This window comes from Columba livia, chromosome W (assembly GCF_036013475.1).
Source record: "Columba livia isolate bColLiv1 breed racing homer chromosome W, bColLiv1.pat.W.v2, whole genome shotgun sequence".
Classification (NCBI taxonomy): domain Eukaryota; kingdom Metazoa; phylum Chordata; class Aves; order Columbiformes; family Columbidae; genus Columba; species Columba livia.
This window is the reverse complement of record NC_088641.1, coordinates 2,376,955-2,665,312: the sequence shown is the minus strand read 5'-3', so window position 1 is coordinate 2,665,312 and position 288,358 is coordinate 2,376,955. Positions and strand designations below refer to the sequence as shown.

Sequence of the window (288,358 nt, the reverse complement as noted above, 5' to 3'; positions counted from 1 at the left end):
GTCCTGGTTTTGTTAAAAAACAAGTTTCTCTTTTAGTGAATTTGCCTGTCAGCTAAAGCCTTCATATTAGCTGCATTTTTCTGGAGAACCAGATACATGTTTTGGTAAACCTAGTAATGGAATGCAAACTTATTGATAAGGACAGATTCACATCTCGCAAGAGGTGCAACGAGAAACAAGTGACCAAGAAACTGACCGACGGTCTATAACATTCCATTCATGTGAATACTTCATATAAAAGTGGGAGATCACGAGGATCTCGTCCCTTTTCCCTTTTGCTTATGGCTGACATTAGGAGAGGACCTTGCTAGTCGTCCCTGCGAACTGAGGCCTAGTGACAGACTGAATCCAGCTCCGATTGGCTGCAGAGTCTAATCCAGGACTTTGGGTGCCAGCTCTGCAGTTGCTGAGACATTCAAGATTGCTTTTGTATATTCTGTATTCTTTTCTCTATTCTTATTAGTAGCATTAGTAAAACATTTTTAATTTTTCCAACTCTCTTCTCTCTGTCCTTCTTTTCCTCCCAATCGCCTGTCCTTAGTGGGAAGGGGGGAGAGGGAGGGGCAAAAAAGGGGGAAGTTGGGGGGGAGAGGAGGTTAACAATACATCTGCCAGGGTTTTATTGTCACCCCACAATCTTAACCCTCGACAGATAATTGGCGCCCAACGTGGGGCGAGAGAAAGGGGTAAATTTGGAGATTTTTGGCTTTTCTACTGCTCTGACGTACCTTTCAATTTTCTTGGCACGGTGCCAACTCATAGAGTTGTGATACTTGTGCGTCTGTTTGCTTCAGACATTATTTAGTGGTATTAAGGCAAAGTGAATTACATTGATTTAAAGATGTTATGGCATAAGTTGTATCAGTTATTTTCTACATTGTGTTCAGTGATTCCTTATCTGTGTTGGGCCTTCTTTCTAAATTGAAGTATTCATTATATAACAACAAGAAACTGGACTATGGTCATGATGATACTGTGTGGTTTGTCACTGGTTTATTTCATTATACTGCAGCCGCTAATGAATTTCTACTCGTTTCTGCTTTACCTCTCTCCGGGAGAGATAAAGCAGCAATATGGTTCTGTGTTTGCTAATTGGTCGAGCAAATCTTTAGAAAGGCTGACTAACAATACTTTCATTTTTTTCACTAGGACAGTTTGCAAATGTTTTAGAGAGCTTTGAATATCCTTGGAGCTTTGATAGAACTGTGATGGTGCTATTTGGTTTGCTGAATGTGTGTCAGTTTGTGCTACTGTTAAGAGAAATGAAGTCCAATAGGAGGTTTGCGTCTCTTTTTAGTCCTGAGATTTGCGGTGCGTCTTCAGAAGCTTTAGCAAAAAGCACTCCTAGCCGCTTGAGAAAAAGCAAAACAGCAAAAGCTGCCGCTGCAGCCACTGCCCCCCCAACCGTGGCTTCACAGGATGAAGCTACAGCTCCTCCGCAGAGTTCCTCTGCCAAGGTCGCTGCAGATAACATAACTTCTGCAGCCTCAAAGGTTAACAAGGCAGCCCCCCCTTCCTCACACACCGGTCACTGTTGCTGCTGTAACCACAGCAATCACTGTGAGAGTCATTCAGACTCTGGAAATGAATCAAATGATGGTGAACCCATATCAGCATCAGTTGCCGGTTGTAAGAAAGTCACTAGAAAGACTACCCGTGCAGCAGGTGATGGCACAGGGCCAACATCAACCCAAGGGGCATCATCAGGACAGGGAGGAGATGAAGTGACCACCACTCGGTCCTTTTCTCCAAGTGAGCTGAGAGATCTGTGAAAAGACTTTAGTCGTCGTGGAGGCGAGAATATTTTAACCTGGCTGCTCCGATGCTGGGACAATGGGGCAGAAACAATTGAATTGGAAGGTGGTGAAGCCAGGCAGCTGGGATCTCTGTCAAAAGATTCCACCATTGATAGGGCAATTTCAAGAGAGTCTGACGCCACTACCCTCTAGACCAGACTCCTGGCAGCTATGAAAGTAAGATTTCCCTACAAGGAAGATTGTATATCCAAGTTAGGGAAATGGAATACTATGGAGAGAGGTATCCAGTTCTTGAGAGAATTAGCTGTGCGAGAGATCATCTATTTTGGACCAAACAGCCAAGAGGGGACAGACCCAGATAGAATCAATTGTACACGACCTCTGTGGCGCAGATTTGTACAAAGTGCACCACCTGCATATGCTAAGTCATTGGCAGGAATGGTCTGGTCATCTGGAGGTGTACAAAACATTACTGAAGTGATTGAGCAGCTCCGGGACTTTGAGGACAGCCTTGCTGGTTCTCTACTGGCTTGTGTCTCTGCTGTGGAGACACTGTGTGAAAAATCTGATGACCGATTTGAAAAGCTGTTGCAAGAAATCAAAGAACTCAGAGAAGAGACGTACCATTCACGACCTGTACGAACCTATGTTTCAGCTATTAGGAGAAGGCGTTTCCAATCTCGAGAGAGAGGACAAAGGCAGCCCACAAAAAGAGGTTCACTGTGGTTCTTCCTACATGAGCAGGGAGAAAACATGAATAAGTGGCATGGAAGACCTACCTCAGAACTTCAAGAACGAGTACGTGAGATAAAAGGAAAAACTCCTAGGAAGGTGGCTGCTCCAGTTTACCAAAGGAGCAGAAGAGATTCTGATGCTCTTGAAGGAACCTCTAATTCACACCCAGAGACTGTGCAAAACAGAAATTAGAGGTGCCCTGCCTCCAACCAGGTGAAGGAAAGGGATAACAGAGTTTATTGGACTGTACAAATGCGATGGCCTGGTACAACACACCCCCAGGAGTACAAATCTTTAGTGGACACTGGTGCTCAGTGCACAATAATTCCTTCTAATTATAAAGGAACGCAATCCATCAGTATTGTTGGAGTGACTGGGGGATCTCAGGAACTGACTGTTCTAGAGGCTGAAATGAGCCTAAGTGGAAAAAACTGGCAAAAGCATCCCATTGTGACTGGTCCAGATGCTTCGTGCATCCTTGGCATAGACTACCTCAGGAGAGGGTATTTTAAGGACCCAAAAGGGTATAGGTGGGTGTGGGACAGGATTTCACTGGCCTCAGAAAAACTCCCAGCATTTATCAATTGATAAAAGGAAACGTGCTGGAGCTTGTTGGTCACAGACCCTGGTGACGAAAAACAGAAACAGTACTTAAAGACAGGATGTGCAAAACCCTTTGTGTAGATAAGAATTACGAGTTACTAAGGTTGTCAAGAAGGAATTGCTGCTGCTGCTACACTAAGGAGAGTGCATTAATCAAGATAGCAACTGCCTAAACAAACATTAGCCAATCAGTAGGTATCTAGCAGGAATAACAAACCAATCAACGTGTGACGCGCTGTTTAGGATAGGTATAAAATATGTTCGAAATTATAATAAAGTAGACATTTTGCTTGCATCAAGCTGTGTCCCGTCTCTCCATCACGGCAGGCAGGCATTTGGTATAGCAGCTGTGGACACTGAGAAAACTGAACAGCTGTCTGATTAGCCTGGTCTGTCAGATGACCCTTCTGTTGTAGGACTGTTGATGGTTGACGATCAGCAGGTGCCAATTGCTACCATGATGGTGCATCGCTGGCAATATCGCACCAATCGAGACTCTTTGATTCCTATCCAGAAGTTGATCCGTCAATTGGAAAGCCGGGGTGTGATCGGTAAGACTCGCTCACCTTTTAACAGCCCAATCTGACCAGTGCGTAAGTCTAGTGACGAGTGGAGACTAACTGTAGACTATCGTGGCCTGAATGAAGTTACGCCACCACTGAGTGCTGCTGTGCCTGACGTGCTAGAACTGCAATTTGAACTGGAGTCAAAGGCAGCTAAGTGGTATGCTACAATCGACATTGCTAATGCATTTTTCTCTATTCCTGTAGCAGCAGAGTGCAGGCCGCAGTTTGTTTTCACCTGGAGGGGCATCCAGTACATGTGGAATCGCTTGCCCGAGGGGTGGAAACACAGTCCTACCATCTGCCATGGACTGATCCAGACCACGCTGGAGCAAGGTAAAGCTCCAGAACACTTGCAATATATTGATGACATCATCATATGGGGCGACACAGCGAAAGAAGTCTTCGAGAAAGGTGAGAGAATAATTCAGATTCTTTTGGAAGCTGGTTTTGCCATAAAATGAAGCAAGGTCAAGGGCCCTGCACGAGAGATCCAGTTTTTAGGAATAAAATGGCAAGATGGCCATCGTCAGATCCCAATGGATGTGATCAACAAAATTGCAGCTATGTCTCCACCTACTAATAAACAGGAGACACAGACTTTCTTGGTCATTGTAGGTTTTTGGAGAATGTATATTCCTGACTACAGCCAGATTGTGAGCCCTCTCTATCGAGTGACTCGTAAAAAGAATCAATTTGAGTGGGGCCCTGAACAAGGACAAGCCTTTGAACAAATTAAGCATGAGATAACTCATGCGGTGGCCCTTGGGCCAGTTCGGACTGGACTAGATGTTAAAAATGTGCTCTACACCGCAGCTGGAGATAATGGACTTACCTGGAGCCTCTGGCAGAAAGCACCAGGAGAAACCCGAGGTCGACCCTTAGGTTTTTGGAGTCGAGGATACAAAGGATCTGAGGCCAACTATACTCCAACTGAAAAAGAGATACTAGCAGCATATGAAGGAGTTCAAGCTGCTTTAGAAGTGATCGGTACTGAAGCACAGCTTTTCCTATTACCTCGAGCCATTTGGGCTGCCACACTGTGGCAAGAGATTGCTGCTCGGCTAGAGAGCCTTCCTGTGAAAGTTCGTCATGTAGATGCTCATGTGCCTAAAAGTCGAGCCACCGAGGAATATCTAAACAATCAACAAGCAGATCAAGCTGCTAAGATTAAAATAGCTGAGGTGGACTTGGACTGGCAACATAAAGGTGAACTTTTCCTAGCTCGGTGGGCCCATGATGCTTCAGGGCATCAAGGTAGAGATGCCACATATAAATGGGCTCGTGATCGAGGGGTGGATTTAACTATGGACACTATTTCACAGGTTATTAATGAATGTGAAACTTGCGCCGAAATCAAACAAGCAAAACGGTTAAAGCCTGTATGGTATGGGGGGCGATGGTTAAAGTATAAGTATGGAGAAGCTTGGGAGACTTATTATATTACACTTCCACAAACATGTCAAGGTAAGCGTTATGTACTTACAATGGTGGAAGCAACCACTGGATGGTTGGAAACATACGCAGTACATCATGCTACAGCCCAAAATACTATCTTGGGCCTTGAAAAGCAAGTCCTTTGGCAACACGGTACACCAGAAATAATTAAATCAGACAATGGTAGTCATTTCAAAAACAGTATTATAGACAATTGGGCCGAAGAACATGGTATTGAGTGGGTATATCATATTCCACATCATGCACCAGCCTCTGGGAAAATTGAAAGGTACAATGTTTTGTTAAAAACTACTCTAAAGGCACTTGGTGGTGGAACCTTTAAAAACTGGGATTCACATTTAGCAAAAGCCACTTGATTGATCAACACTAGGGGATCAACCAATCAAGCCGGGCCTGCCCAGTCAGAAATTCTTCGTACTGTAGAAGGAGATAAAGTCCCTGTAGTACACATGAAAAATATGTTAGGAAAGGCAGTCTGGGTTACTCCTGCCTCGGGCAAAGGCAAGCCCATTCGCGGGATTGTTTTTGCCCAGGGACCTGGCAGCACCTGGTGGGTGATGCTTAAGGATGGAGAAGTTCGGTGTGTACCTCAAGGGGATTTGATTTTAGGTGAAAATATTCAATACTGAATTGCATGATGTGAATTGCCATACTAACAGTGTTTAATAAGGTTTTTTTTCAGATCAAGACAGTGATGATGAAAGCAGAGCTAGCTTCTTCGAGTGGTGCCTGACAACTTCTTTGAAGTTGGTGTCTTTAACCCACAAACAGTGGTCATGAGATGCACTAAATGTACCATTTTTTCCTGCCCTGGGAGACTGTCGTGACAAAATGAACTTAATGAACTTTTCAAAGGATGGTTCACTGATTAAGATTAATTACTCCTGTGTATATATGTGTGTATATATAGATATATATATACAGTAGTAGTGATTAATTATATTGTATTGATAGATTGTATTGATAAGGTTTAAGTATTCAGTGAATGGCATATTATAAGGGGTGGAATAGTCCTGGTTTTGTTAAAAAACAAGTTTCTCTTTTAGTGAATTTGCCTGTCAGCTAAAGCCTTCATATTAGCTGCATTTTCCTGGAGAACCAGATACATGTTTTGGTAAACCTAGCAATGGAATGCAAACTTATTGATAAGCACGGATGGACATCTCGCGAGAGGGGCAACGAGAAACCGGTGACCAAGAAACTGACCAACTGTGTATAACATTCCATTCACGTGAATACTTCATATAAAAGTGGGAGATCACAAGGATCTCGTCCCTTTTCCCTTTTTTGCCTTTGCTTTTTCCCTTCTGCTTATGGCCGACATTAGGAGAGGACCTTGCTAGTAGTCCCTGCAAACTGAGGCCTAGTGACAGACTGAATCCAGCTCCGGTTGGCTGCAGAGTCCAATCCAGGACTTTGGTTGCAGGCTCTGCAGTTGCTGTGACTTTCAAGATTGGTTTTGTGTATTTTGTATTATTTTCTCTATTCTTATTAGTAGCATTAGTAAAACATTGCTAATTTTTCCAACTCTCTTCTCTCTGTCCTTCTTTGCCTCCCAATCGCCTGTCCTGAGTGGGAAGGGGGGGAGAGGGAGGGGCAAAAAGGGGGAAGTGGGGGGGGAAAGGGGGTTAACAATACATCTGCCAGGGTTTTATTGTCACCCTGCAATTTTAACCCTTGACAATATTGCAGACTAACAGGCCTTCATCCTGATCAGGCAGAGATGGGAATAGGATGAGGCCATTGGTGCTGCTTGTGTTTGCATGAATGCTGTTTACTATCTGTGTAGCCAGCTATGTAAGTATGCATATATGTATTGCATGTGTGTCTATTGGGAATGCATGTTCAGACTTGTTACTGGCTGAACCTAGGGACACAGAGCTTCAGCAGCTTCATTTCTGTCAGGCTACCAGATTTGGACACTCCTTAAGTCTTTTAAATCTTTTTTGTTGGAATACATGATAAAAGCTTGTCTGCACATCCATAAAGGAGCACAGAGAGGAAAGTGGGGTAGAGAGAACTCGAAGTAGTCTTGCTGGGGAGACTGGGATCCACGGGTCAGCTACTGGACAGACCTAGTGTCTGAACCCAGCTACTGGAGGGATACACCTTGTACATATGCGTGTGTGTATATATATATATATATATATATATATATGTATGTGTGTGTGTTCACTAGTGGACCTCCATCCTGCCCAGCTAGAGAGGGGAACAGGATGAGGACATTGGTGCTGTCTATGTTCTTGTGAGTGCTCTGAGTGTCTGTCTGTGATCTGTGTGGCCAACTGTGTATATATGTGCTGTATATGTGTGCTCTGTGTCTGTGTGTGCCTGCTGCAAATACATTTTCAGCCTTACTACTGCTTGAACCTGGGGACATGGAGTGGCAACAGCCTTGCTTCTCCCAGGCTATCAGATCTGGCATGATACATTTTCCTCTAACATTTTTAATGAAATGTAGATATTTTGAAGTTTAGATAAGAGCAAGACACAGTTTAGGCAGTATTGGTAGTGTTTCTTAATATAACATCTCAAGATTTAAGAAGGTGATTTAAGAGCCATTTCTTGTGAGGGTTAGTTGCCATGTGATTGCTATTATTGTTGTAAGAAGAGATTCCACTGCCACAAGCAAAGGCTTGTCATTCCTGTACTTCTCAAGTCACAAATACTTAACATTAAATATAACCACATATATATATCTATAATTATCTATATGCAGTAAGTGGTGTGATATGTATTGTTAACAAAAAACTGCATTTCAGAAGTAAAATATATATGCAGTCAAATCCTTAGCTGGTAAAAATTCTTTGGCTTGGCCAGAAGTAAGCTGATTTTCCTTACTGTGAATCTAACATAGAGCTTGGAAGCAAAGAAAATACAAAGAGTTGCCAACTAAAATATTGGAAGCTTATATAAAGTAGTAAATCTAAATATTATAATGAGTGAGAGAGTGGCTCTGTGGGTGCTTAGCTATTAGCTGGGGTAAACTCACCACACCTTCACTAGATTAATGTCACTGAAGAAGGTAAGGAAGTGCACTATCACATTTTTGAAACTAGCCTATGAACGGGAAGAAACATAGAATCATAAAATAGATTGGGTTGGAAGGGACCTTCAAAGGTCATCGAGTCCAACCCTTCTACAATGAGCAGGGACATCTTCAACTAGATCAGGTTGCTCAGAGCTCCACCCAACCTGAAATTGAATGTTTCCAGGGATGGGGTATCTACCACCTCTCTGGGCAACCAGTTACAGTGTTTGATCACCCTCATTGTAAAACTTTCTTCCTCATGTCTAGCCTGAATCTCCTCTCTTTTGGTTTGAAACCATTACCCCTTGTCCTATTGTAACAGGCCCTACTAAAAAGTCTGTCCACATCTTTCTTATAGGCCTCTTTTAAGTACTAAAAGGTTGGAATAAGGTCTCCCCAGAACCTTCTCTTTTCCAGGCTGAACAACCCCAACTCTCTCAGCCCGTCCTCATAGGAAAGGTGTTCCATCCCTCTGATCATTTTTGTGGCCCTCCTCTGTACCCTATCTAACAGGTCCATGTCTTTCCTGTAATGAGGGCTCCAGAGATGAACGCAGTACTCCAGGTGGGGTCTCACCAGAGCAGAGGGGCAGAATGACCTCCCTCGATCTGCTGACCACACTCATTTGATGCAACCCAATATATGATTTTCCTCCTGGGCTGCAAGCATACATTGCCAGCTCATGTCCAGTCTTTCATCTACCAGTACCCCCAAGTCCTTCTCAGCAGGGTTGCTCTCAATCCCTTCATCCCTCAGCCTGCAGCCTGTATTGATACCAGAGGTTGCCTCCACCCAACTGCAGGACCTTGCATTTGACCTTGTTGAACCTCATGAGGTTCGCATGGGCGCACTTCTCAAGCTTGCCCAGGTCCCTCTGGATGGCATCCCGTCCCTCAGGTGTGTCAACTGCACAACTCAGCTTGGTGTCATCTGCAAACTTGTTGAGGGTGCACTCGATCCCACTATGTCATTGATGAAGAGGACCCAGGTTCACGATCACTGCGCAGCTGCAACCAGGAGGAGCTGGAGGTGGAGACTATGGAAATGGTCTCCCAGAACTCATTGTAATAAGAACTGCCTTCACGGGGACAGGTTATGAATATGTATAGGCATTCCTAAAACTTTCTTGAATATCTAACACTTTACTGCATTTAACCAAGCTCACAGCTACTGGAAATTTACACACATATTAGGTGAAATGATTCCCCCTGTGTCCGGCATCGTAAATAAATATGTACCTTCCTTATAACCTCAAGGGTTGTAAGGTCATTCCGCGCCTCAACAATGTCTACAGTTCTAGAAGAAAAAGGGGGACATTGGCTTTCCCCACAAAGATTTCTCAAATATCAGGCTAAATCATCATCACTAACATTGTCAATCCAGCTTCTTTCCTCAGTGGTAACATTGGAAAACCAGTTCATCATAATTGCCTGGAAACAATCAAAGCAACATACTCCAGCCGACCACATCTAAAGGACAACCCTATGGAGAACACTGAGAACTGCTTTATGGACGAAAGCAGCAATATCCTGAATGGTGAAAGGCATGCTGGTTATGCTATAACTACTAGCCATGAAGTGATGGAATCTGGACCTCTGTCTAAAAGTACTTCAGCACAAAAGGCAGAAATAATCACCCTTACTTGTGCTCTGGACCTAGCTGAAGGTAAAACTGTGAACTTTTATACGAACTCTCAGTATGCTTTCAGAGTCGCATGGAAAAATTTGGAAAGAAAAAGGACTCTTGAACTCTCAAGGCAAACATATCAAACATGCAGAAGAAATATTGGCAGCTCAGCTTCCTAAGAAGGTGGCAATCATGCATATCAAGGCACACCAGAAAGTGAGCTCGGAATTGGAGAAAGGAAATGAGCTGGTGGACAGAGAGGCAAAACTGGTGCCTAAGCAAAAGGTAAAAGTAGAAAATGCCCTAGTCCCCGACAGGGGAAGGTTAGCCAGAATATACTAAGGAAGACCAGAAACTTATTATAGATTTAGAGTAATCATATAGTAAGGAAGGGTGGGCTCACACCCCACAAGGGAAAACCTATTGTTACCTCCTATTTAGTTTGGCCTTTAGTAGCAGGAGCATTATATAAACATTTGATCAAAAAGAGTAGCTAGAAATTTGTATACTACTCTAAGACAGGTGACACAGCAATGCGATCTTTGCCTCCAGACTAATCCTAAGAATACACCTAAGCCAGAAATGGGTCATATTGGGAAAGGAAATGGACCTGGGTAATAATGGCAAATTGATTTTTCGGAACTCCCAAGAAAAGGGGGGTGCTGATATTTGTTGGTACTAACTGATACCTTTTCAGGTTGGCCAGAAGCACTCCCTACCAGAACAGCAAAAGCTCGGGAGGTAACTAAAACACAAGTACAAGAAATAATACCAAGGTTTGGAGTTCCAGCTGATATATCCTCTGATGAAGGGCCACATTTTAAATCAATCACTGTAAAGCAGATCAGTCAGCACTTGGGAATAGACTGGCAACTACATACCCCTTATTGTTCTTAATCCAGTGGCCAGGTAGAAAGAAAAAAAAATAAATTAATTATCTAATTAAACAACAAATTGTAAAATTGGGGCAGGAGGCAAATTTGGCTTGGTCTCAATCTTCGCCTTTGGCCCTCTTGCATATGAACAAGGCCAAGGGCAAAGGAAGGGTTAAATCCTTTTGAAATCCTGTATGGGAGACCCTATAGTGTACAGAAGGGGATGTCTGCACAAGGGGATGAAATTATGACTTCTTATATGGTAGTATTGGGTAAACAACTTAACAAAATTGGGAAACGTGTTTGGAACTAGGAGTAGGGGTTTGGATGGGCCAGTACATAACATCCAATTGGGAGATTGTGTGTATGTGAAATCTCTTGCAGAAAAGACTTTGGAACCACAATGGGAAGGTCCATTTCAAGTCCTCCTGACATCCTTCACTGCTATCAAGATTAAAGAACAGAACGCCTGGATCCATCATTCTAGAGTGAAGAAAGCCTGGAAAACACCATGGAGGGTAAGCCAGGTGCAGCCTGGAAAATTGTGTTTTTCACGATCATAGCTTTAGAACACGGTTGGCATGCAAGAAATTGGCATGTAAAGCTCACACAAATGATTGGGAACAATTTGAACCTTTCAGACTGTTAGATATGCACGGTCCTCCCAAGAGGAATGGAATTTCCACTATTCGGAGTACCCCATCCAGACTGGAGTAGAGAAGGGGGTGGATGGGGAAAGTAGGATGCAAACCAGAAGCAAACCTGTCTTTATGGGTAGGACCTGAGTAAAACGATACAAGACATTTCAAATTGGTACCTTGGAATCAAACTGAAATTACGATTTATTCTATATGTATCAACTCCATAGATAAAAATCACCAGTTGGGAAAAGTTTCCAAATGGCAGTGAATGTAGTCAATCACAGGGTGTTGGAATCTTTAATATAACCAAGCTGAAAGAACTGGGGTTTAATTACAGCATACAAAACATTGAAAACTTTAACTTCCCTCCCAACATAGCAAAAAATTTCAATTTAGCTCCTGGGTGGTGGTGGCTTTGTGGAGATAGACAAGCCAGGAAAAGCCTACTGGATAGTTGGCAAGGCCATTGTACAGGCGGATACATAGTACCTCAAGAAAAGGTGTTTAACCATTCATACCCACCCCCAGGTATTGTTAGGACATTATGGAGAAAGACGCGTTCAGTGCCAAATAACCCTCTTGTAAAGAGGCCCTCTGGATTTCATAGTTTTGCTAGATGGTTTATTCCTCAACTAGGAGTTAGTGAACTAGAAAAAGCCATAGTAAATATATCAGCCACAATCGAGAAAATCGAAAATGCCACTATGGATGCTCTTCAGGGGCTCCAGGAAGAGATACCATCACTAAGCAAGATAGTCCTACAAAATCGCATGGTCCTAGACCTCCTGACTGCAAAAGAAGGAGGAGTGTGTGTGGTGATAAACCTAAGTTGTTGTTCATATATTAATCAAGAGAAACGGGTAGAAACGGATATTCAAAAGATATGGGAGCAATCTCAGATCCTCCATCTAGTTACTAGAGACAATACATCATGGGGATTCTCTAATTTATGGGAAGGCCTCACTTCCTGGCTTCCCAACTTAACCTGGTTGTGATCCTTATTTGTAGCTTTAGTGAGAATATTAGCTTGTAAAACTGTCTGAAATAATTTAATGATTTCTTGTAGAGATTTATTTCGTCCTGCTCTTCTGGCCTCAAAAACAACATTAATCGCAACAAGATTCTATTCTCCGGACACTTTTCCCAATCATTTAACTTATACAGCAGCCAACACTGATTTCAATATTTAACAAGATCTTCCTTCCTTATAATTCCAAGTGCTTTCCTAAGTTTTAAAACACCTCCCAATGCTGATTTTTTAGGAACACAACTGAAAACAATTATTCCTGACCCCATCTTGCAAGTAAAAACCTTGAGAAGAGGGAGGGAGGGAAGGGGAAGAAGGCACAGGACTGCTTGCAGCATGAATGGCAAAAACGGAGAGAAGGTTTTATGGCGCACTTAAAAACAACTAGTAAAACAATTAAGTCACATTCCTGACAAGCTGCTTGATTTTCAGAGAGGCAATACACAGGAGCACATAATATGTACTGTAAAACTCGCAAATAACATGTTGATAGCAAACATTAGCATTCTCTACTGCTAGTCTCAACACTAGTGCTTCCTTAGCTTCTTAGTTTTCGACCTGCTTACTGATGGCCTCTTGAAGGTGGTCAATAAATTACATGTAATTCTCATTGGGACTCTGATTAATAGTTGCAAATGATTTGGCTGCTTTGTTGGTTTCAGACACCTCTCTCATAGCTTGATATGCAAGATCTGTTGACTGCCTCAGGATTTCAGAAACTTATCGTGTCTGTAGTTGTGGTGTGTCAATGTCTCTTCCAGGAGTTGTGGGATACCTGCCCCTTTCAACGAATCCCCATTGTTCTGTCCTTAATGATCTATAGCTGTTACATTGCATAGGTCTAATTTTGCTTGAGTTTTTCATGGTCCTTATCTGATCTCGGGGCAACTCGTACACATACTTAACGTTTCAAGAAAAAGTCTTAATAGGCCATGATCCTTTTGTCATATATGTACATTTGTGAAATTGAATTCTGATTTTTTTTTTTACTTGTAATCTATGTCTTTGTAAATTGCACTAGCTGGTTTTCTTAGCGGCACAGCTTTTGGCATGTATAAATATAAATTGCTGCAGAACCTGCAAGTCTTTAACATCAGGTCATAGGCCATACTTGTATTTGGTCTGATCCTACATACTTGCACAGTTTTTGTTGATGGTTCTGAGAAGTCTCATAAAGCTGTAGTGGTCTGGCGTGAAGATAACAATTGGCATCATTCTGTAAAAATTATTGAAGATTCAACCCAATTAGCAGAACTTGGCACAGCTTTACATTACTTAGAGCTTTTTAAGGAGGAACCTCTAAATTTGATTTGTGATTTTTAGTATATAGACAAGATCCAACGTATGTATCTGGTTCTGAACTTTGTTTGTTTGCTTGTTTGTTTGTTTTTATAAAAAAAAGGGGGGAAGTAGGGGAAACACCACAAAACCAATTGTCAAAAGCATTGTATGTGATGAAATACTTTGCAAGTATGACCCAAAACCATGCTAAATCAGAAAGAACCTACATTAGTTATGGTCAAATTACTAGTCAATGAAAAAGTCCTCATCAGTTGATAACGTGGGGAAAAGGTTATGTTTGTGTCATTACAGGCCGAGGATTGAAGTGGATTCAACGAAGATTCAACGGATGCAGATGGACAGGAGGGAGATAAGTTGTGAGGACTGTTTCAGATGTAAACCATGGATCCCAGTTCAGTGTTATAGATGCTGACAGACCTGGTGGTCTAGAAGCCTATTAGCAAGCAGGTGGTGTACCTTCTGCGGAGAATGGCAATTTGAACAATCAGCAGGAGATCCAAAAGGGTGATATTATGATTAGATAGTCAATGCATAGATAAGGTAAAATTATGAGATATCCCTACCATAGTAATCTAAGTTTAGCAATTGATGAAGTTTTAGAAGGGATATTAAGGTTAAGCTATTGATCTTTTAAATAGGTTAAGATAACTTTTAAGATATTAATTCCATTATTAGTATATGCTGATGGTATTAAGTATGTTACTCTATAAACTGCGCAGTTATAAATCTTTTGGGAATTGAAGAGAAAATATTGTATTAACTTGTCTGGTTAGTTTGAATCTATTAAAATAGTGTGTTAATAAGGTTGTCATAATAGAATTAAGGTTTTAAGAATAGGCAGGTAGTTGTTTGATCTTATTAAGTAAGGTTTAACTGCATTATATGTAATTGTAATTATGTTGTTAATCACGTGTTCTGTGTTGCAGTATATTTCAAAAATGATGCACCATGCGGTTAAAGGGGCCTGACTAATTCAAGAAAGGGGGAAGTGTGGAGGGGTTTTGATAGATTTGTTGCTGAATTAGTCAGGCTCAAAGGAATCTCAAGGCCGCTTTGAGAAGCTGAGAACAGAATCTGCTGTGAGAAAGAGGGGCGTTCCTCAATCACTGGGGTCCTGGCGTGGCGTGAATCATCGGACGTATCATCAGTGAGACTCCAGCGCATGGACAGCCCATGATACTCATTTAGCGAATCCATGCTTGGAGCGTGGACGCGTGATTAGAATATAGTTGCATATATAAGGAGGCTGGTTTCTGTAATAAATGGCTTTAGCGTGATTCACATTGAATCGAATTGTTTGCTGAGTCCTTTATCGCTCCAACAACTAAGTACAAAGATTCTATGGCTACAAAGTCTGCTTATACAAAGATTCTATGGTGACAAGGTTGGTTAATCTTTAAAGGTTGCTACCTTAATGTTCTCCTAAACTTGGATACAGTTTACAAAAGTTAGTTCAACTATAACATTTCCCCCCTTTGAAAATGCTTTTCTATTTTTAGACAGTGCTTTTTCACTTCATTTTAAACAGCTCCTTCAACAACTGGCCCCGATCGTGGCTGGTCGGTGATTGCTTTTAATTGTGGCCGTGTGCGTTGTGTTTCTTCATAAGCCGGAGGGTTATCAAAAAGAGGGTTAGTATAATTTCTGCTGAGAACACTGAAGATATGATTGTTCCTGGTATTCACTCGACTTATTAGATGCTTAATACAAGCATACATCAAAAAGAGAAGAGCAATCAGGACTATGAGTACAAATAAGCTTTCCAATGAAGAATGTATTCATCCTCCCAAATTCAAGTCAAATTTACCTAGTAAAGCCCCAATCCAGCTTTGTTCTGCTTCTTGTTTTTCCTTTTGCAATTCCTCTTCCGTTTGGGTTAGTTGGGAGATGTCTTTCTCAACCTCAGAAGTTACATTTGGGATATGAACGCAACAATGATCGACCCTGTCTTTCAGATATCCACAAACACCATTTTCTTTTAGCAACATTATGTCAATTGCCATTCTGTTCTGCAAAGTCATTTTGGTCATGGCTTGCAATTGTATATTGAAATCTCAGAAACCTTTCTTAGTTATCCTTGCTAATCGATCCATCTGCCCAGTTAATTTGTCAATCATTTATCTGTTTCTATAGGCTGCAATTGGTGCAAATAAAGATTCTAGTGCCCAGCCGAATTTAACACTGCTTGATGGTTTGTGCCACACATCATCTTCATCTATCTCTCGTTTGTACCTAACCTGTAGAAGTTCTTGCCTATTTTTCAAAGGTGACTTTTTCCAAATGGGACATAGGGTTGGTAGCCCCAAAGTAATTTCCCTTACTGGTCCTGCTACCGGTAAAAGTGTTGTCCAGGTCCCATCACTTAAGGCCCAAACTAGGTGTCCCACACTACCTATAACGCCTTTGCAATCAATTACAGTATCACAGCATGTTTGGGATTGGAAGGGACCTCAAAAGATCATCTAGTCCAATCCCCCTGCTGGAGGAGGAACGCCTAGGTGAGGTCGCACAGGAATATGTCCAGGTGGGTTTTGAATGTCTCCAGAGAAGGAGACTCCACAACCTCCCTGGGCAGCCTGTTCCAGTGCTCTGTCACCCTCACTGAGTGGAAGTTTTTTCTCAAATTTAAGTGGAACCTCTTGTGTTCCAGCTTGATCCCATTACCCCTTGTCCTATCATTGTTTGCCACCGAGAAGAGCCTGGCTCCATCCTCATGGCACTCACCCTTTATATATTTATAAACATTAATGAGGTCCCCCCTTAGTCTCCTCTTCTCCAAACTAAAGAGACCCAGCTCCCTCAGCCTTTCTTCATAAGGGAGGTGCTCCACTCCCTTAATCATCTTTGTTGCCCTACGCTGGACCCTCTCCAGTGTATCTATCTATCTCTATCTATCTCTCTCAATGCCTATTCTATCTCCCTCAATGCCTATTTTGGTTGCTTCCTTTGGATCCAGTTGTTTCTGACAAATGCAACCTGCAATTGCTGCAATTTTAACAATGGATAGAGGTATCTCTTTCACATCTGTCTGGCAGGTTATTACTCGTGAACAATTCCACCATGGTACTGTCATTCCTCCTGTCACATTGGACCATCATACACACCATGGAATTGCTTCACTATATTGATATTGTTGTACAATACTTAATGTCCACATATTATTCCATGATTCGGTTATGTTTTGATCGTCCTGGTCCTTGCATTCCCAATAGACTCACTCAACCTTTCATATACCGTTTTAGTGGTCCAACTTTCATAGGTGCACCAACCCATACTATTGAATCGTCCTATCTTATCGAATTTTGCTCCTAGCAACTTTACGCAATCCTCTTTGCTTCCTGGCATTCTCCATTTTTCCTGTTTCTTTACCCATTGTTCAGTTGGCACTTGCTCTATTTTAGTGCAAGATTCACACACTATCTTACCAGTTTTGTTTATTTCTGGTAAGGTCGTAGATATTATTCCCCACTGTATTGGGTCTTCGGCTGATTTCGGGATGGGAAGGCAAGCAGTGATGCTACTGGTATTTTGAGTCAGTGTGAAGTCTCGAATTAGTCCTATCATCAGATTCTCTGCCTGATTCTGTACACTCTGCACTACCTGTGGCTTTTGAGTGCTTTTACTATCTCCTATAGCCCTTCGTGACCTACACAATTATTCTCCAGCGACTTTGCAGACTAGAGGGGCACTCTCTCCCTTAGTCACCACATATATTCCTCTTTTAAGGGGTACTTCCATGAAAGCAAGCAATCTAGGTATGTACACTGCCAAGAACAAAACACAATAACAAAATATAGACATTCTGTGGTGTGATCTTAAGCGTGGTAGGACCCACTATTTGTGATTGCCACACCCTTGGGACTCTTTTCACTCGGGTGTAGTGTATCCAGGAGTCTATTCCAGCAACCTTAATTGCGGTAAATGTAGTTAAGAGTACTTCACAGAATCACAGAATCACAGAATCGACTAGGTTTCTTCAGTTTCTGCGCTTAAAAACACAGCTGGATTCATTAAGTTAGTTATTTTTAAGATAACATCGTCTTGTTCTGTCAGAATCGCTTGATATTTCATCATTCTACTTGGGGAAAGCCAATGGCCCCCCTTTTGTTCCAATACCATAGTCACCATGTGGGGTACAAATACTTCGATCTTTTTCCCCATGGTCAAATTTCAAACTTCTTGGATTAATATTACTGTAGCAGCCACCGCCCGCAAGCACGCCGGCCATCCAGCACTTACCGGATCAAATTGTTTAGAGAAATGGCCTACGGGCCTTTTCCAGGATTCCAGCCGTTGGGTCAATACTCCTAAAGCAAGTCTCTGTCGTTCATGTACAAATAACTGAAAATCTTTACTTAAATCAGGTAAGCCCAAAGCAGGTGCTTGTATTAAAGCTTGTTTCAATTTTTGGAAAGCTTCTTGTTGTGGCTTTCCCCACACAAGGTCTTATTTTTCTGTGCCTCATATAAAGGTTTGGCAATAAGTCCATAGTCCATGATCCAGAGCCTGCACCATCCTGTCATTCCTAGAAAAGATCTTAATTCATGTAAGTTTCGTGGTTCTGAGATAGCACAAATAGCATGCACGCGGTTTATACCTAATTTTCGCTGTCCTTGAGAAATCTCGCATCCTAGATAGATCACAGTCAAGGATGCAATCTGAGCTTTATTTTTCGACACTTTATGTCCATTCATTCCTAATTGATTCAATATTTCAATTGTTACCTGGATGCAGAGTTCTTGGGTCTCAGCAGCATCATCCACATACTGCAGCAACAATTACCATTGTCGGGGAATTGCGATATGGCCTCTTTTAGTCCACTCCTCGAGCTCTTTGGCTAGTTGATTCCCAAAGACAGTCGGACTATTCTTAAATCCTTGTGAAAGGCACATCCAGGTTAATTGGGTCTTTCTTCCATTGTGTGGATTTTCCCATTCGAAAGCAAATAACTTTACTTTCCTGGTCAAGGGGTATGCAGAAGAAGGTGTCTTTTAAATCAAGTACTGTAAACCATTTATATTTCTCTTTCACAGATGTTAACAAGGTATATGTATTTGCAACTACCGGATATATATCCTCAGTGATCTGTTTTATTGCTCGTAAATCATGGACTAATCGGTAGTTACCATCAGGTTTCTTTACTGGAAAAATTGGAGTATTATATTCTGATTCACATTCTTCTAGAATTCCATATGTCAAGAATTTCTCATTCAAAGATACTGTTCCTAGTCTAGCTTCTAATTTCAATGGGTACTGCCTCAACTGTACTGGTTTAGCATCTTCCTTCAGCTCCACTTTCACAGGTTGAGCTGTTTTTGACTTCCTGGGTATGTCAGTTTCCCATACTGTGGGAATCACTGTGTCTTCTACTGCCTGTGGTGTTTTTACAATTGGATTTTCTTTTAATAATAAAATTTGTCCTACCTTTGACTCCGGAATTTTCATTACCAAATTTCCATCCTCAAATGTTATTATGGCATCTAATTTAGTCAGCAGATCTCGTCCTAAAAGAGAGACTGGACAATCTGGGACATATAAGAACCCATGGGTTAGTTCCTTTTCTCCAAAGCACAAATCCAAGGGTTGTAAGAATGGCCATACCTCTTCCTTCCCTGTGGCACCAACAATTGTTGTAGCTTTATGACCTACTGCTCCCTGTAAGGAATTCAGTACAGAGTAAGTAGCCCCTGTGTCTACTAAAAATTTTACATCCCGATCTCCCACTTGTATTGTCACTAAGGGTTCCTTGTCCTGTGTTTCCACTTTCGTACCTTCATATAGTCAGCTGTCATTACTGTATTCCCCCAACACCCTAGTCTGTACCACATTTCCTACCACATTGGACACCTGACTCACAGGGTTCTTAACGATTGGGCATTCATTCTTCCAGCGTCCTTCCTGCTTACAATAAGCACATTGATTTAAGCCAAGTCTGACAAAGCGTCCCAGGGGAGTTCCTTGGGTATTCCATAAACCACATCCCCGACCTCCTCCTCGACCATTTCTAACTCCCCTACCACGGACTCCTGCTCCCCTGCCTTGTCCCTGGATCAAAGCTAACAGATTTTGCTGGTGACGTCTCAATTGCTCTTTTTCTCTATTATTGTAAACTTTCCAAGCTGTTTCTAACATTACGTCCAAGTCTCTTAATTGTGCACCCTCTAGTTTCTGCAATTTCTTTCTAATGCCATCTTGAGATTGTCCTAAGAAAATTAAAGCTGACTGAGTTTTCGCCTGTTCTGTTTCTATATCTAAATCTGTATATCTTTTGGCAGTTTCTTTCAATCTTTCTAAAAAAGCCGAGGGAGACTCGTTCTTTTCCTGCCTCACATTATATAATTTTGACCAATTCATTTGCTTCGGCATAGCAGTTTGAACGCCAATCAGTAACCAATCCTGATACTTCTAGAGACGGCGTAAACCGCCTCCTGTATTATAATCATATCGGGGATCTTCTTTTGGGAAGTTCTCATCAACATTACCATCTACTTTCCCATTCCGAATATCTTCTCTCACTTTATCCCTTGCAACCCATATAACCATAACCTTTTCTGCAGAGTCCATTAATGTATCCAAGACCACTTGTAAATCATCCCAATCAGGATTCTGCGTCTTAATTATCATCTTGATCACTCTTGCAACCCTATCTGGATTTTCCCGATAAGGGCCAGCTGATTGCTTCCAGATTACTAAATCCCCTGGTGAAAACGGGACTTTTACATAGACTGGCTCTCCCCCCACACCTACTGCCTGTTGCAGGGGTGCTATTACTTTTGAGGATCCACCCCCCTTTTGAGCTTCCTTTTCCTTTTCCCTGTTTCTAGTTCGGTGAGACACTGGTGTTACCGTTATACCTTTTGCACCGGTTACTACCTCTTTATCATCACTTGAATCATTATCACTATCAGTAAGAGGCATAGGTGCAGAGGGTCTAATTGATACCGTTTCCTCAGAAGGCGCGACATCGAGACATAGTAAATCCATCTTTAAATCATTACCACTGCTATTTTCCACAGCCAAACATGTCATGCATTTCTTTTCCGCTGTACATCCCGTACATTTATTTTCATCGTTACTCTGCACTAGCATCAATCCGCAACCCTTCCTCCAATCATGCTTTTGTTCAAGGTAGAAAAAGAGATCAACATATTGTACCTCATCCCATTTTCCTTCCCGCTGACAAAACCGCATTAGCTCAACAATAATTTCATTATTCAGAGTGCCCTCCGGTGGCCACTGAACTTCATTAGGTAGTTTATACTGGGGCCACCAATGGGTACAATCTTCGATTAACTTCTTTTTATGCATAGACTGTCCAAACCCAGCCTCCTTCCAATGTTTCAGTAAACAATTAAATGGCGATACATTTGAATCAGACATACTATCAACAAACCAAACCAAACCAATTACAGCTGGTGAGAGGGGTCAAGGACAGCAAAAAGAACTTTTTCAAATACATAGCAGATAAAACTAATACCAGAGGCAATGTAGGCCCACTGATGAACGGGGTGGGTGCCCTGGTGGCAGAAGATACAGAGAAGGCAGAATTACTGAATGCCTTCTTTGTCTCTGTCTACTCTGCCGGAGGCTGTCCTGGGGACCCCTGTACCCCTGAGACCCCGGATGAAGCCAGGTCAATGGAGGAGTTTGCTTTAGTTGATGAGGACTGGGTTAGGGAGCAATTAAATAGTCTGGACATCCATAAATCCATGGTTCCAGATGGGATGCATCCGCGGGTGCTGAGGGAGCTGGCTGAAGTCATTGCTGGACCGCTCTCCATCATCTTTGCCAAGTCTTGGGAAACGGGGGAGGTGCCCGAGGATTGGAGGAAAGCAAATGTCACTCCAGTCTTCAAAAAGGGCAAGAAGGAGGACCCGGGTAATTATAGACTGGTCAGCCTCACCTCTGTCCCTGGGAAAGTAATGGAACTGCTTATCCTTGGTGCCATCTCAAGGCATATCAAGGATAAGAGGGTTATTAGGGGCAGTCAGCATGGCTTTACCAAGGGTAAGTCGTGCTTGACCAACCTCATAGCCTTTTATGAGAATGTAACAAGGTGGATGGATGATGGCAGAGCGGTGGATGTGGTCTACCTTGACTTCAGTAAAGCCTTTGACACAGTCTCCCACAGCATCCTCACAGCTAAGTTGAGGAGGTGTGGTGTAGACAATAGAGTAGTGAGGTGGGTTGCAAACTGGCTTAAGGAGAGAAGCCAGAGAGTGGTAGTCAATGGTGCGGAGTCTAGTTGGAGGCCAGTATTTAGTGGAGTGCCTCAGGGGTCAGTACTGGGGCCAATATTATTCAATATATTCATTAACGATTTAGACGAGGGAATAGAGTGTACTATCAGCAAGTTTGCTGATGACACCAAACTGGGAGGAGTGGCTGACACCCCAGAAGGCTGTGCTGCCATCCAGTGAGGCCTGGACAGTCTGGAGAGTTGGGCAGGGAAAAAGGTAATGAAATATAACAAGGGCAAGTGTAGAGTCCTGCATCTGGGCAGGAACATTCTCAGGTTCCAGTATAAATTGGGGAATGACCTGTTGGAGAGCAGTGTAGGAGAAAGGGACCTGGGGGTCCTGGTGGACAGCAGGATGACCATGAGCCAAGCACTGGGCCCTTGTGGCCAGGAAGGCCAATGGCATCCTGGGGTGTTTTAGAAGGGGGGTGGTTAGTAGGTCGAGAGAGGGTCTCCTTCCCCTCTACTCTGCCCTAGTAGAGACCACACCTGGAATACTGTGTCCAGTTCTGGGCCCCTCAGTTCCAGAAGGACAGGGAACTGCTGGAGAGAGTCCAGCGTAGGGCAACAAAGATGATCAAGGGAGTGGAGCAACTCCATTATGAGGAAAGGCTGAGGGAGCTGGGGCTCTTTAGCTTGGAGGAGACTGAGGGGTGACCTTATTAATGTTTATAAATATGTAAAGGGTGAGTGTCACGAGGATGGAGCCAGGCTCTTCTTGGTGACAACCAATGATAAGACAAGGGGCAACGGGTACAAAGTGGAACACAGGAGGTTCCACTTAAATATGAGAAGAAACTTCTTCACAGTGAGGGTGACAGAATACTGAAACAGGCTGCCCAGGGACTTTGTGGATTCTCCTTCTCTGGAGACATTCAACACCCGCCTGGACACATTCCTGTGTAACCTTATCTAGTTGTTCCTGCTCCGGCAGAGGGATTGGATTAGATGATCTTTTGAGGTCCCTTCCAATCCCTAACGTTCTGTGATTCTGTGTAAAAACCAACTGTAGCAAAATGGGTGCAAATGCACAGTGAAAGAAAACATAAAGTGGCTCTCATTTTATTTTGCTGAAATTTCTTAATAAGTTTACAAGAGACTGACCCAGCATATCAGAGTATGTAAATCTAGCTTTTGTGATTTATAAGAACTGCCCATAAGAAGTCATTCTAATACATATGTCTATAATACTGAAAATAATTATCATACAACTGTCACTCACAAGATAGCTCCTGTTCTAGAGAAAAGCTGTACAAGTTTCCCTTCCATCTTATCTGACAAGATAGCTGAAGATCTCATTCTAAAAGTACAGACACATCTGTGATAAAATTGCCAGACACATCTTAGGGTCCATTAAATAATTAGTAATTTGAAAACAGAGTCATTAAGAAAAGTAGGAAGACAACTGTGGTGGTTTAACCCGAGCTAGCAATACAACCACGATAGCTGCTCGCTCACCCTCTCCCCCACCCCCAATAGGGGAGAGAATTGAAAGGGAAGGGAGAAACATGGACTGAGACAAACACAGTTTAATAAAATAACAAAATACTAATACACTGCTAGAATATATATATAAAATAGAAAAAACAGATACTCAAGGCAATTCCTCATGAACATGCTGAGCAGCCAGTCCTAGGAAACAGCCCGCTCCTAAAGCCGATCCCAAAGAGAGAGAAGAGGGGAAAAAGGCAGAAAAGCCCAGAGGCCTCTGCAAAATGTCAAAAGGCCGGAATAAATGTCCCAACCAAACCCCTGGCTGCATTCCCAGAGCAAGCAAGCAAGAAAACGGAAGAGCAAGAGAAAAAGGAACAAGAAACTGGAAGGCCCCACTCTTAAATCTGGAGCATGATGCTAATGGGATGGAATACTCTTATTGATCAGTCTGGATGTCAGTGAAGCTCTGCCCCAGTTCTGCCCCCCTTCTTCGCTGCCTCACACCTGTAAGAAGGGCACTCAGAATGTCCTTGGCTCTCAGACCAAAGCAATTAAAAATATTAACTCTCTTCTGGAGTGTTATCTCCTTGTTCTCAAACTAAGTCCAAATAGTGAGCATGCTAGCTATGAAAAAGAAAGGTTTCTAACTGCACAAAGAAATTTAACTTATTTTCAGTCAAACCAGCACAACTTTACAAGATACAAAGTCTGGTGGATGCACTCAACCCCTCCTGGCCAAACCAGCAGCAGTTTGGTACAGGCTCCAAAGGAGGTGAGGGCTTGAGATGCAGCCAGGCCTAGAACTCCTTTTAGGAAACCTACAAGGAAGCAAAACGGCACACTGAACACCAAAGGGTTGTGGGTGCAGGGAGTCTCATGCAGACCTTTCCCACTGTATGCAATTTGACTGCAAGTCAACCACTTTATTCTATAAATATGACAGCCTAGTTGAGACTACTTTGAGCTGTCTCTGCTAAAAAAGCTGGTTGTATGGTGATGGTTTTACTAGTCACGGGTCAATGTATGACCCCAATTTAAGTTTCATATCAATCATTTAGCTTAAGTAAATGCATACTAAATATAATGAATTATCTAGAAGTATAGGGCTGTGTGTTTTTTGATGTGCTCTCTGCTTCATGTTACTTGGTGGGCTGGATTTGCTGAAATCTTGAGCTGTAGAGTTCTGCTCATATTTACCAAAAACAACTGCGGACTACACTGAACGCCTGCAGGTTGGGGTCTGGTTCGCACTTTGCTGGGAAGAGCAGAATCATCTGGGAAGAAATGGTGACTTCAGGGCTGGTGCGAGGACATTATGGACATCTGCAGAATGGGGCCTGTTTTACACTTTGCTGGGAGGAAAGGGATTTGTTCAGATGAGGCAGCACCTGCAAGGCTATGGATTATAAAGAATATCTACAGCTAAACAGAATAAAGGCACATATGAGATCAGTGAAAAAGATCCAATGAGAAGCAAGATGATCCCAAACTGAAATATTGCTATTGGACTGAATCACGGTATGAATGGTTTGTAAAGATATAAAAAAAACTATGGTTTTCTATGCTTAGTTGGACCTCTGTGAAGGTACGCAGCATGAGCCAGCCCTCCTGCTATTCTACTCCTTTTTTTTTTTTCCTGCGAATTTTGTTTCCTGAAAGTTTGCTCTGCGAACGGTTATCACGCCTCGCCTGAAAGTTTGCTTCCTGAATTCTAAAATACAGACTCTGGAGCAAACATTTATCAGGGAGGGAAGACTCCTGAAAGTTTGTTCCGCGAATGGTTGTCAGGCTCCTGGAGAGAAGGTGAGCAGCGTTCAGCTTGGCATGTTTCCTCCATGGAGTGAACGGTGGAGTGAGCCTGCCACTGAACTCTTTTAAGTTGCTCTTTTCTTTGAGAGATCTAGACATACTTCTGCAGTAAGCAGAACCCTAAATCACTCCCCTGCAACAAAAAGACATTAGATTCAAACAAGGTTGCTCACTACAGTAAAGAACAGCACATGATAGTTAGGGTTTGGAAAACTGTGCATCTATTAATATCTAATTTTCATATTAAGATGTAGCTCTGAACACTGAGTAACTAGTTCTTTTAAGCTATATGTAGGAAACAAGTGTATACTATATATATTTTAAAGGCACTGCAAGATAGCTAGTAGATGCATGAATCTTTTGCCATATTCTGCTTATTCCTAAAGAAGGTGGTTCAGGGAATTTATCAACCCAGAAGCACAAGTCAAGCTATTACAGCAAAACAGGTCTTTTCTATTTAAGATAGGCCTTATTGTCATTAATATACCCATCCTGAAATGGTTAACTATGGTTGTTCTGTGGATGGGGGGGTCCTCTCAAACTGATAATTATCTTTTTCTGTGATGAAAGAGACAGGCTGATTACTGGGCTCTAAACACTGCAACCCACTCCAAAGTCTCATAATAATGGTTAATATTCAATGATCACCTTCTCCAAGCTCGGGAGAGATGCATCCCATCAAAGAGGAAGTCAGGCAAAAATCCAGGAGGCCTGCATGGATGAACAAGGAGCTCCTGGACAAGCTCAAACACAAATAGGAAGCCTACAGAGGGTGGAAGCAAGGACAGGTAGCCCAGGAGGAATACAGAGAAATTGTCTGAGCAGTCAGGGATCAGGTTAGGAAAGCTAAAGCCCTGATAGAACTAAATATGGCCAGAGAGATGTCAAGGGCACTCAGTGGCAGCAGAAGCTAGTTCCGGTGGCTAAGCACCAGATTGGCTAGCTCCCGCAGTTGAGCGCTAGATCAGAGAGGACAAGGGGCTTCCCAGAGGCAGGGAAACCTGAGAAAGAGGCAGTTCTGGCATTCATGATGAGAAGTTGCAGATCTTACCAGAGAGGCTGATGTGGAGAGGACATTGCCAGGATATTTAAACAGCCCCTAGGGAGCGCAGGCAACCAGGAGTGCAGCGAACAGGGCCAGCAAACAGGGGTGAGGCAGTTAGCATGGCAGTTCGCGTGGAAGGGCAAGCAGCAAGGGCAAGGAAGCTCTGCCAGCTCAAGAAATTAGTGCAGTTAGTGGTTATCACCCTCACAGGAGGAGCCTAACTATGGTAGCCACTCAGAAGAAACATACGTCCCCTGCATCTGCCATGAAGGAGGCAGCAACACAGACAGAGCTGCCTAGGAAACATGCAGCCATCCAGACCTTGGGCTGCAGGGAATGCCAGAGTCTCTCACTGGCATGGAATGGTAAGAGAGAGAACAGCTGTGCGAGGTGTGAGCAGGTGGATGACTTGCTCAGCCTGGTGGAGCTAAAAGAGGAGGTAGAAAGGCTGTGAAGTATCAGGGAGGCAGAGAAAGAAATAGACTGGCAGGACCAAGCCCTGGCCTCCCTGAGACATGAAAGGCCACCAACAAGTAACCAAGACCAAGACAGTCCATTACCCTCCCCCCAACTAACTGAAGACAGTAGGCCATGGGAAAGGGATGAATGGAAACAAGTCCACACTTGTGGTAGCAGATGAACCATCCCCTTGCCCATCCCACCCTCCCTGGTGCCTCTATACAACAGGTATGAGGCTCTGGAAGTGGACGGCCAGTCAATGGCTGATGAAAATGAAGGACCATCTATACCACAGGTGCTCACATGATCTGAAAGGCCTACCCCCCGTATTACAACCACCTCCACAAGAAAGAAAAGGAGGGTTATAGTTATAGGTTACTCCCTTCTGGGGGGTACAGAGCATCCAGTATGCTGGAAGGACCCTCCTCTTAGGGAGGTCTGCTGCCTTCCTGGGGTCTGGGTTAAGGAAACTTCCTAGCTTGGTATGGCACTCAGACCATTAGTGGTTTTTCATGTAGGTGGCGATGAGGTTGTGACCCATAATCCAAGGGCAATTAAAAGAGACTTCAGGGCCTTGGGACAGTTGGTGAGGGAATCAGGTGCACAGGTTATTTTCTCCTCTCTTCTTCCAGTCATGGGCAGTGACATTAGAAGAAACAGACGGGTGCACTCTATTAACACATGGCTCCATGCTTGGTGTCGCTGCCACAATTTTGGCTTTTTTGATACTGGGATGGCCTACACGGCACTGGGTTTGCTGGCATTGGATAGAGTTCACCTTACACATAAGGGGAAGAGTGTCTTTGCACACAAGTTAGCAGGGCTCATTGACAGGGCTTTAAACTAGATATGATGGGGGAAAGGGATGTAATGGGGCTCGCCTGCAACATGCTGTGGGATGAGACAGCAAGCATAGAGGTGAGGCGCGGCAGGCCCTAAAGTGATGAGCTTGGGGGGTGGGGTCCAAAGTGGTGATGCTCACGCAATCACGTCCAACTGGGGAACATGCCAGACCAATCAGAGCAGTGATAAATATTCCTTAGCTGACTCCCAAGATGAGAACCAGAAGGCCAACCACCTCAAGGGTATGCACAGCTGCAGTAGATCTTTCTGCACCCCTCATGAGTAACCCGCATGCTTGAGTACTTCCCTGAAGTGTCTTTTCACCAATGTGCATAGCATGGGGAATAAACAGGAAGAATTAGAGATCGATGCGTGTTCACAGGGCCATGATCTCATTGCTATTTCAGAGACGTGGTGGGACAGCTCATATGACTGGAATGTTGTCATGGAGGGCTATGTACTTTTCAGGAAAGACAGGCCAGCAAGGCGAGGTGGAGGAGTTTACACTTTATGTGAGAGAGCAACTCGAATGTCTGGAACTCTGCCTAGGGGACGACGACGAGTGAGTTGAATCCTCATGGGTAAAAATTAAGGGACAAGCTAACAAGGGGGACACTGTTGTGGGTGTTTACTACAGGCCACCTGATAAGGAAGAGGAAGTTGATGAGGCTTTCTACAGATAGCTGGAAGTAGCCTCATGATCACATGCCCTGGTTCTCATGGGAGACTTCAATCACCCTGACATCTGCTGGGTGGGCAGCATAGCTAAATACGCACAGTCCAGGAAGTTCCTACAGATTATTGGTGACAACTTTTTGATGCAGATGGTGGAGGAACCAATGAGGAGAGGCGTGCTGCTGGACCTTGTCCTAGAAAACCACAAAGAACTGGTTGGAGATGTCTTGGTTGGGGGCAGCCTCAGCTGCGGGTGGAATTCAGGATCCTGGCATGGAGGAAGCAGGACAATAAGTAGGACTAAAACCATCGACTTCAGTAGGGCGAACTTTGGCCTCTTCAAGGTCCTGCTTGGAAGAATCCCATGGGTTAGGACTCTGGAACACAGGGAGGTCCGAGAGAACTGGTTAATATTCAAACATCACTTCCTCCAAGCCCAAGACCGGTGAATCCCTATGAGGAAGAAATCAAGTAAAGGGAGTAAGAGGCCAGCATGGATGAGTAAGGAGCTCCAGTCAAAACTCAGGTGGAAGAAAGATGTTTATGTAATGTGGAAAAAGGGACAGACCACTTGGGAGGAACACAAGGAGGCTGTTAAGAGTATGCAGAGATGCGGTGAGGAAGGCCAAACTCCACTTGGAAGCAAATCTGGTCAGGGATGTCAAAGATAACAAGAAGGGCTTCTTCCAGTATATCAGCAGCAAAAGGAAGGTTAGGGAAAATGTAGGCCTGCTACTGAATGAGGAGGGTGCCCTGGTGACGGATGGTACAGAGAAGGCAGAGTTACTGAATGCCTTCTTCACTTCTGTCTTTACTGCCAAAACTGGCTCTCGGGTGTCCCAGACCCTAGAGATAGGATAGAAAGTCTGGCAAAAGGAAGACTTTCCCTCGGTTGAGGAAGATCAGGTTAGAGATTGTTTACACAAACTGGACATCCACAAATCCATGGGCCCCGATGGGGTGCACCGACGAGTGCTGAGACAGTTGGCAGATGTTATTGCAAACCAACTCTCCATCATCTTGGAAAGGTCTTGAAGAACAGGAGAGGTGCCCGAGGACTGGAAGAAAGCCAACGTCACTCGTCTTCAAAAAGGGCAAGAAGGATGACCCACGAAACCACAGGCCAGTCAGCATCATATCTATCCCTCGAAAGGTGATGGAACAGCTCATTCTGGACGTCATCTCCAAGCATGTGGAGGAAAAGAAGGTTATCAGGAACAGTCAGCATGGGTTCACCAAAGGGAAATTATGTTTGACCAACCTGATAGCCTTCTATGATGGTATGACTGGCTGGGTAGATGAGGGAAGAGCAGTGGATGTTGTCTGCCTTGACTGCAGCAATGCTTTTGACACTGTCTCTCACAAAATCCTCATAGTCAAGCTCAGGAAGTGCAGGCTGGATGAATGCATGGTGAGATGGATCATGAACCGGCTGGATGGCAGAGCTCAGAGGGTTATGATCAACAGTGCAAGGTCTGTTTGGAGGCCTGTAGTTAGTGGGGTTCCCCAGGGGTCAGTGTTAGGTCCAGTCCTGTTCAACCTGTTCATCAATGACCTGGACGAAGAGACTGAGTGCACCCTCAGCAAGTTTGCTGATGATACCAAACTGGGAGGAAGGGATGACACACTAGAAGGTTGTGCTGCCATTCAGTGACACCTGGACATGCTGGAGGACTGGCGTGCTGGTTTAACTGAAAGTTAGTTAATTTTCTTCATGCAGTTAGAAACCTTTCTTTTTCATACCTAGCACGGTCATTATTTGGACTTAGTTTGAGAACAAGGAGATAACACTCCAGAAGAGAGTTAATATTTTTAATTGCTTTGGTCTGAGAGCCAAGGACATTCTGAGTTCTCTGCCCACAGGTGTGAGGCATCGAGGAAGGTGAGCATAGATGGGGCAGACCTTGACTGACATCTAGACTGATCAATAAGACTATTCCATCCCATTAGCATCATGCTTCATATTTAAGGAGAGTCGGGATCTTCCAGTCTCTCTTCTGGGTGCTCTCTCTCTCTTACCTTCTTTTTCGCTCTTTTTGTCAGAGCCAGGGGAGTTCTGTTTGGGATGTTTAGTTCAGCCTTTTGCTGTTTTGCAGAGGCCTTCGGGCCTTTCTGCCTTTTTTTTTCCTTTTTTCTCTTTTCAGGATCAGCTGTTTGGGATCAGGTGCTGCTTCCTGGGACTGGCTGCTTGATGTGGACAGAGTTCATGAGGAATTGCCTTGAGTATCTTTTATTTTATATTCTCTTTCTATTACAGATATACATATTAACTAGCAGTGTATTAGTATTTTGTTATTTTATTAAACTGTGTTTATCTCAATCCAAGTTTCTCCCTTCCCTTTCAATTCTCTCCCCTATTGGGGGGGGGGGGGGGGGAGGGGGGGGGAGTGACCATATTTCATGGTTGTAATGCTAGCTTGGGTTAAGCTATGACACTTATTTTATTGCTAATTTCTGATTTTAGGTATCAACCCAATGTTTTGAATTTTAGTGCTAAAGGTGGCAGTGGCCAGTGGGCAGCAGTACTCAGTGGCGAAGTTTGGGGACACCATGGGGGAGGGGTCTGAGATAATGTTTAGACCTTCCCCCTGCCTGAGAGCCAGAGATATGACATCATTCACCAAAGCAGAAAAAAATATGGTTTTGCTTTAAATGCCTCACTTCATACTGAATATGCTCTAAATTAACTACTCAACCATCACTGATTGAGATTAGATATTTAAGGATGAAGAAGGTGGGGTCAACCAACAAAAACTGAGACACCCCCTAATCCTGTACTGTAGCTGGGTAGATGGGGGTTGCTCAGGCTCCTGTGATGTGCACAGGGATTTCTCCCTGGGAGATATTCCTGAGAAAATAGTAAAGGAAAGATAGGGACATTCTCCTATTTCTTGAAAACTTCTCTCCCACCCTGGTTTTCAATAGCCTTCTCTCCCACTGGTGTCAAGCTATAGTTCACTTTAATTGTACTACAGCAACCAAGGAGGCAAGAAGCACCCTGATGTGAACCTCAGTCTGTAATTTACTCAGCTCCCTGCAAATTACAGGCAAAAAGGTTTTGGGAACACAGCAAGAAGAATAACAGATATACCTGCCCTTGCTCATGTGGCCCATTCAGTGGCCCACACCAGCAAAGGGGGGATGATTGCAGCTATATGACAACATTAGTTTGCTCCGCATTTTTCTTGTGTGTATATTTTTCAATTGTTTGTCTATTCTCAACATTATTTTGGATTGGGATGAGAGCACTGAGTTAATGGCCACATCATTAAAATGTTGATATATCTAAAGATACAGCTAATACTGAAAAAGGAAAGTTGAAGCCCTTCAGTATGTGATTCTCCTTTTTTTTAACAGTCCACATAAACTTAGGGTTTGTATAATTGTCGCAGGTGAATTATTAAGAGAAGTCATCATTATGGGGTTAACTAAAAGGGTTTTATTAATGATCAAAGGATGATCAAATGGTAATTAATCAATGACTGAATGAAAATCAAATGGTAATCAAATGGGATTAAGCAATAATTGAATGTTAGTTAAACAGTAATTTATCAATTATTTAAATGATAATTTAGATGATAATTTAGACAATGATTTAGAAAGCTGTAAAGCACTCTACTACTTACTATACTTATAATAATTAAGCTATAGCTGGATATATATATATGTCACTAGCATACAATATAATTTTAGGCCTAATGTAAAATGTCACTTACCTCATTATAGATATCAGATGCTAGGTAAGGGGTCTCTCAGCCTTGAGGAGTAACCAAGTAACCTTGAGGAGCTGTAGCAGTTTTAGTTTTTTCTAGTCTCAGATTGGGCTGGTACTGTTAGCTCCTGATAAGACATGGCCTAGGTTCCTTAGTTCCTGAGAAGATGCAGCCTAGCACTGTTCTCAGTTTGCACAGCAAGGCTGATTTCAGTTAGGCCTGCTTGTTGGTGATGCCTGACCAAAAGTACTGTTCATTCAGAGTGGATGCATCCATCACACTCCACCCCATGAGTACAGCCAATTCACTTTACTTCACATAGTGGTGGTACGGTCACCTCTTGCCTCTGTGCTATAAATCCATCACAATAATTTATACACATTTTATTTAACCAAATAATTCTATAACTTGAATGACCAAAAGGGGGCTTTCATTTTGTCAGAAATTAAGATGTAAATTACTGAATCTTGCTAGGAAAGCATTGTTCATATTCCCAGTCTTCATATTGTTAGGACACCTTTTCGACAAAATAATGTAGGACAGCACGAAAAAACAAGTATAGCTGCACTCCCTAAACTGTGGGGATCATTTGTACATTTGCAAATTGACTTTATTCAAATGCCTAAATGCTGTTATTTTGAGCATGTCATTTTAGATATATTCTCAGGATGGATAAACATGCAGATGCAACAACTGTTGCAAAAAGCAGTTGCTGAAACAGCTAATTCCTTGGTTTGGTATTGCCTTAACACGAGATAGCAATAGGAGGACCCATTTTACCAGACAAATAATGCAGAAAATTTGTGCAGCCCAATAAACAGAACCAAAGTTCCATTGTGACTATCATCCCCAATCTAGTGGGGCTGTAAAAAGCAAAAATTCATTTTGGAAATCACATTAGCAGAGATTTGTATAGAGACTGGCCTGAAATGGCAGGATGCTTTACCTCTCCCAATGATGTATATAAGCAGCATTGTGAATAGAAAACATGGGCTGTCACCTTATGAGATTTTGATTGGCAGGCCCATGCAACTGCCTTACACAGCACCCTGAACTCCTGTACAGGCAAACTTACAGTTGACAGATGAAGCTCCTCTAAAATATTGTCAGGCATTAATGAAATGTGTAAGGACTTTCCACACACAGCTGAAAGAAACGTCACTTGAACTTGCTACCAATGTGTGTCACTTCTTGAAACCAGGAGACTGAGTCTACATTAATGTATACCAGCAAAAACACACACTTCAACTGTGCTGGAAGAAAACTTATCAGGTATTAATACTGTGGTAAAGTGCAAGGGCTGCTCAACTGGATCCACACTTCCCAGTTGCCATGGATAAGTGATTTAGCATCCTGCTTGCCGCAGAGCAGTGTGTAGATCACTTAAAGAAAAGTGCAACTTAACAGAGTTCTAAGGCAAGGTTGACTCTACTACTTACTGCATGGAGGAAATATGCCAAGGAGAACCAGGCGAGAGTTGTTTTAGAGTGATTTCTATGGGGACAGAAGACGCAAAAGGGTAGAGGGAGGCCCTCCCACTGAGTCACGAGGTTCAGAATGGACCCCCTTGCTTTCTAACCTCCTTCTCAGAGAGGAATCTAGGTGCAGCTGGATTCAAACTTAGTCCCAGACTTGGACAACGGTTCATGTCTAAGGGACATAGAGGGTAAGGGAAAACAGGTAAGGGATTATATGTGCACACACAATTCTTTATATTGCTTGGCTAGGATTTCAAAGTTTCATCATGCTGTATCTCAACCTGCTTACCTCCCCTCTAGGTGCCTGGTGCCAGGTCGCTCCAATGTCTGCATCCAAGGTCACTCGAAGTAAGCTCTCAGGCATCAAAGTTTGTAGAAATAAATAATTTAGTGGAGTAGTACAGCAGCAGGGTCAGCTCAAGCTGGGTGCCTTCTCAGAGGTGCTGAAATGAGCATAGAAGTCCCTGGGTAATTATACCCTTACAGACTATTTACCCGCCCCTCATGAGATGTTTCAGTCCAATAGTAATATTTGAGTCTGGGGTCTTCTTGCTTCTCACTGGATCATTTTCACTGTCTTCAGACAGGTCTTTGTTTTGTTTAGCTGCAGACATTGTCGATAGCTCATAGCAGCTTCGTGCTGGCCTTGAGGTGTTATTTTGTCCAAATGAATCCTGATTTTCTCAGTAAAATGTAAAACAGGCCTTATCTTGCAGGTGGTGTCAGTGCTTTGTAGCTTGTTTGTTTTCACGAAGAAGATACAAGTTTGGTGAATATGAGCAAAACTGTATAACATATGGTTTAAGATTTCAGCAAATTTAGCTTACTAAGTAACATGAAGCAGGCAACATATTAAAAATCTCATGACCTTATAATTCTGATTCTTTCTATTTAATACACATTTACTTAACCTAAATGATTAATATAAAACTTGAACCAGGTTCATCCAGTGATCTGTGATTAGTAAAAGATCATTGCCCTACAGCGAGCTTGTTTAGCAGAGAGAGCTCAAAGTAGGCTCACCCAGGCTGTCATATTTATGGAATAAAGTGGTTGGCTCATAGTCAAATTGCATACAGTGGGAAAAGTATGCATGAGACTCCTTGCACCCACAACTTATCAGTGTTCGGTGTGCCGTTCTGCTTCCTTGTGAGTTTCCTAAAAGGCATTCTTGGCCTGGCTATAGCTCAGGCCTTTACCTCCTTTGGAGCCTGTACCAAACTGCTGCTGGTTTGATGGGGGGAGGTTGGGGGGGAGGGGATCAAGTGCATCCATCACACCAGTGTAAAAAGGTCATGCCACCTTCAGACAGAATGCAGTGTGTAGCAACTTTCACAGCAGAGCTCAGTGATCTGGATGATCTTCCTTTGATCAAACATCAACAAAAGTATAATGTACAACTCTGCAAATAGACTTCGATTATGCTGTTGTTATTATCAGACCCTGTTGAATATTTCTAGAAATCATAGCTTTGTTTGCCCTGAAATTTTGCAGTTGGGTTTATATTACTGGTCATATACAAACCTATAATAATTATTACATAGTAGAACCTTAGGAATTGAATGATACTAACCATGGGAAATAACAGAAAATTATTGGGACTTAGAAGCCCTTCAAGGCATTACTGTATTCATAGAATTTAGTGTTTTATTCACCAATAATCTCTTGTTGGCACCCCAAATTTTAACCATGGTAGAAATAATGTCGTGTTTTCTCCTCATACTCAAAATGATGCAAATTAATAGTTGGGAAAACACTACAGCTGTCCAATGACTAAAGGCTGTTGCCACCGCTGGCAAAAAGTGCAGTTGCTGCTACTGTCTTCATGGACCCCAGCAGACCGAAGGCCTTCTCCCTTGACACCACATGGTTATAGAGTAAAATCACTGATCATAGAGTCATAGAATCATTTTGTTTGGAAAAGACCTTTAGAATCATAGAATGTCCTGAGTTGGAAGGGACCCACAAGGATCATCAAGTCCAACTCCTGTCCCTGCATATGACAGCTCCACAGTTCACACCATGCGTCTAAGGAGGTTGTCCAGTCTCTTCCTGAATATTGCCAGGCTTGGGGCTGTGACTGCCCCCCTAGGAAGCGTGTTCCAGTGCTCCACCACCCTCCGGGTGAAGAACCTTTTCCTAATGACCAACCAAAACCTCCCCTGGCACATCTTCCTGCCATTCCCTTGGGTTCTGTCACTGGTTACCAAAGAGAAGAGAAGAGAAGAGATTGGCACCTACCCTTCCTCCTCCCCTTGTGAGGAAGCTGTAGACCGCAATGAGGTCTCCCCTCAGTGTCCTCTTTTTCAGGCTGAACAAACCAAGTGACTTGAGCTGCTCCTCACATGGCTTCCTCTCCAAACACCTTACCAACTTTGTAGCCCTCTTTTGGATACTCTCCAGTAGCTTTATATCTATTTTTATACTGTGGCACCCAGAACTGCACACAGTGCTCCAGGTGAGGCCACACCACTGCAGAGTAGAGTGGGACAATCACGTCCCTCAACCGACTGGCAATATTGTGCTTGATGCATCCCAGGAAACAGTTGGCTCTCTTGGCTGCCAGGACGCACCATTGGCTCATGTTCAACTTGCTGTCAACCAGAACCCCCAGGTCACTGTCTGCAAAGCTGATCTCCAGCCTCTCATTCTCCAGTATGTACAGCCAGGGTTGCTGTCTCCCAGGTGCAAAATCTGGCACTTTCCCCCTGTTGAACTTCATGCAGTTGGTGATTGCCCAGTTCTCCAGTTTGTCCAGATCACTCTGCAGGGCCTCTCTGCCCTTGAGAGTGTTGACAGCTCCTCCCAATTTTGTGTCATTGAAACTTACTAAGTATTCCCTCAAGTCCTGAGTCTGAGTCATTTATAAAGACACTGAAGAGTTCCGACCCTAAGATAGATCCCTGCGGAACCCTGCTAGTGACTGGACGCCAGCCCAACATAACCCTATTTACTATAACCCTTTGGGCCTGGCCCATCAGCCAATTGCTCACCTGCTGTACTGTGTGTTTATCCAGCTGTATGCTGGACATTTTGTCCAGGAGGATACTGTGAGAGACAGTATCATAGGCTTTACTGAAATCCAAAAAGATCACATTGACAGGCTTCCCTTGGTCAACTAGGTGGGTAACCTTGTCATAGCATGAAATTAAGCTTGTTAAGCAGGACTTTTCCCTCGTGCTGCCATGCTGGCTGAGACCAATGACTGCGTTGCAATTCAGATGTTTTTCGATAAGTCAAAGAACAATCTTCACCATGATTTTGCCAGGAACAGAAGTGAGGCTGACAGGCCTGTAGTTCCCAGGGTCATCTCTGTTGCCATTCTTGTAGATTGGGACGTTCGCCAGCTTCCAGTCTTCCAGGACCTCTCCAGATTCTTGGGAGCATTGAAAAAATCACAGAGAAAGGTCTCACTGTGACGTCAGCCAGCTCTTTAAGCACCCTTGGATGAATCCCATCAGGCCTCATCAACTTGTAGGGATCTAGCTGAAGTAGCAAATCCCATACAAGTTCCGGATTGACTGAGAGTTTATTGTTCATGCAGCCGTGGTTTTCTAACCCAGGGTTATGGGGGCCCACAAGTCCATCTTCGGTGTTGAAGACTGAGGTGGAGAAAGCATTAAACGTCTCAGCTTTATCTGTGTCCCTGTTAATAAGGTGACCATGCTCATCAAGTAATGGGCCAATATGTTTCTAGTTTGCCTTTTGCCATTAATATATTTTTAAAGCCTTTTTTATTGTCCTTCATAGTACTGCCCAGCTTCAGTTCTAATTGAGCTTTGGCAGCACAAATTTTCTCCCTACAATGGTGAGCAGCATCTTTGTACTCCTCCCATGATGCCTGACCTTGCTTCCACTGGCCATGTAATTTCTTTTTTCCCCATATTTCAAGAAGAAGATCCCTGCTCAACCAAGCTGGCTTTTTGCCTTGGCTGCTAGATTTTCAGCATTTTGGAATTGCCTGGTCCTGTGCTTTAGTAGGTGGTACTTAAAAAATGACCAACACTGATGGACTTCAAAAGCTTCTTCCCAGGGAATCTTACTAAGTAGTTCTCTGAGCAGCCTGAAGTCTACTCTCCTCATATCTGGAGTTGAGGTCTTGCTGGCAGTTTTCCTCCTATTAGCAAAGATTATGAACCTGTCTGCTGCATGGTCACTGTGGCCACTTATCCCATGAGACCCTCTCTGTTAGTGAGAATCAAATCTAGGAAGGCACCTTTCCTGATCAGTTCCCTTAGTATCTGTACAATAGAATAATAGAATCACGGAATCGTTTCAGCTGGAAGAGACCCTTTGTATCACTGAGTCCAACCATAACCTAACTCTAGCACTAAACCATGTCCCTTGTCTAAACACCTTTTAAACACCTGCAGGGATGGTGAATCCACCACTTCCCTGGACAGCCTCTTCCAATGCCTGACATCCCTGTCTGTGAAGAAGTTTTTTCCTAATATCCAATCTAAACCTCCCCTGGCACAATTTGAGGCCATTTTCTCTTGTGCTATCACTTGATACTTGGGAGAAGAGACCAACACCCTCCATGCTACAACCTCCTTTCAGGTAGTTGTAGACAGCAATAACGTCTCCCCTCAGCCTCCTTGTCTCAAGGCTAAACAGCCCCAGATCCATCAACCGCTCCTTATAAGACTTGTGCTCCAAGCCCGTGACCAACTTTGCCACCCTCCTCTGCACTCTCTCTAGTACTTCAATGTCCTTCTTATGATGAGGGGCCCAAAACTGAACACAGCATTCAAGGTGGGGCCTCACCAGTGCCAAGAACATTGGCATGATCACTTCCCTAGTCCTGCTAGCCACACTATTCCTGATACAAGCCAGGATGCTGTTGGCTTTTTTGATCACCTGGGCACACTACTGGCTCATATTTAGCTGGCAGTCAATCAACACCCCCAGATACCTTTCTGCCAAGCAGCGTTCCAGCCACACTTCCCCAAGCCTGTAGTACTGTCTGGGGTTGCTATGACCCAAGTGGAAGATTAAAAATTATACAGGATACACCATACCTAGCTTCTTCACCATCCCCCTGCCCCCACAAGTGGGAACACCTTCTAGATGCCTTAGGGAGTTTACACAGACAGAACAACAGATGTTACCTGGCTCAGTCAGTCAATAAGCAAGCACTGCACCAGTGCAGTTTCAAGGCAACATCGTGTGTCACTTTCAACCTACTTGAGGTAAATCACTTCCATCTCCTCCCCGGGAAGATGAAACAAAGGTGAAGCCCTCGGGTCACTTCCACGCCCGCCTCACCAAACTTCACCTGATGGCTCAGGGATGCAGAAGCTGCAAAGACGCTTTCCAGTGGGCGTCTCAGCTGCCTCTGCCTCAGTAACACAGTGTTCAAGGGCAACGTAGGATCGCCCTGCTTTCCCACGCCTGTCTCCCTTTTTTAATAGCTGTTAAAGAAAGATGAAGTTTGCCGTCTCCCTGTGATGTACTTTTGGTTTGGGTCTGGCTGGGATGGAGGTAACGGTTCCCTTAGCAGCCCTCATAGTGCTGCGCTTTGTAGCTGTAGCTAGAAGGGCGTTGAGAACACACCGATGCTTTGGCTACTGCTGAGCAGTGCTCCCACAGCACAGAGGCTGTCTCTCCAACCACCCCCACCGTCCAGTGAGCTGGGGGCGGGCAAGAGGTTGGGAGGGGACAGAGCCAGAACAGCTGACCCAAACTGACAAAAGAGATATTCCACTCTCCTATGGAAGCACAACAGCTGCCATTCAGTCCAACTGTTTTCTCCTACCGTATCCCTCCTTACCAGAAAAGGGATATCAACGGGGCCTTATCAGGCAGCCAATGTTAAAGCGCTCCTACAGGAGTTGGATGCTGCCAACACATCATCGCGCTGTGCCAAAACCACCCTCATACAGCATGCCTGTAGCGTCACATACGGTATTTTCTAAACTTTCAGCAGCAGCCTGCGATGGCTTTGTGTATATTAGCATACCACTTCCAAAAAGCTAAGAGTTCGCTTCCTGCCAGACACAGGAGACTACTGCTAAGTGGTTCCAGCATCACAGTTCAAATGACTGGGCAAATCATTATCTATCTATCTATAGAACACTGTTAACGGACTGAAACAGTCCACTGTCGAGAGTTAAGATTGCGGGGTGACAATAAAACCCTGGCAGATGTATTGTTAACCCCCTCTCCCCCCCACTTCCCCCTTTTTGCCCCTCCCTCTCCCCCCCTTCTCACTCAGGAGAGGCCATCGGGAGGGAAAGAAGGACAGAGAGAAGAGAGTTGGAAAAATTAACTATGTTTTATTAATGCTACTAATAAGAATAGAGAAAATAATACAAAATATACAAAACCAATCTTGAAAGTCTCAGCAACTGCAGAGCCGGCAACCAAAGTCCTGGATTAGACTCTGCAGCCAACCGGAGCTGGATTCAGTCTCTCACTAGGCTTCAGTTCACAGGGACGACTAGCAAGGTCCTCTCCTAATGTCGGCCATAAGCAGAAGGGAAAAAGCAAAGGCAAAAAAGGGAAAAGGGACGAGATCCTTGTGATCTCCCACTTTTATATGAAGTATTCACGTGAATGGAATGTTATATACAGTTGGTCAGTTTCTTGGTCACCGGTTTCTTGTTGCCCCTCTCGCGAGATGTCCATCCATGCTTATCAATAAGTTTGCATTCCATTGCTAGGTTTACCAAAACATGTGTCTGGTTCTCCAGGAAAATGCAGTTAATATGAAGGCTTTAGCTGACAGGCAAAATTCACTGAAAGAGAAACTTGTTTTTAACAAAACCAGGACACTGACCTTGTGTGGTTGACAAGTAGAACCTCTGTGTTAGATAACATAGGCCTGAGATTCCTGCTTCGTTGTGAGAAAGAGCAGAATGCTGTGCCTGCTCGAAGCCTTGAAATACAGGCGAACGCAGCAGGCCCAGTGATCTTCTACCAGGGCTGAACTCGGCAGCGCCTGCGTCTCCGCTTGTGTCACCTCTGCCCGGGAGCTTAGGTGCTGCTTCGGAGATCTCCCTGTAGCGAGGTCACTAAAATAAAATTTGCTCTTTGCAGTTGCATTCATGGCCTCTGGTTGCTTCTTGCAACGTGCCTGTGTTGGCTCACACAGTTCCTAATGTGTCAGCAGCCCCTGGCTCTTCTCTGTTGCTCACGACTCCGGCCCCTGCCCCCGCTGCGCCTAGATGAAAGCCCTCCTCGTCAGTCTGGCCAGCTTGTTGGCGAAGACACTCTTGCCCCGCCCGGTCAGGTGAAGCCATCAGCTCCCAACAGACCTGGCTTCTCAAAGGTAGATCCGTGATCATAGAAGCCAAAGCCCAGAGTATGGCACCAGCTATGTGGCCAGGCGTTCACCCGTTCAATTCATCTCCTCCTTCCTGGACCCCTTCCTCTGACTGTTAACTTTAAAAAAAAAATAATTGATGCAGACCCTCATCCGAGTCATCAGTTAACGCGGACTTGAACGGTGCTGGAGAATCGTTGGTAACAGGGGGGTTTGGAACAGTGCACGTTCTTGCCAATACTTTCTAGCATCATAATTATTTGTATAACCCGAGTCCCCAGGAGCACCCCCTTTATCGTCACGAACATCATGACTGCATTGCCGACTGTTGGATTCACTCGCTAATAGCTGATCTGGTCCTTCACACAGTTATTTTGTCCAGTTCTCATCCAGTGACTCCTTCTGCTCTCTCGTGGAAGTTGTAGGGTTAAAAGGCAGTAAAGGCAGATACAAATTGGTAAAAGGACTGATAGTACACTTGTTTACAACCTTAGCATTCTCAGCTTTCACAGGTTCTTTGGGCAAGTTGTCTGACTCCAATCCTCCGGACTTGCTGTTCTCACCAGGGTTGGGCAATGGTACAGGAGGCCACCCGCTCGGCATTTTTCTTCCCCCCGCCCCAGACTGCTGAACTATCGGGGGTGCTGAAAGCACAGCAGGGCATGGAATAGGGAGGGTATCAAAGACATGAACCGGGTAAACTTCACAGCAACTTTCAGGATACTTATCAGGCTGCAACGCTGCAAAAATTCCAGCAGCAGCAGACTGTTCAGCCTTAAGATCTTTTAAGGTAGTGATTATAAGCTTCCATGTAGTTACTAATGATTTAGCTTCTTTATCTCCATTGCTGACTTTATCCCATAATTTCTGCCCTATATCCTCCCAAAGTTCAAGTTTTGAGTCACTAATGCTTGTAACAGTCTTTTCAGGTTTTAATTGCTTCAGTGTAGTAATAATCAGTTTCCAGGTGGTTACAAGGCCGAGAATATCTTTTTCGCTGTGACTAATTGTCTTCCACAACACCGTTCCCACTTTTTCCCAAGTCTCTTTTTGAAAAACTCCTAACACGTCAGCAATAAACACATTGCCTCTACACCAAATTAATAGTCTTTTGAGGTTACTCTCCTCATACTTCACCCCTCTCTTAGAGAGAATATGCGAGAGGAGCTGCAGTATTTCTTCTTCTTTAAAAATATTCTACCCCATCTTCTCTCACCCCCAGCTGCTCACCTCTTTGGGTGTCCGTTGCAATGCTATCGGATCCTTTATCCCTCCTCTGTCGCTTCTGTAGCGATCAGTCAGGAGTCACGCAGCCTGCAGACTGCGTCCCGGTCACGGTCCAGCCAAGCCATTCCAGCTGGGGCTTGCTCCCCGCAGCAGTCGTCCGCCTTCTGTAAATTCTCCTTATGGATCACGTCGGGGTCACCACTTGTGAGGGCGAAAACTCATGGACTCCACACAATCCAATATGAATTCAAGCGAAGCCATTTGTTACAGAAACAAGCCTCCTTATATATGCAGTTATTTCCTGATCACGCGTCCACGCTCCAAACATGCATTAGCTGATTGGATATTGTCCATATTCATGAGCTGTCCATGCGCCCGAGTCTCACTGCTAATAGGTCTGTTGATTTACGTCTTGTTGAGGCCCTGTTATTGTAGAACTGCCTCACTCCAACAGCAGGTCCTGTTTTCAGCTTTCAAGTTGGCCTTGAAATTCCTTTGAGCCTGGCTAGTTCAGAAATAAATCTCCATCTAATAGAAACCCATCCACACAACAACCTCAAGAAAATCCCTCAAATCTCCCACAATTCCCCCTTTTTGCTTTTGAACCAGCCAGGCCTTGTTTACAGCGCGCTGAATCATCTTTGAAATGCACTGCAGCATACAACATATGATTAACAACAATGATTACAGTTACATATAATGTAGCTAAGCCTTACATAATAAGATCAAACTACCCACCATTTGTCAAACCCTAATTCTACTATGACAATCTTGTTAACGTCCTGTTTTAGTTTGTCTAAAGTACTATGAATAGATCCAGAATGATTAAACAAGTTAATACAACATCTTTCTCTTAAATTCATCACAACCATATCCTTATGATAACAACAAAAATCTATAGCAACACGATTTTGAAGTGTAACATGCCTAATACCATCAACATCTACTATTAAATGAGTTAGTATCTCAGAAGTTAGATTAGCCTGTTTAAAAGACCAATAGCTTAACTTTGATATTGTTGGAAAGTAAAATGTGGGAAAGCAAGATGTGCGGTTCCAGCCACCTGGATGATAAAGGAAGATCAATACTAACATGACCATTTGGACGGTCAAAGACATAATACTAACATAATAATATATAAAGGGCCTTGGACAGATTACTTTGAAGTACGTTTCTCGTAACTGTAAATAGTTATATCCCAGACTCGTGAGAATGGTATCTCGGGCTGGATAACCGCCCCCAAGTGCATGGGATGTGTGAATGTCCTTGGGCCTGGTCTGTGAATGAGTGGAGAAACAAGTGAGACAAACATCACATGAGTTTAGTGTGTTCTTAATAACAATTAGTGGAAAAGCACCTTTTTTAAACATCTTGATGATGGCAGAGCGGTGGATGTGGTCTACCTTGACTTCAGTAAAGCCTTTGACACAGTCTCCCACAGCATCCTCACAGCTAAGTTGAGGAGGTGTGGTGTAGACAATAGAGTAGTGAGGTGGGTTGCAAACTGGCTTAAGGAGAGAAGCCAGAGAGTGGTAGTCAATGGTGCGGAGTCTAGTTGGAGGCCAGTATCTAGTGGAGTGCCTCAGGGGTCAGTACTGGGGCCAATATTATTCAATATATTCATTAACAATTTAGACGAGGGAATAGAGTGTACTATCAGCAAGTTTGCTGATGACACTAAGCTGGGAGGTGTGGCTGACACGCCAGAAGGCTGTGCTGCCATCCAGCAGGACCTGGACAGGCTGGAGAGTTGGGTGGGGAATAACCTGATGAAATTTAACAAGGGAAAGTGTAGAGTCCTGCATCTGGGCAGGAACAACCCCAGGTTCCAGTATAGGTTGGGAAATTACATATTAGAGAGCAGTGTAGAGGAAAGGGACCTGGGGGTCCTGGTGGACAACAGGATGACCATGAGCCAGCACTGTGCCCTTGTGGCCAGGAAGGCCAATGGCATCCTGGGGTGTATTAGAAGGGGGGTGGCTAGTAGATCGAGAGAGGTCCTCCTTCCCCTCTACTCCGCCCTGGTGAGACCCCATCTGGAATATTGTGTCCAGTTCTGGGCCCCTCAGTTCCAGAAGGACAGGAAACTGCTGGAGAGGGTCCAGCGTAGGGCAACAAAGATGATTAAGGGAGTGGAGCACCTCCCTTATGAAGAAAGGCTGAGGGAGCTGGGTCTCTTTAGTTTGGAGAAGAGGAGACTAAGGGGGGACCTAATTAATGTTTATAAATATATAAAGGGTGAGTGCCATGAGGATGGAGCCAGGCTCTTCTTGGTGGCAAGCAATGATAGGACAAGGGGTAATGGGATCAAGCTGGAACACAAGAGGTTCTGCTTAAATTTGAGAAAAAACTTCTTCTCAGTGAGGGTGACAGAGCACTGGAACAGGCTGCCCAGGGAGGTTGTGGAGTCTCCTTCTCTGGAGACATTCAAAACCCGCCTGGACATGTTCCTGTGCGACCTCACTTAGGTGTTCCTGCTCCAGCAGGGGGATTGGACTAGATGATCTTTTGAGGTCCCTTCCAATCCCAAACATACTGTGATACTGTGATCTTAGACCAGGCCTGTGCCTGTACATCCTATAAATTGTCAATGGTGAATAAAGAAGGCAGTTTAGGCCTAGGTCAGCTCTCTGCTTGTCCAGGCTCTGCGCTTCTTCCTGAACAAGATCTCTGTGTATTTCTGTCTGCATCGTGGTATGCGTCTTTCCTAATCGCCGCAAATGTCTCCTAAATCTTTACCAGCTGCTAGACTAGGGAGGAGTGCAGTAGATACTATGATATGTATGTCTCATAATTTTACCTCATTTTTGCATTGACTGTCTAAGTGTAATATCACCCTTTTGGCTCTCCTAGCTTGGAAATCCTAGAGGGAAGGGATGCCATCCAGAGGGACCTTGAGAGGCTTGAGGAGTGGGCCCATGTAAGCCTCATGAAGTTCAACAAGGCCAAGCGCAAGCTCCTGTACCTGGGTCAGGGCAATCCCCAGTATCAGTGCAGACTGGGGGATAAATGTACTGAGAGCAGCCCTGCAGAGAAGGACTCGAGGATACTGGTGGATGAAAAATTGGGCACGAGCCGGCAATGCGCACTTGCACCCCAGAAAGCCAATCGCATCCTGGGCTGCGTAAAAGGAAGCATGGCCATCAGGGAAGGGATTCTCCCCCTCTACTCTGCTGTTGTGAGACCCCACCTGGAGTACTGCATCCAGCTCTGGGTCCTCCGGCACAAGAAAGACATGGACCTGTAAAGCGGGTCCAGAGGAGGGCCGTAAAAATGGTCAGAGAGCTGGAACACCTCTCCTATGAGGAAAGGCTGAGACAGTTGGGGTTGTTCTGCCTGGATAAGTGGAGGCTCTGGGGAGACCTTATTGTGACCTTTCAGTACTTAAAGGGGACTTCTAAGAAAGATGGAGACTTTTTACCAGGGCCTGTTGCAACAACCAAAACCATTCTGTGATTCTGTGAAGCTCCATCACAAGCACTCTGGTTAGGCAACCAGGTTAGTACCTAAAAGTATTTGGTTAGGTACTTTTAGTCTTTAAAGACCTGACAGCTTTCCTCAGCTCCCTTGCCCTTCAGAGCAGATCCCATGGGATCCCACTTTCCAGTTTCCTGAATGAGCCAAAATATGCTGTGCATTCCAGATGATTTCTGGAGAGTGTCAGGTATGCCTTCTTGATACAGGTACTAGATGAACCAACCAGGGATGATGCACAGCTGGATCTGTGTGGTGGGTTAACCTTGGCTGGCCACCAGGTGCCCACCCAGCTCCTCTATCACTTCCCCTTCTTAACAGGACAGGGGGAGAAAATAAGATGGAAAAGCTCATGGGTTGAGATAAGGACAGAGAGGTCACTTCCAGTTACCGTCACAGGCAAAAAAAGCTTGACTCATGGAAAATAAAATGAAATTATGTCACGGGGGGAGTAAAAAAGCAAAATAGGCCCTGCTTTGCAGCTGTCTCTGTGTTAGCCTTGAATCATTGTTTTCCCAGTCAGTTCCATCCTTCCCAGCAAAATGCAAGCCAGACTTTATTTTGCAAGCGTTTAGTGTAGTCTGCAGTTGCCCTTGGTAAAATTTTAGCAAATCTAGTCTACCAAGTAACATGAATCAAAGAGTATTACAACTGCTGCTGGGGTGGGGGGGGTGGGTGGGTGTCGAGTGCATCTGCCACAACTTAGTTCAAATTAAAATATACTTGTGTAGTGAGAAACAAAGACAAAAAAGTTACACAACATCTTCCCTCCACCCACCCCCTTTTTCCCAGTCTCACCTTCAGTCCTTCATTCCCAACTGTGCCTCTTTCATCCCCCCCCCGAGCAGCACAGGGCAAGTGGGGAATGGGGGAAGGGGGTGTTACGGTCAGTTCATAACAGTTCCTCTCTGCTGCTCCTTCCTCCTCACACGTTTCCCCTGCTCCAGCATGGGTCCTCTCCACAGGTTGCAGTCCCAGAGGGCCCAAAGGGGGAACAATAAAATAGAAAAGAAAGTTCACGCAGAGGGCTCAACTTGTTCAGGAAAAGGAAAAGTATGTGCAGCACAGGAAGTTCTCAGAGAGAGAAACTCCATTTTGGATAAAAATTAAGTCATTTTTATATCACAGAGACATAAGAGGGCGTGGGACATACTTTTCCGAGCAGCCAACAGATGCTGATAATTTCTGGTTTTCACCTGGAACAGCCAATAGATGATGAAGTTTTCTGTTCTTTCAGACCAATTTTTATTTTTCCAGACTGTTTTCCTGTTCTTACAGTTAGACCAGCCAATGGCAGCTACCTATTCCTACTTCCTCATGATGTTTTCCCTTTTTTCCAGACTATTTTTCACCTTTTCCATGTTTATGCTCTTATCGGTGGTATCTCAGGATGTCTCCAGTTTCAAGGTACCCAGCTGTACTTCAAAGATGCCAGCTGCACTTTTCAAGGATGCTTTGGGTTCACAGGCCTAGTTCCCAGGCTCACAGTTCCCAGGCTGGCAGGCAGTTCTGTTTGGTAATTTCCCCTTTCTAACCAGGTCACCTTTACAGCTGCTCATATCAGGTGTAACGACTACAGTATTGGTGTCTTGAGAGTCTTGCAGAAGATATTGTATTTGAGGAGTTAGTGATCTTGGGCAAGCCATGTCAGCCACATTAGGCCTAGCAACCCATACGTTAGCATGAGTGACTGCTATACAGCCCTATGCATGTAACAATGCCAGAGAACAAGGGACTCTTCCAAGCAGATCTTTGAAGAGGCCAAAGTCTGCTCTCCTGAAGTCCAGGGCTGTGATCTTGCTTTTCACTTTCCTCCCTGCCCTCAGGATCCTGAATTCCACCATCTCATAATCACTGTAGCCAAGGCTGCCTTTGACCTTCACCCATAAGGTCTCAGTTGAATGCAAAAAGGCTTTACGCACAAGGAGAGGCAAGCTACAAAGGTACGTTGAAGAAATATTACCTGAGAATGTAGAGATGGTGTCAGGGAAGCTGGATTAACCTTGGCTGGCTGCCAGGTGCCCACCAAGCCACTCTCTCACTCCCTCTCCTCAGCAGGACAGGGGAAGAAACTAAGATAAAAAAAATCCTCGTGGCTCAAGATAAAGACAGGAAGATCGCTCACCAATTACTGTCATGGGCAAAACAGACTCGACTTGGGGAAGATTAATTTAATATATTGCCAACTGAAAACAGAGTAGGATGGTGAGAAACAAAGACAAAACTGTAAACACCTCTTCCGCCCCCTTCTTCCCAAGGTCAACTTCACTCCTTTGTTCCTGACTCTTCTGTCTCCTCCTCCCCATCTTCAAGAACTACTCCAGTGTGGTTATGTTCCATGGGGTGCAGCCTTTCAGGAACATATTGCTACAGTGTGGATCCCCCACGGGCTGCAGTTCCTGCCAGAAAACCTGCTCCTGCATGGGCTCTTCTCCATGGGCTGCAGTTCCTGCCAGGAGTCTACACCAGCGAGAGCTCTCCACAGGCTGCACCTTCCTTCAGGGCACATGCACCTGCTCCAGTGTGGGGTCCTCCACGGGTTGCAGTAAGAATATCTGCTCTGATGTGGTTATCCATAGACTGCAGGGGGGCAACCTGCTTCACCATGGTCTTCTCCATGGGCTGCTCTGGTGCCTGTAGCACCTCCTCTTCCTCCTTCTTCTTTGACCTTGATGTCTTCAGGGTTGTTTCACATTTTTCTCACTCCTCTCTCACAACTGCTGTGGAGAGTTTTTTACCCTTTCTTAAATATGTTTTCACAGAGGTACCACCAGCTGTACTGACTGGTTCATCTTTGGCCAGTGGTGGGTCTGTTTTGGAGCTGGCTGGAACTGGCTCTGTCCAATAAGAGGGAAGCCCCTGGTCTTTTCTCACAGAGGCCACCCCGTGTCGTGGTTTAACCCAAGCTAGCAATACAACCATGACAGTCACTCGCTCACTCCCCCCACCCCCCCAATAGGGGAGAGAATAGAAAGGGAAGGGAGAAACTTGGATTGAGATAAACATGGTTTAATAAAATAACAAAATACTAATACACTACTAGTAAATGTATATATATACATATATACATATATACATATATACATATATACATATATACATATATACATATATACATATATACATATATACATATATACATATATACATATATACATATAATAGAGACAGAATATAAAATAAAGGATACTCAATGCAATTCCTCACAAACTCTGTCCACACTGAGCAGCCAGGCCCAGGAAACAGCACCTGCTCCCAACAGCCAATCCCAGAGAAACAGGAAAAGGCAGAAAGGCCCAGAGGCCTCTGCAAATGTGCCGTGGGGGAGTAATTTAGGGTTCTGCTTACAGCAGAACAATATTTAGATTTCTTAAAGAGAAGCGCGACTTAAAAGAGTTCGGTGGCGGGTTCACTCTATTATTTACTGCATGCCAAGACAAATGCTGCTTACCTTCTCTCCAGATGCTGTGGGAAACTGCAGCGGGTCTGTGGAATCCTTGACAGAAAATATGAGAGTAGAGATCAGCCTTGAGATATTAAGATTTACCCTTGAGAAGGATGGGAGTAAAGGAGTATCCGGAGAGAGGAGAGATGTAAACGTGAGAAAGAAGGGGATAGAAGAATAACATGGATGATAGAAAAATTAACCAATGAGATGTTAGTGCTGTAACTTGTAACCAATAGTGAAAAGACACATGAACTGGTAGAATTGTATAAAAATGCACTTGTAGCAATAAATGGCGTCTATTACTTTCATCTTGAAAGAACTTGGTACATGTCGTTTGTCCGTCTCAACCGCAACAAGATGCCCGTACCTGTTCACGAAGCAAACTTTCAGGCGTCTTCCCCCCCGATAACCGTTCGCTTTGGAGTCTGTATTTTAGAACTCCAGAGGCAAGCTTTCAGGCGAGGCCTGATAACCGTATGCAGAGCAGACTTTCAGGAGACAAAATTCTTAGAAAATAAAAAAAATTAATGGAGTAGAATAGCAGAAGGGCTGGCTCAAGCTGGGTGCCTGCGCAGAGGTCCCCCCAAGCACAGAAAACTGCAAACTTTTATATCTTTACAGACCATTCACACCATGATTCAGTCCAATAGCAATATTTCACTTTGGGGTCCTCTTGCTCCTCATTGGATGTGCTCTCTCTGATTCCACGTGGGCCTTTGTTTTGTTCAGTTGTAGACATTGTTTTTGGTCCATAGCCTTGCAGATACTGTTTTGCCTTATCTTAAAAGTGCTCAGTGTAGTTTGTAGTTGCTTTTAGTAAATATGAGCAGAACTTTACAGCTTAAAATTTTAGCAAATCTAGCTTACTAAGTAACATGAAGCAAAGAGCATACTGAAAATCATACAACCTTATATCTATGCATCTACTTAAGCTAGATGATTAATATTGAACTTGAATTGGGCTCATCCACTGACCTGTGAGTAGTAAAACCATTGCCATACAGCTCACTTATTTAGCAGGGAGAGCTCAAACTGGGCTCATCCAGTCTGTCGTATTTATAGAATGAAGTGGTTGACTCATAGTCAAATTGCATACAGTAGGAAAAGTATGCACGAGACTCCCTGTGCCCACAAGTTAGCGGTGTTCAGTGTGCCGTTCTGCTTCCTTGCGGATCTCCTGGAAGGAGTTCTTAGCCTGGCTACGGCTCAGGCCCTTGCCTCCTCTGGAGCCTGGACCAAACTGCTGCTGGTTTGGCTGGGGGAGGGTCGAGTGCATCCACCACAAAATGGCAGGATGGCAAAAAGGCCGAACTAATGAAAGTCCCAAACAGAACTCCCCCGGCTCCGACCAAAAAAAAAGGGAAGAAAGCGGAAAAGCCGGAGAGCACTGGAAGATCCCAACTCTGCTTAAATATGAAGCATGGCACTAATGGGATGGAATACTCTTATTGATCAGTCTGGATGTCAGTCAAGGTCTGCCCCATCTATGCCCCCCTTCCTTGATGCCTCACACCTGTGGGAAGAGCACTCAGGACATCCTTGGCTCTCAAACCAGAGCAATTAAAAACATTAATGCTGTCCCAGGGTGTTATCTCCTTGTTCTCAAACTAAGTCAAAATTATGACCATGCTAGCTATGGAAATGAAAGGTTTCTAACTGCATGAAGAAAATTAACTCATTTTCAGTCAAACCAGCACACCCTGCACACACACACACACACACACACACACCCCACTACCAAAACCTTGCCACGTAAACCCAATACACCAATGCTCACCTGAACTTTAGACTTGCAAGGGACATCAAGGGCAAAAAGAAGAGCTTTGACTGTAGGAAATATCATAGAAACATTGTATCAACAATGTAGCAAATATCAATGTGAGACCTTATAGGAGGGGAAGGTGATTTTATTTAAAATAAAAACTGAAACAAAGCAATTGCCAGTCACAGTCTCACACTCACAAGCAACACAGTAAGTGTCCAAGTCCAGCAGTCAGGCACCCGTCAGCACTAGTAGGCCTTAATGGCCCTGAGCAGCCTCAACTGAGGTTTCCACCCACACCCCCTACCCATGGACCCAGGAGCTCCATTTAAGCTCAGCCATGAGCCATGGGTCTTCTGTCCTGGCCTGAGCTATGTTGTAGAAGTACCTGCCTCCAGCTCAGACACAGCCATGTCTGTGCCAGACTATGGCCCCCCATTGAACTGGACCCTGAGCTGCAGACTGTCTTCCTGGCTTGACCTTGGACCTGCCCCATCCTCATGAACTTGCCTGATGATCTAGACTCTTGGTTGACCCTGGCTACCCTTCTTGGGTCTGTCTTGGGTTGGGTATTGTGGGACTGGGCCCTGGCTGGCAAGGCTTCTACCCTGCTGGCCCTGTTGTCATGCCTAGCTCCTTACTCCCCATCCCTTAGCGAGCAGCTAACCCTCCTTGCTCCCTGACAGCACCAGGGCTATGCATGTTCAAGCCATCCATCCAGCAGTCAGGCAGCAAGATGCCAGATGTTAAGTGATGACATGGAGGACAAGGGACGCCAGCTGTCAAGTCCTTCGAATGTATCCTGTGGATTATCTTACAGTCACCTTGAGTTACTGGAATGACCTTGACCAAAATAGAATGAGAAACCAGAATGCTTTTGTACAAGAAAAGATATTTACAATGTGTTAGCCAAACTGCCAGAGCGTGTGCAACATTAAGTAAACCAATTGCAAGATAACTTTAAGTGCGTGAACAGCTGGCATAAGCCAATTAAAACAGAAAGTTAAACGCGTGTACAACAGCTACTAACTATAAATGTGTCTTACCGAAATAAAGGGTCTCTTGGTTCGCCCGCACCAGGAGTCCGTGTCGTCAGTCCCTCAAATGGTGACCCCGACATGATAGGGTCGAAAAAGCGCTGAAGTGAGCATCTGGAGGGACTCCAGCCGAACTATCATCTCGACAGCCGGACTGACCGAGAAACAAAGAAACAGAAGAGAAAGATAAGAGAAAGAGAAATGCGCCTGGGCAATCACTGTATCATGAATACAGGTGAGCAGCTGGATAGTTAAATATGGGATCTAATTTGTCTGTAGACGAAGCAGCTATAGTGAAACTATTATTGCAACTTTTACAAAAGCAGGGTATAAAATATGAAGAGTGTAATGTTAAGCTAATGCTAAAATGGCTTAAAGTAAATGGTGCTCCGTCATCAGGAACGGAAGTCTTTGTTTCAATAACTTGGAAGCACGCAGGAAGCTGCTTCCAAAGGTGACCTTACAGCAAAAGAAATAATGACAACTTGGCGCTTAGTAACAGAGACTTTTAAAGCTATAAAAGCAGAAAAGAAAGTAGCTGGAGCAGCGAGACAATCTTTGAGCTCCCCAGTAGATGTCAGCAAAGACCGAGAAAAAAGAGTGCAGAGGAAAGTTTCAATGTAATTGAAGATTCTGAGCCAGATCTAACAGACCTTAATGTGACTATATCTCGTGTGGCGATTTCTAAACCTTTACTGCCACCTTCTGATACCAACCCTGTAGCGAAAGAGGAGCCCACTGTCTCTAGCGCTCCGCCGTTCCATTCAGAGCATGATTTTGATCCGCGGAGCCGATGTCGGTTATTACAAGGAGAGGCGATGCCGCATTAGCTTTTCCTGTGACAGTGCGCAATCGAGCACCAAACGAATGGACTTCATTTCAATGGGACTTGATAAAAGAGCTACACAGAAAAGTTACAACCTGGGGTTTGTCTGCACCATTCTCACAGTCATTACTGGAGAACGTTTTTACAGGACAGTTGCTAACACCTTTCGACCGCAGACAGCTTGCGGCCATGATCTTAACACCCACACAGAAATTGCTGTGGGAGCAAAAGCGGGGCGATTTGTGTACAAATGCTGCACTTGAGAATTTAGAGCGGCCACAAGACGACCCTAGCTTCAGAGCAGGTTTGTCGCAGCTCCTAGGACAAGGGCAGTTTGCAGATCCTAGGGTACAAGCACGGCTGCACACCAACATTCTGCGAAGTTCAGCTCAGCCTGGCTCAGCTCTGCCTGGCTCTGCTCTCACTGCTAACAAGAACTCTGTGCGCCTCTGCGTCTCTATGCATCGTTCCTCATCGCTGCAAATTTTGAATACCCAGTTTGCACACCGGATGGGACAGTCTTTGACATACTGTTCCTTGGATAAAGAAATATGGAACCAATCCGATCACAGGAGAAAAACTAGATGCCAAATCACTTATAAAGCTGAATTTTGCTAAAAACAGTGAAGGTAAATACCACTGTCCAGTGCTGTTTACTGTATTCACCAATAACTCCCATATTGTGGCCATCAAGACAACTGGAAATGTGTTTGTCGATGAGGCAGTTGAGCAGCTGAAGATAAAACCGAAGAGCTACAAGGATCTTTTAACAGATGAGCCCTTTACTCGGCAAGACATCGTGACACTGCAGGATCCAACAAACCTGGATAAGTTCAATGTCTTAAACTTGGTAAGAACAACATAAAAGTAATTGATCCGGATGAAGAAAAAGCAAAATTAGACCCATGCGACATAACAGCTATAGATAATCTGGGACGAAACGATGGGGATCCGTTGAAAGGGAAGGGTATCCCCCAACTCTTGGAAGACACCCTAATATTTGGATAAAAGACTAATATTTGGATAACTTTAGCCAACATGACAGGACAAGACTCTATCTGTTCAGCTACTGCATCTCCAAGCAATCCTTTTTCAACATGTTTGGTCGGTGTTCCACTAGATACCTGGCCTATCCCCGAAAATAAGAGGCAGCTGGCTGGCAGTCAAAATGTGACAAATAATTGGGATGGCTGGGTCGTAGATCTACCACAAGGTGGTTTGGAACCCCAAGAAATTTAGTTACTAGGATCAGTAAAAATGGATTTTTGTCTATATTTCGGTTATTCAGGAAAAAATACCTCTCTCGTGCAAGTGATGAATGCCTCATCAGCTGTATATCGCAATCAGAGTTTTTGGTGTAATTATACCGGTCCCGGTATATCTAAGGCCACTAACACCCCTTTGAAATTACCCCCAGGAATATTTTTAATTTGTGGCAATAGAGCCTGGCAAGAGATTCCTTCCCACATAAAAGGAGGGTCATGTTCTTTAGGGAGGTTAACCTTATTATCCCCAAACACATCAACCATTTTAATGCATAAAAGAGGAAAAAGAAGTATTCACGCCTTTGACAAAGATTGTAAGGATAATATAGAATTTTGGGGAAAGGGTGAAACTGCATTGGCCTCCATTTTTGTGCCCAGAGTTGCAGTAGCAAACGCTTTGAATACACTTAACCAATTAGGATGTTGGTTAGCAAAACAGACTAACGCCACCTCCTTAGCATTGTCCGGGTTTTTAGCAGATGTTGATTCGATTAGACATACTACGCTTCAAAATCGTGCTGCCATAGATTTTTTGTTGTTAGCGCAAGGACATGGTTGTGAAGATTTTGACGGGATGTGTTGCATGAACTTGTCTGATCATTCTGAATCAATTCACAAAGCAATTAGATGGCTAGATGATATGACCAAGAAATTAACCTATGAAGATTGGGGTTTAGACAAATGGTTGAATGGTTGGGGTATTACAGGATGGATTAAGGATTTAATAAAAAGTGGTCTAGTTCTATTGACAGTCATATTAGTAATATTAATGCTTGTCCCTTGTAGCTTACAATGTGTACAACGTACAGTAGAAAAATCTATGAAAGGTCTATGGCTAGTTGAAAAATAAAAAGGGGGAGTTGTGGAATATCTTACAGACAGTCACCTTGAGTTACTGGAACAACCTTGAGCAAAATAGAATGAGAAATCAGAATGCTTTTGTACAAGAAAAGATATTTACAATGTATTAGCCAAACTGCCAGAGTGCGTGCAACATTAAGTAAACCCATTGCAAGATAACTTTAAGCGTGTGAACAGCTGGCATAAGCCAATTAAAACAGAAAGTTAAACGCATGTACAACAGCTACTAACTATAAATGTGTCTTGCCAAAATAAAGGGTCTCTTGGTTCACCCGCGCCAGGAGTCTGTGTCATCAGTCCCTCAGTACCCTGAGTTATTCTTAGGTTAGTGACCACGTGCAGGTTTTGGATATGCCTTTTTGTACCCTTTTGGAGCTGACAGTGATCAGTGTCTCCACCCTATCCCACCCCTGTGATTGTCACAGGTGAGCAAACAACAGCCTGTACTGGATCTGGATACTGGGGTTTATTTAAGAAACAATGAAATTAGAGCTTTTTACCCTACTTGGTTATCTTACACACTCACTCTCCCCCTCCCACCCCAGCAGTACATTCACTATATCTCTACTTCCCTTCCCATCAGGAAGATCACTGCTGGTCCCGGAGGGTTGAGCAGAAGAAAGTCATGTTGGTTTTGTGCTGTGCAGCTGCTCCCAGTTACCAGTCTTGGGCATTACTGGCCAAGGTTCCTACATGTTCCTCTGCATTTGTTTCCACGCATCTTGTAGGTAGTTAGGGTCTGGCGGCCGGAAGATCTCGCGCTGTACGGAAAGGTAGCAGCCCCTCCCTAGATAGGTAGAACTGTGTGAGGTAAGCAAACGGAAGTGACGTTGTAAACCTAAGGTATATAATCCTGTGTTACCTGCTAATAAACGCCATTTGCCGTCCACCACATTGGTGTCTGTGAGCTGATGGACCGGCGACCTGGGGGGTGGTCGCCGTGCTGTTCCTGAACCAGGTTGTCACTGCCTTCTGAGAGGCAACAAGTGGTGCCGAAACCCGGGAAGTCACCTGGATTCAGGTGAACAGCGGCCGGAGCGGCAGGACCAGCCTGGCGGGGGGGATGCCCCCAGAGCCGCGAGGAGGATGGAAGCCCTCGTGAAGGTCGTATCTCAGTTACATAAGCAATGGGGTATTGACTGTAAGCCTAAAGATTTTACTCTCGCAGTTGCGAGGCTTTTACAAATTGGGGTCATTGACCAGCCGGTGGATATTCTCCACCCGGAGGTGTGGGACAAGTGCACTAAAGCCCTTGCCGAGGAAACGATGTCCTCGGGTAGTGGGAAAAACCTTAAGTCATGGGGGAAAGTTGTACAGGCTATGCAGGCGCAGGAAACCTGGAAGGCAGCACAGGCTTGTTTGTTGGCCACCCCACAACTGGGGGTCGGGGCGGCTACGCAGACCCTGCACCCCCCAGACGGTGCGGAGCCTAAAGGTCTCTGAATTGGAGGATTCGGGGCGTGACACTTTTGTTTAGTCCAGGTGTGAGTTATCAAAATGTACAAACAGCCTGTACAGGTTGCAGCTAGCCAGTGGTAGGCCGATACCTAAAATCAGAAATTAGTAATAAAATAAGTTAATAAGGTTCATAGATGTTAGGCACTTATTAAGTTAATAAGAATAAGGTTCACATATGTTAGGTGTTAGGCACTTATTAGGCGTTAGGCCACAAGAATGGTATTTGTTAAGATAAGCAGGAGAAGGCTAGAAGACAATGCGCTTGCTCTTAGAAGGTAAGGGGACAGGGGACGAGACCAGCACAAGAACCAACCGGTTCAGACTGCCTTTGCGGTTACAAGCTGAATAACAAAGGAGCTGTGCTTGCCCAGGACTTGAGTTCAGTTGGGGCAGCATGAGAAAGGCTACTTTCTTCCTCCCAAGGCTGTCAAAAGACCCCCGATTCATTGAACTGTGCATGCACGAGGGACATTTACATATGCTAAGTGGTTCCAAGAAATGTAATGCATATGTAAAGGATTTCCTGGAAATGTAATGAATATGTATGATCTGTGTGGATATAACCTTTGTCTGGAACTATTTTGGCGCCCTTGCTTGGTAGAGCTATCCCCGCAAGTGCCTGGCGCCAATAAAGGAATGCTGCTTCTAAAATCTTAAACTCTGGTTTTAGAAGTTTCTTCAGTTTGCCAATTTTACGGTATCAGGCTTCTGCTTGAGAGTTCTAAAGTTCAGTTTTGGACATTCACCTCCACACAATTATCTGCATCCTGTCAGCATTCACAGTTTAAGCTCACAATTTTTCCTGCCTACCACAATGAATCATCAGGATTTGTTCACTGTTCTTCGTTTCCAGATCTGGATGTCTGCTGGTAGATGTGCTGGGGTCTTGATGACCTGCTAATCTGGGTGCCCTTGTCCTGCTGCATGTTCTTTCTGGTGTCTCCACACACAGAGGTTCCCATTCATTCTCTATTCATGCTAATCTTAGCCTTTCTATCAAAACTCTCTATGCTGCTGCTACAATAGTAGTAAAAGGCTGACAAAGGAAAAACTGGGACCATTGCTGAACAGGGTGGATGATTTAGTGACAGTGGACACAGATAAGGTTGAGGCACTCAGTGCCTTCTTTGCATCCGTCTTCACTAGCAAGGTCTTTCAGGCCTGTGCTCAGTGAAAGGGTTCAAGGAGGAGAACTACCAGCAGTGGATGAGGATCGAGTACCCATACAAGTCCATGAGACCTGACAGGATGCATCCAAGGGTGCTGAGAGAGCTGGCTGATGTCCTTGTAAGGCCATTCCATACCATCTATGAAATGTCATGGTTGTGTCATTGGAAAGGGGGAGATTCCAGGTGACTAGATGAAGGCAATTGTTGCAACCATCTCCAAAAATGGCCATAAGGACAATCTGGGGAACTACAGACTGGTCAGCCTCACTTCAGTCCCTGAGAAAATCATGGAGCAAGTCCTCTTGGAAAACAGATCTGGAAACAGTCATCATGGATTTACCCAAGATAAATCATGCCTGACCGACCCAATTGCCTGCTTTGATTAAAATAGTTACGGTTGCGGACATTTACCTCGACTTTATCAAGGTTTTTGACACTGTCTCCTTTTCTTGTATCCAGGTTACTATGTTATGGTCTAGATGGAGGGAAGGGGGGCAACTAGATTGGTGGAAAACTAGTTGGATGATTGAGCTCAAAGGATAGTGGTTGATGGGTCATATTCTAAACCTGGAGGCCAGTGACAAGTGGAGTACTGCAGGGGTCTATCCTGGAACCTGTCCTGTTGAACATCTTTATCAATGACCTGGAGGTGGCAACAGAGTGCACTCTTGTCAAGTTTGCAGATGATGCTCTTAAGGACAGGGCTGCCATTCAGAGAGACCTAGACAGGCTGGAAGAATGGGCCCATGGGAACCTCATATAATTCTACAAGAACAAGCACCTAATCTTGCACCTGACAAGGAAGAACCCCTTGCAAAGAGGCAGGCTGGGGACTGGCTGGTTGGGGAGCAGCTCTGCTGAAAAGGACCTGGGAGCTCTTGATAGACAGCAAGCTGAACATGAGCCAGCAGTATGCCCTGGCAGCAAAGGTGGCCAACAGCGTCCTGGACTGTATTAACAGTAGCATAGCCATTAGATCAAGGAAAGTGATTTACTTGGCACTCATTAGACCACATCTGGAATACTGTGTCCAGTTTTGGGCCCCGTACAATATAGGAGAGACATTGATCAACTGGAGCGTGTCTAGCGGAGGGGCCTGGAGCACATGCTTTATGAAGAGAGACTGAGGGAACTGGTCTTTTTCAGCCTGAAAAAGAGAAGGCTTCAGGGGAGACCTAACAGTAGCCTTCCAGTACCTACAAGGAGGCTATCAAAAAGGCAGAGCCAGGCTCTTCACAGCAGTGCATGGTGGGAGGATGGGAGGCAATGGGCATAAGTGGAAACAAGAGAGGCCCTGACTGGATAGAAGGAGAAACTTTTTCACTGTGAGGATGGTCAAGCATGGGATCAAGGTGCCCAGAGAGACTGTGCAGTCCCCATCCTTGGAGTCTTTCAAGACCAGACTGGATAAAGTCCTGAGCAACCCAGTCTAACCACATAGCTGACCCTGCTTTGAGCAGGAGATTGGACTAGAGACCTCCTGAGGTCCCTTCCAGCTGTAATTTTACTATGATCCTATAGTAAGGAAACTTAAGTCCTGTTGTGTTCTCTTCTTCTCAGGAATGCCTGTGAAATACTTAACTGGGTTCAGTAGTAGAGAAATGCATTTTGTTTTCTGCGGTTTGCAGCTGAGACAGCTGCCGCCTTTACAGATGTAGGGAAAACATGTAAGATATTTGTTATCACAAGGAGCTAGTGGCCTTGGACAAAGGTCCAGCAACATCACCTCCATCCCCGGGAAAGTGATGGAACAACTTATCCTTGGTGCCATCTCAAGGCATATCAAGGATAAGAGGGTCATTAGGGGCGGTCAACATGGCTTCACCAAGGGGAAGTCATGCTTGACCAACCTCATAGCCTTTTATGAAGACATTAGAAGGTGGATGGATGATGGCAGAGCGGTGGATGTGGTCTACCTCGACTTCAGTAAAGCATTTGACACAGTCTCCCACAGCATCCTCACAGCTAAACTGAGGAAGTGCGGTTTGGATGATCGGGTAGTGAGGTGGACTGTGAACTGTCTGAAGGAAAGAAGCCAGAGAGTCGTGGTCAATGGGGCGGAATCCAGTTGGAGGCCTGTATCTAGTGGAGTGCCTCAAGGGTCAGTACTGGGGCCAGTATTATTCAATATATTCATCAATGACTTGGCTGAGGGAATAGAGTGTACTATCAGCAAGTTTGCTGATGACACCAAGCTGGGAGGAGTGGCTGATACGCCAGAAGGCTGTGCTGCCATCCAGCAAGACCTGGACAGGCTGGAGAGTTGGGCGGGGAGAAATGTAATGAAATAGAACAAGTGCAAGTGTAGAGTCTTGCATCTGGGCAGGAACAACCCCAGGTTGCAGTATAGGTTGGGGAACGACCTATTAGAGAGCAGCGTAGGAGAAAGGGACCTGGGGGTCCTGGTGGACAGCAGGATGACCATGAGCCAGCACTGGGCCCTTGTGGCCAGGAAGGCCAATGGCATCCTGGGGTGGATTAGAAAGGGGGTGGTCAGTAGGTCGAGACAGGTTCTCCTGACCCTCTACTCTGCCCTGGTGAGACCACACCTGGAATATTGCGTCCAGTTCTGGGCCCCTCAGTTCAAGAAGGACAGGGAACTGCTGGAGAGAGTCCAGCGCAGCCACGAAGATGCTGAAGGGAGTGGAGCATCTCTCCTGTGAGGAAAGGCTGAGGGAGCTGGGTGTCTTTAGCTTGGAGAAGAGGAGACTGAGGGGTGACCTCACTAATGTTTATAAATATATAAAGGGTGAGTGTCAGGAGGATGGAGCCAGGCTCTTCTCGGTGACAACCAATGGTAAGACAAGGGGTAATGGGTTCAAACTGGAACACAAGAGGTTCCACTTAAATTTGAGAAGAAACTTCTTCCCAGTGAGGGTAACAGAACACTGGAACAGGCTGCCCAGGGGGGTTGTGGAGTCTCCTTCTCTGGAGACATTCAAAACCCGCCTGGACACCTTCCCGTGTAGCCTCATCTAGGTGTTCCTGCTCCGGCGGGGGGATTGGACTAGATGATCTTTTGAGGTGCCTTCCAATCCCTAACATTCTGTGATTCTGTGATTCTGTTAACATGTTTAGTGCAGACAGGACTATGCAGCATACTGTACACCAGAAGAGAGATCCATCTGATGCCATCACCTTGGGGCTCCTGGTATCAGAAGGGATGTAAGTCACCATCTAATTCAATTACTGTCATCAGTTCCATACAGCTTCTGGTTTTGTGACAACAAACAACCTCTTCTGCTCATGGCCTGGATGCGGTGTGTTGTTTCCTTGAATCCTTATTGTTTGCCTGATAGCTAGACAGAACAGCAGATAACCTGAGGATAAAACACAAGTGTTCCAGACAGTAGTACTAGGGCCAAGAAAAGAGCGTACATCAGCTGATCTATTGCTCATTTTTTACTAATACTTATCCCACTGTGTACTACAACAGACTCAGACTTCACTATATCTTAATTAGAGAAAAAATAGCTAGCGTTGCATAAGAGCTGGTTTGCCTGTGTCAGCAACTGCGGGTAGGCTCTATGAGAACTAGTTATACCAACTCATTTCCTTGGGTTAGTCAAAATTTTATTCTAAAACGCATCCCAAACCCTGTGTGCGATCAGAGCAATGCAGCAGAGGGCCAAGTAAACAACAGAAAATCTGGCTCAGAGACCATACATATAAAAGACTCCTGTAAAAACATGTGAAGCAAACATTTGTACTGATATTTGAGGTACAGACTCTCCCTTGAAATAGCTCCGCTACGGAGTACGTGTTCATGGACAGAGCTGCCTTAGAAGCAGCAAGTTTGAAAAGTTTGGCAGAAATTTTGGATTGCAGAGGCTCTGACACCAGGTTTATTCTGGCCCTAAGATTCTAAACCAGAAGGCTTTTAAAGATCTTCCTATTTCTCAGTACTTAAGTTGATAATTTCAGAAATCATTCACTTACTAAAAAGAGCTTTAGTTCAGCAGTATATGAAATACCTGCCAAAACCTGACTTACAAGTGCTTGGCTCTTGACTATGATCAAGCTTTTTGTTGAAAGCGGAGTCTCATCCCACCCACTGTACCTGAAGGTCCCCTTTTGTTCTCTTCATCTAATACTTTTCACTCCATTACAGATCTAGTTTGGTTTTGTTTTTGTGGGTTTTTTTTTAATTGCTAATTTAAACTAAAGAAGTCTTAAAAATTAAAAGGAAAGTTTCTCAGTGACCACACAACCCAAAGATCATATGTAAGCAAATGTTAGTTATGTGGGGGGGAGGGGAACAACACACAAGATTTTTTTATGAAAGCAAAATGTAGCAGGTAGAGAACCAGTGTTTTAATTGACGCCATCCAGATCTGCAGTACTGATGTCATACCAATTTATTGCTGTTAACGATAAAACCAGATTTAAGAGCTATACCAGCAATATAGAAGAAGCATAATTGTGATCTCCAGTATTCATAGAATAAGACATACCCATATCTAATAACAATAGCAGATTCCACCAGAAATCTATCACTTACTGTAAACATTGTATTTGTGCAATTTTTCATACTTTAATTCCCAAAATCATGAAAGGCAAATTTAGCAGCATAAAACACATCCAGTTTCACGTTTGGCAATGAGAACCCCATTCTTCATAAACAACCAAAAACCGAGCAGCACGTTTTCAAACATTATTACAAGTATTTCTGGATTACCGTCCCTCCAAATCTCCCCCCACTCGAAGCACGAAAAATAAAGTGTGATACCCATAAAAATGTGTCAAGAAAATAGCCACATTCTTTGTAATAAAAAAGAAAAAGAGTACTTTGCTTCAGTCTTAACAGTGCTATACTGTGTCCATCATTTTGGGTTCTTCATCTTTTTGTAGCATTGAGTTTAAACTGCAGACACTTCTGTTTACACAGCCTTGTAGATCATTTGCATTCTGCAACAAATGAAGAATTGAAAGCTTAATCTCAATACATACATACACTTACAGAGAACTAAGTCAAGCTCTCTATTTTGCCTGTCTTGAGATAAGTTTGTAATAAAATATAATTTCTTAAAAAAAAAAACCCAAACCCAGACAGTATTACCGTAATGTGAATGTCAAGAAGCTTCTTTAAACTTAGCTAGTATACTGTCCCCTTATTGTGCATTTACTTAGGGATCAGTTACCAGATCTTACCAAACAGGTACCTTGACCAAATTTATTTCAAAGAGCTGGATCAAGGTTACCGTTTTGTTGTACTGCGTAACGCTGGCTCACGATATGCTAAAATTACTGGTTCTGAGACTAATCTGGTATTTGTACTCAGTGCTGCCGTCATGTCCGTACTTCAGGAGCCATCTAGCAGAAACTATTAACAATTACACACTTTACCTTTTTCTCCTTGGAGAGCCAATCGGGGCGGGGGGAGAGATGGCACACTTTCCCCTGCTCCTTCCCCTTCTCCTTCAGACTAGTTAGAATCATAGAATCATTTCGGTTGGAAGAGACACTCAGGATCATTGAGTCCAACCATAACCTAACTCTAGCACTAAACCATGTCCCTAAGAACCTCGTCTAAATGCCTTTTAAACACCTCCAGGGATGGTGACTCCACCACTGCCCTGGGCAGCCTGTTCCAATGCCTGACAACCCTTTCTGTGAAGAATTTTTTCCTAATATCCAGTCTAAACCTCCCCTGGTGCAACTTGAGGCCATTTCCCCTTCTCCTATCACTTGCTACTTGGGAGAAGAGACCAACGCCCTTCATGATACAGCCTCCTTTCAGGTAGTTGTGGACAGCGATAAGGTCTCCCCTCAACCTCCTTTTCTCCAGTCTAAACAGCCCCAGGTCCCTCAACCGCTTCTCATCGGACTTGTGCTCCAGGCCCCTCACCAGCTTCGTCACCCTCCTCTGCACTCTCTCTAGTACCTCAATGTCCTTCTTCTGATGAGGGGCCCAAAACTGAACACAAAATTCAAGGTGGGGCCTCACCAGTGCCCAGTACAGTGGCACAATCACTTCTCTAGTCCTGCTGGCCACACTCTTCCTGATACAAGCCAGGATACTGTTGGCCTTTTTGGCCACCTGGACACACTGCTGGCTCATAATCAGATGGCTGTCAATCAACACCCCCAGATCCCTTTCTGCCAGGCAGCTTTCCAGCCACTCTTCCCCAAGCCTGTAGCGCTGCCTGGGGTTGTTGTGACCCAAGTGCAGGACCCGGCACTTGGCCGTGTTAAACCTCAGGCAATTGGCCTCAGCCCAACGATCCAGCTGGTCCAGATCCCTCTGTATGGCCTTCGTACCCTCCAGCAGATCAACACTCCCACCCTATTTGGTGTCATCTGCAAACTTACTAAGGGTGCACTCAATCCCTTCATCCAGATCATTGATCAAGAGATTAAACAGAACTGGCCCATATACTGAGTCCTGGGAAACACTGCTCGTGACCGGCCACCAACTGGATTTGTTCTTTATCCATCGAAGAGTACACCCTTCCTGGCCATGAGCTGCCAGCTTCTCCTGGAGAATGCTGTAGGATATGTTGTCAAAGGCTTTACTGAAGTCTAAGTACAGTTCCTGAGAATTTTTAATATCCTTGGGATGTTCAAGCCAGCATACTCCCATTGCTATGTCTCCTGAATATGTTTCACGTCTCGTTTAGGCCTAAACAACTATTTAAAAGTACTACCCAGAGATCTGCCCCAAGGCTGGATAGTTATGGGTGGCAGGGTGTAGGGGATAGCATGGGCAAGTACCTAGGACAGTGGGCACCTCCAGTGTGTTTTGGAACTTCAGCCCTGAACAAGTGCAGAATCCTGAAAAACTAGTAAAATATTTGGGAAAAAGTATGATGTCTCCCTAGCAATTCTAGAGAGACATAAAACACTGCAACATGCTGGGGCCTGGCTCATGCCTACTGAGCCATGCTCAACACTGTTCAGTACCCTCAAGGGGAAGAGAAGGTCTCTGGATCTGACAACAAAATGACAGGCACTGTGGCCACTCCAACCCCCGCAACAGGCACTGCAGCTGAACCAGAGAACAAAGCCATATCAATATCAGTTGCCCCTATACACAAGAAGAAATCTTGGAAGCGGAAGTCAGCTCGTTTGGTAAAGGAAGACACTCTTCCCTTACTAAGGGAAGAAGTGGATGAGGAAGACTACTCCGAAGCAGGGCCATCATGAGAACAGGAGGAGGAAGAGGCAGAACTCATATACGAGGTGGCAACCACCTGATCCCTATCCCTGAGTGAGCTGCGAGATTTGCAAAAAGATTTCATTCAGCCATCATCCAGGCAAGCACATTGTCACCTGGCTGCTCCAATGATGGGATAAGGGAGCCGGTAGCCTAGAATTAGAGGTTAGAGGAGCCAAGCAGCTGGGATCCCTCTCGAGGGAAGGGAGCATTGACAAAAAGTGATTGGAAAAGGGGCACAAGTCCTCAGCGTCTGGAGGAGACTCCCATCGGGCATGAAGGAAAGGTACCCCTTCAAGGAAGATGTTGTATGCCAACCGGGCAAGTGCACCACCATGGAGAGAGGTATCCAGTACTTGAGGGAATTAGCCGTACGCATTGGCAGTAATGACCTGGAAAGATGGTGAGGGACAAATGGTGGATGAATTGGCTGGCCAACTCTGGCAATATGAAGAAAATCTCTCTTGCTCCCTCGTCTCGGCTGTGGAGGAACTGTCCAGGAAGGTCCACCAACTCAAAGAAGATACTCCCTATCTGTACAGACCAGTATCTCAGCTATTAGGAGTAAATGTTCTTCTGCTCAATAGAGGACAGAGAGGGTACACACCATGGGCCACCCTGTGGTTTTAGCTGCGTGACCATGGAGAAGACATGAGGAGGTGGGATGGAAAATCTACCTCGACCCTAGAGGCATGGGTATGTGCGTTGCAAGGAAAAACAACCACAAAAGGAAGTTCTTCCAGGAAAACTGATGCTCCAGTTTCCAGCGGGCGGTTTCCCAGACAGAATAAAAGGGTTGATATTACTTCTGATCTTAATGAAAGGACCTCTGACTCGTATGTGGGGGACTACGGTGGGTCCGTGGATTCCCTGACGGAGGGCATGGGAACAGAAATTAGCCTTGAAGATATGAAGGCCTACCCGTGAGAAAGATGGGAGTAAAGGAGTATCCGGAGATGTTAAGGATGTACCCGTGAGAGAGAGGGGAGTAGAAGAGTAACATTGATGATAGCAAAATTAGAGATGTTACTGCTGTAGCTTGTAACCAATAGTGAAGAGACACATGAATTGGTAAAACTGTATAAAAATGCACTTGCGGCAATAAATGGCATCTACTACTTTCATCCTGGAAGAACTTGGTCTATGTCGTTTGTCTGTCTCAACCACAACACTTGTATTTACAAGAAGTGAGTAACAAATACGATGACCAGGACTAGAGGGGCCCTGCCTCCAGCCAGGTGGAGGAAAGGGACAACTGGATTGTTATAAGCTGCCTTGGAGACGGAGGAAATTAAACAGCTGTCTAATGCACCCTCAGTACATTTGCAGACGACACCAAGCTGGGAGGGAGTGTTGATCTGCTTGAGGGTAGGAGGGCTCTATGGAGGGATCTGGACAAGTTGGATTGATGGGCTGAGGCCAATTGTATGAGATTCAACAAGGCTAACTGTTGGCTCCTGCATTTAGGTCACAACAACCCCGTGCAATGCTCCAGGCTTGGGGAAGAGTAGCTGGACAGCTGCCCAGTGGAAAAGGACCTGGGGGTGTCTGTCGACAGCTGGATGAATAGGAGCCAGCAGTGTGCTCAGGTGGCCAAGAAGGCCAATAGCATCCTGGCTTGTATCAGAAATAGTGTGGCCAGAAGACTAGGGAAGTGATCGTTCCTTTCTACTTGGAACTGGTGAGGCTGCACCTTGAATATTGTGTTAGGTTTTGGGCCCCTCACCACAAGAAAGACACTGAGGTCCTGGAGAGCAGAGCAACGAATCTGGTGAGGGGCCTGGAGCACAAGTCCTACAAGGAGTGGCTGAGGGAACTGGGGCTGTTTAGCCTGGAGAAAAGGAAGCTGGAGCCGGCGGGGGTTCAGCCGACCACGAGGTTCAGCCGAGATTAGGAAGCTCAGAGGGAAACGTACAGGGACAGCGTGATTCCCGGCGAGTCCCGATCCCCGCAGTCCTGGCAGCCATTGCGAGAGAGTGGCTGACCGTGGCGGGGGGCGTTCCCACGGTGACGGTGATCACACCCCCTCCCCTTGCCTTGAAAAAGCCTTTGGGACTAGTCGCTGCCCACCAGGTGCAAGGGAGGAGCAACCAGCTTGTGTAGTGGGTGAGTCCCACCCACACTGTGCTGCAGCAGCAGGGGTGGTAGCTTGTGCAGCAGGGTGCAGAGAGCACTTGTCGCTTGTCAGCCCCTCTAACTTATTGCCAGCATCCCAGACTGCTGACGATCATGGTCTCCTCCAGGAGGAGAGCTTGTCTCAAACAGACTGTGGCTACGCAGACTGAGGAGGTTCTGTCCCGAACGGTGGCTGTTCAGGTCTCCGGCTGCAGGGATTGCCAGAGCCTGCTGCTGCCGGGGGAGGGAGGCCAGCACTCCACCTGTGTGAGGTGTGAGCAGGTGCAAGACCTGCTCGACATGGTTGTGAAACTTAAGGAGGAGGTTGAGACGCTGAGGACCATCAGGGAGTGCGAAAGGGAGATCGACTGGTGGAGTAACACCCTGACGTGCCAGTCGGAAAGGTCCCAGGGAGGTACCCCCCAAAAGGAGATGGACCTCCTGCCCTCTCGGACAGAGGCAGAAGTCCTGAGATGGCCCTGCCCTTGTTGCTGTCGGGCAGAGGTAGGTGACCTAAAAGACGACGAGGGTTGGAAACGTATTCCGGTTCGGCGTCACGGGCAGCCCCCGTCCCTCCCTGCTTTGTCTCCCCAGGTGCCCCTCCGTAATAGGTTTGAGGCCCTGGATCTTGAAGAAGAGGTAGGTGAGGAGGTGGTGCCAAGCCTGCCTACAAGATCACATAGGAAGAGGCGGTTGATTGCACAACTTAAGACTGCCTCTGATAAGAAAGAAAGAAGGGTGATTGTGATAGGAAATTCCCTTCTGAAAGGAACAGAGGGCCCAATATGCAGAGTTGACCCTCATCTTAGGGAAGTTTGTAGTCTACCTGGAGCCCGGATCAAGGATATCGCTGGAGAGCTCCCCAAACTGGTGCACCCGACAGACTACTACCCGCTGCTGGTCTTCCAGACAGATGGGGAGGAAGCTGCTTCCCGTAGTCTGAGGGGAATGAAGAACGATTTCAAGGTCTTGGGAAGGATGGTGAAAGACTCAGAGGCTCAAGTGATCTTCTCTTCACTCCTTCCATCTTCAAGTGACGATGTGGGATGGAATAGGAAAATTCAGTCTCTAAATGGTTGGCTCCAAGACTGGTGCTACAGGCAGGGCTTTGGATTCTTTGATAATGGTTGGTTTTATAAGACACCAGTCCGGACAGTGTCACGCGGGAAAGGTTTATCTCGCAGGGGCAAAAGGATGCTGGGGCAGGAATTAGCTGGGCTCATCTGGAGAGCTTTAAACTAGGCTCAAAGGGGGATGGGGTTGTAGCTGGGCTTGTCCCAGTGGGGCAGCATTCTAAAACTGATGAGGACCGGGTGGCCTCCTATGCCCCTAGGGAGAAATTGGTGTGCTCTGCTCACTCCCTGAAATGCCTGTACACCAATGCGCACAGCATGGGGAATAAGCAGGAGGAGTTAGAATCCTATGTTCGGTCGGGAGATTATGATCTGGTGGCAATTACAGAAACATGGTGGGACAGTTCACATGACTGGAATGTGGTCATGGATGGCTATGCCCTTTTCAGGAAAGACAGGCCAGCCAGGCATGGTGGTGGAGTTGCTCTCTATGTGAGAGAGCAACTACAATGTACTAAATTCTGCCCAGGAGTGGATGACGAGCGAGTTGAGAGTGTATGGGTCAGGATCAAGGGGCAGGCTGGCAGGGGTGACACTGTTGTGGGCGTCTGTTACAGGCCACCAGATCAGGCTGAAAAAAGGGTCGTAGGTAGGCGCTGGATAGAGACTCGAACTCTTGTGGGTTACTCTGAGCAGTATTTATTGTAGAAGATTCACAGGAACAGCAGCGTTGGGTCACCTCCTCAGAGAGTGACAATCATACAGCAATATAACTAGTCATTATATAGGGTTCTAACAGGTATTATGCAACTAAGCAAAATTTATCACTGTCTATCACTGTCGATATCTATCACTGTCGATATCCTCAGGTTCCTTCCGTTCCAGTGGTCTGCGGGTTCCACTTCTTCTTTCTTGGCAAGTACCGAACGACAGGTCATCGGGTCGCAGGGCTAGCTTCTTTTGAAGTTCCACCTGTCTCATTTGTTATCCATAGTTCACCAGTCTAGCATAGAAATCAGCAACCCTAAGAATAGCATTTATCAATGTCTTAACTAAGGGTACAAAGCAAGCATAAGGTAACCATGCTCGTGGTTCTGGGTAAGGACTATACAGGGGACAAGCTGAGACTTGCAGCCTTAGCAGCACAGCTTATAACACTGATATAGGCTTAAAATCCTAATTTCCTATTTTCCTACAACACAGGCTGAGGAAGTTGATGAGGCCTTCTATGGGCAGTTGAGAGTGGCCTCACAGTCACAGGCCCTGGCTGTTGTGGGGGATTTTAACTTCCCTGATGTTTGCTGGAAGGACCATTCAGCCAGCCAGCCACAGTCCAGGAGATTCCTCCAGTGCATTGATGATAACTTCCTCATGCAGATGGTGGAGGAGCCAACTAGGAGAGGTGCACTGCTGGATCTCATCCTCACTAACAAGGAGGGTCTGGTCGAAGCAGTAAAGGTTGAGGGCTGCCTGGGTTGCAGTGACCATGAGATGGTGGAGTTCAGCATCTTGGGTGGCAGGAACAGAATAGCAAGTAGAATTGCAACCCTGGACTTTAGCAGGGCTAACTTGGGCCTTTTCAAGCAATTGCTGGGGGAAATCCCATGGGCAAGACTGCTTGAAGGAAAAGGGGCCCAAGATAGCTGGATTGCATTCAGAGATTGCTTCTTCCACGCTCAGGATCAGAGCATCCCCACACGAAGAAAGTCAAGGAAGGGAGCCAGGAGGCCTGCATGGTTGAATAGGGATCTGTTGGGTATGCTCAAGCAGAAAAGGAGAGTTTACAGGTCATGGAAGCAGGGGCTGGCCACTTGGGAAGAATATAAGGCTGCTGTTAGAGGATGTAGGAAGGCAGCTAGGATAGCCAAGGCCTCCTTAGAATTACAGCTGGCGAGAGGGGTCAAGGACAGCAAAAAGAACTTTTTCAAATACATAGCAGATAAAACTAATACCAGAGGCAATGTAGGCCCACTGATGAACGGGGTGGGTGCCCTGGTGGCAGAAGATACAGAGAAGGCAGAATTACTGAATGCCTTCTTTGTCTCTGTCTACTCTGCCGGAGGCTGTCCTGGGGAGCCCTGTACCCCTGAGACCCCGGATGAAGCCAGGTCAATGGAGGAGTTTGCTTTAGTCGATGAGGACTGGGTTAAGGAGCAATTAAATAGTCTGGACATCCATAAATCCATGGGTCCAGATGGGATGCATCCGCGGGTGCTGAGGGAGCTGGCTGAAGTCATTGCTGGACCGCTCTCCATCATCTTTGCCAAGTCTTGGGAAACAGGAGAGGTGCCTGAGGATTGGAGGAAAGCAAATGTCACTCCAGTCTTCAAAAAGGGCAAGAAGGAGGACCCGGGTAATTATAGACCGGTCAGCCTCACCTCTGTCCCTGGGAAAGTAATGGAACAGCTTATCCTTGGTGCCATCTCAAGGCATATCACAGAATCACAGAATCACAGAATCACAGAATCGACTGGGTTGGAAAAGACCTCAGAGATCATCGAGTCCAACCCTTGGTCCAACTCTAGTCTGTTTACTCAATCACGGCACTAAGTGCCATGTCCAATCTCAATTTAAAAACCTCCAGGGACGGCGAGTCCACTACCTCCCTGGGCAGGCCATTCCAATGCCTGACCACTCTCTCTGCAAAGAATTTCTTTCTAATATCCAGCCTAAATTTCCCCTGTCAGAGTTTAAGCCCATGCCCCCTTGTCCTATTGCTAACTGCCTGGGAGAAGAGACCAATCCCCACCTGGCTATAACTTCCCTTCAGGTAGTTATAGAGAGTGATGAGGTCACCTCTAAGCCTCCTCTTCTCTAGACTAAACAACCCCAGCTCCCTCAGCCTCTCCCCATAGGTCTTATGTTCAAGTCCCTTCACCAGTCGTGTTGCCCTTCTCTGGACCCGCTCCAGCACTTCAATGTCTTTCCTGAACTGAGGGGCCCAGAACTGAACACAATACTCCAGGTGTGGCCTCACCAATGCAGAGTACAGGGGAAGGATCGCTTCCCTTGTCCTGCTGACCATGCTATTTTTGATACAGGATAGGATACCATTGGCCTTCTTGGCCACCTGGGCACACTGTTGGCTCATGTTGAGCTTCCTGTCAATTAGTCCCCCCAGGTCCCTTTCTGTCTGACTGCTCTCCAGCCACTCTGCACCCAGCCTGTAGCGCTGCAGGGGGTTGTTGTGACCAAAGTGCAGCACCCGGCACTTGGCCTTATTGAACTTCATCCCATTGGAATCAGCCCATTTTTCCAGTCTATCCAGATCCCTCTGCAGAGCCCTCCTGCCCTCCAGCAGGTCGACACTCCCTCCCAACTTGGTGTCATCAGCAAATTTGCTGATGATGGTCTCAATCCCCTCATCTAAATCGTCAATAAAGATGTTAAACAGGACTGGACCCAACACTGACCCCTGGGGAACACCACTAGTGACTGGCCGCCAGCTAGATGCAGCCCCATTCACCAGCACTCTCTGGGCCCGGCCCTCCAGCCAGTTCTTAACCCAGCGTAGAGTACACTTGTTCAAGCCATGGGCTACCAGCTTTTGCAAGAGTATATTATGGGAGACAGTGGCAAAGGCCTTGCTGAAGTCCAGATAGACCACATCCACAGCTTTCCCCTCATCCACCAGGTGAGTCACCTGATCATAAAAGGAGATCAGGTTGGTCAGACAGGACCTGCCCCTCCTAAACCCATGCTGGCTGGGTCTGATCCCTTGTCCATCCTGAAGGTGCTGTGTGATTCCATTCAGGATGATCTGCTCCATAACCCTGCCAGGCACCGAGGTCAGGCTGACAGGCCTGTAGTTGCCAGGGTCAGCTCTGCAGCCCTTTTTGTGGACTGGGGTAACATTGGCCAATTTCCAATCATATGGGACCTCCCCAGTGAGCCAGGACTGTTGGAAGATGATGGAGAGCGGCTTGGCAAGTTCTTCTGCTAGCTCCCTCATCACCCTAGGATGGATCTCATCTGGTCCCATAGACTTGTGAGGATCCAGATGGCTCAGTAAATCATCAACTATTTCCTCCTGGAATACAAGGGGCCTCTTTGGCTTCCTATCTCTGTCAACCACCTCCAGAGATGAGTTGTCCTGAGGGCCACCTGTCTTACTGGTAAAAACTGAGGCAAAGTAGGTATTAAGTACCTCAGCTTTCTCCTCATCTTTGTTAACTATATTTCCCTCAAAGTCTAACAGAGAATGGAGATTTTCCTTGCCCCTCCTTTTGTTATTAACATATTTGAAGAAGGACTTTTTATTATCCCTGACAGAATTGGCCAAATTAACTTCCAATTGCACTTTTGTTTCCCTGATTTTTTTTCTGCATGATCTAGCTATTTCCATAAATTCTTCATAAGTAGCCAGGCCTTTTTTCCACAGTCGGTAAAGTCTCTTTTTATTTCTGATTTCATTCAGAATCTCCCTGTTTAGCCAAGCCGGTTGTCTTCCCCGCCGGCTAGCCTTTCGGCACACTGGTATAGCCTGTTCCTGTGCACTCAAAACCACCTGCTTGAAGCATGTCCAACCCTCCTGGGCCCCCTTGTTTTTAAGCATTGTTTCCCAGGGTATGCTCTGAACTAGACTTCTGAATAGACAAAAATCTGCCCTCCGGAAGTCCAGCGTAGAGGTTTTGTTAATGGTTCTCCCTGCAATTCTGAGTATTGAAAATTCTATTATTTCATGGTTGCTATGCCCCAGGCGGCCTCCAACCACTACATCTCCCACCAGCCCTTCTCTGTTTGTAAATAGTAGGTCTAGCGGGGTCTATATCAAGGATAAGAGGATTATTAGGGGCAGTCAGCATGGCTTTACCAAGGGTAAGTCATGCTTGACCAACCTCATAGCCTTTTATGAGAATGTAACAAGGTGGATGTATGATGGCAGAGCGGTGGATGTGGTCTACCTTGACTTCAGTAAAGCCTTTGACACAGTCTCCTACAGCATCCTCACAGCTAAGTTGAGGAGGTGTGGTGTAGACAATAGAGTAGTGAGGTGGGTTGCAAACTGGCTTATGGAGAGAAGCCAGAGAGTGGTGGTCAATGGTGCGGAGTCTAGTTGGAGGCCAGTATCCAGTGGAGTGCCTCAGGGGTCAGTACTGAGGCCAATATTATTCAATATATTCATTAACGATTTGGACGAGGGAATAGAGTGTACTATCAGCAAGTTTGTTGATGACACTAAGCTGGGAGGAGTGGCTGACACACCAGAAGGCTGTGCTGCCATCCAGCGGGACCTGGACAGGCTGGAGAGTTGGGCGGGGAATAACCTAATGAAATTTAACAAGGGAAAGTGTAGAGTCCTGCATCTGGGCAGGAACAACCCCAGGTTCCAGTATAGGTTGGGAAATTACATATTAGAGAGCAGTGTAGGGGCAAGGGACCTGGGGGTCCTGGTGGACAACAGGATGACCATGAGCCAGCACTGTGCCCTTGTGGCCAGGAAGGCCAATGGCATCCTGGGGTGTATTAGAAGGGGGGTGGTTAGTAGATCGAGAGAGGTCCTCCTTCCCCTCTGCTCCGCCCTAGTGAGACCCCATCTGGAATATTGTGCCCAGTTCTGGGCCCCTCAGTTCAAGAAGGACAGGGAACTGCTGGAGAGGGTCCAGCGTAGGGCAACGAAGATGATTAAGGGAGTGGAGCACCTCCCTTATGAAGAAAGGCTGAGGGAGCTGGGTCTCTTTAGTTTGGAGAAGAGGAGACTAAGGGGGGACCTTATTAATATTTATAAATATATAAAGGGTGAGTGCCATGAGGATGGAGCCAGGCTCTTCTTGGTGGCAAACAATGATAGGACAAGGGGTAATGGGATCAAGCTGGAACACAAGAGGTTCCACTTAAATTTGAGAAAAAACTTCTTCTCAGTGAGGGTGACAGAGCACTGGAACAGGCTGCCCAGGGAGGTTGTGGAGTCTCCTTCTCTGGAGACGTTCAAAACCCGCCTGGACATGTTCCTGTGCGACCTCACTTAGGCGTTCCTGCTCCAGCAGGGGGATTGGACTAGATGATCTTTTGAGGTCCCTTCCAATCCCAAACATACTGTGATACTGTGAAGCTCAGGGGAGACCTTCTCTCTCTCTACAACTACCTGAAAGGAGGCTGTAGCTAGGTGGGTGTTGGTCTCTTTTTCCAAGTAACAAGCAATAGGAGGAGAGGAAATGGCCTCAAGTTGCACCAGGGGAGGTTTAGATTGGATATGAGGAAAAATTTCTTCACGGAAAGGGTTATCAAGCATTGGAACTGGCTGTCCTGGGAAGTGTTTGAGTCACCATCCCTGGAGGTATTTTAAAAGACATGTAGATGTGGCACTTAGGGACATGGTTAAGTGGTGGACTTGGCCGTGTTAGGTTAAAGGTTGGACTCAATGATCTTAAGGGTCTTTTCCAACCTAAATAATTCTATGATTCTAAGAGATGCTAGAAACCACCAGAAATGTTACTGTTACTGTGACAGGTTCTTTCTTCCTCGGAGAAGCGTGTCTTTGGCTCCCGGATCCTGTTGATCTCATCTCTTCTTAACTGAGAAACACTGGTTAAAGCTCATAATAGCAAACTGATTGTTCTCATAATCAGTGAAGACTAAACCTAAACGCACTGCACTTTCTCTGCTTTCTCCGCTAAGATGATAATATGTACTCAGATTATAGTTTCTGTTATATTTCCTTTGACTGTGTGGCAGTCTAACACCAGATATGGGCTGGAACTATTATGTGCCCCCAACAAGTCTCCTTGTTCACTTCCTTCTTTAACACATCTAACAGAATGGTGGCAAAGAGTATGAAGATAAAACACAAATCAGCAAAACTTAGAGTCTGCTTCCATTGCTAACAATGAGGTGGATGTGTCAATAAGGACATGGGGATGCTGACATTACTGGCTAATTCAGAGAACAGTATGTAACAGTATGCTATAAAAGAGGTAGTGAAGAAGGAACGAGGAATGTGAAGGTTCAATTTTAACATTCAAGATTAGGATAGTCTTGAAAAATGTTGTTTTCATTCTCATGCAAGGATGTCTTTAATGAAATGTAAACTGTCACAAAGTAAAATATTTGTAGACACTTTTAAAACTATATGTGGCTTTGAAAGTAATGTAGGCTTGATGAAAACTATGCATAGATATTACATAGTGGATTAGGACTGGGGAACACAAACCAGGGTCTAATCTAGGTTTCCCTACATAGCTATCACCTTAGCCTGGAAGTACCGATCACCTGAAAAACTATTTTCCTCTCAACAGTCAGTCAGGTAAGCATCATGATACAAAAGTTATTAATGCCTGTAAAGGGCTTTGAAGCATTCAGATGGAGCACCCTATTCACCCATTGCAAAGCTTGATGAAACCTATGGAATGCTTTTCAATGACTTCAGTGGCCAATAGAGAATTTTGATGACTAGAAAGTAGAATTGTGGGGACTGATAACCACTGCCATACCACCAGTCTATTCAGTTCACAGATTGGTCTCTAAGTACAATCAGTCCCAAAAGTTTCAGAAGGAGACACAAGGAAACTCATCATGGAAAAATATGAAATAAACTGCTCACAGATATCTAATTAACCAAAGATATGTACTGGCTGGTTTATGTCCTAAAGTGGGTGAGAGAGATAAAAGCTATTATGATTTTAGCTTATCTAAAGATATATTTGAATACTTTTATTATTAATATGTCTATCCTTTCCTAAACACTGTTAATTCATTGACCTGAATCACACCAGGCAACAGCGAGTTCAACAGGCCAATTACATATTGTACAAAAGAGCACTTTTGTTTATATTTTCCAATTTACTGCTATTAAATATCTTCAGTTTCCTCTTGTTCTAGTATTGTGAGATGGCATGAATAAGAATGCTCAAATCATTATTATCATTACAATAAAAAACCTTGTTGCAGCAATTTTAAGACTTCCGTCTGACTGAAAATGGCAGCCTATTCTCATTTTCTGATTTGCACCCAGGAGATGTCAGGCTTAGTCTAGACAGCTACTGCTGTTTTTCTCTGTAAAGCTCACAGAAGTGCTTTGTAGTGTTTGGAGAAAAGGATCATGATTGTAATGATCTTGGATGACTTGCAGTTTTTATCCTTTTTCACTGATGTCTTACAGATGCAGATGCTGAGCTTCGATTAATTGTTTTGTTTCAGCCCTGGCAGAGAAATTAATTGTTGCACAATTATCTGAGCAAACACGTGTACAAGTTGTTTGCAAATCTCCCCAGAGAAGACAGTAAGCTGAGTAGAATGTGGGTCTTTGTGGGTACAAACTAAAATTGAAGAATATATGGTTCTGTGCTGAGGAGTGTCAGAAAGCCAGTGACAGAAATAAGTCATTACAGATCCAAACATCTCATCTCCATCCATTTTATCTCTGTTGTATAGCTTCTCATCCAGCGCTCGATCCTGAAAGATAGTGCCACTGGCCTTCACTGTATACAGAAAGGGGTTGAGATCTTCAGCTTTTCTCTTTCTTCTAGATGAGTTCCAGTGAAATCACAGAGCAGTATCTGCAAATTATACTTGCCTTTACCCTTGAGCACTGAGTTGGGGACAGCAGAAGCAACAATGATGAGAAAGCATCAGGGAGGTCTCCATCAACTCCTGCCAGGCTGTCTACCCCAAAAGAATAGTGCCTGGATAGAAGGATTGTCCCTTGTGCTAAACTAAATGAGAGCAAGGGAAACTAATATGTTGGGAAACTGATCTGTGCTTTTTCCCTTGGGATTCAATCACACCTTTTACCTTAACTAAAATTATTTCAACTGGATCTGAACAACAACAAGAAAATAAGTTAATGGCACAATAATAAAACTAGCACAATGAGATGGCCCTTTGACTGCAAAATATAGGCCGTCACCCTTATCCTGAGGTTCAGTTTCTCTACAGTGCCAACCTGTTGCTCACTGGCAGCTGAAACTCTTTGTGTTAGCAATCAGGACACATAACCACGGGCGTAGTTATATGCGGTGCTTTATTTCAGCGCTGGGAAACCAGGGTTTCGCACCCAAAGCTGGCTTCGCTGGTCAGTTTAAGTTACACAGTATTTATACAGTCCATTCACATACATATTCATATATTCATTAAGATACGTAACAGTTACTCAACATTGATTGCCGCATCGATTGCAACATCTTGGAACTATTTTGATCATGTGCAGTGTCCTCTGGTGGTCTTTCAGGGGGTCTTCAGGATGAAGTAAGTAGTCTTCATCACTTCTGTCCCTTTCACCTTTGGGTACTGCACAGGCGTACTACTTCTATAGCTAGATAACTGCTGACTTGCTCAACCTCCGGAGATACTGCATGTACTTCTCCTCACTCTATGCATATTTAGGCTAAGATAAAAGCTAGGTTGTTAAGATAAGAGTATACTCGAACACGATATGCTTGAACATCCTTTCAGGGACAGTTTACAAAACTGATTCATCCTTTCAGGAACATTTTGTAAAACTGGTTCTGTTACTAACATTTGGAGCTCTCAAAGGTTTGATGATTTTTCTTTGCTACATCAGAAAACTGTCTACTTGAAACAACCTTTGAATTTCAGTCAGGAGGCCAGAGAAAACACTGCTCTGTGGGGGACTACGGTGGGTCCGTGGATTCCCTGACGGAGTGCATGGGAACAGAAATTAGCCCTGAAGATATGAAGGCCTTCCCGTGAGAAAGATGGGAGTAAAGGAGTATCCGGAGATGTTAAGGATGTACCCGTGAGAGAGAAGGGAGTAGAAGAGTAACATTGATGATAGCAAAATTAACCAATGAGATGTTACTGCTGTAACTTGTAACCAATAGTGAAGAGACACATGAATTGGTAAAACTGTATAAAAATGCACTTGTGACAATAAACGGTATCTACTACTTTCATCTTGAAAGAACTTGGTCCATGTCGTTTGTCCGTCTCAACCACGACATCTGGTGACCCCAACGTGATCCTGCCTGAAGAGGATCTCGCATGACAAGGTGACAGCGTGAAGCTGTGAACAGCCGAAGAAGAGCTGTGGAGACGGAGCCAGGTACAGCTGATAAGAGCAGCCGAGGAGAGCTGCCGAAGATCCGGATCGTTGAAAAGACACCTCGCTAAGGAGTAGGTGAGCTACCGGGAACATGGGGGGAAACTTATCTAAAGAAGAGGGTATTGTATTATCTGCATGGAAGTTGCTTCTGAAGAAATAGGATATTAGCCCTCTGGAATTGACTTTACAAAGGACTATGTTACTATGGGGCAAAGCACTACTGAAAGATCCAAAGAAACAACTGAACGGTTAACAACATGGGACTTGTTGCTAGAGACTTTGAGAGGATTAAAAGAGCAACGGGAACATGCAGAGACAGTGGAGGGGGGTGGCTTCTCTGGGCTAGATTTGAAAAAGAAAAAAAAAAAAAAAAAAAGCACTGTTCTAAACCCCGAAAACCCCGAACCCCCCTGTTACTAATGATTCTCCAGCACCGTTCAAGTCCGCGTTATCTGATGACTCGGATGAGGGTCTGCAGCATAAAAACTATGAAAGACTCAAGCAAAATTAGACCTATGCAATGTAACAGCTATAGATCATTTAGGACGGAACGATGGGGATTCATTGAAAGTGGCAGGTATCCCACAACTCTTGGAAGAGACACTAATTGACACACCAAAACTACAGACACGATAAGTTTCTGAAATCCTGAGGCAGTCAACAGACCTCGCATATCAAGCTATGATAAAGGTGCCTGAAACCGACAAAGCAGCCAAATAATTTGCAACTATGAATCAGGGTCCCAATGAGAATTACATGCAATTTATTGACCACCTTCAAGAGGCCATCAGTAAGCAGGTCGAAAACTTAGAAGCTAAGGAAGCACTACTGTTGAGATTAGCAGTAGAGAATGCTAATGTTTGCTATCAACATGTTATTTGTGAGTTTTACAGTACATATTATGTGCTCCTGTGTATTGCCTCTCTGAAAATCAAGCAGCTTGTCAGGAATGTGAGTTAATTGTGAGTTAATATTATGGGGTGTTTAGGGGAGGAAACAAAGGGGAGGAAACAAAAGCAGGGAAAGGGAAGGATCTTGGTGATTTGGGGAGGAACAAGCTTGGGGAAGTAGAGGCATAAGGGGATTAAAATGTCATGTGTAAACAGTTTGCTGGTCAGTATTCTTATCTGTCCATTCCTTGTAATCGATAGTCTCTTTATTCTTTTTCTTAACTGTTTTCCTGGGTGAGAGAGTCTATTCTGTGTGCATGTGTGTGTATGGAGGTCATAGTGCCAGCAACTGGAGTGGGACCATGAGTCAGAAGACTGGAGTGAGTGAGGGTGTGTGAGTGAGCTTATGATCACTAGCAAAGATCAAGCTGGACTAGCTGGTGAATTGGTGAAGTGGCTTGGGAGCCAGGGGTGTGTGTGTGTGTGTGTGTCTAAGGGCAAGATCATGGGCAGGTTGTCTACTGGAAGGAGAAGGGGGCCGACATTAGGAGAGGACCTTGCTATTCGTCCCTGCGAACTGAGGCCTAGTGAGAGACTGAATCCAGCTCCGATTGGCTACAGAGTCCAGTCCAGGACTTCAGGTGCCAGCTCTGCAGTTGCTGAGACTTTCAAGATTGGTTTTGTATATTTTGTATTATTTTCTCTATTCTTAGTTCTGTCTCTGTTCTTTCTCACCCCTCGTGTCTTTCTTGGCCCTTGCTCCACTTTTGGCTCTTCCCATTGGTCTAGAACACAAGACATCAAACAGATTATATACTTGGTCCTTCCAATTTGAACAGATTTGGACCGACAGCATGGAGGTGAATGATTGTGTTTACTGTTATTAGAGTTCTCTTAGTTTGTCTTTGAATCTGACACTTGCCATCATGGCATTCTTCACTCCCCAGGCTCGCTCTGTCTGTCAGCTGAAGGTCACTAGTGAAGGCACACACACAACACTCTAGATTTACAAGCATACGCACATTAGTGGATCCCCTGAGTACCGGCATGGCCCCTCCTGTCCTTTCAGTATCCCTGCCTGGATTCCAGGCCCTCTTACCCGCTTCACGGATCTTTTATTTGCTGCCTAGTCCAGCTTGATGCACCAAACATGCACGCACTTGATTCATGTTCTACTTCAATAGACATTTGTAAGATTTCACCTTTTCAGGCAAAAGCCACATTCTGTTCTGGTAGTTGCCAGGGTTTGTTTGTTTGTTTCTTTGTTTTTAGCTGTTCAACTATTTTTTTCCTGAGAGTCTCCCAACCCTCTGGCCTGAGACTCTGTCTATCCTTCTGGAGGTCTCCTCACACCAATTAAAAAATACATCCCACCTTAAGTGAACTATTTTATCTAAGTGTTAAGGTACCTTCTAGAGTGAATTGTCTTGAGGGATCTTTTTTTTTTTTTTTGTCCCCAAATACCAATTATCTAAGTATCTGCAAGCTTTAGGAAAGTGTTGCACATACATATAACACTCTGGAGTTCACTTTGAGGGCAATGGAATGGTTCCCATTTTCACTTATTCAGAAGAAATGAAGGAAAGTCAGAGGGACTTATGTCACTTGGATCCTCAGTGAGGGACTACAAATCTAGGCCTATACATGGCAAAGAGAGTTAAGAGGTTTGGACATCCCAGAGAAGACAGAGTTTTGACTTAATCCCCTCCAAGCGATCAACCATGGTTTTTTCCCCCAAGGCGACTAACTAGAACCAGAGATTAATGGGAAAGATAAAAGTCACACAGTTAACCCTCCTGGTCCCAGTGTCTAGCCTGAGTCTACCATGCTTGTTGAGGTTGGGGTCATCAACAATGAAACTGAAGGAAGCTCATACAGACAGAAAATGGTTAATGGGGTCACTCACACCAAGGGCTCACACCATTTGTCTTTAACTGCTAGGGCTAATTGCCCCTTCGCAGAGGGTAGCCATGGTAGCTAAGGAATACCCCAAGAGTCTGCCTCTAAGTGGTGGCAGAAATCAATTCCCACCTCTCAAGAATCACCATTCACACAGGTTCATTCATTCATACCATATTAATACCAGAAACCAACCGAGATATTTTATGACTTACCTCTCCTAAATTTTATCAGAACCAGAATTAGAGATTTCTTCTCTCTTTTAGCCAGCAATTTGGGTCGGAACTGAACTTTATCAAAAGTTTGTATTAGGCAGTCTCAACATGCCACAGGAGCCTACAGATGACCATTGCTCAAAGTCCCAGAAGGGATTTCAAAAGGTCTTGTACCTTTCTTCGTGGTGTCAAGGTGTTTTGGCAGGGAGCAGTCTGTGTTCCTCCCAGGTGAAGCAGGATATGTGAATCTGACTCACAGCCCCAAATTTGTAATGGAAAAAACAGAATACAATTTATATCACTGTTCCAGTGCTCAGTCACCTTCATAGTAATAAAGTGTTTCCTGATTGCAGCAGATGCACTCTCCCCCCACCCCCCTGAAAGCACCAGAAACTTCTAGACCAATAGACCACTATGGTCATGCACATGCCCCTTGGTCAACAGACAAGGCCCTTGATCAAGGCCTTGGTTGAGAGAAGTTTCTAGAACACTACCATAAATTACCAGAGCTCAGATTCAACTAGGGTATAAATGGAGCCCACTGGAGACCCCCATTGAGTTGGTCTGCCTTGGAGTAGTGGGTCTGCAGTTAAAGACTCTCTTCCTTAGACTGGGATGCCATCTAAGGAAAGTTCCTTGAGGAATGAGATAACTTGCCTTATTGGTAAGCGATCTTCTAGGTATCCTTGAGAGTACTCACTTTTTATGAGTGGGAAGATGCACATTTTTAATCATCATTCTAAAGGTTTGGGATCCCTTGAGTCTGAATCGACTGTGTAGTAATTGAACTCCTAACTAGTATCTGAATCTTTGTTTTATAATGTTGTTGGAGTGCTGAGTAATTTTTGATAAGACCTGTTTCTAGTTGGTTTTCCACTAAACAGTTCTGGTTACAATAAAGTCTGTTTGGAGCTTATCGCCTGCCTAAATTGATTTTGGGGGGCCTCTGTGACACTGATGTCAATGATTTCTTAGCCATCAAGGGTAATGTGAAGGATTCTAAAGTATTACTGTGGACTTACAGTCATAGTGTTCTGGCAACAGTTTTTATGAGATAAAAATTATTTGGTGTCTGACCTTTAGAAATACCTTTTCTGTCCCTTATACCATTAAAAAAGAATTTAAAAGTAAATGAAAATACAGCTCCACAACACTTTTAGTGTATTATTTACTAAATTAAAAAAAAATGTTTAGCAAAATAATTTTTAACTTCAAAACAAATTGACTTATTAAAGAAAGTACCATGCATTTTTAGCAAGTTGCAGTTTATGTTCATCTGTCATCATAATGCTATGTAGATGAGTGAATGTGAGCTCTTCCATCCTGCAGAGATCCATTTAGGCAGAAGAACTGTACTGGGTTGAGCTGAGATGGAGTTAACTTTCCCCATAGCAGCCCTCATAGTTCTGTGCTTTGTATTTCTAATTAGAAAGGTGTTGATAACACATCAGTGTTTTGGCTACTGCTGAGCAGTGCCTCCTATAACATCAAGGCTGTCTCTCCAACTTTCCCCCCTCCCCCTCCCCCAGTAGGCTGGGGGTGGGCAAGAGGCTGGGAAGGGACATAGACAGGACAGCTGACCCAAACTGACATTCCGTATCATATGACCTCATGCTCAGCAATAAAAGCTAAGAGAAAGGAGGAGGGGAGGGCATTTCTTATTATAATGTTTGTCTTTTGGAGCAACCACTATGTGCACTGAGGCCCTACTTCCCAGGAAGTGGCTGGACATTGCCTGCTAATGGGAAGTAGAGAACAAATCTTTTGTTTTCTTTTGCTTCTGTTTGTGGCCTTTGCTTTTCTTTACTAAACTGTATTTATCTTGAGCCATGAGGTTTTTTTCCATCTTATTTTCTCCCCACCCCCTTCTGCTGAGGAGGGGAGTCACAGAGCAGCTTGGTGGGCACCTGGCATCCAGCCAAGGTCAACCCACCACAAGAACCTAGTGGATAAGGTATTTGTTCAGCATTTCAGGATTAGATTTTATAATAGAAAGTAATAAGCTATATCTTAATATCAAAAAATAGCATAACTTTACTAATTTAAGAATATTCTGTCTTGCTTTTAGCAGCAATTATGCTAAGAAACCTTTCTAATTTTGTCACAGATGAGTGATTTAGAGTTCTGTTTGCCACAGAGCAATGTTTAGATCACTTAAAGAAAAGTGCAACTTAACAGAGTTCGATGGCAAGTTTCACTCTATTACTTGCTGCTTGGAGGAAACATGCTAAGCAAAATTGGGTGAGAGTTGTTTTAGAGTGATTTCTATGGGGACAGGAGATGCAAAAGGATAGAGGGAGGCCCTCCTGTTGAGTCACAAGGTTCGGAATGGACCCCTTTGCTTTCTAAACTCATTCTCAGAGAGGAGTCTAGGTGCAGCTGGATCCAAACTTAGTCCCAGATGTGGTCACCAGTTCATGTCTAAGAGACATAAAGGGTAAGGGAAAACAGGTAAGGGACTACATGTATTTATGGCCAAAAGATTATATTTGCACACCTGATTCTATATATCACTTGGCTAGGATTTCAAAGTTTCATTATTCTTCATCTCAACCTGCTTACCTCCCCTCCAGGGGCCTGGTATCAGGTCACTCCTAAGTCTGGATCCTAGGTCTCTCAAAGCAAGCTCTTGGGCATCAAAGTTCATATAAATAAATAATTTAATGGAGTAGTATAGCAGCAGAGTTGGCTTGAGCTGGGTGCCTTTGCAGAGGTCCCTACCAAGCATAGAAATCCCTGGGTTTTTATACCCTTACAGACTATGTACTCCTCACACCATGATTCAGTCCAATAGCAATATTTGAGTCTGAGGTCTTCTTGCTTCTCATTGGATCATTTTCACTGATCTCAGATGGGCTTTTGTTTTGTTTAGCTGTAGATATTGTTTATAGTTCATAGCCTTGAAGGTGTTATTTTGTCTGGATGAATCCTACTTCTTCCCAGCAAAGTGTGAAACAGGCCTTATCTTGCAGTTGTTCACTGTAGCCGCTTTTGTTTACATTAAGTAGATGCAAGTTTGGTAAATATGAGCAGAACTTTACAGCATACAGCTTAAGATTTCAGCAAATTCAGTTTATTAAGTAATGTGAGGCAGCAGTATATAAAAAATCACACAACCTTAGAATTCAAAGTGATTAATTCTATTTAGTACTCATTTACTTAAGCTAAATGATTAATATGAAACTTAAATTGGGCTCATCCAGTGATCTGCAAGTAGTAAAAAATCATTGCCATACAGCTCACTTATTTAGCAGAGAGAGCTCAAAGTAGGCTTACCTAGGCTGTCATATTTATAGAATAAAGTGGTTGGCTTGTAGTCAAATTGCATACAGTGGGAAAAGTATGCACGAGACTCATTGCATCCACAATTTATTGGTGTTTAGTGTGCTGTTCTGCTTCCTTGTGGGTTTCCTAAAAGGAGTTCTTAGCCTGGCTGCAGCTCAGGCCTTTACCTCCTTTAGAGTCTGTACCAAACTGCTGTTGGTTTGACTGGGGGGAGGTCAAGTGCATCCGCTACAACTTTAAACGTTATGATATCAATTTTGTGGTCCTCTATGTGGATGGTGAACAAATGCCAGTGAAACCACTGCAGCCTAATTTTGATAATGGCTTCTATGTGAAAGAATACATGTAGCTCATTCAAGACAGCAGCCACATAGAAGATCATTCCCTGCTGGTTGACATTTGCAGGACTACCTAAAACTGAATCATATGACTAAGAGCATTGTCCAGACACTCCTTGAACTCTGACAGGCTTGGTGCCATGAACACTTCCCTAGGGAACCTGTTCCAGTGACCAACCACCCTCTCAGTGAAGAACCTTTTCCTAATGTCCAATCTGAACTTCCCCTGATGCAGCTTCATACCATTTCTATAATCAGTACTTCCTCCTCTGCTGTCCCTCTTGAGGAAGCTGCAGACTGTGATGAGGTCTCCCCTCAGCCTTCTGTAAGCTGAACAAGCCAAGTGACCTCAGTTGCTCCTCATAATTCTTTCCCTGGAGACCTTTCACCATCTTGGTTGCCCTCCTCTGGACACACTCTAATATTTTGATGTCCTTCTTATATTGAGGCACCCAAAACTGCACACAGTACTCAAAGTGAGGCTGCACCAGTGCAGTGTAGACTGAGACAATCACCTCTCTTGACCAGCTAGCTATACTGTACTTGATGCACCCCAGGACATGGTTGGCCCTTTTGGTTGCCAGGGCACACTGTTGACTCATATTCAACTTGCCATCAACTCAACCCCCCACATCTCTTTCTGCAGGGCTGCTCTCTAGCCTTTTGTCCCCCAGTTTGTATGCATAACCAGGAATATCCCATCCCAGGTGGAGAATCCAGCACTTGCTCTTGTTAAATTTCATATGGTTGGTGATTGCTCAGCTCTTTAGTGTGGCGATGAGAACAACACATACAGATGCAGACAGAGATGCACAGACACAGAGTTCTTGTTAGCAGTGAGAGCAGAGCCAGGCAGAGCAGAGCAGAGCTGAGCCAGGCTGAGCTGAGATGACTTTTATTAACAGTTCTCAATTTATAGGTTTACAGATATGGGCCTGGACCAAGAGGTTAGACAGAATGTTTTTTCAAAAAATGTTATTCCAAACATACCACACTCATGTTGTGTCTGTTTTCAGTCACGTTCCCACGCATATCTTGTGGGTGGCATTCTGACCCGCTCATTCACACGCCCAGGTCCAACATTCACACATCATACATACAGGGGCGGTTATCTGGCCGGAGATATCATTCTCACTGGTCTGGGCTATCACTCCTTACACTCATAAAAAACATACTTCTGTATAACCTGTCCAAGGCCCTTTAGCTGGAACCACGTCCTGCCGTTCCCACATCTAGTCTATCCAGATCTCTCTCTAAGGCCTCTCTACCCTCGATGGAGTCCACAGCTCCTCCTAATTTAGTGTTGTTAGCAGGCTTCTTTAATGTACATTCAATTCCTGCATCCAGATAATTTATAAAAACATTAAAGAACACTGGCCCTAAAATTGAGCCCTGAGGCACCCTACTGGTGACTGGCTGCCAGCCTGATGTAACCCCATTTGCTATAACTCTTTGAACCTGAGTCATCAGTCAATTGTATTATGGGCTTGTCTAATTGTATGCTGGACATTTTGTCAACTAGACGGGTGACCTTGTCATAAGATGAAATTAAGTTAGTTAAGCAGGACTTTCCCCTCATGACTCCATGTTCTTTGTGACCAATATATGTATTGCAGCCAAATATTATTGGTTATGTAGATGGTAGAATGGGCTGCATACAGCTATACAGTGATTTTCTAAGTTACAAAAGGTGCAAAAGAGCTGCAAGTTTGCATGTATTGGGGTTACAGGGATATATGGGATCATGGTGGCCATTAGATGTGGATGCATTGCAGAAAAATAGGTATGATGCTGTGTAAATTCTCGCATTGTGTATTCCCTCCAATACACAACATCCCTTATATCTCTAAAACAAGCAGTCATCCTCAATACCTTGTAGCCCCATGGCCCTAGAGAAGCAAAGAATCACTGGTGATGTGGGAGATTAAGGAGAAACAGGATGAGGAAAGAAAATTAAAGAATATTGACCTGGGGGCAGCATGCTGAATGAAGTGTGTTCAGGGAAGGAATAGAAGTGAAGCAGGTTGCATTCTAAGGAAAGGCATAAGTGGGGAAGGGTAGGGGTCTATGAGGAACATTGTTGGAGGAAAAGGTTGGCACAAGGCAGCTGGTAATGCACATGCTGGTTGTGCATGTGCTGCATCCAGCAGGCTGAGTGTATGCATCAGTTAATGTTCAGCTTTGCCAATAAGGGCAGTACAGCTGCTGCCACAGTCTCACCTACTTTAAATGGCAGAAGTTAATACCCCACCCATCAGTGACTCTTCACTGCCATTTTTTGATGGAAGGAGTGGAAAAGGTGACAAGCAGTGAGCACAAAGCAGAACTTCCTGTTCACGCTGAACTGCTTCCACGTAGCAGGAAGCAAGCAGGGTGGAAAAACAAAGCAAACCACTAAACGCAGATCCCTGCACAAACCCTCCTTTTTATCTTAGTCGCTAATCGGATGTGATGTCAGGATGTCGGTGAGTATGATCCACGCGGGAGACAGATATGACCACACCCCCTCTTCTCTCCTTCTCCCTCCCAGTCGGGTTTCAGCCTGGCAGTTGCTATTCATTTGAACAATCAACCACCACTACAAGTTCCCTCCCTGCCTGTAGTGCGATCTTACATTCATGGATAGTCCATTGTCATCCTATTGCCACTTTTCTTATTGGAGATAGAATGCTCCCTCGCACGCCCTTAGCGAGGTGGAGGAGTTAATATGTCCCTCCCAACCTTCTTTTCTTTCCCCCTTGCGAAAAGGGATTCCCCTCCCCTCCGGCCCTAACAGCTGTCCGTCACACGGAAGGCCCTGCCTCTTCCGGGTCTCTTCGGCTGGGCCACTGCCTCCTCTCTCGCTTGTTCTCTCTCTTTTGTGAGTTATAGCAACTGTTGCCTTGTGAATCAAGCGCTATAGTCACCGTAGTCCTGGTGACTGTTACTCATCAACAACAACCGCTCTTTCGCTGCTTTCCATCTCCTTCCTCATCGTCTCCTACAACAGCCACCACGAGCAAGAACAACAACACAGCTTTCCACATTTCAGGTGAATGTAACTGTTCTGTACAGGCTTGCAATCCCGCCTTTCTATCTCTTTCTTCTTCTCCCTCCACCCCAACCTTTACCTCTTCTCTTCTTGCAGCATCCAGGCTAGGACTGGTCCATTGGGCTTCACTATTGATTGAGGGGGAGGGGGGAGGGAGAAGCCTCCAGTGCTTTCTCTTCCTCAGCCTTTCTTCCCTCCCATTTTATAATATGGGAAGAGACATAATTTCCAAAGGGGAAAAAAAGGATGCAAATTGCCCTGTGGTTATTATGAAAGGTTATTTATTTATTTAATCGGAAGTTATCTGACATGCTGCAGTACTCATAATGTTCCAAACTATCTTAATATATCAGTAGGGAAGGCCAGTGGATAACACAGAAGAGGGATTAGGGATCCTTTAAAACTGTCTTGAAGGTGTGATTAGTAAATAGTAGAGGTTGAAGGGCTGATTGTAACTATATAAAATCCTTCAGTGCAATTGACTGTCATTTCCATAAACCAAGCTATCTGGTTGCAAGTGTAATTGAATTTTATAATTTAATTTTATGGCTGTACTTCTGAATTTCCAACTTTCTGTTCTCATCAACTAACATTTTCATTTTAGTTTAAAAACATATTTGTTCTACATGGAATATTTGACTGTGTTATTTTTCATGCACTGATTCAGAGACTTTTTGAATTTTCCAGCTCATACTACTTGTAGAATTTAACCTGCTAGTATAGAAACGACTTAAGTTTTCAGTAAACTCAAAGGAGTTGTGCATATTTAGAGCACACAATGCTGTGTGTTTGTCTTACTTTCTTAGAAACAAATTTGTTTCTGAAGTGCTAAAGAAGTATTTAATGTATAGTACCGTAGGAATAAAAGCCTGGGTATGTTTTCTTAATTAAGGTGATCCAACCATGCCATGATCATGTTGTTGATCCATATGGATTTCTGTTGTCATTCAGTTTCTCTGTCAAGTTGTATTTTCTCAGTAGATGTTCCAGAATAGTTTTATAGTCTATTAATCCTAGCTTATACTGCATTAGGAAGTACACCCCTTATTACAAAAAAAAAAGTACATGTTTTAACCTATTTTTAAATTAATTTAAAAGAAGAAAAACACTGATACCATGCAACCATATAGTTCTTCACAACCCCTTAGCCAATGGTGTTGTTTTTTGTTCACTGATTCTTAACATAAATCCCATGTGTATTTCCTGTATAATTGTTTTACTTGGTTTTACTCTAGTTTCTCTTTCTCTCTAACACATAGTGCCATGGTGAAATGTTTAGTTTCTTCTTATAGCCATACTTACATGGCACAAAACAGGGATATTTTTATCTTCAGTGATTCCTTTTAGTTTTGTTTTATCACATTATCAGTCTTTTTGAATTAAACCTAATTTTTAGCTAACTATAAAGTAATATTGTATTAGGAAAATTCATTTTTTTAGAATTACTGTTCACTAACAGGCCTGTGAAATGGAAGACAAAACGTTAGATTTCTAAAGGGATGTTTAGAATTCAGATAATGGGAGAAGCTAAAGAACATTGTTGGAACATTTTGCTCATTTTGTTTCTAGATAAGATTTAAATACTGAAATTTTGTTTAACTTCTTTTCTTTATGTTGAAATTTTCTTTGCTTTTGCAATTTATATTTTAGTCCTACTTTGCTTTTTTTTTATTGTCGATAGTTTTGTCTATTCATGTACATGTTATAATTTTGTTTTCTGGATTTGCTGGCACTTAGTTCCAATCGTTATTCATCCCCTCAATATGTTTCCTTTTTGCAGAATTGTTTCCTATCCACTGTTTCCCTTTCCTTGTTAGATGCTTCACTTCCACATGTGTTTCACAGTTTACCTCAGGTAGTTAAATGTGGCAAGGCTGGGAAGCACTGTACATCAGACATTTCTGAAGTATATCCAGCTGAGCTACAGGATAGCCTACAGTTACTCTTTTTGTTAATCTGTTTTCTTTTGGGGTGTAAACATTACTTCATCTAAATATAAAAAAAAATGACATTTAAAAATTACTTTGAAGAAGATTCCTTCAGCCAATTGCAGATGACAAGAATGAATGCTTATTCAGCAGTTCAGGATCTATTTTGCATACCAGCAACCTGAAGATTGCTTAAAACATCTTCAAACATGTTGTAAAAATAATCATGGTGAAGAATTTGCCTTTTTATCAAGTAGGAGAATCTCAGGAAGTTTTTAAATTATTTTTTTTTAGATAATTTAGAAATTATCTCTAAGTGTGTTCGGTTGACATCTGCTTAGATTTTTGCAGAACATAGAATGTCCTGAGTTGGAAGGGACCCACAAGGATCATCGAGTCCAACTCCTGTCCCTGCATATGACAGCCCCACAGGTCACACCATGTGTCTGAGGGTGTTGTCCAGTCTCTTCTTGAATACTGTCAGGCTTGGAGCCGTGACTGCCTCCCTGGGGAGCCTGTTCCAGTGTCCACCACCCTCTGGGTGAAGAACCTTTTCCTAATGTCCAACCTAAACCTCCTCTGGCACATTTTCCTGTCATTCCCTCAGGTTCTGTCATTGGTCACCAGAGAGAAGAAATCAGCGCCTGCCCTTCCTCCTCCCCTTGTGAGGAAGCTGTAGACCGTGATGAGGTCTCCCCTCAGTCTCCTCTTTTCCAGGCTGAACAAACCAAGTGACTTTAGCCATTCCTCATATGGCTTCCCCTCAAAACCCTTCACCAACTTGATAGCCCTCTTCTGGACACTCTCCAGTAGCTTAATATCTTTTTTTATACTGTGGCACCCAGAACTGCACACAGTGCTCCAGGTGAGGCCAGACCAGTGCAGAGTGGGACAATCACCTCCTTCGACCAGCTGGCAATGCTGTGCTTGATGCACCCTAGGACACGGTTGGCCCTCTTGGCTGCCAGGGCACACTGTTGGCTCACGTTCAACTTACCGTCGACCAGAACCCCCAGATCCCTCTCCGCAGAGCTGCTTTCCAGCATCTCGTCCCCCAGTCTGTATGTACAGCCAGGGTTGCCGTGTCCCAGGTGCAAAATCCAGCACTTGCTCTTGTTGAACTTTATGCAGTTGGTGATTGCCCAGTTCTCCAGTTTGTCCAGATCCCTCTGCAGGGCCTCTCTGCCCTCGAGAGTGTCAAAAGCTCCTCCCAGTTTAGTGTCATCTGCAAACTTACTAATTATTCCCTCAGGTCCTGTGTCCAAGTAATTTATGAAGATACTGAAGAGTACAGGCCCCAAGATGGATCATTTTGGATCTTTGCTAGTGACTAGTCGCCAGCCTGACATAACCCCATTTACTAGAACCCTCTGAGCCTGGCCTGTCAGCCAGTTGTTCACCCACTGCATCATGTGTTTATCCAACTGTATGCTGGACATCTTGTCCAGGAGGATATTGTGAGAGACAGTATCGAAGGCTTTACTGAAATCCAAAAAGATCATATTGACAGGCTTCCCTTGGTCAACTTGTTGGTTAACCTTGTCGTAGAAAGCAATTAAGTTTGTCAAGCAGAACTTTCCCTTTGTGAACCCCAGCTGGCTGGGACCAATGACTGCATTGTCGTTCAGATGCTTTTCAATAACTCCCAGAATAATCTTCTCCACGATTTTGCCAGGAACAGAAGTGAGGCTGTCAGGCCTGTAGTACCCAGGGTCATCCCTGTTGCCCTTGTAGATTGGGATGTTTGCCAGCTTCCAGTCTTCCAGGACCTCTCCAGATTTCCAGGAGCATTGAAAAGTCACAGAGAGAGGTCTCACTGTGACGTCAGCCAGCTCTTTGAGCACCCTTGGATGAATCCCATTAGGCCCCATCGAATTGTAGGGATCCAGCTGGAGTAGCAAATCTCATACAAGTTTTGGAATTATTTGGAGTTTATTGTTCATGCAGCCATGATTCTCTAACCCAAGGCTATGGGGGCCCCCAAATCCATCTTCAGTGTTGAAGACCAAGGTAAAGAAAGCATTAAACATCTGAGCTTTGAAAATGTCCCTGTTAATAAGGTGACCGTGCTCATTGAGTAATGGGCCAATGTTATTTCTAGTTTGCTTTTTGCCATTAACAAAATTTTAAAAGCCTTTTTTATTGTCCTTCACAGTACTGGCCAGCTTCAATTGTAATGGAGCTTTGGCCACGTGAATTTCCTCCCTACAGCAGCGAACTGACCTTGCTTTCATTGACCGTATAATTTATTTTTTTTTCTGTATTTCATTAAGAATATCCCTATTCAACCAAGATGGCTTTTTGCCTCACCTGCTAGATTTTTGGCATTTTGGAATTTCCTGGTCCTATGCTTTTAGTAGGTGGTATTTAAAAAGACTGATGGACCCCAATGCTTTCAAAAGCTTCTTCCCAGGGAACCTTAGTAAGTAGTTCTCTGAGCAACCTAAAGTCTGCTCTCCTCCTATCTAGAGTTGAGGTCTTGGTGTCAGTTTTCTTTCCATTAGCATAGATTTTTGAACCTGACTGCTTTGTGGTCACTGTGGCCAAGGGAGCCACCAGTTGCCACTTCTCCCACGAGACCCTCTCTGTTAGTGAGTATTAAATCTAGGAAGGCACCTTTTCTGGTCAGTTCCCTTAGTACCTGTACAAAGAAGTTATAGTCCAGATGCTTCAGGAATCTTCTGGACCTGTTGGTGCTGACTTATTAAAACCTGAACCCTTTGTGATATAGTAGTTCTTCTGTGCCTGGCTTGACATCTCTGTTGGTGCGATAACCCTTTACCACATTAAATTAGCCTGAAAAAAAATCAAGGATTTACTAAAGCTTAGTATTGGAGTAGCTGGTGTGTTATTTTTAGTATCTGTGTTAAAAAATATATGTTATATATGTGTCTATGTATCCATTTAAATACAGATGATTGAGTTGTTGGTTTGTTGTTTTTTTTTTTAACATGCCCTATTCTTGGAATTGCAGAGAAGTTAATTTTCCTGAGAATTCTAGGTGATCGATGCTATGCCCAGATGGAAAAAGAATAAATTTAGTAAAGATACATCAAAATGAAAACATATTTATACTGGAAAATGTTAAAAAAAAATCTTAAGTGTAGATGGCAATATCCATTTTACTTTGGACAGATCTGTATCATGTAGATGTGAAACAGCTGTTTAGAGAGAAGGAAGATCTGCATATGTGTCAAAGCCTGCTCTACGTACTTGCATCAAGTACTTAAAAGTTTGATGCTGAGGAGGAGTGAGGGAGAAGGAATTTGAGTGGGAAAAACAAAAGGGAGCATTGAATTTGGACAATTTGTATTGTAGAAGCATGCTCATCTCACAGATGAGGGAGATAATAATAGTGGAGGAGGGAGTGCTGGTTTAATCTCAGTAGGGTCTGGTTCTGGTTGAATTTCTTGATGTGAAGAATACTTATTTTCAACCAACCTGTCTCACCAAATTTAACAGATTGAGATTCTGTCCTGTTTTATATAAACAAACCTATATGTCTGCAGAAGTTTCATTTACTTTAGTTATGTTCAAGGGACTATCTTATGGTACTAATAAAGGGTTACTTATGGAACAATTGAAGTTGGACAGTATTGCAACTGCTCTTTGCTGAAGTCCCTTCTGTTTCTAGTATATCCTTGAGCAACACAGGAAAACACTTGCTCTCAATAGAAACTAGATCTAACAAAAAACAAGACTGTAAAATGTAGTTCATATAATCATTAGCTAGTTTTTAAGTACAACTATTTTTACAGTATATTTAGATGTCTTTAACTGTAGTTGCATAGATATAATAATTTTAGACTGTTTTCTAAGCTGTTTTCCATCACTTTTGAGATCACAATCAATAGAGTTGCTTTTAATGTTGCAGTGATCTGTCTTTAAAAGTAATTAAAAGTAGCAATTACTGTACTTATTAAGTATCTATATTTATCTTTTTTGCCTATGTTGATGGAAATGGGTGCTTGATTCTGGCCTCTGAGTTGCTACTGTGTTCTTTACAAAGCTAAATTCTAAAAGTGCAAGAGATGAGGTAACTTTTACATATGGTTTGTCTTGTAAGCTCATTATCCTAGTATAGAGGAAAAAAAAAAGGTTTGATTTTGCTTTAGAAAAAATGTTGCAAGCTTATGAATTCTGGAGAAGAAACAAAATACCAGTTACAAAACAGTTCATGACTGCTCAATTAAGAAGAAATTTGCTTCCAGAGCAGTCTTCATTTTGTCCCTGTAGAAAACCTCAACCAAGTAGTATGAAATGTTTTGAGGTGCACAAACTGGATATTATATAGACTAGTTATCTTAGCCTTTCTGATAACTTTTGAGACATCTTTTTATTCTTGTGTTCCTAAGGAAATAGTTTCTGTGATACTGTCATCCATTTCAAAACCACAAATTTCATCAGAATAATTATCTGGGGAAAGGTAAGACTAAATTTATGCTACAGTCAGTGCTCAGGTGTTCTACGTTCCATTTGGCAATAGACATCTGGTCAACCAGTAAACATCCACACACTGTACTGCATCTATTGTAACATGGATACATTTAAAGAGCAAAAGGTATAAGCCAGATTTCCTATTTCCTGTAGATGTCATTAATTGTGCTACTAGAGAACAACTTATAGGAGAAAAACCATGTCGTTCACTTCTATATGCCATTTCTTAGCCCTTCTCCAGTGGATTTGCTAAAATATTGTTGAAAACACTGATCCTGTAGAGGTATTTGTAGATATCTAATTCAGTCTGCAGAATTTTTATGACTGAAAATAATGAGCAAAACCAGAAGAACACAGTTTAACAAAACCATCTTAGTCAACTTGAAGATCCATTTGGTATAGGTAGATATAAAAAGTAATTATGAAGCATCATGCTGCCATTTTTAAGGTGTTTTTAAGATTGTTAATTTATGGTCCAAAATATAGAGCTTGATATCTTGTTCTTTGGGAGCGTAAAATAAAGATCTGTACAGAGTATGTTGTGCAGCTATTTTAGCTGTTGAAACATTAACTTTGAGATTTCTTGGTGCTTAAGATGTTTAATTGTCCTCCTAAATGACAAATTAGAGGAAAACTTTGTTGTTTGCTTTCAGTTAGAATGCAGTGAAGATAATATGTATTGCTTTAGTTTTTATTAAATATTTGCTTGTGTGTACAAGCAAAGTAAAATAAGGAATTCATTCACTGCCTGACATCTGCAGGCAGATGTTTAGCCATTCCCAGGAAAGCAGGGCTTCATTGTGAGTTCCTTGGGAAGACAAGCGCCATAACTCTAAACATTCCCCCCTTCCTCCTCCTGCCCCCCAGCTTTTATTGCTGAGTACGATGTCATATGGTATGGAATATCCCTTTAGGTTAGTTGGAGTCAGCTGTCCCAGCTGTGTCCCCTCCCAACTTGTGCATCCCCAGCCTACTTGCTGGCAGAGCAGTGTGAGAAACAGAAAAGGCCTTGACACTGCATAAGCACTCTTAAATAATAGCTAAAACATGGATGTGTTATCAACACTGTTTCAGTCACAAATCTAAACCACAGAACTATGCAAGCTGCTATGAAGAAAATTATCGCTATCCCAGCCAAAAACCAGTGTAATTGTTAAAATCTGTTAGTATAACCCTTTTAAAAAAGATATCTGGAAATGTGTGGTGACTATTTGAGAAGGATTTTAAGCTCTTTAAGCAAATTATGCCTCCTTATACATTTCTGACCACAGATTTATTAATGCTTCTTAATCTGAAAGCACCACATACCTTTTAGGTTGCACAGCAACTGACTCCTAGCAACAGTAGTAGACTGAATTTCTAAGAGCGACCATGTTGGACGTAATAATGCAGCAAGAGTAAAAACAGTTGTCATGGTTTTCTTTTCATAATAAATTAGTTTGAATTTAAGGAATTTTTTGTCCTTCAAAAATAGGAAGCCCCTTTAAAAATAAGGTACTTCAGAACTTTAAAATGCTTCTAGTACCGAAACAGATAAAGCTGTTTAGAATGAGAGTGGGGTGTGTGGTTGTTTTGGTTTTGGGTGTTTGGTTTGTTTGTGTTTTTGTTCTGGGTTTTCGGTTGTGTGGTGCTTTTTTTTTTTTTTTTTTTTTTTTTTTTTAAGCGTAGTACTTTGAGACAAAACAGAAAATAAAAAATCATTAAATGGAGCATTAACACATTTAATGCTTGCAGAAGGTAATTTGTAAATTTCAACTTCTCTTGTAAATTAATTCATTGTAGGACTTCCTAAAAGTCACCAGCTAAACGAGTAAAAAACCAAATGTTTTTGAAGGAATCAAAATTCTTTTACTTTGGGGTATAAGTCAAACTAATGCAGTTAGAAAGAGACCTCCCCTGAAGAGGTTCTGTTGTTAAGCAAGCACTTAGTTTGAAGCATGTGAATTCAGTTATGTGGGAGTTAAGCACTTGTGTGAACAACCTCCTGAATTAGTATGATGTCATCAGACTATCAATTCAGTTATTTGTGTAATAAGGAGGTATTAGTGTAGTAAACTAGCAGCTACCACTAAAACTGGAGAGTTTAGAGAAAAGATGATGAAGCAAAGACGGAAGAGAGAAGATCTGACTCAGGTTTGCAATTTGGAGGTTAAAATCTTGATTTTTTTTTTTTTTTTTTTTTTTTTTTTTTTTGAGTAATAGAAAGTAAGTAGAAAGCAGAAATTTTCAAAAGACAAACTATAGAAAATACCTTTTATAATGTAGCTGTTCATATTCATAGCCCATAATTTTTTAAAGGTGTTGTTGAGGTTTTTGATTGCAGGGTGACAATAAAACCCTGGCAGATGTATTGTTAACCTCCTCTCCTCCCCCGCTTCTCCCTTTTGCCCCTCCCTCTCCCCCCTTCCCACTCAGGACAGGCGGTCAGGAGGGAAAGAAGGAGAGAGAGAAGAGAGTTGGAAAAATTAACGATGTTTTACTAATACTACTAATAAGAATAGAGAAAATAATACAAAATATACAAAACCAATCTTGAAAGTCTCAGCAACTGCAGAGCCTGCACCTGAAGTACTGGACTGGACTCTGCAGCCAACCGGAGCTGGATTCAGTCTCTTACTAGGCCTCAGTTTGCAGGGACAACTAGCAAGGTCCTCTCCTAATATCAGCCATAAGGAAAAGGACGAGATCCTTGTGATCTCCTACTTTTATATGAAGTATTCATGTGACTGGAATGTTATACACCGTTGGTCAGTTTCTTGGTCACCTGTTTCTCGTTGCCCCTCTTGCGAGATGTCCATCCGTGCTTATCAATAAGTTTGCATTCCATTGCTATGTTTACCAAAACATGTGTCTGGTTCTCCAGGAAAATGCAGCTAATATGAAGCTTTAGCTGACAGGCAAAATTCACTAAAAGAGAAACTTGTTTTTTAACAAGTTATAATATGCCTTATAATATGCCATTCACAGTATACTTAAACCTTATCAATACAATCTATCAATGCAATCTAATTAATCACTACTACTATATCTATAGATATGTACATATATACACAGGAGTAATTCATCATTCTTTTAATCAGTGGACCATCCTTTGAAAAACTTCATTAAGTTCATTTTGTCACAATAGTCTCCCAGGGCAGGAAAAATGGTACATCAAGTGCATCTCATGACCACTGTTTGTGGGTTAAAGGCATCAACTTCGAAGAAGTTGTCAGGTGCCACTTGAAGAAGCTAGCTCTGGTTTCATCATCACTGTCTTGATCTGAAAGACACTTATTAAACACTGTTAGTACGGCAATTCACATCATGCAGTTCAATATTGCATATTTTCACCTAAACTCAAATCCCCTTGAGGTACACACCGAATTTCTCCATCCTTAAGCATCACCCACCAGGTGCTGCCAGGTCCCTGGGCAAAAACAATCCCGCGAATGGGCTTGCCTTTGCCCGAGGCAGGAGTAACCCAGACTGCCTTTCCTAACATATTTTTCATGTGTACTACAGGGATTTTATCTCCTTCCACAGTACGTAGAATTTCTGATTGGGCAGGCCCGGCTCGATTGGTTGATCCCCTAGTGTTGACCAACCAAGTGGCTTTTGCTAAATGTGAATCCCAGATTGGAAGTGCCTTCTCCTAATAGCTGAAACATAGGTTCGTACAGGTACGTGTCTTGTCTGAGTTCTTTGATTTCTTGCAATAGCTTTTCAAACCGATCATCAGATTTTTCACAGTTTCTCTACAGCAGAGACGCAAGCCCGTAGAGAACCAGCAAGGCTGTCCTCGAAGTCCCGGAGCTGCTCAATCACTTCAGTAATATTTTGTAATCTTCCTTGTAGGGAAATCTTAGTCTCAGAGCTGTCAGGAGTCAGGTCCAGAGGGTAGTGGCATTAGGGTCTCTTGAAATTGCCCTATCAATGGTGGAATCTTCTGACAGAGATCCCAGCTGCCTGGCTTTGCCACCTTCCAATTCGATTGTTTCTGCCCCACTGTCCCAGCATCAGAGCAGCCAGCTTAAAATATTCTCACCTTCACGACGACTGAAGTCTTTTCACAGATCTCTCAGTTCACCTGAAGAAAAGGACCGAGTGGTGGTCACTTCATCTCCTCCCTGTGCTGATGATGCCCCTTGGGTTGATGTTGACCCTGTGGCCCCTGTGCCATCACCTGCTGCACAAGTAGTCTTTCTAGTGACTTTCTTACAACCAGCAACTGATGCTGCTATGGGTTCACCATCATTTGATTCATTTCCAGAGTCTTAATGACTCTCACAGTGATTGCTGTGGTTACAGCAGCAACAGTGACCAGTGTGTGAAGAAGGGGGGGCTGCCTTGTTAACCTTTGAGGCTGCAGAAGTTATGTTATCTGCAGCGACCTCAGCAGAGGAACTCTGCGGAGGAGCTGTAGCTTCAGCCTGCGAAGCCGCCGTTGGGGGGGCAGTGGCTGCAGCGGCAGCTTTCGCTGTTTTGCTCTTTCTCGAGCGGCTGGAAGTGCTTTTTGCTAAAGCTTCCGAAGACGCACCGCAAATCTCAGGACTAAAAAGAGACACAGACCTCCTGTTGAACCTCATTTCTCTTAACAGTAACAGAAACTGACACACATCCAACAAACCAAATAGCACCATCACAGTTCTATCAAAGCTCCAAGGATATTCAAAGCTCTCTAAAACATTTGCAAACTGTCCTAGCGAAAAAATGAAAGTATTGTTAGTTAGCCTTTCTAAAGATTCGCTTGACCAATTAGCAAACACAGAGCCGTATTGCTGGAGATTTTTCAAGGTAAAGAAGAAACGAGTAGAAATTAATTAGCGGCTGCAGTATAATGAAATAAAGCAGTGCCAAACCACACAGTATTATCATAACCATCGTCCAGTTCCTTGTTGTTATATAATGAATACTTTGATTCAGAAAGAAGGCCCAACACAGGTATGGGATTGCTGAGCACAGTGTAGAAAATAACTGATACAACTTATGCCATAACATCTTTAAATCAGTGTAATTCACTTTGCCTTAATAGCACTAAAGAATGTCCGAAGCAAACAGATGCATGAGTATCACAACTCTGAGTTGGCACCGTGCCAAGAAAATGGAAAGGTACATCAGAGCAGTAGAAAAGACAAAAATCTCCATATTTACCCCTTTTCATTGCCAAATTTTAACGCTTTCTCTTGCACCATGTTGGGTGCCAATTATCTGTCAAGGGTTTAGATTGTGGGGTGACAATAAAACCCTGGCAGATGTATTGTTAACCTCCTCTCCTCCCCCCCTTCCCCCTTTTGCCCCTCCCTCTACCCCCTTCCCACTAAGGACCGGCCATCGGGAGGAAAAGAAGGACAGAGAGAAGAGAGCTGGAAAAATTAAAAATGTTTTACTAATGCTACTAATAAGAATAGAGAAAATAATACAAAATATACAAAACCAATCTTGAAAGTCTCAGCAACTGCAGAGCCGGCACCCGAAGTCCTGGATTGGACTCTGCAGCCAACCGGAGCTGGATTCAGTCTGTCACTAGGCCTCAGTACGCAGGGACAACGAGCAAGGTCCTGTCCTAATGTTGGCCATAAGGAAAAAGGAAAGGGATGAAATCCTCGTGATCTTCCACTTTTTATATGAAGTATTCACGTGAATGGAATGTTATACACTGTTGGTCAGTTTCTTGGTCACCTGTTTCTCGTTGCCCCTCTCGCGAGATATCCATCCATGCTTATCAGTAACTTCGCATTCCATTGCTAGGTTTACCAAAACATGTGTCTGGTTCTCCAGGAAAATGCAGCTAATATGAAGGCTTTAGCTGACAGGCAAATTCACTAAAAGAGAAACTTGTTTTTTAATAAAACCAGGATGGCATGTATTCTCAAATCATGTAGATTACTTTGAGTGTCTGTAAGGATTTAATTTCTTTTCAAGAACAGTCTTCATTATCTTCAACTCCCCCCTCCATCTTCTCCCAAGTAGGTGATTTAACATATATTTTATATATTAACGTATATTTTATATATACTTATCTTCTTATAGACTGTAATCTTCTAGAATAGCCGTTCCGGAATACAACTCTTCTAGGACAAACCTAAGTAACTGAGTTTGCATCCAGAACTAACTTAGGATGATGACTGCTCTGTGAACGTTTAACTAAATTATGTTGTGGTGGGTTGACCTTGGCCAGATGCCCACCCAGCTGCTCTCTCATTTCCCCTCTTCAACAGGACATGGGGAGAAAATAAGATGGAAAAGCTTGTGTATCAAGATAAGGACAGGGAGATCACTTACCAGTGACCATCATAGGGAAACCAGACTTGGCAAAATTAATTTATTGTCAATTCAAAAATAGATTTGGATAGTGAGGAACAAAGACAAAAAAATAAAATTACTCCTCCTCTCCACCCTTTTCCTAAACTCAAATTCACTGCTTCATTCCCAACTCCTCTATGTCCCCCCCCCCGCCCTAGCAGTGCAGGGGGTATGGAGATCAGGGGTTTGCAATCAGTTCATAAGGGTTTCTCTCTGCAGCTCCTTCCTCCTCACACTTTTCCTGTGCTCCAGGGTGTGTCCTTCCCGTGGACTACAGTCCTTCAGGAAAGGACTGCTGTTGTGAGTTAACCCCAGTAGGCAGCTAAGTCACTCACTCACTACCCTTGCAGTGGGATGAAGGAGAAAATTAGAAGAGCAAAAGTGAGAAAACTTGTGGGTTAAGATAAAGACAACATTTGATGGCCGAGTCAGCTGGCAGCAACTGCCAATTGTGCGAATGCCTTTTGAGTGTGGGTAAGAGTTGCACCTCCCCTTGACTCCACCAATGGTAGTGTGATTTGAGAGAATCATACTTTACATGAATAACGTGGGTGGCATCCTTCCTATGGTGCTGATATAGGTCAAGGGGCAGGGTGTCAGGAAGCAGGGTGTCAATTCCCCCACTACCAAACCCTTTCCATGTAAATCTAGTGCTTATGTTTTGTTTTAAATTACACTTTGTGAAATGTAATGAGGATATTTCATTATTTCATATGTCCTCAATAGAGGGCTAGTGATAGAAATTCATCTAAAAGAATGTCTTGCTTGTCATAAAGCTTTATGACATAAAAGCAAAATGAAAGGTGGAGATTTAAGGTGATTTGTACATCAGATCAGAAGAACCAACTATATGTGGAGTCATAATGTGTGCCTTCTTTTTTTTAATTTTAATTTTGGTATTGTGTCTGTAGTGGGTTAACCTTGCCTGGTTCAGAACACCCCATCCAGCTATGCTCTCACTCCCTCTCCTCAACAGGATGGGGGAGAAAATAAGATGAAGAAGATTGTGGGTCAAGATAAAGACAAGGAGATTGACTTGGGGAAAAATTAATTTATTGCCAGTTAAAACTGATTTGGATAAACAAAGACAAAACAAGACCTTTTTCTCACCCCCTTTTTCCCAGGCTCAGCTTTACTCCTTCATTTCCAACTCCCTGTCGTGTCCCATTCCTCTGTTTGTGTGGTCCCCCCCAGCAGCACAAGGGGGGATGTGGAACAGGAGGTTGTAATAAGTAATAACAGTTCTTCCTGTCACCCCTTCTTCCTCACACTTCTCCCCTGCTCCAGTGTGGGTCCTCTCCATGGGCTGCAGTTCCCATCAGGACAATCTACTCCACTGTGGGCTTTCCACAGGCTGCAGCTTCCTTAAGGGCATATCCACTTTCTCAGGCATGGGGTCCTCTGTGGGTTCTAGTGTGGATACCTGCTCCACCATGGTCTCTTCCATGGGCTGCAGGGGAATCTGTGCTCTGGCACCTGGAGTACCTCCTCCCTCTCCTTCTTTGACCTTGATATTCGCAGTGTTGTTTCTTACAGCTTTGTTTCTCACACCTTTTTTCCTCACTCCTTCCACTGCCTATGCATCCTTTTGCCCTTTCTTAAATACATTATCACAGAGATGTAACTAGCTTTGCTGATTGGTACAGCTTTGGCCAGGAGTTGGTCCATTGCCAAACCAGCTGGAATGGGCTTTGTCTGGCACAGGGCACCCCCTTACCTGTTCTTGCAGAGGCCAAACCAATTCAGCCAATCATGCTACCTATCCACATAAACCCAATAAAGTGTCCCACGACAAAACTAATAAAATCCATTTAACTGGTGTTAGTGTAAGGCTAAATAATATTACATAGTCTTTTAAAATATACTATATTTTGTGTGTGAAAGAAATTTTAAACACTGAAGTTTTATCAGTAAAAATCTACATTGGCACTAATGTAATTCTGTGAATGAATACAAAACAATTTTCTGGGGATCATCTGCTATTTCTATACTATTACAGCATGTATGATAGCTTCCTTGAATGAATTCACCCATACACAATATTCACTCTGGGATGTTATACTGTGTTTATGGCACAACTATCTACTAAACAGAGCAAAGAATATGAATGAGCTGTTTTTATGTTAATTTAATACTGAAGGCCCAATTTTATGGACCTATATCACATAAATCCATAGTACTTCAATAGCGTTCTCTACTTTTATATGGTGGTGAATTGAAATTTGGACATAAATTGCAGAGTTTCAGTAGCAGGGGGGCTGGAGTGGTAACCTGTGTGGGAGGAGGCCGTGAACTGCCCTGTGCTAGTCACGGCCAATTCCAGACAGCTCTGAAACTGATGTGAACAATTCATTTTGTGCCAAAACTTCAGCCAAACAGAGGAGCATGTGGTGTTCCTGCTCAAATCATGGGTCAAGGACAACAGAAGGAGCATCTTCAAATACATAGCAGATAAAACTAACACTAGAGGCAATGTAGGCCCACTGCTGAATGAGATGGGTGCCCTGGTGACAGAAGATACAGAGAAGGCAGAGTTACTGAATGCCTTCTTTGTCTCTGTCTACTCTACCGGAGGCTGTCCTGAGGAGTCCCGTACCGCTGAGGCCCCAGAGGAAGTCGGGACAACGGAGGAGTTTGCTTCGGTTGATGAGGACTGGGTTAAGGACCAATTAAGCAATCCGGATATCCATAAATCCATGAGTCCAGATGGGATGCACCCATGGGTGCTGAGGGAGCTGGCTGAAGTAATTGCTAGACCACTCTTCATCATCTTTGCTAAGTCGTGAGGAACTGGAGAGGTACCTGAGGACTGGAAGAAAGCAAATGTCACTCCAGTCTTCAAAAAGGACAAGAAGGAGGACCCAGGTAACTATAGAATGGTCAGCCTCACCTCCAAATCACAGAATCACAGAATGTTAGGGATTGGAAGGGACCTCAAAAGATCATCTAGTCCAATCCCCCCACCGGAGCAGGAACACCTAGATGAGGTTATACAGGAAGGCGTCCAGGTAGGTCTTGAATGACTCCAGAGTAGGAGACTCCACAACCTCCCTGGGCAGCCTGTTCCAGTGTTCTGTCACCCTCACTGAGAAGAAGTTTCTTCTCAAATTTAAGTGGAACTTTTTGTGTTCCAGTTTGTACCCATTACCCCTTGTCCTATCATTGGTTATCACCGGGAAGAGCCTGGCTCCATCCTCGTGACACTCACCCTTTATATATCTGTAAATATTAGTGAGGTCACCCCTCAGTCTTCTCCAAGCTAGAGAGAACCAGTTCCCTCAGCCTTTCCTCATAAGGGAGATGTTCCACTCCCTTAATCATCTTTGTTGCCCTATGCTGGACTCTCTCCAGCAGTTCCCTGTCCTTCTGGTACTGAGGGGCCCAGAACTGGACACAGTATTCCAGATGTGGTCTCACCAGGGCAGAGTAGAGGGGAAGGAGAACCTCTCTGACCTACTGACCACCCCCCTTCTAATACACCCCAGGATGCCATTGGCCTTCCTGGCCACAAGGGCCCAGTGCAGGCTCATGGTCATCCTGCTGTCCACCAGGACCCCCAGGTCCCTTTCCCCTACACTGCTCTCTAATGGATCATTCCCCAACTTATACTGGAACCTGGGGTTGTTCCTGCCCAGATTCAAGACTCTACACTTGCCCTTGTTCTATTTCATTAAATTTTTCCTTGCCCAGCTTTCCAGCCTGTCCAGGTCTCTGGATGGCAGCACAGCCTTCTGGCGTGTCAGCCACTCCTCCCAGCTTGGTGTCATCAGCAAACTTGCTGATAGTACACTCTATTCCCTCATCCAAATCACTGATTAATATATTGAATAATACAGGCCCCAGTACTGACCCGAGGCACTGCACTAGATACAGGCCTCAACTGGACTCTGCCCCATTGACCACGACTCTCTGGCTTCTTCCCTTCAGCCAGTTCACAGTCCACCTCACTACCCGATCATCCAGACCGCGCTCCCTCAGTTTAGCTGTGAGGATGCTGTGGGAGACTGTGTGAAATGCCTTACTCAAGTCAAGGTAGACCAAGAGTGTCTTCCAGAGGAGAGAAAGCTCAATCTTTCGACTGGTCCCAGAAGTCGTCTTATGCTATTCCCTTGACTTCTCACTGATGGTGTCTTCCACCCATCCTTCCTCTGTTATTAAGGTATTTTATACTATTTTCTATGTTTAGGTGGAGTTTGAGTGACTCTAGTCATACATACCTTTGTTATTGATTGGTGTAAAACCCCTTGCTTTGATTTTTAAGGTAAAAACTCAACTGAGCTTGCTCAGAGCGACTTAGTGGGTGTGATGGAGGCAGGTATCTTTTGAGATGGAAGTGTGTTTTGGTATTATAATGAGATTATAATGAGCAAAGTTCATCCATCGGACCAATTTCTGTCTCAGTAACTAGCATTTTGGAAGTAATTTAACATTTATCCTTTTTAATCGGCAGCAGCTATACCTTATCTTCAAAATCGGCAGCAGCTATACCGTCTGGTTCCTGTACCTGCCTTGTTATACAGGATCTGGCCGTGGTATTTTCATATCGCTCCACCCCCCCGTATCTTCTTAGTTGATACTACTCTGAGCTCCCTCATGCACTAACAATTAAGGATGCAGGCCAGGTGTGTGGGGATGAAATCATACAGAGCAGATTGCTTCCCTGCTGCGTAGCTACCTTATATGCTGAAGATGTGGTTATAGCTTTATTCTCAGTAAGTGTATACTTGATAATTAGTTTCAGTAATTCACCTTCTCAGCAATTATTCCACACCTGGAAAAAAGATAATTTGGGGGATATAATAAAGAAAGATTTACAAAATCACATGGAGAGGTGGATTGGTACTGACTATTCATTATCTCTTCCAAAACAAGAACAAGGGACTATAAAACAAAGTCGGTAAGGACTAGCTTCATAACAAATAAAAGGACTTGTTTATTCTTATAACAGGTATAAAGAACATTTGGAGCTTCTTGCCAAGGACGTTGCAAACGCAGAAAGTCTACATGATTTCAAGGGCAAAGTTGACAAGCTTTTGGAAGAGATATGTGTTGAGGTTTATTAAATAGATGAACCACATCAGGCTCAGGAAAACCTTGAGGTGAAAATAGTCAGAGTTAGGAAAGTACTTGCACTTCCTTAGACATCTACTTGTGGTCATTGGGCCAATTGGAACACCAGACTAGATGCACCCTTGGTCTCAACCAGTATGATTGTTCTTATGTACTTTGCTTTAACATTTTGTACTAGCTTTATACTGTTTGATAAGATATAGAAATATTAGTTATACTGTGTTCTGCACAGACTAGCGGATAGAAATCTCTAATAGCAAATTCTAAATATGCCAGAGATGGCAGATGGTACAACTGAAGATCATTTGGAAATGCAAACAGACCAGGGCAAGAAGGAGGATCCAAGTAACTATAGACCGGTCAGCCTCACCTCCATCCCTGGAAAGGTGATGGAACAACTTGTCCTTGGCGCCGTCTCAAGGCATATCAAGGATAAGAGGGTCATCTGTTGCGGTCTTTGGGCTGAAGTAAGTAGTCTTCCTCTTGGCGAACTTTCATAAACCCTTGCTCTTTGGCCTGGAAACAGTTTGATACATGACTCCTTGTCATGCTTTTTTGCTTAGCTTGCTTCATGCCAGGATGCGGTTAAGGTTGGGAGAGGTGGTCTTCTTTAAGTTCCTCTTTAAGCCCCTATTTCTGTTAGCTAAGCTGATTACATTGCATACATTCTTAACCACAACTGAGTTACACAGTACATTGCTGTCTACACAGTATATTTCTACTAAACTGTCTATCAATTCACCCCTTTTCTATATCCTAAGCAAATTCTTTTGCTAGATAATACTTTCTCTTTTCAGAGTTTGGCAAAATATTTGCCACTTTCTACTTTTTGTCTTAGCTTGTTACATTTCCATTCTTCATATGTATTTTCAGTATTCATACACAGCCATACAAAGCATTTTATCAAACAACAGATTAGTATGCCTGAGTCTATTATTACAATATACGTTATAAACAGTTGTTTTAGCCATTTAAGATTTGGTAACCATGATCTAAGCTTTTCCCATATCTCAGAAAATCCCCAAGAGGTATCGTCCTTTGTTACCTCATGTAAAATCTTAGTTTGTACCCAAATTTCTTTTAAATCTGTTGAGATTTTTCCGCTTTGATATACATACATACAACATCTGGTGTTTATAACTGTACATAGCCCTCTTTGTGATGCTAACAAAAGGTCTAGGGCCACTCTGCATTACCGCTTGGGATAAACTAGTTATCTCACTCTGCAATGTTTGTATAGCATCAATGGTTTTGTTTTCAATATTTTCTATTATAGCAGAGATACTTACTATTGTTTTTTCAAGCTCACTTACTCCTAACCAAGGGAGGAACCACTGAGCAAAGCTGTGAAAACCTGTCGGTTTCTGTATTAAAGGATTATTAGTACTTCGTTTGATTCTCTTAAAAGGTGACCTGAACCATCCCGAATGCCATTGTGACTCTTTTATGATAGTAATGTTGGGCACTAGACCTCCTAAAATACATGCCCCTGACCAGCCCAGAGGCAAAGCTTTTCAAGCTTTATTACTGCATAACCAAAACTATCCAGGCCCTGGAACAGGCCACCCAGTCACAGAATGGCTTCCTCTTCGAGTCTGGTGCTTATTAAATAGATTGGCCCTGGCATATGGTATATAGGTTGCACAGTTTGGATATGCTCCTATAAATGTTAAGTTACCACATTTCTTATTGGTGCTGTTCCCTCCTGTGTTCCTTTCTGTTTTCTGTAAATAAATAACACTGCTGTACACAAGAAACCTTCAAGTTGCTTACTTCTTGGGGTATCGTAATTTTGACTTCCAATGCTTTCTTTGGTATGTTATAATCAGAGGCTGATAGGTCAAAGAGGGATACCCATGAACCATTATTTGGTGTTGGTATTCCTAACAGGAGAAGGCCACTAATCCCGTTTCTAGGCAACTGTGTACATATCCAACAATCAGACTGATTTAACAAAGTATATATGTTTTGAGCTAGAGCTAAACGCAAATTATTTTCCCAAGAGGCAGATGCCGGACTTAAAAAAAACAACTAACATTACACATATTACTTGCAAACAAATTTTAAAACCGTAGATCCCAAGGGTTCTGACGTCCATCTCTTGTCTGGAGCCCTCTTTGCTCTGGTATGATGGATCCACAAAGTCTGTTCTTTGATCTTGATTGCTGTATGGGACGTCAGCAGCACTTGGAATGGGCCTTCCCACTTTGGTTCCAGAGGTGAGTCTGTAAAGGACCTTACATACACATAGTCACCAGGTTTTATATCATGTACTGGTCCATCAAGACCTCGGGCTCTGGTTCCTAGAACCATTTTCTCTGTCTCCTGAAGTTGTTTTTGTAAGCTTATTACATAATTAGATAACATTTCATCTCCAGTGTGTTGATATGCCTGCCTGCACAATATAGGGCCTCCCATACAGTATTTCAAATGGACTTAGTCCTTCTTTAGTTCTGGGCTGTCCTAGTCCTTAGGAGTGCCAAAGGTAATGATTCTGGCCAAGACAATCTCCCCAGTGGGATTTCTTATGCTCAGCCATAACTACGGCCTATAATAATGCCAATGGAATTATTATCTGGCCTTGTGGGGTCTTCGCCCACCTACCCTTTTCTGCCTTTTCACCTAGGTCTTCTACTAACTTTTGATCTTCACCAATTGCATGAAGTTAAACAAGGGCAAGTGCCGGATTTTGCACCTGGGACACGGCAACCCTGGCTGTACATACAGACTGGGGGATGAGATGCTGGAAAGCAGCTCCGTGGAGAGGGATCTGGGGGTTCTGGTCAACAGCAAGTTGAACGTGAGCCAACAGTGTGCCCTGGCAGCCAAGAGGGCCAACCGTGTCCTGGGGTGCATCAAGCACAGCATTGCCAGCTGGTCGAAGGAGGTGATTGTCCCACTCTACTCTACAGTGGTGTGGCCTCGCCTGGAGCACTGTGTGCAGTTTCAGGTGCCACAGTATAAAAAAGATATTAAGCTACTGGAGAGTGTCCAGAAGAGGGCTACAAAGTTGGTGAAGGGTTTGGAGAGGAAGCCGTGTGAGGAGAGCAGCCTGGAGGAGACCTCATCGTGGTCTACAGCTTCCTCACAAGGGGAGGAGGAAGGGCAGGTGCCAAGCTCTTCTCTTTACGACCAATGACAGAACCCGAGGGAATGGCAGGAAGATGTGCCAAGGGAGGTTTAGGTTAGACATTAGGAAAAGGTTCTTCACCCAGAGGGTGGTGGAGCACTGGAACAGGCTCCCCAGGGAGGCCATCACAGCCCCAAGCCTGACAGTATTCAAGAAGAGACTGGACAACCTCCTCAAACGCATGGTGTGAACTGTGGAGTTGTCATATGCAGGGACAGGAGTTGGACTCGATGATCCTTGTGGGTCCCTTCCAACTCAGGACATTCTATGATTCTGTGATTCTAAGTGATCAAGGGAACTATAGCTTGAAACCGAGCTGGGAGGCAAGTTTTTCAATCAATATGAGAGTCTCCCTAACTTTCCTTTGCTATCTTCTCAGGAATATCTTCTAGGGAGAAATCCCTGGGCACACTGTAAGAGTTCAGCAACCCCACTTCCCCGGCATCTGTACGGGGTTTGGGGGGTGTCTCAGTTTGTGTTGGTTGACCCCACCTTCTTAATCCTTATCCAAACTCAATCAGTGGTGGTTGAGTAATTAATTTAGAGCATATTCCATATTCACTACGAACTAAAATATTTAAAGCAGAGTTCCTGCTTTTTCGGTGAATGAGCCCCCACCGCCGGTGGAGGGGAGGGTCTGAATGTTGTCTCAGCCCCTTCCCCCGCGGTGACCACCTCCCTTTACCACTAAGTGCTGCTACCGCCGCTGCTGCCTTGAATGCCGAGGTTCTGGGGGGGGGGATTATGTAGGAAGGCACAGAAACTGTAACCCTGTAACCTGACCCGTCCACTGTACCCGAGTTGTTGTCATTGTTAAGCGCAGGATCTTTTAAGGATCCATGATCCCTAGATCCCTAGTTCCAGCTCCTTAAGGGAGAAAAAAGTACAAAATCATATATCTCCTTGGATCAGGGACTTATCTGAGCATCCTTGTGAAATAAATAACTTATGTTTTTTCTATGGATAAACAACATTTAATCCAATTCCTTGTATTCCTTAAACACGTGTTCATTAGAGCATAAGCAAAACAGCGCTGGGTGCGCGGGGGATTCGCTCCGCCCAACATGCACACCTTTAAACAATAAGAAGTGTGCTTAAATACAGTAAGGTATTACATATTCATAATGACCCCGGGAACACCTATATATATTCATAACCTTTCCCCGCTTCTGATTAAAATGAGTCTCAGATAACCATTTCCATAGACCCTCCCCTGTTGCGCCTGCGCAGTGCCACTTGGTGAATTTGAGGAGGGGTCTTTGGGAGTCTTTGGATGAAGGCTTCTTCAGCTTCGTCACAGTGAACTTTTTACCTTTGACTCATTATGTTGAATTGGCTGGAACCCAAGCTGCCAAATCGATTGAAAACAGACTGGTGCCCCCTTTTGCTGTAAATCTTCGTTATCTTGTCTCCTCAAGTTTACAGCTAGGTGCAGTAAAACTTCTTATCTTGGCATTCGATGGGGTTCTGTTCTTCTTAACATAAAGCTCTAAACTAAGCATTTATTGTGTGGCTAAGCCTTAAAGTGTTAGTTCATTAGTAGGCACCCATTATAAGTTTTAGTTAACCCTTAAAATGTTAGTTCCCTCTGTCAATATAACTTCATATACAAGTTTCATGGAGTTTAACCACCTTTTCCTTTTTCCAGGTTCAGAGCCCGTGCCTCATTTGGTTATATCTGTAAACATTAAACATCTTAGCACGAATCACAACTGCATTTTTCACACTTGGACACAGGGACCTCTTGTGCCACTGACAATCATACTTGGCTGATCCCGGGTTCCTGTCCAGGCACCTCTTGTTTACAAACAAGATGGTATGCGTGTGTCTAATGACAGGAGCCATGAGAGATTTACAGGGTGTTTCAAAAAGATGGACCATATTTCAGAGATTCAGTCATTTCAAATTAGGCCCATCTTTTAAAAACACCCTCTACATTTCCACTAGTGATCTTTGTTCCCCTATAATTCACCAGTTTCTTCTGCAGTACTCAGTTCTACTACTTGGCTCCATTGAGTTTAAATTTCTGTAAATTGCCTGCACAATATAGGTCTTCTACTAACTTTTGATCTTCTTTAGAATACCTGGGCTTACCATCAATTTGTACTTTATAGTCTGGGACCAAAGACTGCACTTCGAATACACCCCTTTCAGCCGCCTTCTTTGCTTCGCGGTCCGCCATAGCGTTACCCAGCTCCTGCGCAGTACTTCCCTGTTGATGAGCCCTGCAATGCATGATAGCTACCTTATCCTGTAGCTGTACTGCATCTAGGAGCTTAAGGATTTCTTCAGCATGTTTTATTTGTTTCCCTTGGGCAAATAAAAGTCCTCCTTCTTTCCATATGGCTCCGTGAGCATGGACTGCTCCAAAGGCATACTTAGAGTCTGTCCAAATGTTAATCTTCTTTCCTTTAGCTAATTCTAGCGCTCGGGTTAGGGCTATTATTTCTGCCTTTTGTGCCGCGGTATTCGGAGCAAGGGCTGCAGATTCTATTACCTGGTCTGTGGTAGTTACCGCATATCCTGCTTTGCGGAGACCTTGTCGGACAAAGCTGCTTCCATCGGTATACCAGGAGTCCTCAGCATCCTCTAGCGGCTCCTCCTTCAGGTCGGGTCAGCTGGAGTAAACTGCTTCAAATGTCTCCAGACAGTCGTGTGCCACTGGTTCTCCCAGGGTTCTGCTGAGGAAAGTTGCTGGATTGACAATGTTAGTTACTATTATTTCTGCATCATCTTGTTCTACCAGAATGACTTGATATTTAAGAAATCTTTGCAGGGAAAGCCGATGTCCCCCTTTTACCTCTAATACAGTAGATACAGTATGGGATATCAATAATGTAATTTTCTGGCCTAGAGTAAATTTGCGTGCTTCTTGTATATTTAGCACTAGTGCAGCTACAGCCCTTAGGCAGCTGGGCCATCCTTTAGTTACTTCATCTAATTGCTATGCCACCGCCCACCTGTATGGCCCCAAGTTTTGGGCCAGAATTCCCAGGGCTATTCCTTGCTTTTCGTGAGAAAAGAGCCAGAATGGCTTTTTAGTATTTGGCAGTTGCAAGGCAGGAGCCTCCATCAGTGTCGCGGGGGAGTAATTTAGGGTTCTGCTTGCTGCAGAACAAGGTTTATATTTCTTAAAGAGAAGCGCAACTTAAAAGAGTTCGGTGGTGGGTTCACTCTATTATTTACTGCATGGGGGAAATATGCCAAGCCGAATGCTGCTTACCTTCTCTCCAGATGCCCGTACCTGTTCACGTAGCAAACTTTCAGGTGCCTTCCCTCCCTGATAACTGTTCATTCCAGGGGCTCCAGATGCAAATTTTCAGGTGAGGCCTGTACCCGTTCACGAAGCAAACTTTCAGGCGTCTTCCCTCCCTGATAACCGTTCGCTTTGGAGTCTGTATTTTAGAACTCCAGAGGCAAACTTTCAGGCGAGGCCTGATAACTGTATGCAGAGCAGACTTTCAGGAGACAAAATTCTTAGAAAATAAAAAAAATTAATGGAGTAGAATAGCAGAAGGGCTGGCTCAAGCTGGGTGCCTGCGCAGAGGTCCCCCCAAGCACAGAAAACTGCAAACTTTTATATCTTTACAGACCATTCACACCATGATTCAGTCCAATAGCAATATTTCACTTTGGGGTCCTCTTGCTCCACATTGGATCCTCTCTCTCTGATTCCACGTGGGCCTTTGTTTTGTTCAGTTGTAGACATTGTTTTTGGTCCATAGCCTTGCAGATACTGTTTTGCCTTTTCTTAAAAGTGCTCAGTGTAGTTTGTAGTTGCTTTTAGTAAATATGAGCAGAACTTTACAGCTTAAAATTTTAGCAAATCTAGCTTACTAAGTAACATTAAGCAAAGAGTATACTGAAAATCATACAACTTTATGTCTCTAAATAATTCATTATATTTAGTGTGCATCTACTTAAGCTAAAGGAGGAGGAGAGGGCCTTGTGGGGGCATCAGTTCACAGTCCCTTTGATACTCATGGTGATTTCGAAGGGTAAAGAACATGTCCACGTAGGAGACCTCATCCCATTTCCTTTCTCTGTTTAAAAATAACACTAATTGTAATAGGGTGTTATAATTTAAGGTCCCATTGAAAGGCCATTTTCTGCCATTGTCCAATTTGTATAGGGGCCACCATTGATTGCAATATTTTATCAGCATCTTTTTGCTTGTACTCCCTCCCGGGGGTCCTCCTATTTCCTTCCAATGGGCTAATATGCACCCTAAGGGGCGTTTCTTCAGTACCCCACCACTTTGTTGTCCTCCCATGACTATTTTAAAAATACTGCCCAACTATATCGACAGCAATAATAGTTTACCCAAAGCAGGAGATGTAAAAGGGGTATTCGTCCCACAACAGATACACTTAAAGTTTAGACAGTTACTAAGACAAAATTCTTGTCTCAGGTTAAAGGAGATAATATATTTATAACACTTAGAACACTTAGCACATATAAACAAACAACAGTGATGACAAAGCAGACAAGTACTGGTTCGTGCTTTTCCTTCAGTAACTTCAATCCTATTCTCTTCTCTTCCCATATTACCAACGTCTGTCTCACTGATTCTTTACACTAAGTTTCCACAAAATACCTGCTTAATTAAGCCTGAACGCCCAAACTTGTCCCAGTCCGACCAATTTCCCTGGCATACATCACAGTAAAAATTGTTCCCAAACTGTACCCACACGTCTTGTCTACAGCCAAAACATTCAAAACAATATATAGGCTTACATTCCTGTGATCTGTGTATAGGACAATCAAAATTGGCATCTGGTTCAAACAACACACTTCCAAGGTTTGTTTTGCTCATACGCTTTGTCTGTTTCTGGCCACTCTCCTCACGGAGAATACGGAACCACAGATCAGGACTCCACACTCCCTTCGCAGTCAGACTGCATCTCGCTTACTCAAAACTCTCATACAACACACGGTACTGGGAACAAGAACTTCTTAATTGTACAACTTGTAACTATCACCATGAATACCCTATTTATAGTTACAACAATATAGATTTCAATTCCCATGGGTCAAGATGTCATAAAGGTCTTAATCATAGTGGGACTCGAACCCACGGCAGGACTTGAACCGGGGGGGGGGGGCAAGCAAAGCTCGTTACCTCACGTAGGACGTCTCCTCATGGCTTACAGGTTCCCCCACTCTATCACATACCTGATCCGCAGCCGGTCCTTGTCTACTCCTGCAGTGATCAGGCGAGGGAGGGAGTTCTGAGAAGGTCTTGGGACGTGCCAAAGACGTCCCCCTCTTGGCCGGTCCTACAGTCAAGCAGAGAGGTTCTCCTGCCTGGCTCACCAAAATTGACGTGCGGAATAAACTCTTCGACTCGAGATGAGTTATAAAGCAGGTATGTTTATTCTGGTGCCAGGGTGCAAGGGGATCGCTCCCAAAGCTTGCACCCTGTTTTGCCCAAAGCTTGCTGTTTTATGCCAGTTAGTTCATACATATTCATGGTATTTCTTAGAATGGGCGGTAATATTACAGTTAGTTCCCCGAAGTAATTTTAATATCCTCACTCCTCGTCGCACGTGCGCGCTGCTTCCTGGTGGTTGTCTATTGTGGTCTTTGGGCTGAAGTAAGTAGTCTTCCTCTTGGCAAACTTTCATAAGCTCTTGCTCTTTGGCCTGAAAACAGTTTGATACGTGACTCCTTGTCATGCTTTTTTGCTTAGCTTGCTTCACGCCAGGATGCGTTTAAGGCTGGGAGAGGTGGTCTTCTTTAAGTTCCTCTTTAAGCCCCTATTTCTGTTAGCTAAGCTGATCACATTGTATACATTCTTAACCGCAATCAAGTTACACAGTACATTGCTGTCTACGCAGTACATTTCTACTAAACTGTCTATCACCTGGAGCACTGTGTGCAGTTTCAGGTGCCACAGTATAAAAAAGATATTAAGCTACTGGAGAGTGTCCAGAAAAGGGCTATCAAGTTGGTGAAGGGTTTGGAGAGGAAGCCGTATGGGGAGCAGCTAAAATCACTTGGTTTGTTCAGCCTGGAGGAGACTAAGGGGAGACCTTATCACGGTCTACAGCTTCCTCACAAGGGGAGGAGGAAGGGCAGGCGCCGATCTCTTCTCTTTGGCGACCGGTGACAGAACCTGAGGGAATGGCAGGAAGATGTGCCAGGGGAGGTGCGGCGATGAGGAACGATTCACACAGACGCAGACAGAGACGCACAGGCACAGAGTTCTTGTTAGCAGCAAGAGCAGAGCCAGGCAGAGCTGAGCTCTCTTTTATTAACAGTTCTCAATTTATAGGTTTACAGATACACGGCTGGACCAAGAGGTTAGACAGTTTTTTTCAAAAAATGTTATTCTAAACACACCACACTCGTGTTGTGACTGTTTTGAGTCACGTTCCCACGCATATCTTGAGGGCGGAGAATGAGTAAAGAAGTACAGGGTGATAGACAAAAACTGTTACACAATGACCCTGATCTCCTGTGCTGCTTGTCGCCTCACCGATGGACTGAATGTCACCTCTAATGAAGAGGTGTTTGGCTGAAGTCAAGTCTGGAAAAAGGGGAGGAAAGGTATTTATTTCTGTGCCTGTTTTTTTTCCCTTTTATTCCTCCTCCCATAAGATGTATTATTTGGCAGTATATTAAGTAAAAACTACCCAAATTGAGACTGCTTTGCCCATGACAAAGCCCTATTTGAATATGTTGCATCTCTTTTTATGATATGTCACTGGGGATTTTAAAGCTAAAATGTCTTATGCAGGAAAGGCAGATGCAAGAGACTACAACACAGTATTTCTGTGAATCAGTACTGTTTTTATCTGGAGTGAACAAAACCAGGAAAATAGTCTTTGTTGGTGGCTCTTTTAAGAGACATGGAGTTTTCAAGTCCATAAATTTATGTCTGTTGGTTCAAAAGTGACAGATAATGATAGAAGAAAGAGACGCATGTCAAAATGAGTCAGTTGTGAATCTGAGGTATATTTAAAAAAAGGTGGAACTTCAAGAGTGGTGTTGGGTATTTGACTAAGAAGTATTTGAAGACTCATTCCAAAATGATTTTATGTTTTAAATCAAAATAACAAAAAAACAGAGTTTTCCATTGTGCTGTGCATTTGTCTTGACCTTGAGAATTAAGGAAGCATGAGCTTGTAGAAAATATGTTTTGTGTAATGTGGATGAAGCTGGGTCATAAGTCGGTTTATGTCCAGGACTATGTTTTCTGGTCAGAAAAGTAACTTGTGTTTAATTACCTGTTCAATTTTGTTATAAAAATACATAATTATTTCAAGAAACCTTCCATTCTTCTGACTTCGCTGGATAGTGCAATATCTAGTTGTGCTGAGTGCATCTATTTGTTTTTATTTTATGTTATTCTCTACCTGATGTGGTGGGAAAGTTTGCTTGTAAAAGGAGGTGTTAAGCATGCTAATGCTTAACTTCTCATTTACTAAATTTAGAGAAAATGCCATTTCCTTTTCTCCCCTACATTTTGCCCTGGATTTTATAAATTGCACTGAATCAGAAGAATCTAGCTGCTTTGGTGGAATGGGAATCTGACTGGTGATGCAGCTCCCATCCTAAACCACTGAACCTGGAATATCAACAGTAATGCTTTAAGTTGAGAGGAAACTAGTAAAAGGATAAGAGAACAGAAGTCATGTTGTGATAGTGGTCCTGACTTATCGTGCTGGCTTTGGCTGGGACAGAGTTAATTTTTTTCATAGTAGCTGTTATGGGGCTATGTTTTGGATTTGTGACCAAAACAGTGTTGATAATACAGGAATGTTTTAGTTACTGCTGAGCAGTGCTTACACAGAGTCAAGGCCTTTTCTGTTTCTCACGCTGTACCGCCAGCGAGTAGGCTGGGGACGCACAAGAAGTTGGGAGGGGACACAGCTGAGACAGCTGACCCCAAATGACCAAAGGGATCTTCCATACTATATGACATTATGCTCAGCAATAAAAAGCTGGGGTAAGAAGGAGGAAGGAGGGACATTTGGAGTTATAACATTTGTCTTTCCAAGTAATTGCTATGTGTTATGAAGCCCTGCTTTCCTGGAGATGGCTAAACACCTGCATGCCAATGGGAAGTAGTGAATGAATTCCTTGTGTGAATGGCTTTTGCTTTACCTGTCAAACTGTCTATTGCAGTTTAATGCGAACTAGGAATCACAGCCATGATAGCCGCTTGCTCACTCCCCCCACCCCCAGAAGGTGAAGAAGAAGGGAAGGAAGGGAGAAACTCATGGATTGAGATAAACACAGTTTAATAAAATAACAAAATAACAGTAATATACTACTACCAGTAATAATATATATTAAAATGGAAAATATAATAAAAAATAAAAGATACTCAGTGCAATTTCTCATGAACTCTGTCCATGCTGAGCAGCAAGTCCCAGGAAGAGAGAGTACCTTGGTCCTGAACAACTGATCCCAGGGAGAGAGGGGAAAATGCAGAAAGGCCTGGAGGCCCACTGCAAAATAGCAGGATGGCAAAAGGCCAAACTAAAGGAACTTCTAAATGGCATTCCACCAAAATGGAGCAGAACCAGAACGTCTCTCCCTAGCCAGAAAATCCCAGCTCTCTTTTAATATGAAGCATAACACTGATGGCATGGAATATTCTTATTGATCAATCTGGGTGTCAGTCAAGGTCTGCCCCATCTATACCCCTCTTCCTAGCTGCCTCATGCCTGGAGGCAGAGAGCTCAGAAAGACCTTGGCTCCCAGACAACAACTAAGATAACAGTAAGTTCCTACATTCTCTTTGTTCCAACTCAAAGATACTGGAAAATTACTTGAAAAACATTAACTCTGTCCTGGGGTGTTATCTTCTTGTTCTCAAACTAAATCCAAACAACAACCGTGCTAGGTACGAAAAAGAAAAGTTTCTAACTGCATGAGGAAAATTAACTTGCTTGCAGTCAAACCAACACACTTTCTTTATCTCAGCCCACAACTTTACCAATTCTCGTCTGCATCCCACTGGAGGGGGAGTGAGTGAGTGGCTGTGTGGTGCTTAGCTGCCTACCAGGGTTAAACCACGACAGTATGTTTTAACTTGTTCTTTCAAAATAAGTAATATTCTGAGTATTTGGTCTGACTGCTATTTTTAGTATCTGTGAGAAAACTTGTTGGAAAAATATCATACATCAGGTAATAATGTTCTAAGACATCTTGTGTTGACTGTTGCATTCTTCTGTTAATCCATTTTGATTTCACATTGCAGTTTTTTCTTAGACATGTCAGTTTCATTCTGTATTTCTCCTTCAGTATGTAAGGTGCATGTGTCGTGGATTAGGTCAACTGATTTTGAGTTTAATAATCAAAGTATCATTCAAATTGATGCTCACTTCAGATATATAATTTAGTCTCATAGATTTGAGAAATTTAATTTACAGCAGCTGTTTAAATAGAATTCCAGTACACCGAGGCACAGCCATCAACTGCAAGAAATGTTTGTGATGTTAGAATCTTATCCAACAGTAAATTGGGTCACAAGGGGGAGCAGCATATAGTTATAAGTGAGCATAAACAGTCTCTTGATGAGCTGTTGAGGGACTGCTTAAATACTCACTGAGAAGTGTAAAGAGAAGAGAGAATGAAATGGACATTCAGGAATCAAAGATGAGTTCTGTGAATATAATTTCTGCTTTGAAGAGAAGCGACAGCGCTTCTTGTCTCTAAGGGCATGATGAGACAAAATTATACTGGTAGCTCCTATATTTCCCTCCATGATGTATCTTTTAATTCTTTCTGAAGAGCTGTCTCTGTATCTGTTTGTCTCTTGATAGTTGTGCATCTTCAGTGTTAGGTTAATGGTTGGACTCGATGATCTGGTAAACTGGTAGCAAAAGACAAGGAGAAGGCTGAGGTGCTCAACAACTTATTTGCCTCAGTCTTGACTGGCAAGCTATCTTCCCACACCTCTTGAGTGAAAAATGAACTGCAAAACAGGGACTGGGGGAACAAAGTCCTTCCGACTGTGAGGATCTGGTTCATGACCACTTAAGGAACCTGAACATATATAAGTCCATGGGACCTGATGAGATGTCCCGAGGGGATTGGCTGATGTAGTTGCCAAGCCACTCTCCATAATATTTGAAGAGTCATGGCAGTCAGGTGAAGTCCTTGGTGACTGGAAAAAGGGAAACATCACACCCATTTTTAAAAAGGGTAAAAAGGAGGACCCTGGGAACCACCAACCTGTCAGCCTCACCTCTGTGCCTGGGAAGATCATGGAACAGATCCTCCTAGAAGCTATGCTTAAGGCACATGGTGGACAGGGAGGTGATTAGAGAGAGCCAGCATGACTTTTCGAAGGGCAAGTCCTACCTGACCAACCTAGTGGCCTTCTACGATGGAGTAACTACATCAGTGGACAAAAGAAGGGCTACTGATATCATCTATCTGGACTTCTGTAAAGCCTTTGGCACGGTCCCCCACAACATCCTTCTCTCTAAATTGGAGAGGTATGGATTTAATGGGTGGACTGTTTGGTGGATGAGGAACTGGCTGGATGGTCGCACCCAGAGAGTAGTGGTCAATGGCACAATGTCTGGATGGACACCGGTGACAAGTGGTGTCCCTCAGGGGTCTGTACTAGGACCGGTACTTTTTAATATCTTCATCAATGGCATAGTGGGATCGAGTACACTCTCAGCAAATCTGAAGATGACGCCAAGCTGAGTGGTGCAGTTGACATGCCTGAGGGATGGGATGCCATCCAGAAGGACCTGGACAAGCTCGAGAAGTGGGCCCATGCAAACCTCATGAGTTTCAACAAGGCCAAGTGCAAGGTCCTGAGTCCCGGGCAACCCCTGGTATCAATACAGGCTGGGGGATGAAGGGATTGATCGTAGCCCTGTGGAGAAGAACTTGGGAGTACTGGTGGATGAAAGACTGGGCATGAGCCGGTAGTGTGCACTTGCAGCCCAGAAGGCCAATCGTAATTTGGGCTGCATCAAAAGGAGTGTGGCCAGCAGGTCAAGGGAGGTGATTCTGCCCCTCTGCTCTGATGAGACCCTACCTGGAGTACTGCATCCAGCTCTGGAGCTCTCAGTACAGAAAATACATGGACCTGTTGGAGAGGGTCCAGAGGAGGGCCACCATGATGATCAGAGGGCTGGATGGAACACCTCTCCTATGAGGAAAGGCTGAGAGAGTTGAGGTTGTTCAGCCTGGAGAAGAGAAGGCTTTGGGGGGACCTTATTGCAGCCTTTCAGTACTTAAAAGTAGTCTGTAAGAAAGATGGGGACAGACTTTTTAGAAGGGTGTGTTACAACATGACAAGGGGTAATGGTTTTAAACTAAAAGAGGGGAGATTCAGGGTAGACGTGAGGAATGCATTTTTTATGACGAGGGTGGTGAGATGCTGGAACAGGTTTCCCTGAGAGGTAGTAGGTGCCCCATCCCTGGAGACATTCAAGGCCAGGCTGGACGAGGCTCTGAGCAACCTGATCTACTTGAAGATGTCCCTGCTCATTGCAGGGGAGTTGGACTAGATGACCTTTGAAGGTCCCTTCCAACCCAAACTATTCTATGATTTTTATGATCTTAAGGGTCTTTTCCAACCAAAATGATTCTATGATTCAGAGCTGGAGACTCTATTGTTTTCTTGGCCTGTTCTCTGTGCAGTAGACTTTTTCATGTTTCCTCTTTCAGTGTCTTGGGGAGGGGAGAGAGAGGTGTTACTTGGACAGTCAGTCAGTCTTAGCCTCTTAGTTTTTCTGATTTCATACCAGACAGAGAGCAACGTGTATCTGAAACTGTATAACTGTTGACTACTGAAAATAGATCTTTGCTGTATTTGATTACTGCTGTTAGTTTGTTGTAAAATCAGGATAAATAAGCTTCTGTTTTTACACTGAAGATTTTGAAGATTTTAATTCCTGCTATGCAGAAAGTTGTTATGGTATACATGAAGTCACTTGTCTTTAAAATGTTCTCCGTTTCCTTCTTCTAAAAGTGCACCGAGCTCCATAGATCCTCAGTCTTTTGGTAAACAATACTTATTTTGGATCCTGGAGCAGAAATTTGACTTCTTACCTCTTTATTAAAAGCAACAAAAGTAAATCCATGTTTCTTAGCAAGTGGAAGAGAGTCCTTTCTTCTTAGGGAACTATCGATAAATTTTCCTCAAGGTACAAACTTCATAACAGTGTGGTGAACAAACACCTACTACTAGCAAGACTGCGGCACTCCTTCCAAGATTTATTCTGATGTAGCCTTCATCAGTACTGAGTCTCTTGGCACCAGGAGGGTCAAGGTTGTTATTCAGCCCTGAGGAAAGTCAGTCTTTGGCATCAACACTACCTTTTATGGTTTATCTTACTAAATGATCTACAGTTCAATAATGACCATCTTTTGCTGAGGTATTCTAAAATGGCTGCCTAAGTGTAAGTTTAGATAATTGCTATTAGTATTTTGTATCTACCGTAAGGCTGTTTTGGGTTAAGTGACAAGACACATGGGGTTTGATTTATCACTCCTAACTATTAACCAGAGCATATGTGGATAGGTAATGAGTTCTGACAGTTCATTTGTTCTAGTTAGTGCTTTCAGGCACAGAAATCAGAGTACGAATCTATTTAATGTACTGTATACTATTATCCTTTTACCATTGTATCTCAGCAAATCAGAGACTTCAGTGTAGTTCCTGTGGGGGACTACGGTGGGTCTGTGGATTCCCTGACGGAGGGCATGGAAACAGAAATTAGCCTTGAAGATATTAAGGCCTACCCGTGAGAAAGATGGGAGTAAAGGAGTATCCCGAAATATTAAGGTGTACCCGTGAGAGGGAAGGGAGTAGAAGAGTAACATTGATGATAGCAAAATTAGCCAATGCGATGTTACTGCTGTAGCTTGTAACCAATAGTGAAGAGACACATGAACTGGTAAAACTGTATAAAAATGCACTTGTGTCAATAAATAGCATCTACTACTTTCATCCTGGAAGAACTTGGTCTATGTCGTTTGTCCGTCTCAACCATGACAAGTTCCTCTTCTGCCTGCAAGGCTGAGAATTACAGTTGTCTCAATTTTATAGATGGGAAACTTGGGCAAGCAAAGTGAGTTAATCACCGTCATGAAAGGAAGACTGGGAAATCGAGGTGCTAAATTTAAATATTCAGATTCTTAGACAAGTGTCTTCACCACTGTCCTGGTTTGGTTAAAAAACAAGTTTCTCTTTTAGTGAATTTGCCTGTCAGCTAAAGCCTTCATATTAGCTGCATTTTCCTGGAGAACCGGATACATGTTTTTGTAAACCTAGCAATGGAATGCGAAGTTATTGATAAGCACAGATGGACATCTCGTGAGAGGGGCAACGAGAAACAGGTGACCAAGAAACTGACCAACTGTGTATAACATTCCATTCACGTGAATACTTCATATAAAAAGTGGGAGATCACGAGGATCTTGTCCCTCTCCCTTTTCCCTTTTCCTTATGGCCGACATTAGGAGAGGACCTTGCTCGTCGTCCCTGCGTACTGAGGCCTAGTGACAGACTGAATCCAGCTCCGGTTGGCTTGGCTGCAGAGTCCAGTCCAGGACTTCGGGTGCCAGCTCTGCAGTTGCTGAGACTTTCAAGATTGGTTTTGTATATTTTGTATTATTTTCTCTATTCTTATTAGTAGCATTAGTAAAACATTTTTAATTTTTCCAGCTCTCTTCTCTCTGTCCTTCTTTTCCCCCCGATGGCCTGTCCTGAGTGGGCAAGGGAGGAGAGGGAGGGGCAAAAGGGGGAAGGGGGGGAGGAGAGGAGGTTAACAATACATCTGCCAGGGTTTTATTGTCACCCCGCAATCTAAACCCTCGACAACCACATAGACCAGTATTCCTCTCAAAAATAAGATTTTGGTCTGCCTAGCACAAGGAATCTCAGAATTAAGGAATAAAAATGTTTTATCTACTACATAGATTTGTAATTCCTTTAAAAAAGGTGAAATTCATAACATTAGCAGTTAAAATATGTGGAAAGGAATATCAGTAATTATTGTGTAAACATGGGAGATTAACACTAAAAAGAATAAAGTCCTTTCTATTGCAAGTTGAATATTTGACCCTCTAGTAAGTGATATATGAGAATGTTCCATATAGTAATGTTCTATAAAGTTATGAGAAAACTGTGAATTCTATTAGTTGCATTCTGAATGAACTGGTTAAAATAATCTGAATCTTTACAAGTCAATTGGAACATCAAAAAACTAAATATCCACAGCACACCCCTACATTAATGATCCTCAGTCATCTGGACCAGCAAATCTATTGAATCAGGTAAACAGCCAGAAGTTGTCTTAAAATGGATCAGTAAGCAGCCAGCATATACCTGGAAATAACTAGGACTTGCAGGGCACATTTAAACATACAGTTTATCTGCATCTTTGGTGTATTTAGGTCTAATTCATATGTTTTAAAACCCATATGGGCTGTTATGAAGAAAATCAACTCTATCCGAGCCAAACACAGTACAAAAACTATAAGAACCAAGCTTTACATGATCTAACAGCCACTATAAGGAGACATAAAGTCTTTCTTTATGGACATATTTGATAATTTTGATCTAGTTTGAGTGAGATCTTCTAAATTTGGTAGCCATGAAGTTGTCAGTGTAGTCTGTTTATTTCACACAGAATCACAGAATGTCAGGGATTGGAAGGGACCTCAAAAGCTCATCCAGTCCAACCCCCCCGCCGGAGCAGGAACACCCAGATGAGGTTACACAGGAAGGTGTCCAGGCGGGTTGGAATGTCTGCAGAGAAGGAGACTCCACAACCCCCCTGGGCAGCCTGGGCCAGGCTCTGGCACCCTCACCATGAAGAAGTTTCTTCTCAAATTTAAGTGGAACCTCTTGTGTTCCAGTTTGAACCCATTACCCCTTGTCCTACCATTGGTTGTCACCAAGAAGAGCCATTCTGAAATATATTTGGCTGATATCTCAGCTGCTTTATTATTTTCTTAGTAATTTCTGGTCTTTTTGCTACATTTCCCTGCACTGCTTACTGCCACAATATAATGAAAGATGTGATCCAAATTAAATAAGCATTTATCATATGGTTTCAAGTTTTGCATAAGTATTGTATTGTATAGGTATTGTTTTGTCTCTGACAGTAATTAGGAATGAGCTGTTTAACAGATTTCCTACAGGCATATATCTGAAATTATAACAGGTGGTTAACAGATATAATAGTAATGTTAAAACCAAAGATATAGGAAGCTTTGATGTAGCAGCCTTCTCTTGAGTAAAATCTCTCTGTTAGCCCATTATGTTTGTGTTCTGCACTCAATATATAGATATTAAGGTGGGGTTTGGAGAGTTTAAAGACTTATTCTCGAGCTTTTTAATCATAAATGATTTAGGGGTTACTTATTTAAATGTCCGCTTTTCTTTCTATGTGCTTCTACTATAGTTGTAGCACTTAAGTATTACGATGACAGACATTTTATTTATATATATACAAAAAAACCCACCATTTCTTATTTAATTTTGCTTGAAACAGACCCCAGTGATTTTAGATATTAGTAAAATACTACAAAGTTATACTATTATACAATATTATTGTTCGTAAAAAAAAATCAGAAACAAGTGGAGTTTGGGAATGGGTTTTTTACTGTTAAATTAGTATAGACTTTTTAAAATTTTGAATTTAATTATTTACAAAATATTCAGATAGTATGTTGTCACCTGGTGCTGTATGTCGCCTGTATTTCAAGGCTTCAGTCAGGCGCAGCCTCCCGCTCTTTCTCACAACAAAGCAGGAATCTCAGGCATAGTGATAAGGTGCCTTAGAGTTTCTCACAGGCCTCTGGTATCTAACACAGAGGTTCTACTCATCAACCACACAAGGTCAGTATAACAATTAGTGTGATGTATGTGCTTTTTCTACAGACGGGTGCAAGTCACTTGAGCATATTTGCATTTAACTAACCTCCTCGCCAATCTTCTGCTATATTCCCATACATTCCACCCCCTCGCTCATGTGACTTGCTTCTGCTGGGGCCGACAAAGCCAGAGTTGTTCATTTGGACTTGTGAGGTGTAGCACAGAGCAATTTACAGGGGCACACAATAAACACGTACAGAAAAAGAAAAAACATATTTCTACAATAATGCATAATTTCTACAATAATCAGGTGTCCCATTCATCTTGTCAAGGAATTAAACGAGTCATTCAGCCAGGCATTATCACTAGATTGTTTCACTTGCTGCATTAGTTCCAAAGATATGAGATGTTGTCTTCCATGCTGGCTAGTTCATCATCTATGTTGAAGCAACATATGCCTTCAAAATCAAAGCAGCATTTGCAGCCACTACCTACTCAGAGAAACAACAATAAGAAACATTAATGTTAAAACCCCTTAGCATAGCACAATTCTGTAATACAGCTATGAGGGTTGTCATGCTAGTGAAACACGTTGTTAAGAGATCTGCAGCCGTTAATTTCTTCTAAACATTAAAGGCAAATTATTAGGGTATGGTAGCAGCTGAACAAAACTAACTTTACCAGGACAAATCTAAGTTAATCAACAGGAGTGTTGTCACCTTCCAGTAATACATAGGCTGCTGCTCCAGCTCCTTCAGCTGGTATCACTCTGGGTTTAACAACCTGCTGTGGGTTAATTGCCCACACAGACTGGAAAGTTATGGCCTGCACTTTTTCAGACTGGACTTCAGTTGGATGTTGGGTCTGTGACACCAATAACATTGTTCCGGTGCTGTCTCCTCTAGATAAAACACAGGTGTTCACTGAAGATACCTGAAATACAAGAACTCGAGAACCTGATATTAGCAAAAGATGTAACATAAGAGGAGAAGTCAGGGTATAAAACCATACAGCATTCTCTGGAGTCATATGAATTTTTACATCTAGATCAATAGGCTGCAGTCCCACTTCACAATCCATTGGTGTGAATAATTTCATTTCCCCTGTAGTTAGTCCTGACACTGTATCCACAGCAGTGTATACATATTGCCACCCCCTAGACGGGGGTAGGGGGCCAATATAATCAACCTGACGGGTATTCAAGGCCCACTGACACAGCTTTACCTTTCCCCATGCTCTTAAAAGTAGCTGTGTACAAGCAGCACAATGATGTGTGCATGTTTTACAAGTATATAACAGCAAAGGGGTTTGAATATGAGCAATGCCCCATGCGTGTGCAACATAAGCTGATCCATGTCCACAAGCCATATGCACATTTAGAGCTTGAGCATGCAGCTCGGCAGAGGTCACATTATCTGCTTCCTTACTGTTTTGAGACTCGAGTGAATCAACTTTATTGTGCTCTGCTATTAACCCTTCACAAGGGGAATCCTCGTCCACAGAAGATGTAGGGATGAAAATTCTCCAGTGCCCTAAAAATCCTAATTGTTTTATTGCAGCTGGTACGGAAAACTGCTGGACTGTGTGCTGTACCTTATCTGATATTGCTCTAAGCTGCCTATGCCAAACTATTTCTAAAAATAGTACAGTAGCACTAGGGCCCTGCTTTTTAGTCAGATTAATTGCCCAGCCTTGGTCCTGCAAATGCACCTTCAAAAATTCAGCAGCTGTTTCAGTTTCTTGTTGTGACACTGCCATAATCAACAGATCATCAATATAATGGCAATCAGTAACAGTACCCGACCATAGTGCTCTATCAGCTACTATCATTTGGTGGCAAACGGAGGGACTGCGTTTGTATCTCTGTGACAATACTCGGCAAGTATATTGCTTTTGCTGCCAGGTAAAGGCAAACTGGTCTTGCACTGAGGTGGCAGGTGGGGTGGAGGGTGGGTGCAGTGTTGGCAGGGGGGCTAGGGCTGGTCGGCTTTTTTGCATAAGCATTAACTTTTGCAAGCGGCAAAAAATTTCTGATGGCATGATCCCACCTATTTCCGATCATGGGATACCAGCTTGTACTAAGTCATTCCACTTTCCACTTTCCACATTCCACTTTCAGTTTTGCCGGATTTCCATTATCCACCGCCCAAACAGAGGGTCCTGAAATTACAGCCCCAGTTCCCCTCAAGGCATTTGCTAGAGTGCCTGCATTACCTGTAGCATTTGTCACTGCTGGCAGAATCACGAGTATTAGTGAGGCAGGCGCTCCCCTCAAAAGTTGCATTTTAATACTTCTTGTCACTGCTACCCTGTCCAAATCAGATCCCATAATCAATGCATACGCCACCCCCATCTGCCGCACTAAATCAATACTTTCCTCCATTGTGCACCAATTTCCATGGGACAACACGGATTCAACAGGTTCAGCATATGCTGTTAAAACTGCTGCACACAAACATTGATATAGCGTAGGCACAACAATATCTTGCCTGTCTGGACCTCTGACAGTTTGCAGCTGAGCATATCGTTGATGTATCTGATCATCATTGGCTATAGGGCTTAATAAATCTTTTTCATCTGCTAATAAATGGATAGACACATCTCCACTATCCCAAGCTGGCAAAATCTGTGCCGGTATTCCTTCCCCGCTCGTCTGCTGAGAGATCTCTGAAAATGCCGTTAACCCCTTCGGAGAGTGAGTACGTGTGATCTGCCCCCCCTCATCTGCTTGTTCGTGCTGCTGCGTCATTTGTATGGGGGGTTGTGCTCCCACCACCTCCCTGCCATTTAAGTCAGGATCAAATTCAGACTCAGTATTAGAGCCTGAGGATTCACTCCAAATATTTCCATCCCAATCTCCCTGCTAATTTGCGAGAAGATGTCGATGCTGCTCTCCATGGAAACTTTACCATAACTGCTTGAATTACCTGCCCCGTCATCAGTCTGAGGCCATGCCTCCGACGGAGCCAATTCAGACAGGAGAGCAGCCACGGGAACCCAGTGCTCTGTACTGGGCCATCCCGGAATTTGGGGAGTCACCCTCGAGGCCTCCCCTGTCCCCGGTGTTTTTCCAAACCACAGCATGGCTGGTTCTAGCGACTGCCAACCAACGCCAAATGTGTACACATATGCAGGCACGTCGCAAGAAGAGCCAGAGGCCACGAATGCATTGCAAAGAGCAAGTTTTATTTTAGTTACCTCTCTACTGGGGGATCTCCGAAGCCGCACCTAAGCTCCCAGGCAGAGGCGACACAGGTGGGGATGCAGGCGCTGGTCAGTTCAGCCCTGCTGGAAGATCACTGGGCCTGCTGAGCTCGCCCGTATTTCAAGGCTTCAGGCAGGCGCAGCCTCCCGCTCTTTCTCACAACAAAGCAGGAATCTCAGACATAGTGATAAGGTGCCTAGAGTTTCTCACAGGCCTATGTTATCTAACACAGAGGTTCTACTCATCAAGCACACAAGGTCAGTAAAACATTTACATTTAACTAACCTCCTCGCCGTTCTTGCACTACATTCCCATACACACGGTGAATTTACTAAGAAGTCTCTTACAACCAGTTACCACAGAATAAGTCTATTAAATTTCACCCTCTTGACTCCTTCATTCTGTATTATAGTTCTCGAGCAGCAACATTGCTGGGGAGGGGGGTAGGGGGGGAGAATAAAGCCCCCCTTTCACCGCTCCAGCAGTGGGCAGCCAGGTTTTTCTATTTCTTTTTTCTTTCTCTTCTTGCTGCAGTTTAGACACAGCCAAGGCCACGCAGGTGGCATAATCGCTGGTGCTAAGTGAGAGCTGCCAGACTGCTGGATTACAATGAGCTAGGTTTATCTTGCAGCTTGACACAGGCCTGAAATTTATGTTCAAGCTGTGCAGCCCAGGCCTAGGATATTTTGCATTTGCATTTTTGTTTTTCCAGTTTGTTCCAAACATAATACACTTTATATGCAATTCCAATTAGCTCAGCAATCATTACATTCCTTAGCATTAATTCCTTAACATTAATTGCAATACAGCGCTATAACTCAGACCACAAAGTTACTCTAATGTGTAAGGATGCATCCTAAAGGGGAGCAAGGTGGTATTTTAGTAGCGGAACCGGTTCCCATTTTGTAATTATCTCCCCAAACAAAATTATTTTGGTACCAAATATATATATATATATGTATATATGCAAACTAAACTACTGAGCTCAGATATGAAAATCAAACATCAAGTTGAAATATGCAGATGGATCACAGTTACACTTCTTCAAGACAATATCTCGATTTTTGCATTGCACCTTTGGGCCGCTTACTGCTCAGCCAGGTGGAGGCACCGCTGGGTCTCCCTGACAAAACAGGTCAGTGTGCGCTGGAGCCCCATTGGCACCCGCCCCCCGCTGCCCTAGCAAGCTGGACTGGGCAAGGCTTTTATTAGTGTCTCATCTGGGGTGATACAACTGTTATCCCAAAACCAGGATTCTTTACTCGGCATGCATACAAAAGAGCCAAATTTAGTGCACCGAGAGACAGCCTGTCACAGAGTTGCGCAAGTCTGAATGCTGGAATAAAGCTAGCATGCTAGAAAGAAAAGCAACAGTTATTACACACAAAAATCTCATCCTCACATTCACGCAGCAAAGAGCTAAATTACTCATGGTCTTTTGTATTATCACAAAACACACATTTTGAGTCCATGGATTCTCATGATTTAACAGTCTGTGAACTTACTGTACCATATAACAGACAAAGACTTATTAAAACTGCAATATGCTTAAATGGATACCTACAAAGAGAACAGATTAATAAGGAAAACATCTATGACTGCTGTGTACTTAAAGATTCTATTCTCTGGCCAGTTTTCCCAATCATTTAACTTATACAGCAGCCGACACGGATTTCAATATTTCACAAGATCCTCTTTCCTCATATTTCCAAGTGCTTTCCGACCTTTTAAAACACCTCCCAATACCGATTTCTTAGGAACACGACTGAAAACAGTCATTTCCGACCCCATCTCATAAGTAAAAACCGTGAGAAGAAGGAGGGAGGAGGGGGAAACACAGGGCTGCTTGCAGTGCGAGTGGGAAAAATGGGGAGAAGGTTTACGGAGCACTTACACAAACAATACCACAAAGAAACAACTGTAACAACAACCAGTAAAACAATTAACTCACATTCCTGACAAGCTGCATGATTTTCAGAGAGGCAATACACAGAAGCACGTAATATGTACTGTAAAACTCGCAGATAACACGTTGATAGCAAACATTAGCATTCTCTACTGCTAATTTCAACATTAGTGCTCCCGTAGCTTCTACATTTTCAACCTGCTTATTGATGGCCTCTTGAAGACGGTCAATAAATTGCATGTAATTCTCATTGGGACCCTGATTAATTGTCGTAAATGATTTGGTTGCTTTGTCGGTTTCAGGCACCTTCATCATAGCTTGATATGCAAGGTCTGCTGACTGCCTCAGGATTTCAGAAACTTATTGTGCCTGTAATTGTGGTGTGTCAATTAGTGTCTCTTCTAAGAGTTGGGGGATACCCGCCCCTTTCAACGAATCCCCATCGTTCCGTCCTAAATGATCTAGAGCTGTTACATTGCATAAGTCTAATTTTGCTTGAGTCTTTCATGGTTTTTATCTGATCTCGGGGCAACACGTACACATACTCCTTTTCCTTTTAAATTTTCAAGAGAATGCTGCGGACCCTCATCCTCATCCAAGTCATCAGATAACGCGGACTTGAACGGTGCTGGAGAATCATTAGTAACAGAGGGGTTCAGAACAGTCAGAACAGTGCTCATTTTTGTTTTTTTCTTCCAAATCTAGCCCAGGGAAGCCACCCCCGCCCCCCACCCCGCTGTCTCTGCCTGTTTCCATTGCTCTTTTTATGCTCTCAAAGTCTCTAGCAACAAGTGCCATGTCATTAACAGTTCAGTTGTTTCTTTGGATCTTTGGGTAGTGCTTTGGCCCATAGTAACATCTTTCGTAAAGTCAATTGCAGAAAGGCTAATACCCCGCTTCTTCAGAAGCAACTTCCACGTAGATAATATAATACCCTCTTCTTTAGAGAGGTTCCCTCCCATGTTCCCGGTGGCTCACCTTCCACTCCTGGTGTCCGTGTCTTTTCAGGGATCCAGATCTTTGGCAGCTCTGCCCGCTGCTCTATCAGTTACACCGAGCTCTGTCCCTCCAGCTCGTCGTCGGCTGTCACAGCTCTGCCGCTGTCTCTTCTTCATGCAGGATCCTTCTTCGTGCAGGATCAAGTTGGTGTGTTTGAATCACATCGGGGTCACCATATGTTGCGGTTGAGACGGACAAACGACATAGACAAAGTTCCTCTTATGTACAAACAGCAGTCTCCATTTATTGCCGCAAACGCTTTTTTATATAGTCTTTACCAGCTCAAGTGTCTTTTTGCTATTGGTTACAGGCTGCAATAGTAACATATCATTGGCTAATTTTGCTATCATCAATGTTACTCTTTTACTCCCTTCTTTCTCACGGGTACGCCTTAATATCTTTGAGGCCAATCTCTGTTTCCATACCCTCCGTCAGGGAATCCACGGACCCACCGTAGTCCCCCACACTATGTAGAAAGTTCATAGGAAATATTTTAAACTGCATTACTATTTTAAATATATTAATACATCCTTATACAAGATTGCAAGCATATTAAATGAGCTATAGTGGAAGAATTAGTGTCTTATTTCAAGTTTTATTTCTGACCATCTTTTGTCATGTTACCAGGTGAAGTGATATTAAAGCTAGACATTTCTCTTAATATAACTAAAGAAGATTTGTTGGCTTTTTTTCTGTCTCTTTTCTGCCACCTTGTGGACTTAATTATTTTACTACTAGAGTGGGTTCTTCCTATGTTTTCTGAAAAATACTTTTTTTCCTTCTTGTTTCATTCTTCTTATTTAGCATCTTCTGCAGTGGTTTTCTACTCCTTTCTGTTTTCAGATCTGAAATGTAATTAAATTGTTCCTAGTGTTTTAAATTTTGTGATATCTTCAATGGAAAGTTGATTCAGTTTTTGTAGGCATTTGTTGACCTTACCTCTTATCTCTCTGCCTGGATTGTCATATGCAACTCAGCAAGAGGAAAAGTCCATAATTGCTGTTCTTGTGATATACATATAAAATAACAAAATCTAGTTTAATTATTTCCAGCAGGAATCGATTCATTTAGGAGGAGAAAATGCATGAGTGTGTATCTCCAGCTACCTATTCTGGAATCAGTATAATATCCCGTAAAAGCATTGAAGTTACATTTCAATATATAATTCAGTTGGACTCCAACTTCTCTACTTCATCTTCATTTGTTGCTAGTTAACTTGAACTTAAATCTGTCAATATAAACTAATATAATTTATGTATAATAGTCACGCAGTTGTTAATTTTGGGACTACTTGGTCATATTTTCTCTGTGGATGCCTCGATATTTTAATTACCTTTCTGTTGGTTTTTTTGTTTGTTTGCTTTTGTTTTGTTTTGTTTGTTTGGTTTGTTTTGTTTTAATTCTGTGTATTAGTGTTAAAAAGGTTTTAGAACTTTTTGGTATTTGTCATAGGAAACAGCTTTGAATTTGATGTCAGAATGTGCATGGCAGTAGAAAGACAATTCACTGTGATCCCACCGTGAGGTTTCTGGACTATCTTGATAATGAGGTGGCTGAAGAAAAGTAGAGAAGTAGTTAATGAGAATAAAGACCTTCTATAAAGACCTTTAGTCAAAAATCTTTGACTAAGACATAGTAGATGCCTGAAGGAATAATTTTAAAGATGGAGTTCTTCACTTTCACTGTATTTTTTCCACTGTTCATTGTATACATACATATGAAATAGTATTAATGATTTCAAAAGGCTGAAATTTCAAAGGATTCAAGCATTGTGAGCTCTCTTCGGCTAACTCTGTAGCAAACAGTGCCAAAATAAAAATTAGTATTTTAAATTTAAAAAAGATTAACTGGCAAATTGGTTCATTATCCTGTACTAAGAAATTAATCATAGAATCATTTAGGTTGGAAAAGACGTTTAAGATCATTGAGTCCAAGCATAAACCTAACACTACCAAGTCCACCACTAAACTGTGTCCCTAAGCGCCACATCGATGCATCTTTTAAACACCTCCAGGGATGGTGACTCAACCATTTCCTTGGGCAGCCTGTTCCAATGCCCGACAACCCTTTCCATGAAGAAATTTTTCCTAATATCCAATCTAAACCTCCCCTGGTGCAACTTGAGGCCATTTCCTCTTGTCCTATCACTTGTTACTTGGGAAAATAGACCGACATACTCCTCAGTACAACCTCCTTTCAGGTAGTTGTAAAGACTGATAAGGTCTCCCCTCGGCCTCCTTTTCTCCAGGCTAAACAACCCCAGTTCCCTCGGCTTCTCCTCATAAGACTTGTGCTCTAGACCCTTCACCAGTTTCAGTGCCCTTTGGACATTCTCCAGCACCTCCATGTCTTCCTTGTAGCGAGCGGCCCAAAACTGAACACAGTATTTGAGGTATGGCCTCACCAGTGCCGAGTACAGGGGGACAATCATGTCCCTACTCCTGCTGGCCACATTATTTCTGATACAAGCCAGGATGCTGGTTTTTGGTTTGTTTGTTTTTGTAGTTTTTAACCCTATTCTTCTATTCATATTCCTCCCTCATTTTGGGGACCTTTCTCAGAAGAGCCTGCTTAAAAAATCTTGCTTCCTCTTGTGAAAGAGGCATTTAAGAAGTTCAAAGGAATTAATTATAGTTGTTTTCTAATCACAAAGAGGGATGGTGGACTGTAGCTCATCTTGAGACAATACAGTTCTTTTACAAGAAGTTTGATTTCTGTATATTGACTTCAGTCAAGTCTGTCTTTTTTTCTTAAATTGGCCCAGAGGAAAAAAAACATGCCTGTCAGAACTTTACAGCTCTGAGATGTACAATTCCTAGTTGGAGAAAATTGTAAATAGTGCAAGACCCACTTTCTGGTCGTTCTGCTTCCCTGTGTGCATTTACAAAGTGTCTGTCACTTGTGGTATGTATTTGAAGGTTTATGTACCTTGGTTTGGATGAATGGGTCATAGAAGTTGCATGGTAGACATCCCTGCCAAATTCAAACAATACTTTTGTTAAAGCGGTTCTCATAATGAAATATTCTTATCTCCCAGTGGCAGTTATATAATATTAGTCTAAAAAATCCTCAACAATGTTCTGCACAACCATTAGAGATTATAGCATCAGATACTTCAGGTTGATTTAGGTTTATTTCATAGAATGGTTTCGGTTGGAAGGGACTTTTAAAGGTCCCTGCAATGAGCAGGGATATCTTCAACTGGATCGGCTTGCTCAGAGCCCCATCTAACATGACCTTGAATGTTTCCAGGGATGGGGCATCTACCACCTCTCTGGACAACCTGTTCTAGTGTTTCACCACCCTCATAATAAAAAATTTCTTCATTATATCTAGTCTAATCTTTCTTTTTTTAGTTTGAAAATCATTACCCCTTGTCCTATCATACAGGCCCTGCTAAAAAGTCTGTCCCTGTCTCTCTTATAAGCCCCCTTTAAGTACAGAAAGAAAGAAAGAAAGAAAGAAAGAAAAAGAAAGAAAGAAAGAAAGAAAGAAAGAAAGAAAGAAAGAAAGAAAGAAAGAAAGAAAGAAAGAAAAAGAAAAAGAAAAAGAAAAAGAAAGAAAGAAAGAAAGAAAGAAAGAAAGAAAGAAAGAAAGAAAGAAAGAAAGAAAGAAAGAAAGAAAGAAAGAAAGAAAGAAAGAAAGAAAGAAAGAAAGAAAGAAAGAAAGAAAGAAAGAAAGAAAGAAAGAAAGAAAGAAAGAAAGAAAGAAAGAAAGAAGAAAGAAGAAATGTCTCGGTTGAAATAACTAGAAATATGGGAGTTGTACTGGCATTTGTGACTGTTGTTTTCTAACCTATATCTGAGACATGATTCTTAAATGCTAACAGAAATTGTTGTTGCTATAGATCTCTGAAATGTCACATAGACCTTTATCCAAACTCAATCTGTTGCCCTCTAGCAGGTTCTCAAAAGTGATTATTGAATCAGCTTTTTCCAGAGAATTAGACCAAGTTTCCCTTTTATCCATGCAACACTTCATTATATCATTACAATCTATCTTAATAACATTGGCGAAACATTTACTATCTTTATTGCTGTCTTGTGAGAAAATCTATATCAAAAAATACTTATTTTTCAGTAATGATGGCTATGCTATTATATTTCAGTTCTCATCTCAAGTTTCAGTAATTTAACCAAAGTAGTTAGCTTCCTTTCATTCTTTTGTCCCAAATCCTTGATGTTTGTTACACAAATATTGTATTTGTTATCTCCATTCAGTTTTCTAACCAGATTAGAGATAGCCCTTTGATTACCTGTCATTTTCTGACTTCTCATCAATAGTAATACTGAACTCTTTACTGTTTTTCATTCTACTCGCCTGTTTACCTGATTTTATTTACTTAAAACCAGGAGTGGAGTTTACATGAATGTTTCCCAAACTTCTTTCCTCACTTCTTAGTTTAAAGCTCTTAAGAATGTTAGAATAAATAATGCAGCACTGTTTGCTTCTGTATGCACCTGGTAGTCTAGAACAGTGGCCTCCAAACACACCCCTATCAGTACAAAAGTTTTTGAGCATGTACTACACGTGTATTTATTTATTTATTTATAAATTTTATATATATATATATATATATATATATATTACTGTGCTAATATACTATATACATTATAACACATACACAAAAAAAAGAAATTAAAGAAGGATGAAGGATGAAAGATGAAAGGATCAATATTTTTAAAATATTTTTTATTTTATTTGTTAATGGTACAAACCCTTTTTGCTCTTGCTAAAAAATATTAATAATTTTTAGTGAGAGCAATGTGATTGAATATGCTTCATTATTTTCTAAAATCTTGGTTTAACACTTTGTGATACAGCGATTCAAAGATCTAGTTCTAAGTTCAGTTTTTATTTCGATACTTTGTTTTAATGTCTGTCACAGCTGGAAAAGATACCTCACAAAGATACATGGATCCAAATGGAAGAAGTGCATCATTGCCTGCGCTTACTAAATCATGATACTAAGTTTTCAATCCCATCCACCAATTATGCACAATTTTTGCTGAAATTTGGTGTTGCGGTTTAACCCTGAAAGGCAGCTAAGCACCACACAGCTGCTCACTCACTCCCCCTCCAGTGGGATGGGAGAGAGAATTGGAAGGGTAAAAGTGAGAAAACTCATGAGTTGAAATAAGGACAGTTTAATAGGCAAAGCAAAACAAGGAATTTATTCGCTACTTCCCATCGGCAGCAGATATTTAGCCATTTTCCAGGAAAGCAGAGCTTCATCACATGTAACGGTTCCTTGGGAAGACATGCACCATAACTCCAACCGCCACCCCTTCCCTCTTCTTCGCCAGCTTTTTATTGCTGAGCATGACATCATATGGTACAGAATATCCCTTTGGTCATTTGGGGTCAGTTGTCTCAGCTGTGTTCCCTCCCAACTTCTTGCACATCCCCAACCTACTCGCTGGCGGTACAGTGTGAGAAGCAGAAAAGGCCTTGACTCTGTGTAAGCACTATTCAGCAATAGCTAAAGCATCCATGTATTATCAACACTGTTTTGGTCACAAATCCAAAACATAGCCCCATACCTGCTACTACTCTGTCCCAGCCAAACCCAGTACATTCAGCTAGTAAATTTTCATCTTCCCCGATGTCAATCAGTTGTTCTCACAAATTCATAGGAAGGTGTTACAGATTTTTATAGTTTTAACAAATGGGTTCAAAACCTGCTTTAACTCTTCATTTGGAAGGTTTTTAAACAGGTTAGAAAATTCTGTTTCCCATTTTTTTAAGTGCACAAATATGAGACTTTTTATAGTTGACCCACTTGCACTGTTTTCATCAACAAAATCACATAATGATGGAAACATTTCCAAACATTTGTTTTCAAAATGCTCTCTGCATTGCACAGGTTTCTTTTGAAAAGCAATTGCTTATTCACTCCTTGTTAAAACGTCACCTTTACCTTGAAAGGACAGTTTAAGTGTGTTTATTTTTTAAAAAATATCTGCATAAGGAGATAACAATCAGCAAATACACTTATGGTCAATTACCTATATGTGCATCTATACATATATGCACTTCTATACATATTCAAAATAGTACCATTATAGTGCTCACCAAACCAGCTCCCACAAGTAAGGCACTGAAACCGCTCCCAAGAGTGAGGCCTTGAAATCAACAATAGACAAAGTCTCTGCATCACTGAGTCTAGAGTCAGCCATATGTCCCCCGTGAGGGTCCATTAACTTGTCTAGGAGATGTCATAGAAATGTTCATTCAAGGGCAGTTCTCAGAGAGAGAAACTCCATTTTGGGTAGAGAGCAAGCCATTTTTATATCATTGTATTTGGTTTGTGTGGCAAGATTTTGGTAATGGGGGCACCTACATGGATGGCTTCTGTGAGAAAACACCAGAAGCTTTCCCCATGTCCGACAAAGCCAGTTCCAGCCAGCTCCAAGAGGGACTCGCTGCTGGCTGAATCTGAGCCAGTCAGTCAGTGATGTCGGTAGCACCTCTGTGATAATGTATTCAAGAAAGGGAAAAAACTGCTGCGCAACAGCACCTGGGAGAGAGGAGTGAGAATATATGAGAAACCACTGCAGACACCAAGGTCAGCGAGAAAGGAGGGGGAGGAGGTTCTCCAGGCGCCAGAGCAGAGATTCCTCTGCAGCCCATGGTGAAGATCATGTTGAAGTAGACTCTCTCCTTGCAGCCCATGGAGGGTAACAGTGGAGCAGATAACCACCTGCAGCCCGTGGAGGACCCCACACTGGAGCAGGTGGATATGCCCCGAAGGAGACTGTGACCCCACGGAGAGCCCATGCTGGAGCAGGCTCCTAGCAGGACCTGTGGCCTGTGGAAAGGAGCCCATGCTGGAGAAGGTTTTCTGGCAGGACCTGTGGCCCCATGTGGGACCCATGCTGGAGTAGTCTGTTCCTGAAGGACTGCACCCCATGGAAAGGATCCATGCTGCAGCAGTTCATGAAGAACTGCAGCCTGCGGGAAGGACCCACGTTGGAGAAGTTCATGGAGGACTGTCTCCCATGGGTGGGATCCCACACTGGAGCAGGGAAAGAGCATGAGAAGGAAGGAGCAGCAGAGACAATGTGTGATGAACTGAATGCAACCCCCATTCTTTGTCCTCCTGCACTGTTCAGGGGGAGGAGTTAGAAAAGTCAGGAATGATTGGTCAGTAATTAGTGAGTGATCTCCCTGTCCTTATCTCAACCCACGTGCTTTTTGTTATATTTTTTTTCTTCTCCTGTCCAGTTGAGGAGAGGGAGTGATAGAGTGGCTTGGTGAGTACCTCTCAGCCAGCCAAGGTCAAACCACCACAATCACAGACATAAAGAGGCGTAGGACACCACCACCTGGAGCAGCCATTAGATGTTGCTAATTTCTGTTTTTCACCTGGGACAGTAAATAAGTAATGATGTTTTCCTAATCTCTTAAACAAATTTTTATTTTTCCGGACTGTTTTCCTGTTTTTGCAGTTAGAATAGCCAATGGCAGTTACCGATTCCTTCTTTTTCAGGATGCTTTCCCTCTTTTCCAGACTTTTTCATCTTTCTAGACAAGAAGTTGCCGTTACAGTTTCTTGGTTTTGTGCTTATCGATAGTATCTCGGGATGTCCCCGGTTTCTGGATACCCAGCTACATTTCAAAGATGCCAGTTGCACTTCTTAAGGATGCTTCTGGTTCACAGGCCTAGTTCCCAGGCTAGCATTTCCCAGGCTGGCAGACATTTTCTCTGTTGGTATTTCAGCAGACATCTTCTGTTCAGTATTTTTCCCCTTATAACTGGGTTGTCTTTATGGCTGCTGCCAGTAAGGATACCTTGTGTAGTGTACATGACACGTGACCGCCTGACACATGGACTGGGTGAGGGCACCAGTGTCAATCCATATATTAAGTGTTAGTAAAGCTTAATGTTTCTTATTTGTTTTAAATAAATATGAATATTAATTCTAGTATTTTCTTCCCCCACTCCAATGTACTAGCTTGTGCACCCCCCTTTGGAGACCATTGGTCTAGAACACAAGACATCAAACAGATTATACACTTGGTCCTTCCAATTTGAACAGATTTGGACCGACAGCATGGAGGTGAATGATTGTGTTTACTGTTATTACCTACTCTTTGAGTTCTCTTAGTTTGTCTTTGAATCTGACACTTGCCATCATGGCATTCTTCACTCCCCAGGCTCGCTCTGTCTGTCAGCTGAAGGTCACTAGTGAAGGCACACACACAACACTCTAGATTTACAAGCATACGCACATTAGTGGATCCCCTGAGTACCGGCATGGCCCCTCCTGTCCTTTCAGTATCCCTGCCTGGATTCCAGGCCCTCTTACCCGCTTCACGGATCTTTTATTTGCTGCCTAGTCCAGCTTGATGCACCAAACATGCACGCACTCGATTCATGTTCTACTTCAATAGACATTTGTAAGATTTCACCTTTTCAGGCAAAAGCCACATTCTGTTCTGGTAGTTGCCAGGGTTTGTTTGTTTGTTTCTTTGTTTTTAGCTGTTCAACTATTTTTTTCCTGAGAGTCTCCCAACCCTCTGGCCTGAGACTCTGTCTATCCTTCTGGAGGTCTCCTCACACCAATTAAAAAATACATCTCACCTTAAGTGAACTATTTTATCTAAGTGTTAAGGTACCTTCTAGAGTGAATTGTCTTGAGGGATCTTTTTTTTTTTTTTGTCCCCAAATACCAATTATCTAAGTACCTGCAGGCTTGTTTGGCACTCTGGGCACTCTCTCTCCACTCACTCCTGACTTTTGGTTTACTCTCCTCTCTTGTCTTCCCTCCCCCAGTCCTCATCTCTCAGTCCCCTCTTGCCTCCCACTCTCATCTCTTGCTCTCAGCCCCTCCAGCCCTCTCTCCAGTCTCAGCCCTTGCAGGATCCTCTCTCGGCCCCTTCTAGGCACTAGAAGGATCCTCGCTTGGCCCCCTCCACCCTCCCTCTCCTCTTTCTTGGTCCCCACTTGTCTCGCTCACCCCTCTCTCAGCCCTTTTTTCTCAACCCTTGCTCCCTTCTTGCTTTCCTCTCTCTTGGCCCTCAAGCTCCCTCCCCTGGCCCTCTCTTCTCTTGCACATCTGTTGCTCTCCTCTGTCAACCCTCACTCCTCTCATTCCCCCCTCATTCTTCTCTCTCTTGGGTCCTGCTCCCCTTTCACTCTCCTCCTACTTGGCCCTTGCTCCTCACTCTCAGACCATGTTCCTCTCAGCCCTTGCTTCTCTCTCCTTTCGCTCCCCTCTCTCGGCTCTCGCTCCTCTTGGCCCTTGCTCCTCTTGGCTCTCATGCCTCTCTTCTCTTGTGCCTCTCTCCTCATCCCCCCTTTCCCCTCCACTTGGCCCTTGCTCTTGTCTCTCTCTTGTTCCTCACAGCTCTGTGCTCCTCACTCTCAGTCCTCACTCTTGCTCCTTTCTCACTTCCCCCTCTCTTGGCCCTAACTCCTCTGGCACTCCTCTCACTCCCCCCACTTTGGTCGTCACTCTTCTCATTCCCCTCTCAGACACCGTTCTTTACTCCTCTTGCTCTCTTTTTTCTCAGCCCTCTCACTGCTTGTTCTTCTCTGTCTTACCCTCTCAGTCCTTACTCCTTACGCACCCCTCTCGGCTCTCGCTCCTCTAGCTCTCCTCTCTCTCTTAGCTCTTGGTCCTCTTGTTCTCCCTGCTGTCATTTATTCTCCACAGTGCTCCTCTCTCACTTTCCTCTCTCTTGGCCTGTGGTCCCATCACGTGCACCTCTTGTTCCTTTCTCTCTCAGCCCTAGGTCTTCTCGCTTCCTCCTCCCTCAGCTACTGCTCCCTTTTCTCTTGGCCCTCACTCCTCTCATTCCCCCCCTCTCTTGGCTCTCATGCCCCTCTCCTCTCACTCCTGTCTGTCTCAACCCTCGCTCCTCTCTTTCTTGGCCCTCACATGTTGTGCTCCCCTCTTGCTCTCCCCTCCTTGGCCCTCATCCCTCTTGCTCTTCCCTTTCTTAGCCCTTGTTCCTCTCGCTTCCCTCTCTCTTGGCCCTTGCTCCTCTCACTCTCCTCCCTCTCACACCTCACTCACTTGACTTCCCCTTTGCTTGACTCCCTCTCAGCCCTTGCTCCTTTTGCTCTCCTATCTCACAGCCCTCATATTCCCCTCTTGCTCCCCCCTCTATTGGCCCTGGCCCTTGTGCCACTGGCTCTTTTCTTGTTCCCCCCTCTCTCAGCCCTTGGTCATTTGTTTCTCCTCCCGCTCTCCTCTCTCTTGGTCCTTGGTCCCATCACAATAACCTGTTGCTCCTTTCTTTCTTGGCCCTTGAGCCTCTTGCTCCCCTCTCTCTTGGCCCTCACATCTCTTGCTTCTTTTTCCCTTGCTCCGCATTTATCTCATTCTCTCTCAGCCCTTTATCCCCAGGCTCTCCTCTCTCAGCCCTCGCTTCTTGCTCCCCCTCTCTCTTGGACCTTGGTCCTTGTGCTTTCCTCTCTTTTGGCCCTTGCTCATCTTGCTCTCCTCTTGCTCCCCTCTCACTACTTGCTGCTGTCTCCTCCCTCTCAGCCCTCACAACTTGTGCTCATGACTTGTGCTTGCCTCTCTCTTGTCTCTTGCTCCCCCCCATCCCTATCTTCTTGTACTTCCCTCTGGACTCTCCCTCTCACTCCTGTCTCTCATCCCTCATTCCCCTGGCTCCCCTCTCTCTCACCCCTTGCTCTCTCCTCATGCCCCTTGCACCTCGCTCTCCTCTATCTCATCTTTCACTTCTCTTGCTTCCCTTCCTCTCAGCCATAGACTCTCATTCCTCTCTGTCAGTTGTTGCTACTTGCTCCCCTGTCTCAGCTCTTGCTCCATGCCTTCTGATGGCTCTCACTCCCCTCACACGCTTTAATCTTGCTCTGGGTTCTCAGCCCTTTCTCCCCTCTCAGCTGTTGCCCCATGCTCCTTGCATGAACTCTTTCTTGGTCCTTGTACCCCACTCCCCTCTCTCTCATCTTTCACTCCCCTTCCTATCAGCCATGGGCTCTTGCTCCCCTCTGCCAGCTCTCACTCCTCGAGCCCCTCTTCTGGCTCTTGTTCTTGCTCTCTTTGCTTATGGCTCTCACTCATTTTGCTCACACCTCTCCCTCCCCTCCATAGTTCCCCTCATTCGTCCCTCGCTGTTGGCTCACTCCCCTCATTCCTCATGATCCTAGCTATTCCTGTCATCCCCTTCTCTCATACCCCTCACTCCTGGCTCCTGCCCCCTCCCCCCCTCAGGCCTTGCACCTCATTGCTCTTGCTCTCACCTCATGCTCTTGCCCCTCTCTCCCCCTACCCCCTTTATCCTCCCTTTCCTTTCTCACCTCTTGCTCCTCATACCCCTTCCTCTTGTCCCTCCCTCTTTGCCCCCCCCATCTCTTCCCCCTTGCCCCTTGCTTCCCGCTTGCAACCCTCTTGCTCTGGGCTCTCACTCGTCTTTGCTCCCCACTCCCTCTCAGTCTGTTGTGTGTTAATCCCAGTAGGCAACTAAGCCCCACACAGCCGCTCATTCACTCCCCCTCCAGTGGGATGGGGGAGAGAATCGGAAAGGTAAAAGTGAGAAAACTTGTGGGTTGAGATAAAGATGGTTTAATAAGTGAAGCAAAGCTGCATGCACCAGCAAAGCAAAATAAGGAATTCATTTACTACTTCCTATCACCAGGCAGATGTTTAGCCATTTGCAGGAAAGCAGGGCTTCATCACACGTAATGGTTACTTGGGAAGACAAGCACCGGAACTCTGACCATTCCCCCCGTCCTCCTTCCCTGCAGCTTTTATTGCTGAGCACAATGTCATATGGTATGGAATATTCCTTTTGTCAGTTGGGATCAACTGTCCCAGCTGTGTCCCCTCCCAACTTCTTACACACCCTCAGCCTACTTGCTGTGCTGGGCAGCATGAGAAACAGAGAAGGCCTTGATGCTGTGTAAGCACTGTTCAGCAACAGCTAAAACATTGGTGTATTATCAACACTCTTTTGGTTACAAATCTGAAGCATAGCACCATAGGGGCTGCTATGAAGAAAATTAACTCTATTTCAGTGAAAGCTAGTACACAGCTGTAGGCTCTCGTCCCCCTCTGTCAGCTCTCACTCCCTTTGCTTGTAGATCTTACTCCCCTTGCTCCCATTGCTCCCTTTGCTCTCATGCCCCTTGCTTTTGGTTCTCACTTCTCTTGCTCCTCTTGCTCATGGCTTTCGCCACTTTGCCCTCGCTCTTCATTTTTGCTCCTTTCTTCCCTCGCTACCCTTGCTCTTGCCCTTTCCTCCTTGTTCCCCTCTTTCTTGGCTCTTGCCCCTTTCTCCCCTTTGTCTTGGTACTCCCCTCTCGCTCCCCTCTCTCTCAGCTGTCATCCCTTTCTCCTCCTTTCCCTGGCCCTTCCCTCCTTTCGTAGCACTCCCTTGTCTCTCTCCTGGCTCTCTCTTAGGCCTCACCTCTATCTTGGCCCTCTCTCCTCTCGGTCCGTGTTCCTTTCTCAGTTTTCTCTAAGCCTTTGCTCAGCTCTTGGCCCTCGCTTTTCTCTCAACCTTTGCTCCTCTCTGGCCCCTCGCTCTCTAGGCCCTTGCCCTTCTCCTAGCTCTATCATGTCTCTCCTTCTGTGCTCCTCTCATCCTTTGCTCCTCTCTCAGTTCTCAGTCTTTGTCCCCATCCCATCTCTTTCACAGCTATCTCTTGGACCTCATCCCTCTCTTGCCTATTGCTACCCCCTATCTCACACCCTTCCTCCCCTCTTGCCCCCCTCTTTCTGCTCTCATCCCTTGTTCCTGTTGCTCCTGTCTCTCTCTCTCTTTGTTCCCCTCACCCTTGGTGATCTCTCACTCCTTGCTCCCTTCTCTTTTGCTCCTTTCATTCCTTGCTCACACTCTTCAGTCCTCTCTCATGCCTCACTCTTCTATCTTGCTCCTGTTGGCTCCTTGCACTTTGCTCCTTGCTCCTTTCTCTCAGCTCTTGCCCCTCACTCTGCTCTCAAGATGTGCTCCTATCCCCATCCTCTCTTGGCCCTCCCCTCTCTCTTTTCTCTCTCAACCCACACTCTGTTCTTGATATTCACTCCTCTCTCAGGCCTCCCCTCTCTTTGCTTTAAAACCTCTAACCTCTCCCATCTCTCTCTTAGCTTGCCCCTCTCCTGGCTCTGTCTCAGCTCTGTAGACCCTCACCATGCTTCTGTCTCTCTCAGGGCCCTTACTCCTCTTGGCTTTGTCTCGCCCCTGTCCTGGCTCTCTCCTCCCTCTCCCCTGTCGAGATTCTCAGCTTTCTAGGCCTGAACCCCTCTCTCAACTCTCTCCCAGTTCTCTCTTGGCCCATGTTCCTCTCTTAGTCTTCTCTGTCGACTCTCTCTCTAGTCCCTCTCACCTCTGTCTCAACATTCTCTCAACCCTTGACCCTCTCCTGGATCTGTTGGCCCTTGCTCCCCTCTTGGCACTTGTTCCTCTCCCAGCTTTCTCCTGGTTTTCAGCCCTTGCTCCTCTATCAGCTCTCTCTCAGCCTTGCCCTGCTATCAGCTCTCTCTCAGCCCTTGCACCTCTATCAGTTCTCTCTCATCTCCCTCTCCTCTCTTGGTGCATACTCCTCTCTGGGCTTTCTCTAGGCCCTTGCCCATCTCACAGCTCTCTCCCGGCCTTTGCCCTTCTCGGCCCGCACTCCTCTTTTGGTACTCTCTTGGCCCTTGCTCCTCTCTCAGCTCTTTAGGCCCTCATCACTGTCCCATCTCTTTGTTGGCTCTCTCTTGCCCCATGTTTCTCCGTCCACTTTCTTGCAGCCCTTGATCCTCTTCTGGCTCTCAGCTTTCTCACAGCCCTTGCCCTTTATCAGCTTGCTCTTGGCCCTTGCCATGTACCCAGCAGTCTCTCTCGGCTCTCCTCTGCCTCCCCTCCCCAGGTACTCTCTCATCTTTCTATGCCCTTGCCCTTCTCACAGCTCTTTTCTGGCTCCTTCTTGGCCCTTGCTCCTCTCTTGGCTTTCTCTTGGCCCTTGTCCCTCTCCTGTCTCTGTCTCAGCTTTCTCTTTCTTCTCTCCTCCCTGGGACCTCTTGTGTCCCTTTCTCAGCCCTCTCCCCTCTCTTGACTTGCTTTCAGCCCTCACCCCTTTCTCGCCCTTCCCTTGGCTCTCTCCTCCCTCTCCCAGCTCCCTCTTGGCCCTCTAGGCACTCCCCCCTCCCTGCTCTCTCTTGGCCCTTGCTCCTCTCAGCCCTCTCATCCCTCTCTTGGAGGCCTTGACCCTCAGCTCTTTCAGCACTCACTCCTCTCCTGGTTGTCTCTTGGCCCTCTCTCATGTTTCAGTTCTTGGCCCTGACTCCTCAGTGATCTCTCTCAGTCCTTGCCCATCTCCCAGATCTTGCTTTGGCCTCTTTTAGCCCTAGCTCTTCTTTCATCTCTCTCTTGGCCCTTGCTCCTCTTGGCCCTCACTCAGCTATTGACTCTGTCTTAGCTCTACCTCGCTCCCATTTGGGATTTTTTGGCTTACTCTCCACTTGCTCTCAGGTGTCTCTTGCCTTTCTCACATGCGTTCTCAGCCCTCATGTCTCTCTGAGCCCTTGCCCCTCTCTCAGTTCTCTCAGCCTTCACTGCTCTCTTTACCCTCACTCCTCTCTAGGCTCTTGCTACTTCATATATGCAGGGAGAAGACACGAAAGGCTCAATTAGAGTTGAAACTGGCCAGTGTTGTGTCAGACAACAAGAAAGGCTTTTTTAAGTACATTAACAGCAAGAGGAAGTCTAAAGAAAACACTGGACTGATACTTGTTGAAGATGGTCACCTGAATAATAGGGATGAAGAGAAAGAAGAGGCATTCAATGCTTTGGAGCACTGGACAATCATCAGTGGCATGAAATTTAACAAGAACAAATGCCAGATTCTGCACCTAGGATGGAGTACAAGTATAAATTAGGAAAGGAGTGGCTGGAGAGCAGCCCTGCAGAAAGGGATCTGTGGGTGCTGGTTGACAGCAGGCTCATTAGTGTGCCCTGGCAGCCAAGAGGGCAAACAACATCCTGGGATGCATTAAACATAGTATAACCACCTGGTCAAGAGATTATTATCCCTTTGTATTTAGCACTGGTGCAGCCTCACCTATAGTATTGTGTGCAGTTCTGGGCCCCACAATTTAAGAAGGGTGTTCAGGTCCTTGAATGTGTCCAGAGGAGGACAACAAAGGTGGTGAAAGGGCTAGAAGGCATGTTCTTTGAGGAGCAGCTAAGGACTTTGGGTTTGTCTAGTTTGGAGAAAAGAAGACTGAAGGGCAACCTCATGACTCTCTACAGCTTCCTGAGGAGGGGAAGTGGAGAGGGAGGTGCTGATTTCTTCTCCCTTTTATTCAGTGACATGTGGGAATGGTTCAAAGCTGCACCAGGGGAGGTTTAGGCTTGACGTTAGGAAGCATTTCTTTACCAAGAGTGTGATCAAACACTCGAACAGGCTTCCTAGAGAGGTGGTCAGTGCCACAAGTCTGTCACTGTTTAAGAGGTATTTGGACAGTGCCCTTAATAACACGCTCTAATATAACATGGTCAGGCAGTTGGACTAGATGTTCATTTTAAGTCCCTTCCAACTGTAATCTATTCTTTGTCAACTCTCTCTTGGCCCTGGCTCCTCTCTCAGCTTTCTCTCAGCCCTCATTCCGCTCTCAGCTTTCTCTCATTTCTTTCCTCCCTCGTCTCTATCCTGGCTCTGTCTTGGCTCTTTAGGCTCTTGACACTTTATCAGGTCTCTCCCAGTTCTCTCTTGGCCCTTATTTCTCTCCCTGACCTCTTGGCTCTCTCCTCCCTCACCCATCTCCCAGCTGTCTCCAGGCTCTCACCCATCTCTCAGCCCTTGCTCCTCTCTCAGTGTTTTCTCAGCCATTTTCCCTCTCCCTGCTCTGTCTTGACCCTCAGCTCTTTCCTCCATTGCCCCTCTCCTGGCTCGCTCATATCTCTGTAGGCCCTCAGATCTAGGCTCTCTCTTGGCTTGTCCTCACTCCTCTCTGGTCTTTATCAGCTTGCTCTCTGCTCACTTCCAGGTCTCTCTTGCCTTTCTCTCTCAGCCCTTGTTTCTTTCTTGGTCCTCATTTCTCGGTTCTCTGCTCCTCTCTCGGCAACCTCCCTCAGTTCTCCCTTGCTCCTCTCCTGGCTTACTCTCAGCTCTCTTTTTCCCCCCGTCTCATCTCTCTCTCAGTCCTCATTCAGCCCTCGCTACTCTCTTGGTATTCTTGCAGCCCCTGCTCCTCTCTTGGCCCTTGCTTCTGTCTTAGTTCTGTCTCTGTTCTTTCTCACCCCTCGTGTCTTTCTTGGCCCTTGCTCCACTTTTGGCTCTTCCCAGCTCCTCTTCAGGCTTTGTAGGTTTGCTCTCAGTTCACTCTAAGGTGTTTGCACCCTTTATTTTTTTTTCTCCTCTATTTCAGCACTTCTTCCCTCAGCCCTCATTCCTCTCTTGCCTCTCGGTCCTTCTTTTCTTCTTGGTCCTTACTTTTCTTTCTCAGCCCTCTCAAGACTCTCCTCACAGAATCACAGAATCACAGAATGTTAGGGATTGGAAGGGACCTCAAAAGATCATCTAGTCAAATCCCCCTGCCGGAGCAGGAACACCCAGATGAGGTTACACAGGAAGGTGTTCAGGTGGGTTTTGAATGTCTCCAGAGCAGGAGATTCCACAACCTCCCCGGGCAGCCTGGTCCAGTGTTCGGTTACCCTTACTGAGAAGAAGTTTCTACTCAAATTTAAGTGGAACCTCTTGTGTTCCAGTTTGTACCCATTACCACTTGTCCTACTGTTAGTTGTCACCGAGAAGAGCCTGGCTCCATCCTCCTGACACTCACCCTTTATATATTTGTAAACATTAATAAGGTCACCCCTCAATCTCCTCTTGTCCAGCTCCAGAGCCCCAGCTCCCTCAGCCTTTCCTCACATGGGAGATGCTTCACTCCCTTCAGCATCTTGGTGGCTGCGCTGGACTCTCTCCAGCAGTTCCCTGTCCTTCTTGAACTGAGGGGCCCAGAACTGGACACAATATTCCAGGTGTGGTCTCACCAGGGCAGAGTAGAGGGGCAAGAGAACTTCTCTCAACCTACTAACCACCCCCCTTCTAATACACCCCAGGATGCCACTGGCCTTCTTGGCCCACAAGGGCCCAGTGCTAGCTCATGGTCATCCTGCTGTCCACCAGGACCCCAGGTCCCTTTCCCCTACACTGCTCTCTAATAGGTCATTCCCCAACTTATACTGGAACCTGGGGTTGTTCCTGCCCAGATTCAAGACTCTGCACTTGTCCTTGTTGTATTTCATTAAATTTTTCCCCACCCAACTCTCCAGCCTGTCCAGGTCTCGCTGGATGGCAGCACAGCCTTCTGGCATATCAGCCACTCCTCCCAGCTTGGTGTCATCAGCAAACTTGCTGACAGTACACTCTATTCCCTCATCCAAATAATTGATGAATATATTGAACAGTACTGGCCCCAGCCACGGCCCTTAAGGCACTGCACTAGATACAGGCCTCCAACCAGACTCTGCCCCATTGACCATGACTCTCTGGCTTCTTTCCTTCAGACAGTTCACAGTTCACCTCACTACCCGATCATTCAGACCACACTCCTTCAGTTTAGATGTGAGGATGCTGTGTGAGACTGTGTCAAATGCTTTACTGAAGTCAAGGTAGACCACATCCACCACTCTGTCATCATCCATCCACCTCATTATGTCTTCATAAAAGGCTATGAGGTTGGTCAAGCATGACTTCCCCTTGGTGAAGCCATGTTGACTGCCCCTAATGACCCTCTTATCCTTAATATGCTTTGAGATGGCACCAAGAATAAGTTGTTCCATCCCATTTTGGAGCTGGCTTAAACTGGCTCTGTTCAACATGAGGGCAGCTCTTGATCTCTTCTCATAAAAGCCACCCCTGCAGCACCCCCCTCCCCCCGAAACCTTGCCATGTAAACCAAATACAGGCACCAAAAAGGGGTGTTGTTTAATCCCAGTAGGCAGCTTAATGCCATACAGACGCTCACTCATTCTCATCTTCTCAGGTCTCTCTTGTCTCTCATCTTGCCTCTCTTATCTCATCTGGTCTCTTTCACCTCTCTTGTCTGGTCTCACTCTCCTCCTCTCTCTTCCTCTTGTCTTTGTCAGCTTGTCTCTCATCTTGTTATTGCATCTCTCATCTGTAGTCTCTAGTCTCTTCATCTCTCATCACTTGCCTCTACTTTTCCTCTTCTCTCTCCCATCTCTCATTTTGTCCCATCTCTCATGTTGTCTCATCTTTCCTCTCCTCTCCTCTCCTCTCCTCTCCTCTCCTCTCCTCTCCTCTCCTCTCCTCTCCTCTCCTCTCCTCTCCTCTCCTCTCCTCTCCTCTCCTCTCCTCTCCTCTCCTCTCCTCTCCTCTCCTCTCCTCTCCTCTCCTCTCCTCTCCTCTCCTCTCCTCTCCTCTCCTCTCCTCTCCTCTCCTCTCCTCTCCTCTCCTCTCCTCTCCTCTCCTCTCCTCTCCTCTCCTCTCTCGCTTCTCATCTCACGGCTCTCTCTCCCCCCTCATTTCTCAGCTCTCATCTCCCTCGTTGCTCTACTCCCTCCAGTTGCTGTCATCTCTTTCATCTCTTGTCGCATGGCATTGCCCCCCACCTGTCAGCCTCTGGTCTCCCTCCATTTTCTTGTCCCATGTCTCATCTTGTCCCACTCCCCTCTTGTTCCTTACTCTCTATTCTCCCTCTCTGCCCCTCCCTTGCCCCTGTTTCTCTCTTGTATCTACCTCCTTTTGGCCCTCATCCTTCTCTCATGTCTCAGCTAGTCTCTCTTGTATCTCTCATGTTGTCGGGTCTCTCTCATCTCTCTTCTCATCTCCTCTCTCTCTCCTCCCCCACCCCCCTCCTCTTGTCTCGTCTCCTCTCATCTTACCCCTCTTGTCTCGTCTAGGTTGGCTTGTCTCCCTTGTCTCATTTCTCATCTCTCCCCTCTCTTTAATCTCCCATCTTGCCTCTTGTACCAATCACTCTCCTCTCCTTCTCCCTCTCTTGTCCCTCTCCTCTCTTTCTCTTTTATCTCCCATCTCCCCCCCCCCCCCTTCTCTCTCTTGTGTCTCCCTTTGTCTTATCTCCCTCATCTCATCTTCTCTCATCTGTTGTCTCTCTTCTTTCCCATCTCTCTCATCTCTTCCCTCGGCTCATCCCTTGTCTCTCTCATCTATTGTCTCTTTTCTGTTCCATCTATCTCATCTTTTATCATTCGTCTCTCTCATCTCCTGTCATCTCCTCTCTCATTTCTTGTCTCCCTGTTGCCTCTCATCTCTTGTCTTGCCTCTCATTTTGTCTTTCCTCATGTCTTTCCTCTCACCTCATTTCCTCGTCTTTTTTTCTCTCCTCACTTTGTCTCATCTCAACTTTCTTCTCATCTCTTGTCCCTCCTCTTGTCTCTCATCTCATCCCTCTTTTCAGCTCTCTTATGTCTCTCTCATCCTGTATCCCTGTCACTCCCCCTTGCCTAGCCTCTTGTCTCTTCTATCCTGTCTCTACTGTCTCGTCTCCTGTCTCTCATCTTTAGTCTTGTCTCTCATCTCAAATCATCCTGTCTCTTCTTTCGTGTCTGCTGCCTCCTCTTGTCTCTGTGTTGCCTCTCGCTTTGTCTCTCGTCTTATCTAATTTTTCCTCTCGTCTCGTCACACATCTTCCCTCTCTTGTCTCTTCTGTCTTGTCTCTGTCTTATCCCTCTCTCGCCCCTCCCTCATCACCCTCTCATCTCTTTATATTGTCTTGTCTCATCCCTCATCCCATCCCTTGTCTCACCTGTTGTATCTTGTCTCTCATGTCGTGTCTCTCATCTCATCTCATCTCATCTCATCTCATCTCATCTCATCTCATCTCATCTCATCTCATCTATCTCATCTCATCTCATCTATCTCATCTCTCATTGCCTGTTGCCTAGTCTCCCCTCTCCTATCATCTCATGTGTCTTCTCTACTCTCTCATCTTGTCTCTCTTGTCTTGTCTCATCTCGTCTTGCCTTTTATCCCATCTCATCTCCTCTCTAGTCTCTTGTCTCTCCTCTTACCTTCTTTTCTCTCCTCTTGTCTTGCTTTGTCTCATCTCTTGTGTCATCTCATCTCAATTCTCTTCTTGTCCCTCCTCTCGACTCGTCTTATCCCTCATCTCATCTTATCCCTCTTGTCTTCCTCCTCTCTCCCATCTCTCTCATCTTTCATGTCCCTTGCAAGACTCATCTCTATCATCCTACTCCCCTCTTGGCCCCTCTACTCTTGTCCCATCTGGCCTCTGTTGTCTCTTTCATCCTGCCTCTCCATTCTCATCTCTCCTCTCTACTCCTATTGTCTCTTGTCTCTCACCTCTCATTTCCTCTCGCATCTCATTTTGTCTCATCTCATCTCATCTCATCTCATCTCATCTCATCTCATCTCATCTCATCTCATCTCATCTCATCTCATCTCTCTTGTCTATTGCCACTTGTCTCGCCACCTGTCTCCTGTCTCTCTCCCCCCCCCATCTCTCTACTGCCTCCCTCTTGCCACCCTCTTGTCTTCCTCTGTCATCTCATCTCATGTCTCATTCCTCGTCTCTCTTGTCTTTCCTGTCCTCTGCAACTCTCGTCTCTCTCTCATTGCTCACCCCTCTACTCTTGTATTGTCTGGCCTATCTTGTCTCATTTCATGCTCATTTCATCTCATAGTCTCATGTCTATCTCTCCTCTTCTGTCTCTCTCATCTCACCTTTCTCATCTCTTGTGTCTCTCATCTCATTGCTCTCATGCCCCCCCCTCCCCTCTACTCCCAATGTACCCCTTTTATCCAATCTCTCCATCCACATCTGGTCTTTCTCATCTCGCCTTGGCTACCTCTAGTCTGTATCTCATCTGTCTTCTTTCTCTCATCTGCCCCATCTCTATCATCTGCCTCCTCTGTCTCTCGTCTCAGTCATCCACCTCATCTGTCTCTTGTCCATCATCCGTCTTCTTTATCTCCCCCATCTCTTGTATCTCCCTCTTCTGTTTCCTTTCTCTTGTCTATCTCCTCTTGGTTCTCTCTTGGGTCTCACATCTCTTGGCTTTTTTGGCCTTCACTCATCTCCTGGTCTCAACTGTCTTGAACTTCATAATCAGCTTTCTCTCTCAACTCATTTCTATCATCATGCTATCATCTCTCCCACTCCTCAGTACTCTCTCACACTCTCTATTTTATTTATGCTTCATCTCTTTCCAGTCAACTGAGACTTTATTTTTATTCTTTTTTTTTTTTTTAAATCCTTTTGGCAGTATAAACTTTTAACATAGCCCCCAAAACAAAATTGTTGCTTTCTTCCAGAAATAACAAATAGGCATTTTTCTAGGGTTCGTGTGGTCAGTGTCTACCTCTCAATTATACTTGATTAAATACCCCATTTCCCTGAAAATAAGACCTACCCCGAAAATAAACCCTAGCATGATTTTTCAGGATTTTTGAGGATGCTTGAAATATAAGCCTGTTGTGGTTTAACCTGAGCTAGCAATACAACCACAATAGCCGCTCATTCACCCCCCTCCCCCCAAATAGGGGAGAGAATATAAAGGGAAGGAAGAAACTTTGTTTGAGATAAACACAATTTAATAAAATAACAAAATACTAATACACTACTAGTAAATATATATATAAAATAGAAACAGATACAGAGAAGGCAGAGTTACTGAATGCCTTCTTTGTTTCTGTCTACTCTGCCGGAGGCTGTCCTGGGGAGCCCCATACTGCTGAGGCCCCAGAGGAAGTCAGGACGGTGCAAGAATTTGCCTTGGTTGATGAGGACTGGGTTAAGGAACAATTAGGAAATCTGGACATCCATAAATCCATGGGCCCAGATGGGATGCACCCATGGGTGTTGAGGGAGCTGGCTGACATCATTGCTGGACCACTCTTCATCATCTTTGCCAAGTCTTGGGAAATGGGAGAGGTGTCTGAGGACTGAAGGAAAGCTAACGTTACCCCAGTCTTCAAAAAGGGCAAGAAGGAAGACCCAGTAATTATAGACTGGTCAGCCTCACCTCCATCCCTGGGAAAGTGATGGAGCGACTTCTCCTTGGTGCCATCTCAAGGCATATCAGGGATAAGAGGGTCATTAGGGGCAGTCAACATGGCTTCACCAAGGGGAAGTCATGCTTGACCAACCTCATAGCCTTTTATGAAGACATAATGAGGTGGATAGATGATGGCAGGGCGGTGGATGTGGTGTACCTTGACTACAGTAAAGCATTTGACACAGTCTCCCACAGCATTCTCATAGCTAAACTGAGGGAGTGTGGTCTGGACGATTGGGTAGTGAGGTGAACTGTGAACTGTCTGAAGGAAAGAAGCCAGAGAGTCGTGGTCAAAGGGGCACAGTCTGGTTGGAGGCCTGTATCTAGTGCGGTGCCTTAAGGGTCGTGGCTGGGGCCAGTACTGTTCAATATATTCATCAATGACTTGGATGAGGGACTAGAGTGTACTATCAGCAAGTTTGGGAGGAGTGGCTGGGAGGAGTGGCTGACATGCCAGAAGGCTGTGCTGCCATCCAGCGGGACCTGGACAGGCTAGAGAGCTGGGTGGGGAAAAATTTAATGAAATATAACAAGGGCAAATGCAGAGTCTTGAATCTGGGCAGGAACAACCCCAGGTTCCAGTACAAGTTGGGGAATGATCCATTAGAGATCAGTGTAGGGGAGAGGGACCTGGGGATCCTGGTGGACAGCAGGATGACCATGAGCCAGCACTGGGCCCATGTGGCCAAGAGGTCCAATGGCATCCTGGGGTGTATTAGAAGGGGGGTGGTTAGTAGGTTGAGAGAGGTTCTCCTTCCTCTCTACTCTGCCCTGGTGAGACCACATCTGGAATATTGTGTCCAGTTCTGGGCCCCTCAGTTCCAGAAGGACAGGGAACTGCTGGAGAGAGTCCAGCGTAGGGCAACAAAGATGATTAAGGGAGTGGAGCACCTCCCTTATGAGGAAAGACTGACGGAGCTGGGTCTCTTTAGCTTGGAGAAGAGGAGACTGAGGGGTGACCTTATTAACGTTTACAAATATACAAAGGGTGAGTGTCAGGAGGATGGAGCCAGGCTCTTCTCGGTGACAACCAATGGTAGGACAAGGGGTAATGGGTTTAAGCTGGAACATAAAAGGTTCCACTTAAACTTGAGAAGAAACTTCTTCTCAGTGAGGGTGCCAGAGCACTGGACCAGGCTGCCCAGGGAGGTTGTGGAGTCTCCTACTCTGGAGACATTCAAACCCGCCTGGACACCTTCCTGTGTAACCTCATCTGGGTGTTCCTGCTCCGGCAGGGGGATTGCACTGGATGAGCTTTCCAGGTCCCTTCCAATCCCTAGCATTCTATGATTCTATGATTAACTCTGTCCCAGGGTGTTATCTCTTTGTTCTCAAACTAAGTTCAAATATAAACCGTGCTAGCTATGAAAAATAAAGGTTTCTAACTGCATGAAGAAAAGTAACTAATTTTCAGTCAAAACAGCACAAAGCCCTACTTCAAAAATAAGCCCTAGTTACAGTTCATTAAAAAAATCCATTTAAATAGTGTCCAGGCAGCTATACATGTAAAAAATTAATAAGTTTTGGAGCAAAAATTATTATAAGACCCTGTCTTATTTTCGGGGAAACAGGTATGTCATGGGTTGACTCTCAGCAGCAGCCAAACACCCACCCTCCTTGCTCACTACCTTCTCCCATGGGATGGGGGGAAAACAGAAGGTGAAAAGACTTGTGGATCAAGATAATGACAGTTTAAGAAGAAAAACAAAAGGTGTGTGAGCAAACAAAGCAAAAAGAGGAATTAATTCACTGCTCCTCATTGGCCATCCAGAAGTCCAGCCACTTCTTGGAAAGCAAAGCTTCAGCATGCTTAACAGTTGCTTGCTAAGACAAATACCATAACCATGAGTGTCATATCACCCCCCCCCACCCCGCCCCCTTATGTGAGCTTTTTTGCTGAGCACAATATAATATGGTATGGAATATCCCTTTGGTCATTTGGGGTCAGCTGTAATGGCTATGTCCCCTCCCAACCTCTTGCTCACCGCCAGCCTTCTGGCCCTGGTAGGGAGGCTGGGGAGTTGGAAAGCTTTGATGCTATGTGAATACTGCTCAGTGCTGTAGTTTAGCCCCAGAACCCTAGCCAGCAGCTAAAACCATGTACTGCTTGCTCAGCCCTCCCACCCCCAGTGGGATGGGGAGGAGAATCAGAAAACAAAGGCAAAACTCCTGGGTTGGGATAAAAACAATTTAACAGAGCAGAGGAAGAGGGAAAAAAAACACCAATAAAAAACCAAAACAACAACCCACAAAAAAAAAAAAAAAAAAACAAAAAACACACACACACACACACATAAAATCCAAGCAGTAACAAAACCAATGAAAGAACCTAAAAAAGCTATGAACACACAGCACAGCCCGATCCATGCGGCAGTCCCACCATGTGGCAGCCACAGCAGACCCCCCCCTCTAAAGGGACAAGTGGGATCCTGACCGCAGCTCACACTGAAACTCTCCTGTTGAGCCAGCCACAGCTCGTGCTGAAACTGCCTCCCTGGCCCCAAGCCGTGACTCACCCAAAATACAAAAGCACCAAACCGCTGGTCAAGAGGGAATTGACCCAATCTGGCCCAAGCCAGCAAGAGGGAGATCACCCCCCCCAGCTCCTTGCATTTATAACTGAGCATCACCTTATATGGTATCTAATACCCTGATGTCCTGGCAGTGTAGAAATTAACCCCATCTCGACTGACCCAGCACATTCCACCCTTTATTCTATACCATTTATGTCATGCTAAGGTCACACATGCTTCAACTAATTACTACCACCTTAAATACATATAAATACACACATATATATACACATACACACACAGATATTTTCTCCCTTAGTTCATGGCATTATCTCATTCCTTTGAAATGTTCATCAAGTCCATGATTTTGTACTCTATCAGGATAGGCAGGAAAGATGGAGTGTCATGTTGGAGTGTTGTATTACTGCATGCTGCATCTGGAAAGCATAGTTCATGGTCACAGTTTGCATGTCAAAGGCATTGACCTCAAGGAGGTGGCTGGATACCAGTTATTGGAGCCAGCTCTGGTTCCATCATTGCTGCTCTTTCTTGAGTTTTGTTCAAGTTCATTCTTCAATAACCTGAAAGACACTTACTGAATATTGTTAGTCTGGTGTATAGTATTATGCAGCAATTACCGTCATACAATTCACATCATGGGAGTGTTCTCACACAGAATCAAATCCCCCTGAGGTACACAGACTCCTCCAACCTTCAGCATTACCTGCCAAGTGCACCCAGGTCCCTGAGCAAAAGCAATCCCACAAGATGGGTTTGCCTTTGCTCAAGGCAGGAGTAACCCAGACTGTTTTCCCCAACACATTCTTCATGTGCACCACAGGGACTTTATCCCCTTCTACAGTGTGTGGAAGCTTTGATTGGGCGGGGCCAGCTGAATTGGTAGATCCCCTAGTGCTAACTAACCAGGTGACCTTTGCTAAATTTGAATCCCAGTTATTAAAAGTTCTACCACCCATTGCTCTTAGTGTAGTCTTTAAGAGTCCATTGTATCATTTGATTTTCCCAGAGGCTGGTACATGATATGGGATGTGATACACCCACTCAATGCCATGCTCTTTGGCCCAAGTGTCTATGAGGTTGTTCCGGAAATGAGTCCCACTGTCTGACTCAGTTCTCTCTGGGGTGCCATGTTGCCATAGGACTTGCTTTTCAAGGCCCAGGATAGTGTTCCAGGCAGTGGCATGGGGCACGGTTTATGTTTCCAGCCATCCGGTGGTTGCTTCCACCATTGTAAGCACATGGCACTTGCAATGTTGGCTTTGTGGGAATGTAATATAGTCAATTTGCCAGGCCTCCTCATATTTATACTTCAGCCATTGCCCCCCATACCACAACAGGCTTTAACCGCTTGGCTTGTTTGACTGTAGCGCACGTTTCACATTTGTGAATAACCTGTGCAATAGTGTCCATGGTTGAGTCCACCCCTCGATCACAAGCCCATCTATATGTTGCATGCCTTCCTTGATGACCTGAGGCATCATGGGCCCTCTGAGATATGAATAATTCACCTTTGTGTTGCCAGTCCAAATCTACCTGAGCCACATTAATTTGGGCAGCTTGGTCCACCTGCTGGTTGTTCAGTGGACCGACTTTTAGGCCCATAGGCATCTATGTGGTGCACTCTTACAGGCAGATTCTCTAGCTGGGCAGCACTCAAAATCATTCCTCCGGGTGACTTGATAAAGAGGGCTCACAGTCTGACTGTAGCTTGGAATGTGCATTCTCCAAAAACCCACAACCCCCAAGAAAGTCTGTGTTTCTTTTTTATTAGTTGGTGCAGACACAGCTGCTATTTTGTTGACCACATCCATTGGGATCTGACAACATTTGTCCTGCCATCTTACTCCTAAAAACTGGATCTCCTGTGCAGGTCCCTTGACCTTACTTTGTTTTATAGCAAAACCAGCTTGCAAAAGAATTTGGATTACCCTCTCACCTTTCTCAAAAACTTCCTCTGCTGTGTCACCTCATAGGATGATGTCAGTATACTGCAGGTGTTCCAGAGCTTTACCCTACTCCAGTGCAGTCTGGATCAGTCCATGGCAAATGGTGGAGTTGTGTTTATGCCCCTCGGGCAGTCGATTCCAGGTGTACTGGACACCCCTCTAGGTGAAAGCAAGCTGTGGCCTGCACTCTGCTGCCAAAGGAATAGAGAAAAACACGTTAGCAATGTCAGTTGTGTCCCCATCTCGCCTGACCCAGCAATAGCCAAAACACTGGTCTGTCATTAACACTGTTCTAGCCACAAATGCAAAGCACAGCACCATATGGGCAGCTTTGAGGAAAGTTAACTCTATCCCAGACAGGTCCACTACAAAATGTAATGCTGATCAATAGATGCATTAGCAACAAGAAAGGATTCTACAAGTTCAAAAACAGCAAAAGGAAGACTGGGGAAAATGTTGCCTGCTACTGAATAGGGCGGGGGAATTGGTGACAAATTATATGCATAAGGTTGAGGTACTCGATGCCCCTGAGACCAGAGGGAAAGTCTGGAGCAAGGAAGATTTACCCTCCATGGAGGAGCACCATGTATAAGAGCACTTATAACAGATGGAACATGGGGCTTGATGTGTTGCACCTATGAGTGCTGAGGGAGCTGGCTGATGTTATTGTCGGGCCACTCTTCATAGAATCATGGCATCATTTCAGTTGGAAGAGACCCTCAGGATCATCAAGTCCAACCATAAACTAACCTAACTCTAGCACTAAACCATGTCCCTAAGAACCTAAACACCTTTTAAACACCTCCAGGGATGGTGACTCCACCACTGCCCTGGGCAGCCTGTTCCAATGCCTGACAACCCTTTCTGTGAAGAATTTTTTCCTAATATCCAGTCTAAACCTCTCCTGGTGCAACTTGAGGCCATTTCCTCTTGTCCTATCACTTGCTACTTGGGAGAAGAGACCAACACCCTCCATGTTACAGCCTCCTTTCAGGTAGCTGTAGACAGCCTCCTTTTCTCCAGGCTAAACAGCTCCAGTTTCCTCAACTGCTCCTCATAAGACTTGAGCTCCAGGCCCCTCACCATCTTTGTCACCTCCTCTGCACTCTCTCTAGTACCTCAATGTCCTTCTTATGATGAGGGGCCCAAAACTGAACACAAAATTCAAGGTGGGGCCTCACCAGTGCCCAGTACAGTGGCACAATCACTTCTCTAGTCCTGCTGGCCACACTCTTCCTGATACAAGCCAGGATGATGTTGGCCTTTTTGGCCACCTGGACACACTGCTGGCTCATATTCAGCTGGCTGTCAATCAACACCCCCAGATCCCTTTCTGCCAGGCAGCTTTCCAGCCACTCTTCTTCAAGCCTGTAGCGCTGCCTGGGGTTGTTGTGACCCAAGTGCAGGACCCGGCACTTGGCCATGTTAAACCTCATACAATTGGCCTCAGCCCAACGATCCAGCTGGTCCAGATCCCTCTGCATGGCCTTTCCTACCCTCCAGCAGATCAACACTCCCACCCAATTTGGTGTCATCTGCAAACTTACTAAGGGCAGATTCAATCCCTTCATTCCGATCATTGATCAAGAGATTAAACAGAACTGGCCCCAATACTGAGCCCTGGGGAACACCACTCGTGACCGGCCGCCAAATGGATTTAGCTCCGTTCACCACAACTCTTTGGGGCCGTTCCTCCAGCCAGTTCTTTATCCATCTCAGAGTACACCCATCCAGGCCATGAGCTGCCAGCTTCTTCAGGAGAATGCTGTGGGATATGGTGTCAAAGGCTTTACTGAAGTCTAGGTATACAACATCCAGAGCCTTTCCCTCATCTACTAGGTGGGTCACCTTGTCGTAGAAGGAGATCAGGTTGATCAAACAGTACCTGCCTTTCATAAACCCATGTTGACTGGGCCTGATCATATGGTTCTCTTGTATCTGCCGTGTGATGTTACTCAAGATCATCTGCTCCATTACATTGCCCGTCACTGAGGTTAGACTGACAGGTCTGTAGTTCCCTGGATTGTCATTCTGGCCCTTCTTGTAGATGGGTGTCATGTTAGCCAACTTCCAGTCAAATGGGACCTCCCCATTTAGCCAAGATTGCTGGTAGATAATGGAAAGCGGCTCAGTGATCACCTCTGCCAGCTCCCTCAGCATCCTTGGGTGTATCCCATCTGGCCCCATAGACTTATGGGTGTCCAAGTGGTGTAGCAGGTTACTAACCATTTCCCCTTGGATTACTGGGGCTTCATACTGTTCCCCATCCCTGTCTTCTGGTTCAGGGGGCTGGGTACCTGGAGCACAACTGTTCTGACTTTTAAAGACCAATTATCTTTGAATGGTCATGGTGATTGGAAGAGGTTTCTGACAAGTGGAAGGGAGCAAATATCATTCCAGTCTTCAAGAAAAGCAAGAAGGAAGATCTAGGGAACGACAGGCTGGTCAGCCTCACCTGTATTCCCAGGAAGATGATGGAGAAAATAATCCTGGAAACTGAAGGACATGAAGGTATCTGGTAGGAGTCAGTATGAATCTATGAATGGGAAATCATGCCTGACCAACCTGATAAGCCTTCTGCAATGAGGCAACCAGTGAAGTGGACTGAAACTGGATGAATGACCAGACGCAGAGGGTTGTGATCAGCGGCACAAATTTCAGTTGGCAACAAGTCACTAGTGGTGTCCCCCAGGAGTCTATACTGGAGCTAATATTTTTTGATATCTTCATTAGTGACCTGGAAAATAGGACAGAGTGCATCCTCAGCAAGTTTTCAGATGATACAGAATTGGGAGGAGCGGTTGATAGACCAGATGGCTGTTCTGCCATTCAGAGGGACCTTGACAGGCTGGAGAACTGGGCAGAGGAAAATCTCATGAAGTTCAACAAGTGGGAATGCTAAGTCCTGTGTTTGGGGAGGACTTACCCCAGGCACCAATACAGGCTGCAGGCTGATTAACTAAAAAGTATCTTTGCAGAGAAGGAAATGGGTATCCTCATGGACAAGAAGCTGAATGTGAGCCAGCAATGCACTGTCGTGGCAAAAAAGGCCAACAGTATCCCTGGCTGCATTAGGAAGAGCATTGCTTGGAGATCAAGGTAGATCCTTCCTCTCTACTCAGTGCTAGTGAGGCTGCATCTGGAGTACCATGTTCAGTACACGAAAGGCATGGATTTACTTGAGCAAGTCCAGCAAAGGGCCACAAAGATGATTAAGGGACTGGAGCATCTGCCATATCAGGAGACGCAGAGAGAGCTGGGAGTATTCAGCCTGAAGGAAAAAAGGCTCAGGGAGGATCTTATCATTGTATATAAATACCTGATGGGAGGGAGTGAAGATGAGGGAGTAAGACTCTTCTCAGTGGTGCTCATTGACAGGACAACAGACCATGGGCACATATGAATGCTCAAAGACACTTTTTTTACTGTGAGGATAGTCAAGAACTGTATCAGGTTGTCCAAATATGTTGTGGAGTCTCTATCCTTGGAGATATTAAGAACCCAACTGGACATGGCCCTGAGCAACTTGCTCTAGGTGACCCTGTTTTGAGCAGGGAGGTTGGACTAGATGATCTCAAGAGGTCCCTTCCAACCTGAACGATTCTGTGCAAAATTGAGGTATTCTCTAATTCATAGTACGTGTAAGTCATCCTCAGTCTTCTTTCTGATACTCTAAATAGTTTGTGGGTTCTTTTTTTGGTTGGGTTTTTTTGTTTGTTTGGTTTGTTTTGTTTTGTAAGGTGTTTTCCTTCATTGTTGGAGCATTTCTATGGTCTATCCAGATTTTGAATATTCCTCTTAAAAATGTCAGTGCCGCAATCTCATGTACTTTCCTAGTGTGTGCCTCACTAGTTTGATAGGGGTAACACTTTCTGCTAAAGCAAGCTTACCTGAGTTACTTTTTCACTATGACCTTTAAAATGCTTTTCAGGGTCTTCTTTTCATGTTGCAGCCCCTCATTCTGTCACCTGCTAGAGCTTTAACTCAGCATTTGAATATGAAGAATTTATAGTGCAACTCAGTAAACCAGAGGAAGGACAGCTTTGAAGAATGGGTAGCCATTTACAAGCTGATGGGAGGACTTTGACTGATTTCTGTTTTTTATGAGTTGTTCCTGAAGTCACATAAATAAGCAAGAAAGGTTTCTGTTCATTTACATTATTAAATAAGATATTTTGAGTGCAAGGAAGGTAAGAGAAAACCTTGAATATTTCAGCACATAAGGATTTGAACTGTTTCAGGAAGAAAATGAAGAGAGAAATTTCTGGTGTTGCATATTTTACCCATTGTGTTCTTATAGTACACTTTTTTGGTGTATGTTAGTTCTTTCTGAAAGCTGACAATATTAGAGGTACTGTAATTTACTTGTATTGTGATTACTATAGAAATTACTCTCTTAGTTCTTTAGAATTGTGATGAGTTGGTATGAAATGTTTCTATTGTTCAGTTTAATTGCATTTATTATTGCAAGTCTTTTTGTGAAGGCATGCTTAATTAAGAAGTAAACATTTATATGTGCAGCTTCTAGAATTAATTATTTTCGTGCATATCGGTAGCTTAAAGTGTGTCATCTTTACATGGTATAAGGTTTTGAGCCTCCTATCAAAATTTGACAATAGTTGCAGCTAACGTATACAAGTGTAGTTAGAGAAGAATCAGGCATGTGAATGGATTTTTTTCTGAAAGTTCTTTACCTCAAAGCATTAAGTAGGTTTGCATGCACATTGCTTCTGATTTGATAAACGTATTTGCAGACAAAAACCATGAAGTCCAAAGCTTATAGTATTCTCTTCTTGATGTGCTGCAAGCTCTAAGCAGACCTTAGATTAGACAAAGCAATAATATGTAATATGAATTTTCTAATATTTTAAAGCATCATTTTAAAAAAGGAAAAATAAGTTAAGCATCTCCATGTACTCATGTAATAGTATGAGAAACAATCTTTAGCTAATCCCCACATTGGATTTTGGGTGAATATCCTTCTTTTAAGATCCAAACAAGGATAAGTGACAAAAAGCAAAGAAGTTTGTGCTGAACTTTTAATTTTACATTTTAATTTTATTCAGAGACCACGATGCAGACATCAGAGACTGGGTCGGACACAGGTTCGACTGTGAATTTACAGGCATCTGTGGCTGGCCAGGCAGCAGTGCCCACACAGGTAGTACAACAGGTACCGGTTCAGCAACAGGTAGGTGTCTATTAATTTTGGGAAAACAAAAAACCCTGGCAAGACAGAATGATGCATTTCAACATGTTTAGGGAAGAATTGACTGTACAAAGCTGCAAAAACAACTCTTTTTCACTGTTTTACTCAATTTTATTTTGCTGGAACTAAAATAGCTACATAAGCAGACATGGAGTTTTCAGGGTTTATTTCTTGAGCTAGAATATCTGGCAACCACCAGAAATACATATATATGATTATAAAAATAAATTACTATGAAATGTGTGCAATATCTCATTAAAAATTACATTAATTTAAGTTATTGAAATTCACATTTATTCCTTTGAAAAGTTGATAAGGAATAAGGAATTTTTGAAATAAATACAATATAGATGAAAAATACAAAAGCAATATCATTTTGTACTTCTAAGCTGGACTCCCTGCAGTTTCTTGCACAACTGCAGAAAGGTATTTGAATTAAAACCATATGTAATGCATAATTTGGATTTGCCAGATAATTAAAGGGGCTTCTGAAGCAGCCAGCTCAGCTCACACTTCTGTGATATGATTAATCACCTACGCAGCCCCTCCAACATTAAGAGGGAGTGGTGTGTGGGGAGATTGAGGAGGGGAGTTCGAAAACAAGAACTGAATGTAAAAAGTCATTACTTTTGTCCAAGACTCCTTTAGTATGTGTAATTTAGCTTTTTTTTTTTTTTAATTATTTATTCCAGTTGGAAGGGACTGGAATAAATAATTGCCTGACTACTTCAAGCCTGACCAAAAGCATATTATTAAGGGCATTGTCCAAATACCTCTTAAACACTGACAGGCATGGAGCATCAACCACCTCTCTAGGAAGTCTGTTCCAGTGTTTGACCACCCTCTCAGTAATGTTTCCTAATATCTAGTCTGAACCTCCCCTGATGCAGCTTTAAACTATTCCCACTTGTCCACCACAGTCAGCTGATCGGAGCCAGCCCAGCGAGAGCCGGAGCCAGCGGGGTTCAGCCGACCACGAGGTTCAGCCGAGATTAGGAAGCTCAGAGGGAAATGTACAGGGACAGCGTGATTCCCCTCGAGTCCCGATCCTTGCAGCCCCGGCAGCCATTGCAAGAGAGCGGCTGACGTGGTGGGGGGCGTTCCCACGGTGACGGCGACCACACCCTCTCCCCTTGCCTTGAAAAAGCCTTTGGGACTAGTCGCTGCCCACCAGGTGCAGGGAGGAACAACCAGCTTGTGTAGTGGGTGAGTCCCACCCACACTGTGCTGCAGCAGCCGGGGTGGTAGCTTGTGCAGCAGGGTGCAGAGAGCACTTGTCGCTTGTCAGCCCCTCTAACTTATTGCCAGCATCCCAGAGTGCTGACGACCATGGTCGTCTCCAGGAGGAGAGCTTGTCTCAAACAGACTGTGGCTACGCAGACTGAGGAGGTTCTGTCCCGAACGGTGGCTGTTCAGGTCTCCAGCTGCAGGGAGTGCCAGAGCCTGCTGCTGCTGGGGGAGGGAGGCCAGCTCTCCACCTGTGTGAGGTGTGAGCAGGTGCAAGATCTGCTCGACATGGTTGCGAAACTTAAGGAGGAGGTTGAGAGATTGAGGACCATCAGGGAGTGCGAAAGGGAGATCGACTGGTGGAGTAACACCCTGACGTGCCAGTTGGAAAGGTCCCAGGGAGGTACCCCCCAAAAGGAGATGGACCTCCTGCCCTCTCGGACAGAGGCGGAAGTCCTGAGACGGCCCCGCCCTTGTTGCTGTCGGGCAGAGGTAGGGGACCTAAAAGACGACGAGGGTTGGAAGCGTATTCCGGTTCGGCGTCACGGGCAGCCCCCGTCCCTCCCTGCTTTGTCTCCCCAGGTGCCCCTCCGTAATAGGTTTGAGGCCCTGGATCTTGAAGAAGAGGTAGGTGAGGAGGTGGTGCCAAGCCTGCCTACAAGATCACATAGGAAGAGGCGGTTGACTTCACAACTTAAGACTGCCTCTGATAGGAAAGAAAGAAGGGTGATTGTAATAGGAAATTCCCTTCTGAAAGGAACAGAGGGCCCAATATGCAGGGTTGACCCTCATCTTAGGGAAGTTTGTAGTCTACCTGGAGCCCGGATCAAGGATATTGCTAGAGAGCTCCCCAAACTGGTGCACCTGACAGACTACTACCCGCTGCTGGTCTTCCAGACAGATGGGGAGGAAGCTGCTTCCCATAGTCTGAGGGGAATGAAGAACGATTTCAAGGTCTTGGGAAGGATGGTGAAAGACTCAGGGGCTCAAGTGATCTTCTCTTCACTCCTTCCATCTTCAAGGGACGATGTGGGATGGAATAGGAAAATTCAGTCTCTTAATGGTTGGCTCCAAGACTGGTGCTACAGACAGGGCTTTGGATTTTTTGATAATGGTTGGTTTTATAAGTCACCAGTCCGGACAGTGTCAAGTGGGAAAGGTTTATCTCGCAGGGGCAAAAGGATGCTGGGGCAGGAATTAGCTGGGCTCATTTGGAGAGCTTTAAACTAGGCTCAAAGGGGGATGGGGTTGTAGCTGGGCTTGTCCCAGTGGGGCAGCATTCTAAAACTGATGAGGACCGGGTGGCCTCGTATGCCCCTAGGGAGAAATTGGTGTGCTCTGCTCACTCCCTGAAATGCCTGTACACCAATGCGCGCAGCATGGGGAATAAGCAGGAGGAGTTAGAATCCTATGTTCGGTCGGGAGATTATGATCTGGTGGCAATTACGGAAACATGGTGGGACAGTTCACATGACTGGAATGTGGTCATGGATGGCTATGCCCTTTTCAGGAGCGACAGGCCAGCCAGGCGTGGTGGTGGAGTTGCTCTCTATGTGAGAGAGCAACTACAATGTACTAAATTCTGCCCAGGAGTGGATGACGAGCGAGTTGAGAGTGTATGGGTCAGGATCAAGGGACAGGCTGGCAGGGGTGACACTGTTGTGGGCGTCTGTTACAGGCCACCAGATAAGGCTGAGGAAGTTGATGAGGCCTTCTATGGGCAGTTGAGAGTGGCCTCACAGTCACAGGCCCTGGTTGTTGTGGGGGATTTTAACTTTCCTGATGTTTGCTGGAAGGACCATTCAGCCAGCCAGCCACAGTCCAGGAGGTTCCTCCAGTGCATTGATGATAACTTCCTCATGCAGATGGTGGAGGAGCCGACTAGGAGAGGTGCACTGCTGGATCTCATCCTCACTAACAAGGAGGGTCTGGTCGAAGCAGTAAAGGTTGAGGGCTGCCTGGGTTGCAGTGACCACGAGATGGTGGAGTTCAGCATCTTGGGTGGCAGGAACAGAATAGCAAGTAGAATTGCAACCCTGGACTTTAGCAAGGCTAACTTTGTCCTTTTCAAGCAATTGCTGGGGGAAATCCCATGGGCAAGACTGCTTGAAGGAAAAGGGGCCCAAGATAGCTGGATTGCATTCAGAGATTGCTTCTTCCACGCTTAGGATCAGAACATCCCCACACGAAGGAAGTCAAGGAAGGGAGCCAGGAGGCCTGCGTGGTTGAATAGGGATCTGTTGGGCATGCTCAAGCAGAAAAGGAGAGTTTACAGGTTGTGGAAGCAGGGGCTGGCCACTTGGGAAGAATATAAGGCTGCTGTTAGAGGATGTAGGAAGGCAGCTAGGATAGCCAAGGCCTCCTTAGAATTACAGCTGGCGAGAGGGGTCAAGGACAACAAAAAGAACTTTTTCAAATACATAGCAGATAAAACTAATACCAGAGGCAATGTAGGCCCACTGATGAACGGGGTGGGTGCCCTGGTGACAGAAGATACAGAGAAGGCAGAATTACTGAATGCCTTCTTTGTCTCTGTCTACTCTGCCGGAGGCTGTCCTGGGGAGCCCTGTACCCCTGAGACCCCAGATGAAGCCAGGTCAATGGAGGAGTTTGCTTTAGTCGATGAGGACTGAGTTAGGGAGCAATTAAATAGTCTGGACATCCATAAATCCATGGGTCCAGATGGGATGCATTCACGGGTGCTGAGGGAGCTGGCTGAAGTCATTGCTGGACCGCTCTCCATCATCTTTGCCAAGTCTTGGGAAATGGGGGAGGTGCCCGAGGACTGGAGGAAAGCAAATGTCACTCCAGTCTTCAAAAAGGGCAAGAAGGAGGACCTGGGTAATTATAGACTGGTCAGCCTTACCTCTGTCCCTGGGAAAGTAATGGAACAGCTTATCCTTGGTGCCATCTCAAGGCATATCAAGGATAACAGCGTTATTAGGGGCAGTCAGCATGGCTTTACCAAGGGTAAGTCGTGCTTGACCAACCTCATAGCCTTTTATGAGAATGTAACAAGGTGGATGGATGATGGCAGAGCGGTGGATGTGGTCTACCTTGACTTCAGTAAAGCCTTTGACACAGTCTCTCACAGCATCCTCACAGCTAAGTTGAGGAGGTGTGGTGTAGACAATAGAGTAGTGAGGTGGGTTGCAAATTGGCTTAAGGAGAGAAGCCAGAGAGTGGTAGTCAATGGTGCGGAGTCTAGTTGGAGGCCAGTATCTAGTGGAGTGCCTCAGGGGTTAGTACTGGGGCCAATATTATTCAATATATTCATTAACGATTTAGACGAGGGAATAGAGTGTACTATCAGCAAGTTTGCTGATGACACTAAGCTGGGAGGAGTGGCTGACACGCCAGAAGGCTGTGCTGCCATCCAGCGGGACCTGGACATGCTGGAGAGTTGGGCGGGGAATAACCTAATGAAATTTAACAAGGGCAAGTGTAGAGTCCTGCATCTGGGCAGGAACAACCCCAGGTTCCAGTATAGGTTGGGAAATTACATATTAGAGAGCAGTGGAGGGGAAAGGGACCTGGGGGTCCTGGTGGACAACAGGATGACCATGAGCCAGCACTGTGCCCTTGTGGCCAGGAAGGCCAATGGCATCCTGGGGTGTATTAGAAGGGGGGTGGCTAGTAGATCGAGAGAGGTCTTCCTTCCCCTCTACTCTGCCCTGGTGAGACCACATCTGGAATATTGTGTCCAGTTCTGGGCCCTTCAGTTCCAGAAGGACAGGGAACTGCTGGAGAGGGTCCAGCGTAGGGCAACGAAGATGATTAAGGGAGTGGAGCACCTCCCTTATGAAGAAAGGCTGAGGGAGCTGGGTCTCTTTAGTTTGGAGAAGAGGAGACTAAGGGGGGACCTCATTAATGTTTATAAATATATAAAGGGTGAGTGCCATGAGGATGGAGCCAGGCTCTTCTCGGTGGCAAACAATGATAGGACAAGGGGTACTGGGATCAAGCTGGAACACAAGAGGTTCCGCTTAAATTTGAGAAGAAACTTCTTCTCAGTAAGGGTGACAGAACACTGGAACAGGCTACCCAGGGAGGTTGTGGAGTCTCCTTCTCTGGAGACATTCAAAACCCGCCTGGACATGTTCCTGTGAGACCTCACCTAGGTGTTCCTGCTCCAGCAGGGGGATTGGACTAGATGATCTTTTGAGGTCCCTTCCAATCCCAAACATACTGTAATACTGTGATACCAGGGAAGAGAGATCAGCACCTCCGTCTCCATTTCCCCTCCATTCAGCTGTCAGTGTTTTATGTTCTTTGGGTGAAATCTGATGTTCTTTTTCAACATAAGTTTGCTTTACAATTTCAAAATAAAAAATATTAAAACTGAGAATAACTTGTTAAATTATGTAAGTCTGTTTCTGTGCTAGTGAATCACTGTTGTCTAAATTAAAATTTCTAGCATTTTGTTTAGTTTTAAAATTTAAGCTGATGAAGTTTTCTGCATGTTCTTTGCAGTGTTGTTTAACTCATACATTTCACTAATATTTTTTCCTGGTATACAGACTTAATTAATGTCTCATAATTCCATTATACCACTTCTACTTATAATGTACCTCAGAATAAATTTCCCTTTTTCTGTTTTTAACCCACACACACACACACAAAAAAAAAAAAAAAACGACAAAAACAAACAAAGAAAAAAACCACCAAAAGCAACAAAAAAAAAAAAAAACCAGTACCAAAAAAAACCCACCACCCTGAAGTTTCAACAAAATGTTTAAGCATTGGGCACTTAACATGAATTTAAATGCTTATCTTTGTGTTCTTGCTCAAAGTTAATCCCTACTAAGTTTATAATTGGCTGAAATCACAGAACTGCAAAATCACAGAATGGCTGAGTTTGGAAAGGACCTTTGGGGATTATCTTGCCCATACCCCTGCTCAAGTAGGGACACCTAGAACTGGTTGCCCAGGAAAACATCCAGATGGCTTTTGAATATCTCCAAGGAGTGAGACTCCACAATCTCTCTGGGCAACCTGTTCTAGTGCTCAGTCATTGTCACAGTGAAAAAGTGTTTCCTGATGTTCAGATGGAACCTCCTGTATTTCAGTTTGTGCCTATTGCCTCTTGTCCTGTCACTAGGCACCACTGAAAAGAGCCTGGCTCAATCTTCTATGGACCCTCCCTTCAGGTATTGATATACATTAATAAGATCCCACTCACTCCAAGCCTTCTCTTCCCCAGGCTAAACAGTCCCAGCTCTCTCATCTGGGAGCCCAGAACTGGACACAGGACTCGAGGTACACAGTACTCAACTGGTGATGAATAAAGGTGAAGGATCATCTACTCAGACCTGCTGGCAATACTTTGCCTAATGAAACCCAGGATACCATTAGCCCTCTTTTTGGAAAGGGCACACTGCTGACTCATGTTCTGCTTGGTGTCCACCAAGACCCACAGGTCCTGTTCTGCAAAGCTGCTTTCCAGCTGGCTGGCCCCCACTGGCATGTACGATTCCTTGGGGTTGTTCCTCCCCAGGGGCAGGACTTGGCACACCTCCTTGTTGAACTGCATGAGGTTCCTGTCAGCTCATTTCTACAGCCTGTTGATATCTCTCTGAATGGTATTCTCCAAAAGAGTTTTTACAAAATAACATTTCCTGCAGTTGCTAGGCCCTGCCAAAATAGCGGAAAAGGGATGCTTATAATGCATGCCCATGATCAAAAACCATAGAGGAGGCTGTTAAAATTTTTAGTCAGTACTCTTGTCGTAAACCACCTTATATGTCTTCTGGAGGGGCCTGGTTTATATTGGCCATTTCTGCTTATTCCTGACGACAGAGCACTGCTCTATCAGTCTTTTTAGGGTCATCAATGTCTGGATTTGTGCTGTAATCCAACACAAGATCCCTCAGTGCCTCAAAAGTGATATTTTCTTTGTTGCATTTATGGTGATGCCTTTAACCTTTAAATGACACTTTCCTCCAGACTGCAGGTAGCAGGACCCCCAGGTCCTTTCTGCAAAGCTGCTTTCCAGCTGGTCGGCCCCTAGCCTGTACTGGTGCATGGGGTTATTCTTTCCCAGGTACAGGACTTGGTGCTTCTCCTTTTTGAATTTCATGAGGTTCCTGTTAGCCCGTTTCTTCATCTTGTTGAGGTCCCTCTGTATAGCAGCACAACCCTGTGATGTATCAGCCACTCTTTCCAGTTTGGTGTCATCATCAAATGACTGGGCGTACACTCTGCCCCATCATCCAGATCGTTAATGAAGATGTTGAACAGGACTGGACCCAGTATTGACCGCCTAGAGTACACCACTATTCACTGGCCTCCAACTAGACTTTGTGGCACTGAAAGGCTTTTGCTGAATTAGGGCTTTTATATTGATCTCTAAGTTAAATCTTTATTACAGAATCACAGAATGGCTGAGGTTGGAAGGGACCATTGGAAGTCATCCCCCCTGCTCAAGTAGGGTCACCTAGAGCTGATTGTCTAATAACATGTGAAAAGAGCTTTTGAATATCTCCAAAGGGGGGAAAATCCACAACCTCCCTGGGAAAGCTGTTCCAGTGCTCAGTCACCCTCACAATGAAAAAGTGTTTCCTGATGTTCAGATGGAACCTCTTTGTTTCAGTTCATGCCCATTGCCTCTTGCGCGTTCACTGGGCACCACTGAAAAGAACCTGGCTCCATCTTCTTTGTACTTTCCCTTCAGGTATTTATACACATAATGAGATTCCCCCTTCAGCCTCTGGACTAAACAGCTGCAGCTTTCTGGGCCAACTAGACTTTGTGCCACTGTTCACCACCTTCTGGGCCTGGCCATTCAGCCAGTTTTCAGTTCACCTCACTGTCTGTTCATCCAGCCCATATTTCAACAGCTTCTCTATGAGAACCTTATGGGAGACAGTGTCAAAGGTCTTCCTGAAGTCTAGGTAGACTATATCCACTGTTCTCTCCTGGTCGGTCTACCAGGCCAGTTATTTCATTGTAGAAAGTTATTAAGTTTGTCAAGCGTGACTTTCCCTTGGTGAATTCATGCTGACTACTGATTATTTTGTTTGTCATTCATGTGCTGGGAAATGGTTCCCAGGATTAGTTGCTCCATCACCTTTCCAGGGATTGAGGTGAAGCTGACTGGCCTATAGTTCCCCGGGTTATCCTTCTTGAAGACATGACTGATTTTTGCTTTCCTCCAGTCCTTGGCCACCTCTCCTAATTGCCATGGTCATTCAAAGATTATTAAGAGTGGCCTTACAATAATATCAGACAGCTCCCTCAGCACTCATGGGTGCATCCTATCAGGGCCCATTAGGATAGTCTTTCTAATATTATACTAACTTTGTAAATGAAGCTTCTGTGATGCTTGGACTTAGTTCAGCTTTATAGAAGGCTTAGTGTGGTTAACTCTTTTTAAACTTTGCTTAAAAAAATGTAAAATGAGACAGTTTAAATCAGCATATATTTTCAATAAGATATTACTTATCTTTAAGTGTTACTCTTTCCAACAATACTGTTTCACGGAATATTTCATCTGTTTTGGACTTTTTTGTGATTATATTGGATTGTATTTTTTCAGTTGAGTCTTATTTTGAAAGAAGTCATGTAAGGTTTCAGAAAGGAAAATTAGAAGTGTTTTAGGAGCAGACTACTTTATGTACAGATGAAAAATTCAGAAGAAATAATTTATTTTTTAAAATCCTTTCCTGTAGTTATGGAGGGAATAATTTCTCAATGTCTAGATTATTTTCTGCTAAAATAAATATTTTCTTTAGACACTGACAATATAACTATTACTTTCATGAAAGTCTGATATGGTGCTCCAAATGAAGAAAAAAAAATGTCCTTAATGAAAAACTAAGATTCCCTTCTGAGTGTGGTGGCAGTGGCTTCACAGGTGTTTTCAAACAACACAGCAATTGTCATTTTTGGCACCTTGAATAGTAAAGGGAGAAAGCTATACATGTGCAAGTAAAAAGTAGCAAAAGTAAGGCCAAAACTTGAAGAGCATAAGTAAAAGACATTTAACATCCTGCAAACATTTTCTTTGTCTTATGTTTCCTCAAATATGATTTTTCACTCATGTATCATTCCTATTTTAACATGCACTCTTAACCATGAGGTAGCAAGCTGATAAGGATTTTAAAGTAATCTCATTGACTTTATGATTTATGTAATGCATACAGAAGAATTTGAAGAGTAAAATTAAAAACAAGTGTCTAATCAATTTTAGGTGTGTCCATGCATCAAAAGTTGCACAAAACAAATCTTCCAATTCAACATTAAATATGACCATAGCATTCAGAAATAATTGTATAATTAAACTGGACATACACACTTTTGCTAATCAAAATTGGAGCTTAATGCAAAATAAGATTTAACATATGAAAAAGTAATGAAGTAATATTGGTCATTTAGCTAAATATTAAGATTACAGCATGCGCTGCTTTCCAAAAGTATTCCAGAAATTAATGTATTAAGATGGATTTTTTTTCTTTGAGAACAGAAAGCTTTGCATATCCAACTCTTTTTTTTGTTTGTTTTTGGGTGTTGTGGGGTTTTTTGTTTGTTTGAGGGTTTTTTTTGCTGTTGATGTTTTGGGGTGTGTTTGTTTTGTTTTGGTTTTGGGTTTTGTTTGTTTTGGTTTTGTTAGTGGTGGGGGGGGTTGGTTTGGTTTTTTTTTTTTTTTTTTTTCTTTTTTTTCTTTTTTTTCTTTTTTTTTAAGGCACTGCACTTGATTATTTCATTACTTGTACATAGTTTTATCTTGCCTTAATGATAAGAGATGTATTTTTTGAATTTGGGAAATTATAGTTCAGGAACACTGTTAAGGGATAGCAGACCATTGTCAGTTTATGTAATGGTTCACATGAAAAATCAGCAAACTACAGATTTTTCTGTTAGGTTTGTGCAAACGTAATTGCGGTTTCAGACCATTAATTGTAAATCATTATAACTTGGCTCAAATACATCTTTATTAATCAAAATAGGAACCATTACAATCAATGCATTTTTGCCTACGAGAAATACGTTTGTTAGTTCCTGTAGCGTAAAAATCTGTGCTTCAGGATTCAATGAACTCTTGGAAAGCATTTTCTGCATCCTGCTGGTTGTGGAAGCATTTTTCCTGCAAAAAGTTAGAAGAAGTGGTAGTCGGTTGGCGAGAGGTCAGGTCAATATGGCAGATGAGGCAAAACTTCGTAGCCCATTTCGTTTGACTTTTGAAGCATTGGTTGTGTGACGTGTGGTCAGGCATTGTCATGGAGAAGAATTGTGCCCTTTTTGTTGACCAATGCTGGCTGCAGGCCTTGCAGTTTTTGGTGCATCTCATTGATTTGCTGAGCATATTTCTCACATGTAATGGTTTCACCGGGATTCAGAAAGCTGTAGTGGATCAGACTGGCAGCAGACCACCAAACAGCGACCATGACCTTTTTTGGGTGCAAGTTTGGCTTTGGGAAGTGCTTTGGAGGTTCTTCTCAGTCCAGCCACTGAGCTGGTCATTGCCGGTTGTCATATAAAATCCACTTTTCATCACACGTCACAGTCCAATTGAGAAATGGTTCGTTGTTGCGTAGAATAAGAGAAGATGACACTTCAGAACAATGACTTTTTGGATTTTTGGTCAGCTCATGAGGCACCTACTTATCAAGCTTTCCACTTTGCTTCAAATGCCAAACAACTGTAAAATGGTCGATGTTGAATTCTTTGACAACTTCTCGTGTGGTTGTAAGAGGATCAGCTTTGATGATTGCTCTCCATTGGTTGTTGTCAGCTTCTGATGGCCAGCCACTACACTCCTCATCTTCAGGGCTCTCATCTCGTTTGCACAACTTCTTGAACCACCACTGCACTGTACGTTCATTAGCAGTTCCTGGGACAAATGTGTTGCTGATGTTGTGAGTTGTCTCTGCTGCTTTACAACCCATTTTGAACTCAAATAAGAAAATTGCTTGAATTTGCTTTTTGTCTAACATCATTTCCACAGTCTAAAATAAATATAAAATAAACAGTAAGTAATGTCAGTAGCAGAAAAACATAAAGCCAGAAAAGCCCATTAATATGACGTATAACATAACATTTATTTAAGAATGTATTCCTATATCAAATGGCTAATTTCAACAATGCAAAACCTGCAGTTACTTTTGCACCAACCTAATAGTTCTTGTTCTTGTGCTTTCCAGATGGTTCTGTCTTTGGCATTGAAAATACCCATACTCTCAAGGGTATGCATCCCCAATGTTAGTACTCCTCTTACAGACTTGTATCACAATATCATATTCTGTGTTGTTTATTAATTGTGAGAACAGGGGTGTCCCATGACTGAGAGTACTGTTTAGAAACCATTAGATGTACTGAAGCACTAATCATTCTTTTTATAAGGTAAACTATCCTATATTTCTGGTATTCTTTTTTTGCAGGTACAGCAAGTACAGACTGTGCAACAGGTACAGCATGTCTACCCAGCCCAGGTTCAGTATGTAGAGGGAAGTGACACAGTCTACACAAATGGAACTATGTAAGTTGGTTATTGATCAAAATTAGAATGTTTACTAAAGTATGAAGTTAAATGCACATTCTTTTAATGACATCATATGGGCAAAGAAAAATATTTGAACAAAAACTTTATTTTTTAAAAATTTTAATTCATTATTTGGGTGAAAACAAGTTGAATTCATATCACTTGAATTAATCTAAAATTAATTCAGGTAATTGTTACAGTTGGATATAGTGTGAAGCTATATATGCAGCATTTTTTGGGGAGGGGAAAAAAGTTCATAGACAAGTTTTAAGTTATGCTGATAGGAAGGATTATCTGAATTTGTCTTTAAATGATCATTTGTGTAATAAAGAAGTCTTCATGTGGGCCTCCTGTTCTTCTAGTTGAAATTCTACTGGCAATTTCCTAAATTGCTGAGGCAGCTGCAGTCATTACTTACAGAAAACAATTATGTAATTTCTTTACTGTGTTTAGTGCAATGAGATGCATATTTAATTTTTTTCCAAAGGAAGGAAGGAAGGGAGAGGAACGAGAATATGACCTTTTGCCTCTCTCTTAGACTCTTCTATTTCCTGAACATTTCTTGATGCAATAAACATGCTTTTCTGCCATCAAGATCCTTTTTCCCATGTGCAAAATGAAAATCATAGAATAATTTAGGTCAAAAGAGACCTCTGGAGGTTATATGGTACAACCCACACACACACTCAGAGTAGGGCTAACTTTGAAGTTGCTCAGGGAAGACCTTCCCTCCCTCTTTTTCCAGTTACCTCTAAATATATCCCCTTGACACTTTTGATGTATTAGAAGGTTAAGGAAGAAGCAAAAGGCATGTAGAAAACTTGTTTGATGCCAGCGAATATGTATTTATTGATGATAATCTGGCATTGACACAAAAAAGTCAACAACACAATTGGGTTCAGAGACTGATGTTAACACTTGCAGCATCCTCTCTGCTGGCATATTTTGCCAAATTCATTCTTCATTTAACCTTTTCCCACACACTCTCTTGTTGCCTGATTTTCTTTGCTTTTGTAATATCTAATCAATCTTCTGTCCTAAATGGTATGTTAAAACGTGATTATCATTAAGAATGACCAATGTGTTCTGTTTAAAATACTGTAAAAACTGAAAATTACTCATAACATTGTTAAACTGTAATCAAAGATTTAAAATTTCTATGTAGAATGCCTTATCAGGCTAACTTGTTTTTGAAAAATGTCAGCCAAAGACATTGAACTGTTGAGGCAAAAGAAAACATTTCTTTATCCATGCTTCTATAAGTTTTTCTTTTACTTACTTTTTCTTCTACTCTTTCAATCATGGACTTGAAACTGAGCAGTGATGTTGGGAGTGTGTGGTTTATTGCAGTTCATTAAATTTTGCCTGAGTTTATAGCTCAAACGTGTGAAGCAGAGGATTATGTTTGGTTTACCCTATTTATATGTTAAATTCTCCAAAGACCAATGGATGTGCTTCAGGTGGTCTTAAATGGGGCATCTCCTTGTAGCTGCTGCTTCTGCTATCAATTATATCAACTCTGGGTTCTAGTACCTAATCTATGAACAAAGAGTCTATTCCATATACAGAGCCTAGGATATATGCTTGAAGGAAGCTATCCTATTAAAAAAGAGAAAGAAGCAAGTACTAAACCTGTGGTGGGAATGGAAAGTGTTCTATGACTATTAACATGGATATTCTTTTATTCTCCTTTTATGGCCATGTGTTAGCCTGATTCTAACACAACCCTCAACCCCTCCCAAGAAATCATTTACACATCAAAACAGCAGCTAGGGCCAGTTATCGAGAGGGAAAGGAAAACATGAGTTGGTTGGTTAAGAAGACTGGGACTGTGATTCAATAAGCAGGAAAGGGTTCTGGTCTTAGATAAAGAGCTGGTGGAAGTGACTGGAAAGGCAAGAGCCAAGAACCAGTAGGTGGAAAGAAGAAAGTATGGTGGTAGACATACAAATCCAACAGAGTAAAAATGCATGGTTGTCTGGGAAAAAGAACTTTAAAAACCAAAACAAAAATAAAACCACTGCCCAGATAAACAGCCCAGAAAAGTTGTCTCTATAGAGGCGACGATGCCTATATGATTTTCCTGATACAACTGCTAACGATTTCATTTGTAGATAGTACCTTAAAAGGAGATGGAAGGAGGAACTGGCTGACACAACATAACTTGTAGTGCTATTTCATCCACCAGTAAACTGTTTTAGTATGATGGTTGATAATTTACCATAGAAAAATGTAGGTTGTAAGGGATCTCCAGAGGTGATCTAGTCCAACCCTCTGCTCAAAGAATGTCTAATTAGATCAGGTTGCTCAGGAATTTGTCCCATCAAGTCGTGTACACCTCCAAGGACAGAAGTTCCACACCCTTTCTGGGCAACCTGTTCCTGTATTTGACCACCTTCATTGAAAAAAAGTATTTTCCTAATATCTAATCAGAACTTCCCATATTCCAATGTGCGTTCATTGCTTCCTGTCCTATTGCTGTGCGACTCTGAGAAGTGTCTGGCTCTATCTTCTCTGTATCCTCCCATCAGGTAGAGAGCAAAAAGGTATCCCCTGAGCCTTCTCCAAGCTGAACAGGCCTAGTTCTCTCAGCCTCTCCTCATGTCATGTTCTCCAGCCCCCTGACCATCTTGGTGGTCCTCTGCTGGACTCGCTCCAGTAAGTTCCATGTCTCTCTTGTATCAGGGAGCCGAAAACTGGACACAGGACTCCAGATACAGTCTCACCTGTGCTAAACAGAGGGTAAGGATCACTTCCCTTAACCTGCTGGCTACATCCTTGATAATAGAGCCCAGGATGCATTTGTCCTTCTTTGCTGCAAGGACCAGTGGATGGAAAGAAGAAAGTATGGTGGTAGACACACAAATCTAACAAAGAACCAAAATGCTGCTGGCTCATATTCAACTTGCTTTCCACCAGGACTCCCAGGTTCTTCTCTGCAAAGTTACTTTGTAGACAGTCAGCTCCTCAGTCTATTTTTTTGCATGGGGTTATGGGGTTATTCCATCCCAGATGCAAGAATTGGCATTTATCCATGTTAAACTTAATAAGGATCCCATCAGTCCATTTCTCTGGCCTTTCCAGGTCCCTCTGACTTGCAGCATATTGAGTGCCCCCCCCCCCGGTTTGGTGTCATCTGCAAACTTGCTGAGAGTGCATTCTGTCCCATCATCCAGGTCACTAATGAAGACCTTAAACAGTATTGGTCCCAGTACTGATCCCTGAGAGACCTCACTAGTTACTGGCCCACAGCTGGACTTTGCACCACAGATCACAACTCCTTGAGCCCAGCAGTCTAGGCTATTTTCCAGCCACCTTATCATTCACTTATCCAGCTCATATCTGAACAATTTGGTGATAAAGAGATTATGGGAGACTGTGTCAGAGGCCTTTCTTCAGTCAAAGTATACAACATCCATTGCCTCCCCTTGTCCACAGTGCCAGTCACCTCGTCATAGAAAGCAATGAGTTTGGTCAGGCATGATTTGCCCTTGGTAAATCCCTGTTGGCTGCTCTCAGTCACCTTCTTGTCCTTCATGTATTTACAAATAGCTTCCAGGAAGCTTTGTTCCATAACCTTTCTAGAGACTGAGGTGAGGCTGACTGGCCTGTAGTTTCCAGTATACTCCTTTTTGTCCCTGAAGATGGGTGTGATATGACTTTTTCCATTCAGCATGAACTTCCCCCAGTTGCTGTGACCTTTTGAGGATGATAGAGAGCTGCCTTGCAATTACATCAGTCAGCTCCTTCAGCATCCTTGGATGCATCCCATCTGGTCCCATGAGCTTGTGTACATCTAAAAGGTTTAAGTGCTCCTTAACTGCATCTTCATAGATACAGGAGATTATTATTTCTAGCAAGCTCTAGCAGTTCTAGCAGGCTCTGTCAGCTGTTCTTGATTAAAGAGGGCATTGAGCTTTTGTTCCAGCTGACTCCTGATTAGGGACAGTCAAGCACCCTTTCAGCAAATACTAGGGAGTGACCTATGTAAGTGCCAGTCTAGAGCAGAATCAGCAGTTTGTAGTGAATGGGGTCTAGTAATTTTACTCAGGATGGTGTCTGTATCCTCAACAATGGTGGGGACGTGTTACATGACATGGTCCCCAGCAGCTGTTAGAGCAACTGTCCCTGGAATGTCAGAGGCCTTGGCCTAGATGGAGCTCCAGAAGGATACAGTTCTGTAGGTCTCAGGATGTAGGATGTGCCTGGGGTTTTGCTGATACTGGGGCAGCAGAAGATAGTCTTATAGTCTGCAGGTGGTGTGCGCTTGTTGAGGATCTGTGTTGCCAAGTAAAGGAGCTATGGGAGGAGGTCAGCAGACTGCACAGCATAAGAGATGATGAGAAACAGATGAACTGGTTCTCCTCTGGAATCCTGTAGCTTCGAGAGCCTGAACTCCCAACTGCACTGAAGGAGAAGCAGGAGCAGTTTGTGCTTATTGGCTTGGGAAGTGGAGACTCCCATGATGAGGGTGGAAGCTTGTAACTTCTGGCACAAAGAGGAAGGCTCCTTTTCCACCTGAAGATTTGCAACTACAAAATAGAATCAGTGACCTCACAGAAGATGAGGAGCTGGGAGGTCTGTCAAACAAAGCATCTGTGCTGGTGGAACCTGGGTCATGCAGTAATGAATAACTGACTCCTAAGGGGAACGGAGACTCCCATGTGCTGATTTGATCAATTGTTTAGGGAGGTTTGCTTGCTGAGGGCTTGGGTGTGGGATACTATTGAAAAACTCCTAAGGCTTCTCTGACCCTCAGGCTATTAATCTCTGCTGCTCTTCCATGTGAGCACCAATGATACTGCCAAGGGAGACAGACCTACCTGGAAAGCGTCAAGTGTGGCTATATGACTCTGAGGGCAATGGTCAAGGACATGGGTGCCTTGGTGATGTTATTCTTGATCTTCCTGGTGAGGGGAAAGAGCTTGAGGATGAGTGGATGGATCCTGCAGGTCAACAATTGGGTGTCTGTCTGGTGTTGGCAGCAAGCTTTTAATTTTTTTAGAGAATCACAGAATGGCAGAGGTTTGAAGGGACCTGCGGAGGTGCTCTTGTCCATACCCCTGCTCAAGCAGGGACACCTAAAGCCAGTTGCCCGGGAACACATCCAGATGGCTTTTGAATATCTCCAAGGAGTGAGACTCCACAATCTCTCTGGGCAACCTGTTCTAGTGCTCAGTCACTGTCACAGTGAAAAAGTGTTTCCTGATGTTCAGATGGAACCTCCTGTATTTCGGTTTGTCCCTATTGCCTCTTGTCCTGTCACTAGGCACCACTGAAAAGAACCTGGCTCAATCTTTTATGCACCTTCCCTTCATGTACATTCCTATTCATGTACATTGGTAAGATCCCCCTCACCCCAAGCCTTCTCTTCCCTAGGCTCCTCTACCTCTACCAAAAACTTGCCACATAAAGCCAATACAGATCTTCTTCAGGCAACTGGAATAAGCCTCATGTTCACAGGCCCTGGTTCTCATGAGAGACTTGAAGAACCCCAATATCTGCTAGAGGGACAAAAACGCAGGGCACAGGCAACCCAGGAGGACAGTTAAGCAGTACAACTGGTTGCCCAGAGAGGTTTGTGTAGTTTCCGTCCTTAGACATTTTCAAGACCTGACTGGTTAAAGCCCTGAGCAAACTCATCCAAATTCAGCATTGACCATGCTTTGAGCAGGAGGTTGGACTAGAGACCTTCTGAGGTGCCTTCCAACCTGAATTATTCTTTGATTCTATATTATGTAACAATGATTTAGTTTCTAATTTAACAAACAGAACTGACCACTTCACCTAAGTTTCTTGAAAGTGTCTTATGATCAGCAGTGAAAATTCTTTTTGGCATTCCTACAGGTAGGTACATCGATAATTGCAACAACTTTTTCCTGTCTCCTGAAAACTTCCATCATGAATTTTCTGCCTTCAATTTTTCCCTAAGTGCTTTTGCTTTTAAAGAGCAAAACCCTGCACGAAATGGCAATTATTGCAATACTGCAGTTTCCTCAAGTAAGCTCGAAGTACCCTGAACCATTGCCAACATGCTGTTTATTTTAGTTCTGAAGAACAAAATACAATGTGCAGTGTTCAAAGACAGTATCAATAAGCAATATATGAATGTGTTTAACTAACAGAAGGTAGGATTGCTCTTACTGCTGTGAAATCTTGGTGGCAGAGAACGAATGCTGCCACATTAACGAAAAAGAAAAAAACTAGAAAAGGGGAATCATGTTATCTTTAAATGTTTTTTGTTTATGTGGTGTTTGTTTTCTACTATGTCTAAGAAGAAACAGTCCAAATAAAGACTGAATTTTGTTTATGAGGAAAAACACCATGTTTGGTAGAGTAAGAATTAATGGTGAATGGAAGTCACCTGATATGAGAAATGCCCTTTTTCAACCTGAGCAACCGATGAATCCTGTAATTAAGAACTTCTGCTAGCAAAGTTAGCAAAATTGCTTAAAAAGAAAGAAATATTTTATTTTTCACAGCATCCTTTTCTTCAAATTTGTAATGATAACTAGTTTATGTAACTCCCCCCAAATGTGGATGCTCATCTGAAATTTAATTTGGATTTATAAAACTTCATATTAGCTCTATGGAACAGAGTTTTTTGGTTTTTTTGGTTGGTTGGTTGGTGTTTGTTTGGGTTTTTTTTGGTTGGTTTGTTTGTTTTTTCCTTCTTTCTTGAGGTTTCCAGGCAAAAGAGCAATGCTCTTTTGCACTGTCAATCATCTAACCCGCTTATGCTACTACATAAACATTGTTTGTATCACTTACTAATTAACTAAGCATTCACTCGTTAAATTATTACCCGTGGGATAAGAAAAAGAAAAGTCAGTATAAGGAATACTGTAAATAATGGGTCAACGATGTTTAGTTCTTTAAGGATTTTTTTTTTTTTTTTTTTTTTTTCTGGACAAATGCTGTGTAAAACGCCTAAGATCTTTTTCACCCCACTGTATTACAGGATGATCTGTTTTAAAAACTAAGTGTGGAAAGAAGCAGCTCAGTGTCATCCTGATTAAAAAAAAAAAAAAAAAAAAAGCTATGAAGAAAGAGGAATTCTAAATTCTGAAGAAATAATATTCCCTTTTTCTAGCTAAACACTATATTATTAGACGAAAATGATGTATGGAGTGATCACAAATTTCTAATGAGTTCTGAAAATGATACATTAAATTAAAAAATGTTGTTGTCCTCTGTCCTGTAAATAGTGGTTAACATACCCAGCCATTATCAAAAGCCTAAGCACCTACATGCTCCAAACATTCTTCAAGTTGATCTGGCTATCATCAAAACCATCAAAAACCTCTTCCAGAGAATCTTAAGAACAATCTGGTGCAAAATAAATGGCCTAAGTTCATTCTGATTGTAAAGTGTTACTAAACACACACTAAATGATGTAGCAAAAAAAGTTACGAGGAGAACATTTATTTTTGGATAGGCATTCAACAAGCTTTGGTTCACATCTGAAATCTCTCTCCTACACAAATTTCACAAATAACAAGATTTTTGCAGTCTTTCCGGTACTTGTAATTGCTGAAATTGAGAAATACAATGTGAAAAATATGTTGAACATAACTTCTCTGTCTGGAATATAGGAACTCCCAAACAAGTTGGTTACTCTTGATCCTGTCACTTGCAAAGAGATAAAAAGGCCATTTTTAGGGAAAAGGATCTATTGCCACTAAAACACAGTGGCTCTTTTGCTAGAATCATTAGATAGTAATCAACTTTACTCCCGGCTCAAGTATAGAGTGGTTGACTTCTTTTTAAACAAAGAAATGTGGCTTTTTCCTACACAGTAGTTTTTTCATTCATTTTTGTGGGCACTAAAAAGTTTTCACGAACATGTCAACTGGCCAAATTTTACTTAGAGCTTGTTTTTAAAAAGTTTTTTCCTCACTGTTAATTTCTTTTATGGTAATATTTATTAGTAAGTTATGTGACAGAGTAGGTTTGGGGGATTATCCCCCCCCCCCCCCCAAAAAAAAAAAAAAAATACTGAAAGTCAGGAAAAGAAAAAAAAAAAGATTAAACTCAAATAAATAAAATTATCAGTTTACATCCTTACTAAATTAAACACATTCCCCCCCCCCCCCCCTTTTTTTTTTTTGCCAGCTGATGTTGGTACCTTTCTGATTTTCCAGGAAAAATGAAAACTGCCTATGATGGGGTATTTCCACAAAGCAGTACTTACAAATATGTTCCCGAGTTGCTTCTTACAGTATAGCTGACAGAGACAGCCAACAGGTGCGGCACTTTGCTCAGAAGAGGGACAGAAACTTTGCAGAGAACAGAATCCATGTCCTGAGCAATGGTGTTAATGTATTACAGGGCACCACCTCCAGCCGTTGGAACAATTATCCCTATAATGTCAGAGGCCGCAATCCAGACCAAGCTCCTGAGGGAGGATGCAACTCTCAGAGTACAGCAAGTGGCTGGGGTCTCTCACTGAGGCTGGGACAGAGGGAGACATTTTCCTTGCCTGCAGGACATGTGCAGTGGTACGGGATCTGTGTTGCCAAGGAGGTTCAAGAAAAGGTCAGCAGACTGTGCGATATCAGAGATGGTGAGAAAGAGATCAACCTGATCTTTTTCCGAGACCCTGCAGCCTGAGCCCTCAGCTGTATTGAGGGAGGATCAGGTGGTCTGTGCTTATTGGGCTAGGAAATGGCGAAGGCTGGAAGCTTGTGACTTCCGGCAACAGGAAGAAGGCTCCTGCTCCACCTGCATATCTCCAACTAAAGAACAGGTTCAGTACCCTCGCAGTGTTGAGGGTCTGGGAACTCCATCCAGTGAAGCATCTGAGCTAGCTAAGTCTGAGCCATGCAGCAGCACCAGAAGGAAGTGGCAAGTGATAACAGTAGGAGACTCCATGCTGTAGGGGATGGGGGCCCACATCTGCCGACCTGACCTGCTGTCTTGGGAGGTTTACTGCTTGCTGGGAGTGGGATCTGGGATGCTGTGGAGGTACTGCCAAGGTTTGTCCAGCCCTCGGACTATTACTCCTTGCAAATCTTCATGTGGGCACCAACAGTACTGCCAGAGGAGATCTGGAGCATATCAAGCGTGACTACATGCATCTGGAGGCAATGGCCAAGAGCATGATGGCCCAAGTAGTGTTCTCCTTCCAGTGAGAAGCAAGGGCTTGAGGAGGAATGGAAGGATCCTGTGGGTCAACAGTTGGTTGCCCAGCTGGCGATGACAATTGGTATTTGTAATTTATGGCCATGGGGACCCTTCTTTGAGGATTGAAGACTGCTGGAGAGAGGTGGGATCCACCTGACCAAGTGGGGCAAAACCATCTTTACCAACAGGCTGGCCAACCTGATGAGGATAATGGGGGAGGGAGATGATGACCCACAATCAAGGGAGGGAGTGGTGAAATGAGTTGGCAAGCGAAGGATGCAGGGTGTTATGGAAAAGAGGGAGCTTGTAATCAGCAAAAGAGGGCCGAAGGGGAGATGCTCTGCTGGACGCAATTCTTACAAACAATGAGGCTTTTTTTTATGATTCTTACAGACTGGTTGGCGATGTGAAGGTTAGGGGGCAGCCTGGACTGCATTGACCATGAGATGGTGGAGTTGAGAATCCTGAGAGGAGGGAACAAGGCAAATGGCAGGATCGCAACTCCAAACTTCAGGAGAGCAGACTTTGGCCTGTGGAGGGACCTACTTGGAAGAATCCCATGTGAGGCAGTCCTAGAGAGCAGAGGGGGTCTAGGAGACCTGTTTGATATTCAGGGATCACCTCCTCCAAGCTCAAGAACGGTCCATCACAATGAGCAGGAAATCAAGCAAAGGTGAAGGGTCTGCATGGACGAACAAGGAGATCCTGACTAAAATCAAGCATGAAAACGAAGCATACAGGAGCTGGAAAAAGGGGCAAGTGATCCAGGAGGAATGCAGCGGCACTGTCCAAGTGTGCAGAGATGGGGTTAGGGAAGCCAAAGCCCACCTGGAGCTGAAACTGGCGAGGGATGTGAAGGGCGACATTAAGGGTTTCTACAGGTACATCAGCAGCAAAATGAAGACCAGAGAAAATGTGGGCCTGCTGCTGAATGGGGCAGGGAACCTGATGAGAAAAGGACATGGGAAAGGCCAAGGTACTAAATGCCTTCTACGCCTGAGTCTTTTCTGGTAAGGATTGCCTTCAGGAATCCCAGGCTTCTGAGACCAGAGGGAAAGTCTGCAGCAAGGAAGAATTCTCCTCAATAGAGGAGGACCCAGTTAGGGAAACATTTAAACAAATTGGACATGCACAAGTCCATGGGACCTGATGGGATGCACCCATGAGTGCTGAGGGAGCTGGCTGATGTCATTACAAGGCCACTCTCAATTATCTTTGAACGGTCATGGTGATCAGGGGAGGTTCCTGAGGACTGGAAGAAAGCAAATGACACTCCAGTCTTCAAGAAGGGCAAGGAGGAGGATCTGGGGAACTACAGGCTGGTCAGCCTCACCTCTGTTCCTGGGAAGATGACGGAGAAAATAATCCTGGAAGCCATTTCCAAAGAAGGTGCCTGGTAGGAATCAGCATGGATTTAGGAATGGGAAATCATGCCTGACCAATATGATAAGCTTTCTGCAATGAGTCAACTAGCTTAGTGGATGAGGGGAGAGCAGCGGCTGCTGTTTATCTTGACTTTAGCAAGGCTTTCGACACTGTCTCTCATAACATCCTCATAGACAAGCTGACAAAATACAGGTTAGATAAGTGGACAGCAAGGTGGACTGAAAACTGGCTGAACTGCCAGGCCCAGACAGTTGTGATCAGAAGCATAAAGTCTAGCTGGAGGCCAGCCTCTAGTGGTGTCCCCCAGGGTTGATCCTCGGGCCAATACTGTTTAACAACTTCATTAATGACCTGGACAATGTGACAGAGTGCACCCTCAGCAAGTTTGCAGAGGACACAGAATTGGGAGAAGTGGTCGGTAGACCAGATGGCTGTTGTGCCATTCAGAGGGACCTTGACAGGCTGGAGAAATGGGCGGAAAGGAACCTCATGCAGTCCAACAAAAGGAAATGTCAAGTCCTGACCCTGGGGAGGAATAACACGATGCACCAGTACAGGCTAGGGTCTGGCTGGCTGGAAAGCAGCTTTGCGGAGAAAGACACGGGAGTCCTGGTGGGCAACAAGTTGAATGTGAGCCAGTAATGTGCCCTTGCAGCAAAGGAGGCCAATGGTATCCTGAGCTGCATTAGGAACAGTGTTGACAGGAGGTTGAGGGAGGTGATAATTTCTCTCTACTCAGCACTGGCGAGGCCACACCTGGAGTACTGTGTCCAGTTCTGGTCTCCCCGGTACAAGAAAGACATGGACATGCTGTAGCAAGTTCAGTGAAGAGCCACTGCAGTGATGAAAGGATCGGAGCATCTCCCGTAGGAGGAGATGCTGAGAGAGCTGGGATAGAATCACAGAATCATAGAATTGTTTAGGTTGGAAAAGACCTTTAAGATCATCGAGTCCAACCGTTAACCTAACACTGCCAAGTTCACCACTAAACCTAAGTGCCACATCTACACGTCTTTTAAATACTTCTGGGGATGGTGACTCAGGATTGTTTAGGCTGGAAAAGAGAAGGCTCAGAAGGGATCTTATCAGTGTGTCTAAATATGGGATGGGAGGGTGTATTGAAGATGGAGCCAAACTCTTCTCAGTGGTGCTCAGTGACAGGACAAGAGGGAATGGGCACAAACTGAAACATAGGAACTTCCGTTTGAACTTAAGAAAAATCTTTTTTACTCTAAGGGTTGTCAAACACTGGACCAGGTTGCCCAGAGAGTTTATGGAGTCTCCATCCTTGGAGATATTCAAAACCTGACTGGACAATGTCCTGAGCAACTTGCTCTGGTTGATCCTGATTTGAGTGGGGGTTGGGAGGGGGTTTGGACTAGACAATTGCCAGAGATCCCTTCCAACCTCAACTACTCAAGTATTCTATGGTTCTGTGATTACACTTGAAGTCATCATTGCAGAAGGTGTCATTTACAGTATCAAAAAAAGCTTTTCTAGCTACAAGAATAGCTGAGACTCTATGTCTTAAAATATTAATCCAACTTTATAAAGCAATTATTGTTTGGTCCACAGAAAGGATATAAAACTTGTTTTTACAAGGATTATACTGGACTGTAAAGAGGAAATTTATTGTTAATATTTAACACAACGTACAAAACATGCAATAAATGTCTTAGGAAGAAATTTAAACTACAGGCACCACTTCCAGGAAGATCAACCTGAACTTTGCAACTGATAAGATGTTAAAGCAGGGGGGATCCCAGACACCAAACTGGGAGGGATGCAGGAATTGATAGAACTATACAAATTGATGAAGGGATTTGCAGGGGGAAGGGGAAGCAGGGAGAAACAAAGAGGAGGGATAGACAGAAAGGGGGATAAAACAGGCCAGTCAGTACGCTTGTCTGGCTGAGCCCTGCGCCTGATCACCACAGTCTGTCCTATTTTCTTTTATCTACTTTTAAAATCTTTTGTTAACTATTACTCTGCTTAATCTCACTCTCTGTCCTCTGTGTACGTGTGCTGCAAGGAACAGGTGCCAGCTGCTGGTGAGACCTGTGTGTGTGAGAGTGAAATTTGGTGCCCAGCTACTGGAGTCAGACTGGGGGGCATAGGCACCCCAGGGTCTGTGGTGTCAGCTACAGGAGTGCCTGAGGGTCCTAGCATCAGTAGTTGGAGGGGCCATAGCTCTCTGGATCATCATCACTGAATCATCATATGGTTTGGGATGGAAGGTACCTTTAAAGGTCCAACCTCCCCCTGCTGTGGGCCAGGGACACCTTTCACTAGATCAGGTTGCTCCTAATGCAAACCCCAGGATGCGGTTTGCCCTCTAGGCTGCCAGGGTACACTACTGACTCATATTGAGCCTGCTGTCAACCAGCACCCACAGATCCCTTTCTGCAGGGCTGCTCTCCAGCCACTCCTAACCCTAACCTTCTCCCAATTTATACTTGTGCCCAGCGTTACTCTGCCACAGGTGCAGAATCTGGCATTTCGACTTGTTAAATTTCATGCCATTGATGATTGCCCAACGCTCCCATCTAGATCCCTCTTCAAGGCCTCTTGACCCTCAAGAGAGTCAACAGTACCTCCCAATTTGGTATCGCCAGCAAACTTGCTAATGGTGCATCTAGATAATTTATAAAAATATTGAACAGAACTGGCCCTAGAACTGAGCCCTGAGGAACACCACTGGTGACTAGTCACCAGCCAGATGTAGCCCCATTCTCTACAACCCTTTGAGCCCTGCCCTTCAGCCAGTTCTTCACCCAGCACACCATGAACCTGCTCATCTCATGGGATACTGTGAGGGACAGTATCAAAAGCCTTACTAAAATCCAGAAAGACTGCCTTCCCTTCATCCACTAGGTGGGTGACCTTATTATAGAAGGATATCAAATTAGTTAGACAGGAATTTCCCTTTGTGAACCCATGTTGACTGTGCCTGATGATTGCATTGTTCTTTAAATGCCTTTCAGTAGCACCCAGTATGATCTTCTCCATAATTTTTCCAGGAACTGAGGTTAGACTAACAGGTCTGTAGTTTCCTGGGTCTTCTCTCACGCCCTTCTTGTAAATTGGAATAACACTGGTTAGCTTCCAATCAGCAATTACCTCCCCAGACTCCCAAGACCTTTGGTAGACGATTGAGAGGAGTCCTGCCATAACATCTTCTAGCTTCTTCAGTACTCTGGAATGAATCCCATCAGGCCCCATGGACTTGTGAACATTCAGCTGATACAGCTGGCCCCTTACAAATTCAGTGTCCACAAATGGAAAGTCACTGTTCCCACACTCATGGTTCTTTGACTCGGGGGACTGGGCAGCCCAAGGTCTATCAGTATTCCTAAAGACTGAGCAGAAAAAGCACTGAATGTCTCCGCTTTTTCTTCATCCCTATTAGCCAGGTGACCATCTTCAACAAGTATCAGTCCAATGTTTTCCTTAGACCTGCTCTTGCTATCAACGTACTTAAAAGAGCCCTTCTTGTTATCTGACACAACACTGAGCAGTTTCAACTCTAACTGAGCTTTGGCCTTTCATGTCTTCCGCCTGCATATATGAACCACAGCTCTGTAATCTTCCTGCGAAGCCTGACCTTGCTTCCAGAGATCATACCATTTCTTTTTCATCTTGAGCTCCACGAGGAGTTGCCTGTTCAGCCAAGCTGGTCTTCCGCCCGGATTGCTTGACTTTTGACACAAGGGGATTGCCTTCTACTGTGCTTCTAAAAGGTGGTTCTTAAACACTGACCAGCACTCATGGTCTCAGGGGACACTGCTAAACAGCTTCCTGAGTAGCTTAAAGTTTGCTCTCTTGAACTCCAGCATAGCAACTCTGCTCACCTTTTTTCTCATTGCACCGAAAACTTTAAACTCACCGTGGCCAAGACAGCCAGCCACCTGCCATCACACCTCCCACGAGTCCTTCTCTTTTCACAGGCAACAAGTCTAGGAGGGCATCTTTCCTAGTTGGCTCACTGAGTACTTGTGACAAGAAGTTATCTCCTACAAACTTCAAGAACTTCCAAGCCCTGCTCACCACAACAGTATGATATTCCCAGTTGATGCCTGTGAAGCTGGAATTTCACAGAATCACAGAATGTTAGGGATTGGAAGGGACCTCGAAAGATCATCTAGTTCAATCCCCCTGCCGGAGCAGGAACACCTAGATGAGGTTACACAGGAAGGCGTCCAGGCGGGTTTTGAATGTCTCCAGAGTAGGGGACTCCACGACCTCCCTGGGCAGCCTGTTTCAGTGTTCTGTCACCCTTACTGAGAAGAAGTTTCTTCTCAAGTTTAAGTGGAACCTCTTGTGTTCCAGTTTGAACCCATTACCCCTTGTCCTACCATTGGTTGTCACTGAGAAGAGCCTGGCTCCATCCTCGTGACACTCACCCTTTATATATCTGTAAACATTAGTGAGGTCACCCCTCAGTCTCCTCTTCTCCAAGCTAAAGAGACCCAGCTCCCTCAGCCTTTCCTCATAAGGGAGATGCTCCACTCCCTTATTCATCTTTGTTGCCCATAAAGACAAGGGCTACCGATCAAGAGATTTCTCCTAATTGCCTATAGAATAACTCATTAGTGCTATCATCCTGGCTGGGCGATCGGTAGTAGACATCCACAACATCATCTCCTTTGTTTTCCATCCCCCTAATCCTCACCCAGAGGCTCTCCACCACATCACTGCTAACTGTAAGGGCTGTACAATCAAACCACTCCCTTACATACAGTGTAACACCTCCACCTCGCCTGTCCTATCCCTTGTGAACAGCCTTGTGGGCCTCCTCTGGACCCACTCTAACAGAACTGGATGCCCCAGAGCTGGATGCAGTACTCCAGGTGGGGTCTCACGAGAGCGGAACAGAGGAGGAGAATTGACCTGCTGGTCACGCTTCCCTTTATGCAGCCCAGGGTGCAATTGGCTTTCTGGACTGCAAGTGCACATCGCTGGCTCATGTCCAGTCTTTCATCCACCAGTACCCCAAGTCCTTCTCTGTAGAGCTTATCTCCATCCATTCATCCCCAGTCTGGGGTTTGCCCCGAACCAGGTGCAGGACCTTGCACTGGACCTTTTTTAACTTCATATGGTTTGCATGGGCCCATTCCTCAAGCCTGTCAAGGTCCCTCTGGAGGCAGGCCCTTCCTTCAAGCAAATCCACTGCATCACTCAGCTTGATGTCATCTGCAAACTTGCTGAGGTTACACTCATTCCCACTTATGTCGTTGATTGAAGATATCAAACAGTACTGGTCCCAATACGGATCCTTGAGGGACACCACTCGTCCCTGGTTTCCACTTGGACACTGAGCCATTGACTGTAACTCTTCAGATGTGGCCATCCAGCCAGTTCCTTATCCATCTAACAGAACATCCACCAAATCCGTATCTCTCCAATTCCGTAACCAGAATGTTATGGGGGCCTCTATCAAAAGCCTTACAGAAGTCCAGGTAGATGCAATCTGCATCTCTTCCTTTGTCCACTGATGCAGTCACTCTATTGTAGAAAGCCACTAGATTAGCCAGGCATGATTTGCCCTTGGTGAAGCCATGCTGGCTGTCTCGAATCACCTCCCTGTCATCTGTATGCCTCAGCATATCTTTCAGGAGGATTTGTTCCATGATCTTATTGGGTACAGAGGTGAGGCTCATTTTTACCCTTTTTAAAAATTGACTTGATGTTTCCCTTTTTACCAGTCACTGGGGATGTAGTCTGACTGCCATGACTTTTCAAATATAATGGATAGTGGCTCGACAACTACATGAGACAATTCCCTCAGGACCCTGGCATGCATCTCATCAGGTCTCATGGTCTTGTCTATGCTCAGGTTCTGTAGGTGATCTCGAACATGATTTTCTCCTGTGATGGGAGGAACTTTATTCCCCCAGTCTCTGCCTTGACGTTCTAGGTCTTGAGAGATGTGGGAAGATTGCCAGTGTCAGGGTGATTCAAGTACCCCAGGAGGATTGGAACCCTTGAGCATGTTGCTTCCTGTAGGTGAAGTAAGAATGCTTCTTTGACATCCTCCTCTTGATCAAGTGGCCTGTAGTAAACACCAGCCATGAGGTTTCCTTTGTTTACTTTTCCCTTATTTTTACCCATAAGCTTTCAACGTGTTCATCGCTGTTTTTCAAAGACAGCTCTGTGCAGTCAATCCATTCTTTTACATAGAGGGCAACCCCCCCCCTTCCTTGCCTGTGCTTTCTGAACAATTTATAGCCATCGGTTGCAGATCTCCAGTCATGTGATTCATCCCATCATATTTTAGTGAAAGCGATTAAATCATAGCTTTCCAGGTACACAGTGACTTCCATCTTTTCCTGTTTGTTACCCATGCTGCATGCATTGCTATAGAGGCACTTTAGTGCCTTGCCACCTTTTTGGAGGAACGCAGCATAATTCCTTTGAGGCATTTCACAGGTGTATATTATATTTTATGTATATATGTGCTTTTAATTTCTTTTTAATATTTAAAACAGCATACAAAACATGCAATAAATGTTTTCGGAAGGAATTAGTCCTTCCTGGAAACCAATTTAAAATCATTTACTACCAAGCAACCATAAAAAAAATATCATGCTTGAGTAATGATGTATACTATAAAATTAGCTTTGAAAAGAAAGCTTTATTCCTGATAATGGTCAATTGGCCATAATACTAGAATTGACTGATGAGTCCTTCATACTGGAAAAAGAACAGAAAGCATAATAAACTGGAATAATAAACAAGACTTAAAATATTTGACAGTGTTATGTTGGTTTAATAGGTATCAAAACTGGTAAGGTTTTAGCAGCCACTGATAATACATAAATGTTTAATTATCAAAAAATAAAGTGAGAAAGCATATACATTTTGGTTTTTTAACAACTAGAACTTTTATATATAAAACTTAAACTAAGGCCTACTGAAATCAGTGGAAAGACTGTCTGACATTAATGGACTTAGGCTCAGGGCCAATGTGCATTCACAACTGTCAGGTAGACAAAAGCCAGTATATAAAGGAAGGCATTTTTATCTTAAAATTAATAAATACTGAGAATCTGCAGTGACAAAAGCGTATTCCATAGGGAAATATATACTTAAAACTTCTAGAGACTTTCCTAAATGCAGTGAAATATTCACTCTCCTTTACTTTAATTATAGTGCTTGCATCAACTCCAGTACACCTTCCTAATCAACAGAATTAAGGAAAGATGACACACACTAAGTTTACATCCTCCAAATCATTCCCAAAAGTTTCACATGAGGCACAAAAAATGACCACATAAACCAAACCAAAACAAAACAAAATACAGTCTTATGAGATGTTATCTGTGTTTAACTTACTAGGAATAGGTCTAAGGACATCAGGAATGAGAATCTCCACCAAAGCCTGGTACATCACATGGTCACAATTACCCATCCATTTCAGAATAGACTCATTTTTGCACAGAGTAATCAGTTTTCCTTTTGGAAGTCGACTTTCTATTTCACTCAGATTGCTGGTGTGAATAAATGTAACAAATGAAAATGCATTTACATACAAATAAGTACAATGGACTTTGAAACTGATTATTTAATAAAAAGTTCATAAATGTCTCTGTTGGAAAAATGGCCTCCAAAGTTCTGCTCCAGCCCATAAATTATGCACAGGTATGATAAAAATGGTCCTTGCAATTTAAACAAACCAGACAGCATATTGTGAAAAGATACTTTGACTTTAGTCATCAGAACAAAGGAAAAAACAGAAGATGCATACAATCATTTCAAGCCTGCAGCTTGACATAGACCGATAGCCTGTATGTCAAACGGAAGACAACAAAAAAACTACTGATGTCAGAAAAGGTTCTTAGCCTATATGTAAAACTCAGATTTTCTTTGATTTGACTCATGCTGTTATATTATGATGGTGAATAGTAACCAAAAAGAGACATTTACTGACCTCAGTTCAATAATAGCTGTGTCGTCAGTTGGAGCAGAGGGAGAATAGCGCCAGAAAGTTTGCCACAATTTTTCTATGAGGCTAAACTGAAGATTCACAACAACATCGACTATTGCCTAAAAAAATATAAAACAAGTGCAGATAGCCTTCTACCTCATCCCCCGTCCTGCCTCATCTCCTCCCAGGGGCATAGCTCCCCCCTGGTCATTTTGCAGAAAAAAAAAATAATAAAATGTATGATTATAACTAAAAATATAATATGCTTTTAAATAACTTTTTAGCAACAATTTTTCCCACTGTCCATACTAGTGTGGACAGAGACTCAGATCAGGCCAAGTGCAAATACAAGGAAGCCTCCAGAGAAGAGCCTAAGCACATATATAAGGTGAATTCACCTAAACAGAAATTTTAACACTATTACAAACACAAAGGAAACCTGCTATTTTGTGTATTTTGTTTTACTTCATTGCATATTTTAAAGCACCATCAACAATAATTTTAAAACACATTATTCAACATGAAATCATAGGATCATAAAACCATTTAGGTTGGAAAATACCTTTAAGATCATCAAGTCCAACCATTACCAGGCACTGCCAAGTCCATCACTAAACCATGCCCCTAAGAACCACATCTACACGTCTTTTAAACACCTGCAGGGATGGTGACTCCACCACTTCCCCGGGCAGTCTCTTCCAATGCCGGACAACCCTTTCTGTGAAGAATTTTTTCCCAATACCCAATCTAAACCTCCCATTGTGCAACTTGAGGCCATTTCCTCTTGTCCTATCGCTTATTACTTGGGAAAAGAGACTGACACCCATCTCGCTACAACCTCCTTTCAGGTAGTTGTAGAGAGTGATAAGATCTCCCCTCAGCCTCCTTTTCTCCAGGCTAAACAGCCCCAGTTCCCTCAGCTGCTCCTCATAAGACTTTGCTCCAGACCCTTCACCAGCTTCACTGCCCTTTTTTGGACACATTCCAATACCTCAATGTCCTTCTTGTAATGAGGGGCCCAAAACTCAACACAGTATTTGAGATGTGGCCTGATCAGTGCCGAGTATAGGGGGACATTTGCTTCCTAGTCCTGCTAGCAACACTATTGCTGATAGAAGCCAGGATGCTCTTGGTCTTCTTTGTCACCTGGGCGCACTGGGACACAGCAACCCTGGCTGTACATACAGACTGGGGGATGAGATGTTGGAAAGCAGCTCTGCAAAGAAGGATCTGGGCCTTCTGGTCGACAGCAAGTTGAACAGGAGCCAACAGTGTGCCCGGGCAGCCAAGAGAGCCAACCGTGTCCTGGGGTGCATCAAACATAGTATTGCCAGCCGCTCAAAGGAGGTGCAAGGCCACTGCCTATAATCTTTGAAAAGTCATGGAGAACAGGGGATATCCCTAGTGACTGGAAGAGGGCAAATGTTATACCCATCTACAAGAAGGGACCAAAAGAGGACCCGGGAAATGACAGGTCCATTAATCTTACTTCAGTTCCTGGGAAAGTAATGGAAGAAGTTCTCCTAGAAACTCTCACAAACAAAATGAAGTGGGTGACTGGGAAAAGTCAGCACAGATTTATCCAAGGCAAACCATACCTCACTAACCCGATCACCTTCTACAACAAAGTAACACTTTCTGTCAAAGTGGGGAGAGCAGTGGGTATTGTTTACATGGATTTCCTCAAAGTGTTCGACACTGTTTCTCACAGCCTTGTGCTGGACAAACTGGCAAGACAGTTTGTATGGGTGGTCTGTGAGATGGGTAGGAAGTTCACCAACAGGCCACACTCAGAGGGTGGTGATTAATGGGTTTTACTCAGGCTGGCAGCCTGTCACAATTGGGGTCCCCCAGGGATTGATACTGGTCCCCACACTTTTCAACATTTTCATAAATGATCTGGATGATGGGATTGAAAGCACGTTTACCAAGTTTGCTGATGACACCAAACTGAGTGATGAGGTAGATGTGTCAAAAGAGAGAGCCATCTTACAGAGAGACCTGGACAGGCTGGAAAAGTGAGCTAGCGAGAACAGTATCATAGAATCATAGAATGGTTAGGGTTAGAAGGGACCTTTAAAGGTCATTTCATCAGCGCCCCTGCAATGAGTAAGGACATCTTCAACTAGACTGGATTGCTCAGAGCCTCATCCAACCTGAACTTGAATGTTTCCAGGGATGGGACATTTACCACCTCTATGAGCAACCTATTCCAGTGTTTCACCTCCCTCATCGTAAATAATTTCTTCCTTATATCTAGTCTTAATCTACCCTCTTTTAGTTTAAATCCATTACCCCTTGTCCTATTGCAACAGACCCTGCTAAAATGTCTGTCCCCATCTTTCTTATAAGACCCTTTAAGTATTGAAAGGCCGCAATAAGGTCTCCCCAAAGCCTTCTCTTGGCTAAACCACCTCAAGTCTCTCAGCCTTTCTTCATAGGAGAGGTGTTCCAGCCCTCTGACATATTTTGTCCATGTCTTTCTTGTGCTGGGGACCCCAGAGCTGGATGCAATACTCCAGGTGGGGTCTCACCAGAGCAGAGTAGAGGGGCAGAATCACCTCCCTTGACCTGCTGGCCATGCTTCTTTTTATGCAGCCCAGGATATAATTAGCTTTCTGGGCTGCTAGCATATGTTGCCAGCTCATATCCAATTTTTTTCCACTAGTATCCCCAAGTCCTTTTCCTCACGGCTGCTCTCAATCCCTTCATCCCCAAGCCTGTATTGATACTGGGGATTGTCCTGACTCAGGTGCAGGACCTTGCGCTTGGCCTTGTTGAACCTCGTGAGGTTCACATGGACCCACTTATCAAGCTTGTCTGGGTCCCTCTGGATGGCATTCTGTCACTCAGGCAGATCAACCACACCACTCAGCTTGGTGTCGTCTTCAGATTTTCTGAGCGTGCACTCAGTCCCACAATGTGGTTGATGAAGATATTAAACAGTATTGGTCCCAATATGGACCCCTGAGGGACAATAGTCATCACTGTTTTCCACTTGGACACTGAGCCATTGACTGTAACTCTTCAGACGTGGCCATCCAACCAGTTCTAACAGTCTATCCATCAAACCTAATCTCTCCAATTTAGCAGCCAGAATGTTGTGGGAGGCTGTATCAAAGGCCTTACAGAAGTCCAGGTAGATGACATCTGTAGCTCTTCCCTTGTCTACCGATGCAGTCACTCCATCGTAGAAGGCCACTAGATTAGTCAGGCATGATTTACTCTTGCTGAAGCGATGTTGTCTGTCTCGAATCACCTCCCTGTCATCCGTGTTTTGACAGAACTTCTAGGAAGATTATCTTCCCAGGCACAGAGGTGAGGCTGACAGGTCGGTAGTTCCCAGGGTCCTCCTTTTTTACCCTTTTTAAAAATAGGTGCAATGTTTCCCTTTTTCCAGTCAACAGGGACTTCAACTGACTGTCATGACTTTTCAGATATGATAGAGAGTGGCTTGACAACTACATCAGACAGTTCCCTCAGGACTCTGGGATGCATCTCATCAGGTCCCATACTTTTATATATGTTCAGGTTCCTCAAGTGGTCATGAACCTGATCTTCTCTTATAATGGGAGGGACTTTGCTGCCCTGGTCCCTGCCTTGAGGTCCATCCACTCGAGTGGTATGGGAAGAGAGATTGCCAGTTTGAAATTTAAAAGATATGCAAATTCCTGCACCTAGGACAACATAACCAAAGAGCACAGTACAAGAAAGTATCTGTGTGGCTGGGGAGCAGCTTTGCTGGAAGGGACCTGGGGGTGCTGGTGGACAACAAGCTAAACACGAGTCAACAGTGCACCACTGCAGCAACAAAGATAAACCGGATCCTGGGCTGCATCTGCAGGGGCATTACTAGCAGAGATAGAGACGTTATCATTCCACTCAACCCTTGTCAGGCTGCACCTGCAGTACTGTGTCCAATTCTCATCTCCACAGTTGAAGAAAGACACACACAGATTGGAGAGGGTCCAAAGGTGGGCCACAAAGGTCATCAAAGAACTGGAGAACCTGCCCTATGAGGAAAGATTGAAGGAGTTAGGTCTTTTCTCCCTGGAAAAAAGAAGGCTCAGGGGAAACCTCATCACAGCATTCCAGTACTTAAAGGACAGCTGCAAAGAAGATGGAGGCTCTCTCTTCACAAGGAGACACATGGAGAAGACAAAGTGAAATGGGTAAAAATGGCTCCAGGAGAAGTCTTATCTCAACATAAGAAAGAAATTTGTTACTCTGAGAACAGTCAATCACTGGAACAATTTCCCCAGAGACATGGTAGAATCCCCATCACTGGAGGTTTCTAAGATGTGATTGGACAGGGTGCCAAATAATCTCATCTAGACTGCCTTTCCCACAAAAGTTTGGGCAAGATTATCTTTTGAAGTCCCTTCCAACCTAGGCTGTTCTATGATTCTATAATTCTATGCTTGCCTCATAGGATTGGGACCATTCTTGTTTTCTGAGGAAACTGTCCTCAAAGATCAGCTAGCTCTCCTGGGCCCCTTTTCTCTCCAGGGCAGTTTATCATAGGATCCTGCCAAGCAGGGCCCTGAACAGGCCAGAATCTGTACTTCTCAAGCCCAGGGTTGTAATTCTACTGTTTTAATTTTCAAAAGTTACACTATTTCAATTTTCCATTAAACAAATTAGACAAGTTTTGTTTAGCTAAGATTTTGTGTGGAGAAATTTTTTTAAAAAGAGTTCTAAGTTCTAAGATTTCAACTTTCCTGTATATCATCATCAGAGAAAGGATAATTTGGCATCTAATCTATTTTATGAAATGCAAATGTGTTTGGTAGAATAAATCACGAGATCTGGAAACATGAATAAAACTTAAAACTCTTTTTGGAAGAGTTAGGAATCTAAGAGTCTGCACTCCTTGTCAGTTGGACAGAATAATCTTTTCAGTATTGTTAGTTGTAGCCTATTGAAGGGAGAAAGAAATGAACTGAAGAAATGAGTGCATTCTCTAGGATTTACATCAATCTTTTTGGGCTTCTAAGGCCCACCTCTTCAAGTGAAATTTGTCTTGCAGACATCATTTGTACCATTTCCTCTGACCAGGGCTATTTTTACTGTCAACAATGATCTCATGTTTTTGTTCTTTTCCTTATCTTACTAATATCTAGTTTTTTTCTTTCCCCTTTTGGGGGAAATTCCAGTGTTCCATCCCTCTGGCAGACACTTGTTGAACTATTTCCCCTACATTTCCATCATCATGTTCTCCTTAAGTACCTTCTGCTAAATAGAGCTGTTTGTTAAATTTCCTGTTTCTAAGAAATATATAACATCTGATCTGGTAGCAGATGCTTAGCTTACCATCAATTGGAGGCATTCACTGATGCCCCAGTTTAGTAAAATCAATCAGGTGTACCCAAGGAGATTTCTCCAAACCATCTTGCCTGCACACGTTATTGCAATGTAAAAGATGGCTTGATTCTAGCTCCGAAAAGAAGTTGCTACTAGATGACCATACAGGTTCTGGAGCCTTTCTTCTCTCCCTAACACCATTTTTATTTTTTTTTGTTTTCATTAGACTGCACTGTAGTCCCTCTAGATTAACTGTGAATTTCTCACAGCTGCTCTTAAAGCTTTTGAAATACCAAGAATAAAAGAAAAAAATAGCTTAATTAACTGTGAAAGCAAGTAATATGCTACATAACTTGAAAAGCTTTTAGGATATTAAAATTAGGTTTTAGAGGTTTTTGCTGTCTCTGAAAAAGGGAGAATCCATGATGGTCATAGGCAATATCATAGAAGTTCTGACTTTGTTGTTGTTATGGGTTGAATATGTTGGTGCCAGTTCATTTTAGGAAGCATTACAGGTTTTTATGATTAAATGTCAAAATTATAATCTGGGTAAATAAACCAATTTTTATCATTTGAATATTTTATTGTAACATGTTATGGTATAAAGCTTGTTGGTCTAGAAAAGTTGGCTAAATTTTTTTAATTACTTCAAAATTCAGATTCTTCATTTTAGAAAAGCTAATGAGTGTTTTTTACTTGTGTATTTTGAGCTATATCAATTTGAAAGTCCAAGTTAGTATACAGGACTAAATATCCACTATGTTCAATAGCTAATAAAAGATTATAAACCATTAAATGGTAATGATCCAAGTCATTATGAACACGAAGTGCAGAATGACATAAGGTTCATGAGTTAAAAGAAAAGTTTAAGATTAACTGGTTAATGAGGCCCAGATGTTTAATAGGTGGAAACAATTGAGTTAAATTACTGCTCTTCCTTTGATTTTTTTAATCCCTTCACAAATTGTAATTGTTTTAGTTTTATTACTATTTCATCATAACACTACATATAGTTGTCTAATTTTAAATTTTACTCTGCTGAACTAACTGCATGTCTCAGTTAATATGAATGAGCTCAGCATTTCAAGCTGCAGCCAGAGAGTTTCAGTGAATTTAAAATCAACACAAAACATTTATAGTACTCTTGTATATAGGACCATCTTGGCTGACATTTTTTTGTTCATGTTTACAGCTGTGTAACATACACAGTATACAAAATAAATGGCATCTAAATAAAAATCCAGCTTTAACTATAGGATTTAAAAAGTTACAACAGTTTTATAAATTACTATATAACGTATTAATACTTGAATGAGATTTTCCTCTCATCTCTTCAATTCTTGTCATGCTTTTCTCTACCCATCTTCAGATGGGACTGAAAGCATTTTCTGTGAAGTTTAATGAATACTATTTTAACAGTGAGTCCAAGTTAATTACTTGGTACTTCAACATAATGAAATGCTATTTCATGTGGAGGCAGGGGTTGTTTGCCAATCCTATTAAGTTTGGTTATAGCAACTGTACACTCTTTTCTACAATGATGCTTCCCTCACTTAACCCAAATAAATAACTACAACTTCTTTTGTTTTCTTTTCCTGAAGTCGAACAACTTATCCTTACACGGAAACCCAGATGTATAGCCAAAACACTGGGGGAAATTACTTCGATACTCAAGGAAGTTCTGCACAGGCAACAACAGTGGCCTCCTCTCATAGTATTGTGGGCACCGGAGGGATTCAGATGGGTGTTACAGGAGGACAGCTCATTAGCAGCTCAGGAGGGACCTATCTGATTGGCAATTCAATGGAAAATTCTGGTCATTCAGTGACTCATACAACGCGGGCCTCTCCAGCTACAGTAAGTACTTCAGAAGTATGTTAAATCTTTGGGGACAGATTCTTAGTCACTATGATGTTCCTGCATGCTGACACATTTCTGTAGCAAAAAGCATATTATGTTGGCAGAATTAGTAATATGTGGCTTTGTCTTGCAAATATTTACATTTAGTTTAACTTTGTGCATGTGACTAATATGAAGTGAGTACTGTCATGGTTTAACCACAGCTGGCAACTAAGCACCACACAGCCATTGGCTCACTCCCCACCAGTGGAATGGCAGAGAGAATCAGTATAGTAAAAATGAGAAAACTTGTGAGTTGAGATAAAAACAGTTTAATAATTTTTAAAAAGTTGTTCTTGTTCTTATTATAATTATTATATTTATTGCTGAGCATGACATCATATGGTATGGAATATCCCTTTGGTCAGTCGGGGTCAGCTGTCCCAACTGTGTCCCCTCCCAACTTCTTGTGCACCCTCAGGCTACTTGCTGGCAGGACAGTGTGAGAAGCAGAAAAGGTCTTGACTCTGTGTAAGCACTGCTCAAGACTAATGAAAACATATCTGTATTATCAACACTGTTTTCAGCACAAATCCAAAACATAGCCCCATACATCACAGAATGGTTTGGGTTGGAAGGGACTCCTGGAGTCCCACCCACCCACTAAAGCAGGTTCACATAGAGCAGGTGGCACATGAATGCATCCAGGTGGTTTTTGAAGGTCTCCAGAGAAGGAGACTCCACAGTCTCTCTGGGCAGCCTGTTCCAGTGCTCTGTCATCCTCAAAGTAAAGAAGTTTCTCCTCATGTTTAGATGGAACCTCCTATGTTTCAGTCTGTGCCCATCACCCCTCATTCTGTTGTTGGGCACCATTGAAAAGAATCTGGTCCTATCCTCTTGACATCCACCCTTCAGATATTTATAAGTTTAAATAAGGTCCCCTCTCAGCCTTCTCTTCTCCCAGCTCTCTCAGTCTCTCCTCATAAGATGCTCCAGACCTCTAACCATCTTTGTAGCTCTCTGCTGGACTCTCTCCAGTAATTCCTTCTCCTTCTTAAACTGGGGAGCCCAGAACTGGACACAGTACTCCAGATGTGGCCTCACCAGGGCAGAGTAGAGGGGGAGGATAACCTCCCTTGACCTGCTAGTCACACTTTCACACTTTTCCTAATGCCCCCCAGTATACCATTGACCTTCTTGTCCACAAGGGCATATTGTTGACTCATGGTCAACCTGTTGTCCACCAGGACTCCCAAGTCCTTCTCTGCAATGCTGCTTTCCAGCAGGTCAGCCCCTAACCTGTTGTCAAGGTTTAAGGCACCCCTGTACTGGTGCCTGGAGTTATTCCTCACTAGGTGCGGGACCCTACACTTGCCTTTGTTGAATTTCATCAGGTTCCTCTCTGTTCAACTCTCTAGTCTGTCCAGATCTCACTGAATGGCAACACAGCCTTCTGGTGTATCAACCAATCCTCCCCGTTTTGTATCATCAGCAAACTTGCTGAGGGTACACTCAGTCTCTTCATCCAGGTCATTGATGAATAGGTTAAACAAGACTGGACCCAGTACTGACACCTGGAGAACACTGCCAGCTAGAGGCTTCCAACTAGACTCTGGACCATTGATAACAACCCTCTGAGCTCTGCTGTCCAGCCAGTTCTCAATCTATCTCACTGTGCACTCATCCAACCCACACTTCCTGAGCTTGCTTATGAGGATGTTGTGGGAGACAGTGTCAAAAGCCTTGCTGAAGTCACAATAGACAACATATACTGCTCTCCCCTTGTCTACCCAGCCAGTCATGCCATCATAGAAGGCTATCAGGTTGGTCAAACATGATTTCCTCTTGGTGAATCCATGTTGACTTCTCCTGATATCCTTCTTTTCCTCCACATGCTTGGAGATGACATCCAGAATCAGTTGTTCCATCACCTTTCCAGGGATGGAGGTAAGGCTGACTTTCCTGTATTTTCCTGGATCCTCCTTCTTGCCCTTTTTGAAGACTGGAGTGACACTGGTTTTCTTCCAGTTCTCAGGCACCTCTTCTGTTCTCCAAGATCTTTCAAAGATGATGGAGAGTGGCTTAGCAAAAACATCTGCCAACTGTCTCAGTACTTGTGGGTGCATCCCATCAGGGCCCATGGATTTGTGGGTGTCCAGTTTGCCTAAATGATCTCTAACCTGATCCTCCTCAACCAAGGAAAAGTCTTGGTTTCTCCAGACTTTCTCTCTTACTTCTAGGGTCTGGGATTCCTGATGGCCGATCTTAGCAGTAAAGACAGAAGCAAAGAAGACATTCAGTAATTCTGCCTTCTCTGTATCATCCGTCACCAGGGTACCCACCTCATTCAGGAGCAGACCTAAATTTTCCCTAATCTTCCTTTTGCTGCTGATGTACTTGAAGAAGCCTGATGCCAGCTACAGGCATTGCAGTTTTCAGTGCATCTCATTGATTTGCTGAGCATACTTCTCACATGTAATGGTTTCGCCGGGATTCAGAAAGCTGTAGTGGACCAGACTGGCAGCAGACCACCAAACAGCGACCATGACCTTTTTTGGGTGCATGTTTGGCTTTGGGAAGTGCTTTGGAGGTTCTTCTCAGTCCAGCCACTGAGCTGGTCATTGCTGGTTGTCATATAAAATCTACTTTTCATCACACGTCACAGTCCAATTGAGAAATGGTTCGTTGTTGCGTAGAATAAGAGAAGATGACACTTCAGAACAACGATTTTTTTGATTTTTGGTCAGCTCATGAGGCACCCACTTATCGATCTTTTTCACCTTTCCACTTTGTTTCAAATGCTGAATTACCATAGAACGGTCAACGTTGAGTTCTTCAGCAACTTCTCGTGTGGTTGTAAGAGGATCAGCTTTGATGATTGCTCTCCATTGGTTGTTGTCAACTTCCGATGGCCAGCCACTATGCTCCTCATCCTCAGGGCTCTTGTCTCCTTTGTGCAACTTCTTGAACCACCACTGCACTGTACGTTCATTAGCAGTTCCTGGGACAAATGTGTTGCTGATGTTGTGAGTTGTCTCTGCTGCTTTACGGCCCATTTTGAACTTGAATAAGAAAATCGCTCAAATTTGTTTTTTGTCTAACAGCATTTCCACAGTCTACAATAAATATAAAATAAACAGCAAGTAATAAGTCAGTAGCAAAAAAAAATAAAACCAGAAAAGAACATTAAAATTATGTATAACATAACCACATTTCTTTAAGAATGTATTCCAATACCAAACAGCAAATTTCAACAATGCAAGAACTGCAATTCCTTTTGCGCCAACCTAATACTAGAAAGTATAAATATAACAGGCAAACTAGAGCAACACAGAAGTTCAGTTTTTCTTTGCTTTGTACCTGATATAGCTAGAGCTCATTTCACTTTTAATCCTCATCCTACCTGCACCATCACAATATTTTTCATACTTGCACAGAGAATTAAAGAGAACACAATAATATGTAGCCATGCCTGCTTCCTAATGCAATACTCAGCAAATGTATTCAAATCTTTTGAATTAATTTTTAGCATACTGTATCCTTTTAAATTTGACTTTTTCTGTCCGATTGAATAGTGTGACCTAATAGTATTTTCCACTAAAGCAAGAAAAAAAATCTGGATTTAAATATTATTTTTATAGTATTGAAGTATATTTTCTTGCATATTAATTAAATACTTGTATGCTTTTATAAAAAGGCTTATATTTCTAATATTAGGCAATTGTAAGAAATACTTCCTTTTTCATTGAGAATTACTACAGTAAAAATACTATTTTATTAGCTTATAAAAAGGGGAAAGCAAATTGTATTTATTCACTAATTGAAATATATTCTGAAATATTTTCCAGTTTTGTGCTGTATATTGAGTGAACTCAGTAGTGTAATTCACCAGCATAAACTCTTTGGATAATACTGTAATAATCAAAGAAGGATAGAGAAGACATTTAAAAATTGTCTACAGGGGGAATAAGTGGTTTTAAATGTACAGATGGTTTTCCATTGCTTGTGTGTTTTTTCCATTTAATGTGGCTAATTATGTACCTTCTTTTACTGTACATCCCATTGTCTCTATCACTTTCAATGTTTTTGCTATTCTAGCTCTGCAGCTAAACTACAGTTAAATTGCAAATTTATTTTTAATGCTGTCATTATAGAATTAATCAAAAATGTATTAATATGGGGGAAAAATGGGAATAAGTATGGTTGTCTTTACACATTTGTATTAGGAGTAATACTAATGTATAACTAGTGTTATATAATATTTTTTTTTAAAGTATTATTCTGAACCCATCTGATTTTTTTTTCTTTTTTTAAGGATGGATCTTGCTGTCTGTGTAAACCTCCAATTTTGTTTACTTTGAGAGCTCTGGATATTCAAAGAATGCTCTGACAGGCTGTAGGAGTGATACCCTGTCCAATGAAACTAATGGCAGAAAACCTACTGAATGACTAAGTTTTTATTCCATGGTTGCAGAGAGCAGAAATTTTGTTTCTTATTCACATTCAGAGTGTGCACAGGTCTTTTTCAAATATTTAGAGCAGGAGTAATTGCATTTATACAGTCCTAAAATTACATTTGGTCCACAAGGCTGATGTGACCCCTGGTGAAAATTAGTTTGACACCCCTGATTTAGAGGAAGAAGCATTGAGACCTTTCTTAGGATTTCATTCTGGGTTTTTTTGTTGTTTGTTTATTTGGGGTTTTTTATGATTTCATTTTATTTTATTTATTTATTTTATTTAAAACATTGATTGTTTTATATTTTTTACTGTTTGCAATGTAGCTTACTGGTAAATCCACTTCTCTTATTTCATGTGATGAGCAGGGAGGAAGGTAAACTGGACTTTGAAAGTGGGATGCTTCAGTATATATGCAAGCAAAATGCCTCCCTGACTTCACTGGGGAGGTTTACTTTCATGGGGACTTCAGGATGAACCCTTTAAGTAGAAAATATCCCTTAGCCCTGATTGAACTAGATATTTCTGTTGAACTTAAGCAATCTATTAGATTTTTTCTGATCAGCCTTTTTTACTGTCTTGAGTCATTTTTTAATGACATCTATTATCAGATTGAAATGGCGATTGAGACACTGCAAAAGTCTGATGGTCTTTCTACTCACAGAAGCTCTCTTCTCAACAGCCATGTAAGTTTTCTTTCATAAAAGCTAATCTCTTGTTTGTTCTGCATGCTTAGCCTGCCTCTAAATGTTTGTTTTATTTATTGCTACTTTTTGCTTTTAATTTTCCATTTTAGTTGCTTGTAATCTACATCTTCTGTCACTATATTTTGTCAGGTTAAGTGTCACAACATGTTGTAGAGCGCATGTTTTTTCTAGGTTCTGCATTGTATTAACACAGCTTAACATATTTGCCTGTTCTGTGGGTCCTAATGTAAATGTAAAAAATATTAATCAAATAATTCTTAAGTAGTCTGGGTTTGACATTTTAAAATAATTTTCTACAATTTGTGTACCCAATATAATAATTTAGGAGCAGGTGAAGGGGGAAAGAAGCAGCAGACACTTTGAATAAAAAATATTATTTAATTTCTTCTAAAATATTTATATTATTCTGAATAAGTTTATTATAATATAATAATTCTGAAGATCCATTTGATGAGATTAAAAAAAAACTGTTAGCGTCTAATATGTTTTATTCTTCTGCCAATTGCTTCATTCTGTCTTTGCAAATCCTGTAGTTAGGAATTTTCCATACAAGAAAGCTGAAGATGTTTGCATAAAAAGGTAGTTGCAAACATAGTGGTAAAGCCATTAAATATAACTTTTAGGTGAAGGAGAAAGGCTCAAAGCTTAATCTTCAGTTTATTTTTAAACAGTGCTAGTCTTTCTTCAAATGTTATGTTTTTTTCTACACTTGGTATTAATAGTTTTGTAAATTTTTGCTAAATTTCTATACATACCACGTCCTTTTTGCTTCTCAGCCTTACTAACCAATATAAACTTATATATTTCAGATTCCTGTATTCCTTTACCATAGAAATTTAAATACTGATTGTGATACAAATGTATGAGTATATTGGGTAGAGGCTATACACTTATTTTGATTTGCTGACATTGCACTCACAAGAATGTGGTAATATGGAGGTGAAAACCAAAATTTTTTTTTCAAAGTTTATCATCATGGTAGAATAAGACAGCAGGAGCCAGTACAATTTCTTGGAAGAGAATTTACTTTTCTTAGAAAATGCTAAAATTGGGTGAGGGAAATTGAATTCTGTAAATTGTGAAGGACTTCTAGATAATTTTGAATGTTTTAAAAATAATTGTTTCAATGTTAAGACAAAGAAATATGCTAAATTTAGAAATTTTTAAATATGCTAAAATTATTTATATCATATTTAAATGGATGATGATTTTTTTTGCAAAATGCAAAAAAATCTGTCTTAAAACTTAGATATACAAAGAATCGATGTCTGCCTTGCATCTGAAAAAAGAGTCCAGAATCTTCACACTGAAAACCATAAGAATTAAAGGACAGGGTTTTCTGCATCAGAAAACTGTATTCCCCTCTTTCCTGTGTCATGCACTAGTTAAAAGATCATAGAAGAGATCCTCCTGGAAGATATGTTGAAACATATGGAAAACAGGGAGGTGATTCGAGACAGCCAGCATGGCTTTACCAAGGGCAAATCATGCCTGACTAATCTAGTGGCTTTCTACAATAGAGTGACTGCATCAGTGGACAAAGGAAGAGATGCAGATTGCATCTACCTGGACTTCTGTAAGGCTTTTGATAGAGACCCCCCCAACATTCTGACTGCTGAAATTGAGAGATATGGATTTGATGGATGTTCTGATAGATGGATAAGGAACTGGCTGGATGGCCACGACTGAAGAGTTACAGTCAATGGCTCAGTGTCCAAGTGGAAACCAGGGACGAGTGGTGTCCCTCAAGGATCCATATTGGAACCAGTATGTTGGAACGATAAAGGACTCAGCATTCCGATTCAATTCAGCATTCCGATTCAATTCAGCATGGATTCGCTAAATGAGTATCATGGGCTGTCCATGCGCTGGAGTCTCACTGATGATACATCCGATGATTCACGCCACGCCAGGACCCCGGTGATTGAGGAACGCCCCTCTTTCTCACAGCAGATTCTGTTCTCAGCTTCTCGAAGCGGCCTTGAGATTCCTTTGAGCCTGACTAATTCAGCAACAAATCTTTATCTATCAACACGATCCGGTAAACTTCACAGTTATTTTTAGGTTTGTTATCAGGCTGCAACGCTGGAAAAATTCCGGCAACGGGAGCCCACTCAGCCTTAAAGTCTTTTAAGGTGGAAATTATAAGCTTCCATGTAGTCGCTAATGATTTAGTTTCTTTACCATCTCCATTGCTGACCTTATTCCATAATTTCTGCCCTTTATCGTCCCAAAGCTAACGTTTACAAGCCTTCTCATTTTCTCCCGGGTAGCCGTTAATTCTACACCAAATTAATAGTCTACATATGTTACTTTCTTCCTATTTAAGTCCTCTCATAGAGAGAATATGCAGGAGAAACTTAACTGCAGCTTGTGCTTCAGAGAACACTTTCTGCCCCATAACTTTACTCTTCCCTCCTCCTGCTCCCAGCTGCTCACCTTTTTCCGGTGCTGCGTCGACGACTTTATTCCCAGGGCATCCTTACGCCTCCGTCCGGTCTTCAGTCCAGCTGAAGCCACTCCCGGCTGGGCCGCTCCAGGCTTTTCCCCGATCGTAGTGGTATGCCGTTCAGAGTATCACGTCGGGGTCACCATTTGTTGGAACGATAAAGGACTCAGCATTCCGATTCAATGTGAATCACGCAAAGCCATTTATTACAGAAACAAGCCTCCTTATATACGCAACTATATTCTAATCACGCATCCACGCTCCAAGCATGGATTCGCTAAATGAGTATCATGGGCTGTCCATGCGCTGGAGTCTCACTGATGATACGTCTGATGATTCACGCCACGCCAGGACCCTGGTGATTGAGGAACGCCCCTCTTTCTCACAGCAGATTCTGTTCTCAGCTTCTCGAAGCGGCCTTGAGATTCCTTTGAGCCTGACTAATTCAGCAACAAATCTTTATCTATCAAAACCCCTCCACACTTCCCCCTTTCTGTTCTTGAATTAGTCAGGCCCCTTTAACCGCACGGTGAATCATTTTTGAAATATACTGCAACACAGAACACGTGATTAACAACATAATTACAATTACATATAATGCAGTTAAACCTTACTTACTAAGATCAAACAACTACCTGCCTATTCTTAAAACCTTAATTCTATTATGACAACCTTATTAACACACTATTTTAATAGATTCAAAATAACCAGACAAGTTAATACAATATTTTCTCTTAAATTCCTAAAAGATCTATAAATGCACAGTTTATAGAGTAACATACTTAATACCATCAGCATATACTAATAATTGAATTAATATCTTAAAAGTTATCTTAACCTATTTAAAAGATCAATAGCTTAACCTTAATATCCCTTCTAAAACTTTATCAATTGCTAAACTTAGATTACTATGGTAGGGATATCTCATAATTTTACCTTATCTATGCATTGACTATCTAATCATAATATCACCCTTTTGGATCTCCTGCTGATTGTTCAAATTGCCATTCTCCACAGAAGGTACACCACCTGCTTGCTAATAGGCTTCTAGACCACCAGGTCTGTGAGCATCTATAACACTGAACTGGGATCCATGGTTTACATCTGAAACAGTCCTCACAACTTATCTCCCTCCTGTCCTTCTGCATCCACTGAATCTCTGTTGAATCCACTTCAATCCTCGGCCTGTAATGACACAAACATAACCTTTTCCCCAGGTTATCAATTGATGAGGCCTTTTTCATTGACTAGTGATTTGACCATAACTAATGTAGGTTCTTTCTGATTTAGCATGGTTTTTGGGTCATACTTGCAAAGTATTTCATCACATACAATGCTTTTGACAATTGGTTTTGTGGTGTTTCCCCTACTTCCCCCCTTTTTTTTTTTTTTATTTTTTTTTTTAAACAAACAAACAAACAAAAAAAGTTCAGAATCAGATACATGCGTTGGACCTTGACTACGTACTCAAAATCGCAAATCATATTTAGAGGTTCCTCCTTAAAAAGCTCTAAGTAATGTAAAGCTGTGCCAAGTTCTGCTAATTGGGTTGAATCTTCAATAATTTTTACAGAATGATGCCGATTGTTATCTTCACACCAAACCACTACAGCTTTATGAGACTTCCCAGAACCATCAACAAAAACTGTGCAAGTATGTAGGATCAGTCTAAATACAAGTATGGCCTATGACCTGATGTTAAAGACTTGCAGGTTCTGCGACAATTTACATTTAGGCATGCCAAAAGTTGTGCTGTTATGAAAACCAGCTAGTGCAATTTACAAAGACATAGATTACAAATAAAATAAAAAAAAAATCAGAATTCAATTTCACAAATGGTACATATATGACAAAAGGATCATGGTCTAGTAAGACTTAAATTCATTCCCTGCATTTTCTTGATTAGAGTGACAACTGGTATATCAGTCTGTTAGCATTCTCATCATATTGTCCCACAATAGCCACAGGTTGTTTCATAGACAAATCTGCAAGTCCAATCAAATGCAGTCAGCGTGTAAGGTTGTCATAAATTTATTCATCAAAGTTTCCAACTCCATTTTAGCTGTCATATTTATTGGATATTGTTTTCCCTTACCGGATCGAAGTCCTGTTTCAGATCTATCAGTGTAGTGTTTGCTTTATCGAGACATTGGCTGTTAATACTAGTGGAAATACAGCATTCGAAATGTCCTTGGAGATTCCTCACTTGCACAAGCAGATCTGCACCATCCAAGCAGCTTCTTGTAAGACATGCAACTAAACAGAATTCTCAGAAAATGTTATTTGAGCTTACAGTTTGCTTAACAAATCTTAACCCAAGAGAGGTATAGGACTTCCTGGCAACTATAAGAATTCATGTATTAAAATTTTGTTCCAAATTTGGCATTCCATTGGTCTCAAAAAACGGCCTTTCTTTCGTTCTCTCCCATGACCTCAAAAACTATCATGGTGAATTTACTAAGAAGTCTCTTACAACTAGTTACCACAGAATAAGTCTATTAACAAATTTTTGGTTTAATTTTCCAGTTTCATTAGAACTACAGGTCTGCTCAGGATGCCTTTAAACTTCACCCTCGGACTGCATTCAGTATTACATTGCTGCAGTGGGGGGGAGAGAGAACCCCCCTTTCACCGCTTTAAAAGCAGGCAGCCAGGTTTTTCCATTTGTTTTTTCTTTCTCTTCTTGCTGCAGTTTAGATATAACCAAGGTCATGCAGCTGGCATAATGGCTGGTACGAAGTGGGAGGCTCTGGGAAACTTCTCAGTTACAATGAGCTGCACACAGGCCTAGGATATTTTGCTCTTTTGTTTTCCCATTTCATTCCAACCATAATACACTTTATATGCAATTCCAAGTAGCTCAGCAGTCGTTAGATTCCTTAGCTCCATTTACCTTTTACAATTTACAGATGTCAAAAACCAGTATAATAAACATAAATCCATTTTTCTATTTTCCTAGATCCAAACCAGTTAATATTCTAGCAACTTTTAAATACAACCTCTTCCAAATTCACATCTATCATAGCATTTAGGTGGGTTTTTTTGGTTTGGTTTGGTTTGGTTTGGGTTGGGTTTTTTTGTTTTTGTTTTTGGGTTTGGTTTTTTTGTTTGTTTTGTTTGTTTGCTTGTGGTGTTGGTTTTTTTTTTTTTTTGCAAAGCAGAGTTTAACAATTTAAATGCTTTTCTGGTCTCAAAATTACTAGATAACAATATAAGCAATTACTCTAATGTGTAAGGATGCATCCTAAGGGGGAGCAAGGTGGAATTTTAGCAGTGGAACCGGTTCCCATTTTGTAATTATCTCCCTGAACAAGATTCTTTTGGTACCAAATATGAATATGCAAATTAAAATACTGAGCTCAGGTATGAAAACCAAATACCCAGTTCAAATATGCAGATGGATCACAGTTACACTTATTCAAGACAATATCTCAGTTTTTGCATTGCACCTTTGGGCCGCTTACTGCCCAGACAGGTGGAGGCACCGCTGGGTCTCCCTGACAAAATAGGTCAGTGCACGCTGGAGCCCCATCAGCACCCGGCCCCCTGCTGCCGCAGCGAGCTGGACTGGGCAAGGCCTTTTTTTTGTTTGTTTGTTTTGTTTGTTTGTTTGTTTGTGGTTTTTTTTTGTTGTTGTTTGGTTGTGGGTTTTTTTTGTTTTTGGTTTGGTTTGGTTTGGTTTGGTTTGTTTTTTTTTCAGTGTTTCATCTGGTGCGCTACAACTGTTATTCCAAAACCAGGATTCTTTACATGGTGTGCATACGGAAAAGCCAAATCCAGCAGATTTAACAGACTGTGAACTTATCGTACCATATAGCAAAGACCTACCAAAATTGCAACATGCTTAAACAGATACCCACAAAGAAAACAGGTTAATAAGGAAAGCATCTTGCAGATTTTAACAAGCTTTCTGACCTATGTATTATCAGCTAATTCTCTCTCGGCTTGTTGAAGTTCAAACCGTTCCACCTGTAAAACTGTCTGAAATGATTTTATGATTTCTTGTAGAGATTTATTTTGTCCTACTCTTCTGGCCTTAAAAACAACATTAATCGCAACAAAGTGTTATACTTCAAGATTCTATTCTCCGGACACTTTTCCCAATCATTTAACTTATACAGCAGCCAACACTGATTTCAATATTTAACGAGATCTTCCTTCCTTATAATTCCGAGTGCTTTCCTAAGTTTTAAAACACCTCCCAATACCGATTTTTTAGGAACACAACTGAAAACAATCATTCCTGACACCATCTTGCAAGTAAAAACCTTGAGAAGAGGGGGGGGGAGGGGGAGGAGGGGAGGAAGGCACAGGGCTGCTTGCAGCGTGAATGTGAAAAGCGGGGAGAAGGTTTTATGGCGCACTTAAAAACAACTAGTAAAACAATTAACTCACATTCGTGACAAGCTGCTTGATTTTCAGAGAGGCAATACACAGGAGCACATAATATGTACTGTAAAACTCGCAAATAACATGTTGATAGCAAACATTAGCATTCTCTACTGCTAATTTCAATACTAGTGCTTCCTTAACTTCTAAGTTTTCAACCTGCTTATTGATGGCCTCTTGAAGGTGATCAATAAATTGCATGTAATTCTCATTGGGACCCTGATTAATAGTTGTAAATGATTTGGCGGCTTTGTCGGTTTCAGGCACCTCTCTCATAGCTTGATATGCAAGATCTGTTGACTGCCTCAGAATTTCAGAAACTTATCATGCCTGTAGTTGTGGTGTGTCAAATAGTGTCTCTTCCAGGAGTTGTGGGATACCTGCCCCTTTCAACGAATCCCCATCGTTCTGTCCTAAATGATCTATAGCTGTTACATTGCATAGGTCTAATTTTGCTTGAGTTTTTCATGGTCCTTATCTGATCTCGGGGCAACTCGTACACATACTTAACTTTTCAAGAAAAATACTTCAAACCCTCATCCTCATCTGAGTCATCAGATAACACGGACTTGAACGGTGCTGGAGAATCATTAGTAACAGGGGGGTTCGGAACAGTGCACATTCTCGCCAATACTTTCTAGCATCATAATTATTCGTATAACCTGAGTCCCCAAGCGCATCCCCTTTCCCGTCACTATCAGCATGACCGCATTGCTGACTGTTGGATTCATTCGCTAATAGCTGATCTGATCTTTCACACAGTTCTTTTGCCCAGTTCTTATCCGGCGACTCCTTCTGCTCTTTTGTAGGAGTTAGAGGGGTAGAAGGCGGTAAAGGCGGACACGAATCAGTAAAAGGACTGATATTACACTTATTTACAACTTTAGCATTCTCAGCTTTCACCAGTTCTTTTGACAAATTGTCTGATTCCAGTCCTTGATCTCTCTAGAGACGGGTAATGGTATAGGAGTCCATCCACTCGGTAGTTTTCCTCCCTCCGCCCCAGACTGCTGTATCATCGGGGGTGCCGACGGCACAACAGGGGATGGAGTAGGGAGGGGGTCAAAAGACACGATCTGGTAAATTTCACAGTTATTTTTAGGTTCGTTATCAGGCTGCAACGCTGGAAAAATTCCGGCAACGGGAGCCCGCTCAGCCTTAAAGTCTTTTAATGTATAATGTATAATGTATAATGTATAATGTATAATGTATAATGTATTAATGTGTAACCTCGTCTAGGTGTTCCTACTCCGGCGAGGGGATTGGACTAGATCATCTTTTGAGGTCCCTTCCAATCCCTAACATTCTGTGATTCTGTGAATAATTGTTCTTTCCTAGCCTCAGTAATTTTGGAAGAAATTAATGGAACCCAGTTCAAACTTAATGGATGTTTTCCCTGTTTTTAAAGCATTTATTGAATTATGGCTCAAATAAGGACTGTAAATATGGTTTTAGTCCTATATTCTTCCTTAAGTTGGCATTTTGTTGCCTGTTAATATCTGTTCATTTTAATTATTTATTCATTTTCCTCCATTTTATTTCCTTTCCCATTTCTTTCTGCATGCAATTGGCTTAACTAATTTCTAATCTAAAGTTTTCTAAATATTTTAAGTTTCACTGAAGTTGGAGTCAATTTGTCTATTCTGTCTAAACCATTTCATATCATTCAAATGTTGTTAATATTATAAATCAACAAGACAGAAATCAAAGTCTAGACATTTCAATTTTAGAATTACATTCCTGCAAATACAAAAAAATATGTTAAAGGTTGTTTGCAATAACTTTATCATGTCTGCAGATTATTTACCTTTTTGCATAGTATTCAGCTTTTGGCACTCTTCTTTCCAGGCTGTAACCTACCAAGTAATGACTTCAAGTTTTTGTTATTGGAATATTTTCACCCTAGAGCAAAAATCCTTATTTTGGACTTACCTTGGCTTTTGATTTCCCATTGTTGGCTAATGCCAAGATGTGTTTGAAAGAATATCTGTCAAATACAGATCATTAGTAGAACACATTTAAATTAATCCTAATAAATTATACTTTGTCTGGAAAAAAAAGTATAATGCTATATTTAGAGGTTAATTGGGAAATAATTTTGTTCGTTTATCATTTTTTCTTTGTGAGGTAAAACAGAAATAGCTCATATTCCATAATCTAATAAGTAAAGATTAAATGGAAAGGTTGAACAATATAATTAAGATATACTTAGTTAGCTTTGTTAATACACTCAAGTGAAAGTAAAAGTTTACAAGAATATTTTTCCTAGGCTTTATTTCAGAGTTGTAAATGCTTACGATAAAATATATTAGTGAATGTCAAGACTTTTTAAATAATGCATTTATATCTACACTGTTTTGTTCTGTTTATTTAAAGTGCAACATTATCTTTATCCATCTTGGAACCAGTTAGATCTCGCTTCTCCTGCATCTTTACACAGAGCTCTTGTTTAGAAACCTAACCATTATAGTAAACCTAAACATGATAGTTCATGTATTGTGTTGGGTAAATTGCTCACAGTTAACTTAAACAGAACTGTATATCCAATATATTCATTATAATCTAAATTTTACTAGTAGTTCTGCAAAAAAGAAAGGTGAGAGTGGAAACATTTTTCATTAATAATGGGCATTGAAAGATTGATATTAATGTCCTTTGGCAAGTTATATCAAACATTAGAACAGAATTTGTTCAGTGCTCTATTAGTAAATAACCCTGCAGAGTAGCATATTAAATGTCACACAAACTTTGTATATCTTTTACTGTACTTTAAACACATATCTTGGTCATATTAATTGCTTTGGTGGACTAAATTGAAATGGATTATACAGCTGTGTGAGGCTCCAGTATATTGGAATAAAATTTTGTTCCAAATGCCAAAAACAAATCCATGGCTTGGGGATTTATTGGATGCTCAAACTAAGCCCAGAGTTTTGGTAAGATTTGTGAACCTGCAAAATTTGGAAGTTCATGCTGATTCCTTTTTTGTATAATTACTTTCTTAAGTAATTAAGTAGTAAATGCAAACATAAAACAAAATTTGAGAATTATTCAAGCTGAAATTAAAGGGAAAATCCAAGGAAATGAAACCATAGGGATGTAAGCTAGGTAAAATGTTAGCATTGCCAAAAAAAAATGAAACCACAGAATTTATGTATGACCACTATAAAAATATTTGCATTTTATTCTGTTGTTCTCCTATACTGTTAAATGTCATTAAAGTGACCATTTTACTTGGGTTTTGTGTGTGTTAGCTACTATTTGTTCTATACAAAGGCACAATGATGTATTAGAAGAATTCAATAATTCTGTTCCTCTTTGAAGTCAAAGGCAAACAGGCTACAACAGAAAGAGATTGAATCTGTAATATTTTATTGATGTACCAGTTATTTTTCATGCCATCTAGATTGCTTGTTACCTTATATTTGATAATTTCTTATTTGTATTTGGAAGAAAATAAACCCTATTCAGTTAAATGAAATACTGGGGTTTTTTATTTTATTTTATTTTATTGTTTTTGTTTTTGTTTTTTTGTTTTTTGTTTTTAATTTCAGGTGAAGAGAAACAGTATAACATTCCAGAATTAAAAATGTATTAACTTACTCCTTTTAGGTTTTTCCTGCAATTAATATAAATTACATCAAATATTTTATTTCCTTGGGGTTCCAACAATTTGTCTCCAAAGCATAAATAACTTCATAAAATGTGTATGTATGGTACTGAATCTGAAATATTTTTTGAAGTTAAGCTATCTGAGGTCACAAGACTATTTTTATTAGAGTAATACTGAATTTACATATGTTCACTCTTTCATATTTGATATAGCTTCAATGGCTTTTAGACAACTATGAAACTGCAGAAGGAGTGAGTCTTCCCAGAAGTACCCTTTACAACCATTACTTACGTCATTGTCAGGAGCACAAGTTAGATCCAGTCAATGCTGCCTCCTTTGGAAAACTCATACGGTCAATCTTCATGGGATTACGGACCAGAAGACTGGGAACCAGGTTTGTGTTAATGAAATTTTAAAGTATTATAGAAAATATAATAATTGTGAATGTGAAGTTTGTATGTTAAAAACAAGCAAGCAAACAAACAAACAAATAAACAAATAAAAAAAATTACTGTTTACTGTTAAGGGAGTTGCCAAATCCAGTGCACTTCAGGAGCCAGGGGACTCCTAGTCTGCTATAGCCAGATTCTGTGTGCTCTTAAGACCCAGATATCTTTCATCTCAGTCCAATAGATGCAGTTACTGCTGTTCCCATTTGCAGGTCCAGCTAGTAGTGAGACTGAACATGTATTCCAAAGATGCAGATAAACACACACAACACTAACACAGCTAACCACATAAGCTAACACAGAGCAATGCCTTTACCAACACCCACATAGACAGCAGTAGCACTCACATAAACATGAATGCAGATAGTCCAATTCTGTTCTTCCTCTCCAGCTGATCAGGACTGAAGTTGACTAGTGAAACATTCACAAACCTTCACTCACAAGCATAATCCATTTATGGACTGATTGATTACCTAAGTCATTTATTTGGATTTTACTTTCCCTATCCTATTTAAATGAAGTCCAACAGTAAAGTGCTGGGAAATATAGTTTAAGTGAACAGATTTCCAGAAACTGGTAGAGTTATACCAGTTTTATACTAGAGTGAGAGGAAAGTCAAGCCTAGCTTTTATATACTGTTTTCCAGTCAAGGCAAATTGTGAGTATGATGTATGTGTATAAAACTAATGTTATTTTTGTTCTTTCATAAAGGGGGAACTCCAAATACCATTATTATGGGATTCGTGTCAAACCAGATTCTCCCCTTAATCGACTACAAGAGGACATACAATATATGGCTATGAGACAGCAACCCATGCAGCAGAAACAGCGGTACGGTGTTAAATGAAACTATTTTTTCACATTTCTAGTTCTTGGAGACTCCCCTGTCCTCACTTAAATGACAAAGTTGAACCTCTAATGGAAATTGTTTAACTTCTCTTCTCTTCTGAAAAATAAAGGTTTGTCAGATCTGCAGCTGATATCACTGGAGTATGATCAGCTGACATGAGAGAGCGCATACCTAAAAACTCATACATTTTTAAAAAATGATAATAAAATTAAAATATGACGCAGTTCTTCTGAACAGGCACTTCTTGGCAGTCTTGGGTTATTTTCCCACAAGCTGGAAAAAAAGTAATAAGAGCTTTGAATTTCAAATTCTGTTATTCATTTTCATTACTTTAAGCAGCACATATATGAAGTTATAGAAGAGGTTGTGATTAGGTTCAGCTTTTTGTTGATTTCTTCCTCCTGGCAAGAACTGATGTGTCAAAACCCTAGACTTGAGGAGAAAAGACTTGGGTCTCTTCTGGGCTGTTGCGGTTTAACCCAAGCTAGTAATCTAAACCACAATAGATGCTCACTCACTCCTCACCCCCAAACAGGGGAGAGAATCGAAAGGGAAGGGAGAAACTTGGATTGAGATAAACACAGTTTACTAAATAACAAAATAATACTAATATATACCACTACTAATAATATATATTAAAATGGAAAGTAGAATATGAACTAAAAGATACTCAATGCAAATCCTCATGAACTCTGTCCATGACAAGCAGCCAGTCCCAGGAAAAGAGAGCACCCTGGTCCCAAACAGCTGGGGAAAGAGGAAAAAAAGGCAGAAAGGCTCAGAGGCCCACTGCAAAATGACAGGATGGCAAAAGGCTGAACTAAAGGAACTCCTGAACAGAACTCCACTGAAATGGAGCAGAACCAGGACAGGTCTCCGTCACTGTCTCCCCTCTATCCGGAAAATCCAACTGCCCTTAAATATGAAGCATAACACTGATGGCATGGAATATTCTTATTGATCAGTCTGGGTGTCAGTCAAGGTCTGCCCCATCTATGACCCCCTTCCTAGCTGCCTCACATCTAGAAGCAGAAAGCTCAGAAAGACCTTGGCTCCCAGACAACAACTAAGATAACAGTAAGCTATTACATTCTCTTTGTTCCAACTCAAAAACACCGGAAACTTACTTGAAGAAAAACATTAACTCTCTACCAGGGGGTTATCTTCTTGTTCTCAAACTAAATCCAAACACCGACCATGCTAGTTATGAAAAACAAAAGTTTCTAACTGCATGAAGGAAATTATCTTGCTTTCAGTCAAACCATCACATGGGTTCTGCTTGGAATAATCCCATGGGAGGCAGTTCTACAGGGCAAAGGAGTCCAGCAGAACTGGTTGATTTTTCAAGTATCACCTCCTCAAAGCTAAAGAACAGTCCATCCTGACATGCAGGAAGTCAAGCAAAAGTGGCAGGAGGCCTGTGTGAATGAAAAAGGAGCTCCTGACAAAGCTCAAGCATAAAAGTATACAAGAGGTGGAAAAAGGGTCAAGAAACTCAGGAGGAATATAGAGAGACTATCTGAGTGTGCAGGGATGGTGTTAGGAAAGCCAAAACCCAGCTATGAAAGACAAGAAGATGATTGGGAGTTGTCAGCATGTATTTATGAAGGGGAAATCATGTTTGACCAACCCAATAGCCTTCTAAAATGATGTGACTGGCTCAGTGAATGGAGAGCAAGGGATATTGTTTATATTGACTTGAGCAAGGCTTTAAACACTGTCTTCCTGTCAGGGAACAGTGAGGGCTGGCTTCTCCTTAAGGGATGGAGAGTTGAGCACCATGATATGCATGACAGGGGCCTTACCAGCCTGGGCCCAGTCCCACAGTATCCAAGTGAGGCAAGCAGGGCAGACCTGGAGATGGTAGTCAGATTCAAACAAGGGTCCATATCATCAGACAAATTTGTGATGATGAGGCAGGTGCATGGTCAAGTCAGAAAATCAGTCCACAAATCAGACTTGGATCTGGTGAGGGTATAACCAGGGTCAGATACAGTCCACTGATCACTGGGAAGGTCCCTAGTGGCAAGACAGGCCTAAGGTCAACCCAGAAAGCTGTTGGGATCCAGATCAATGGGATCCATAGCAGCCACAGGCATGGCTGTAGCTGAGCTAGAGATCAATAGTACAACGTAGGGATCTTATCAATGTGTATAAATACCTGATGGGAGGGAGTAAAAAAGTAAGCCAGACTCTTCTCAGCATTGTCCTTTGACAGAACAATGGGCAATGGGCACAAAATGAAAAACAGGAAATGTCATTTGGTTGGAAGGCACCTCTGGAGATTGTTTAAACCACTCCCTCCAGCTCAAAGCGGTATCAGCTAGAGCAGGTTGCCCAAGACCATGTACAGTTGAGTTTTAAATATCTCTAAAGATTAAGACTTCACAGCATTCCTGGGCAAACTGTTTCAGTGTTCAACCATCTCTAGAGTAAAAAACAAACAAACAAGCAAACAAAAACATTTTCTTATATTTAAGCGGAATTTCCTGTATTTCAATTTGTGTCGATTGCATTTTGTCCCTTCACTGGACACTAATGAAAATAGCATGGATCTGCTTTATTTATTCCATCCCAACAGTATCTATATGAAGTAGTTTTGAAGATTTTTGTTCATCCCCTAAATCAGTTCAGGTGTGCAAAGATTTCAGCAAAATACATCTCCAAATCCCAGCCATTCTAAATAGATGAAATGCAGAGAGCAGGGAGCTAGACTGATTGTGTGATATTTACTAAGAAAAACTTAGTACTGTCTCTTTCATGCGCAAAATCAGATATGCCAACATACTTTTCAGAAAAGAGGTGTTTATCCAACAGAAAAATTAGAAATTTTCATTGAAAAAAGCAGGAATTCATGAACCAACTGTTATCTATGCAATGTTTTGTGTAAAAACTGCCAACTTTGAAGTATTTGACTTAACATTTTTTGATGGAAAGCTAGACATTTTAAAAGCAAGAGTAGATGCTTTCATAGTATTTTTATCAGTTCACAATATGCTTATCATAGTACTAATTTTAAACAAAAGTTCATATATATATAATCCACAAGTATTTCTTATTCTGGTATGTTTAATACTATTTTGTTGTCCTCTAGCATGCATAAATCTTTACTTTTACTATTTATTTCTGTTTATATCCTTATTTTGCAATTTTTAGGATACAATTTGGTCAGATTTTCCCCTGAAATGTGTATGGGGGAAAGAAAAATTGAAAATATTAATATCATTGCTTGTTTAATGCAAATCAAGATTCTCATTTATGTACTAGACCTCAGAAATTAGAGTTCAGGAGTGGGGGAAAGGATAAAAGAGCCACATGTAAGAAAAACAAACAAACAGAAGCATGCCTTAAGCTGCACTGCAATTTTTAAACACTGTATCTCTAAACTAAGACTTCTGCAACACTTATGAAGCATGCTTAGTATACATTTGAGAAGTTTGGTGTATATCTATATATTTGTATTAAATTTATCTTCCAGTATTCAGAATTCTAGCATGTTGTAACATGAGATAAATGACTTAATGCTATAGTTTGAATCATTAGGAGTAATCTTTCTTATTTTCCCGTTTTACCAATGTTTCTAATTTTATTTAAAAACTAAAAAAAAGTTTTAACATCTGTGCAATAATTTTCTTATAAGAAGACATTCAGAGCAAAGAGAATCTAAGAATCACAAATGTTTCCTTCTCCCTTCTGATTACTCAAATTGGGAAATATTATTTATCTTTCATCCTTTAGAATCAGCTGTGAACTGTATTAGCTAGTTTTATCAAATTTACCCCGCTCCATCAGTCACATCTAATTGGATAGACACTTCTAGTTCTTGACTTGTTGACAAACAGTGTGAGCTGAATTTATGCTACAGATAACTTTTCTTCATTCTTTCTTAATTTGAAAGGTCATGCAACTTTCCTACTTGTGTCACATTGTATTGGATATATGTAGCAAAGTTTGGGTAGTGGGTAAGGGGCTGCCCTGTGCAGACATAGCTGGTTCCAGCTGGCTCAGCAACAGACCCAGTGCAAGCCAAAGCTGAGCCAATCAACAAAGTCAGTGGTGCCTCTGTGAAAACATACTTAAGACAGGGCAAAAGCCACCAGACACATAGAGGAGGAAGGGGGGGGGGAAAAGAATGAGAAACAGCAGTATGAACATCAAGGTCAGAGAAGAAGGAGGGGAAGGAGATGCTCCATGGCACCAGAAACAGTATTCACATAGCAGCATGCTGGAGCAGTTGGATATTTCATGAAGGAACTGCAGCCTGTGCCCATGCCAGAGCAGAGGAGAAGTGTGAGAAGAAAGGAGTGGCAGAGAGATACTGTTATGTATCAGCCATAACACCTTCCCACCCATCTCCTTGAGCTGCTCATTGCCTCACTGAAGGGACTGCAATAACAGTGGGGGAAGAAGAGGAGTCTTGAATGAAGGCATGAAGCTGAGCCTGGGAAAGGAGGGAGAGTGTTTTAATATTTGTCTTTTTGTTTCCTGCTACCAGAATTAGTAATTACATTTCTATTTTAATTGGCGATAAATTAACTTAATTTTACCTAAGTTGAGTCTGTTTTGCCCACAATGGTAATTGGTAAGCAATCTCCTGTCATTATCTTGACCCACAAGCTTTCTTGTTCCTGTTCTTCCTATTTTCTCCACCTGACTCACTGGGGTGGAGGGTATGAGTGGTTGTGTGGGAGTGTCACTGTCAGCCAAGGCTAATCCACCACAAAAATGAATATATCCAAAGACCTGCTAGAGGTATGCTTACGTTCGGTGTTTGACATGGGCCTGAATTCAGGGTCTGAGATTTCAGGCATGAGTTTCAGTTGAGTGGCAACAATCACTGAGATAATTCAAAGGTGGTGCTGCTAGTTACTGAGTTCCAGTTGTGGTCAACATGACGTATGGGAGTACTACTTCTCTGTTCCAATAAGGAATATAAAAACAGTAAATCTAAACTATAGTTGACTGTTGCTAACAGTCCTATCTCCCAGCTGAGACAGTAGCTTGGACACAACAGACACAGATCAAGAGATTTAAATCACCTTTGTACTGGAACAGAAGAAATGCACAGGAAGGAACTTGCCTCACTTATATAGGTAATAGCCCTGCCTTTCAACTGGAGCTGCTGTATGGCTCAGACTTTCAAATGGAAGGCTGGTTTGCCTTTGACATACTGCTGCTAGATGGTTTATGGGAAGGAAAGGCCAGGATGTTTAAATAATTGAATTCACAGAATCACAAAATCACAGAATGATTAAGGTTGGAAGGGACTTCTGGAGGTCATCTTGTCCAACCCCCCCGTGCTCAAGCAGGAACACCTACAGCCAGTTGACCAGGACTGCGCCCAGATGGATTTTAAATATCTCTAAGGAGGGAGACTCCACTGCCTCCTTGGGAAACTTGCTCCAGTTCTCAGTCACTCTCACAGTGAAAAAGTGTTTTCTGATGTTCAGAGGGAACCTCCTGTGTTTCAGCTTGTGCCCATTGCCTGTTGTCCTGTCATTAGGCACCACTGAAAAGAGCCTGGCTCCATCTTCTATGTACCTTCCCTTCAGGTATTGATATGCATTCATGAGACTCCCTGTGAACCTTCTCTTCTCCAGGTTAAACAGTCCCAGCTCTCTCAGCCTTTCCTCATAGGAGAAATACTCTAGCCCCTGAATCATGTTCATGTCCTTTTTCTGGACTCTCTCCAGCATGTCCATGTCTCTCTTGTACTGAGGAGCCCGGAACTGGACACAGGACTCCAGGTGTGGCTTCACCAGTGCTGAGTAGAGGGGAAGGATCACGTCTCTCAACCTGTTGGCAATGCTTTGCCTAATGCAGCCAAGGATACCATTGACCTTCTTTGCAGAAAGGGCACGTTACTGGCTCGTGTTCAACTTGCTGTCTGTGAGGACCCCCAGGTCCTTTTCTGAAAGCAGCACAACCCTCTGGAGTATCAGCTACTCCTCTCAGTTTTGGTGCTGTCTGAAAAGTTGCTGAGGGTACACTCTGCCCCATCATCCAGATGATTAATGAAGATGTTAAACAGGACTGGACCCAGTATTGACTCCCAGGGTACACTGCTAGTCACTAAATTTGTTGCTACTGATCACCACCCTCTGGGCCTGACCACTGTGGTTGGTTGACCTTGGCTGGCTGCCAAGTGCCCACCAAGCTGCTCATCAGGACAGAGGGTGAAAAATATGACAAACTGCTCATGGGACAAGATAAGGACAGGGAGATCATTCAGCAATTACTGTCAAAGGCAAAACAGACTTGGGGAAATTAATTTAATTTATTGCCAATCAAACAGAGTTGGATCATGAGAAATAAGAACAAATCTAAAAAAAATTCCTCCCAACCTTCCCTTCTTTCCAGGCTCAACTTCACTACCAATTCTTCTACCTCCTCCCCTCAAGTAGCACAAGGGAACGAGGAATGGGAGTTGCGGTCAGTTTATTATGCGTTGTCGCTGCCTCTCCTTCCTCCTCACACTCTTCCCCTGCTCCAGCATGGGATCCCTCCCATGGGAGACAGTCCTTCACAAACTTCTCCAATGGGGGTCCTTCCCATGGACTGTAGTTTTTCAGTAACTGTTCCAGCATGGGTCCTTTCCATGGGATGCAGTCCTTCAGGAACAGACTGCTCCAGCGTGGGTCCTGCACAAGGTCACGGGTCCTGCCAGAAAACCTGCTTCTGTGTCAGTTCCTCTTCCTGCCAGGAACCTACCCCAGCATGGGCTCTCCATGAGCTGCAGCTTCCTTCAGCGCACATCCACTTGTTCTGTTGTGGGTTCCTCACAGGCTGCAGGGTGGATATCTGCTCCACTGTGGATCTCCATGGGCTGCAAGGGGATGACCCGCTTCACCATGGTCTTCACCATCGGCTGTGGGGGAATCTCTGCCTCAGCGCCTGGAGTACCTCCTCCCCCTCCTTCTTCACTGACCTTGGTGTCTGCATAGTTTTTTGCTCTCACATTCTCACTCCTCCCTCCCAGGTGCTGTTTCAATGCAGATTTTTACCCTTTCTTAAAGGTGATATGAATGTCACTGATTGTTTCAAGTTTGGCCAGCAGCAGGCCTGTCTTGGAGCCGGTTGGAACTGGCTCTGTCTGACACGGGGGTGGCTTCTGGTGTCTCCTCTCAGAAGCCACCCCTGCAGCCCCCCCCACTACCAAAACTTTGCCTTGTAAACCAAATACAGCTGTTCAGCCAGTTCTCAATCCATCTCACTGTCTGCTCATCCAGCCCATATTCCATCAGCTTGTCCCCCCAGAACAGTGATTTAATTGTAAAAGTTTATCAAGTTGGTTGGACTTGGTGAATCCATACTGTCTACTCCCAATCACCTCCTTGCCCTTCATGTGTTTGGAAATGGTTCCCAAGTTTAGCTGCCCTATCACCTCAGGACCAAGGTGAGGCTGACTGGCCTGTAGTTCCCTGAAATTATCTATCAGTTCTGGGTCAAAACCAGGTGTGACATTTATTCGTAAATGGATCTCACAAAAAAGAAAAAAAAAAAAAGATTAAGAATAAAATAAAAAAATAAAAAAAAAAAAGTGAAAGAAGAAACCCTAATATGTTATTAGAGCTTAGTTTGGTTGCTGTTTCTGAAGCCCTTAGAGTTTGTTTTTTGGCAAGCCAGAAGAGTATAAGCCTTTCTTTTTAATGAAAACAGATACTACCAATAAATTATATAAGTGCATGAATTGGATTTCTGAGCTAATACTAAATACTAATACTAAATATTGAGAGTCTCAGTAAATATTTGAATATTGTCCACACAGCAACTACAAGGAAGCAGCAACATTTGCGGAAAAACTTTTTTCTTTGTCTTGTGATGTAGTCAATACATTTTGACTTAGTTCTTTTTTAATAGTTTCTACTTTTTTCTTACCTTTTGCCTTCTTTTCTGTCCTTTTAATACCAAACAGGAAGTTTGTCATGTCCTATGTTATTCTATAGTTAAATATATGTCTGGAATTACCAGAATTTTGGATGCTTGCTTCTTATGGGAACTTTCTGATAAACTAAAATCTAAGTAGTTACACAGGGCATTCCTATTATCTGTTTAATAAGACCAAAATAAGAACATGCTCACAACTAACTCAACCACTTCTTAAGAGGAGCGTTTTCCGAGTAGAATTTGATGACATTTTCTAAAGTTACTAGAAAATGTTACAATCTGCACAGTGCAATTTCAGACTTCATAGAATCATAGAATGTCCTGAGTTGGAAGGGACCAACAAGGATCATTGAGTCCAACTCCTGTCCCTGCATATGACAACTCCACAGTTCACACCATGTGTCTGAGGGTGTCATCCAGTCTCTTCTTGAATACTGTCAGGCTTGGAGCCGTGACTACCTCCCTGGGGAGCCTGTTCCAGTGTCCACCACCTTCTGGGTGAAGAACCTTTACCTAATGTCTAGCGTAAACCTCCACTGGCACATCTTCCTGCCGTTCCCTCAGGTTCTGTCATTGGTCACTAAAGAGAAGAGTTTGGCACCTGCCCTTCCTCCTTCCCTTGTGAGGAAGCTGTAGATCACGATGAGGACTCCTCTTAGTCTCCTCCAGGCTGAAAAAAACAAGTGAATTTAGACGTTCCTCAAACAGCTTCCTCTCCAAACCCTTCACCAACTCCATAGCCCTCTTCTGGACACTCTCTAGTAGCTTAATATCTTTTTTATACTGTGGTGCCCAGAACTGCACACAGTGCTCCAGGTGAGGCCACATCAGTGCAGAGTAGAGCGGGACAATCACCTCCTTTGAGCAGATGGCAAGGCTGTGTTTGATGCACCCCAGGACACGGTTGGCCCTCTTGGCTGCCAGGGCACACTGTTGGCTCATGTTCAACTTGCCGTTGACCAGAACCCCCAGATCCTTCTCCACTGAGCTGCTTTCCAACATCTCATCCCCCAGTCTGTATGTACAGTCAGGGTTCCCATGTCCCAGGTGCAAAATCCGGCACTTGCTCTTGTTGAACTTCATGTGATTGGTGATTGCCCAGTTCTTCAGTTTGTCCAGATCCCTCTGCAGGGCCTCTCTGCCCTCGAGAGTGTTAACAGCTCCCCCCAATTTTTTGTCATCAGCAAACTTACTAAGCAATCCCTCAAATCCTGAGTCTAAGTCATTTATAAAGACATTGAGGAGTCATGGCCCTAAGATGGATCCCTGCAGAAACCCCAACATAACCCCATTTGCTAGAACCCTTTGAGCCCGGTCCATCAACCAATTGTTCACCCACTGCATTATGTGTTTATCCAGCTGTATGCTGGCCATCTTGTCTAGGAGAATACTGTGAGAGACAGTATCAAAGGCTTTACTGAAATCCAAAAAGATCACGTCAATAGGCTTCCCTTGGTCAACTAGGTGGGTAATGTTGTCAGAGAATGAAATTAAGTTGGTCAGGCAAGACTTTCCCCTCATGAACCCATGTTGGCTAGGACCAATGACTGTGTCGTTGTTCAGATGTTTTTCAATAACTCCCAGAATTATCTTCTCCTTGATTTTGCCAGGAACAGAAGTGAGGTTGACAGGTTTGTAGTTGCCAGGGTCATCTCTGTTGCCCTTCTTGTAGATTGGGACAACTTGAATGACAGTTCAAATGCATTGCATTCTGCACCAGGGTTTCTCTAGTTTTCTTCTGGCTACAAGGCTATTTCAAAAGCACAAAACTTCTGAGTTCTTATCAATAAGAGTTGGGGCAGAATTAATTTTCATTTTTGTTGGAGATAGCAGGCAGAATCTTCAGCCTGTCAGTGTGATGGTCTTAACATCTGACCATCCAAAACAGGATTCCTATTTGTATCTTTGTCCTTTTTATCACAGTATCACAGTATGTTTGGGATTGGAAGGGACCTCAAAAGATCATATAGTCCAATCCCCCTGCTGGAGCAGGAACGCCTAGGTGAGGTCGCACAGGAACATGTCCAGGCGGGTTTTGAATGTCTCCAGAGAAGGAGACTCCACAACCTCCCTGGGCAGCCTGTTCCAGTGCTCTGTCACCCTCACTGAGAAGAAGTTTTTTCTCAAATTTAAGCAGAACCTCTTGTGTTCCAGCTTGATCCCATTACCCCTTGTCCTATCATTGTTTGCCACCGAGAAGAGCCTGGCTCCATCCTCATGGCACTCACCCTTTATATATTTATAAACATTAATGAGGTCCCCTCTTAGTCTCCTCTTCTCCAAACTAAAGAGACCCAGCTCCCTCAGCCTTTCTTCATAAGGGAGGTGCTCCACTCCCTTAATCATCTTCGTCGCCCTACGCTGGACCCTCTCCAGCAGTTCCCTGTCCTTCTTGAACTGAGGGGCCCAGAACTGGACACAATATTCCAGATGTGGTCTCACCAGAAATTTTTTGTGACTTGACTGATGAATAGAATAGAATAGAATAGAATAGAATAGAATAGAATAGAATAGAATAGAATAGAATAGAATAGAATAGAATAGAATAGAATAGTTGGAAGGGAGCTACAATGATCATCTAGTCCAACTGCCTGACCAAAAGTTAAAGCATATTATTAAGGGCATGCTCCAAATGCCTCTTAAACACTGACAGGCAAGGGGCATTGACCACCTGTCTAGGAAACTTGTTCCAGTTTTTGACCACCCTCTGGGTAAAGAAATGCTTCCTGATATCAAATCCAAACCTCCACTGGTTCAGCTACTTAAAGTCTAAGTAGCCTTCTCAGACCTTCTGAGCTCATGAGAAGTTTGTTACATTTTAAAATTATTTAAATTCCCTTGTCTCCAAACAGATGCATGGCCCTTCTTAAGGTGATTAAACCTTCTTTTTGAGGTACTTGATTCATGGGAAGGCAAATCCTTTGGAAAAGGAAAGATTGTGTTTCTGTTTAGTGTAAATGATCTTTAGGTTTCAGTAGTATAGTTTTTAAACTAAATTCCACAAGAAATTGATAGTTGTGCTGTGATATCAGCTTTATGAATTTTATAATGTATTGCCTGCCTTCTACCTTTCCTTACTACAACTATTCTGATGTTATTTTTTTCTTGTGTGTGAACTAGGAAAGCTGTATCTTGAGACTGAGAAATCAAGCAGAACAGAGCATGATATTACACTTACAAAAAAGTGAACATAAAGAATAATTTTGTATTTGGTAATTTTGTAGGTACAAGCCTGTGCAGAAAGTGGATGGAGTTGCAGATGGTTTCACAGGAAGTGGTCAACAGACAGGCACATCTGCTGAACAAACTATAATTGCCCAAAGTCAACATCATCAACAGTTTTTAGGTATGAACAGATGTGTTATACTATTGTATAAATAAAATAAACTCCATTATCGCCATGAACATCAGATTGTATGGGAATTGCGGAAGATTGGGCGAGGAGGAGAAAGGTAAATACGCTCAAGTGACCCGCAGCTGGGGTATAAAGAAAGCATATACATCACACTAATTGTTTTACTCACCTTGTGTGCTTGACAAGTAGAACCTCTGTGTGAGATAGCATAGGCCTGAGAGAAACCCTACAGTACCTTAGCATGTCTGAGATTCCTGCTTTGTTTTGAGAAAGAGCAGAGCACAGCAAGAAGCTGCATCTGCTCTAAGCCTTTAAATATAGGTGAGCGTAGCCGGCCTAATGATCTTCCAGCAGGGCTAAACTTATCAGCGCCTGCGTCCCCGCTTACGCCACCTCTGCCTGGGAGCTTAGGTGCGGCTACGGAGATCCCCCAGTAGAGAGGTAACAAATAAAACTTGCTCTTTGCAATTGCATTTGTGGCCTCTGGCTCTTCTCACGACGTGCCTGTGCTTGTGTACACACAGATCATGCAAATACAATAATTATTTTAGTTATGTTGCCCTGTTTAAAACTCTTAATGATAACAGAACAAAAAGATATTCATAGAGGTTATATGTTCTATATTGTAAGACTTCTGCAATATTTAAAATGCATCATGCAGATATAAAAGAATAAATGTGTAAAATCTACTTGCATGGTAGATTTAAAATATATTGCAATGCAATTGTGATGAAGCATATTATAAAAAAATGCATACTGAAAATCTTGCCCTAAAAGCTCATTAATTTCCACTGGCTTCCCAGTTTTTTGAATATACATATAGATTGGGATTATATTTTTGCACTGCAGTTGTGTTGTCCATTGACTAGAAGGTGCACTGAGTCTGTGCTGCAGTGTTATAAATGGAAAGAGCCAAATAGTTATAACCAGAAACCCAAAGTTCATGTTTAAAAATGTGCATTTTGTGCATTCATTGATGTAGCTAAGCATACTGATTCCTCATTTGTGGAAGCAAATGGCAATTTAGTAATTTTCAAATATAAAAAATCTCATTAAATGTGTGATTGCAATAATTGTATATTTAGTTTTGAGTTCATATATTGGGATTTTGAAACACCACATCCTTTGGGCTAGCTTTGCTGTTACTGAAATCATTGGGAACCTTAGGCTATAGTTTTAATGTTTTTGAATTTTCCCTTCCACATCCCCCCTAGTTGAGAGTGCATTTTCCCCCCAAACCAGTGTATCTCTTGGAAACATTTATGAGAAATAGTAAAAGCACATGTTGATTACAGTTGAGAGTCTTGTAAGTTTAAAATTAATATATGTTACTGAGTTTACTAAACCCTAACATGCATGAAAATGCAAACACTATTCAGTTGATCAAAACAAAAAGTATTAAATCATACTAATCTCTTATGTACTGGCATAAAAATACTGCTTCATCCTGTCATATTCTGAAAATGCATCTTAGATTTTTTTATAAACAAGTACAATATGTATGTGAAATCATTTTCATCTGCTATCTGTGAAGAATAGTTTAACATCTCCTTTTGCTTAAAAAATAGCTAGCTGGTTTGTTCACAATTTTATTGCAACTTTAAAATATATTAAATATGAAATATATCCCTCTTTGGGCATTATGACCTTCTATACTTAATTTCTTTACATCATCCTTAAATGTTTTCTAATCGAACTATAGTTGGCACCATTCACAATAGCTTTATTCTGTTATATTGTCATGGAAACAGACGCATCTCGAGTACTTCCAGAGTTTGGAGAAGTTGAAATATCTTCTTTGCCAGATGGTACTACCCTTGAGGACATAAAATCACTGCAAAGTCTTTATCGAGAGCACTGTGAGGTAAGAGAAAAGAGGCACAGTACAGGATGACTGACACAAAATGTATTACAGCCAGCCTACTTGTATCTGATGTGCTCCTCAAATATCTGGTTATTCTGCCAGAAAGGACATTTGTAAAAAAAGACTTCTCTGGAATTTCTCTCTTTAGAGGGAAAGTAAATAACATGTAAAAGAATACCAATATTGGAATGTAATCATGTGTAGGTTTTGAGAATTTTAGATAAACTGAACTTTAGATAACACATATACAGACTTTTGCTTTTGTTTGTAGGAGTTTAAATCAAACTGAATTATTATTTCTGATGTTCATGTTGAAATCAAACTCACTTTTTCCTTCAAGTTTTAAAGAAGCAGGTTTTTTAAGAACTTAAAGCCATATTCGATCAGGTCCAGTCAGCATGGGTTTATGAAAGGCGGGTGCTGCTCGACCAGCCTGATCTCCTTCTATGACAAGGTGACCTGCTTAGTAGATGAGGGAAAGGCTGTGGATGTTGTCTACCTAGACTTTAGTAAAGCCTTTAACACCATTTCCCACAGCATTCCCCTGGAGAAACTGGCTGCTCATGCCTTGAATGGGTGTGTGCTTCACTGGGTAAAAAACTGGCTGGATGGACTGTCCCAAAGAGTTGTGGTGAATGGAGCTAAATCCAGTTGGCAGCCAGTCACAACTGGTGTTCCCCAGGGCTCAGTATTTGGGCCAGTTCTGTTTAATATCTTTATCGATGATCTGGATGAGGGGATCAAATGCACCCTCAGTAAGTTTGCAGATGATGCCAAATTGGGTGGGAGTGTTGATCTTCTTGAGGGTAGGAAGGCACTACAGAGGGATCTGGACAGGCTGGATCAATGGGTCACAACAACCCCATGCAACATGACAGGCTTGGGGAAGAGTGGCTAGAAAACTACCTAGTGGAAAAGGACCTGGGGTTGTTTCTTGACAAGTGCCTGAATATGAGCCAGCAGTGGATTCATGGAATCATAGAGTGTCCTGAGTTGGAAGGGACCCACAAGGATCATCGAGTCCAACTCCTGTCCCTGCATATGACTGCCCCACAGTTCACACCATGTGTCTGAGGGCATTGTCCACTCTCCTCTTGAATACTGTCAGGCTTGGGGCCGTGACTGCCCCCTGGGGAGCTTGTTCCAGTGCTCTACCACCCTCTGGGTGAAAAACCTTTTCCTAATGTCTAGCCTAAACCTCTCCTGGCACACCTTCTTGCCATTCCCTCGGGTACTGTCATTGGTCTCTAAAGAGAAGAGTTTGGCACCTGCCCGTCCTACTCCCTTTGTGAGGAAGCTGTAGACCATGATGAGGACTCCTCTTAGTCTCCTCTTCTCCAGGCTGAAAAAAACAAGTGAATAATTTAGACGTTCCTCAAACGGCTTCCTCTCCAAACACTTCACCAACTTCACCAACTCTTTTGGACACTCTCTAGTAGCTTAATATCTTTTTTTATACTGTGGCTCCCAGAACTGCATGCAGTACTCCGCGTGAGGCCATATCAGTGCAGAGTAGAGTGGGACAATCATCTCCTTTGAGCGGCTGGCAATACTATGTTTGATGCACCCCAAGACACGGTTGGCTCTCTTGGCTGCCCGGGCACACTGTTGGCTCCTGTTCAACTTGCTGTCGACCAGAAGGCCCAGATCCTTCTTTGCAGAGCTGCTTTCCAACATCTCATCCCCCAGTCTGTATGTACAGCCAGGGTTGCTGTGTCCCAGTGCGCCCAGGTGACAAAGAAGACCAAGAGCATCCTGGCTTCTATCAGCAATAGTGTTGCTAGCAGGACTAGGAAGCAAATGTCCCCCTATACTCGGCACTGATCAGGCCACATCTCAAATACTGTGTTGAGTTTTGGGCCCCTCATTACAAGAAGGACATTGAGGTATTGGAATGTGTCCAAAAAAGGGCAGTGAAGCTGGTGAAGGGTCTGGAGCAAAGTCTTATGAGGAGCAGCTGAGGGAACTGGGGCTGTTTAGCCTGGAGAAAAGGAGGCTGAGGGGAGATCTTATCACTCTCTACAACTACCTGAAAGGAGGTTGTAGCGAGATGGGTGTCAGTCTCTTTTCCCAAGTAATAAGCGATAGGACAAGAGGAAATGGCCTCAAGTTGCACAATGGGAGGTTTAGATTGGGTATTGGGAAAAAATTCTTCACAGAAAGGGTTGTCCGGCATTGGAAGAGACTGCCCGGGGAAGTGGTGGAGTCACCATCCCTGCAGGTGTTTAAAAGACGTGTAGATGTGGTTCTTAGGGGCATGGTTTAGTGATGGACTTGGCAGTGCCTGGTAATGGTTGGACTTGATGATCTTAAAGGTATTTTCCAACCTAAATGGTTTTATGATCCTATGATTTCATGTTGAATAATGTGTTTTAAAATTATTGTTGATGGTGCTTTAAAATATGCAATGAAGTAAAACAAAATACACAAAATAGCAGGTTTCCTTTGTGTTTGTAATAGTGTTAAAATTTCTGTTTAGGTGAATTCACCTTATATATGTGCTTAGGCTCTTCTCTGGAGGCTTCCTTGTATTTGCACTTGGCCTGATCTGAGTCTCTGTCCACACTAGTATGGACAGTGGGAAAAATTGTTGCTAAAAAGTTATTTAAAAGCATATTATATTTTTAGTTATAATCATACATTTTATTATTTTTTTTTTCTGCAAAATGACCAGGGGGGAGCTATGCCCCTGGGAGGAGATGAGGCAGGACGGGGGATGAGGTAGAAGGCTATCTGCACTTGTTTTATATTTTTTTAGGCAATAGTCGATGTTGTTGTGAATCTTCAGTTTAGCCTCATAGAAAAATTGTGGCAAACTTTCTGGCGCTATTCTCCCTCTGCTCCAACTGACGACACAGCTATTATTGAACTGAGGTCAGTAAATGTCTCTTTTTGGTTACTATTCACCATCATAATATAACAGCATGAGTCAAATCAAAGAAAATCTGAGTTTTACATATAGGCTAAGAACCTTTTCTGACATCAGTAGTTTTTTTGTTGTCTTCCGTTTGACATACAGGCTATCGGTCTATGTCAAGCTGCAGGCTTGAAATGATTGTATGCATCTTCTGTTTTTTCCTTTGTTCTGATGACTAAAGTCAAAGTATCTTTTCACAATATGCTGTCTGGTTTGTTTAAATTGCAAGGACCATTTTTATCATACCTGTGCATAATTTATGGGCTGGAGCAGAACTTTGGAGGCCATTTTTCCAACAGAGACATTTATGAACTTTTTATTAAATAATCAGTTTCAAAGTCCATTGTACTTATTTGTATGTAAATGCATTTTCATTTGTTACATTTATTCACACCAGCAATCTGAGTGAAATAGAAAGTCGACTTCCAAAAGGAAAACTGATTACTCTGTGCAAAAATGAGTCTATTCTGAAATGGATGGGTAATTGTGACCATGTGATGTACCAGGCTTTGGTGGAGATTCTCATTCCTGATGTCCTTAGACCTATTCCTAGTAAGTTAAACACAGATAACATCTCATAAGACTGTATTTTGTTTTGTTTTGGTTTGGTTTATGTGGTCATTTTTTGTGCCTCATGTGAAACTTTTGGGAATGATTTGGAGGATGTAAACTTAGTGTGTGTCATCTTTCCTTAATTCTGTTGATTAGGAAGGTGTACTGGAGTTGATGCAAGCACTATAATTAAAGTAAAGGAGAGTGAATATTTCACTGCATTTAGGAAAGTCTCTAGAAGTTTTAAGTATATATTTCCCTATGGAATACGCTTTTGTCACTGCAGATTCTCAGTATTTATTAATTTTAAGATAAAAATGCCTTCCTTTATATACTGGCTTTTGTCTACCTGACAGTTGTGAATGCACATTGGCCCTGAGCCTAAGTCCATTAATGTCAGACAGTCTTTCCACTGATTTCAGTAGGCCTTAGTTTAAGTTTTATATATAAAAGTTCTAGTTGTTAAAAAACCAAAATGTATATGCTTTCTCACTTTATTTTTTGATAATTAAACATTTATGTATTATCAGTGGCTGCTAAAACCTTACCAGTTTTGATACCTATTAAACCAACATAACACTGTCAAATATTTTAAGTCTTGTTTATTATTCCAGTTTATTATGCTTTCTGTTCTTTTTCCAGTATGAAGGACTCATCAGTCAATTCTAGTATTATGGCCAATTGACCATTATCAGGAATAAAGCTTTCTTTTCAAAGCTAATTTTATAGTATACATCATTACTCAAGCATGATATTTTTTTTATGGTTGCTTGGTAGTAAATGATTTTAAATTGGTTTCCAGGAAGGACTAATTCCTTCCGAAAACATTTATTGCATGTTTTGTATGCTGTTTTAAATATTAAAAAGAAATTAAAAGCACATATATACATAAAATATAATATACACCTGTGAAATGCCTCAAAGGAATTATGCTGCGTTCCTCCAAAAAGGTGGCAAGGCACTAAAGTGCCTCTATAGCAATGCATGCAGCATGGGTAACAAACAGGAAAAGATGGAAGTCACTGTGTACCTGGAAAGCTATGATTTAATCGCTTTCACTAAAATATGATGGGATGAATCACATGACTGGAGATCTGCAACCGATGGCTATAAATTGTTCAGAAAGCACAGGCAAGGAAGGGGGGGGGTTGCCCTCTATGTAAAAGAATGGATTGACTGCACAGAGCTGTCTTTGAAAAACAGCGATGAACACGTTGAAAGCTTATGGGTAAAAATAAGGGAAAAGTAAACAAAGGAAACCTCATGGCTGGTGTTTACTACAGGCCACTTGATCAAGAGGAGGATGTCAAAGAAGCATTCTTACTTCACCTACAGGAAGCAACATGCTCAAGGGTTCCAATCCTCCTGGGGTACTTGAATCACCCTGACACTGGCAATCTTCCCACATCTCTCAAGACCTAGAACGTCAAGGCAGAGACTGGGGGAATAAAGTTCCTCCCATCACAGGAGAAAATCATGTTCGAGATCACCTACAGAACCTGAGCATAGACAAGACCATGAGACCTGATGAGATGCATGCCAGGGTCCTGAGGGAATTGTCTCATGTAGTTGTCGAGCCACTATCCATTATATTTGAAAAGTCATGGCAGTCAGACTACATCCCCAGTGACTGGTAAAAAGGGAAACATCAAGTCAATTTTTAAAAAGGGTAAAAATGAGCCTCACCTCTGTACCCAATAAGATCATGGAACAAATCCTCCTGAAAGATATGCTGAGGCATACAGATGACAGGGAGGTGATTCGAGACAGCCAGCATGGCTTCACCAAGGGCAAATCATGCCTGGCTAATCTAGTGGCTTTCTACAATAGAGTGACTGCATCAGTGGACAAAGGAAGAGATGCAGATTGCATCTACCTGGACTTCTGTAAGGCTTTTGATAGAGGCCCCCATAACATTCTGGTTACGGAATTGGAGAGATACGGATTTGGTGGATGTTCTGTTAGATGGATAAGGAACTGGCTGGATGGCCACATCTGAAGAGTTACAGTCAATGGCTCAGTGTCCAAGTGGAAACCAGGGACGAGTGGTGTCCCTCAAGGATCCGTATTGGGACCAGTACTGTTTGATATCTTCAATCAACGACATAAGTGGGAATGAGTGCAACCTCAGCAAGTTTGCAGATGACATCAAGCTGAGTGATGCAGTGGATTTGCTTGAAGGAAGGGCCTGCCTCCAGAGGGACCTTGACAGGCTTGAGGAATGGGCCCATGCAAACCATATGAAGTTAAAAAAGGTCCAGTGCAAGGTCCTGCACCTGGTTCGGGGCAAACCCCAGACTGGGGATGAATGGATGGAGATAAGCTCTACAGAGAAGGACTTGGGGTACTGGTGGATGAAAGACTGGACATGAGCCAGCGATGTGCACTTGCAGTCCAGAAAGCCAATTGCACCCTGGGCTGCATAAAGGGAAGCGTGACCAGCAGGTCAATTCTCCTCCTCTGTTCCGCTCTCGTGAGACCCCACCTGGAGTACTGCATCCAGCTCTGGGGCATCCAGTTCTGTTAGAGTGGGTCCAGAGGAGGCCCACAAGGCTGTTCACAAGGGATAGGACAGGCGAGGTGGAGGTGTTACACTGTATGTAAGGGAGTGGTTTGATTGTACAGCCCTTACAGTTAGCAGTGATGTGGTGGAGAGCCTCTGGGTGAGGATTAGGGGGATGGAAAACAAAGGAGATGATGTTGTGGATGTCTACTACCGATCGCCCAGCCAGGATGATAGCACTAATGAGTTATTCTATAGGCAATTAGGAGAAATCTCTTGATCGGTAGCCCTTGTCTTTATGGGCAACAAAGATGAATAAGGGAGTGGAGCATCTCCCTTATGAGGAAAGGCTGAGGGAGCTGGGTCTCTTTAGCTTGGAGAAGAGGAGACTGAGGGGTGACCTCACTAATGTTTACAGATATATAAAGGGTGAGTGTCACGAGGATGGAGCCAGGCTCTTCTCAGTGACAACCAATGGTAGGACAAGGGGTAATGGGTTCAAACTGGAACACAAGAGGTTCCACTTAAACTTGAGAAGAAACTTCTTCTCAGTAAGGGTGACAGAACACTGAAACAGGCTGCCCAGGGAGGTCGTGGAGTCCCCTACTCTGGAGACATTCAAAACCCGCCTGGACGCCTTCCTGTGTAACCTCATCTAGGTGTTCCTGCTCCGGCAGGGGGATTGAACTAGATGATCTTTCGAGGTCCCTTCCAATCCCTAACATTCTGTGATTCTGTGAAATTCCAGCTTCACAGGCATCAACTGGGAATATCATACTGTTGTGGTGAGCAGGGCTTGGAAGTTCTTGAAGTTTGTAGGAGATAACTTCTTGTCACAAGTACTCAGTGAGCCAACTAGGAAAGATGCCCTCCTAGACTTGTTGCCTGTGAAAAGAGAAGGACTCGTGGGAGGTGTGATGGCAGGTGGCTGGCTGTCTTGGCCACGGTGAGTTTAAAGTTTTCGGTGCAATGAGAAAAAAGGTGAGCAGAGTTGCTATGCTGGAGTTCAAGAGAGCAAACTTTAAGCTACTCAGGAAGCTGTTTAGCAGTGTCCCCTGAGACCATGAGTGCTGGTCAGTGTTTAAGAACCACCTTTTAGAAGCACAGTAGAAGGCAATCCCCTTGTGTCAAAAGTCAAGCAATCCGGGCGGAAGACCAGCTTGGCTGAACAGGCAACTCCTCGTGGAGCTCAAGATGAAAAAGAAATGGTATGATCTCTGGAAGCAAGGTCAGGCTTCGCAGGAAGATTACAGAGCTGTGGTTCATATATGCAGGCGGAAGACATGAAAGGCCAAAGCTCAGTTAGAGTTGAAACTGCTCAGTGTTGTGTCAGATAACAAGAAGGGCTCTTTTAAGTACGTTGATAGCAAGAGCAGGTCTAAGGAAAACATTGGACTGATACTTGTTGAAGATGGTCACCTGGCTAATAGGGATGAAGAAAAAGCGGAGACATTCAGTGCTTTTTCTGCTCAGTCTTTAGGAATACTGATAGACCTTGGGCTGCCCAGTCCCCCGAGTCAAAGAACCATGAGTGTGGGAACAGTGACTTTCCATTTGTGGACACTGAATTTGTAAGGGGCCAGCTGTATCAGCTGAATGTTCACAAGTCCATGGGGCCTGATGGGATTCATTCCAGAGTACTGAAGAAGCTAGAAGATGTTATGGCAGGACTCCTCTCAATCGTCTACCAAAGGTCTTGGGAGTCTGGGGAGGTAATTGCTGATTGGAAGCTAACCAGTGTTATTCCAATTTACAAGAAGGGCGTGAGAGAAGACCCAGGAAACTACAGACCTGTTAGTCTAACCTCAGTTCCTGGAAAAATTATGGAGAAGATCATACTGGGTGCTACTGAAAGGCATTTAAAGAACAATGCAATCATCAGGCACAGTCAACATGGGTTCACAAAGGGAAATTCCTGTCTAACTAATTTGATATCCTTCTATAATAAGGTCACCCACCTAGTGGATGAAGGGAAGGCAGTCTTTCTGGATTTTAGTAAGGCTTTTGATACTGTCCCTCACAGTATCCCATGAGATGAGCAGGTTCATGGTGTGCTGGGTGAAGAACTGGCTGAAGGGCAGGGCTCAAAGGGTTGTAGAGAATGGGGCTACATCTGGCTGGTGACTAGTCACCAGTGGTGTTCCTCAGGGCTCAGTTCTAGGGCCAGTTCTGTTCAATATTTTTATAAATTATCTAGATGCACCATTAGCAAGTTTGCTGGCGATACCAAATTGGGAGGTACTGTTGACTCTCTTGAGGGTCAAGAGGCCTTGAAGAGGGATCTAGATGGGAGCGTTGGGCAATCATCAATGGCATGAAATTTAACAAGTCGAAATGCCAGATTCTGCACCTGTGGCAGAGTAACGCTGGGCACAAGTATAAATTGGGAGAAGGTTAGGGTTAGGAGTGGCTGGAGAGCAGCCCTGCAGAAAGGGATCTGTGGGTGCTGGTTGACAGCAGGCTCAATATGAGTCAGTAGTGTACCCTGGCAGCCTAGAGGGCAAACCGCATCCTGGGGTTTGCATTAGGAGCAACCTGATCTAGTGAAAGGTGTCCCTGGCCCACAGCAGGGGGAGGTTGGACCTTTAAAGGTACCTTCCATCCCAAACCATATGATGATTCAGTGATGATGATCCAGAGAGCTATGGCCCCTCCAACTACTGATGCTAGGACCCTCAGGCACTCCTGTAGCTGACACCACAGACCCTGGGGTGCCTATGCCCCCCAGTCTGACTCCAGTAGCTGGGCACCAAATTTCACTCTCACACACACAGGTCTCACCAGCAGCTGGCACCTGTTCCTTGCAGCACACGTACACAGAGGACAGAGAGTGAGATTAAGCAGAGTAATAGTTAACAAAAGATTTTAAAAGTAGATAAAAGAAAATAGGACAGACTGTGGTGATCAGGCGCAGGGCTCAGCCAGACAAGCGTACTGACTGGCCTGTTTTATCCCCCTTTCTGTCTATCCCTCCTCTTTGTTTCTCCCTGCTTCCCCTTCCCCCTGCAAATCCCTTCATCAATTTGTATAGTTCTATCAATTCCTGCATCCCTCCCAGTTTGGTGTCTGGGATCCCCCCTGCTTTAACATCTTATCAGTTGCAAAGTTCAGGTTGATCTTCCTGGAAGTGGTGCCTGTAGTTTAAATTTCTTCCTAAGACATTTATTGCATGTTTTGTACGTTGTGTTAAATATTAACAATAAATTTCCTCTTTACAGTCCAGTATAATCCTTGTAAAAACAAGTTTTATATCCTTTCTGTGGACCAAACAATAATTGCTTTATAAAGTTGGATTAATATTTTAAGACATAGAGTCTCAGCTATTCTTGTAGCTAGAAAAGCTTTTTTTGATACTGTAAATGACACCTTCTGCAATGATGACTTCAAGTGTAATCACAGAACCATAGAATACTTGAGTAGTTGAGGTTGGAAGGGATCTCTGGCAATTGTCTAGTCCAAACCCCCTCCCAACCCCCACTCAAATCAGGATCAACCAGAGCAAGTTGCTCAGGACATTGTCCAGTCAGGTTTTGAATATCTCCAAGGATGGAGACTCCATAAACTCTCTGGGCAACCTGGTCCAGTGTTTGACAACCCTTAGAGTAAAAAAGATTTTTCTTAAGTTCAAACGGAAGTTCCTATGTTTCAGTTTGTGCCCATTCCCTCTTGTCCTGTCACTGAGCACCACTGAGAAGAGTTTGGCTCCATCTTCAATACACCCTCCCATCCCATATTTAGACACACTGATAAGATCCCTTCTGAGCCTTCTCTTTTCCAGCCTAAACAATCCTGAGTCACCATCCCCAGAAGTATTTAAAAGACGTGTAGATGTGGCACTTAGGTTTAGTGGTGAACTTGGCAGTGTTAGGTTAACGGTTGGACTCGATGATCTTAAAGGTCTTTTCCAACCTAAACAATTCTATGATTCTGTGATTCTATCCCAGCTCTCTCAGCATCTCCTCCTACGGGAGATGCTCCGATCCTTTCATCACTGCAGTGGCTCTTCACTGAACTTGCTACAGCATGTCCATGTCTTTCTTGTACCGGGGAGACCAGAACTGGACACAGTACTCCAGGTGTGGCCTCGCCAGTGCTGAGTAGAGAGAAATTATCACCTCCCTCAACCTCCTGTCAACACTGTTCCTAATGCAGCTCAGGATACCATTGGCCTCCTTTGCTGCAAGGGCACATTACTGGCTCACATTCAACTTGTTGCCCACCAGGACTCCCGTGTCTTTCTCCGCAAAGCTGCTTTCCAGCCAGCCAGACCCTAGCCTGTACTGGTGCATCGTGTTATTCCTCCCCAGGGTCAGGACTTGACATTTCCTTTTGTTGGACTGCATGAGGTTCCTTTCCGCCCATTTCTCCAGCCTGTCAAGGTCCCTCTGAATGGCACAACAGCCATCTGGTCTACCGACCACTTCTCCCAATTCTGTGTCCTCTGCAAACTTGCTGAGGGTGCACTCTGTCACATTGTCCAGGTCATTAATGAAGTTGTTAAACAGTATTGGCCCGAGGATCAACCCTGGGGGACACCACTAGAGGCTGGCCTCCAGCTAGACTTTATGCTTCTGATCACAACTGTCTGGGCCTGGCAGTTCAGCCAGTTTTCAGTCCACCTTGCTGTCCACTTATCTAACCTGTATTTTGTCAGCTTGTCTATGAGGATGTTATGAGAGACAGTGTCGAAAGCCTTGCTAAAGTCAAGATAAACAGCAGCCGCTGCTCTCCCCTCATCCACTAAGCTAGTTGACTCATTGCAGAAAGCTTATCATATTGGTCAGGCATGATTTCCCATTCCTAAATCCATGCTGATTCCTACCAGGCACCTTCTTTGGAAATGGCTTCCAGGATTATTTTCTCCGTCATCTTCCCAGGAACAGAGGTGAGGCTGACCAGCCTGTAGTTCCCCAGATCCTCCTCCTTGCCCTTCTTGAAGACTGGAGTGTCATTTGCTTTCTTCCAGTCCTCAGGAACCTCCCCTGATCACCATGACCGTTCAAAGATAATTGAGAGTGGCCTTGTAATGACATCAGCCAGCTCCCTCAGCACTCATGGGTGCATCCCATCAGGTCCCATGGACTTGTGCATGTCCAATTTGTTTAAATGTTTCCCTAACTGGGTCCTCCTCTATTGAGGAGAATTCTTCCTTGCTGCAGACTTTCCCTCTGGTCTCAGAAGCCTGGGATTCCTGAAGGCAATCCTTACCAGAAAAGACTCAGGCGTAGAAGGCATTTAGTACCTTGGCCTTTCCCATGTCCTTTTCTCATCAGGTTCCCTGCCCCATTCAGCAGCAGGCCCACATTTTCTCTGGTCTTCATTTTGCTGCTGATGTACCTGTAGAAACCCTTAATGTCGCCCTTCACATCCCTCGCCAGTTTCAGCTCCAGGTGGGCTTTGGCTTCCCTAACCCCATCTCTGCACACTTGGACAGTGCCGCTGCATTCCTCCTGGATCACTTGCCCCTTTTTCCAGCTCCTGTATGCTTCGTTTTCATGCTTGATTTTAGTCAGGATCTCCTTGTTCGTCCATGCAGACCCTTCACCTTTGCTTGATTTCCTGCTCATTGTGATGGACCGTTCTTGAGCTTGGAGGAGGTGATCCCTGAATATCAAACAGGTCTCCTAGACCCCCTCTGCTCTCTAGGACTGCCTCACATGGGATTCTTCCAAGTAGGTCCCTCCACAGGCCAAAGTCTGCTCTCCTGAAGTTTGGAGTTGCGATCCTGCCATTTGCCTTGTTCCCTCCTCTCAGGATTCTCAACTCCACCATCTCATGGTCAATGCAGTCCAGGCTGCCCCCTAACCTTCACATCGCCAACCAGTCTGTAAGAATCATAAAAAAAAGCCTCATTGTTTGTAAGAATTGCGTCCAGCAGAGCATCTCCCCTTCGGCCCTCTTTTGCTGATTACAAGCTCCCTCTTTTCCATAACACCCTGCATCCTTCGCTTGCCAACTCATTTCACCACTCCCTCCCTTGATTGTGGGTCATCATCTCCCTCCCCCATTATCCTCATCAGGTTGGCCAGCCTGTTGGTAAAGATGGTTTTGCCCCACTTGGTCAGGTGGATCCCACCTCTCTCCAGCAGTCTTCAATCCTCAAAGAAGGGTCCCCATGGCCATAAATTACAAATACCAATTGTCATCGCCAGCTGGGCAACCAACTGTTGACCCACAGGATCCTTCCATTCCTCCTCAAGCCCTTGCTTCTCACTGGAAGGAGAACACTACTTGGGCCATCATGCTCTTGGCCATTGCCTCCAGATGCATGTAGTCACGCTTGATATGCTCCAGATCTCCTCTGGCAGTACTGTTGGTGCCCACATGAAGATTTGCAAGGAGTAATAGTCCGAGGGCTGGACAAACCTTGGCAGTACCTCCACAGCATCCCAGATCCCACTCCCAGCAAGCAGTAAACCTCCCAAGACAGCAGGTCAGGTCGGCAGATGTGGGCCCCCATCCCCTACAGCATGGAGTCTCCTACTGTTATCACTTGCCACTTCCTTCTGGTGCTGCTGCATGGCTCAGACTTAGCTAGCTCAGATGCTTCACTGGATGGAGTTCCCAGACCCTCAACACTGCGAGGGTACTGAACCTGTTCTTTAGTTGGAGATATGCAGGTGGAGCAGGAGCCTTCTTCCTGTTGCCGGAAGTCACAAGCTTCCAGCCTTCGCCATTTCCTAGCCCAATAAGCACAGACCACCTGATCCTCCCTCAATACAGCTGAGGGCTCAGGCTGCAGGGTCTCGGAAAAAGATCAGGTTGATCTCTTTCTCACCATCTCTGATATCGCACAGTCTGCTGACCTTTTCTTGAACCTCCTTGGCAACACAGATCCCGTACCACTGCACATGTCCTGCAGGCAAGGAAAATGTCTCCCTCTGTCCCAGCCTCAGTGAGAGACCCCAGCCACTTGCTGTACTCTGAGAGTTGCATCCTCCCTCAGGAGCTTGGTCTGGATTGCGGCCTCTGACATTATAGGGATAATTGTTCCAACGGCTGGAGGTGGTGCCCTGTAATACATTAACACCATTGCTCAGGACATGGATTCTGTTCTCTGCAAAGTTTCTGTCCCTCTTCTGAGCAAAGTGCCGCACCTGTTGGCTGTCTCTGTCAGCTATACTGTAAGAAGCAACTCGGGAACATATTTGTAAGTACTGCTTTGTGGAAATACCCCATCATAGGCAGTTTTCATTTTTCCTGGAAAATCAGAAAGGTACCAACATCAGCTGGCAAAAAAAAAAAAGGGGGGGGGGGGGGGGAATGTGTTTAATTTAGTAAGGATGTAAACTGATAATTTTATTTATTTGAGTTTAATCTTTTTTTTTTTCTTTTCCTGACTTTCAGTATTTTTTTTTTTTTTTTGGGGGGGGGGGGGGGATAATCCCCCAAACCTACTCTGTCACATAACTTACTAATAAATATTACCATAAAAGAAATTAACAGTGAGGAAAAAACTTTTTAAAAACAAGCTCTAAGTAAAATTTGGCCAGTTGACATGTTCGTGAAAACTTTTTAGTGCCCACAAAAATGAATGAAAAAACTACTGTGTAGGAAAAAGCCACATTTCTTTGTTTAAAAAGAAGTCAACCACTCTATACTTGAGCCGGGAGTAAAGTTGATTACTATCTAATGATTCTAGCAAAAGAGCCACTGTGTTTTAGTGGCAATAGATCCTTTTCCCTAAAAATGGCCTTTTTATCTCTTTGCAAGTGACAGGATCAAGAGTAACCAACTTGTTTGGGAGTTCCTATATTCCAGACAGAGAAGTTATGTTCAACATATTTTTCACATTGTATTTCTCAATTTCAGCAATTACAAGTACCGGAAAGACTGCAAAAATCTTGTTATTTGTGAAATTTGTGTAGGAGAGAGATTTCAGATGTGAACCAAAGCTTGTTGAATGCCTATCCAAAAATAAATGTTCTCCTCGTAACTTTTTTTGCTACATCATTTAGTGTGTGTTTAGTAACACTTTACAATCAGAATGAACTTAGGCCATTTATTTTGCACCAGATTGTTCTTAAGATTCTCTGGAAGAGGTTTTTGATGGTTTTGATGATAGCCAGATCAACTTGAAGAATGTTTGGAGCATGTAGGTGCTTAGGCTTTTGATAATGGCTGGGTATGTTAACCACTATTTACAGGACAGAGGACAACAACATTTTTTAATTTAATGTATCATTTTCAGAACTCATTAGAAATTTGTGATCACTCCATACATCATTTTCGTCTAATAATATAGTGTTTAGCTAGAAAAAGGGAATATTATTTCTTCAGAATTTAGAATTCCTCTTTCTTCATAGCTTTTTTTTTTTTTTTTTTTTTAATCAGGATGACACTGAGCTGCTTCTTTCCACACTTAGTTTTTAAAACAGATCATCCTGTAATACAGTGGGGTGAAAAAGATCTTAGGCGTTTTACACAGCATTTGTCCAGAAAAAAAAAAAAAAAAAAAAAAAATCCTTAAAGAACTAAACATCGTTGACCCATTATTTACAGTATTCCTTATACTGACTTTTCTTTTTCTTATCCCACGGGTAATAATTTAACGAGTGAATGCTTAGTTAATTAGTAAGTGATACAAACAATGTTTATGTAGTAGCATAAGCGGGTTAGATGATTGACAGTGCAAAAGAGCATTGCTCTTTTGCCTGGAAACCTCAAGAAAGAAGGAAAAAACAAACAAACCAACCAAAAAAAACCCAAACAAACACCAACCAACCAACCAAAAAAACCAAAAAACTCTGTTCCATAGAGCTAATATGAAGTTTTATAAATCCAAATTAAATTTCAGATGAGCATCCACATTTGGGGGGAGTTACATAAACTAGTTATCATTACAAATTTGAAGAAAAGGATGCTGTGAAAAATAAAATATTTCTTTCTTTTTAAGCAATTTTGCTAACTTTGCTAGCAGAAGTTCTTAATTACAGGATTCATCGGTTGCTCAGGTTGAAAAAGGGCATTTCTCATATCAGGTGACTTCCATTCACCATTAATTCTTACTCTACCAAACATGGTGTTTTTCCTCATAAACAAAATTCAGTCTTTATTTGGACTGTTTCTTCTTAGACATAGTAGAAAACAAACACCACATAAACAAAAAACATTTAAAGATAACATGATTCCCCTTTTCTAGTTTTTTTCTTTTTCGTTAATGTGGCAGCATTCGTTCTCTGCCACCAAGATTTCACAGCAGTAAGAGCAATCCTACCTTCTGTTAGTTAAACACATTCATATATTGCTTATTGATACTGTCTTTGAACACTGCACATTGTATTTTGTTCTTCAGAACTAAAATAAACAGCATGTTGGCAATGGTTCAGGGTACTTCGAGCTTACTTGAGGAAACTGCAGTATTGCAATAATTGCCATTTCGTGCAGGGTTTTGCTCTTTCAAAGCAAAAGCACTTAGGGAAAAATTGAAGGCAGAAAATTCATGATGGAAGTTTTCAGGAGACAGGAAAAAGTTGTTGCAATTATCGATGTACCTACCTGTAGGAATGCCAAAAAGAATTTTCACTGCTGATCATAAGACACTTTCAAGAAACTTAGGTGAAGTGGTCAGTTCTGTTTGTTAAATTAGAAACTAAATCATTGTTACATAATATAGAATCAAAGAATAATTCAGGTTGGAAGGCACCTCAGAAGGTCTCTAGTCCAACCTCCTGCTCAAAGCATGGTCAATGCTGAATTTGGATGAGTTTGCTCAGGGCTTTAACCAGTCAGGTCTTGAAAATGTCTAAGGACGGAAACTACACAAACCTCTCTGGGCAACCAGTTGTACTGCTTAACTGTCCTCCTGGGTTGCCTGTGCCCTGCGTTTTTGTCCCTCTAGCAGATATTGGGGTTCTTCAAGTCTCTCATGAGAACCAGGGCCTGTGAACATGAGGCTTATTCCAGTTGCCTGAAGAAGATCTGTATTGGCTTTATGTGGCAAGTTTTTGGTAGAGGTAGAGGAGCCTAGGGAAGAGAAGGCTTGGGGTGAGGGGGATCTTACCAATGTACATGAATAGGAATGTACATGAAGGGAAGGTGCATAAAAGATTGAGCCAGGTTCTTTTCAGTGGTGCCTAGTGACAGGACAAGAGGCAATAGGGACAAACCGAAATACAGGAGGTTCCATCTGAACATCAGGAAACACTTTTTCACTGTGACAGTGACTGAGCACTAGAACAGGTTGCCCAGAGAGATTGTGGAGTCTCACTCCTTGGAGATATTCAAAAGCCATCTGGATGTGTTCCCGGGCAACTGGCTTTAGGTGTCCCTGCTTGAGCAGGGGTATGGACAAGAGCACCTCCGCAGGTCCCTTCAAACCTCTGCCATTCTGTGATTCTCTAAAAAAATTAAAAGCTTGCTGCCAACACCAGACAGACACCCAATTGTTGACCTGCAGGATCCATCCACTCATCCTCAAGCTCTTTCCCCTCACCAGGAAGATCAAGAATAACATCACCAAGGCACCCATGTCCTTGACCATTGCCCTCAGAGTCATATAGCCACACTTGACGCTTTCCAGGTAGGTCTGTCTCCCTTGGCAGTATCATTGGTGCTCACATGGAAGAGCAGCAGAGATTAATAGCCTGAGGGTCAGAGAAGCCTTAGGAGTTTTTCAATAGTATCCCACACCCAAGCCCTCAGCAAGCAAACCTCCCTAAACAATTGATCAAATCAGCACATGGGAGTCTCCGTTCCCCTTAGGAGTCAGTTATTCATTACTGCATGACCCAGGTTCCACCAGCACAGATGCTTTGTTTGACAGACCTCCCAGCTCCTCATCTTCTGTGAGGTCACTGATTCTATTTTGTAGTTGCAAATCTTCAGGTGGAAAAGGAGCCTTCCTCTTTGTGCCAGAAGTTACAAGCTTCCACCCTCATCATGGGAGTCTCCACTTCCCAAGCCAATAAGCACAAACTGCTCCTGCTTCTCCTTCAGTGCAGTTGGGAGTTCAGGCTCTCGAAGCTACAGGATTCCAGAGGAGAACCAGTTCATCTGTTTCTCATCATCTCTTATGCTGTGCAGTCTGCTGACCTCCTCCCATAGCTCCTTTACTTGGCAACACAGATCCTCAACAAGCGCACACCACCTGCAGACTATAAGACTATCTTCTGCTGCCCCAGTATCAGCAAAACCCCAGGCACATCCTACATCCTGAGACCTACAGAACTGTATCCTTCTGGAGCTCCATCTAGGCCAAGGCCTCTGACATTCCAGGGACAGTTGCTCTAACAGCTGCTGGGGACCATGTCATGTAACACGTCCCCACCATTGTTGAGGATACAGACACCATCCTGAGTAAAATTACTAGACCCCATTCACTACAAACTGCTGATTCTGCTCTAGACTGGCACTTACATAGGTCACTCCCTAGTATTTGCTGAAAGGGTGCTTGACTGTCCCTAATCAGGAGTCAGCTGGAACAAAAGCTCAATGCCCTCTTTAATCAAGAACAGCTGACAGAGCCTGCTAGAACTGCTAGAGCTTGCTAGAAATAATAATCTCCTGTATCTATGAAGATGCAGTTAAGGAGCACTTAAACCTTTTAGATGTACACAAGCTCATGGGACCAGATGGGATGCATCCAAGGATGCTGAAGGAGCTGACTGATGTAATTGCAAGGCAGCTCTCTATCATCCTCAAAAGGTCACAGCAACTGGGGGAAGTTCATGCTGAATGGAAAAAGTCATATCACACCCATCTTCAGGGACAAAAAGGAGTATACTGGAAACTACAGGCCAGTCAGCCTCACCTCAGTCTCTAGAAAGGTTATGGAACAAAGCTTCCTGGAAGCTATTTGTAAATACATGAAGGACAAGAAGGTGACTGAGAGCAGCCAACAGGGATTTACCAAGGGCAAATCATGCCTGACCAAACTCATTGCTTTCTATGACGAGGTGACTGGCACTGTGGACAAGGGGAGGCAATGGATGTTGTATACTTTGACTGAAGAAAGGCCTCTGACACAGTCTCCCATAATCTCTTTATCACCAAATTGTTCAGATATGAGCTGGATAAGTGAATGATAAGGTGGCTGGAAAATAGCCTAGACTGCTGGGCTCAAGGAGTTGTGATCTGTGGTGCAAAGTCCAGCTGTGGGCCAGTAACTAGTGAGGTCTCTCAGGGATCAGTACTGGGACCAATACTGTTTAAGGTCTTCATTAGTGACCTGGATGATGGGACAGAATGCACTCTCAGCAAGTTTGCAGATGACACCAAACCGGGGGGGGGGGCACTCAATATGCTGCAAGTCAGAGGGACCTGGAAAGGCCAGAGAAATGGACTGATGGGATCCTTATTAAGTTTAACATGGATAAATGCCAATTCTTGCATCTGGGATGGAATAACCCCATAACCCCATGCAAAAAAATAGACTGAGGAGCTGACTGTCTACAAAGTAACTTTGCAGAGAAGAACCTGGGAGTCCTGGTGGAAAGCAAGTTGAATATGAGCCAGCAGCATTTTGGTTCTTTGTTAGATTTGTGTGTCTACCACCATACTTTCTTCTTTCCATCCACTGGTCCTTGCAGCAAAGAAGGACAAATGCATCCTGGGCTCTATTATCAAGGATGTAGCCAGCAGGTTAAGGGAAGTGATCCTTACCCTCTGTTTAGCACAGGTGAGACTGTATCTGGAGTCCTGTGTCCAGTTTTCGGCTCCCTGATACAAGAGAGACATGGAACTTACTGGAGCGAGTCCAGCAGAGGACCACCAAGATGGTCAGGGGGCTGGAGAACATGACATGAGGAGAGGCTGAGAGAACTAGGCCTGTTCAGCTTGGAGAAGGCTCAGGGGATACCTTTTTGCTCTCTACCTGATGGGAGGATACAGAGAAGATAGAGCCAGACACTTCTCAGAGTCGCACAGCAATAGGACAGGAAGCAATGAACGCACATTGGAATATGGGAAGTTCTGATTAGATATTAGGAAAATACTTTTTTTCAATGAAGGTGGTCAAATACAGGAACAGGTTGCCCAGAAAGGGTGTGGAACTTCTGTCCTTGGAGGTGTACACGACTTGATGGGACAAATTCCTGAGCAACCTGATCTAATTAGACATTCTTTGAGCAGAGGGTTGGACTAGATCACCTCTGGAGATCCCTTACAACCTACATTTTTCTATGGTAAATTATCAACCATCATACTAAAACAGTTTACTGGTGGATGAAATAGCACTACAAGTTATGTTGTGTCAGCCAGTTCCTCCTTCCATCTCCTTTTAAGGTACTATCTACAAATGAAATCGTTAGCAGTTGTATCAGGAAAATCATATAGGCATCGTCGCCTCTATAGAGACAACTTTTCTGGGCTGTTTATCTGGGCAGTGGTTTTATTTTTGTTTTGGTTTTTAAAGTTCTTTTTCCCAGACAACCATGCATTTTTACTCTGTTGGATTTGTATGTCTACCACCATACTTTCTTCTTTCCACCTACTGGTTCTTGGCTCTTGCCTTTCCAGTCACTTCCACCAGCTCTTTATCTAAGACCAGAACCCTTTCCTGCTTATTGAATCACAGTCCCAGTCTTCTTAACCAACCAACTCATGTTTTCCTTTCCCTCTCGATAACTGGCCCTAGCTGCTGTTTTGATGTGTAAATGATTTCTTGGGAGGGGTTGAGGGTTGTGTTAGAATCAGGCTAACACATGGCCATAAAAGGAGAATAAAAGAATATCCATGTTAATAGTCATAGAACACTTTCCATTCCCACCACAGGTTTAGTACTTGCTTCTTTCTCTTTTTTAATAGGATAGCTTCCTTCAAGCATATATCCTAGGCTCTGTATATGGAATAGACTCTTTGTTCATAGATTAGGTACTAGAACCCAGAGTTGATATAATTGATAGCAGAAGCAGCAGCTACAAGGAGATGCCCCATTTAAGACCACCTGAAGCACATCCATTGGTCTTTGGAGAATTTAACATATAAATAGGGTAAACCAAACATAATCCTCTGCTTCACACGTTTGAGCTATAAACTCAGGCAAAATTTAATGAACTGCAATAAACCACACACTCCCAACATCACTGCTCAGTTTCAAGTCCATGATTGAAAGAGTAGAAGAAAAAGTAAGTAATATAAGTAAGTTGATATAATTAATAGCATACCAGGCATACCAGTTTCCTCCAAAGGGCGCGAAAGCTTTCCCGTAATGCGGAACTCCTGACACTTCCTTAGTTATGTGCACATGCTTGAAGCCGTCCACTTTCAACCCGGTTTTGTTGTTTGTGAGGTCCTTCTTGTTTACCCCACATCATTTACTTGCCCATCCAGTCTATGACTTCCTCACTTGACTGTTGGTCATCCCTTCCCCATTATTCCTAGTGTAAAGCTCTCTTTACCAGGTTGGACAGCCTGTTGGCAAAGGTGTTCGTGCCCCACTCGGTCATGTGGATCCTGTCTCTCCCTAGCAGTCCTCCATCCTCAAAGATGGCACAAAGTCTAGTTGTAGGCCAGTAAATAGTGGTGTACCCCAGGGGTCAATACTGTTCAACTTCTTCATTAGTGATCTGGGCAGAGCATACTCTCAGCAAGTTGGCTGATGACACAAAACAAGGAAGAGTGACTGATACATCACAGGGTTGTGCTGCCATCCAGAGGGATCTTGACAAGATGGAGAAATGGGCTGATGGGATCCTCACGCAGTTCAACAAGGGAAAGTGACAAGTCCTGCCCTTGGGGAGGAACAACCCCATGCATAGGTACATGCCAGGGGTCCAGCCAGCTGGAAAGTAGCTTTGCAGAAAAGGACTTATGGGTCCTGGTGGACACCGAGTTGAACGTGATCGGGCAATGTGCCCTTGCTACAACGAAGGCTAATGGTATCCTGGGCTTCACTGCCAGCAGGTTGAGGAAGGTGATCCTTCCCCTCTACTCAGCACTGGTGATGCCACACCTGGAGTCCAGTGTCCAGTTCTGGACTCCCCAGTGCAAGAGAGACATGGACATACTGGAGAGAGTCCAACAAAGGGCAATTAATTCGTACCACTTAGCTGTCCTTAAGGTGAAAAACCTTCTCCTATCAAGTCAGGTCATCTCTTTTTTCAGTTTATGCTTGCTGTGTATCACCCTCCTGCCATACATCATTATAAACAATCTGACTCGGTCTTCTCGATACCTTGTCTGTATTGAAACACTTCTATTAGGTCCCTCCATAACTTTCTCTTTTCCAGGCTGAGCAAACCTAGTTCTTTCAGCCTCTCCACATAAGATATGTGCTCCAGGACTATGTCAGTGGCTCTCTTGCTCCAGTTTATCAACATCCTTCTTGTATTGGAAGGAATCCGAACTTAGACTGGATAAGTCTCTGAGTCAATAAATGCAGCAGATCTCAGTGTGGAATATTTAAATACTGAGGATGCAAAAGGTTTCAAGAGATGCACCTTGCCATCTTTTACATTTTATTTTTGTTCTTAAATATTTAGGTGCCTTGACCCAAGCCATTCGCAATTTTGCAAAAAGCCTTGAAGGTTGGCTTTCCAGTGCCATGAACAATATTCCGCAGAGAATGATACAAACCAAGGTAAACAAAGTTTTCTGCCATTTTCTTCAGTTTTTGCAGTTGTACACTAGATGTCATTTTAACTTTTATGTTAAATGTCATATTTAGATTGAACTTCAAACATGAAACATGGTATTGGAAATAACTTTTTTTTTTTGCCAAATAAATTAATAGGAAAAACTGTTTCATTATTTGTGAATTGCAATATCTGAGGACTCATAAATTAACACAGCAAATTTAAAATTAAAATAGATGAAACAGAAGACCTTTTGATATTACAATGTGTTAAGATAAATTGATTTCTTCATAGGTTGCCGCTGTAAGTGCCTTTGCCCAGACTTTGAGAAGATACACATCTCTTAATCACCTGGCTCAGGCAGCTCGAGCTGTGCTTCAAAACACTTCTCAGATCAACCAGATGCTCAGTGACCTCAACCGTGTTGATTTTGCCAATGTACAGGTACCTGTGTCTTTAAAAACACTTTTATTTCCCCCAAATTTGAATTTTTTGTTGTTACTTCTTATTATTCTATCAGAATAAAGTGGGAACATTCTGCTGATTGTAATACATTCAGTGATTCCGTTGAAACTTTCCAGCTTGCACTTTGGCTGTAAGGAAAATAAAACCTCAGAACCATTATCTATTTCTATTTTCTCTGAAGGCTTCTTATCTTTCAGACCATGCATTCTGACAATTTTTATTTAATGCAGATGAAAGTGTAAAGTACATGTGTTCTTAGAATGAACAGCATGAACAATGCCTGAAGATGAAATCTTGGATAGTAGCATAGCTTCTGATCATACAGAATATTGATCATACAGCACTATTTTTGGTAAAGATTGTTTCATTACATTTATTTTTATTTCAAAGACAATATCATTATATATTTTCTTTAATTGTTTGTGTTTACATTTCCAACCTTTCCTAAGTAACTGGTTAGAACGAGTTTCCAGTTATCTGTAAAACATCAATTTATTATTTTTCATTAGGTTTAGAGAAAGTTTCCCTTTTACCTCTTTCTTCTCCTTAGAAGAAACATTTTTTTCTCCTTTTTCTCAGGTAACTGACATGTCCCAGATTACTGGTAGTCATACATTTCTCTGCTTTCATGAACAAACATTTTAACATATTTTATTTTAACAGAAGTTCAGCAGCAACAGTTAAATTCTTTTTGTTTGTTGAATAGACCTTTGAACAAATAAAATTTAACACAGATATAATTATATTGCATAATGATGTATAAACTACCTAAGATTTAGTGTATGACCCAGTATATGGTATATTAAACATTGTTCTGTGTTGCTTTTTCCATGCGAAACACGGAACCTGACACACCAATGTGATGTTCAGAGAGTTCACTTTATTGTCGGACCAGGCTAGCTTTATAGCAAAGCTGCCCTGTCCACGCGCCTTACAACAATGTCATTGGTTGTAACTCGTGCTATACAATAACGTGATAGGCTGCATGTACTGTCCACATGCTCTGCAAGCCTGTGTCCGGCGATTGCTCACTCATTATTACCTTCTAATAGTGCTCCTTTAGTTTCTTTTGTCTCTGGATTCACCTCTCAGCCAGGCTGGCGGACAACCTCATCCCCCCGGGGCGGGGGGGGGGCTCTGCCACTACAGTTCTGTAGTAAGATATAGGGTCTATGAATGTTGAGATATTAACTTGGCATGTGATAGCTAGTGTTTAAGAATATGGCCTATATTGATATTGGTTTTCTCTAAATTCCATTTAACAGAAGTGTCCTACTAGTCTTATTTAATCATCACATTCCATGATAATACTGAGTTGCTCATTGTTGTACATGTACTATGTTTGTCCAATTGTGTGCTATTGATATTACTCATTAAGCAATGTGTAATATATTGCAGACTATGGATAAACACAACAATCCTTTTTGCCTATAAAACAAAGCTCTTTTTAAGTGTGGTGATTAAAAAATGTAACAGAAATTGTATTTGGTCTTAAATCCTTCAAAGCACTAGGAACCATGGTACTTTGATTTCTTGGTTCTACTTTATTTCTTACTCTCTCAACTTCCATTTTACTGCCCTTTCCAATACTTGTTCCTGTAGTCCCAAGCCTGACAATTCCTGAAATTTTACTAGAAAAATTATGAATACGGGAAGTTGAAAATTCTTTCATGAAAATTAATATGGAACATTGCAATGTATTTGTGGTTTTTCCATTGTATTTTTTGTGTATGTGCTTTATTTGATGCCCATTTTTTTACTTTGGGTTCCTTATTCTCATTTTCTTCCAACAATATTGAAAGAAACATGAAAATAAAAATGTTAATTAGTTTGCCTAATAAGTATTTAATCCTTTTCATTTAATTGTTCAGTCCTTAAGGATAATTTATATTTTGTGTTTTACTTTCATGTTTGTCATGTGTTGTAACAGGAACAAGCTTCCTGGGTGTGTCAGTGTGATGACAATATGGTTCAAAGACTAGAAACAGATTTCAAGATGACTCTTCAGCAGCAGAGCACTCTGGAGCAGTGGGCTGCCTGGCTTGATAATGTAATGATGCAAGCACTGAAACCATATGAAGGAAGACCCAGCTTTCCTAAAGCAGCACGGCAATTTCTTTTAAAATGGTCTTTCTACAGGTAGTTCTTAATAGTCTTCTGAATTATTTCAGCTGTTTTATTATTTGCTGAACCGTATGCTGTAATAATGTTGACAAAATATTAGACAACAGTTCCCAAGTTCCGCCCCCCCATCTCTGAAAGTTGAGTGTTGTTAACATTAAACACAGAACTATGTGCAACTCAGCAGTGGATTAAATGATCATAGAATCATAGAATAGTTTGGGCTGGAAGTTGGAAGGGACCTTCAAAGGTCATCCAGTCCAACCCCCCTGCAATGAGCAGAGACATCTTCAACTAGATCAGGTTGCTCAGAGCCCTGTCCAGCCTGGCCTTGAATGTTTCCAGGGATGGGGCACCTACCACCTCTCTGGGCAACCTGTTCCAGTGTTTTACCATCCTCATTGTAAAAAATTTCTTCCTCATGTCTAGCCTGAATCTCTCCTCTTTTATTTTAAACCCATTACCCCTTGTCCTATTGCAAGAGGCCCTGCTAAAAAGTCTGTCCCCATCTTTCTTATAGGCCCCTTTTAAGTACTGAAAGGCTGCAATAAGGTGTCCCCAGAGCCTTTGTTTCTCCAGGCTGAACAACCCCAATTCTCTCAGCCTTTCCTCATAGGAGAGGTGTTTTAGCCCTCTGATCATCTTGGTGGCCCTCCTCTGGACCTTCTCCAACAGGTCCATGTCTTTCCTGTACCGAGGGCTCCAGAGCTGTGCACAATACTCCAGGTAGAGTCTCACCAAAGTGCAGTAGAGGCGCAGAACCACCTCCCTTGACCTGCTGGACACACTTCTTTTTAAGCAGCCCAAGATACAATTGGCCTTCTGGGCTGCAATTGCACATTGCCTTGTATATTATTTTATTATTTTAAAGGCCTTGTGCAAGTGTAATGAGGCCTGAGTTTTATCTTGATTTGGAAACATGCTATGAAAAATTTTGGATTGAATAATTATACAATTTTAAAGAAAATGTTCTTAATACTATTTATTAAAATACCATGGCTTCTATTTTTATTATTTAGGGAAAACAAAATATCTTTTTAATGTGTAAAAAGAACATCAAGACAAATACTCCATGTGATCTACTACTGTATCAATTAGCATAGTAAAGCTAGGGTTTATTCAAAATGGTACATTGTAGCATCTGCTTTCTGAGGATATCAAATGAATGTTTTCATCCACAATGTCCATTTTTCTATTATAAGGTATACACAAACTTATTTAAGTTTTTACAAGTTTAAAAATCATACCAATTAAAACCTTTGAACAAGGAAGATGAGCACAACAGACACAATATTTTGAAGGACAAATAATACAATTAATATTAATATTGACACAATTTTATTATTTAAAATTTTAACAAAGAACTTCTTTCTACTTAGGTCAGTTTTTACTTGTGCTCACATATTGGTAATTGTGCATATACTAAAATGAACCCCTTTCTGGCGTTTTGAAAATTTAACTTCTAGTTGTGTAATGTGGTCTCCAACCATGCTTTCAGAAAAAGGGGAGAGGCAAATAATTGTCTTTCTCAGACTTTTCTTTCTGAAGACACCATAGATCAGCTGTTTGTGGATAGTATTACTTAAAAAATATTATTCTTGAAGTGTATATTCCATATGAATAAATTATTAAAGAATTGTGATATTTATTTCATCATTTTTTTCCCCATATTTAAATAGCTCAATGGTGATTCGAGATTTAACCTTACGCAGCGCTGCTAGCTTTGGCTCTTTTCATCTGATCCGCTTGCTTTATGATGAGTACATGTTTTACTTAGTAGAGCATCGTGTTGCTCAGGCAACAGGAGAGACACCTATCGCAGTTATGGGAGAGGTAAGATAATATGCAAGACAATGGCTTGGCGAATTTAGTGATCAATTTGGATATGCATCTACAACTTTTTTAGTGTTTACATGGAGCTATGGGATATTTTGTAATATAATTTGCAGACTGAGTTGCAAATACATTGGCATCTTCAGTTTTGGGTTATATACCTTAATCCATGTTTCCTTGGCTGATTGTTTTCAGAGTACTAAGAACATGACTGTTAACACTGATTCTCTGGAAATGAGCTTGCTCAAAAACAAAACAAAACAAAAAACAACCTACTAGGTAGGAACAGAATAATAGGAAACTTTCTTTCAGGGATCTGTTTACACATACTTAAAATTCCAACACTAATATTTTCACAAATAAGTAGTCCCATTGAATTCAGAAGGGTGGCTCAGGTGCAGAAGTTAGTTTTACTTCAATGGTACTGTTCACATGTATTGGTTGTACATGGCAAGGCTTTGTGGTGGGGGGCGCCTACAGGGTGGACGCTGCAGGGGTGGCCTCTGTGACAAGAGGTAAGGGACTGCCCTGTGCAGGATGCAGCCGGTTCTAGCTGGTTTGGCAATGGACCCGCCATGAGCCAAAACTGAACCAATCAGCAAAGTTTTGGGTGCCTCTGTGAAAACATATTTAAGAAAAGGCAGAAAACACCAGACAGGCACAGAAGGAGGGAATAGAGTGAGAAACAGCAGAGGAAACACCAAGGTCAGAGCAGTAGGAGATGCTCCACGGTGGAGCAGATCTTCCCTGCAGCTTGTGGAGAACCTCCAGAGCAGAGGGATATTCCCAAAAGAACTGCAACCTGTGGAGAACTCACACTGGACCAGAGGAAAAGTCTGAGAAGGAAGGAGTGGGAGAGGAAAAACGCTATATTCTGATCACAAGCCCCCCCCTGCACCACCCATTTCCTCAGTTGAAGGGACTGAGTGTAACTTGCAATAATAATACAGGGAAGAGAGGGGCTTGGAGTGAAGTTGAGCCTGGGAAAGGGGAAAGGAAGATGTTTTCCTTACGTGTTTAAATGTTTTGTTATTTTTTGCTTCCTGCTGCTTGAATCAGTAATTAAATATTTATTTTAATTGGCAATAAATAAAATTCCCCAAGTCAAGTCTGTTTTGCCCATGACAGTAACTGGTAAGTGATTTCCCAATCTTTATCATCATCCATGAGCTTTCTCACTCTAGTTCTTCCTATTTTCTCCCCCATTCCTCTGGACAGGGGGTGGGGAAGTAGGCGAATAACTGGATGAGTACTTGGATTTTAACCAGGACTAAATGACGACAACATGCATGAAATGAAAGTAGCACAGAAGTACTTGCAGGATTGGGACATGGCATATTTTCATGCCTGTATTTCAATATGTTTCGTTCAAAATAAACAGAGCAAAAATCTCAGTTCAGAACCACTGTGTCTTATGTGTGTCCATGGTATTTGCAAACTGAAGTTTATCTCAGACATCTTTTTTAAGTAACTCACCTAACCATTAATTTTGTGTGAGTTGCTTAAGAATTCACATAAACTTAGGAGTTATCGTAAAGGAATTGTTCTTTTCAAAAGCTAAAAAATGGATGGATATGGACATAAGACAGATGGTTCACCAGAATGAAGGTTAATGCTTTTATATTTGAGAATCATCATATGTTTTATCTTACTAATAAGTTGCAAGTCACCTTGCGTGACTTGATATATAAGTCTTCCCTCAGGATATATTAAATAGTATAATTAAATATTATAAAAATATGTACTTTTTCATACAGATGGGAAGTCTTGGCTTAATTAGTAGTTTGATTGATGTTTTAGAAAAAATAAATTACTGTTTCTGATTAGATCACAGAATCACAGAACGTTAGGGATTGGAAGGGACCTCGAAAGATCATCTAGTTCAATCCCCCTGCCGGAGCAGGAACACCTAGATGAGGTTACACAGGAAGGCGTCCAGGCGGGTTTTGAATGTCTCCAGAGTAGGGGACTCCACGACCTCCCTGGGCAGCCTGTTTCAGTGTTCTGTCACCCTTACTGAGAAGAAGTTTCTTCTCAAGTTTAAGTGGAACCTCTTGTGTTCCAGTTTGAACCCATTACCCCTTGTCCTACCATTGGATGTCACTGAGAAGAGCCTGGCTCCATCCTCGTGACACTCACCCTTTATATATCTGTAAACATTAGTGAGGTCACCCCTCAGTCTCCTCTTCTCCAAGCTAAAGAGACCCAGCTCCCTCAGCCTTTCCTCATAAGGGAGATGCTCCACTCCCTTGATCATCTTCGTTGCCCTGCGCTGGACTCTCTCCAGCAGTTCCCTGTCCTTCTGGAACTGAGGGGCCCAGAACTGGACACAATATTCCAGATGTGGTCTCACCAGGGCAGAGTAGAGGGGAAGGAGGACCTCTCTCGCTCTACTGACCACCCCCCTTGTAATCCACCCCAGGATGCCATTGGCCTTCCTGGCCACAAGGGCCCAGTGCTGGCTCATGGTCATTCTGCTGTCCACCAGGACCCCCAGGTCCCTTTCTCCTACACTGCTCTCTAATGGATTATTCCCCAATTTTTACTGGAACCTGGGGTTGTTCCTGCCCAGATGCAATACTCTACATTTGCCCTTGTTATATTTCATTAAATTTTTCCCTGCCCAACTCTCCAGCCTGTCCAGGTCTCTGGATGGCAGCACAGCCTTCTGGCATGTCAGCCACTCCTCCCAGCTTGGTGTCATCAGCAAACTTGCTGATAGTACACTCTAGTCCCTCATCCAAATCACTGATGAATATATTGAATAATACTGGCCCCAGTACTGACCCTTGAGGCACTGCACTAGATACAGGCCTCCAACTGGATTCCACCCCATTGACCACGACTCTCTGGCTTCTTCCCTTCAGCCAGTTCGCAGTCCACCTCACTACCCGCTCATCCAGACCGCACTCCCTCAACTTAGCTGTGAGGATGCTGTGGAAGACTGTGTCAAATGCCATACTCAAGTCAAGGTAGACCACGTCCACCGCTCTGCCATCATCCATCCATCTTGTTATGTCCTCATAAAAGTCAATGTGGTTGGTCAAGCACAACTTCCCCTTGGTGAAGCCATGTTGACTGCCCCTAATGACCCTCTTATCCCTGATATGCCTTGAGATGGCACCAAGAAGAAGTCGTTCCATCACTTTCCCGGGGATGGAGGTGAGGCTGACCAGTCTATAGTTACCTGGGTCCTCCTTCTTGCCCTTTTTGAAGACTGGGGTGACATTTACTTTCCTCTATTCCTCAGGCACCTCTCCCATTTTCCAAAACTTGGCAAAGATGATGGAAAGTGGCCCAGCAATGATCTCAGCCAGCTCCCTCAGCACCTGCGGGTGCATCCCATCCGGACCCATGGATTTACGGATGTCCAGATTGCCTAACTGCTCCCTAACTCAGTCCTCATCAACTGAGGCAAACTCCTCCATTGTCCCAACTTCCTCTGGGGCCTCAGGGGTACGGGGCTCCTCAGGACAGCTTCCAGCAGAGTAGACAAAGGCGGCGTTCAGTAACTCTGCCTTCTCTGTGTCTTCTGTCACCAGGGCACCCACCTCATTTATCAGTGGGCCTACATTGCCTCTAGTGTTAGTTTTATCTGCCACATATTTGAAAAAGCTCTTTCTGTTGTCCTTGACCCCTCTCGCCAGGTTTAATTCTAAGGAGGCCTTAGCTTTTCTAGTTGCCTCCCTCTACCCTCTGAGAACAGCCTTATATTCTCCCCAAGTGGCCAGTCCCTCCTTGCATGATCTATAAACTCTTCTCTTCCACTTGAGCTTACCCAGCAGCTCCCCGTTTAACCACACAGGTCTCCTGGCTCCCTTCCTTGACTTCCTACGTGTCGGGATGCTGTGATCTTGTGCCCGGTAGAAGCAGTCCCTGAATGCTAACCAACTATCTTGGACCCCTTTACCTTCAAGCAGCCTTGCCCATGGGATTCCCCTTAGCAATTGCCTGAAAAGGCCAAAGTTTGCCTTGCTGAAATCCAGGGTTGCAATTCTGCTTGCTATACTGCTCCTACCACATGAGATCCTGAACTCCACCATCTCATGGTTGCTGCAACCAAGGCAGCCCTCAACCTTTACTGCTTCAACCAGACCCTCCTTGTTAGTGAGGATGAGGTCCAGCAGTGCACCTCTTCTAGTCGGCTCCTCCACCCTTTGCATCAGAAAGTTATCATCAAGGCACTGGAGGAACCTCCTAGACTGCGGCTGGCCGGCCGAGTAGTCCTTCCAACAAACATCGGGGAAGTTAAAATCCCCCACCACAACCAGGGCCTGTGATTGCGAGGCTGCTCTCAGCTGTCTGTAGAAGGCCTCATCAACTTCCTCACCCTGATCTGGTGGTCTGTAATAGACACCCACAATAGTATCACCCTTACCAGCCTGCCCCTTAACTTTCACCCACAGACTCTCAACTCGCTCCTCATCCGTGCCTGGACAATACTCAATACATTGTAGTTGCTCTCTCACGTAAAGAGCAACTCCACCGCCACGCCTGGCTGGCCTGTCTTTCCTGAAAAGGACATAGCCATCCATGACCACATGCCAGTCATGTGTACTGTCCCACCATGCCTCCATAATTGCCACTAGGTCATAATCTCCTGCCCTAACACAGGTTTCTAACTCCTCCTGCTTATGATATTTGATTAAACTCTGCCATTACATTTATAGAAAAGTATTGCAAAAGTGTAGTATTGCTATGCTCTTGTTTTCTTGACAGACATGTTATATGTTAAATGTAATGTTTTTGGTGTACTGTGAGACTTCCTATAATGTTTTGGTAAACTTAAGATGGATATGATCTTAAAGAGAAAATATGTAATCTAAAGCTTTTAGAGGTGAGAGGGGAACAGGGAAGATCTTGTAAATATTCATTAAATGCATGGCTTCTTGTGTTTCTCTGCCTTTACTGACTGTGGTTGAAATAAAATGGGAAAGACTAAGGCTAGTTTGGCAAACACTTGAAGCCAGTATAAACTGGCTTTGCAGCTGAGAAAACCTCTCTGTCTCCTCCTCTCCCATCCCCTTAGTGTTGGACATTGATGCTGGCACAAGTACTCAGGCAGTGCTGTGGTTAACTGGATCTGTGGAAAAAAAAAAACATTAAAATTGTGGGTTTTTTTCTTGGGTCAGTTTTGACATGGTTCTTTGCATGACCGTCTGAACACTGAAGGTGAAAGAATGGGTATGGGAGGTGAGGAGGGAGTATGTGTGAGGGAACCTGGAAGGATAGGGCTGCTGCTGCTTATGCTGGTTTAGTGTTCACTGAAGTTTTATCTTTCTGTTATTTCTGAAAAGGACTGAATCAGGTATGGTTAGAAATATATTTATCTAAATATCTAAGTCCTTTCATTTGATATTCACTCATCAAATTATTCTCTGCTGCTTCTCATTTAAGAGAAGGGTAGAGGACTCAAACAAGGAAAGGGAGGAAGGAAGGTTGTATTTTTTACTTGTGAGCAAGTTTTCACTTTGTTTTTTGTATAAGTAAACTAGTTAGCAGAATGCACTGTAATAATCATAAACCCTATTTTCAGTGCTGCCATTTATTTACCTTACATATAGTTTTGCTACACTATAACTGCCTTTAGTGACACACCTTCTCAGGGGAACTTTTAAAAGAGCTTTTGGTTGAAATATTGCAGTTTAAAAATGGACACCAATAATTTTTTCCAGCATTCTACATCAGTAATATCTCACTCAAAGCGGCAAAGGCCTTAACATAAGTCACCCTAAAAAAAGCTGGTGTACTACGGATGTGACTGCAGTCGCATGCACTTTCATACTAGTTACAAGCCATTAGAGCATAGTACTGGCTTCATCATAGATAATCTAAGGTCATGTTTGTGTAGGTCTGTGTCCACACTTTTTGTTGTTTATTTTGCAGTTTGGTGATTTAAATGCCATATCCCCTGGAAACATGGATAAAGGTAAGCAGTCAAATCTCTAAAATGTATAATTTTGTACAGAATTAATGTGTCTCTTGGAGCAAAACAAGTCCTTATTTTTTTAAAATATAGTAAAGCAGAATCTAAAGCTGTATCATAAATTATGTGTATATTATTATTATATGTGTATAATATGCTATACCTTATAGTATATAGTAATGACTAGAATACTCTAGGTTCTTAATAGGAAAATCTTTTTTAAAATGTTTATTATTTAAACAAGGAATTTTCAAAATTTCACCCAGAATTTAACTGTATATCCTGGTGACAGAGTTGAAGGGGATGGACAGTTGGAAAAAGGAAGATATGATGAGCATGTACATATACCTGCATTTGTAGTGAAAGATGGGTTTGATAAGTGAAGATGGTGAAATTGGGTCCAAGCATTTGCCAAATAACTTGCTAATTGCTACTGAAGGTTGTAGTAAGAAATGAGTTTATGTCCTCTTTGTAAATAGAAGGTTTGTTCTCCATTCTTACACCGGTTGTATGATTTGGAGTAAGTCAACCTCTCTTCAGTTCAGTTTCCTCATCAGTAAAATGAGATAACATCAGAGAGAGTTGATGACTCTATCTGTAATATTTGTTGACTTTTCCCAATAAAATATTGAGCTTCCAGTTTCTATTTTATCAGGTTTTCATATTTAATGTCATTTGCAAAATAAAGGCCCTTGTATTTAGATATTTGCCCTTTGTGCTATTTTTTCTTGGGTGATGGGGTTTTTTTGTGTGTGTGTGTGTTTTTTTTTTTCTGTTGTTTTGGGGTTTTTTGTTTGTTTGTTTGTTTGTTTTGTGCAGATGAGGGCAGCGAAGTTGAAAGTGAAATAGAAGAAGAACTGGATGAAAATGGAGAGCCACAAGCCAAAAAGGAGAAAACAGAACTAAACCAGGCATTTCAGGTGGGCTGCATGCAGCAGCCAGTGCTTGAGAGTGGAGTAGAACAGAGCCTTCTGAACCCGCTTCATAATGAGCACATTGTTACAAATACTCAGACTATCAGACAATGCAGTGCTACTGGAAATACATATACTGCGGTCTAATACTGAAGTGCCCTCCCAACTACATTTGCCCTGTTGATGCTGGACTTAATGTGGGGAGGGGGGAAGAACAGGTTTGAAAAGTGAATTATCAAATTTTTCCTGTGCCGAACATCACATTTTATTGGAGTTGTGAAATGAAATGGGTGTATGCATTTTGCCAGATGTCTAAAATAATTTGTTAGCAAAATCATTTTACATTGGTTACTCTATGAGTTTTCCTAGTTTCAAGTGACAAGGAAGATTTTTGCCAAGCTTTTAATGTTCATGCTTTTGTCCTCTTAAAATTAAAATAACTTATTTCACAGTTTAAAAATATTATAATGTTAATTATTTGTCATAATGATTTCATATATATAGGTTTTTAATTAGACGCACTTCTGTGAAATATTAAAAGAAATGCTTTCTTTGACTTATACTGGAGGCATACTCATTTGACAGCAGATACATCAAATTTGTTATAAAAGGTGCTTTTCAATGAACAGAACTAGAAGACACTATTTTGATGAAAGTGTGAGCATTCGGGGGGTATTTTTGTCATAATGTTGGAGGATTGGGAAGATCTACTGTTTTCTTTCTGTAAGGAATAAATGTTTTTGCTGCCTTTACAAATGCAGAATTAGTGAAAGAATTCTAACAATGTGATAATGTGTAGGCATACCTAATTATCTGATCACCATGTAAATAATACAAGCTTCCTTTAAAATCAACAGCTCCAGATTTTATTTGCATGCCAGTTCCTCTGGCTTTGGAGACTACTGATTCTATATTTGAGACCACTGCACAGATGCTTTTGGCTGTTGAGTAGTACTATAGTTGATAGAAACTGAACCAGAAAAAAAGTGACTTGGGGTTTTTTTTAAGTTACTTATACTGAACTGGACATACAGGAAAACATTTGCTTTGGATTACTTTCTTCTATTCCAGGTCTTTTCCTACTACTAGTTCAATCTGCTGCTTTCATAAATGATAATTTATAGAATGTAAGGGATGTAGCAACCTGCATAATTTTATTTTCAAAATATATTTCCTGATTACTAAAGTGAATTTAAGTTTTTACAAAACGTTAATAAGGTAGGATAACTGGCACACCTCACTTGTACTTATTCCCATTTGCATTGAATTTGAATAGGTGGCTAGATGGACCATTGCCATTTAAGAATGTACATCAGGGATCATTGTACCTCGGCTATTACCTGGTGCCTTAAACAGAACTGAAGCTAAGATTTAGTATTTTTTGTTATTCTTAGTAACTCTTAAAATTTATTCAACAACGTATGCCTGTCACTTTCAAATTTCCTAAGTATTAAGGACAGGTTATATAGGCTTCAAAGAAATAAAAGGGGGTTTTATTATTAAGTGATATTAATAACCCACTTAAAATTGAAAATAAAACTATTTTTTTTGTTTCTAGCTAAATTTCACTTTACTACAAATAAAATTTACTTTGGAACTTGGAAAGTAAAACTAGCTTTAATACCAACTTCAAACGTTAACAAAATAAATGAACCCTAGTCATAAGCATGGTTATATACTTTTAAACCCTTGTCAGATTTTCATTTAAAAAGTCAGACTAAATAAATGAGCAGGTACATAATGCAGCACATATTTTCAATTTGTATATGTGGTACAGTGTCAGCCTGATGCTATATTTTCATGATTATATCTTATAGTGATAATTTATACAGTCCATATTAATTGACATAAAACATCTCTGATTTTTTATTATTTTAAGCATTTTCATTATTTTTAAAACAGACACATGGATTTGCTAAGCTAAAATAGTGAAAATAAATAAATAAAATAAAAAAAGTGAAGCAGAGAATAAAAAATCAATTTTATAGAAAGGACTGTATAAAAAATTTAGAGTCTCTTGTTTTATTTAGTGTAAACGTGGATTGATATTTTTTTAGAATCATATATAACAAATGGGTAAACAGCATGTGAAATGAACAGCGTATTTTTAGCTAAGAAATTTGTTGCTAGAGCTTTCATATGCTCCAAGAACAGTTACAGATCAGCTAAGATGTCTTAACATTATTTGGAGCACAAAATTATTTATTATGTGGAGGCCAATCCATTCTGCTCCATTCTATGTAGGCACAATTCCTACTGATGTCAGTAGATATTTTTTGTCTCGGCAAAAAGATCAAATTATGCTTATGTTAATTTATCTCTAAATTCACTTGTGCACTGAATCCTCATAGATTTTGTTCTCCCAAATATCACTGCATCCTGTTTTTTCCCCTAAGAAATCAGCACTCTTCACCAAAAATCCTAAAAAAATACCCATGATAAATATTTACTCCCTTTTATTTTAAGATTTTATCAAGTAAATTAAAATTAAATATTCAGCTTTTTTTTTTGTTTTTAACATAGGGTGTTCTATGCTATGCTAATGATTTGTATTGTCTGGTTTCAAATTTTGTGTTGACGAACCTTGTTTTCTTATCATTATCCTTTATTGGTAGAATCTTGGATTTGTTGTTGCCAAGAGAAAAGTATGATTGTAACATGCAAATCTAGACTGCTAAGAAGAGGTGGGACCTGAATATCTTTTGACTGATCTTTTGAACAGTTGGCCACTGTTCATGTAGTGCAAAAATAAAACAAAATATATGCATGCAAAGATAGAATGCATATCATGGATTCTAATGGCAGTTATCAAAACAAATTGGAACAATCCCCCAGATAACTGAATGGAGTTTGTATTTTGGTGCTTATCAGCTGATTATTCTCTCAAATTTTTAAATAATATTTTCCCCACTTTAACAAATATTTGAAAGAATTAAGTTGCTGTAAGCTGCTGCATATACTTACAGGTTTGAGATTTTTGTGCTTTGCTTTTAAATTTGCTGCAATTTTTTTCAAACATACACATATCAAACAATTTACACACCTTTGATATTTGTTAATAGATAGATGTTTTTAATGATTTAAGAACAGAAATATGGATACCTCAGTCCAAATTATGCATTGTGTACCATGTGGCTGAATTGCCACTCTGAAGCCTGCTTAACTCTTTTAGAGCCCTAAAGAGCTGTAGCAAGCATCCAATGGCTAGACATTATAAGGGCTCATATGATTTGTGGATTTTACCTGATCTTGATGTGAAATTGTCATCAAAATTCAAAATAATTGTTTTAGAGATGCTTCCCCTATTAGCACAAATAACTTAGTGAACACTGTGGCGGAATGGGTATTGTTGAATTACTTTTACAAAACATGGGGCCCAATTTTCACAAGTTTTATATTTATATTTATGAAAAGTTGTCGGTAGATTTTCATATATCTCATCTCTTTTATCTATTTCTGTGTTTTATTATTGTACTGTAGCATGCTTTATGCACTTTTTTTTAATGTTCCATTAAAAATTTTGGAAAATATTATTTAAATTGTTTACTTACAAAATGATGATGTACAGCATTTCTGCCTTTAGTTCACAAATGTTTAAAATAATGTGCTGGTGTACTGTCACTGAGGAATGTATAGGTCTATAAAACATTTTAATTTAAACTGAAGCATTTTTAAATGTCTGAAAGAGTGCTTCTGTTCAAAATATTTTTGACAGGCAAGACCTGACCTGATATATTTGTGGTTCTCACCAAATGAAATCAGCATTGTTTAGAAAAACATTTATATTAGTTAGAACTACATTGCAATCTAACTTAATTTATATAGTGGTTTTACAAAATAAAATAACCTTTTATAGTCATGAAAAAATTGGTGATAAATTAACTTTTTTAATAATGGAAGTATTTTTGGTACTTCATGTGACAGTGATTTCGGAATTTAAAACATTCATTTGAGAGATCAGTATAAATTTCTGAAAATTGCATGCTTGTCTGTAGAACAGGAAAACTATCATGTCTGTGGTTTAAAAATAGGTCAACGGATGGTATTCTAGTATCTTTGCTACTTTGGTGATTAAAAAAAAAAAACAAAACAAAAAAACCAAACAAACAAAAAACGCAAACCAAACAGCCAGGAATAGAAGTATAAATACTAAGTGCTAGTTTTAGCCTTAGAAAATTAATATAATGCCTTGTATTAACCCTTTGAGCATTGTAAGGATACACTTTTTAGGTAATTTAATTAGACTAGTGAAAATATTCTATATATTTAAGTAACTGATTGTCTTGCAGACGTTTTTTAATTTCTAAATTAATCACTTGCATACCAGACAGAAATGATTTTGTTACAGAAAGCTCAATAGATTCAGGTTAAATTATTCACTGCCATCAACATGTGCTGTCTGGTGCAAAACACTACTGCTATTTTGTTTTCATTATTACATAAATATCTGGAGAAATCAAATATTTGATTCTACAGACATAAGTTGTTTACTTTAAGATGCCTTTACAAGATGGAGATTTAGAAAAAAATCTATTCTTACTATTTTGAAAATTTCTTTAGGGTAATATTAAAATACTCTAATACTGTAAATGAAAATCTTCAAAAATAACCCCAAAACTGCTTAGTTAACAAGAGAATTAATTTTACAGAACCCTTGGTATGTTTGCAATCAATTTTTCTACACTCTGATAAACAGACAAAAAGGACCTATTACTTTTAACATTCAGTCACTCTGATATGAACTAATGGAAAGGCAGAGGTGCTAGATTCAGCTTCCTCTTCAGGGATACAGTTTGGATGACTCTTATTAAATGTTAGTATTTAGAAAGAAAAAAAAAACCTAGAAATTGCACCTGCCTTCTGCTGTGTTGCTCTTACAAGTAGTACTCACCAGAACAAGGGAAAAAATTCAGAAGTGAGTAGTGAGTTGTTGAAAATTATAGATAGAAATACCACATTATTGAGCTTTTCTACTGGTTCCTTGCAGTAGCAATCAGCAACAATGGTGTAGATGTATTTATTCAGATCTGAGTGAAAAAAAAAGTCTCATTACATTATTTAGTAGAATTACATCAATAGAATAGTGCAAATAAGTTGTAAAGATCTTTAGTCAGTTAATGCAAATCCATGCATAATTAAAATGCAATACTCAAAGGGTTTTAAATTAACATTTTATTAATAATTTGTTGTAAATGCTTCCCAGTTTGCATGCCTTGAACATTGCTGCTAGTGATTTTATATGCCAGCAGACCTGAGTTTAATTTACCCATTGTAGTTAAGAAAAAGTAAAAGCCACTTACAAAGTGACTGTCTAGGGTTTTTTTTTTTTAAGAAAATATGCCTTAGTTTGATCATTTAAACTCTCTAGGTTTATTCTGAATTTTTCTTTTGAAAAAGAAACCCAGCAATTCAAATGTTGGGATTGGAAGCCCTGAGTAATTAAACACTTGGTAAAAATTATTATTGTAAATTGATCATTAAGGCTGAAATTCATTGTAGAGAAGAAATTTCATAACAAGACTATTAGCATCAAAATGACCCTCACTCAAATCAGAATCAGGGAAATGCTCTTACATTCTTAAGTGCTTCCTTGATTTCACTACAAATGTCTTGCAAGAATTTTCAGCACTGGGTGAACTTTACTCTAGAATAATAAACTGTGGAGGGACGACCTCACCTTGATTGGTGCTTACCAGGGACCTAATCTAGTATCTTTTGACTCACTGATTTCAACAAGAGTTTTTGTTTGTTTGTGGGTTTTTTGTGGTTTTTGTTGGCTTGGTTTGTTTTTTTTGTTGTTGTTGTTGTTTTTTGTTGTTTTTGTGGGGGTTTTTTTGTTTGGTTTTTTGTTTGGTTTGCTTTGTTGTTTTTTTTACACAAGGAATACTAAAGGGTTCCCAAATACATTGTTAAAGTACCTGTTTTGTATTTAAACATTAAATATCATAATAAAGTAACCCAATAAGCCAATTTAAAATGTCAGAAACATATAATTTTGTACCAAAGCAAGTTTTGCATCTTCACTGAAAATTTGGATTTACAGAAGTAACCAATGAGGCTATTGAATAAACTTTGAGTGCCTTTCAAACACTTGGGAAATTTTGCCTCAGGTAGTAAACTGTAATTAGGTTGATTCTAGAGCTTGCCAATCAATAATTCTATCATCACTCAGGGCTTTCTTACCTTCTTGGAAACTTGGTTCCATTTATTTTCTACTGTATTTTTTTAAAGCACCGTCATTTAAATTTCACTTAGTAAGTGGCAGATTACATTATCCAGTCCCACAAGCACAGCAATGTAATAACACTAGGAGAAATTGTGTTTTACTATTTACTGCATACATTATGTAAATTAAGAAAGCAACTTTTTTGTAGACTGTACATGTGACATAATGTTGTTTTGCAGTTTTTGAATTAGTTGAACATACTTTTTAATTATTTAAAGAAACATCTTTACAGAATAATTTGATAGTTCTCATGTATAATGTACTTTATTTTGTAAATATGTATTTCCTGATGTGATTTTTTTGTGAGAAATGCTAAATCTTTTAGGATTTCATGTCCTCTCAAAATTGGAAGGAGCTAAATAATAGTTTGTGGGCAATTTGTATTGTGTACTGTACAATATCTAGGAAACTTTTATAATTATAAAAATATATATTAACTTTTAGTGTGTTGTTTAAAAAAAATGACTGGAACATACTAAAGACAGTAGGATTTTTCTGAATATTTCAGACATGAACTCAGGCTAGTTTTCTTGTGTTTTTCAAAGCAAAATTGTGTATTGTCTTCTGAAATAAATAAATTTGTTTTCCTGTTACAAACATTTGACATTTAATTGTTTTGAGGTTTATATCATTAAATATTTTAGATTGCAATGCTATTGATTTTGAAAGAAAAATTATTTCAACTCCTGCCTTTTTAATAAGACAGTTAATTTTTATGTAGCAGTATTAGGAGTAAAACACTAACACTGAGCATTTCTCAGATTATTATTTGAGGTGTCCACTTGATTAAATAGCTGTTCATGCTTTCAATAACTGCATAATATGTTAATTTAAATATCAATATCAATAACAATTTTCCATTCTAAATTTATTGAGCTAGAATAGGGTTGTTAGGAGCAAGTAGACTTTGGCATCTGAACTTCATTGCTGTTAATGTATGACCATAAAGTCTACCACTAAAGTTTTGCTTTAGTAGAATTGTGAAAATATTTGCATAATTAACTTATTTTAGCATACTTAATCTGAAAACAAAGAATAAAGTCCCTATTGTATCAAGCCATTTTTCTCATGGATCTCTAATGTGTGTTCCAGACAGTGTGTTTTGCATCTAAAAATGTAGAATGCTATTTTAATTGTGGGAGACCCACCAAGTAACAGAATGCTAGAACATTAGAGTGAGCTTTGGAATACCAGAATCAAACCAGGTATTTCATATAAAACTTAGAAAAAAGATAGGAAAGCTACCTCCTAGAGCCTGAATTTATTTTGTTTGGGAAGTTCAATTTATAAGCATTATAATCCACAGTTGCCTATCTCATACATTTTATTTCAACTAAAGTCCAAAAACTTATTACAAATGTAATACTGGCTCCAGGAATGAATCCTACCAGACAAGACTATAAAGCTTTATACCCTGATGACAAGCCAGATTTATGTTTACGAAATCCTCCTATTTGGTTTGAAGACTGAGACTTCCTGTCCTAGCTGGTGCTTTGGTTGAGACTGAGTGGGTTTAGTTCCAGCACACATCTGGTAGAGCAGGAGTTGTAAAAGACATCTTTCATCCTGACTGACAGTATTTGGTCATATTATTAGATTCTTTTTCAGCAACAGTGTTACCAGAAAAAATATTCAGAATTCAGCCTCTGTTATTGTTAATATTAATTAAAATAGCTTAATCATTTAAATAGGAAATGGAAGTTTAGTTCAGCCTCCCCGCAGTGCTGTAATATAGATCCCATAGCATACAATATTGTAGAAATGGTGGAAATTCAGGGAAATGCAAGGTATTGTAAGAAGACAGCACAATAAGATGGGTTACACATCAAACTACCATTTGTATTACTTCCGCAAGGTGATTTTTCTGCACAATGTTGATATTATCAGGTAAGTTAAATTCTATATCAAGTTATTTTAAATGTATTTAATTTTCCTCGCCTCAAGTAATCACTTCTAATGTATAAAAAGTCATATAGCCAACAACAATCTAAAATGTGCCAAAAGCCATCACAAATACAAAGCCAATTACTATTCCACAAAGGAACCAAGACAGTCAAACCTTTATCCATTTCTGGCACTGTTAATGGTATGCCAAATAGAGTTGCTGTGTTGATACTGTAATTCCTGATCTTAGTCCAGATTTTACTAAATAGTATTGTATGTATTCTTCCCCAATAACTGGATTAACCTAACAGCATTTTTAAAAAGAAAACAAACAAACAAACATACATATTGACTATAAAGTGGTGCTGTCAGCAGTTTATTATGAACAATTTTATAAGCAGAACTGTTTTCTCAAGGAAATACTATGCATCCAAAATCTGGAGCTACCAAAGTTTAGTGTATAGTCAGACATACTTTCACAGATCTCACTGGAGTAGTGTTTAAAAAGATATTCCCAAGCTGTTCTTTCTTTTCAGCTGGAAGTTGCTGTTCCCCACAGTGGGTGGGATGTGAGTACAGATGATCTGAGTATAACTAGCATATTTCTGAGACAAAACCAACCACCTTTGCTCAAACTAGCTGAAAGTAGTTTGTACTAATATCTTTGGTTTGTAGCTTAGAAAGTCTTTAAAGCTTCCTAAGTTGTTGTAGTTGCTTAGTTAGAGGAACAAGAAAACAAGTGGATGATGATGGGCGTTTATTGAACTGTAGAATTATATAGGTTGGAAGAGTTACCTGGAGGTCTCTAGTCCAACCCATCCCATTCCCCAAGCACGGCCCCTATTTGTGTTTGACATCCTCATGCGAAAAAACTTCCTAATATCTAAGTGGCATTTCCCATGTCTCAGCTTATACCCATTGCCTCTTGTCATTCTTTCTCCTGTGAAGGCTAAACAATCCCAGCTCTCAGTCTCTCCTTTTATGTCATATGCTCCAGTTACCTGACCATCTCGGTGGCCCTCTTCTATGCTCACTCCAGTATGTCAATGCCTTCATTACACTGGGGAACCCAAAAGTGGACACAGGACTCCAGATGTAGTCTCATCAACACTGAATAAAGGGGGGGAAAAAAAATCACTTCTCTTAAACTTCTGACTACATTACTGCTAATACAGCCCAGGAGGCAGTTGGCCTTGACCACAAAGGCACACTGCTAGCTCATATATTAATAATAGTTGTCCACCAGGAACACAGGTCCTTTTCTGCAAAGCTGTTCTTTAGCCTGTCAGCCCCTAGCCTGTACTGATGTATGAAGTTGTTCCATCCCAGATCTGGGAAATTTCCCTTTGTTGAATTCAATGAGGTTCCTGTCAACCCATTTCTCCAGCCTGTTGAGGTCTCTCTGAGTAGCAACCCTGTCCTCCAGTGTATCAACTGCTTGCTCCAAATTGGTATTGTCAAAAAACTTTCATAGTATGCACTCCATCCCATCATCCAAGTCATTAATAAAGTTGTAAAACATTATCAGCCCCAGTATCAGTCCTTGAGAGGCCACTGGTAAGCAGTCAATGGTTGGACTTTGTACCACTGATCACAACAGTGAGCACGATGGTCCAGCTAAATTTCTACGCACCTTATTGTTCACTTATCCAGTCCATATCATAGAATCATAGAACCATAGAATCATTTTGGTTGGAAGAGACCATCAGGATCATCGGGTCCAACCATAACCTAACCTAACTCTAGCACTAAACCATGTCCCTAAGAACCTAATCTAAACACCTTTTAAACATCTCTAGGGATGGTGACTCCACCACTTCCCTGGGCAGCCTGTTCCAATGCCTGACAACCCTTTCTGTGAAGAATTTTTTCCTAATATCCAGTCTAAACCTCTCCTGGTGCAACTTGAGGCCATTTCCTCTTGTCCTATCACTTGCTACTTGGGAGAAGAGACCAACTCCCTCCATGCTACAACCTCCTTTCAGGCAGTTGTAGACAGCAATAAGGTCTCCCCTCGGCATCCTTTTCTCCAGGCTAAACAGCTCCAGTTCCTTCAACCACTTGTGGTCCAGGCCCCTCACCAGCTTTGTCGCCCTCCTCTGCACTCTCTCTAGTACCTCAATGTCCTTCTTATGATGAGGGGCCCAAACTGAACACAGTATTCAAGGTGGAGCCTCACTAGCACTGAGTACAGTGGCATGATCACTTCTCTAGTCCTGCTGGCCACACTCTTCCTGATACAAGCCAGGATGCTGTTGGCCTTTTTGGACACTTGGGCACACTGCTGGCTCATATTCAGACGGTTGTCAATCAGCATCCCCAGATCCCTTTCTGCCAGGCAGCTTTCCAGCCACTCTTCCCCAAGCCTGTAGCGCTGCCTGGGGTTGTTGTGACCCAAGTGCAGGACCTGGCACTTGGCCTTGTTAAACCTCAGGCAATTGGCCTCAGCCCAGCAATCCAGCTGGTCCAGATCCCTCTGCATGGCCATCCTATCCTCCAGCAGATCAACAGTTGCAGGTGTGAGAAACAGATAACCGAGCAGCCGCTCTAGAGCATGATAACGGCTTAGTTAGCTGGAGATGCCCCCTTAGTCCATGGTGGATGCACTTGTCCCCACCCAGCCAAATCATCAGAAGTTTGATACAGGCTCCAGAGGCTGCAAAGGCCTGAGCTGCAGCCGGGTCAAGAACTCATTTTAGGAAACCCACAAGGAAGCGTAACAGCACATTGAACACCGAAAAGTTGTGGGTACAGGGAGTCTCATGCATACCTTTCCCACTGTATGCAATTGGACTACGAGTCAGCCACTTTATTCAATAAATATGACAGCCTGAGTGATCCTACTTTGAGCCCTCTCTGCTAAATAAGTTGGCTGTATAGCGATGGTTTTGCTATTCACAGGTCAACGGATGAGCTCAATTTAAGTTACATATTAATCATTTAGCTGAAGTAAATGCATACTGAATAGAATTAATCATCTAGAAGTATAAAGTTGTGTGATTTTTAATATACTCCCTGCTTCATGTTACTTACTAAGCTGGATTTGCTGAAATCTTAAGCTGTGAAGTTCTGCTCATAGTTACCAAAAGCAACTACAAACTACAAACTACACTTGCAAGATAAGGCCTGTTTTACAGTTTGCTGAGAAGGAAAGGATTTATTCAGACAAAACAGCACCTGCAAGGCTATGGACTATAAAGAATATCTACACCTAAACAAAACAAAGGCACATACGAGATCGGTGAAAAATATCCAATGAGAAGCAAGATGACCCCAAACTGAAATATTGCTATTGGACTGAATCATGGTATGAATGGTTTGTAAAGATATAAAAAGCTATGGTTTTCTATGCTTAGTTGGACCTCTGTGAAGGTACGCAGCATGAGCCAGCCCTCCTTCTATTCTACTCTATATTTTTTTTCTTTTTTTTCTGCAAATTTTGTTTCCTGAAAGTCTGCTCAGCGAACGGTTATCAGGCCTCGCCTGAAAGTTTGCCTCCAGAATTCTGAAATACAGACTCTGGAGTGAACGGTTATCAGGGAGGGAAGATGCCGAAAACTTTGCTCCGCGAATGGGTATCAGACCTTGCCTGAAAATTTGCCTCCGGAGTTCTAAAACACAGACTCTGGAGCAAATGGTTATCAGGGAGTGAAGATGACTGAAAGTTTGCTCTGCGAAGGGGTATCAGGCTCCAGGAGAGAAGTTAATCACCATTCGACTTGGCATATTTCCTCCATGCAGTAAATGATAGAGTGAACCTGCCACCGAACTCTTTTAAGTCACACGTTTCTTTGATAAATCTAAACATTGTTCTGCAGTAAGCAGAACCCGAAATCACTCCGCAAGTGAGTGGGGCAAGTCCAAACAATGCAACAGAAAAGGAAGGGAACAGAATGATTAATGCAACTGGGGGGGGGGGGGGGGGTGGAGGACCTCAGGATCAACAAGCAACAGTTCAAAACAGTCCAACAACAACTAAAGATGAAATAATCTGGAAGGTGCTCTTCACAAACAAGTACTGCAGAATTATTAGCAAAATCTTTTAAATTACACGCTGCTTCTAATAGCTGCATTTTCTTCTCAGTTGTCTATTGGTCTACAGAGATTTCCTTTAAATGTCTTTTCAGCAAAATATCTCCACCTCTTCACTTGTTTTTACTGTCCTCTGAGCTCTACCTATAGACAATCTCCTTCCCCCCATTTTTTTAAAACTTGTTTTATGGATATTCTAACACAACTTAAGTACCAATTTTATATATATTTGATTAATATAAACCTTTGTGAAGCCACAGCGAAACAGAGGTCTTTTCGCATAGTCTGTAAGTTAGCAGAATCCTATGGAGGCTTTCCTAAAGGCGATACTTGCAAGGGGATACAACGAACCCTGTTTCAGAGGACCCAGCATAACCATAAACATTTTAAGGCCCTTTATGTGCTAAATTGCTAAATACCTCAGGTTGCTATGTAGGATAGTTTAGATGCGCATATATATATACACGTAGATAGATATATATATAATATATATTATATAATATATATATGTGTGTGTGTGTGTATATATTATATATATATTTATATACATATAAAAATAAATAAAAATTTGAAGTTTACATATTAGGAAATATTCTGTAATACTGTGGCGATCTGGGGGCAATAAATCTTCTGACCATATCCATGAAGTTATTTTGTATGGGGAAAAGTTTTGTTTAAAGTTACCTGCTGGTCTTCCTCTTTTAGGGCTTACTTTTGGAGCCACAGCCACTGCAGCTGCTACCACCACAGCTTCTGCAGCTTCAGCTTGGTTTTCAGCCTAATTTAAAGAAGGCAATTCACAAATTAAAACCATAGACCCTCTCCCCGTAAAGCAGCTATTTCTTACTTGCTTCCTAAAATATTGCATAAAATATATTTCTAAACCGCTAAAAAATAATAAAAATAAATAAATAAATAAATAAACAAAACAAAAACAAAAACAACAAAAACTAATTTAGTAGAGTGAGGATGCATAAAAAGCCCAGTATTTTCTGGATAAAAACCTCATAAATACTTGGGACAAAGCACTTTGTTTATAAGGGGGAAAGCAAACCTTAAATAATTGTCGCAATGGTCACTGCAAACAATCTGGAGCAATATGCTGCAATCATTCAGGTTTTATAACTCATTGGAAGAAAGCTTGAATGTGCACACTGCTGATGGCATGGTCTTGCAGTCAACACAAACTTGACAGACAGTGCTCTCAAGGAGAGAAGCTGGCATCAGTGACTGTTTCAGTCTTCCAAACTTCATCTACTGCTGAATGTGCATCAACACACTGAGATTCTAGTCTTATTCCAGATCAATTAATTTTAAAATAAGACTTATGTCTAAAATTCTTTATATGGCTATTAACGTTGCCTTATTATTTTTCTAGAACATCAGGTGAAGAGAGAGAGCTGGAAAATCCAAAGGAATCCCTTTGAAAAGTAATGAAAACTAACGATGCTGCTGGAGTTTGGTTTTTTTTTTAATATAAAATAAAAGTTATTAAGTTTTGCATTTGAAATCTACGGACCAAAAGTTTTAAAAATTTTATGAGCATAATATTTTAATGTTAAATTTTGTGGAATAACAGCCCCTTTGATCTTCATTTGAAAAATATTTAAATGCTTTGCTGATGGTTTTATCTAGTATTAATAAACAATACACATATCAAAATCCCATTAAGAAAACAGGAGACAGAGTTGTAGTATGTTTTATGTTTGTCCAGTTAATAGCAGGAAAGAACGTAAATAGTTTTTCAACTGCTTGATTGCTTCATTTGTATAAAACATACTCTCTTCCAGTCATACTGACCTGTTAGTGTGTAGTTTTTCGATGTGTCAGGATGGCTTTTTACTGTGTTTTGTATGAGTTGGAAACATTGTTTTTATAGCAGTTAATGTTAAAGTTCAGTTTTCTTCTTGTAAAACATTGTACCAAGCGATGCTATGTACCAATTGTACCAGTTTATGCTGTGTGAATTCTCATAGTGTGCTTTTGGTATTATAGATGTCATACTAGGAAGAAATATGGTGTTTTCACTGAACCTATTGATGATGCACATTGGTTAGAAAACGGTCTTAAATGCTTTAAAAAAAAAAATTAAAGTCTTTAAGAATCGACTTCTTTGTATGAGTTTAATCTTCAAATTGTATAAATCAAGGCATATCTAAATCAAAGCTGTTAAGAACTTTTCCTTGGTAAGAACTTGAGGGGTTTAGAACTCAGGTTTTCCAAAAACATCCCCTTGTAAACATTTCTGAAGGCAAGGAAGGAAGGAGACAGAGAAGTGCTACACTTATAAAATCACCCCTCTGCCTTGCTCTCTTTCGCTTTCTCTCTGCCCCTCTGGCCCCCCTCTGTAACCCCTGTTCTGTCTCTGCCCTCCTCTGGTTGTCTTGGCCTACTGAGCTGACATCACTCGAATAACTAGACTGATGTTGGAGGCCCACTGTTTGACCTTTGGTATGTTGCTACGTAGGTGTTAGAGTTGTAACTTTTGTTAGATGAAGCACAGCGAAGCAGGTGTTATTAAAAAAAAAAAAAAAAAAAAAAAAAAGAAAACAAAAAAACCCAAAACAAAACAAAAAAAGCCCACAACACATAATTTGCAGAAATAGCAGAACTAAACTTATGCAAGAATATTTGCCTGGTGACTTGCTACACCAATCAACAAGCGACAGTTCAAAACAGTCCAACAACAACTAAAGATGAAATAATCTGGAAGGTGCTCTTCACCTCATAAAACACATCCACCTCAGCCCGAAGGGGGGCAGCATAACTCTGGCTTTGGGGATGCCTGGGACCATGCTCGTATGTGGCCAGAACAGAAGCCCTCTCAGACACCTTCTAGCAACCTGCTCCTCCCAACCTCTGACAACTGCTGCTCCTGTCAGAAAGGGAAGGGGAAGTAGAGATAGTCATTTTTGCTGTAACTGCCTACAAGATCACATAGGAAGAGGCAGTTGACTTCACAACTTAAGACTGCCTCTGATAGGAAAGAAAGAAGGGTGATTGTAATAGGAAATTCCCTTCTGAAAGGAACAGAGGGCCCAATATGCAGGGTTGACCCTCACCTTAGGGAAGTTTGTAGTCTACCTGGAGCCCGGATCAAGGATATTGCTAGAGAGCTCTCCAAACTGCTGCACCTGACAGACTACTACCCGCTGCTGGTCTTCCAGACAGATGGGGAGGAAGCTGCTTCCCATAGTCTGAGGGGAATGAAGAACGATTTCAAGGTCTTGGGAAGGATGGTGAAAGACTCAGGGGCTCAAGTGATCTTCTCTTCACTCCTTCCATCTTCAAGGGACGATGTGGGATGGAATAGGAAAATTCAGTCTCTTAATGGTTGGCTCCAAGACTGGTGCTACAGACAGGGCTTTGGATTTTTTGATAATGGTTGGTTTTATAAGTCACCAGTCCGGACAGTGTCAAGTGGGAAAGGTTTATCTCGCAGGGGCAAAAGGATGCTGGGGCAGGAATTAGCTGGGCTCATTTGGAGAGCTTTAAACTAGGCTCAAAGGGGGATGGGGTTGTAGCTGGGCTTGTCCCAGTGGGGCAGCATTCTAAAACTGATGAGGACCGGGTGGTCTCCTATGCCCCTAGGGAGAAATTGGTGTGCTCTGCTCACTCCCTGAAATGCCTGTACACCAATGCGCCCAGCATGGGGAATAAGCAGGAGGAGTTAGAATCCTATGTTCGGTCGGGAGATTATGATCTGGTGGCAATTACGGAAACATGGTGGGACAGTTCACATGACTGGAATGTGGTCATGGATGGCTATGCCCTTTTCAGGAGAGACAGGTCAGCCAGGCGTGGTGGTGGAGTTGCTCTCTATGTGAGAGAGCAACTACAATGTACTAAATTCTGCCCAGGAGTGGATGACGAGCGAGTTGAGAGTGTATGGGTCAGGATCAAGGGACAGGCTGGCAGGGGTGACACTGTTGTGGGCGTCTGTTACAGGCCACCAGATAAGGCTGAGGAAGTTGATGAGGCCTTCTATGGGCAGTTGAGAGTGGCCTCACAGTCACAGGCCCTGGTTGTTGTGGGGGATTTTAACTTTCCTGATGTTTGCTGGAAGGACCATTCAGCCAGCCAGCCACAGTCCAGGAGGTTCCTCCAGTGCATTGATGATAACTTCCTCATGCAGATGGTGGAGGAGCCGACTAGGAGAGGTGCACTGCTGGATCTCATCCTCACTAACAAGGAGGGTCTGGTCGAAGCAGTAAAGGTTGAGGGCTGCCTGGGTTGCAGTGACCACGAGATGGTGGAGTTCAGCATTTTGGGTGGCAGGAACAGAATAGCAAGTAGAATTGCAACCCTGGACTTTAGCAGGGCTAACTTTGGCCTTTTCAAGCAATTGCTGGGGGAAATCCCATGGGCAAGACTGCTTGAAGGAAAAGGGGCCCAAGATAGCTGGATTGCATTCAGAGATTGCTTCTTCCACGCTCAGAATCAGAGCATCCCCACACGAAGAAAGTCAAGGAAGGGAGCCAGGAGGCCTGCGTGGTTGAATAGGGATCTGTTGGGTATGCTCAAGCAGAAAAGGAGAGTTTACAGGTCGTGGAAGCAGGGGCTGGCCACTTCGGAAGAATATAAGGCTGCTGTTAGAGGATGTAGGAAGGCAGCTAGGATAGCCAAGGCCTCCTTAGAATTACAGCTGGCGAGAGGGGTCAAGGACAGCAAAAAGAACTTTTTCAAATACATAGCAGATAAAAATAATACCAGAGGCAATGTAGGCCCACTGATGAACGGGGTGGGTGCCCTGGTGGCAGAAGATACAGAGAAGGCAGAATTACTGAATGCCTTCTTTGTCTCTGTCTACTCTGCCGGAGTCTGTCCTGGGGAGCCCTGCACCCCTGAGACCCCGGATGAAGCCAGGTCAATGGAGGAGTTTGCTTTAGTCAATGAGGACTGGGTTAGGGAGCAATTAAATAGTCTGGACATCCATAAATCCATGGGTCCAGATGGGATGCATCCGCGGGTGCTGAGGGAGCTGGCTGAAGTCATTGCTGGACCGCTCTCCATCATCTTTGCCAAGTCTTGGGAAACGGGGGAGGTGCCCGAGGACTGGAGGAAAGCAAATGTCACTCCAGTCTTCAAAAAGGGCAAGAAGGAAGACCCGGGTAATTATAGACCGGTCAGCCTCACCTCTGTCCCTGGGAAAGTAATGGAACAGCTTATCCTTGGTGCCATCTCAAGGCATATCAAGGATAAGAGGGTTATTAGGGGCAGTCAGCATGGCTTTACCAAGGGTAAGTCGTGCTTGACCAACCTCATAGCCTTTTATGAGAATGTAACAAGGTGGATGGATGATGGCAGAGCGGTGGATGTGGTCTACCTTGACTTCAGTAAAGCCTTTGACACAGTCTCTCACAGCATCCTCACAGCTAAGTTGAGGAGGTGTGGTGTAGACAATAGAGTAGTGAGGTGGGTTGCAAACTGGCTTAAGGAGAGAAGCCAGAGAGTGGTAGTCAATGGTGCGGAGTCTAGTTGGAGGCCAGTATCTAGTGCAGTGCCTCAGGGATCAGTACTGGGGCCAATATTATTCCATATATTCATTAACGATTTAGACGAGGGAATAGAGTGTACTATCAGCAAGTTTGCTGATGACACTAAGCTGGGAGGTGTGGCTGACACGCCAGAAGGCTGTGCTGCCATCCAGCGGGACCTGGACAGGCTGGAGAGTTGGGCGGGGAATAACCTAATGAAATTTAACAAGGGAAAGTGTAGAGTCCTGCATTTGGGCAGGAACAACCCCAGGTTCCAGTATAGGTTGGGAAATTACATATTAGAGAGCAGTGCAGGGGAAAGGGACCTGGGGGTCCTGATGGACAACAGGATGACCATGAGCCAGCACTGTGCCCTTGTGGCCAGGAAGGCCAATGGCATCCTGGGGTGTATTAGAAGGGGGGTGGCTAGTAGATCGAGAGAGGTCTTCCTTCCCCTCTACTCCGCCCTGGTGAGACCACATCTGGAATATTGTGTCCAGTTCTGGGCCCCTCAGTTCAAGAAGGACAGGGAACTGCTGGAGAGGGTCCAGCGTAGGGCGACGAAGATGATTAAGGGAGTGGAGCACCTCCCTTATGAAGAAAGGCTGAGGGAGCTGGGTCTCTTTAGTTTGGAGAAGAGGAGACTAAGAGGGGACCTCATTAATGTTTATAAATATATAAAGGGTGAGTGCCATGAGGATGGAGCCAGGCTCTTCTCGGTGGCAAACAGTGATAGGACAAGGGGTAATGGGATCAAGCTGGAACACAAGAGGTTCCGCTTAAATTTGAGAAAAAACTTCTTCTCAGTGAGGGTGACAGAGCACTGGAACAGGCTGCCCAGGGAGGTTGTGGAGTCTCCTTCTCTGGAGACATTCAAAACCCGCCTGGACATGTTCCTGTGCGACCTCACTTAGGTGTTCCTGCTCCAGCAGGGGGATTGGACTAGATGATCTTTTGAGGTCCCTTCCAATCCCAAACATACTGTGATACTGTGAACTTTGTAGGGTTCTTTGCACTAAAAATTACTCTTTCACAGGGACAATAAATATCCCAACTCCTTCACACAGAACCAATTATTGCATAGTAATCAAGGCATGCATTTAGTCTGTCCAGACCTAACCACTGACATTACTAAAACTGCTGTCAGAAGTGGGATACGAAGGGAGCTTTGGACTGTGAAAAGAGGATTGTACAGCTGTAGTGCATCCAACAGATGTCCACAATGCAGAGACCACCTACAGCTGCCAAATTTGTTTGCCTGAGTGTAATCTTGCAGATCTTGAGGGTGGGTGCTCGGGGGTAAGAGCCTGTCAGGAAGTACGTTTAGAACTCCTACATGAGGCAGGATAGCACAAACATTTTGAAACTGGTTCTAAGCTAAGAGTAAGTGTCACTGTTTATTGCAGGACAACAATAAAGTGTGGCAGATGCTCTCTATTAACCCCCGCCCTCCCCACTAAGGAAAGGGAGTAGGAGGAAAAGGGAGAGAGGCTTACGAGTTGGAAAGTTAAGAAAGCTTTACTAATAATAGTAATAATGGAAGAAAACAATGCAAAATATACAAAACCAATATTGAATTTCCCAGAGTAGTGCAGCAGCAGTGGCAAGTCACCTGCTTTGGGGGCTGGCGTCTCGCCAGAGGCTGCCTGGCAGACACCAGGAAGTCCTGGACTGGATTCAGCAGTAGACAGGAACTGGATTCAGGAGTGCACGGACTGGAACCAGGATCAGGATTGCCGGCAGGGGAACAGGCAGGGTCCTCTACAGACACCGGCCATGGACAAAGAGAGCAAGACCCTCGTGATCTCCCACCTTTATACTGTGTATGACATGGATGGCATGGAATACCTCGTTGGTCAGTTTGGGTCACCTGTTCTGTCCACCCCTCCCTGCAAGCACAACCCTTTCACTTATGGGATGTACAAAATTTATCAGCAACCTTGGCTGCTATAGCAATAAAAGATAAACCTGGGCCTTTTCTGCATACTATTCCTATTGTTAGCTCAGTAAAACTGTAAGCATCAGGCATTATCAGCTCCGGAGCGAACACTGTCCGAAAAACATGCAGCCAACTTCAGAAAAATGCAGTTACTTAGAAGAACCTAGCTGAAAGGAAAATTAACTAACAGAGAACTGGTCTTGTTTTAAACAAAACCAGGACAGCAAGGGAACCTGGGATGTGACTCCTGAACTTCCAGTACCTGGATGGGATGACGAATGGGTGCCTTCGGCTGAGTGCCTGGTTGGCCCTCAAGGACAATTGGCGAAAATTTTAATAGGCACAGGAGCACAAATTTCAATACTGACACAAGAAACTGAAGCGGCTGACAGATTTCTGAAAGTGCATTTACAGCACCAAGGCTGGACAATTAATCTGACTAAAATGTTACTGTACTATTTTTAGGAATAGTTTGACATGGACAACTTAGAGAAATTCCAGATAAGGTACAGCACACAGTCCAGCAGTTTTCTGTACCAGCTGCACTAAAACAATCACATGCTTTTTTTGGTTTTTTTTAGGGCATGAGAGAACTTTTATCCCCACATCTTCTGTGGAGGAGGATTCCCCTTGTGAAGGGTTAACAGAAGAGCACAATAAGGTCAATTCACCTGAATCACAAAACAATAGGGAAGTAGATAATATGGCCTCTGCCGAGCTGCATGCTCAAGCTCTAAATGTGCATATAGTTTGTGGACATGGATTAGCTTATATTGCACACACATGGGACATTGCTCACATTCAAACCCCTTTGCTATTATATACTTATAAAACATGCTCACATCATTGTGCTACTTGTACACAGCTACATTTAAGGGCATTATGTAGGCCATGGGGAAAGATAAAATGGGGTCAGTGGGCCGCGAATACCTGTCAGGTTGATTGTATGGGCCCCCTGCCCCAGTCTAGGGGGTGGCAATACGTATACACTGCTGTGGATACAGTGTCAGGACTAACTACAGGGGAAATGGAATTATTCACACCAATGGATTGTGAAGTGGGACTGCAGCCTATTGATCTAGATGTAAAAATCCATGTAATAACTTCAGAGAATGCCGTATGGCTTTGTACCTTGACTTCTCCTCTTATTTTACATCCTTTGCTAATGTCAGATTCTCAAGTTCTTGTGTTTCAGGTATCTTCAATAAATACCTGTACCTTATCTAGAGGAGACAGCATTGGAACAGTGTTATTGGTGTCAAGAATGCAACACTGCATTGAAGTTCAATCTGAAAAAGCACAAGCCAGAGCTCTCCAAACTGTGTGGGTAATTACCTCACATCAGGTTATCAGACCTAGAGTAGCATCAGCTGCAGGAGCTGGAGAAATGTTTTGTATTACTGGGAGGTGATGGCACTCCTCTTTTCCTTTCCTATCACAGGCTGGCTCGTCATGCTTTGCAATCTTGTATTACGAGCCTATGCCCTGGATATGTTTCCACAAGACCAATATATAAATACTTAGATTTGGTTTGCCTCTACTGTAACTACCTCATCTGCCTTTTGTATTAAGGGAAGACTAACAGTAGCAGATCTTTTGACAATATGTTTTATCAGCATGACAACCCTGGTAGTTGTATTGCAGAATTATACCATGCTAAGGGATTTTGATATTAATGTTTCTTATTGTTATTTTTCTGAGTAGGTAAAGGCTATAAACGCTGCTTTGATTTTGAAGGCATGTGTTGCTTCAACTGATGAATTATCCAGCATGGAAGACAGCATTTGACATCCTCAGCACTTGATGCATCAAATGAAACAATATACTGACAATGCCTGGCTGAATAACTCATTTAATTCCTTGATGAGACGAATGGGACACCTGATTTAAAGCATTATTGTACATATATGTTTATTCCTTTTCCTATATGTGTTTATTATGTATCTCTGTAAATTGCTCTGTGCTACACCTCACAAGCCCAAGTGAACAGCTCTGGCTTTGCTGGCCCCAGCAGAAGCAGTTTCTTGAGTGAGGGGGTGGAATGTATGGGAATGGCGCAAGAATGGCGAGGAGGAACATTGTAAGTATGCTCAAGCAACTGCAGCTGGGGTGTAGAAAAGCACGTAAACCACAAGTAGAACCTCTGTGTTTAGATAATGGGCCTGTGAATAACTGTAAAGGTACTTCATCATACATCCTTGAGACTCCTAAAGGCAAAGATCAAAGCAGTGGTGCAAAATGCAGAATTAGTGCACAATGGATTTTCCCTTACTTCTAATGGGATAACCTGTCTGGCAGACCCTGCTGAGGCCAGTCTATTTCATCTTTTTGTTTTGCAGCTTCCTCTAAGATGAAAGTATAATATATATATATAATATATCATCCTATTGCTGCTGAAGGTACATCATGTCCTGATGAGACTGAAGGGGAGTGGAAAGTATTATCAGTGGGAGACCTTATTCGGATGGTCACTGTCAAAAACGAGAACTTTGATCCTAATTCTTCATCCGGTTGTGATTTTGTTAGCTCTAACAGTATTGCACTACTTACTTGCAACCATTTTACATATAAGAGTCTGGTAAACATCTAAGAACATACTCCCTGTTAGTCATGAGATATCTCTCAATAGTACAATTGATACCGACATTTTATATTACTAAAGCTATTTGCTTAACAGAAGTTCACATGCATGTTAACACTGTATATAGACAATATTAATTAACATTTAAACCAAGCAATTTATCAAACGATTGGACTCTTACAGCTGATCTACAATTTGCCACATATTTATGACATAGGGGCAAGAGGTAACCGCACTACCACTCTATGAGAGAAGAAAGTAGGTTGACTGTAGTCAGGGGGTGGAGCATGGCAAATGCACTCGACACACACACACACACACACACACACACACACACACCCAGCCAAACCAGTAGCAGTAGAATCATTTTGGTTGGAAGAGACCCTCAGGATCATCGGGTCCAACCATAACCTAACCTAACTCTAGCACTAAACCATGTCCCTAGGAACCTCATCTAAACGCCTTTTAAACACCTCCAGGGTTGGTGACTCCACCACTGCCCCGGGCAGCCTGTTCCAATGCCTGACAACCCTTTTTGTGAAGAATTTTTTTCCTAATATCCAATCTAAACCTCCCCTGGTACAACTTGAGGCCATTTCCCCTTGTCCTATCTCTTGCTACTTGGGAGAAGAGACCAACACCCTCCATGCTACAACCTCCTTTCAGGCAGTTGTAGACAGCGACAAGGCCTCCCCGCGGCATCCTTTTCTCCCGGGTAAACAGCCCCAGCTCCCTCAACTGCTCCTTATAAGACTTGAGCTCCAGGCCCCTCACCAGCTTCGTCGCCCTCCTCTGCACTCTCTCTAGTACCTCAATGTCCTTCTTATGATGAGGAGCCCATAACTGAACACAGTATTCAAGGTGGGGCCTCATCAGTGCTGAGTACACTGGCACAATCACTTCTCTAGTCCTGCTGGCCACACTATTTCTGATACAAGCCAGGATGCTGTTGGCCTTTTTGGACACCTGGGCATGCTGCTGGCTCATATTCAGCCGGCTGCCAGTCAGCACCCCCAGATCCTTTTCTGCCAGGCAGCTTTCCAGCCACTCTTCCCTGAGCCTGTAGCGCTGCCTGGGGTTCTTGTGACCCAAGTGCAGGACCCGGCACTTGGCCATGTTAAACCTCAGGCAATTGGCCTCAGCCCAACGATCCAGCTGGTCCAGATCCCTCTGTATGGCCTTCGTACCCTCCAGCAGATCAACACTCCCACCCAATTTGGTGTCATCTGCAAACTTACTAAGGGTGCACTCAATCCCTTCATTCCGATCATTGATCAAGAGATTAAACAAAACTGGCCCCAACACTGAGCCCTGGGGAACACCACTCGTGACTGGCCGCCAACTGGATTTGGCCATGAGCTGCCAGCTTCTCCAGGAGAATGCTGTGGGATACGGTGTCAAAGGCTTTACTGAAGTCTAAGTACACAACATCCAGAGCCTTTTCCTCATCTACTAGGTGGGTCACCTTGTCATAGAAGGGGATCAGGTTGGTATAGCAACTGAAAACTGACAAAGTTGTGGGTACAGGTAGTCTCATGCATACCTTTCCCACTATACGCAATTGGGGACAGGCGGGGAATGACAGTGTCAGGGATTGTGGTGGCCCATCCACCTATGGGGGTGTACATTGGAAGAAGAGGAAGAAACTGAAACCATGTTATCTTTACACGGTGCTGATTTCTGAGACTGTATTGGTTCTGGCTGGGATGGAGTTAACTTCCCGCATAGCAGCCCTCATAGTGCTTTGCTTTGTATTTGTAGCTAGAAAGGTGTTGATAAACCATCAGTGTTTTGGCTATAGCTGAGCAGTGCTGCACAGCATAAAGGTTGTCTCTCCAGGCCCCACCCCCTCACCCCCCCCCCCCCCCCCTTCCCCTCAAAGGCCAGTAGGCTCGAGAGTGGGCAAGAGGTTGGGAGGAGACATAGCCAGGACAGCTGAGCCAAACTGACCAAAGGGATATTCCATACCACATGACATCGTGCTGAGCAATAGAAGCTAAGAGAAGAAAGTGTGTCGGCGGGGGGCATTTGTTATTAAGGCGTTTCTCTTCTGAAGCATACTAAGGCCCAGGAAGTGGCTGGACATGGTCTGCTGATGGTAAGTAGAGGATAATTTCTTCTTTTTCTTTTCTTTTCTTTTCTTTTCTTTTCTTTTCTTTTCTTTTCTTTTCTTTTCTTTTCTTTTCTTTTCTTTTCTTTTCTTTTCTTTTCTTTTCTTTTCTTTTCTTTTCTTTTCTTTTCTTTTCTTTCTTTTCTTTTCTTTTCTTTTCTTTTCTTTTCTTTTCTTTTCTTTTCTTTTCTTTTCTTTCTTTTTTCTTTTCTTTTCTTTTCTTTTCTTTTCTTTTCTTTTCTTTTCTTTTCTTTTCTTTTCTTTTCTTTTCTTTTCTTTTCTTTTCTTTTCTTTTCTTTTCTTTTCTTTTCTTTTCTTTTCTTTTCTTTTCTTTTCTTTTCTTTTCTTTTCTTTTCTTTTCTTTTTTCTTTCTTTTTTTTTTGTTGTTTTGTTTTTCTTTCTTTCCGTGCACGACCATTGCTTTCTTTCATTAAACCACCTTTATCTCGACTCACCAGTTTTTCATCTTGTTTTCTCCTGCTGTCCTGCTGAGGGGAGGCAGTGGCAGAGTGGGTTCGGGGATGTGGGCACCAACGGCTTAGAGCTAGATAACCGGGAGGCACCATGGTTGGGGGTCTCTGTCCAGTGATGGAGCTGTGGATAGTGCAATCAGATCTTGTGGTGAAACTAATCTGTGACATAGACTGCTTGCTGCTGGGGTGAGAGGATGTGATTTACAGAAAGAGGACCTCCTGGATATGTGCATCCAGAACTGGTGGCACGTGACTGAAGAAGGGATTCAGAGATTAAGGGAATGAGCAGTGGTCAAAGTGCTGTATGGCATAACAGCCCACCTTTGATCAGTCTGGACCAAGAGGGGGTGACCCAGGCCATTTGGAAGTGATCGGTTTGTGGGGAGGGTCCTCGGTTAGCCAGTACCATGGCTGGGATGATCTTAGGAACCAATTCCTTGGCCCCAGTGGAGGAAGAAGGTGATGCACTCCATCTGTGAAGTTTCTGCCTCCTCCACTGTTAAGGCGCGGGTGGCCGCCATGTGAGAACAAGAGGACCCAGTGCCACCTGCTGATGGACTGAAGGAGCAGATGCCCCAGAGTGACCCACGGAGCTCTGTGGGCATGGCTGTAAGAGCAATGGAAGGACATGGCCCGGTGGCATGGCAGAAGCACCAGGGAGTTGGCCACCCAGGTACCTGAACTCCAACAGCAAGAAAGGACATCCGCCAAGCCACAGCAGGCTGAGAATGGCCTCACACCATCAGCCCCACCAGCAGAAGAATCCTCCTACACCTTTCTCCTGGAAGAATTGGCTCTGATAAACCTCCCGTAGGGAAGCCCTGCCCCCAGCCAGGATGGGAAAAGGGATGAAGAAGATGTTACAGAGGATAACAGGATTTACTGTTCCACCCATCCTCTCCCTTTCCCTGAGCTTTTATTGCTGAGCACAACGTCATATGGTATGGAATAGCAGTATCTCTACTTCGTGTGGGACGTAAACTGTCACAGGGTGTCCCAGAATAAGTGGACGGCTTTTTTCTACTACTGTTGCTGCTGCTGCCACTGATCTAATGCAGGCTGGTACTCCCGCTGCGATGGGATTTAGTTGTGCGGAGTAGTATGCAACTGGTCTTTGGTGGGGTCCTAACTTCTGTGTTATCCCCTTTCCTTCATGTACATACACATTAAAGGTCTTTGCATAATCTGGGAGTCCTAGGGCTAAGGCTCCTTTTATTGCTTTAAAGGCTCACTTTCTGGGCCCCATGCAATAGGCTCTACTTCCACATCTCTTGATGCTTCTGTTAGGGGTTTTGTTAGTTCTCCTAACCCAGGGAACCACGGCTGACAGAATCCTACTGCTCCAAGGAATCTGCGTACCTGTTTCTTTGTGACCGGATGTGGAAGTTAAACTATAACGTCTACCCTTTCTGGGTGCATTTCTCGCTGTCCTTCCCTTAAAATAAAACCTTAAGTATTTTACTTCTTTCTGACACAGCTGGGACACAGTTTGGACAGAGATGCACAGTGCCCTTTCTCCACTAAGGCAGTGCATAAATGCGCAGTATCTATTGTACAGGCGCTTTCATCCTTACTTGCTACTAGTAAATCATGTACATATTGCACAGAAACATATTCACGCAGCAGTTTTATATCTCTTAAATCATTTCCCAGTATTCACAAAAAAAAACAGTAGGCGACCCTGCCAACCCTTGTGGGAGACGTGCCCAGGACAGTTGCTGTCCTTTCCACGTGAAAGCAAACAGAAGTTGGCTGTTTTCATCTAGTGGGATATGAAAAAAAACACAGCAGTTAGATCAATTACAGTAAAACATTTTGCCCAATGCGGTATTTGCAGGAGTATAGTGGAGGGATCGGGCACTACTGGGTAAGGAACCACTACGTGCTGGCTAATTGCCCGTAAATCTTGTACAAAGCGATATTCTGGGTCTCCATCTTCATCTAATCTATTTTTCTTTACCGGGAGTATAGGAGTATTGTAGGGTGACTCACATACTTTTAAGATTCCCTGAGCTAGACATTTGCCAATTTGGTTTTGAACG

The 288,358-nt window shown here is 42.9% G+C and overlaps 1 protein-coding gene and 2 long non-coding RNA genes across 14 annotated transcripts; 2 read left to right on the top strand and 1 right to left on the bottom strand.

Moving 5' to 3' along the window:
• The first annotated feature begins 8,062 nt into the window (after positions 1-8,062).
• Positions 8,063-14,906, top strand: LOC135577044 (uncharacterized). The gene is made up of 3 exons (XR_010468652.1): positions 8,063-10,058; positions 11,033-11,166; positions 13,910-14,906. It is a non-coding gene; the product is annotated as an uncharacterized LOC135577044 (long non-coding RNA).
• A 71,535-nt stretch (positions 14,907-86,441) lies between these two features.
• LOC135577041 (transcription factor RFX3-like) lies at positions 86,442-268,417 on the top strand. 12 transcript variants are annotated; one of them, XM_065044674.1, is made up of 17 exons: positions 86,442-86,543; positions 161,396-161,520; positions 173,145-173,242; positions 198,590-198,845; positions 203,897-203,971; positions 214,656-214,837; positions 215,604-215,723; positions 226,854-226,975; positions 228,736-228,848; positions 231,607-231,722; positions 232,163-232,317; positions 250,243-250,340; positions 250,630-250,779; positions 252,731-252,939; positions 254,601-254,754; positions 260,641-260,683; positions 261,500-268,417. In XM_065044674.1, the coding sequence occupies exons 2-17, from the start codon at positions 161,404-161,406 to the stop codon at positions 261,739-261,741; spliced, it is 2,250 nt and encodes a 749-aa protein (XP_064900746.1). In that variant the 5' UTR covers positions 86,442-86,543; positions 161,396-161,403; the 3' UTR covers positions 261,742-268,417. The 12 variants fall into 12 exon arrangements, with proteins under 12 accessions (XP_064900746.1, XP_064900750.1, XP_064900748.1 ...); XM_065044678.1 differs by lacking the exons at positions 86,442-86,543; positions 261,500-268,417 and adding exons at positions 86,869-87,109; positions 260,973-261,381; XM_065044671.1 differs by lacking the exon at positions 86,442-86,543 and adding an exon at positions 86,870-87,109.
• Positions 190,506-195,743, bottom strand: LOC135577043 (uncharacterized). The gene is made up of 2 exons (XR_010468651.1): positions 191,688-195,743; positions 190,506-191,247 (listed from the first exon to the last, which is right to left on the bottom strand). It is a non-coding gene; the product is annotated as an uncharacterized LOC135577043 (long non-coding RNA).
• Positions 268,418-288,358: the final 19,941 nt, after the last annotated feature.

Bases quoted from the DNA above. Each gene is read 5' to 3' on its own strand.
- LOC135577041 (XM_065044669.1), top strand. From the start codon at position 183,023: ATGAGCAGGAAATCAAGCAAAGGTGAAGGGTCTGCATGGACGAACAAG. The intron at 198,846-203,896 runs GTAAGTACTTCA...ATCTATTATCAG, and splicing joins CGCGGGCCTCTCCAGCTACA to ATTGAAATGGCGATTGAGAC. The intron at 260,684-261,499 runs GTAAGCAGTCAA...TGTTTTGTGCAG, and splicing joins CCCTGGAAACATGGATAAAG to ATGAGGGCAGCGAAGTTGAA.